This window comes from Vulpes vulpes, chromosome 5 (genome assembly GCF_048418805.1).
Source record: "Vulpes vulpes isolate BD-2025 chromosome 5, VulVul3, whole genome shotgun sequence".
Lineage (NCBI taxonomy): Eukaryota > Metazoa > Chordata > Mammalia > Carnivora > Canidae > Vulpes > Vulpes vulpes.
Window position 1 is genome coordinate 120015786 of NC_132784.1, and position 288358 is coordinate 120304143.

At 37.4% G+C, this 288358-nt stretch overlaps 1 protein-coding gene, 1 long non-coding RNA gene and 1 pseudogene across 4 annotated transcripts; 1 reads left to right on the forward strand and 2 right to left on the reverse strand.

Moving 5' to 3' along the window:
* Positions 1-25282: 25282 nt before the first annotated feature.
* On the forward strand, positions 25283-233990 carry SEMA3C (semaphorin 3C). Of its 3 annotated transcripts, none has more exons than XM_072759820.1 (18): positions 25283-25457; positions 56088-56229; positions 139934-140094; positions 141254-141316; positions 149954-150073; positions 156667-156757; positions 161082-161201; positions 162613-162755; positions 164439-164553; positions 166843-166912; positions 168725-168869; positions 178412-178634; positions 210254-210342; positions 214085-214126; positions 217322-217479; positions 225115-225182; positions 227386-227516; positions 231182-233990. In XM_072759820.1, the coding sequence occupies exons 2-18, from the start codon at positions 56127-56129 to the stop codon at positions 231590-231592; spliced, it is 2253 nt and encodes a 750-aa protein (XP_072615921.1). In that variant the 5' UTR covers positions 25283-25457; positions 56088-56126; the 3' UTR covers positions 231593-233990. The 3 variants fall into 3 exon arrangements, with proteins under 3 accessions (XP_072615921.1, XP_025861900.2, XP_072615920.1); XM_026006115.2 differs by lacking the exon at positions 25283-25457 and adding an exon at positions 52453-52750; XM_072759819.1 differs by lacking the exon at positions 25283-25457 and adding an exon at positions 53900-54049.
* LOC140599098 (uncharacterized) lies at positions 54882-72057 on the reverse strand. Its single transcript, XR_012001831.1, has 3 exons — positions 71929-72057; positions 57983-58072; positions 54882-55012 (listed from the first exon to the last, which is right to left on the reverse strand). It is a non-coding gene; the product is annotated as an uncharacterized lncRNA (long non-coding RNA).
* Positions 233991-250703: 16713 nt separating the features above from the next.
* LOC112925360 (thioredoxin-related transmembrane protein 1 pseudogene) lies at positions 250704-261891 on the reverse strand (annotated as a pseudogene).
* Between the last annotated feature and the right edge of the window lie 26467 nt (positions 261892-288358).

Genomic DNA, 288358 nt, shown 5'->3' on the forward strand with positions numbered 1-288358 from the left:
CTTCTTATTCCCTCTTTCGGGATGAATTCTTCCATCTTGGCGTTTTGTCTAGGTCTCTGTCTTTTGTGTATTAAGAAAGCCTGTGTCTGGTCCTATTTCCACTAGAGCCAAAGCTTTTCGACATCTATGATCAGTAGACCAGTACGTGTAGAGGGGTAGAGGGGTTGTGCTGGTCTAGGGAAGGGGCCTGCTGCTGTTCTGGCTCTCAATCACATCTTCAGAGATCAGTGGAGCAAGGCTTGGTGTAAGTGGCTCATACCTTCACTGTGTGCACTGTGCCACTACCTGAAATCCATCCATGCTGATGGGAAGGATAAAAAATAGCATCGACCCACTCTCTTCCCCAGAAAGAGGAGTTTATTCCTGCCACTGTTTGGCCTTCTGTGAAGGCCAAACAATATCCACTCTGGTGTTCTAGGCTTTCTTCAGATCCCTGCCTTCACCCTTCCTGTGTCCTTACCATTCATCTGGCCAGCAGTGGTGCAGGAGTTCTGTATTTTTTCTCATGTACACAGCGGGGTTTAAAACTCCAAATTTTAAGGACCTACAAGGCACAGACACAAGCTTATACTCTGAAGGAGTACGCACCCCACTGTTGCTGGTACTAGTTTGTCCCAGAAAAGCAGTTGCACAACAGCACAGGGGCTTGGAATTTATGGTAAAGCATAGCAAAAAGCTGGCATCTAGGTTAGCTGCCCTCAGCAAGCATTTCTGCTTGTATAATAATGAATGGGGCAGCTCAATGACACCGGCTGGCTCTTTTATCCCATAAGAGGCAATGTTGCCTCACCCAAATGCAGTCCAAGAAGGGAATCTGTCTCTCCCAGCATGACCCAGGGGATTCTCAGAACTCTCTCTGTTCCCAGGCCTCTGCCTTCCATCTCCACAGAAGCACCACTGTGCCCACCAGGATCAACCCTGGTGATAGTGTGGCCTTCTAAAACTCCAGACTTTTCAGACTTTCCATTCTGCCGCTTGTAAAACCTTGTGATAATCATCCCCCTTGTTTGCTCAGTCAGTGGTTTGGGGGAAGTGTTTTTCTTGTGCTATCCCCTATGTGCTACTTTCTCTCTCTCTCTCTCTCTCTCTCTCTCTCTCTTTCTTTCTCTCTCTCTCTCTCTCCATCCCTCCCTTTCTCCTTCCCTCCCTCCATCCCTCCTTCTCCTCTCTCTCCATCCTCTTTCTGTGATCAGGGCCCCCACCCTTCTCCCACACCTGCAATTCTTTTCTCCCCCCAATCACATCACATCACTTCCTACTTCCAACGAGTGGCCTTTTTTCTTCCTCTAGTTGTGCACTTTGTTCTCCCAGTCCTCAGATAAATTATTGGGTGCTCAGAATGATTTGAGAATTATCTAGTCGTGTTTGAGGGATGAGACAAGCATAAGCTACTCTTACTATTCTGCCATCTTAACTCCCCTATATTGTATTTACTGCTATCTTATGTAACTATGCTTAAACTGATAATATAATATTTATTGGACTTATTCCATACTTACTTTATTTTCTTTGTGCCTTTTGTTGTATTCTCAACCTCAGGAGATTCAAAATATTTCAGTTATCCCAGTCCCAGAAATCTAGAAGGAGAGGACTCTATTTAACAATTTCAGTCAAAAATTTTGATGGCCAAAACTTAAATATAAATCACACACCTTAGTAAAATGTCGAAATAAAAAGTTTTTTTTTTTTTTTCTGCCTGGGAGTACTACTCATTCTAGTATCACAGATGTATGAATAAAGAAGCCTGGAATGTAAAAAATGGAATAGATGAAGTTACTAAAAATTTTACCATAAACCTCATTAGTCATTGACTAAAGTTAACATTCAAAGTCTGGTGCAGCATGTCATTATATTACTCAAAATCTGTTGAATAAATGGTCTGCTTTAGTGATTTCCCAAATTAATTGTAACAGATTTTATTTTCTAAACAAACTCTTACAAGCTACAACAATGATGAATAAAATGAGACATAAAAAAAGAGATGGGCTTTCTGAAACAGCAGTAGGAAGATGAAACTCTATCAGCCTAACTTCTCTATCATTATTTGCAACTGTTTGTGAACCCTAGTAGGGATCCCCTGTGTCTCCAAGGAATACAGTTCCAAAACTCATCATTTCAGAAATATCTAATAGTTTATATGAAACTAACTCTCCTGCAAATAAAAATTAAATATGGACCAATTGTATTAAAAAAAAAAAAACTATTGAAAACACTGGAAACTGACACAACCAGGCAGAAACTTGAAGGAAGTTGACCCTTGAAAAACATAATTTCACTGAGTCCTATACTTATATGTTTCTGTTGTGGTGGTGGTGGTGCTGCTGCTGCTGTTTTTCTTGAGCTTTACACAATCCACAATATTCATGACAACTTTAGACATCAAACAGAAAGCTGTGGTGTTATTGTGTTGAAATCTAATGTCAGAAAGACAGACTTTGGGGTTACCAGATGGCTGAAAATTGAGGTTAATTCAGGAAAGTGGGAGCTACAAATATATAAATCTATAAATTTTTATATAACTTCCTCATATTCTTGCCTGAACTTTTAACTACATGAGCAATAAAGACTACAAGAAATCATGCAGAGAATAAAAGCTGTAAAGCAGAAAATATTGAGCGGGATTTCTAGTGCTGGTCACTATAGGGGAGTTAGAATTTGAAATTTGAAATGGACTATTTTAGACATGTTTCTGCTAACACCTAAGAGGGCCCATACCATCATATAATTCTACATCTTAGAACTAAGAATTTTCCTGAAAACTAAGAGAAAAACTTAAACCGAACCTTTCTAACAAAGTGTAAAACCAAAGCCTCAGTTAGCAATTTAATTCCATGCTCAAAGATTCATTACCAGTTTTCAGGGGAATATAACAGTATCCAATGTCTGCACAATGTGTCACCCACAGTGTTCAGTGTACAGTAAAAAAGATTATTAAATGTGCAAAGAAACAGAAAAACAAGTGATCCAAAATTAAAATAAAAGGTGATGAATAGATCCAGACCATGAGATCACCCAGATATTAGAATTAGCAGACTTGGATTTTAAAACAGCCAATAGATATGTTCAGTGACAAGCTTAAATTATATATATATATACCAGAGAAGAATCTCAGAGCATAAATTGGAACTGTTTTAAAAAGACTCAAGTTGGAAATTTTAGAACTAAAACTTACAGTATCTGAAATTTAAAAACCCATTGTATGGTCTTGGAGAGAACAGAAGGGGAGGGCAATAAACCTGAAGGAAAAATCAATAGCAACTCTCCAATATGAAGATGAGAGAGGGAAAAAAAGTGTGAAAATGAAATGAACAGAGGAACTGTGATCTGTGAGACAATATCATTTTTTTCAGATATTTTTCTTACCCATCTCTCTACACTCTCTTTTTTGATCTTCAAGTACAAGCACATTAGACATTTTGATATGTTTGTTAGACTGGATTAAAAAGTAAGACCTAATATTTAAACAAGAAACAGACAAATTAACAAAAAAACAAGACTCAAATACATTTTGTCTATAAAAGATGTACTTGAAATATAAAGAACAGGGAATATGTACAATAACAGAAAGATTCATTCTTTACAAAGATAAAGCACAATTAGACAGAGCTAAAGATAGAAATGGACAAATCCAAAATTGCATTTAGAGATTTTAGCATTAATCTCTAGGCAAATGATTCTTCAATAACCACCTAATTCAAGTATTTTAATAATACTATAAACCACTTTGACCATACCCCTATGTTGTAGTAAACATTCTTTTAACAGCACGTGAAATATTATCTAAAATAGGCAATACTTTCAGCCATAAAATGTTTCAATAAATTTGAAAAGATTTAAGCCTCATAAACTATTTTCCTCTCCCACAATAAAATTTAATCAGTCACAATAGGATAAATACAAAAATCACATAAGTGATTTTTAAAATAATAAATCTTTCAATACAAATATGAAAGACAAGTATTCAATTTATTTGAGGAATGGGACTAATGATTTTTTAAACTGGATAAATATTCAGAATTTATATTATATGAGGAAAATAAAATGTAGAATTTCCTTAAGTGATGCTTTCTCATTATATTTTTTAAATAATTTGAGTGAAATATTTTCTTTAAATAGAGTCATTGGTTATTTAAAAATTCAAAATACAATAAACAGTTTTGAATTCCCATTCAACCACCTGATTGCATGGATTGAGCTGCTGAACCAAGTTATACATTTAGTATACTTTTACTATTTTATATGGTAAGATTCTCAGGGTCAGAGACCATTCTCTTCTGATTCTTAGGAGTTATTTTTGTGGCTTAAAGGTGTTCAATAAATACCTGTTGAATAGATGCATATATTTTTGGTTCAGAAAATGATAAATATTTATCAAAAGAAAATGAAACAATAAACAGGAAGAAATTTAAAACTGACATAGTATAGGATGTAAAGTGTGAGAACTGAGAACTGCATTAGCTAGAATGGAGAAAGCTTTTGACATGTACCCTTATAATAAGTGAAATACTAGGCTTTGCTGAGACTCTTTATCCCATTTGTAGTCCCAGTCTGAGGGCACCTGTATGGCTCAGTTGGTTAAGCATCTGCCTTTGGCTCAGGTCATGATCTCAGGGTCCTGGGATTAAGCCCTATGTCAGGTTCCCTGGTTATTGGGGAGTCTGCTTCTCCGTTTTCCTCTGACCCTCATCCATGCTCATTCTCTCTTTCTCTCTCTCTCTCTCTCTCAAATAAATAAATAAATAAATAAATAAATAAATAAATAAATAAAATCTTTTTAAAAAATGAAGTCCCCGTCTGCAACATTTTGTATGGTATTAGAAAAAAGTTTATGATAAAAATGAGAATCTTTGGTTAATATCTTAGGATTCAAATTTATAATATGAAATCACTTTGGGACAGTATCTATGAAATTATACTTTTCAGCATTCACATCTTGTTTTTCTTTGTACAGTAAGACTAAGAGAATAATCCTTTGTCTTTCCTGAACTGGATGAGAATTGAAGACCTTAGGACAAATGGCTACACAAGAAAGCAATTCTCTTTACTTTAAAAATAGAAAAATGAAATTCTAACATAAGCCTTTCGGACTTAAAATTTTTCCAACACACTCTATTATTCTTTATTATTCCTTTACCTCATCTCCCCAAATATTTTTTGGCTTAAACATACTGAGTCATTATGAAGCCCAATGCTGTTACTTGTAAATTATACACCAGGAAAATTCTATTTAAAACTTTTATCTCTTACCACTTTGTCTTCACAACAACAATTCTTTTGTATTTTTATCCATCCGCATCCCACTGTGATGAGGTAGAGAACAAAGGCAGAGTTATTAGTATGAAAACAGAAGCAGAAAGAACCAAGCAATTTATCAAGACTATTTACATTATCAGTGATACTGGAAATAAAGCCTAGATATCAGTCCTTAGATTCTTGTGGTCTTCTGCTGAAATTTGAAAATTATATGTGAAACAAAAGAAGTCTTTTAGGGATGTCAAATAAATTAGTCTAATAAAGCATATGGTGTATATTTGATATGGATGGCTTAATTTTTTACTAGAAATATGTTTAGACCCAAATAAATAAAGTCCATTCAAAATAGAATTACATAGCATGATTTTTAATTAACTCAAGTTATTTTGACTATCCCTATTTCATGGAAATAGCATTAAATGGGAATACAGAAATCTAGGTTACAGCCAACTAAAACACTGTTTGACCTTGAGGAAGTAGTTTCAGTTTCCTGAGACTCAATTTCTTTTTATTTGTAAAATAAAACTTTAAACCACTTTCAGGTATAAAATTCTGAATCCTTAACTTGTTAAATAGAGCTAAGTGATTTGGATTGGGAATATAGACTTGTGTTTTCAGTCTATACCTAAGGAGATAAAGCAAAAAAATAATATGGGCTCTTTGGTATATAGATGGATAAGCAGAGCCCAAATTCATTTTGTTGTTGTCATTTCTGTTATTGTTTTTTAACGTAATTTTGACATGTTTGTACCTAAAACAAAACAAATTATTATTTTTCTGCATCCATCTCAATAAGAGACCCAAATCATTATGAACAACAACAAAAAAAGGTGAAGCTACATTATTCCCTATTAATTATCTAGATTTTACAAGACAGTCAGTGATTTGCAAAGGGAAATATATGGCTATGGAAATACAGAACAATGTTAACTCTTAACCCACAAACCGAAGACCCAATGTGGAGTTGTACCAACTACTCAATATTTCTAGCCTATTCGGATCATACATTCAGGTACTGAATCAGTGAGCCTAGTTCTGTAATGGCTTTTCTTTCTTGTGTTTGTTTTTTCTATTTTTTTAAAGATTTTATTTATTTATTCATGAGAGACAGAGAGAGAGAGAAGGAGACACACAGGCAAAGGGAGAAGAAGCCTCCTCTGAGGAGCTTGATGAGGGACTCGATCCCAGGACGCCAGGATCACAACCTGAGCCAAAGGCAGACGCTCAAACACTGAGCCACCCAGGTGCCTCAATGGCTTTTCTTACTGTTATCCCTGACCATCGATGAACCCATCTTCTGGTAAAGGTGCGCCATTTGTCCCTTTCACAGGGGATTTTCTCTACCATGACTATTTCTCTGAGTCTAGCAGGTTTCTCAACCTCAGTACTATTGACATTTTGGCCAGATAATTGTGTATGTTTGTGTAGAAGCTGCTGTGTGTGGATGTTTAACCTGACCTCTACCCAGTTGATACTACTAGTGCCTCTCTAGTTGTGACAACCAAAAAAGGTCTCTAGACATTGTCAATCCTAGGGAAGAAAGTAGTGGCAAAATTATCTTCAATTAAGAATTACTATGCTATGTCAATTCTGGAATTGCAAGCTGACATAGCATGAGCCATAACTTTATGCTTACTTCTACAAATATCCAGTCTCAAGTTTGCACTATATTAACAAATGCTGGGGAAATATGGGAGGAATATGATCCTGAGGGAGCTGGAATGAATACAGAAGAATCTGATTTTAAGTTGGGCTAACTTTATTGATATGGGTGTCCTTATAGGTTGTGATTCAGCAGACTAACATATAGAATTGGGACTGATTTAAATTGTTTCCCTATTTGGTTGACTGAAAGCAGAATCCAATGGGGGACATTCCAAATAAAGCTGAAATGCCAAACTCATGAGGCTCAGAGAAAGAGAAAGCTCTCCAAGGGATCCAGTCTGAAGTTTAAGTAGCTGTATTTCTGGGTGCTTATGAACTGGTATATTCAAGTGGATCTAAGCCATGTAAAGCATTTTGGGATCCTCCCAGTGTATAGACCTTTATGTAGTACACCTGGTCAATCGCTTTGTGTAAAAAATGAAGTGACTTTAGACTAGAATATACATTGGGATGCCTGGGTGGTTCAGAGATTAAGCCTGGGCCTTTGGCCCAGGGCATGACCCCGAGGTCCTGGGATCGAGTCCCATGTTGGGCTCCCTGCATGGAGCCTTCTTGTCCCTCTGCCTGTGTCTCTGCCTCTCTCTCTCTGTCTCTCAGGAATAAATAAATAAAATCTAAAAAAAAAAAAAAAGGATTAGAATATACATGAAATCATGAGCAGGGACAGTGGCTTGCCTGCCTGATCAGGAGCTGGGAAGGAGAAAGAACAGTGTCAGAAACAAGAAGTTCTGGAATAGAGAGGTGGGAATGTACATACAGAAGTGGGAAGGAGGTATGAAGATGTGTGTATCACACACTCATCCCCACCAGGGAGTATCTACCAAAGAAGAGCTACTAAACAAGTAAACAGACAAAATGGTTTGTCTTTTTTCTTTTTTTAAAGATTTTATTCATTTACTCATGAGACACACACACACACACACACACACACAGAGAGAGAGAGAGAGAGAGACAGACAGACAGACAGACAGACGGAGAAGCAGGCTCCGTGCAGGGAGCCCGACATGGGACTCGATCCCAGGTCCCCAGTATCAGGCTCTGGGCTGAAGGTGGCGTTAAACCACTGGGTCACCAGGGCTGCCCCTGATTTGTCCATTTGAAGCTAGTCAAGCCTTTCCATTGACCACTCTAGTGCTGGCATAATGCACACCTGAATGTAAAGTGGCCGTTGAGGTAGAGATGAAACTTAGGCATGGGCCCCAGAATACAGTCTTCCAGAAAGAGAGACTAATGCTGAGTTCCTTATTTAGTATAATGCCTTAAAGGTTGGATAACAGCACGGTGAGTGGCAAGTTGACCACATTGGACCTCTTCTACCCTGAAAGAGTCCACCAGAAATTCACTCTGGCAGGAAGAAACAGTCCTCTGGCATGTTTTTGTCTATTGTCTACAGGATTTACTTGCCTAAGGCCTCACATGACATCAGAGAAGGAAACACATTTTAGAGCAAAGAAGATTCCAGAGTGGGACCGTGAGCAAGGATTATTTCACATACCACACCCTCCAAAAGCTGCTGGCCTGAGAGAACAAAATAGCCTGTTAGAATCATAGCTAAAGTGGGAGTTTGAAGATGACACATTATGGAAATGGGGCACTGCAATGAAGGAGTATACACTGTAAAGACCTTCAGGTGCGACTCTACTGCCAATGGGAAAAATAGATGAAGCCAACAGCAGTGAAATACGGTAGCAGGAATAGCCCCACTCACCACTCCCCCGAGTGACTTGGGAATTTGCGCTAACTGTGCTTGCAGTTGCACCCACTGTAGACGTAGAAGTCCTGCTTCCCAAAGGGAGTGAGGGAAATTTTCACCTAAGGACACACCAACAATTCCATTGAATTATTTTTAAAAATGATAATATTAATAATTACAATGTACGTTCAAGACATTCTGGAAGTGTTTCCAAGCACTTATTATATGCCAGGCACTGCCTCGGTTTTGACACCACTTGGACAACTATATTCTGTGACAGATCAATGCAGGGGTGTAAAGGGCCAACCATCTCAGCCCAACTTGGGACAGATCCAAAGGAGCATTCAACTCCATTTTGATTCACTGATTGAGATTCCAAAATAATATGTTAAAATGACTTGAACAGAGACATTCAGATATCGGGATCAACAGTTGAACATAGACGTGTATTGACTTTTTGTTCCAAATCCACATTTCATTACCTATTCTGCAAAAATATAGTAGGTGAGCCCTTTGAAGATTTTATTTACCTGCTGGATTGATGTTAAGCTTTGTCAGTAAAAGAAGCTGGAAAGATATTGCAGGTGAGAGTTTTCCGCTTCTACAGGGCTCCAGCTTCTCTACTACTGGTTACTGCAGTGCGGCAGCTTCCCAAGAGCCCACCTTCTACGGTGGGGGTTGTTTAACCTGCCTTTTATTTTCTACACTTCGCTCTGACACACTGGGGCCTTGCTGACGCTGGAGAGATTGCCCCTCCCAGGGTCACCTAATTCCTATAGGAAGCAAACAATGTGTCTACAAAAGAGCCTCTTTCCTATGTGTAGTGACCGATTCAGATTTCCTACATCCCTAAATGATTTCCTCTGCCACTCTACCAGGCTCTCACACTCTTGAGCCACTATCCACCTGCCCTAATGATCCCTGGGCCAGGTACCAGACTACAAGGGACAGTCCCTATGTCCCAGAGGCTATTGAAACTATTCAAACTAGTCAATAATAAGCACACTTACCCCGCTTAGCCTTTTCCTTCCCAAGGAAACAACAATAAAGGTTCTTGCTGAATTTTCTTCTCACTCTCTTTGCCTCTTAACGGACACTGGTGCTTCAGACCATGGCATGTTTCCTTCTCTTGGAGGTGTGAGTATAACAAACCATATTTTCAATGGCAGTCATCTCCTGATCCACTGGCCTCGCCATACCTGAATAAGAAAACCTAACATTTTGAAATAGGTGGCTTCTCCAGCACTAGGCTTCTGCGGGGCAGTAATCAGTAGCACTCAGCGATCAGAAGGCTCCTTAGCACCCCGATGGGCAGTTTCCTAGTACAGTGCCTCTAGTGACACAATTCCCCAAGAATAGTTTTCACCAGATAATCACCAAAAGAGTGATTTCTGGCAAGTTCTGAAGGACAGATTTCCTGCAAGCTCCACCACAACAATTATCCTTTCAGTGAGCCAGAATTATTTTCTCTCCCACAATGTCTGGATCTCAGGCCTGGCGGAGGGGAGAATTTTTGTGGATACCTCTCTCAGCCCTCTCAGCCTGACTGTTGCCTCTATGTTCCATTTCCAAATTTGTTAGAGTTCCCTTTAATTCTTACTAGCCAACCCCTTATATCTCCAATTCCCTGTTTATCTTTCTGCTCAAATTGCTATGTGGTTTTATCTCCTAATTGGATTCAGATTTATACATTGTTAAAATATTACAATTATGAAGAGATAACTGAGTTTTCCCTGTTAGCACACTCAATAGGAATTATATATATATATAATATATATAAGGTAATTATATATATAATATAAGGTAAATATATATATATATATATATATTTAGCATTGGTATTGGTATTAAATGTTCAGCAAATGCTTAGAAAACAGTCTCTTTCCTAATACTTAGCGTATTGATTTGCCTTATCATAGTTATTTAACCAATTGTCACAAGAGTAATAATAATATTGTGTAAATAAAGAACCAAATTTTCATTTTTTACTTATATGTAACTATGGTACTTAAATTTATTAAAAATTATTCTGGACCAAGGAAAATTTCAAAGTCTATGTGTCCATATAGGATATTGGCCTTGGGAAAGAAACACCATGAAATCCTCATGAACTACATGAGGGTATGGGATTCCATTTGAATGAAAGTCATGGTGCTCCCAGTAATGCAAGACAAGCATTTACTAAAGAAGAATCTAATTACTCACATTATCTTTGATATACTTTCTAGTTACCCTTAGACTTAGATGATCTGCTGTTTCCATCTATTAATGAAGTTTGGCTTCCAAACAGTTCAGTCTACAAACAGATTAAGAGGTCATGCGATGTGCCAAGCACCCTGTGGAAGAAAAATTTTAATGGAGTCACACTGATAAAGCCTAAATCAAAAGACTAATAATGTGGATTTTCTATTTTATGACACGGTTATAAAGTTGTCTGACTTTTTCTATTAATGTTATTCCAACAAGTGAACAATGGGGAAGCCCCAAGGTCTGTGAGCAATTTCTGTAGAAAAACTATCAGTTTTTAAATTTTCCTCTCTTTCCTTTTTCTGGAAGATTCACTATTGTGAATCTGTTTAGAATTACTTTCAGAGTCTACAAAAAAGTTAGAAGACAAAGATCAGGGATCAAACTTCATGAGTTTTATTTATTTCCCACATTATTTCTGCTATTGACATTATGTTTCCCCATAGCTAATTAGCAGTAAAATCCTTCACACACACACACAAAAAAAGGAAAATAAAGGAATTTATGTAAGCCAGATATTTCAGAATCTGGAAAAATGGGTGTTGAATGACTTCAAGATTGTTTCTCCATGTGTGAAAAACCAACCTGTTAAATGCTTTGTTCAACACAAGGTTTTCCCCCTCCTTACCACTACCCCTATAACTACAAGATTTCTTTGTCATAACTCAGAAGCATTCCACTTGGCCTTCATATATGATTTTAAAAAGCTATAAAAGAAAAACCCAACAGATGGTAATGGGGAGTAAGTGGGCTTTGAAAAATAAAATCCCCCAAATTCTAATTCTAGATTTGCTTCTCATTTACTACACTACTAAATTTCAATTCCCTACATTGTGAAATAAGAAATACTATAAGATCATATTATAAGGACATGAAAAGAACACCTTTAAAAGATATTTTCTCATAATGTAAAAAGAACTTATGCTTACCAGTAGAAATGCCTTCCTGATAATTCCAAACACATGTTGTCTTAGGCTATTATGACAGAATGCCATAGACGGGAATGGCTTATAAGCAACAGATACTCATTTCTAACAGTTCTGGAGTCTGGAAAGTCCAACTCAAGGCACCAGCACATTTGGTGTCTAGTAAGAGCCTGGTTCACAGCAGCTGTCTCTTCTCTGTGTTCTCACATGATGAAATGGCAATGGGTGATGGGCACTGAGGGGGGCACTTGACAGGATGAGCACTGGGTGTTATTCTGTATGTTGGCAAATTGAACACCAATAAAAAATGAATTTCTTATTTAAAAAAAAATGACAGTGGGGAAGGAAGCTCTCTAGGGTCTCTTTTATAAGGGCCCTAATCCCATTCATGAGGGCTCTGATCTCATGACCTAATTACCACATAAAGGGCCGCCCTCCAAATACCATTACAATGGGAGTTAGAATTTAATATTATTAATTTGGGGAGATATAAACATTCAGTCCATAGCACATATGATAACTCCTTTCAACTACCTGCATTTTAAGGTGTGATTATTGAGTATTTTTTACAGTAATATACTACATTCATTCTACTCAGTCTTAAAAAATAAAACAAATAGAATATTTCAGATCATAGATTCCCATTTTCCTCTCCATCTTTTATTTCATTTGTTTTGAATTTATGGTAATTTTCAGTGTTCATCAATATTTGATAGTAATATCAAATGATCATTAGGACTATACTATGGTATTGTGGATAGCTCATGGTTACTAAAATCTCTCCCTTCTGATAAATTTTATTCCCATATACAAGGACCACCCACTGAGGTAATTAGGCAATTCTTTTCCAGCTCATTCCTTCTTCATGACTTAAGTGAACATCTCAGTTTACTGTCTGAATCCTGGGAATACAAAGAAAAGACAGGGATTCGTTGAGATGTTTACTAAGGAAACAAAGAAGAGAACAAGTGAGGGGGAAAAAAGCAAAGTGTTTAGAGGTTTTTTGGGGAAAGCAGAGAATTCACATCATTTGATCGCACTATGCAAAACACTTGAAATCAGACTGGGCAAAACACTTCAAGAAAAACGATAGGAAGCAAATTTGTTGTGGTCTCAAGGGAAGAGAAAAAGTGACCCAAGATGGTCTTTCCCATTTCTAACTGTTAAGATTAAACAACTTGATCTCTGGCCTTTTTACTGACTTCACTGAAGAAGAAACCAATTGGTGGCAATTAGAATGTTGGCTTTATCACGTAGACACCTGATCTAATAGCTAAGCTGAGAGTTGATGAATTTCAAATATGTCAGCAGCTGGCAGGTGGTAACAATTTCAAGTCATTTCTAATCTCAGCTGGGAGCCAACCAGGAGCATACGGGTAAAATTTAGCTTAAGAATCCATGGATACATCAAATTCCTATTACATAAACATTTTGGTCATTTCTTCAGTTCCATTGTTTTAATTTAAAAATATTGGGTCATGCCTAGACTTTAACTTATGGCTTATTTATAAAAGGACTCTGGGTTACCATTTTATCAGTCATATTATACAGTCTCCAAATGTCAGCAGAAAGAATATACTTTTTAAAATTTATTTATTCATGAGAGACACAGAGATAGGCTGAGACACAGGCAGAGGGAGAAGCAGGCTCCCTGCAGGAAGCCCGATGTGGGACTCGATCCCTGGACTCCAGGATCACACCCTGAGCCAAAGGCAGTTGCCCAACCACTGAGCCACCCAGCTGTCCCAAGAATATACTTTTGAATTATAACTTCAAGTGCTTTATAGCAACAAAATAGCATAGTATTTAAAGGGCCTTTAACAATATCTAAGTGTTTACTCTTACGGTGCATGCTTTAAATCTACAAATTTTATATTATTAATTGGCAATTAGTATTGAGTCCTGTTCTGCTCATATCACTCCCCCTGTTTAAACCCCTCATTGGCTTCCTTGTGCCCTTAAGGTGCTAAATCTCATTATAAGGGGTCAGCACAAGGCTGGCGATTGCCTCCATCCCTTTCTCCAACTTTATCTTCTATCTCATTTCTCTTTTTCTTTTCTCTTTTCCAATCACTCTGCTCTTCTTTCATGTTCTGACCCAGTTAATGTTCCCTTCTACCTCAAGATCTTTAACCACACTGTTCCCTCTGCTAGACCACCCCTCCCTCCCTTTTTTAACAAATTAATGTCTGTTCATGCTCAGAGTTGAGTGCAAGATCACTCCCTCAAGGAAGTTCCCTGAGGTTTCTCTCTAGGTTAATGCTCTATTGTAAGCTTCCACAGTGCCTCTTTATTCCTGTCATATTCACTTGGGCTATTGCAGACTAGTGCCTTTCTGCCCCCCTAGAAGCTACACTCTGGAAGGTTAGGAGACTGGCTCTCCTTTGTTTGCCACTATATCATTAGCAGCCAGAACAGTGCGCAACACATATTTGTTAAATGAATGAATTACGGGGAAGTATCTAATTGGACATTGTTACCGAAATCAAGTGAGTTTTAATCCCTATAGAAATTGGTCATGTCAATCCAGATTATTCCAGATTTTACTAGATGAACGCTAAACAATATAGCATGAAAATCTAAGCTAATATGGTCTTTTTATACATGTTCCCCATTCAGAGAAAAGTCTGACAGAAGATAAGCAAAGTATGTCTGTCAAAATAGCTTCCAAAAATAAATCAATCTAGCAACAAATTTAATATGCAAGAGTAATTTTAGTATTTGTAGGATCACATGTTGATTCATGTTTTAGGATCGAGGTTGATTTGAATGGTTTTCAAAATGTAAACTTAAGCCTTATGGTGATGTTTGAGAGGCTCTATGACCAATTGCTTAGAATTTAAAATTTTTAAAGTGTATTTTAACTCTTTAAAAGTGATAATGAGAGAAAACATCCATAGAAAATGTATTTTGTATTTAGTTGCAACCCCGTAGAATTACTAACACATCAATCTGTTCTTCAGGGTTCTTGCATCTTGTGCAAGCCTTAAAGCATCTCCAGCCACTTCTGCACATGAACTTGAATTTCTTGTAAATCTTCTCATTAAGAAAGCACTGTGTTTCTTAATGTTTTAAAAATTCAAGTCTCTGAGTATATTCATTATTGCAAATCAGTATAAGCAAGTATATTATTCAGCGAATATACCTGTGTCAAACTCCACTAGCAAGGTCCAGATGCATTTGTTCAGCGGTTGCACATGTCAGAATAAAAGTGCAAGTGGCTAAATTACAAGGGAACAACATTTTGTTATAGGATAGTACCACTAATCAATTTGGGGATTTCTTTTTTCTGATTTTATATTTATGATAAAGATACATTTATGATAATAGTGCTTCAACTTCAGCATTTCCTACCACCTATTCATCCACCAAATCTTAAAAGAAGATTATCCTGAAATTGCAAGGCAAAGTCTGGAAAAAAGTTATCTTTGCAGCTACTAATCTGTGTCAATCAAGACGATCCATATATGGTACCGTCAAACCAAAACAGGGCAATAACAGGTATTATCTACAACTGTGTTTTCAAGCCCTTGCTTTTGATTTTTAACATCTTTAAGACAACTAAATTGTTCTTATTGATATACATCAAATAAAGAAAAGCTTTACATATGAATTGAAGTTCATCTATTATTTATTTTTAGGATTTTATTTATTTACTTGACAGAGAGTGTGAGAGCACAGGCAGAGGGAGCAGCAGAGGGAGAGAGAGAAGCAGGCTCCCTGCCGAGCAGGAAGCCCAATGCAGGGCTCAATTCCAAGACCCCACTATCATGACCTGAGCCAAAGGGAGACGCTTAATGGATTGAGCCCCCCGGGCACCCTTATTATTTACTTTGAAAAGAGTTTTTGCTGAAAAATAAGGGGGGATAACCCAAACACTACTAAAATATATGCAAAGGTTTCAGTAATACACTTTTGCTTTTCAAGTTTTATATGAAAAGATGGATATACTCAAGACTAGATGTTTTGTAACAAAGGATATGGAATTCTAAATTTACAGAGAATTGAGAAAGATGCGTGGTGAAAGCAGAAGCTGTTAATCCATGGTCTACATAATGAGTTAACCAGCCCGACTAGCTTAATACCTTGATTGCTCCTAGTCCATATCAATTTACTTTTTAATTGACTAGAGTGTGAGAAGCATAGGTTATGGAGCTAAGCTGCCTGGGTTCACAGTTCCAGTTCCAGAACCTAATCCCTGCATGGTCACAGGCAAGCAAACTTACCTCTCAGTGCTTTGATGTCTTCATCTGTGATTCAAATTGAATGAGGTCAAAAGGAACCATGATCCATAGATTGCTTAGAAAAGCATTGGGCACTTAGTAATTGGTAAATAAAATCAGCATTTAACAGATTTCAAAAGGCGAAAACTATCTAATAAGAAATAAAATTCTAATCTTAGGTTTGTGAAACTACTAATATGCCTCATAAGATACAATGTTTTCTTTTTTGCAACCATTGATTGAACCCTACTTTTCTCAAAATGATTTTTTGGACTTCAGCGATAACATTATGATTCTCAAAGAGAATAACAAATATTGCCATTTACATGAGCTCCGGATTTCATTCTCTGACTGGTTTTTATGACAGATAAGTTTATGACTGACATATTCTAAAGTCTAATGTTCCACATCTGAGTTCATATGACACAAACCTTTTGCTGCATATAAACAACAACTCAAAATAGTGGAAGACCACTGAATCTAGTATAATTGTCTGTTTGCAGAGGAAGTAAAAAAGGTTTAGAAAAATGTAATGGCTTATCAGGTCACAAAGCTTGTGAGGGAAAAATATACACAAAAATCTCTTGATCTCCATCTCTGTTCATGGCAGTATATGATGTCATCTTTTAAAATGCTTGATTCATCCCTCTGCTTTTAGTTAATTAATAGATTTTTTATTGAAGTATGATTAACACACAGTGTTACACTGGTTTCAGGTGTACAATATAATGATTCAACAATTCTATACATTTCTCAGTGTTCATCATGATTAGTGTACTCTTAATCTCCTATATCTATTCCACTCTACCCTCCACCCACCTCCCCTCTGGCAACCACCAGTTTGTTTTTTGTATTTATGAGTCTGTTTTTTTTGTTTGCATTCTTTTTTTATTTGTTTTGTTTCTTAAATTTCACATATGAGTTAAATCACATGGTATTTGTCTTTCTCTGATTGACTTATTTTATTTAGCACTATATCCTCTAGTTTCATCCATCTTGTTACAAATGGCAAGACTTCACTCCTTTTTATGGCTAATATTCCATTTTATATATATAATGGAATATAATATATAATATTTATATAATTTATAAAATAACATGTAATATTTATATAAACAGATAAATGTATCTTTATAAATTATATATATGTATATATATGCATATATATAATGGAATATTACTTCTGCTTAGTCTATGAATGGAAACCTAAAATGCTTCCATATCTTGGCTTTTATAAATAATGCTGCAATAAATATAGGTTGCATATACCTTTTTAAATTAGTTTTTTTTTTGTTTTTTGTTTTTTTTACTGGGGTAAATTTTCATTCTTGGAATTACTGGATCATGTGGTATTTCTACTTTTAATTTTTAAAAATATTTTATTTATTTATTTGACACAGAGAGAGTGAGCATAGGCAGGGGAAACAGCAGGAATAGGAAGAGGGAGACACAGGCACCTTGCTGAGCAAGGAGCCCCATGCAGGGCTTGATCCCAAGACCCTGGGATCAGGATCTGAGCTGAAGGCAGATGCTTAACTGACAGAGCCACCCAGGTACCCTCTATTTTTATTTTATTTTTTTAAGGTTTAACCTTTTTTAAAAGATTTTATTTATTTATTCATAGACTATTTATTCATAAAATTCATAGATTTTATTTATTTATTCAGAGAGAAAGCCAGAGACACAGGCAGAGGGAGAAGCAGGCTCCTCGCAGGGAGCCCGATGTGGGACTTGATCCCGGGTCCCCAGGATCACACCCCAGGCTGCAGGCGGCGCCAAACCGCTGCGCCACCGGGGCTGCCCTATTTTTAATTTTTTGAGGAACCTCCATACTATTTTCCACAGTGGCTGCACCAATTTGCATTCTCACCAACATTGCATGAGACTTCCTTCTTCCTCCATATTCTTGCCAGCAGTTACAATTTTTTGGTATTTTTTATTTTAGCCATTCTGACTGATATAAAGTGATATCTTATTCTGGTTTTAATTTGCATTTTCCTGATGATTAGTGATGTTGAGCATCTTTTCATGTGTCTGTTGGCCATCTCTATGTCTTCTTTGGAGAAAGATCTGTTCATGTTTTCTGCCCTTTTTTAAGTTGGATTAGTTGTTTTCTGTGTGTTGAGTTGTATAACTTCTTCATATATTTTGGATATTAACTCCTCATCAGATATATAATAAATAAATAAACAAATGAAGGAAGAGAAATGACAATCACAGAAATACAAAGGATTATAAGAGAACATTATGGAAAATTATATGTGAACAAATTGGACAACCTAGAAGAAATGGATAAATTCCCGGAAACATATAACTTCCAAAACTGAATTAGGATAAAATAAAAAATTTGGACATATCAAATACTAGCAATGAAATTGAATCAGCAATTTAAAAATGCCCAATAAAAACCCAGTACTAGGTAACATCACAGGTGAATTCTACCAAACATTTGAAGAGGAGTTAATACCTATCATTCTCAAATTATTCTAAAAAATAGAAGAGGTAGTTAAAAAATAGAAGAGGAAGTAAATCTTCCTATTTTTATTCTATGAAGCCAGATTGCTGGTTTATACCAATACTAGATTTTTAAAAATACCACAAAGAAACAAACTATAGGCCAGTATTTCCGATGGACATAAATGCAAAAATCCTCAACCAAATATTAGCAAACCAAATCTGAAAACACCTTAAAAAATCACTGACCACAATCAAGTGGAATTTATTCTAGGGATGAAAGAGTGGCTCAAGAGAAAGGATAAGATGATATGATCATCTCAGTAAATGCAGAAGAAGCATTTGACAAAGTATAACATCTATTCATGACAAATCCTCTCAACAAAGCAGGTTTAGAGGGAATGTACCTCAAAATAATAAAGGCCATATATGAAAAACCCACAGCTAACATCATACTTAATGATGAAAAACAGAGCTTTTCCTATAAGATCAGGAACTATACAAAGATGTCCACTCTCATGACTTTTACTCAACATAGTACCGAAGTCCTAGCCACAGTAATCAGACAAGAAGAAGGAATAAAAGGTACCCAAATTGGTAAGAAAGAAGTAAAACTTTCATTATTTTCAGATGACACAACACTATGTAGAAAACCCTAGGGGCACCTGGATGCGTCAGTGTTTGAGCATTTGCCTTCGGTTCAGGTCATGATCTTGGGATCCTGGGATCCTGGGATCGAGTCCCATGTCGGGCTCCCAGAGGGAAGCCTGCTTCTCCCTCTGCCTATGTCTCTGCCTCTCTCTGTGTCTCTCATGGATAAATAAATAATCTTAAGAAAAGAAAAGAAAAGAAAAGAAAAGAAAAGAAAAGAAAAGAAAAGAAAAGAAAAGAAAAGAAAAGAAAGAAAAGAAAAGAAAAGAAAAGAAAACCCTAAAGATGTCTCTTAAAAAGCTAGTAGAACTGATAAATGAATTCAGTAAAGTCACAAAATACAAAATAACATACAGAAGTCTATTGCATTTCTATACAACAATAATGAAGTAAGAAAAAGAGAAATTAAGGAAGTAATCCCATTGACAATTGTACCACAAATGATAAAATGCCCGGGAATAAACCTATCCAAAGGGATGAAAGACCTGTACTTCAAAAACTGTAAAACACTGATGAAAGAAATTGAAGATGACACAAACATATGGACAGATATTCCATCCTCACAGACTGGAAGAAACAATATTATTAAAATGCCCATACCACTCAAAGCAAACTACAGATGTAATGCAATCCTTATCAAAACACCAACAGCATTTTTCACAGAACTAGAACAAATAATCCTAAAATTTGTATGGAGAAATAAAAGACTCTGAATAACCAAAGCAATCTTGAGAAAGAAGAACAAAACTGGAGATAACACAATCCTAGATTTCAAAGCTATATTAATCAGGACAGTATGGTACTGGCACAAAAACAGACACATAGATCCATGGAACAGAATAAAGAGTCTAGAAATAAACATACATTAATATGGTCAATTAATCTAAAGCAAAAGGAGCACGAATATGTAATGGGGAAAATCAAAATTGGTTAAGGACCAAAATGTGAAACCTGAAACCATAAAATTCTTAGAAGAAAATATAGGCAATAACTCCTTTTTAAAAAAAAAATACTATTTGGTTTTAGATTTATTTATTTATTTATTTATTTATTTATTTATTTATTTATTTATCTGCAAGAGAGGGTGAGTGGTGTGGTGGGGCAGAGGGAGAGTCTTAAGCAGACTTGCCACTGAGCACAAGGCTCCATTTCACAGCCCTGAGATCATGACCTGAGCCAAAACCAAGACTCTGATGCTTAATTTATTGCACCACCCAGGTGTCCCAGGCAATAATTCCTTTGACATCAGCTGTAAAAACATCTTCTAGATCTGTCTCAAGGAAGGGAAGGGAAGGAAAAGGGAAACAAAAGCAAAATCCCAAAATCAAACATTTGGGACTACACCAAATTAAAAAGCTTTTATACAGTGAAAGAAACAACAAAAACAAACAAACAGAAAACCCAAAAGGCAACCTACTAAATAGGAAAAGATATTTACAAATGATTTATCTGATAAGGAGTTAATATCAACATATCTCTTAATGTGACCATAAAGTATATTTCTAGAGGGCTATTTGTGAAAATTACATGATTTTGGAAGTCTTAGCAAAACACGTTTTCCACTGGTGATGTCTTTAAAAAAAAAAAGCTGTTTTTATCATATCTCAATTTTTTAGCTTTTGACCTATATCGGTAACCATATTGTGGGGATAAAAATACAATTGATTGTTTCTATTATATTTTCCTGTAGAACATGATATGTGGGTGACAGTGGATTTGGTAACTACTAGCCATGTCCCAGGGAATACTGTTTCTGAGCACTTACTTCACATAGTCTCCAATAGTTTAGTCCAGAGAGTGATTCCAGAGCTCCATGTGCATTCTCTAAAGGCCGATAAGATTTCTCCTGTTATTTGAAATGTCATGTCAATAGCCAATGCTTTTGAATGTGTAACACTGTCCGCCACATGATTATGAAGATAACAGTTCAAATTGGCCAATTAACTTTTTAATCTATCAATTCAACTTATGCACTATGTTTCTCTCACAGGGCAGTTACTACTCTAAGATTTCATTAAACAACTCAACACATGTTGGTTTATTGCATTTTAAATACAACGTGATATTTTTTGGTTTCCTATTGGAAACCACTGAATAGTTTCCCAAAACTGTCAGCAATGTGATTTCTAGCCATATGTTGCATTTTGCTACCAAGTTCCATTGAAAAGGAAATATCTTAATCCTTTTTATTTGTATTTTCTACTTTGGATTTATAGTAAACAATTCCTTTTTCCCCTGAGACTTACGCAGCATTTTAATTTGCTTTCATTATTGTCTTCTTTGGAATTTTATGATTCATACCACATTCAGGAAACAATTGTTTCTTGAAAGTTATTTATTTATAATAAAAAAAAAATTATTAGAGAGAGAGCACACACAAGCAGGGAGAGGGGCAAAGAAAGAGGGAGAAGCAGATTCCTCACTGAGCAGGGAATCCAACAGGGAGCTCGATCCCAGGACCCTGAGATCATGATCTGAGCCTAAGGCAGATGCTTAACCTACTGAGCCACCCACGCACCCCTGGAAGTCATTTTTACATGTTTTGAGGTGAAATAATAGGTTTTACAAAAATCTCTGTTATATCCAAATTGTTTTTCCATCTCTAGCCATTTTTTAAATCTCTAATTTTTTGTATTAATAAGGCAACTTGAGGTACATAGATAAATTATTTTAACAGAATGTGTTCTTATAATAGATTTAAATTTTAATGAATTTTTGAAATACTAGTCGTTTTTCAAGTTAGCACTTTACCTTATAGGCATTTTATGCATGTATTTACTCTCACACAAATAATTTTAGGCATTAATATTTCTTTTGTTCTTTAATAAAATGACATATATTAATACTTGTAGGAATATGAAATATAGATGATGGTAACTAAATTATTCAAAATTTTTTAAAAATCAGGTTATTTGCAACAAATTACACAACAAAAAAAAACCACTATTTTAAATAAGAATGATTTACTATGCACATAGTACATGTAGAATTAGGCATATTCCTGAGGAAAAAATGACCCTATACTTACAGTGTGCACACTCTAATACAAAAACATCTATTATCCAATATTTAATCCAAGAATTAAATATTATAATAAATATTTTAATTAAAATTGGTACAAATAAATAATAAGCATAATGTAGGAAAAGGATCAGAATAGTATTGGTTTGGATAGTCAAATATCCTATGGATGGTTTGTCAGAGAAGAGGTGAGAAGGAAGAAACAAAGAAAGCCGTGTTTTCAGAATAAAAGATGAAGATGACCTATGAAGAACTGCAAGGATAACTACACAGATAAGGTCATGGGATGGTGGAAGATGTCAAGGACTGGTGAATTCTTGCATTGCCCCAGTGTACCTTGCACTATTTCTCCTCTCTTGTGCATTTGCACATTTTGTTTATTAATATTTACATCCCTTCCCTGCTCATTCATTTCTCTATGATTTCTTGGAATACTTTACACCTTTAAATGTCAAGTCAATACTGACTTCTTCTTTGAAGGTTTTCCTGACTCATCTGGAAGACTTGGGAATTTATTTCTCCAAATTCTAGTTGGTTTCCATTAGAATCACTGTTCTGTTTAGAAAACCCACTGGTTCTCAATCTTGGCTACACGTTGAAATCATCAAGAAAAATTTAAATATATTGATGCTTCAACTTCACCCTCAGAAACTCATATTTAAGTGGTGTAGGAGTATGTAGGTCATTGCAACTTATTTTTTTTAATTTTTAAATTTTTATTTTTTGATTTAAATTCACTTTGCCAACATGCAGTATAATACCCAGTGCTCATCCCATCAAGTGCCCTCCTCAGTGCCTATCACCCAGCTACCCCATCCCCCCACCCATCTCCCTTTCCACAACACTTTGTTTCCCAGAGTTAGGAGTCTCTAATAGTTTGTCTCCCTCTCTAATTTTTCCCACTCAGTAATTAAATCTGCAGTCCCAGGTGATTCTAAAGTTCAGCAAAATTTGAATACCACTGTATGTGAGTTAGTAGTTATATTTGAGTCATCCACATAAAGCTTCCCCATACTCATGTGAATCTATGGATTTGTACAGAAGTGGCTTCTTTATTTTCAGTGTAGTGGTTGGAATCCTGAATTGTACGGTGCTAGGTTTTGGGTATCATAAAAGATCAGGTTATGATCATGAAGTTGTGTGGAGGAGTGGGGGTTAAAAATAGAACTACCCTATGATCCTTATTTGCATCACTAGGTATTTACTCAAAGGATATGAAAATACTAGTTCAAAGGGACACATGCACCCCTATTATGCCCAGATGCTTATTGCAGCATCATCAACAATATCCAAATCAAGAAAAGGACCCAAATGTCCATTGACTGATGAATGGATAAAGAAGATGTGTGTGTGTGTGTGTGTGTGTGTGTGTGTACAATGGAATATCACTTAGTCTTATAAAAGACTGAAATCTTGCCATTAGCAATGATGTGGATGGAGCTAGAGTGTATTATGCTAAGTGAAATAAGTCAGAGAAAGACAGAAACCATGGGATTTCACTCGTGGAATTTAAAAAATGAAACAGATGAACACTGGGGAATAAAAAGAGAGAAGCAAACCATAAAACAGACTCTTAACTACAGAGAACAAACTGAGGGTAGATGGAGGGGAGGTGGGCATGGGATGGGCTAAATCGGTGATGAGTATTAAGGAGAGCACTTGTGATAGGCACTACGTATTATATGTAAGTGATGAATCACTAAATGCTACTCTTGAAACTAATATTACACTATATATTAACTAACTGGAATTTGAATAAAAACTTGAAACTACAAAAAAGAAAGAAGAAGAGAAAAAATAAAGTAGTGCTACTGACTGCATGTTTGTGTTCTCCCAAAATTCACATAATGAAACCCTAAGCCACAGTGTGATGGAATTAGGAGGTTGGGCCTTTGGAAGGTAGCTCTATAATGAGGATGGAGTCTTCATAAATGGGATTAGTGTCTTGATAAAAGAAACCCTGGAGAGCTCCCTTCCCCCTTTTGCCATGGGGTGGACACAGCAAGCAAACCTGTGAACCAGGAAGCGGAGCCTCAGCAGACAGCAAATCTGCCCATGCCTTGATCTTGGACTGTGAAAATGTTTGTCGTTTATAAGCCATCTAGTCTATGGTATTTTGTTATAGCAGCTTAGACAGACCAAGACAGTGGTAAGAGGACAGCTGCACAGAACACAGGTGAAAAATAGAGATGCCTGTAGCCTAGCGGTACTGCCTCCCTTCTTTGGTTACATAAATCCTTTGATTCTCTCCATCTTGAGCAGAGACATCACTTCCCTTGGAAAGTGTCCCCTGACTTCCCCAAACTATGTTAAGTTCTTGATTCTCACTTAACCTTGTGCTTCTTATAACACTATAATGCACATACAACTATTCTCTATATCTGTCTTCGCCACCAACAACCCATAGTTCCCTGAGAACAAGAAATATGTTCCTTTTCTTTTATTTTTTTAAAGATTTTATTTATTTATTTTTCAGAGACATAGAGAGAGAGGCAGAGACACAGGCAGAGGGAGAAGCAGGCTCCACGCAGGGAACCCTATGTGGGACTTGATCCCAGGACCCCAAGATCAAGACCTGAGCTGAAGGCAGACGCTCAACTGCTGAGCCACCCAGGCATCCCGAAATATGTCTCTTTTAAAAAAAATCACTGATCCCTAGAGTCTATTCAATACCCAGCACATTCTAGGTACATGAACAGTAAATATTGAATAAATAAAGTAGCATAAATAATAAATCATCATTTTCATAATTTTGCATAGATTGGCTTCATCACTCAAAAGTAGCTCAGCTACTGCAGAAGGCACTGGCTCTTGGCCCCAAAAATAGAATTTAATTTCAAAAATTGAGAAAAGTTTGAGGTCCTATGAAACGTCAACAATAGAGAAATAACATCCATTTTGATCAAGTAAGTTCAGATTTTCATGGGTAATGTTATACAGCTTTGTTCTGGTTTTTCATTCTTTATGCCATATCATATGAACTGAGTGCCAAACTATGAGGCCCCCTTGTTCTATCCTGGGAACATCATCTGGGCAGGCATGGGATTAGTAGATCTACGAAATCAAAGAGGGTTCTGTGATGTGATAGGCCCTTTGGAATTTGAGGATCAGGTTTCAAAAGCGTCAGGCCTTGGCTGGCAATTCTTGGCAGTGATGCACCAGACTCAGAATAGGAAACACAGAACCACTTAGACTGGACTCGAGAAAATAACAGGACTAGAGTTCTGATGACCTGTGTTGTCAAACTCTCTCCTCTCTTATAGCTGTTCTAAGAGAGATTCTCCATAAGCTCTTCTAAAAATACCCCCGTAAAAATACCTTTTGGTAAGTGACATTTTTTATTAACTAGTTCATTATCAGTTTAAACTTTGGGACTTGACACTATTCCTTTGATAATTTATTTTAGAATTTTTAGTGGTATAAATGGAGTAGTAATTAAAGATAAATTAATTTGCACCTCTATACTAGCCGTGAGTGAATGTGTAGATCTCCAAAAATTAATAAATCATTAGTTAATTACCCAAGCCAAACACATAACCAGGCAAAAACTTCTGGAATTTTATGAGCATTTGCTTTCAGAATTATTTTCTAGAATTTGACCCTTGTTATATGTACTGGTTGTAAAGAGTTCTATTCCAGATTCCATAAAGTGTAGATTTAGTAGTGCTCTCTAGAAAATTGAGCCAAAAGTTTTTTACTATATCTTTTTCCTCCTAATAAAGAAAGTTACTTACTGACTAAAACCCTTATTAAGAAAGCAAAGGGGATTCCAGGGGACAGAAGTGAAATGCAATAAACGTTAGAGAAATTCAAAGAAATTTTTAAAACAGAAAAATATTTTTAAAAATGTACTGTATATTATACATGTATTATGGGAATACATGGTTTGCCTACTTTATTGGGTTTTTTTGTGGGTTCGAGTTTAATGTATTTTCTGAAGTTTTTCTAGAATTGATCCTTACAACATTCACAGACTGTAACTAAATATTGTGTGAGGACTGAGTAAGAATGACCCTAAAATGACAGCATGATAATAAACCAGGTAACATTTTGTTGGAGCTCTAGGCAAAAATAAGGATTTTAAGTATGAGATTGGTAAAGCTCTTTAAAACAACAAGGAACCATCCTTAGTTGAAGTGCAGGTGTTCTCCCATAATAGGCAATTTCAAACTTCCAACGGTTCACCTACTGGCTATCACAATTCCTGAATATTTAACAACCATATCTTCCTGGGCATAACATGCCTCCACCCTGAACTCACTAGTTTGTCTTTAAAAAAAAAGAAAAGAAAGAAAGAAAGAAAGAGAGAGAGAAAGAAAAGTAAAAGAAGCATGTACACATAAACAGAGACAGAAAAGATTATTTAAATTATCATTATTTTGACATCAAAAACATTCAGGGAAGTCTAATAAAAAGCCCTTGTGGTTCTCATGCGCTTGTCTCTATGCTAACTCAAGTGGTGTTCTGGGAAGTGTTTAAGAACCAGGTTGGTGAGAGGACACATTCTGTAGCATATACTCCCATTATGGCTGATTTAAAATTACCAACCTGATATTAATGAGTAGAATTGAAAAATGATGTTTAGTAATACACCATTAGATAGTATTTTTACCATAGAAAGACAATAGATTTAAAGAGCCCCAAAGCATAAATGATAGCAGTATGTAGTAAAATAACTAGGAAGTCATAAGTTCTAGATGGGCATTACTTTTGCTTTTAATATAATTGAATTATAAATGTATATAATTAAAATTTTAATAATGACTATGTGGATAATTATCTCCCAAAACTCCTGAAATTTAACCCTTTCTACAAGGCCAATACAAGCCTACTCAAAATTCTACTATCTTTTACCCCCCTACCTGCCTCCGTAACAATCATATAAAATAATGGAAAGACTTGGAACCTACACCAAACTGAGAGACTTCTACACAGAGAGAGGCCAAAGGGTCACTGGCATGAATCTGCCAGAACTTGTACCCAAGGCCACTACCAGGATATCCTATGAGAGTTTCCTATCCCTTTCTATAAACAACAACAGAGCGAGGCTTTGATCATCTGTCATCTTAGGCCCAAAGATGTCATCAAGTTTAAATCCAAAAATAATGATGCTGGATATAGGAATAGGAATGTAAGCCAAGACCAGTCACATCAGATACATTCTGCTCTCTCTTGTCTCTCCATTTCCTGAAAGCACCTGCTGACAAATGCTCGTCCTGCGAACAGAGCCCAAGATTCAGAATGCGAAATGCTCTAATGATTGGCCACAGCTCCCTGGGAGCAGACTGCTATCTTCTCAGCTAAGATTTTGCTCTGCTCCAGGCACTATGATACACTCATAAAACAGATGTTCTCATTTAATCTTGCTACTTTATAAAATATAAGTCTTAGATTTCCATTTTTAATAAGAAGAAACTAAAGCTGGGTGCCTGAGTGGCTCAGTTGGTCCAGTGATCACCTCTGGCTCAGATCATGATCTCAGGGTCCTGAGATCAAACCCCAAGTTAGGGTGCCTACTCAGACGGAAGTCTGCTTCTCCCTCTCCTTCTGCCCCCCATCTGTGCTCTCTCTCTCCCTTTCTCTCAAATAAATAAAAATAAAACTTTCAAAAAAAAAAAAAAAAAGAAAGAAACTAAAGCTTAGAGAAACTATATGACTTGTCAGGACCCACAGGTAATAAATGACAGAGTAAGGCTGTGAGGCTTCAGAAACCGTACTTCTCACGATTTTACTATCCTGTGTGAGAAAATCATGATGGTGTTTATGATAATAACGATTGAAATTTTTTGAGTGATATTTATATATTAAGTACTATTCCAAGCACTCTACTTGTACTTACTCATCTAATCCTCATGACAACTGGACATTAATTAGCACATTTCCTCAATTCTAAGATATTATTAACTGTAAACTCACCACCATTCAAAGAAAAATAGGAGCATGACACCTACTATGGTAAACGTCATATGGATTATACTATGCATCTTATTTTATTTAATATTTATTTATTTATTTTTAAAGAATGGGGAATGAGAGAGAGAGGAGGGGCAGTAGAGAATCTTAAGAAGGCTGTATGCCCAGCATGAGCCCAACTCGGAACTCGATCTCACAAACCTGAGATCATGACCTGAGCTGAAATCAAGATTCAGATGCTTAACCACCTGAGCCACCCAGGGACCCTATACTATGGATCTTAAATTATTAAATATTTTTAAACATAGAGCTTATGTCAGAGGACCAAAGAAATATGATACATTAGCCCCTGTATTAACAAGGGCACCAAAGGAAGGAAATCTGTATCAGGAAGCACAAGATGTGGGGGAAAATGGGATACAGAAGCTCTAAATTACTTGAAGACCATTCAGTTTCTCTAAGTTTCTGAATACACTGCTATTCACTACTCTGACATCCTCTTCTGCCCTCCTCTTCCGTATTTAAGGACCCTGTGATCATATTGAGCTCAACTGGATACTCAGGATGATCTTTCTATTTTAACATCAAAACACTAACAACCTTTACTCCATCTGCAACCTTAAATCCCCTTGGCCGTGTAACCTGACATATTCACAGGTTCCATGGATTAGGACATGGACATCTCTGGGGGGCTGTTATGCCACCTACCACAATGACCAAACTGCAGAAACACAAAGATGTAGCTGTCTTAATTTTAACTTAAAAGCAAATCTAGAGAAGAATTCCAGTCAGTCTTGCTAAGGCCACCTGCCCATTCTTGTGTCAAGGATGGGATTGAGAGCCAGACAGTATAATCGGCAACCCCAAAGACAGTCACGTACGTTTTGGTGAGATGAGCAGTTGAGAAGAGGGGATTGCTTTTCTCAGAAGGAAGGAAAGGTGCTAGGAAGAGCAAACAATGGCTGGCCAGTGTACTACCATTTTACCTTGATCTCTTGCTACTCGCTTTTGGGTATGAGATGCTCTAGACACACCACAATGCTAGCTGGTTCCTCCCCTTTAATTTTCATACAACCCTTCATATCTTCTCTCCACAGAACAGCCTTCCTGTCATTCTCTGCCTATAGAAATCTTCATTCTTCTGATTATATCTCAATGCTAGTTCTTTTAGAAGAGAAGTAGGTTTCTGGAACTGCTTAGTTCTCACATAGTCAAGCCATTTACCACTGTATGAAAGGTTTAACAATAACATTGCCATTATTTTGAGAGCAAATGTTGTCCTTTCTCATTGCTTGAATGTTTCAGAAACACTCTTTAACTCTTTGACTTGGAAAAATTCATTTGTATTTGTCTCCTCTGTCCTTGTATTGTCCTCTGCTTCAAGTATTATTGCAAATGCTTTCCAAAAGTCCAGGATATTTGATTTTGCTTTAGAGTGATTTATGAATGCCAAAGAGTCCAAATCTCTTTTCCTACAACGCTAATAGAAAATAGTGACAGTGCCACGCCTCCAAGCCATTTGACTTGTTTTTGCAAAGGGAAATTTAATCCTCAAAGGGTATGTTTTTTTTTTTATTAGAAATGAAGTCACTGAATCAAAATTAGATTTTAGTAGGAATTATTTTCTAAAACAAATGATTAAATTCTGACAAAAATCTTTAAAAATAGTATTTTGGCATAGGCTTCATCATGTGTTATTTTTGTATAAAATGAATTTTATCTTAAGCATATGAACATCAGTTCACTGATTCAACAGAGTTCTAAACCAACAGAATACTATGTTCTCAGAAAAAGGTGTCATCTTATTATAAGGAGGCAAATGCAAAAGCCAACTCTTATTTTTAGGCAAACGAGATGATGTATGAAGTCAATATTTGGCAAAACAAATCAATTAAATTCTCTGAAAGCAGTGAAGAATGTCAAAATGATGACAAATAGCATAGAGGTTTGTTTTTTTACGCCAGAGATTTTATCCATGGGATAGATCCAAGGCTAACTTTTTAAACTTTTTAACTCTTCTAATAATTGTGCGTACTTATGACTTATTGTCTTTCTAATAACATAATGTTAATATCCACATGAATAATTTACTAGGAAAATAGTTTTGCTTTTCAGAAAAAAAAAATCATAATAAACTGCCTCCCACCCCTGTTAGATTTTATACTATTTGGACCAGTATTTTTACAATAATTAGATATCTACTAACAATTTTCTTCTTAAATTACTTAATTTGAACTTAAATTACTTGAATGTAAAACAAAAATTTGGTGGATCTTGACAAAATTCACTTTCGTAAAATTCTTTGTAAAAGTAGTTCGTTCTTTTAAATCAGTGGCTTGCAAATAGCTGGGAAACTACTTCCTACATTCAGGCTGATTAACGGACACCTCCTTTATTTTACATTTAAAGGCTGAAACTCCTTAGGGCTGTCTCCCAAACCTTCTTCCTTTTCCAATCTGCATTTTACTTTATATCTTCATTCATTGCTTTATTATCTTCATTTATCCTCTGTATGCGGTAGATTCTAAAAAATAGAAATCTGAACCCTGTAACTGTCATCTGAGCTTCACACTAACGTCATTTGCCTACGACAGCTCCTCCCAGATGTACTATAGCTACCTCGCATTCAGGGGCTCACATTCAGTGAGCACGTGATTTTCCCATAGCCAGCAGGCCTGCTCCTGTGTCCCACTGTCAAAAAGAGACTTTGACATCCTCCTCGTTGCTTAAGCCAGAAAGCAGATAATCACTTTTGATACTTCCCTCTTCCTTAAGCTTCCTATCCAATATAGCATCAAGTCCTGTCAATTCTATATCAAATATATTTCAAATATTTTCAGTTTTCCTGTGCTAACTGGATTCCCACATCACATTATCCATCTCCAAGCTATAATTCCGTACCAAGAAAAATCTGATGAGATCAATGTTCTATTCAATTTTTTTCCTCTTGAAGGAAAGAGAAAATGCCTACCCATTGTTTTTATAATAAAATTCAAAATCCTGAATATGACCTACAAAGTCTGATTAGTCTTTATATAGCTATACTCAGCATAAGACATGTTCGCCCTAGGTTTCTACTTTCCAGCCATATCTGCCTTTTTCATATCCTTGAATGTGTTCTATGCCATGCAACCCTGGGGCATTTGTGTAGAAACCCCCCTAAGCCTGAAATGCTCTGTCATCCCCCTTCACCTAACTAATTCCTGCTAAATAACAGTTCCTCATAGAAAATTTACCTGGTTAGATTGTATTATTCTATTCTATGCTTTCTTACCCTCAAGCCTCAAAGTTATAGGGTCACCTGAGTGGCTCAGCGGTTAAGCATCTCTGCTTTTGGCCCAGGGCATGATCCTGGAGTCCCGGGATCAAGTCTTGCATCGTGTTCTTCATGGGGAGCCTGCTTCTCCCTCTGCCTGTGTCTCTGCCTCTCTCTCATGAATAAATATACAAAATCTTTTTTTTTTAATGTACATTTAAAAAAGTGTCAAAATTATAATGACATAATTATCTGATTATTTGTACCTTATGTTATGGCATGCTAGTTACTTTCTTTTCTTTGTCCTGGGAACATAATTATCTGATTATTTGTAATATATGTTATTGCACATTAGTTATTTTCTTTCTTTGCTCTGGGAATATAAACTCTATAAGAGATTATATCTGTCTTTTGTGTCAACTCTACTTCCACAATCTTTTACACAGAGATCATCAATAAATATTTGTTGAAGAGATAATAAATAAATGCATAATAGGATGCTGTTTAATGTGTTACCCTCTTCTAAAGCAGTTTACTTTTTTTTTCTTTTTTTTTTTTTTTAGCAGTTTACTTTTTTAAGGGAATAATTCTAATGGCATGGCTTTCTTCTAAATTTATATCCATAATTCACTTTTCTTAATCACCTGATATTTCTCAGTCCTATTCTAACTTTGTTCTAAAGATAATAGCCAGCTCATCCCCAGGCAGATCTACAGCCATCACTACATTTCAATAAATTTAAAAACTGGTATCTATTTGGAATGCTGTATAACAGAAAACTTTTATCTTTAATGCACTGAGCAATACTCAGCTAGCAATTAGAAGGTTCCATTAATGCTCTTTCTTACATGTACGTTCTGCTGTCCCCTCAACTTTGGTTTGCTTGTGGCTTCCAGTGACTTCTGGAACTTCCAAAATGATGTTGACAAAGAGTTCTTCAAAGAGCCAGAGTTCAGTGAGGACTAATTAAAGAAAAAAAAATTCGAAATTGAATTATCTTCATAGCCTCAACAAACCATAATCTTTCAAAGGATAGCAACCATATCTTTTCCTTAGTAGAGCAACCTAAAACAGTTTAGACATTCAGTGTTTTTGTTGGCTTCTGAAAAGCCAAATGAGTAAATAATTATCTCTGTCTGGGAAACACAGGGAAGACTTCTAGATGTGATAGCATTTAAACCAAATCCCAAAACTGAGAAGAAATGGTAATGAGAAAGAGAAAGCTATTCCAGCTAAGGGAAAAGCAAAGGCAAAGGCGTAGAGATGTGAAAGGGAATCATGTGCTGATACTGAGTTGATTTAGAGCACGCTGAGGTTGAGACCCATCAGGAGACAGGGGAAGAGGCTGTTGCAGTTATGTCGGAGAGCCCTCCTCCCTGAGAAAGAGTTTACCTCTTATCTAATACAAAATTGTGTGCCAAACAAGACATAAACAGGGAAGTGGAATATACAGATTTATTTTTTTAAAAAAAGAAACATTATTGGTATTTTGAAGAATGGACAAAAAGGATGAATGATGACCGTTACTGGAGCAAATAGATTTTCTCTTTTTTGCCCATTCCTGTAAATCACAGGCACTTGGATACATGACTCAAATAAAATTTCTGCAGAAAATGTCAATCCAACAACGATGTCTACCATATGTGGAAAGGGTGTGGTGCATGAGTTACAGGAACATCAACACATTTGGTAGAGGGTGAGGTTCCTGAGGCAGCAGTGCCAATAGCATGGGGATATTTGCAGTGGGAACCAAATGGGGTACTTGAACTGAAGAGATATTTTGGAAGCTAACAGCAGTATGGCATCTTGAAAAAGATAATTAAGAAATAGTAATAAGAAGCACCTTTCTTGAGTCTGAGAGAACATTTGCCCATTCCTATACTTTGGTTTTGGTACAGATGGGACTACTAATAAAATAGAGATGAAAGGAAGAGTTTCTTCTGCATTCTCTCTACATTTCAGCATCTCTAACATCTTTTTATTGTATTGTATAAAACTTTTCCCTTTTTGTTTTGTTTTTAGAGACCATCTTTCTAGATTAGCAGCAACAATTTGCTTTTGGAGGTTCTCTTGGGACAAAAATAGAATTTGGGTTAAAAGGAAAGAATATAGCATTTATAGAACCTAGCTAATATATTTCATATATGAATCACCATGTTATTTATTAAAGCAACAAACGTTTGTCCAGTAACTCTTTTGAATCATTTTGTTTACTAAAGTCAGTAAACATTTGTTCACTGATTCTTTATTACCTGAGTACATACTCAATAATCCAAGGGAGGAAAAAAGAAAAAGAAGTATCATAGTCCCTCCCCTGGAAAGGGGTGTTTTCCATATTCTCAGAGTAAAATTAACTACTTAGAAACTATCCCTCACCCATAGCCTTCAAAGCCAACGTATTAACCACTATTTGTTCATAGGAAGGAAGTGGTTCCATCTGGGGCTAACAGCCAAGAATCTTGCATTCCATTCCATTCATTGCTTCTGTTACAGATTTATTGAGCAATATTAAATAGAAACTCTGAAGATTTTCCCTTTGTCCTTCTGAGTGGGCAATGCACTGGAAATTCCACTAATGTGGGCATGGCTTGGGGCATGACAAATAAATAGGTGGAGACCAGAAATACATCTCTGGCACGTCTCAGGAATGTCCCTAGAGATGGTTCATTACTGAGTAGCTGAGCTGAGACATGACTCAGCCAGAGTTTCTGCAGTGGGCTGTCTGGGGCAGCTATGAAAGTGCTGGCAAGAGCCATGGATCAACCAGTGTTTCCTGGATATAGAAGAGAAAACTGAGCCTCCTATTTAGAATCAGGCCTCTTAAATTGCAATCTGATTATGACAAACTTTTTTGTCAACACTGCAATATTAAGAAGAGAAGAAGTCTTCTATCTCCTTAGAGTAACTTCTTCAAATATTATAAATGTGTTTGATGCACATTTAAAACAATTTTTATTTAATCTGCAGACATTAGAACTTTTCTTTGGAATGGATTTGTTGGAAATATACCTTGTTTTAACAGTTGAATAGTGAAGAAATCCTCTGTTGGCAAAGAGATAACTAAGGGATATGTAAACTTGTCTCTTTTTTAAAAAAAATTATTTCAGAGAGAGAGAGAGAGTGTACAAGCAGAGACAGCAGCAGTGGGAGAGGGAGAAGCAGGCTTCCTTGTTGAGCTGGGAGCCTGACATGGGGCTGAATCCCAAGGCCCCAGGATCATGACCTGAGCCAAAGGCACATGCTTAACTGACTGAGCCACCCAGGGCCCCTGTAAACTTGTTTCTTAGGAAATGAACACTATATTGGAAATGGAAGAAAGGTGAAAGGAGAAAAGAGAGAGAGATGGAAGGTGACCAAACAACAGAACAGAGAGGATAAAAGATTCTATTGAACAGGAGTGATTAAAAAATGGCGCTTATATAATTTTTTCCTTGGAAGTGATATGGTATTCACATAGAAATGCATTTTGCATTGGGCTTTTGATAGTTTGGTATTTGTTTGAGACTGTGGTCAGTCTCTGATGTGAAGAAATTTAAAAATTTCTCTCCATTATGCATCATTGTGCTTTTCAGTGCCTGATTTTTTATGACAGAAACTGGGCAATTAAGACCAAGTGCAATCATTCCATTTAAACTTATTGGGCAATAGTTGCATGATCTTCTGTTTATAGGAATTTGTGTGTCAAAGCTCATGTGACAATTTCTTTATGGCACTGAAGGAAGACTGTAGTTGTCTTTTTGCTGTGTCCCTCCTGTCAGTCCTCAGTATACTCCTTATAGTGATGGGTTTGTATTTATGAATCAGAAGATGACTAGTTTCTAAAGACAAAGTTAAATTTAACCCTCCGTGAAGGTACCAGCTGTCCCCCAAGTAAGATAATTGCCATTACCCTCAGACCAAAAATTCCAGCTCTACCTAAGACAGAGCCTTGAAATGGGAATCCCCCAAGGGCCCCTTTTGATCCAGTGATCTCTTATCAGAGTATCAGTGGATTTCCACACACAAGAGTAGACTAAATTTCTTTTTCTTTTGTGATAAAAACCAAAGATTCCCAGAGGAGGCTATCCCAGACTCATTGTTCAAATCTAGCTTACATGTTCCTGGTTTATTAGCCAGGACATAGGAGAATGGTCACAGAACAGAACACAGTGAACAGATGGTAAATTTTATGGTACAGTTGACTCAACATCTGAGAAATTACGTAGTGGACAGTGTAGGGGCTCTTCACAGATCCGTTTGGATCCTTTTTACCATTCCTGTGTGGGGGTAATAGGGTGTTAATGGTTTGATGTGTATTCAACAATCTGTCTCCTACCTCTCAACAATGGCAGAAGACTGTCATATGCTATGAAAAGCAACTCCCTTGCCTCCAGTTGGGACACCTCTAAGGCATAGTGTATCCTTCAGAGCTCCCTGCAGGCTGAAGACTTATGCTTGAGACTACATCTGCACTGTTGCTTGGCTTTCCTCCCTTCTCTCTCCTGCTTCCTTCAACTCCCTAACCGGTATCCCCTGGGGCCACTTCCTTAATAAATCACTTCTGTCCTTGGCTCAGGGTCTGCTTCTTTGGAACCTGACCAAGACAAAAGAGGTAAATAAAAAGAGAGAAACAATGAAAATAGGAATTTCCAAGTGCAAGGTAGGAAAATAGATTACCAGAAGCCAGGATGGAAGAGAACAAGATAATCTGGAAAAAAAGGAGTAGAAGTAAGGTGAAGGAGGGGACAAAAACAAAGTTACTATGGTCTGGTACTACGGTATGTGGGGCCTTCATTGAGGGGTCTTGAAACATGATTAAATATGAGCCCTGAACTCAATGATTGGGGATAAATTTCCAACTTTGCCACTTCATAACTGTGTAACCTTTGGCAAGGTGTTTTACTGTCTAAGCCTCTATTTTTCCATCTATAAAACAAATCTAAGATGTTAACCCTTAGAAGTACTTTTACATATGGAAAGAAGCTTTATACCTAAAGGTATTTATTTCAGCATAATTTAAAGATGTGGTTCCCTACTGGGGAGTGATTTAGTTCCCCAGGGCACATTTGGCCATATCTGGAGACATTTTTGTCTTCACAACTTTGAGATGGGGAAGTTACTGGTTACTAGTGGATTAAAGGCCAAGATGCTACTATACATCTTAAATGCAAGAGAAAGCATCCCACCTCCATCCTCCACAAAATGCCAATAGTGCCAAGATTGAGAAATTTTTATTTAGAGGAACAAAAAACTGAAAGCTAACTAAATGTTTAAAAAAATGAAAAATAGAGAATGATTATAGTGCATCTTCTAGATGATATGCCATAACTGAAAATACATTATTTGTTAAAGATATTCATTGACTCCTATGACGAGATCATAATATAAAAAGTGCTGAGAATCTATAAATCATGTAAGTTCATTCATTCATTCAAGTCATAATTTTTGAGAGCTACCTCATGCCAGACACTGTACTAGGAAAATGATAGTTGTGAAAGAGATAAATATATTGCTATCATGAATTTACATTCTAGTAGAAAGAATCACAGAAAATGATAGATAGATGATAGACAGATAATAGATGATAGGTAGATGATAGATGATAGATAAAAAGAAGTTAAGGAAAAGTTACTCTTTAAGAACAAGACTATAAAGTAACTATAAAGTAAATGTCTGAAGAATTAAAATAATGAATAACTAAAATATGGCAAATAAATATGGATAAATGAACAAGAAGCAATTCTCTGAAGAGCTGACATTTTAACTGAGATCTTAATGACTAGAAGCATGCAAGAATGAAAGGGAGAGCATTCCCAGGCAGAAGACCTCAAAGTGAGAACAAATTCATCAGTTTGAAGAAGATAAATATGAAGAGCCAAAGAAAAGTATAGGTTAACATTGTAGACTATGGAGAAAAATAGACTTGAATTGGAATTCCTGCTCTGTGAGATATGAAGTGAGATGTTCATGCTCTCAAAGACTGTTTTTTCAACATTGCCTCCTCATCTATAATTGGGGATAAGAAAATTTCTCAGGGTCATGGTGAAAATTAAATCAGACAATAAATGTAAAGTGCTGTGCCTTAGGCTCTAATGCATATTAGTTTTATTCTAACAATTCACCAACCAACTCAAGCCTCAATTTCTATAGGTATAAAGAATAAACTGGACAACACAATCTCAAAGATCTCTTCTAATTCTAGGATCTAAATATTACAGACAATTTAGTAACAAAAGGCAGTTTGACCAGATATTAATTTAATCAAATATAAAAGTACTCTTTAGATAATACTATTTTTCCCAAAAGAAAAGCTAAAAGAAATCTTCTAGATTAAAGAAAGTATCTATTAATAAGTTGTATATAGTTATATTAATTATCAGAACCAAAATAGAGTGATTATATATATATTTTTTACATTTTTAAAATTTGTATTCAATTTGCCAACATCTAGTATAACACCCAGTGCTCATCCCATCAAGTGCCCTCCTCAGTGCCCATCACCCAGTCACGCTAACCCCCCACCCACCTCCCTTTCCACAACCCTTTGTTTGCTTCCCAGACTTTGGAGTCTCTCATGGTTTGTCTCACTCTCTAATTTCCCCCCCTCAGTTCCCCTCCTTTCCCTTATAATCCCTTTCACTATTTCTTATATTTCACGTACAAGTGAAACCATATGATAATTGTCCTTCTCCCATTGACTTACTTCACTCAGCATAATACCCTCCAGTTCATCTACATTGAAGCAAATGGTGGGGATTCATCTATTCTGATGGCTGAGGAATATTCCCTTGTATAAATAGACCACATCTTCTTTATCCATTCGTCTGTCAGAGGACATCATGGCTCCTTCCACAGTTTGGCTATTGTGGACATTGCTGCTGTGAACATTGAGGGGCAGGTGTCCCAGGATTTCACTACATCAGTATCTGTGGGGTAAATACACCACAGTCGTGCAATTGCTGGGTCATGGGGTAGCTCATTTTTAACTTCTTGAGGAACCTCCACACCATTTTCCAGAGTGGCTTATAAGCTTTGCTTTAATACATTTGCTTTTAATTTAACTTTATCTTTTCAAACAGAAGTAAAGATGGCCAAGTTTTTACAATAAGTAGTTTAAAAAGACAAGGCAATCACATAAGGAAACTCTATAAATACCCACATTGGAGAAAGACAAATTGGCTTAGACATCATTGAAATAGCTGCACATTAGACAGAGGCCATTCCTAACATTAGAAATGGCATCATATGGAATATTTAGCTCAGATGCACAGAGCCAAAATTGGTGCAGCAATATTCTTTTTGTACCATAATTAAAAATTATTTTATCACTAATTCATAATATCAGCAAAAGTGATTCACATATACTATCTCATCACATTGCAAAAAGAAATTAATAGAAGTGAGGAAGGTACTGGCTTTGTTTGACACAACTTAACTGAATGAACACCACAGGTCTAATGGGATACAGAAAGTCACATATAAATAAGATAATGTCAGGGTCAGGATCCACTTAAAATCCATTAAAATGTCATGGAAGTCACTGTTCCACTACACATGAGAAGGTAATTGTGCTGTCTGGTGATGAAAAGAAATATCCTTACAAGGAAATGTAGAGGCTTGCATAGTCTCTAAGACTAGAGAACACATAAACAATTTTACCTGCATGTGTTTAGTACGTATGTTCTTATTTATTATTTATACATTAATTTATTAAATTAGAAGGCATAGTGTCTAATGAAACCCTATTTAGGTTATCCTATCATAGGTGAACTTAATTCACTTCAAGTGAATTAACGGGGTGGGAGGAGCTTTTTTCAAAATGGTGGATGGAACATTCATATTTATATCCTTTCCCAGTTAACTTTAAAGTGATATTGAAGGGATATGTAGCAACCCACTGAGCAGAATGGGGCTATTCATGAGATTTTGACACACATCTAGAAGACAGAAAGCATATGCTAAAGTGGCACTATTGCAAAAGGGTAAAAAAAACTGTGACCTAGAGAATACGGAGAGAAGGCAGCAGTTGGTGAAGAGAGAGTCAATATGTGCTGCAGGTTCAGAACTGGGGGTACAAGTAACTATAAAAAGTGGGAGATTAATTTAAAGTCAGTAGTTGGAATAATTGGCCCCCTCCATTTATCACAACAGAATATAGAAAACTTGGCAGGCAGCTTTTTAACTCTAAGATCAAAAATTAACCTTTAGGGTTATTGCATGTCTGGAAATAGTCATCATCATAAGACCAGCTATCATAAGGCCATCTATATTCTGATATTTAAGGATCTGAGTATGTAGCAATCCAATTTTCTGACCTTATTACAAGCAGTCTGGCAATCAACAAATACCTCACTCATCAGAGAAACTCATAGTCATGAGTCTACAAAAAATGGATAACCAAAGTTCACAGGAAAGTTTAGAAAAATATGAAATATGAAAAAGCCAAAGTGAACAAACAAACAACCCTAGGGAAACACATAATTCACAAAAGAGAGAAAATAATTCATGCAAAAAAATAATAGGGTCATCAGACTTTTGTAAAGAATACACTGTACCCATCATATCAGAATAGGATTCTATGACAAAAGAACAATCAGAGAACAAAAGCGATCTCCTAGCAATTAATAAGTTATTGTCTGCAAATTCACTGTGAAATTTAGAATACAATGTCAAATATATTTCTCAAGAAGTCAAAAAAGATAAACTAAATAGAAGATGAATCCTACAGACAGAATATCAAACTAATAAAAATTCCTAGGAAGCATGAGGAGAGAAAATACTGGGAAGAGAATTAAAAATAAATTACTGGACAATCACTTCTGAGAGATAAAGGCATAAGTTTATAGACTAAAAGGGCTAAGTACTTAGTGGATTATGTGAAAAATATATACATTAGGAATATATTGTAAAATTTCAGTATGGCAAGGAAAAACAGGAGTTTGTGAAAGGCCAAACTGGTTAACCACAAAAGAATAATAGTCAAATGGTATCAGACTTCTTAACAAAATTGGATCCTGGAAGAAAGTGGTGTAATGCCCCCAAAGTTGACCAGTTTTCCTGCTGGAACATATGGAGATATGGAGAGAATGGTGGACAGAAAATTCATCACCTCACAGTTAACGTGTGAGAATATTCCTTTCCACGTGATCTTTTTAAAGGAGCTTAAGTGTGAGTTGCAGAAAAATGAAAGTATAAAATGGACAAACTAACATAAAAAGAGGAAGATGGGCATATGGAATGTAGAAAAAAGAGAATTGAAACCTTGAGAGTCACAGATATATACCAGAATATTTTATGGAGTAATCAGCCCAGATTGCAGCAGGAGAAGAAAGGGTAGTGGTGGGAATTACTTCATGAGAAAGAAAAAGAATTTCATGGGTTTTTTATTTTGAGAATTTTGAAGAACATAAAATATGACAAATGCAACCAAAAAAAGAGTTACTTTGAACTCCAGGAAAGATATAAATAATGGGATGAATGAATGAATGAATAACACTAGATAGAAAAGAAAACGTTATCACAGCATAACATGGTTCCATGGTAAATGCTTTTGGGTGGACATGAATAAAAAACACCTCATATTGCCTTTAGATTTCAAAAAGTAAGCTATAGATAAAGACCGGAAGCATTAATTATTGTTGAAGAACTGAATAAAATTTTAACCAACCTTAACATGTAAGAAAATGTTCCCATGACTGAAGAGAGAAAGTTGGAGAAGAACTGAAGAAAAGGTTGTGGGTAGTAATAACATACAGACCTACAAACGAGAATTCGAAGGATGCTGGCTATTGGTGATGGAATAACGAATAAAAGTGTAAGAACATAATTTACAACAGAAACAAAACTAAGAGTAACAATAATCATAATCTCACTCATACAGAGATAGAAGATTGAGAATGTATTAAATATTGTATGAAATCTCTGCTTCCACTTATCATTCCGTGAACACAAAAGATCACCTCTGAAACTAAGTAAGAAATATTAACATACCTTTACACATATTTAAAAGTAGAGAGTGGGGGTGGAGGACCTGGGTGGCTCAATTGGTTGGGGACTGACCTCTTGATTTCAGCTCAGGTCATGATCAAAGGGTCATGGGATCAAGCCCTGCATTGGGCCCCATGTTAGGCATGGATGGAGCCTGCTTGAGATTCTCTCTCCCCTTCTCCCTCTACCCCTCCCCTGCTCTCTCTCTCTCTCTTTCTCTCTTAAAAAAAAAAAAAAAAGAGTTGAGAATGAGACTAGAGGAAAACAGGAATTAGTGAGAGAACTGTTATTTTTTATTATGAATCCATCTCTACTATCTGCCTTTAAAAATTGTTGCTAAAAATTTAAAAATAAAAAAATAAAAATAAAAAAATAAAAAAATAAAAATTGTTGCTATTTAAAAAAAAAGCTTTCTATTTTGTAATATTGTAGATTTACAGAAAAGTGACAAAGATATTATAGAGTTCTCATACACTTTCATTCTGTTCTTTCCGGTGCTAACCTTATATTACCATGGTGCATTTATCAGAACTAAGAAACTAATGTTGATACATTACCATTGACTGAACTCCAGAATTTATTTATTTATTTGGATTTCACCAAGTTTTTCATAATGCCCTCTCTATGTTCCAGATCTAGAATCCAGGGTCATACATTGCTTTTAGTTTTCAGGCCTCCCCAGTCTTCTTTGGTCTGTGGCACTCTCTGTCTTTCCCTGCTTTTCATGACCTTGGCAATACTGAGGAGTACTGAAAAGGTATTCCGTATAAAGCCTTCTAATTTTGTTTCATCTGTTGTTTTCTCAGTAGTTATGGGTTTTGGAAAAAAACACAAGCCGTGAAATGCCCTCCTCTCACGTTATCTCAGAAGTGCATGCTATCTAAATTAAATCACTTATGATGTTAATCTTAATTACTTGGCTAATGTAGTGTTTTCCATGGTTCTCCACTGTATAGTGATTATTTCCTCTTTTGTTGCTCTGCTCTTTGGAAGTGAGTTTTTAAGTCTAGGTCCCAAACATGTGTGAGGACAGAAATTAATCTTCACCTCCTGTAATCGGGAGAGGGGGTAGTGAGTACACATTTTATTTGGGATTCTTCTGGAAGAAAGATTTGTCTGTTGTCTTTCAGCTACTTATTCATTCAGTCATTTATCTCAGTATGGCTCATCTAAACTTATTTTATACTATAGAATGTTAGTTATTTTCCTGTCGAAATTGTTCCAGGTTTGGCTATTGGGAACTAAGCTGTGCTTCTTTGTTTTTCTATCATTTCATTTTTGAGCATTTCCTTACCTCTTGGAAATACAAGATGATCCAGGCTCTTTTGCTGAGCTATTTTGCTATTTCTCCTAAGTGCCTTGGTTCCTTTTTATTAGAGAATAGTGTTCAGAAACCAAGGTCTAGATATTGGATGTGCTTGTCACAGTGGCGTTATTGCTTCTGGGACTTCTCAATGTATATAGCTCCTATTGTATGTGTGTATACTAATCCATAAATACATACTGTATTAAGGTTCTCCAGAAAATTAGAACCAGTAGGATGTGTGTATTGTAGAAAGAGATTTAGTTTAAGGAATTGACTCATGTCATTATGCATGCTGGTAAGTACAAATCTTCAGGATGGGCCAGCGGGTAGGAGATCCAGCCTATGTTTGAGTTCGAGTTTGAAGGACATGTGCTACAGAATTCCTTTTTGTTGAGGAGAGGTCTTTTATTTCACATAGCATAATACCATATGGGTTCATCTATGTTATTGCAAATGGCAACATCTCATTCTTTTTATGGCTTAGTAATTTACATGTATTTATATTTATGTGTATTTATATATGTACCAAACCTTCTTTATCCATTCACCTCTTGATGGACACCTAAGTTGCTTCCATACCTTGGCTATTGTAAATAATGCTGCAATAAACAGAGATACATGTAAAAAAAAGAGAGAGAGAATCTTTTTGTTCTATTCAGGCTTTCAACTGATTGGTTGAGACCCACCCACATTACAGAAGACAATCTACTTTACTCAAAGACCACTAATTTAAATGCTAATTTTATCCAGAAACATTTTCACAGAAATATCCAGAAAAATATTTGAAATATCCAGAATAATATTTGACCAAATATCTGAGTACTGGGGCCCAGCCAAGTAGGCATAAAATTAATCATCATAATACATATCATAACTTTGCAATATAAATATGTTACTATATTAAGCTAAATATGAGTTGATACTTCTGTCTCTGACTCTAATCCGCTCTCAGTGTTATTTTTGTAAATACGTGTTTTTTTATTATATATTTTAAGACATGAAACATCTTGATTTTCATTAATAAATATGAAATGGATAATTTTAAATTATATAGTGAATTCGTGAAGCAGTGAAATAATCAACGACTCCTAACGCATTTCAGATATTTTATATTTTTTATTTGGTTTAAGCTACACAATTGTGCTTGAGAAACTGAATCATTGGACAAGTCAGGAATCTGAAGCTGAAAGAAAATAAAGAATTTGTCCAAGTTCTTGTAGAATGTTAATTTATAAGTAGTAGATCCAGAGGAAAGAAGATCACGTAGTGCAGGCATCAGGAGAAGAATATTAATTAACATTAACTAAATTTCTAGGGCTAGCGTAGATAGTGCCACAAACTGAGTGGCTTAAAACAACAGAAATGTATTCTTTCACAGTTCTGGGGTCGAAGTCCAAATTCAAGCTATCAGCAGTGCCATGCTCCCTTTGAGGCCTCCGTGAAGAAGTACTTCCTTGTTCCTTCGAGCTCTTGGTAGCCTTGTGTATTCCTTGGCTTTTGGGAGCTTAACGCCAATCTCTATCATCACATTCTCAAGGTCTTCTTCTTTTAAAGATACCAGTCATACTGGATCTAATGACCTCCTGATTTGGTTATCTGCAAGGAGTGTTCCCAAAAGGTCCCATTCACAGGTGTAGGGGATGAGGACTTCAACATATCTTTTTGAGGAACACAATTCAGCCCACGATTCCTCCTGAGTGATGCTGATATAATTCAGAAAGCCACTGAAACTGTAGTCAAGACAATGTAATCATGGTCTGCATTGAGAGAGGACATCCCAGAGGATGGAGCAGGACTAGATGGTGGTGACCTAAAAAGGGTAGGGAGGAATGGAGAGTCTGTCTCTCCTATATTTCATTCAGATTTATTTCCTTACCTAGCTTTCATTATTTTCAAATCTTGATTGAGGTATAGGAGGTAGGATATGCTAAAAATATAAGCTGTAAATGCTAAGAATTGTTCCTTGCAAAATTCTGCAGGACAATAGGATGCAAACTAAACTAATATAATATAGCTGTTAGAAAGTGTCTGAGACAGGGAATAAAGTATTTCCCTGAACCTCCAACCTCCTTTGGAATTGTATGAAACAAAACTTTGATTCCCTAAATGCTTCCAGTGTTTCAGCAGCAGGCATGGGAGTTCTTGACTCCGAGATGAGGGTGAGAAGTACACAGTAAAAGAGGAAAGAGATGAGTGATGCCAGGGTAGCTGAGTCTATTTATTTGTAACACCATGTAAGAAACATTTCAAGAAATGCTATTATACTGTACATTATTTGGGTTAAACTATCGTACAAATGGCAAGTTGATAAAATATAGATCATCAATATGATTTTATTAGTCACCAGGTTGTGATGCCCAAGGAAAGTAGATTTCCGTTTAAGTTTATGTCAATCTGTGATGTCTTTGCCTAAAAATGGTGAAACCAAGCAGTGAAGAGATTATTTCTTTCAAGTCTATATATGAGGAAAACATTAAACTTTAAAAGCAAAGGCCATTTGTTTGCCGTTCCAAATCTGAGAAGATTAAAACATGGCACATTCAAAGCTCCACTGAATGTTAACAGTGCATTGTTTAATGGCTCATTGTTTAAAGGTTACTTTCTCCATTAAAAGTCATTTCTTGTGTTTAATTTGTAAATACTCCCACCATATTTTGGTTTCATTCAAGTCATTATCATAAAAAAAATTTATAAAAGGCTGGTAAGAGAGGGATTGAAAAAAAAAGAATGAAAAACGACAGATGATTATGAGTTTAGAGAGCCTCAAGTGAAAATGGAAGCCAAAAAGAATCAAATCTGCATATTTTGTTATAAATATGTCACATATCCAAGTTGTACCCTAGGATATACATAAGGTAAGGCATATAAAGAACATAAATCCCATGGAGAAACAAAGGGCTTATACACACTCAAGAGATAAATGGAATTCAAATAATAAAATATTTCCTACTATAAAAGACTATTGAACTGTAGAAACATTTCCAATGGTCTCTCTATACAAACATAGGCAAATGACAACATTGACAAATGGATGCACAAGTCTAATTTGTACTGTCAAAATTGAGGTGATGTCTTTAGTGTACCTATGTTGTAATAGAATTACGGTATATTTTCATGTTTGTTCTTGAACACTGCAGACCCAGAGTCACAATATTCCTAAAAATGTTTAATAGGACACTTTTTCAACATATATGCATGTGTATTGGGGATTTAGGGGTGGGCTTCTTAAAGTCAGGAAGAAAAATAGTTCATATTGGAAAGAGAATTTCTTTAGATAAAATCTTACCCATGCAGTGAATTTTCTGAAGTTACAGGTGCACATACTCTGCCTTCTAAGGTATCAAGGAGAAAAAATATCCATTAATAACACTCGATTCTATGGTCACAGCTCAGTGCTTCTCAATAAGGTTTACTTTTATAAAATTTTCACATTTTCTATAATTGTGAAGTACAAATGGGCTTTTCCTAGTTAATATGGATTTGCTGTAGATGAATACAGAGCATACCATATATTCCTGAAGTAATATGCTGATAGTTATAAAAGTTTTGCATGAATTTCTTCCACTGCATTTAAAACTGAATATTTAGTATTATTGATGATATGTATTATAACTATTTATTTATTTATTTATTTATTTATTTAAGAGAGATCTCGTGTAAGCAGGGGTGGGGGTTGGTAGAAAGAGAGGGAGACCAAATCTTAACCAAACTCCATGAGCAGAACAGAGCCCAACACGGGGCTCAATCTCACAATGCTGAGGTCACGACCTGAGCCTAAATCAAGAACCAGACACCTACCCAACTGAGCCACCCAGAGGCCCCTGTAACTCTTTATTTTTAAATCATTGCTTTTATGAAAATCGATGTATTTTTTTAACTTGAATGTATTAAGGGAGCATGCTTATTAAAGGCACCTTTTGGATAAACTGAAGAATCCTTTGGTAAAGCAAGTTTTTAAAAAACCATGCTATTATTAATGCATTATTAACTCCAGATTTCTGATATATGATATAATTTCAAATGATATATACTTAGAAAGAAAGAAGAAAGAAAGAAAGAAAGAAAGAAAGAAAGAAAGAAAGAAAGAAAGAAAGAAAAAATGGAACTCTATAAATTGATAGGCCAAAATATGAAAATACAATTAGAAAACTGATTTCTTAAAAGATGCTATTCCTGTTGCTTCAGATGAAGAACTTGGTAGAAGAAAGCTGGAATGAAACAGATCTAGAATGAAACATGAGAAGAAACAAAATTATATCCAATTTCGGGAAACAGATATTTTTTCTCCTTCTATGCCAAGAATTGCTGCTAATAGTTTCTTTTTAATCTGCTTTATTTTTACGTTTAATGTGACAAGATTTTCAGAGAATCTTGTTCTAAATTTTAAATGGAGAACTCAAAATATATTTTCTGAATTTTAATTTTAAAACTTAAATGAAAAAAGAATTTAAGATTAATTCATACCACCTGTTCCTGTAGCAGTTGATTATCAAGAATCAGCCAGATCAAATGTTCCCACCGTTTTTACAAACTCAAATGAAAATTAAAATATGGCCTAAAGGGGAAAATACAACATAATTACCATCGAAAGTAAAGTTATGAGCTTTGGAAAATGGTTACTTAAGCCTATAAGAAATTGCATGTGTTTGAAGGCAACACCAACAGTGACAATAAAATAGCTTTTTAAGGTCCACAGAACATCACTGAAAGAAAAGTTTGGTTTAATTAATTGAGTGACCATTTGTCTAGCAGTCACTATGTGACAGGGTCTGGCTTTGCTGCTGGCTACAAAACATCTAAGATTCCCACATCCTCCTCTGTAGAGTTTGGGCATCAATGGACAAAAATGTCCACACAACTACAACTTTGGCGATTCAGCAGAGGGATAAACAAATTTTGGGGAATACAGTAACGAAGGAGTAGGTGTTAACACATATTACGGCATCTAATTAACCAAGCAACCCAACAGTAGTTGTTACAATTCTCACTTTGCAAATAACAAAACACTGGCAAGCAAGCAATGTTCAAAATGAGAAGAGTCAGCAAGTCAGGTATTATCAGAGATAGAAGTAAAAATGTATTTGACATCAAAACTGATAAGGTCACCAATCTATATGAAACATCCAGGGCTTAACTGCTTTTGCCTAGGATTATAGAAAAAGGAAAGTTCTACAGAAAGGACTTAGTTGAGGTGAGTTTCAGTGAATAAGAAAGAATTTGCCAGGTGGGTGAGATGGAGAAAAACAGGGAAAATAGCACACGCAAAACCAGAGAAGCGTGAGGAGGCAAGGTGTGATCAGAGGATGGTAAGGCAAGGCATTTGATACATGCGGAGTCTGAGATGCCAGAGCAAGGAATGGGTAAGAGAGAGTGAGGGATTAACACCAACAAAGCAGTGAGTGGGAATATAAGAGCCATGAAAATAAGCTGGAACTTTATCCTTCAGTAAATCAACAAAAGATTTTTCGATAGTCCTTGTGACAATCGCTGGAACGGGTAATCTCTGGCTTGTAATTTTAAAATCAGACTTGGCCTTCCCTGATATTGATGAATTTCATGTTACTTAGGCTTGAATCCAGTGTGCAAATTTGTTTCTGGGTTAGCATTTACTAAATTTATGTGAGTAACAAACTAAACATCTGAAAAGAATAAAACCAACTTATATAACTATACAAGTGCTCGGATGCATGATGAAAGACTTTGCACGAATTTTTGTTTTATAATTATGTGGCCTTTTGCCTAGCCAATTCATTATGGACTCCCTCTTCTGCCGCCTATAGTCCCTAAATCCTCTTGCATCTATGTGCCGATCTGTTCATTCATCATCAGAGTTGTAGCTATCCTAATAGATACCCAGGAGCATTCGGCAGTGGTTCTGCTCTCAAGCTGTCTAGAATTTCGTGATGGAGATGGGATTGTCTGCATTTATCATTCAGATCTCTGGGACGAAGTGTTCAGTATTCAACAGTAACAGAAAACATTCTTCGGGACCTGAATAGTTTAGAAGACGTGGGGGTCTCCACTCCCCTTTCCTATTTATTGGACTATATTTTGATGCAGCAAAGGCAGTGAAAAACAGGAAGTACATGGACTCTGGAACGGCCAGATCTGAGGTCATCACCTCGGGGTAGGCCCAGTAAGGGGAATGATGCCTCAAATGTCTGAACTGGCTTTCTTGTTCACACAATGGAAATCCTTACATCAACTTTCTAGACCATACGATGTACTTTCTATAAAATATTTATTAAATAATTATTCAATAATGCATGCTCTTTCAAGCATATCCCCACTGTAGTACACTTCTGCTCTGAAGTTCAGTGAACCCATTGCAATGGACGCAACCCATCAAGGAAAATTAGTTCATTGAAATGCACCCCGAGAGTTGCATATTTGAACATATGTTTGTTAAAAAATACAAATTATAGGGGCACCAGGGTGGCTCAGTTGGTTAAGCATCTGCCTCTGCTCAGGTCATGAGCTCCGGGTCCTAGGATCTGGCCCCACATAGGCGGGGTGGGGAGGGGGTGGTCCCTGCTCAGCGGGGAGTCTGCTTCTCCCTTTCCCTCAGCCACTCCCTCTACTTCTGCTCTCCGTCTCTCTCCAGTAAATAAATACAATCTAAAAATATAAAATAAAAATTACATATTCTTCTTTAAAGTTATTAAATGTCATCTGAAATTTCAGAGCATTAAGTATCATGACAAATAATAAGTAAGTAAAATAAGGAGTTGATGCTTTTCAAATTTACTATACAGCTCTCTCTTCTGGAAACCACTGGTAAGAGAAGACAACTGGGTTTACCATATGATTTCCATCATGAGAAAGCCTCTGCTAGGATGTGAAAGTTGCTGTTTACACAATTTAATTTCTCTACTTTCTAGTCAACCATTTAAAGTCCACAAAGCATAGAAAAATGGTAAAATCTGAAGATTACACGGAAAAGGCCTTTGACCATGCTGAAGGGCTGTAGATGGAAGTCAATTAGCCGGAACTAACAGTCCTGAATTCATTACTCCAGCTGGTTATTATTTTTGAGCCTCATTACACACATCTGACAATCAGAGGCACTTACACGTCCTGCTCCCGGCTCTCCTGTGAGAATAAATATGGAAAGGCTTTTATACTCCCAGGTGAAGAGAGAGCTTTAGATACAAGAGGTCCATAAAAACAGTTTGCCTTTCTTTAAAGAAATCTGACTGTGGATGCATGGACGTATATATTCAACTCATAAACACTATCTATTAAATAATGGTTACTTTGCAACTGTAGTTGTACAAGGTTCATCTTAAAGACATATATTCCCCTCATAGAGGTTTCACATGAAATATTACAATGAGGACAAAACAGAGTCTCCATCTAACCCCTGAGATGAAAGCGTGAAGTATCACAACACTCTTAGGACTTTGTCAGGTGCAAGTACTAAAACGGGAAAATCACTAACAGACTCTTCTACTGAAATTCCCTACTTTTACATTTGAAAAACTGTAATATACAAACGTTAGAGATGATGTGCTCTTCTTCTGGTTAAGTTGAAAAATACGGCACTTTGTTATGTTTGAGATGCTGAAAGGCATTAAAAAATGATGAAGAATTAAACTTTTAATTTTGTTAAGACCTTATCCACTCACCTAGTTTAAAATTACAAAGGTAAAAAGAGGCAAACAATGAAAATTCTCTCTCTGGCCAGTTTTCCTCTCCAGGGCAAACCACTCTGACTGTTTAGTTTGTTTGCTTAGTGCCAGTGACCCTGCAGGTGGAGAAGCCCAGTCTAGTACCTACCAACAGAGAAAGAGGTCAAGGGTCAGGATATAGATTAGCAATGTGTTAAGAATGAACGTAGAGATACACTCATCTTACTAAAAATTAAAGAATGATTTTAATGAAGGAAATACTGAAGCCCATCAACTGTGCAGAGAATAATTGCACACACGGATTTCTAGGCCAGACCTGTTTGACCGGCTTGGTCCCAGCGCAGCTAAGGTAACCCGAGGAGAAGAAGGGCTGATGCAAACAAGTAAGTAGCAGTTGAAGAAGAGGCTTTCAAAGATATAGTCCAGGAAATTTAAACGGTTATAGCATCTGGAAGTCGAGAAGAGGAGAAAGATCCAGAGGGGAAGAAGCTAGTGTAACACTTGCTCAGGTTCATATTCAAGGCCCTAAGGTGGCCAGTTAGTCACACTTGAGTTTCTCTTTCTATCGCAATATTTACCATCCACGTGTGACTTCAGTGTACATCAGTGTTCTCATTTGTGAGATGGTAACGTAATTAAAGAATGTTGTCCTAGAGTACACAAGGCGCTCGGAATATATATGGTCTGTCTTGAGACAAATATCAGTCCCGACAACAAGAAGACAACTGTCGCTCTCTGGAGGACAGAGATTCTCTTGTTAGATAAAGTTGATTCATATAGCTCATCTATATGATGGAGAAAGATCTGAGAACAGTCTATTTTCTTTAAATTTGAAATAAGAGAATTCATAGCTGCACAACTCATAAAGAAGACAAGGTTGGGCGGCCCCGGTGGCGCAGCGGCTTAGCGCTGCCTGCAGCCTGAGGTGTGATCCTGGAGACCCGGGATCAAGTCCCCTGTCCAGCTCCCCGCATGGAGCCTGCTTCTCCCTCTGCCTGTGGCTCTGCCTCTCTCTGTGTGTCTCGCATGAATAAATGAATAAAATCTTTAAAAAAAAAAAAAAAAGACAAGGTTATCTCCAGGAGCTTAAGGGAAATGGTTTTTTTGCAGGATCACCAAAAATATACAAAATAAAAAGTAAGGCCACGAAGCAGAGAAACCTCAGTGTAGAAACCTCAGTGTAGATGTCACACCATTTCTTTGACATTTTCGTGAAAGTGATTCAAAGTATTTTAACTTGGATGTTTTCCCCCAGACACCCTGATGAGGGCAAACTGTAATTAGTGGTCTCTACATTGAGTTCTATCATTACTTCTGTGGATTTTTTTTTTTTTTTTAAGATTTATTTATTTTATTCATGAGAGACACACACACAGAGAGGCAGAGACACAGGCAGAGGGAGAAGCAGGCTCCTCCCTGCGGGGAGCCCGAAGTGGGCCTCGCCCCGGAACCCCAGGATCCCGCTCAGCCGCCGAGCCCCCCGGGCGCCCCCCTTCTCTGGATCTAGCGGCCTTCCCCAGAGTAGCTTACTCAGCTCCAACATTGCCCACCTATCAGGAAGGAATCAAAGACTCATCCTAGACAAGTGTCTTGTAAAGGTGCCGTTTAGTTAGGGTTGTTTCAGGTTTCTGAGCGGTTTGGAGACATGGGGGCAGAGCTGAGTCTTCCTGGGTGGGGGCACCTATTGCCACCCCGAAAATGTCACTGTGCGGCCTAGGTTGCGGGCAAGCGCGAGCACTCGATGCATCCTGGTGCTTGAGTCTGCCGCGGTGACTGCCTGCCGGCAACCTAACAGCGTCTTTTGGGGTGAGGGCCACGGAGAATGTTCCAGGCCTAAGCAGACACCCCCTAATGCCTCGGTGTTGAACAGATAGCATTCGGTTAAATACAAGGACACGTTTATTTAGACAAGACAGAGGGGGTCACAGCACAGGGTGCACAGACTGCAGCTAAACCTAAGCTGTCACAGCTTCCAAAGGCGTGTGAATGTGTGTGAACCGGGGGGTCCATTCCTGGGGTTCCCGGGGGCCGGGACAGGTGGCGGCCCTCCCCGTGGACACGCCGTTGGGCTTGCATTTCACCTTGCATCGTTCCCTTGGTTCCCTGGAACTTAAAGGTAAAACGCATGGGTCTGTTCACCTGCCGAGGGTTGTAGGCCAGGCCCGGTGGCTGCAGGCCTCCAAGTGAAGGATTCTGTGGTTTGTGTGACTGATCCCAGCAACCTCAGTGACGCGTCCTCCGCCTCCCGGAGGGCGGGGGATGCGCTGACCCGGCCTGGGGCCTGGGTAGGGAGACTGCTGGGAAGGTGCTCAGTCCGCGGGTCCTGGGCGCTCCCAGAAGTAGTTCAGAGAAAGGTGTTGGTGCTTCTCCCCGTCTGCGGCCGCTCTGTAAAGCCGGCAGGTGTTTTGCGGTGCGATTCATTACTGCGAACTTGGGTCAGGAGCTGCTCACGTCTTCGCTGCCAGGCGTCCTGGAAGTAGTGCCGGGGACAAGCGGCTCGCGTCGCGCCCGGACGCCCCGAGCCCGGCCCCTGCGGGCGGTTCAGGTGCGGGCGGCGCGTCAGGTCCCGGACCAGGGCCCGCGAGGCGCCGGGGCGGGCGGGCGGGGCGGGCGCGGGCTGCAGGGGCTGCGCCGCGGGAGGAGGTAGGTCCCGCCCGACACCGCCGCGGCTCCCTCCCCCGCTGGGCGCCGGCGTCCTCCCCGGAGCGCGCGCCCCGCCCGGGCCACCAGCCGCGCCCCCCGCTCCCCGCCGCCCTCCCGCGCCGCGCGCTCCGGGTGGGGCCGGGCTGGGCGGGGGGGGGGTGTGCTGGGATGGGGTGCGGCGGGTGCTGGACGGGGGTGCTGGGGGTGCTGGACGGGGGTGCTGGACGGGGGTGCTGGGCGGGGGAGCAGCGGGTGCTGGACGGGGGTGCTGGACGGGGGTGCGGCGGGTGCTAGACGGGGTTGCCGGGTGGGGGTGCTGGGGGTGCTGGCCTGGGGCGCTGGACGGGAGTGGTGGGCGGGGGTGCTGGGGGTGCTGGGCGGGGGTGCTGGGGGTGCTGGACGGGGGTGCTGGACGGGGGTGCTGGGCGGGGGAGCAGCGGGTGCTGGACGGGGGTGCTGGACGGGGGTGCTGGACGGGGGTGCGGCGGGTGCTAGACGGGGTTGCCGGGTGGGGGTGCTGGGGGTGCTGGACGGGGGTGCTGGGCGGGAGTGGTGGGCGGGGGTGCTGGGGGTGCTGGACGGGGGTGCGGCGGGTGCTGGACGGGGGTGCTGGATGGGGATGCGGGGGGTGCTGGACGGGGGGGCTGGGCGGGGGTGCTGGACAGGGTGCTAGGGCTGCTGGACGGGGGGGCTGGGCGGGGGTGCTGGATGGGGATGCGGGGGGTGCTGGACGGGGGCGCTGGGCGGGGGTGCTGGACAGGGTGCTAGGGCTGCTGGACGGGGATGCCGGGCGGGTGCCGGGCGGGGGTGCGGCCGGGGGAGGCCGGGCCGGCGGGGCGGGGGCAGGCGGGGCTGGGGTGCGGCGGGTGCCGGGCGGGTGCCGGGCGGGGGTGCGGCCTGGGGGGGGCGGCGGGGCGGGTGCCGGGCGGGGGGCGGGGGGGCGGGGGTGCTGGGCGGTGCGCCGGGGCCGCGGGAGCCGCGCGCCGCGTCGCTGTAACCGGACACCCGCGCGCCCGCCGCGGTGCCGGCCACTTTCCATTCAGTGCGAGGGCTTGGCGGAGCGGCGCCGAGTCCGCGAGCGCCCTACAAAGAGTCGGAGCGCCGGGAGGAGGCGCCGCCGGGACGCCGCGGACGGCGGGCCCTCTGCGGGAAGGGCTGGGCGGCGGCGGCCCCGGCTGAGCCCGGCGACCCGGCCTTCTCGGTAAGCGGGCGCCGCGCCCGGGACAACGGCCCTGCGGACCTCGGGGCGCCCGCCGGCAGCTCGGCTCGGGGCGCCGCACCTGCGGGGCGCGGGCGGGGGCTGCCGGGGGCGCGGCACCTGCGGGGCGCGGGACCTCGGGGTCGGGCCCCCCGCGGAGACCGGGACCTCGGGGTCGGGGCGCCGCACCTGCGGGGCGCGGGCGGGGGCTGCTCGGGCGCGGCACCTGCGGGGCGGCGGGGCCTCGGGGTCGGGGCCCCGGCGGGAGCAGCGCGGTGCCCTGGGGCGGGGGTCGGCCCCGCCTTGCCCGCGGTCACTGGTGTGACCTGGAGGAGAGAACAAGCCGCGCGCCCGGGGGCCAGCTGCGGGGAAGCTGCGATGCTGCGGGCACGCGCCGGACCCCGTCGGGCCACCCCGCTCTGCGGACTCGGCTCCTGGACCTGTCAGTTCGCCTCCGCTGTTACTCTGCGGTTTTTAGCAAACGTTGCTTTGGGGGAGACCCGCCAGCTAGAACACTAGTAGTTGTAGCGCTGTGTCAAAACGTGTAGATACTGTCTGCCTGCTTAATTAATACGGGGACAAAGGTCAGGCATATTTAGTTTTTTTTTTTTTTTTTTTTTTTTTTTTTTACTGTAAAGTCAACAAAACCAGGGAGCAGATGACTAAGAGACAGTAACCCCATAAAATCAATTTTCTTCTAAGTTAATTTAGAGATGACAAGGTGAAGAGGTTGTGGAAGCAGGAAGAAACTGTTTCCTTTGAAAATTACCAACACAAACATCTCCGGGGTCTCCTCCGTCTGTGTTGGGAAAGGCAAACAGTTTTGTTTCTCTGTCTCATAACACGTGTACCACCCAGGAAGTCAACTGTTTAAAACGTGGAGATTGTTTAAAATGGCATGTTCGGCTTAATTGCGCCTCTTCTTCTGCATTCATGAAGCGGTCTTTTCCGTTCCTCATGGCATTCCTTTATTGAATAAAATGTTAAGACTTTAATATTAAAAGACACGTAACAGTGAAGATTAGCATCGCTGTAACCTGTAAAAACAGATTTCTAGCTTTAACTCTGTCATTTTATTGTACAATAACATCACACTCAAAATGATACGATTTCTTTCACGGTCCGGGTGGGTTTATTTTGCATATTGTGGCCCCTAGAGCCGCTGTAGATCCCCGGTTACCCCCCTTACCTGGTCCCGCTCGGTACTCACACATTAGTTAATAATAGTACGTATCAATTTTATGGCCACAGTTTCCAAAGGTAGTGCTTTTTCTCTCTGATTTATCTCTTGGAATTTTGACAGCCTGCTTTCTGCTTGATTTATCTTAAATATGCATTGCGGGGTACATGGTTCACTGGATTGCTCACCACTAAGTCATTGGTTTGAATTTGGCACCCGTCCATGGTTACCTCATCTGCATCACTTAACAGCTGCATGGTCTTCTGTGTAAATTGGCAGATAACTAATTTGAGTGATTTCAGTGGTCAAGGATTGAGCACACATATATTTATGTGCAGAAACACCATTTCAGACATGATTACCCCAAAAGAGCTAATGAGGATGGGAGTGAGTGGGTGTGCGTGAAAGTTCATATGGTGTTTTCCTGCTATTACTGTATTTATGGTAGAAAGAGAAGTTTTCAGCCACTCGTGCGGATTGGTACCATTCTCAGGTCTTTTCAATGCTATGTGATCATTGGAGGATCAAGTTTAAATATCGGGTTTTCCTTTAGGAACGCGTTTCCTGGCTGCTTCGTTCTGCTTTAATATTAGCATTATTTGCTGGAAGAGAAAGCAGTTTCTTTTTTTTTTTTTTGCAAAGACTTTCAGACACAAATGAATCAAATCCAAATTTTCACATCTAAGAAACAAAGTCAGAGCACCTCCTACTGTTTGCATGACTGTAAAAGTCTAGATATGTCTTTTGTGAATAGGTGCTCTGTCTAGATGGCTGGGTTTGTGTGTATCTGTGTGTATGTGAGGGGGTGTGCTCCTAAAATGTGAAATGATGTATCACAAACTTGTTACCTCTCTTTTAAAGGTATTCTCCCTTGGATATTAACTTGCAAATCTGGAGAAAATGGCCTTCCGGACAATTTTCGCGTTGGTTGGAGTATTTGTTTGTTCTATCTGTGTAAAAGGATCATCTCAGCCCCAAGCAAGAGTTTATTTAACATTTGATGGTAAGAAAAGTTGATAAATACACTCTGGGGGAAATGTCATTTGAAGTCTTTTTTAAAATTTCACATCCAGATCCAAACATTAATAACCGATTAAAGATAGTAAAATGTTATCAACTGTTGATTAATTTTAAAAATTTTACTGGACTGCTTTGGGATGACATGGCTATTTTAAATTATTGGTTTAGAGGCAAAAACCCTCTGTTGCATTTGCTTATGAAAATGCTTGAAGTATATCCTGTCCCTTTGCAATTCTCTTCTGACGAGTCACCTGGTGTTTGAGAAATACCCTCTATGTGCTACTCCTCATTAGCAGACACGTCTATGCAGGTTTAATTTACTTAAAATTTTTCTTAATAAATTTTAGCCTTATCCTACAGACTGATTTCTCCATATGTTGTTCTAATGGCCCTTCTCCCATGTCCAAAACGAGTTCCTGAGATTGGCAGAGTCTCCTACTTAATTGAAAAGGATCTAAAAGAATAGGTTGGGATTATGTTTTCGATTGCTGTTGTGTACAAATGTTATCTTCAGATGCTCAGGAAAATGGATGCGATTTCAAATTTGCACAGACATAAAAGGTGTAAGACGCTCTGAGGGACTGGTTTGCCAAATGTATGCATGAGCGTTAGTATAGGTAGTTCGGTCAGTCAAGTAACCCATGCTAACTGGACAGATAGAATAAGAAATGGATCAAGAAGGTCATCTTGCCAGTTGGGGTTACTATATTTTTATGACTTCTTTCAACTTACTTTCTGTATAAACCTTAGTGTCATTGAGCAGATTTTCATTTAACTTGAGAAACAGTACACTCTCAGACCTTTCTATAGCCAAGTGTCTTTGAAATCCTCTGTTGTCTTGAATTTCAAACAACAGTATGATGGACACTTATCAGTCAAATGGATATCTTTTCTTTTCTTTCCTTCTTAAGTCACCAAGGGATTTCCCCAAGGTTATCATAAGCACTGAAGGAACTTTATGTAGAACCTAGAGTGTGTGAGCTTCTAATTGCTTCCTTAGCTTCTAAGCCAGGCATTCTCCCTTAAGACCCATGGCTATTCAGTTAAGTAGTGGGAAAGGCCCCTGGAAGTGTCTTTTAAATACTGTGACATCTTGCAGTCTACTTATACCTCTTCTTCCAAGTTGAGAACTACGAAATATGTAATCAAATGAAAACTAAAGGCATTAGGTAGAAGTACAACTTGTCTCCTCTTTTCTGTATTTCTCTCAATATATAGGAAGATGGAGTGGTCTCACAGATGAGTTATCTAAACTTGTTCTCTCTATTATATCAAACTAACCAACCTTGTTTTTAATCCAAACTTAACCCAAAATGTGTAAATTTTAAAGACAAGTCTTTCACCAGAGATAATCAATCAGGTCCGTATTAGAAAAGACTTTTTTTTTTCCAAAGATTTTACTTATTTATTCATGAGAGACACACAGAGAGAGAAAGGCAGAGACATAGGCAGAGAGAGAAGCAGGCTCCATACAGGGAGCCTCATGTGGGACTCGATCCCAGGACTCCAGGATCACGCCCTGGGCCAAAGGCCGACACTCAACCGCTGAGCCACTCAGGGATCCCTAGAAAAGACTTTTATAGAGGAAATTAAGTAGTATAATTTTTAAAAACCAAACTTCAATACTAAGTAAGACAGTAACTGCTATGTATAGAGTGACTAGAAGTTATGATGGACTTTTTAAAATACTCTAATGCTTTCAAATTCAAAGCAGATTCTTGCAGAATAAGACTTACCTTAATTTATAACATGTGTAGAATACAGCAATGTAAGATAAACTATTGATCTGAGAGTTCTAAAATATTTTATTCTTCCTAAGAGTCTTGCTAGAAAATAATCAGAAAATATCACTTAAGTTGTTTTAAAGTGATATATCAACTGGGAGAACAAATAATTAAATTCCATAATTTCTAAATTAATACAAAAAATTTCTACAGGCAACTATATTTTAGACATAGTAGCATAGGAAAAATGCCTTGGACAAAACAATTGTTCAAATGTATAAATTTTAATCATTAATTCATAATCATTTTCATAAGAAATTTGTCAGTATAGTTGTTTCAGATGCCTTTTCTGAATTTCTTATTGTTTTAAGTTTCTCTTTGATTTTATGATGATTTTTCTATGTGTCACAATGAGTAAGTAGCTGCATTTCTTCCAAAATTATTTACTCTTGACATTACAATATAGAACTTTATACAAGGTTGACACATATATGAATATATATTAATTAAAATACATATTATATATACTAGCTTTCCTTTATTTCAAAATATCTATCACTATTTCTCAGCCAAAAATTGTGAGTTGGAAAATGATTCTGAGGAAATTCAAATAATATCAGGCTACATTACACAGAGGTCATTTGCATCTTTATATTCTTTCATAATGACATTGCCTCCTGGCTCTTCTGTCTTGAATTCTTTTCCTTCACTATTACTTGGTCTTCCGCCAGTCTCTTTCTGGATGGGACATTAGAAGAATCCTCTCAGTGTTGTCTTACAGTCCAATTGACAAAGTCAATTTAGAAATGTGTGAAACAAGAGATCTTTTCTCTCATCCAAGTTTTATCCCTTCTTCTTGTGGTAGAATGATGGAGTGATAACATTTGGGGAACAATGATTTACAGATTTGCCTTCCCTCTTGATCTAGTGCAAGGTCAACCAGATGGTCATCAGTCCTATAGGAGAATGCACTTCAGATGTTATTAATTAGTTACGTTTGTACAAGCTAAATCTTGCATGTTAAAAGAACTGTGATTCCTATTAGATGCTACATTTTGTAATTATTATCATTCTAATTTTAGGCCAAATAGCTTTTTAAATAAATATAAAGTCATGCAAACACTTTTTGATTAAGTCAAATTTTTATTGAAAAAAAAATCCAGTATTTTGACAGATCCACATTTCAAAGCATTATGGACGTTGTGTCATTTTTCTCAGAAAATCTTGTAATCTATAACAGTCATAAGGAAAATCAAGGCTACTTATGTACAATAGACAAATTGGTTTTCCTTGTTAATATAACAGGAAATGAAATGATTTTGCTCTTATCCAGTAGAGACTTTAGCATGTAGTATTTTTACGAAGCCAGGAATAAATACTGTACAATTTGATAAAAGGTATTGGTTGATGTCATTTTACAAAAAGTTTTTGAGCTTGAGCAAAATGGAAATACTGTTTATATTTTAAGATATAAAATGTGATTACTGAGTTAACTGTGTTAAGTATTGTTTCTATTTAAAAATGAGGTAGATTCTTACAATAAGATTACTTTTTCACTTGGTAATTTAGCTTGTGAATCAAAGATATTCAATTTTTTGGCATGAAGTTGTATAATATTTTCTCACTATCCTCACTATGTCTGTAGGATCTGTAGTAATGTTCTTTACTTCATTTATGATATTGATAATTTGTGTCTACTTCCTTTATGTTCTGACTGAACCATGTAGAGATCAGTATTTTCCTTTTTATTGATCTCTTTAATCAGCTTTTGGTTTTGTTGTTTTTTTTTATTATTATTATTCTGTTTAATATTTCTTTGGTTTATGCTCTAGAATGAAATTATCTTTTTCTTCTTGCTTTGGTTTAATTTGCTCTTTTATTTGAAAATTTTTAACATGGAACCTTAAGTCACTGATTTGAAAACTTTTTTTTCTTAATATAACCAGTGATGCTACAAATTTGCTTTGAAACACTGTGTAGCATTGCTTCACATATTTTAATAAAATGTATTCTGATTTTCAGTCAGTTCAAGGTGTCTTCTAATTGCTCCCCTTATTTTTTCTTTTAGTCCCAAGTTATTTAGAAATATGTTGTGTAATGTGAAGATATTTGTGTATTTTTTATATATTTTTGTTGTAGGTCTTTGATTCAGTCTCTTGTCAAAGAACATACATAATATGCTTCTGATTCTTTAAAAAAACTATTAAAACTCTGGCACTGAAAGTAGCCTACATAGAAAACAATGTATATTTTGCTTTTGTCACCTGGAATGTTTTATTAATGCCAATTAGATTCAGTAAGTCTGCTTTCTATATTCTTGCTGATTTTCTCTTTGTTTTTTTTCAATTACTGACAGAAGAAATTGAAGTCTCCAACTATAATTATGGATTTGCCTATTTCTCTTTTCAGGTCTATCAGTTTTTACTTCATGTTTTTGAATTTCTGGATAACTGACATATTTAGGAGTGTTATGTCTTCTAACGAACTGACCTCTTTTCCATTTTAAAATATCCCTGATTATTCTCAGTAATAATTATAGTTCTAAAATGTATTATTGTCTGAATATAACACTTTTATCTTTTTTGTATAATGAAAAATACCAGCAAAATTTTAGTTATAAATAAGTGGGAGAAAATGTCTTGATTTCCAGTGGTCTCTAGAAGGTTTTTATTAAAATATTAGGAAATATGTTTAAATACATATATTTTTGATATATGTGAAAGTATGAACATTTGATCGGCAGTGTAGTGTAATGAGAACAGCATTTATGTGAGCTATCAGGATTTTCAAACTTTCATTCCTTGCTAATTAACTCTGAAATTTTGTCAGACCTCAATTCTCCCAAACAGTTAAAAAATTGGGGGGCTAACTTAATTCTTAAGATCCCTTATTAACTAAATTTATATGTTGTTTTTTAATATCATATCCTTTGAGGAGGTGTTCTATAATTATTCCTTTCAGTGCTTTCAAAAACATTTTGTAGGAAGGGCCTGGGCAAGGGAAAGAACAAAACTAAGCAATTTTTTTTTTTTTAATTCATGGATTTTGAAGTCATACAGAGCTGCTTTTAAATCATAGTTGCCTGCTACATTCTGAGGATGCTACATTGGGTTATTACTTAATCCCTCCCAATCCAGAATTTTATCATCTGTAAAGTGAAAATAACACTTCATAGAATTGTTCTGAAAATGAAATGAATTAAGTTTGTAAAGTGTGTTATGAGGTATATAGTGTAACTCTTATTAAAATAGACGAAGGCTTGCATTAAAATTAATATTTATAAATTCCTTTAGGATAAAATTATGATCTTCTTTTGTACTATCATTACTTCCTCTCCACTTATGTAGAGACTGCCATTTGGTATTATTCAATAAATGTTGAATTAATATACATTTTGATGCTTCTTAACCACTCCACCTCCCCAACTAATACACTCTTAGTACCCTACAGTCACACTTCAGTGAACCTTGGTTTATTTAAAACAATGACAGTTACTAGCTAGAATGCAAAAAATTCTTCATTATAGCATTAAGACACAAATACTATGAGAGGAATTTTTGTTACTTTTTGCACAGATACCTTTAGACTCATATCCTGGTACATAGCTGATGGTCAAATATTTTCTATCTACTTTCAAACTTTTCCCACATTATACACTAAAGATTCAACATAGTCTGGGAATTCGACTTTTATATTTACTCTTTCTAGTTAATTCTCAAATCCCTTTATCTATTTTCTTCCCACATAGACATTTCATCTCTATAAATTTTAGATCTTTTCTTCCAGAGAGTTTTTTGTGTGTTTTGATTAGAAGCCCAATTTCCTATATTAAAGGGAAAAGACCTTATATATACACAGCTCTCACAGGGCCTTCAGTGCTGGCCTGGCAGGAATATTGCCTTATTAATCCTTGATATCAACAATATCTCATGTCTAGATATATCTAGACTTTTAAAGTAATTCACAAATGCATTATTTTTTAAGATTCTGGTTTTATTGTATTTTATTTTTTTAAAGTATACCACTTTTTTTAAAGATTTTATTTATTCATTCATGATAGACAGACAGAGACAGAGACACAGGCAGAGGGAGAAGCAGGCTCCATGCTGGGAGCCCAACACGGGACCCGATGATCCTGGGACTCCAGGATCGCGCCCCAGGCCAAAGGCAGGTGCCAAACCACTGAGCCACCCAGGGATCCCCAAGATTCTGTTTTTTTAAAGTGCAATTTTTCACGATAAGCTTGAACTTAATAGGAACCCTACCGACTGGGATACCTGAGTGGCTCAATAGTTGAGCATCTGCCTTTGGCTCAGGTCTTGATCCCAGGGTCCTGGGCTTGAGTCCCACATCAGGTCACCCATGGGGAGCCTGTTTCTCCCTCTGCCTGTGTCTCTGCCTCTCTCTGTGTCTCTCATGAATAAATAAACAACATCTTAAAAACAAAAAAGAACCCTATCTACTTAGTTTACTACTTATGATTATCATGGCATAGTGCATGGCTTGAAATTGTAGACAACTACTTGCCTCTCTTGGGACATTTAAGAATACCATAAAACCTCAGGAATGTGGGGGCATGTAGGATAATTTCTGATCTACTTCTGTACCATGATATGAAATATATCTATATAAATGTACCCATAAAATAAGACAAATATATATATATATCCATATAAATATCAAATATAGGTTATATATATACTCCTACAGTAATAACTGTTAAATAGTATATTAGATTTTTCCCCCTTTTCCTTTGGTGAGTAAACTGAAATTTATTCAGGAATATTTGGTCTTTGAATGCTTTTTCTGTGTGGAAATTATTAGATCCTAAAGTCAGTATTTTAATTGAGATTTATTTATTGAATTAGTTGATCTTTGAGCCTATGAGTATATATATTATTAGGTTACTTGAAATAGAAAAAATTCCTTATTTGTTTAAGATTGGATGTCAACTGTAATTCAGGAGGTAACCAAAATTATACAGTAGTACCACCTCTGTTACCATAAAGCCAATAATTCAGTCATGTGCATGTTTTATTTCTCCAGTACAAACCTCTAAGATATCAGACATTGTTTTTTTAAGTAATCCTGATAAACACTGGATTATCATTTATATTTACATGGTTTTTGATCTAGAAACATAATATCCTGAAATAAAGCAGTAGGATGTCCCCCCATCTCTCATCACTTTGCTCTTAAATAAAGAAACCTGGGACACACATCCATCCCGCCCCCTCACACACAACACAACACAACACAACACAAAATAAAATAAAATAAAATAAAATAAAATAAAATAAAATAAAATAAAATAAAATAAAAAAGAAGTAGGGTGCACTCAATATCCCATAGGTTTCAAAAGGCCTGAATATCATTATACTGAATAGGCAGCTGTCTGACTCTACTTCAAGTTTTCTTTTGCTTCAAAACTCATGAGTTATAAAGGTGTCTGTGTAAATATATAAAGCACTTATAAAGCTATGAATACTCAAAAATAATAGATGCATGCATGATAGATGCATGGCAAAAAAGTCAGTTATTTGTGTTGGCTATTAATTTTCTGCTTGTGTTCGCTAAAACAATAAATATTCCGTACTACTAAATGCCCCCCCCCCCGCCCCCGTCCATTGAAGCCTGGGAATAATTGCCTTAACCTCAAAAGGAAAATGACAATTAAAAGATTAAAACTATATAAAAATTTCTACTATTTGCATACATTTTTCCTTAGCTTGTATTTTCCAATTTTCCAGCCCAGGGTTGAATTTTACATTTACATGTGCATGACAGTGATTTAAAAACATAAACATGTCAGTTTGGGTTCTGTTGGGAAATAAGTATATTAAGTGTAGAGACTAAGCTTGCATAGGATTATCAGTTCTTTCAGTTATTTGTGATTCTTTTTTGCCTTCTTTCACTGCTGAATTTTCCATTAATAAAATTGTCAAAGTCTCCAGGGCATCAATAGTATATAAGTGAAAGATGATGGAATTTTACAAAACATCTTTTATCTTTTAATATCTGCCTCATTTGACAAGAAGCTTAATTAAACAACAAATAAAAGGACCCCTGTGAACTAGTGAGCTAAACCTGAAAGCTGATGAATTGTTGTTGGACAATAAACTCAAAATAATAAATTGTCTCTTTATGAACTCTGGTAGCATTAACATTACAAGGCACATTTGTTGAAAACAGTTTGTCTTATGGTTGCCCAAGAGATAAAAATAAAGCCAATTGTTCTTGATTTCTCCATTAATCTTGGAGAATGTTCATTCTGGTTGTATTGAATCTTCTGAAATATTTAGTTCTTGGGAAAACTTGTGTTAAAGCAGTTTGTTTTCAGTCTCCTTCTGGTAGTTTCAGTTAAATGCCAATTAAACATCTTTAATAACACCTTCATATTTTAACAAACCCAAACTCAAGGAGGAACACTGCATGAATAAGAAAGTCAGCATTCTTTCCCCTTTGAGAGTGTCTTTGAAATCAGGAAGGGATTGATGAATACAATTGTGAGTGGGACACTACCTAAATCATAAAGAGTTTTAAGTAGAGGAGCACTAAATTTGCGTTATAAAGAGCAAGTTAAAACTGTTTTAAATACAATGAGGACAGAAGATGAGAAGAAATCGCTATGAAATTTCACATCTATTTTTTCCTTAATATATGTATAAGATTCTAGTAGTTAAAATAAAATGAAATCTCTTTTACTGGTTTGAATTACAGACGTTTTAAGTAGTACAAAGAATGCCCCTTGAGAAGTATTAGGATACATAGGTTACAATGATGTGCTCTGTTAACGATTTTTGGGAAAAAAAAAGTTAGAAACTCTATTTTCTTGTCATAAAAAAGTAATTCCTATTCTCAGTGAGTTTTATCAGATTCTAAAAGGCTTAGTTCAGTTGCCAAATGATAATGCTGTGATGTTAAGCCATTTCTAAAGGTACACGTTTCCCGCAACTGCGAACGAAGATGGGATACTCCACTGATAAGAAATTAAAAGGGTGAACTTTTGCACTGTGTTTATTCAGTCATGTCACCAAAGCAATGAAAAAAAAGAAAAAAAAAAACTGTGTTCTAGTCCATGATTATTCATAGATATGTGTAAACAATTATGATTGGACTCTATGTTGAATGAAGATAGCTTGAGTGATGCTAGATGGCTTAACATATAATGTTATTGAAGTATATTTGATAAATTGATATACAATATTATATTAACTTCAGGTGTACAACGTAGTGATTCGATAATTCTAACCACTACTCATTGCTCACCATGATAAGTGTAGTCTCTACTTGTCACCACAAAACATTATTATTGTATTATTTATTATATTCCCTACACCATACTTTTCATCTCTGTAACTTATTTTGTAACTGGAAGTTTGAACCTCTTAATCTCCTTCACCTGTTTTGCCCAACCCTCCACCTTCCTCCTCTCTGACAACCACCAGTTCTCTGTATTTATGAGTCTGTCTCTGTTTTTTGTTTGTTCACTTGTTTTGTTTTATAGATTCTATATATAAGTGAAATAATATGGCTTTTGTCTTTTTCTGACTTATTTCACTTAACATCATACCCTGTGAGTCTATTCATATTGTTGTGAATAGTCATATGTCATTTCTTTTCATGGCTAAGTAACATTCCAGTGTGTGTGTGTGTGTGTGTGTGTGTGTGTGTGTATCTGTGTATACCACATCTTCTTTATCCATTCATTTATTGATGAACACGTAGGTTGCTTTCATAGTCTGGCTATTGCAAATATTGTTGCAATAAACATGGGGTGCATGTATCTTTTCGAATTAGTGTTTTTGTGTTCTTTGGGTAAATACCCAGAAGTAGAATTACTGGGTCATACGATATTTCTATTTTTATTTTTTAGTGGACCCTCCATGCTGTTTTCCCTAATGGCTGCACCAATTTATATTCCCACCAGCAGTGCGCGAGGATTCCCTTTTCTGCACATCCTTGCCAATACCTACCTGTTATTTCTTGTCTTTTTGATAGTAGCCATTCTGACTGGTATGAGGTAATATCTCATTGTGATTTTGGTTTGTATTTCCAAGATGATTAAGTAACGTTGAACATCATTTTGTATTGGCCATCTATCCATATGTGTTTGGAGAAATGTCTATCCAGGTCTTCTGCTCGTTTTTTATTGGATTTTATTTTTTTTGGTGTTGAGTTATATGAGTGCTTTATATATTTTGGATATTAAGCTCTCATTGGATATGTCATTTGCAAACATATTCTCCCATTTAGTAGATTGCCTTTTCATTTTGTTGATGGTGTCCTTCATTGTGCAAATTTTTTTGAGTTTGAGAGGGTCCTAATTTTTTTTTAATATATTTTTTTAATTTTTTATTTATTTATGATAGTCACAGAGAGAGAGAGAGAGAGAGAGAGGCAGAGACACAGGCAGAGGGAGAAGCAGGCTCCATGCACCGGGAGCCCGATGTGGGACTCGATCCCGGGTCTCCAGGATCGCGCCCTGGGCCAAAGGCAGGCGCTAAACCGCTGCGCCACCCAGGGATCCCGGGTCCTAATTTTTTATTTTCGTTTTTGCTTCCCCTGCCCCAGGAGAAAGGCCCAGAAAAACATTGCTAAGACTGATAATGTTCAAGAGATTACTGCCCATGTTTTCTTCTAGGAATTTTATGGTTTCAGGTCTCACATCTAGATCTTAATCCATTTTGAGTTTATTTTTGTGCATGGTGTCAGATAGTGGTTCAATGTTCATCTTTTGCATGTGGCTGTCTAGGTTCCTCAACACCATTTATTGAAGAGATTGTCTTTTTCTCACTGTGTATTCTTGCTTCCTTTGCACAGATTAATTGATCAATCTGGGTTTATTTCTGCATTCTCTATTCTGTTTCATTGATCTATGTGTCGTTTTGCATCAGTTCCATTCTGTTTTGAAATCTAGGGTTATGATTCTTCCAGTTTTTTTATTCTTTTTCAAGATTTCTCTGGTTATTCAGGGTCTTTTGTGGTTCCATACTAATTTTAGGATTATTTGTTTTAGTTCTATGAGAAATACTATTGGTATTTTGATTGGGAAAAATTATTATTGATATTTTGATAAGGGATTATGTTGAATCTGTAGATTGCTTTAGATAGCTTATTTTAAATTTATTCACATGTTGATCAAATATTTTGATATGTTATTCACATAGATTAAAAGTATATGTTACATACCTTTCATTGCAATTTTTATTTCGGAGAATAAACTTAGAACCAAAGATACATGTTTTTCCATTCTTCTATATTCATCTATATGTATGCTACTTTGTCTTCTGTGTTTCAAAAATACTTTGGTAATTTATTTGGTTTTATTATAATAATCACTAATGTTAATATTGCCTTTGTACCAGGCATTATTTTTAATTCTCTAAACAACACTGTGAATTGGGCGCTATTTTTATCCTCATAAAATGGAGATTCCAAGAAAGTAACTGCCTGAGGTCACAGGGATGGAAAAGGACATAATTAAAGCACAAGCAGTCAGACTCCAGAGCCAGAGCCATTTTGGTATATGCTGCTAGAATTAGTTTTAAGACTCACAAAATCACAATTAAAAGAAAATAACTTTTCTCTAAGAATGAAATGAAATAGAATTCATTCTTTATACCATCCCTAATTACCCTTTCAATTTTGGATTTATCAAGGTGAGGATGAGGTAATTACGCCTATGGAACTTGCTTATTCCATTGCGGTAGGTAAGATCTCCCTTTGTGGCTGTGGGAGTAAGTCTGAGCTCAGACAAAAGATAACTATAGAAAAATTTATTATTCATTCCCTTCAGCTCACTGTGCAGATATATCAGAGTAGTGTCTTCATAAGTTCAGTATATCTTACGTTTTCTTAAAGAAAAAAAATGACTCAAATGTTCTTTTTTATGAATACCATTGCAGCATCAACTAAATATAGCACTGATATGCTCAATTTTTCCATTTCCTAGGTATCTTTTATATGACAAGGTATAAAAAAAAACTATCATTTTGGTTTTAGTTCCATTACTGTCAAAAGTATGGAGAAAGAGAGCTGTGAGCTTTGGCAAATTCCAGCTTTCTTTTGCCTTCTGTGTTTTCATTTATATGTTCCTGAGGACCACTGTTGTTAATGAAAGCAAATTTAAAAGCAAGGAACAGAAAAGTTAGACATTTTCTAACACAGAGTATGAGTTGGCAAGAAGGGCACATAAAAAGCAGAGCTAAGTGCTGAGCCATGTGCTATTTTAGGGTAGCACTGGCCCTGAAACAATGTGCTGAGCTGTAAAAGATGGCAAGTCCATTCTACATTTCCAAGGTGCATGCTTCTCAAAAGCAATCTTTTCAACCTTCCCTCTTTATTCAGTGGGAATTAATGCCTTGGAGAACTCAGTAGTGAAATGTCACTGTTGCAGAGTACTTTTAACTTTTTTGGAGAATTTCCACCAGTTGTGTCATTTATTACAGAACACCTATGAAGTAGTTGGGCATGAAGGCCCGGAGAGGCTGTCGTGGCTGGGGACCTGTAGCTTGATGGTGCCAGAGACAAGACTAGAAGAGAGGATATGAGAAGAGAAACACTAATTATAGCAGTGCTTGTAGAGAATTCTACAAATGTGTATTATAAAATTTGCCGAAATACCAAGCCATTAATATGAATATTAACAAATTTTCCTCATTGTTATTCGCTTCCCAAAGTGTGTGCAACACTCTACCTTTAACACTCCCCAAATCTTCGATTAACTACTGTTTTTTTAGCAATAAATTACGGATTCTTATGTCAAACTTTCAATATATTTAACCCTATATTGGAAATGTTTCTGAATTCTCTTTGGAAAGATTGAGGTTGTACATAAGTATCAAAAATTCAAATTTTTATTTGTGTTTAAGTCATTTAAATTGATGAACATAGTTTGTCTTGCCTTTCCCAATTACAACTCCCATAGCCAAGAGTTTTGGTTGTTGCACCGTGTACATCAGGATACCATTTTCCTCTTTCATCAGACCCTGGAATAGAGAATTCTATTCTGCTCACTTACATGCTGCCTTAGAAGGAAAACAATCATTGATCTGATGTCCTAGTCTCAAGAGATGTCAGTGAAAATGCCTAATGTTTTTGCCTTTCTCGATTTTGACACTTGCTAGCATTTAAGATTCTTGATTAAAAAGTATGAAATATTTAACCTATATAATTCTTAAGTTACTAACTCACTGAAACTATTTTCTTATAAAAAAAATAAGCAGGTACCAGACTTTGAATATAAGATTGTTCATATTTAACCTTCTATATAATGTAAGGCTAATGTCCAGTCTCTAGTCTCCAAGGACTTGACAGACCAAAGGAGTAAAAGCAATATTATTTTGCAAAAGATAATTGTTATTCCTCTAAGAAATGGGTCAGACTGCTGATCTCAAAACAAAACAAAACAAAAAACACCTTGATTCTCTGCCGAAGTAAGAACACTAGCGAAGCAGTTGCTAAATTCTTTCATGAAATACATCTTATTTCCCTAGGATGGAGTTTCACTTTCTATTTTTTTTTCTTTTTTTATTGTGTTTCAGGACCGAGTAGGACCTTCCCAAGTGTACACTGTCTTGTAAATACACAAACAGAAATTGAGAAGTCAGGAAAAAAAGCTCTTGTATTCTTAGTGTCGTTTTTTAATGTATTATTTATGTTTTCTTATGTTAAAGTTTCAAATACCACAAATTTATATTTATATAATAATTAGGTAGTCAGGTTGGTAAACACTTCAGTACTTAACATGTGGCCGCAACACAGGTGTCCATACAGTAACAGCTCGGTGTGACCGAGCTGAGGAGCAGAGCAAGAAACTCTAGTGACTTCGGTCTCTGAGCCTGGCCTCCTTCCCATCACTGATGGTTAGTCATGGTGAGAACAAAAGGACTAGCTGAACCTACCAGAAGGAGGCAATCCATTTTTACTGCAGATAACAGAAACGGGAACCTCTAAAAGGAATGAATGGGGCAAATCATATGTAAAGACACCACAAATACCTAAATTTGTTCCCTACGCTTGCTGCTTTTCCAGCCAGTAAAGTCTTGCAAGCCATGTTGCTAGTGTTACTATAGTTAGTGTGAATTGCCAGGAGTTAGCAGATTTCCAATTATAGCATGTGAAACATAATCTTTCATTATGGGCTTTGTTTTCTAAAATCTTCGTTTCACAAAATTTAGATTAGAAAAGACCTCTTTTGGACATCATTTTGTCCAAACTGTGTGAAGTGCACCGAGCTGGTTCATTCATTGCTGAAATTTGATAGAGGACACAAGTCTGAAGGTTTTCAGACAGCACTAACAAAATTAGAAACCCAGAGTAAAGGGAGTCCAATACCCTCGTGTTCCTGACCTTCCTTATTTGGGTCAGGAAGGGGTGGTATGTGTTCTCTCAAGTGTTCGAGACCATTCCGTGTAAAACACGATTCCAACAGAACTGTAATTCTTAACACAAGGACGTTTTTTGTTTAATGAATAAATGAATAGCACCAAAGTGATTATAAAGGTGGCTTGTGTAAAATAAATAATATTTGTATTGAGTTTCATTATGAAATTAGAGTTCTGTCTCTAGGTATACAAACCACTCAATAGACTAGCTTGAAAAGCTTTCAGTAATGAAACTTAAGATGATGACTAGGCATGTAAAAGTTCTGATAATATGATGCAGTGAGTATTTTGGAGCTCTTTTTATAACTTTCCAACCTCTCAAATACACGCTAGTAATTGTAATTCAAGCAAAACCAAACCTCATGGCTTAAATTATCCCTTGATTTGAAAAGACTTCTTGGATAATTTATTTTGTGTCAGTTGCTAGTAAGAGCCTTAAACATTCTCTAAATATTATCAGCCTGGCTCTGTATTTACATACAACTGCTATTATGCAATAATGATGCAAACAGTGGGAAGCCATTGGAGTCTCATTGGTATTATATACAAATCTAGGTCTAAATAGAAACTCTCTTTCTGGCATCAAAAACTTCCAACTTTTGCTGGTCCATCCAGCTAGATTGTTGCTACATAAATTCAGACTCACGAGCCTCCCCCCCACCCCCCGAACAGTAATACAACATTCCAAAAGACCAGAACAGTAAGCTGGAATAAAACAATGGGTGTATTGTCATCACCAAAAGGAACATTTTGAATTTTATTAGAAGAAACCAATTAAGATGTTATTTTCAAGCACAGGGCTTGGCATGGCTTCAGAAAGTTACTTCCTGGAATCAGGCAGGGGTTTAGCTGGCACAGACAGAAGATCTTTAGCTTAACGTCTTGACAGGTTTAATGCACATGCAACTGCGATTTTTTTTTTCTTTAAGCTTATTCTCTTAAAAGCATGCTTCCTGCCACTGTTCAACGTAATTGCATCAATTCCATTTTCCATTAGGACTCAAAACCTGCTGATATGACTGGAGTTGTAAAACCTTTGTGTGAAAATCTAATTATGCCTCATCTGTTCTTCCAGAGGATCTTATAATGCATATGTTGTAGGCAGTTGTATGTTTTTTATTTTGATATCTAAAGTAGGATAAGCAAAGAGACCTTTATGCCAGCATTAAATACTTTCGTTACTTGTTTAACTGGATCAACAAGAGTGGTGTCAACAATTTTCTATTACAGGAGGAAAGGAACATTCAGTAGGCTAAATTTCGTGGAAGAAGAAAGAACACATTCTGATTTGTTACAGAATAATAAAATATGCTCATTTCAGGTGAAAGGAAATAAATGATAGCTTCTCTTCTCATTTATTCCTATCATAGCTATGTCTCTTTTACAATTTATTTCTTTTCAGCAGTTTGTCTTTAGAGAATCTTGTATGATCACCTGCATTCATTGATTTAGCTCATCTCATATCTGTCTACTTTCCTGATGTGTATCTGACCCTTTTCTATACGTATTCAGTTATGTGTAGACATTTCAGATATTACATTAGAAATTTAAAGGACAAAATATACTCACTCATCCAGCACTTTATCACCTGCTTTTGTTTTCCTCACGTCCCCTCTTTGGTTTTTCTTCTTCTTTAATTGAAGTAGAAGAAGATTACCAAGCTCAGCCTGAGATTACTCACAGAATGGTGAAAGCCTCAGAGCCCAGGCTGCTGATGGAATGTGTAGCAGGAATGGAGTTAAAGGTAGCCTAGAGTTAGGACATATCATTTACTCATGCTTTGGAAATGAAATCCAGTGTCCTAAACACTGAGGTGAAATTGTCTTTAAAACAAATAACCATCTTTGGCTTCCAACTTTTACAATAAATATTTGATACTAAAATTAAATGTTAAAACCTTTTCTAAAATTGCTTCTGGATTTAAAAAAAAATGGATTTTTTTTTATAACTAAAGCTAAACTTGATGAAGTCGGTTTTGAACTTAGATCTTTTCCAAGACATGCAGGTATCTGTATTAAGTGCCCTCAGTCTAATTACATTCACCTGAAAGTGGAACCTGGGAGATCAACTGATTGTTGGCAAATTATGGGTCAAGAGGAGAAAAAGCTTTTAGGCTTTTATAAACTCTGTTGTGTCCATCTGTTTCTTCTTCCTTTGTTTCCCATCCATCCTCCCTACTTTAGGTAGATTCCATTAATACATCATTTTAAATTAAAAAAAAAAAAAAGACTCAAAGAACTGCGCTGAATTCCAGGAATATTTTTGAGCACCCACCTGCGTGGTGCTGTGTGCTGTAACTTTCTGTACAAAAAAGAAGGATGGCATGAATCCTCTCTTCGGCAACCACCTGTTCTGGTCAGCAGGCTTAGCCAACGACACACACAACTCCTCTACCAGGTGCAGCAGGCCATAAAGGGGTACAAACGACTCATAGAAGAGTCCAGTTTTTTTTTAAAAAAAACATGATCTTAAATTGTTTTAGAATATTGGCTCTAACCGCACTGTGGATATTATTCATTCTGCTCACAGGGGTTATAGTTTCATGGTTATAAACTAGACTGAGAGGGGAGTTCAGAGGAACGCCACAGAAGAGGTATTTGCCTTTTGACTAAAGGTCTCCAAGCCTCTGAGGCAAAGCACTTTTGCTTGATTTTATTTTGTTTTATTTTATTTTGTTTACTTCCAAATTCCCAATGTAGCCTGTAACTCTGCAGAATCATCATCACTGCCTGACTGATCCATTGGCAAACAGCTTGACTCCAGGTTGCCAGACTGTCTTTAAGCACCGCGCATTGAAAATCTTCAACTGTCTGTGAAGGTGGTAGGGATGGAGGATTGATTTTATCCTCTCCATTTCTTGATTTCCAAATCTCTCCGTTGCTCACAGTCCAGCATATGTGGGCATGCTCTCTCGCCTCTCCCCTTCTCCCCCTCTCCTCCCCGACACCCATCTTGGTCATATTCCAGGGATGAAGGAGCCTCTCTTAAAGACCGGAGGTCCAAAATAAGTAGGTCTTCAGGAACATCTTCCATGCCCCAAAATGAATTCCATACCAGAGGTCATGCTTTCTCTGAGCTTTCATTCCCATCAGCAGTTTGCCGCTACATCATTAGGCTACAAGACAGAAGAAATTAAGCCAGGGGGGAAAACCAATAATTCTGTATTTGGAGAATGATGGCTTGTGTTAAACGTAAGGCCTCAGAATAATGATTCTCAACATTGGCTACACATCAGAGTCATCCGGTAGCTTTAAAATCCTGATGTCCAGACCACACCCCGATCAACTAAGTCAGTGTATTTGGGGATAAGGCATAGAAACTAGTGTTTTTAAACTACCCCAGGAGATTCCAGGCTATAGTCATGTTAGGAATCATTGTCTCCAAATCCTTATGGTTCACTTTCTGTGAGAGAACATGAACTCTCTGAGGAGTTTTTAACAATGAAAGAGAGCTGTATTCAACCTTTGTTCTAATGGCTTCCAGGATAATGCTAAACAATAACGTTCGGCCCCTTTACCCAACGAAGATTTTCAATGCCAGAGAAATCATCGTTAGTGTAGCCATGATGCAGCTTGAGTGTTGACAACCCATTAAGAGTGAACAGCTATCCTTCACGTACTTCTATGTGAAATGCAAAGATCCATTTCAAAGCCATGACCTGGAAAATTAGGCTCTATTTTTATTTCCTTTATATTTTGAAGCATGGTGACATCCCAGTGAGGTTCTCGACAATCTAAGCTAGGACTTGATTTACGTTACATCCCTGGTCATAGAGTCTGCTGCTAAGAAGGTTAAATCAAGGTCTGTGCAATGGATACTCCCTCCTGGACAGTTTCATTTGTATGTGCTTTGTGTCTAATTGCAGGATAACAGACCCTCTAGAAGGTGAAGAGCTTATAGTTGGTAATGATAGAGGTAGGGAGGGTGAGAGTGGGTGTAAGAGAGAAGTTACCCATAGCAATGGGAACAGGTTCTATTGTTTTTTTCCTATATCCTTCTTTTTCAGCCTCTTCAATGAGCATGATGCATAATAGACGCTTAATGAATACTTGAAAACCAAAAAGCAAATGAATTATATCTGCATTAGCAACGTAGAGTACTGGAGGGAAGCAGAAGCAGGTCAGAAAGTACAAAAACTGAATCAAATTCTGTCTGACTCTGAGTTGCAGGATCATAAAGGGCCAATAATTCAGAGAGACCTTTCTTAATACACTTTTAACCTTCTTAGAAAATTATCTTTATTTAGGTCTCTGGGCTTAGTAGTGTCATCCTACTATTGTTATGAAGGCAGGAAGGACGTGGCTTTTATTAGCTTAGGAAACATATCTACATACTTACAGATAAAAAGATTTCTGAAGCAAAATACCATGTATAAGAGTAATGAGAGAGAAATAAAACAGTGTTATGAGTGTGTCAATAAACAGAACACAAAACAAGTACTGGGGCCTTTGAAAAGTCTGTATTGACTATAAAGAATATGTAATATTTACTTGTTTGTATTAAAACAACATGAGTTAAAAACTTGGCCAATGTCAAGAGCTTTACGGTGTATGTTTCAATGTGCCAATATGATGTCTTTCATTAAAGGGAGAAAACTTTGTGCCTTTGTGGAAGAGAGAAGTTTAACACCTTGAAATGCACAATATACATAAAATGGACAAATTCCGGAAAGCACATTTTGCTCCTTGGATGTAGTTTAGGAAGAAAAAGAGAATTAGCTATTTATTAAATGAAAGAGCAGCAAATGATATTCTAGGACATTGTGTGTTTTGAGGATTGAGTCACGTCAAACTAAGATACCATTTTATTTTTCTAAGCTTCCACCTTAACTTTATTGACCTTTAATGGAAAGATACATATTTTGCCTTTAAAAGAAATGATTAGATTTGGTGTGCTCCTGTTATCTAGGACTTGGTAACAAGCCTTGCAAAGTATATAAACAAAGCAAAGTAAATGAAGACCTAACAAATAATAAATCCTTAAGATATTTCCAGGAATAAAATATCAATATCTGGCTTAGTAGACTTTAAGAATACAGCTTGAAAAAAAAAAAAAAAGAATACAACTTGATGTGTCAAAATAAAAATTTCACAAATGGAAACTACTTTCGTAAAATACTAAAATAGCCATATTGGTAAATTTTAGGGTTATGAATCAAAGGAGTATTTCCCCTATCGCTTATTTGTTTGAAAGTATCATTGATAAAAAAATCATAATTTAATTCTAAAATGACAAATGGAAAAATTGCTTGACTTTTTTTTTTAAATATTCAGGTTCCCTATTTATTTTTGGAGTTTATCCACCAAAATGAAGTACAGTAATTCCTTGCAGCACTCTCTTTAACAGGTAAAACCGTGACTCATTTCCCCATCCAATTACGCCAGGTTGTTTAGTGCAAAGTACAAAATGAGGTGTTATAGTGCAGTATTCTCCAATTTATTTTTAAGCCACTTAGGCAGTATATCCAACATCTTTTCTTACAGGGACCACATACTAAAATACAAATTGCACATTGTCCATATTTCATTCTTGTGTCTGTGTTATCTCAGTAGTAAAGAGGAAAAAGTGATGGAGAATTTATAGGGTAATGAATGCAATGAACTAGTCATGAAAGAACTATATTTTATACTTTCACTTGTTACATAGAAGGATTTTATTTACTTACATTTAATGGACAATTTACAGGATAGTAGTCAATAGGCCCTATTATCTTTGTTTGTTTAAACCAAAATGGGACAACTGTTTCTGTTTCGTACCAGCTCTAGAGCTAAGGCAATAGGTCAGGCTTAGGAGCAGAGCCTGGGCTTGAAATATTCCTTCTCCACTTAGGAGCCATGTAAGTCATGGCAATTCCCTCAACTTCCCTAGACCTTATTTACTAGGCTATAAAGTAATGATAAATTAGTTATTACCTAATACTTTCATTATGAATATTAAATGTGGTAATGTATGCAAAACACTTAGCAAGACATGACACACAGTAAAAATATACTAAGTGTTAGATGTTATTTTTATAATTTTGTATAAAGCTGAGGAAACTAGAAGATGACTAGCATATACTCCACACCCTTAAGAAATATGTTGCCTATTTATATTAAGAAACATTATTCTAGATGTGGAAAACTTGTGGGTCCCTGGCCTGAAAAAGAATGTTCTTGGCTCCATAATATTTAAAAAAGAATTAGCTGCTAACATTGACGAGTCAGATTTTAGCTGATGGTATGTATTTCTCACTGTTCTTGAAAAGTCAGAGGATCTAGCAAGGATAGATGGGTGCTGAGTAGGGCTGTCCCCTTCTAGCCTGGTTTCCTTTATTCATTTATGTTCACCTGTCTAAACTTTGCCAACATTAAATTTTCTACTCTTGGTCTAGAGTTGGGCACAGTGACAAATAAAAAAATCATTGCTAGGCAAAGCAAGAGGTCTTTATAAGAATGCCGTCTCCTTGGTGGCATTGGGCATAAAAGAGAAAAAATAGAACTCTTTCTTTCAAGAATATACAATTAGAATAAAAGGAAGTAAAAATAATAAAACAGAGTTTGTATCATATCTTCCTAAAAAATCTATACCATGTTCCTGATACTGAATATGAATGGATCCAAACTGAACAAAATAATGCATTTACTTTTGTCCTTATGAAAATATTAGTTATGAAAAAGAATGTTATGAAAGGGCACGTAAGAAAGTTTAGTGAAAGAAATCAAAAACAGTCCAACTTGTTTTTTTCATAAATATGTAGGTATATATGCATGTGTTGAAGTTTCCATGAAGGCACAAATTGTCTGTAAAATAACATAGGCTATGTGGGCAGACTCTGGGACAGAATTCATCAAGGCACTATGATCAGCAGAGGAAGTTAGGGGAGTTATAGGCAAGATGTGGTTAATGATGTGATCATATAGGCTATTATTTTGTATCTAAAAAAGTTCATTAAACTTTTTATTCAGCAATTTCATTGAAAATCTAGTGCCAGATATCCCAGCTTCATACATATTTATTTAGGGAGAGAGAGATCTGACACTCAACACAGTGTTATTAGGGAAGTATGACCCCAAGTACTATGAGCTGCAGGACTGATGTGATTTTGTTCTGCCCATATTTTGCTAAATATTGACAGAAAACATTACCTGGAGCATATATATACTAATAATAATTATTTTATTTTTATGATACATATCTCTTTGTTTCTATTATTCTTATACATGGAACTCAATGTTACTCATCTTTAATGGGAATTCTTTCATAGTGAGTCCCTGGGTTCATATATTTTTCATTTTTTAAATCTGGGAAATTATTTAGAAAAAATGAATCTTCTGGATATGGTCTACATAAACTATATCTAAATTCTCTGTTGTTATTCTTTGTGTCATTTTATTGACAATTATGTCAAGATATAAGCACAAAGAAAATAATATTTCCAAGTTCATAGTTTAGAAATTTGTATTATGTATTCATTTCAACATAGTTAATGATCCATTGTCCCGTGCTTTCTTACTGTACCATCAATTGATAAAGGTACTGCATGACAAACTAAAAAAAAAACCAAAAACCTTAATTTAAAAATTATAGTTAAGCCAAATAGCACAATAGCTTTAATTTTTGAACTGTCAATGCAACCTATTCTCAGTCTTCTTGGACTGAATTTCCATTCAATTCTTTGTTTTCCCCAGTATCAAATATTGCACTTAGTTCAACAGCTTCAGACTGTTGTCCAGCATTTTTCCTCAGCTGGTTACCTTTCTGCTCTTCAGGTTTTTGATTCTCCTTCTTTCCTCTTCTGCACCTCTGAGCACTCTTTTGTATCTGTGTGCCCTGCACGCACACCTCCTCTTGTTTTCATTTAACTTTCCCTTTGAACGGAGGCCAGAATTGACCTGGACAGGTCTGAAGATTGTGGTCTTCCCTAAGCACCCCTTTTACTGCTAACCATTTCCTACAGTCCCCAACCTTAAAAGAAGACACTTCTTCACTCTAGAGATCTGCTTATCCCATAAGGAACAAAAGAAAAGTGTATGGAGCTTTACTGGACTTTCTGTTGTTTTATGTTTCGTTGGAAATTCCCAAATTTATTATTTCTAGTCACTGCCCCACAGCCCAGAAGACAAGAAGGAATAGTTTTGTCTAGCTCTAGTTCATTTTAGATCCTTATTTTCCTAATAATTACCAAAAGGAAAATTGGAGAAGAAATGAACAGAATTACTGATTTCCAGAACATGTAGTGGATTAGGCAGGCCATGCACGCTGCTGGACAGTTCCACAGCCCCATGCTGTCCTAAGGGGTTGTGTGGTTCTCTCACTGCCCTCTCTTTCCCAGGGTGGTGCTGCATGAGCCCTACCACCCTGCCACACAGAGTCTCATCAGCTTTCCTTTATTGGGAGTTTGATTCAAGAAGCAGAATATTTAAAAAGTTGGCACAGAAGGAAGAGAAGCTAAGATGCAGGTTAGCTGAGTTGCGAGATGGCAGGACTAGAGTAGAGCTCAACAGACAACCATGTGACAGCCACTTGTGAAGGAACAACCCCTATGGTTAAAGGGGCATCATTTGAGATCCTATTTGACCATTGGAGGCACTGGTGTACACCAGCTGAGGTTCCAGTTCAGGAATTAGGCTGATCTAGGTGGCTGCTAAGATGGCTTTTTGTTTCCCTTTTTAACTTCTTTTTGTTGTTTATTTTTTTAAGTAAACCCTTTTATGAAGATATACCTGTTCTTGATAATACGCGTATGATTGAGGCTTAGTTAATTGATGGTTTTAGGAGACAGTAAACTGAGGAAGAACTCCCACAGTTGGTATGACCAAAGGTCAGATGACAAGAGTTTTTACTGTTACCTTGATTTGACACAAATGATGATACCAATGGGTACCTTGAGGGATCACTTTTAGATGCTGATTTTATTGTGGTTTGAAGCATTTTCAAGTTCTCCACAATTGCATTGTTACTATAGATTAATGAATGAATCTAATGTTTGTAGTTGTAGGAATATTTAAAATATGATTTAAAAATCATAATAATGTGAATTGTAATGTGATTATGCTAAAAATTGTGTGGAAAATAGTATGATCAATATAAAAAGCTAAACACAATTCTTATAATCACCTTACTGTAGTCTCTGTGTTTTTATTTCATAGTATTTTAGAAAATATTATGAAAAACATTAATTACAGAGTGCCTCCAAATTTATTCATATAGTAGTATCGTATGCCTAAAGATCAGTCAGTCAATGTTAAGTATGGATTGTAGGGGGAAAAAAAAAACTCTTAAAAATGAGAACAGTTGACATAACTAATTTATGTAGGATAAAGTTTGTTTTAGACAGACCTAAATTGAATCATCACCTTGATTTTTCCAGATCACAGAAATATTTTAGAAAATGAGGTAACTGTTTGGATGATTCCGAGGCAATTTTTGGAAGCCTTCTCCTCTGTGTGTTTTTAAAAGTAATCATTATTTCTACGTAGATGATTACTAGATTGCAAATATTACTGAGACCCTTTTATATTTAAACTTACAAATCTCTGTAGTATTCTAATCATGCTATGCTAATGTATAATTTGAGGTGAGTATTAGGAATTGAATTTGTTTTATTTATGAAGGTTTAGGGTTTCTGCAGATTTTCAGTCAACATTTTTATGAAATTTTGCCACTTTGTTAAGCATCGTCAAGAAATATATTTTAAAAATTAAAAGATTACTGTATCTCAACATTGGATTCAGGGAACACTGCCCTGCATTGTCAGTTTACATAGGGAAAACTAATGAGGCTATAAAGAAATACTATCTGTTTTATTAGAATTTCTTTTACCAGTGAAACAGCTGGAAAAACAGAGTTAGTCGGCTGGCTTCCATTTTCCATTGCTTTCTGCCCTTTAAATTCAGATTTCCTCTTGTTGGTGACCACATGCTCACCACACACAGACTCCTTGGTTTGTTACTTTAAGCCACATGGAGATTAAACACCATTAGTAAAGACTAGTTTAGGAAAAATTTTAACTAAAATAAATGGCACTTTCAGAGCATGGATTTATGGAGAGTATGTATGTGTGTGGGGGTGGGTAGATGGGGGAATAAATCAATTAGGAAGAAATCAGGTGGTTGGGTTGGGTGCCATACGCGATTGAGACATATTTTATGTTGCAGCCTCATTTCTAACAGTCTAATTGTAGTAAAATGCTAAGTGGCATTCTGGTAGCCAGAAAGAATATGCATCACTTTCCTATATTTAGAATCAGAATTCTGTTGCTGAAAGAAAAACTAGAGGTCATTTAATCTGGCCCTTTTCTATTACAGCTGAGGCCTAAGAGATTAAGTGTCATGGCCACTAGGCAAATATAGAACTTGGGTATATTTGTTGCTTATCCACAGCATTCCCACATCATCATCACTCTCTTCCCTGCCTATCCACGTGAGGGGTATCTGGAGAAATTAGAAATGCAGTGTGAAGGCGAAGGGGGAAAGAATGGATCTAGTCAGGCTTTAAAAAGACATAATTAATCATAAAAGATAAATTGAGTACTGTGAACTAGGAGAGTTTTTGGACCAAAAACATAAAAAATTTGTTGTTTTTGCACCTACAGTTTACAGTTGTCATCTAAAAAGAGAAAAAAAAGAAAGCACTTATAGTCATCTGCCTCAAAAACTCTTGAAGTGCTACTTAACTAATATTGGAGAGGATCTAAATCCTTCTGCTTTGGAAGTGTGTTCTTTAGGGAAATAGGTGAATTTTGTTTAATAAAAATCATTGGTAGAAACATACGTCAATAACCTCTATATTTCTACGGAGTGACCATAATCATTGTTGTGAGCAAATATTTAAAAAATACATCATGTAAGGATTAATTCCAATGAACATTCTACTAAGATGACAGTGAAATAATTGTGTAAGATATGAAGAAGGATTTATGTTCTACTTTATTAGGGAGGCAGAAAATGTTTAAATTGGACGTATGCAAATCTAATTCACTGGGTTTCTGGGTTTTTTTTATATTCTTTAGCAATAGATACCTCATATTTAAATAAGAAAAAAAGTAGTATATCCTAACACACTCTCTTATGCAGCTGCAACAGTTGAAGCTGTAATTCACTATATTCAGGAACTAGTTTGAAGTATTGTCTATCAAGGGAAGAATTATCTCATTGCACTATAAACTGGGTATTTATTTCAGGATAGTGACAGAAATAGTTTGGGCAGTGGTGTTAGTTTTGTCAGCATTCATGTGTGACAAAGTTTAAAACCGAAGCAAGTTATAGCAATATATTCAAAGAAGAGAATGTCTTCACTTACCCTTCAGTCATGACAGACACAGCATTAAAATACTTGTTACTTTTAAGGTTCGTTTGCATTTTTTAAATGCTTATCTGTTTCATAATGGCTGAAAGACAATTTCAGTTAATTTTTTGGATAAGGTCTGTTCTTTTTTGTTTTCAGGAATTATTTGATATACCTTGGAAATATCCTTAATGTAATTCCCTGCATTATTCATGTAATCTTGGAGCTAGAATCTACATGAACACAGGATGACAACTAATACAAAATACACAGTGCTACGTATCAGGGCAGTCCGGGTGGCTCAGTGGGTTAGCACCGCCTTCAGCCCAGGGCGTGATCCTAGAGACCCAGGATCCAGTTCCACGTCAGGCTCCCTGCATGGAGCCTGCTTCTCCCTCTGCCTGTGTCTCTGCCTCTCTGCCCCTCTCTCTCTCTCTCTGTCTCTCAGGAATAAATAAATAAAATCTTAAAAAAAAAAACACACAACGCTACATATCAATATGACACCATCATTAACCTTTCAAGATATTTCCTAATTAAAAAATTTCTGATATTTCTGACTGAGAACCTACCACATTTAAGGCATCCTCTCCTGTATTGAGCAGAACAGTAAATGATGGACTTCTTGCTTTCCAGGGATATGCAATCCCATCAAGGAGATGAAGAGAATAATAACCATACAGCAGATGACACTATCAGTGATTAGTATGGAATGGTAAAGAGATGAGGAAAAAAACCAAAGAGGTGGGGTGTAAAATCTGAGTTTTATCTGAAGAAAAAGTACAGTCTAAGAATATGCATCCAAGAAAGAAGGTAGAGTCTGTCTAATAGAGCAATGGCGTAGACATCAATTTTCCAACTCCATTTTGTTTGAGTTTAGACATTGTGTGATGGATTTGAACAATATTGATTATAGGGATTAGGATGAAATGAGTCTGGAGAAACTAATCTTGCTAATGTGTTTCCCAAATGTTGAGGCAAACTGATTGGCATGGCAAGGCAGTTGGTTGGAGAACAACATTAAGGAAAAGGGAGAGTCAGACAAGGAGACCAATGTAAATAAACTACCAAAAGGGGATGATTATGATTTCAAACTAAATAGAAACTCTATCACATTTTCTGCCTCTTTTTCATTAATCATCCTCTGATGAAAGAGTTCAAGTACAAGAGGTTGAAGTACAACTCTAATTATCTATCATTCCTGACTTCCATTCTTTTCTAAAAAATAGGGATATACTCTAAGAATAGTCAATGCCCTATATTCTTTTAGAATAAAATAACAAGAAACAAAATATTTTCACACTAGAGCAATGAAAAATGGAGAAAAAAAGATCATAATACAACCACACATCCCAAATTTTAACAGAGGAGTCAGTTATTCAGAGTGGAAGTTTATTTAGGAACTTGAGTAGATCTGGAGTAAAACACTTACTCCTGAATCTTTAGAAATGGCTTGTAAAAAATAAATAAATGTTAGAGAACATGTTTTTGAAGAATCTGTATTTGTGAAAAATGACCTGATGGCTTATATTCTTCAATTCAAAAAATATGAGAGTGTCTACAGGATCTGTTAGCCAAAGGATGCTCGGTCTCTTTTTCCCCTCTGGTTTCAAAGCTTTTTAGTGCATCATTTTCCTATAAATGCCTGGGACCTACCTCTGTCTCCTTTTTTTAGGCAATGTACACACTGAACTTAATCACAGGTCTATAATAATGAAGTAGAAAGTCCTTTGAAAAGAAGAGAATATCATGATTGTCTTTGAAGTATTGTACGTGTAAGAATCTCTATAACTCTACAAATATAGAGGACCTTGGTATTAGAATAATTAAAAAAAGACCCCCATTAACTGACGAAGTGGACAATGGTCTCTTTGTAAATATATTTCAGTAATCTATGCTAAATATCCCATTAAAACGTTGGTATGTATTCAACCTTTAACTGTGAAAGATTACAGAGAACTGCAAGATAAATCAAATGTCACAGTGACCTTAGTCGATTTGTAAAACAATAGTTTATTGTCTCCTGTAAAGAGACACTATACAAGCTCATGATTTTGTATGTGATCCTACGATTTTGACATTACGCAAAATTAACAAACTGTGTTTCTAAATGAAGCAGCCTATAACTAATAGATATATAAATGGTGGAATATATGTTTTTTTAAAAGACATTTACTATTTCAAACTTTTGCAGAGGTTATTATCCTAAGTATATCCTAAGCAGGTATGCTTAGAAGAATCAGAGGGAAAAATTAAATTTTCCTAGATCATCATTCTTGTTTGAATCCCACGATTTCAAATGCTTTTTACATTTAAGAGTAAATGTCATAGTAATACAATTTTTCTAGTTAGCATAGGAAAAAGAATCATGATTTAGGCAAAGTGTAATTGTTCCGTAGTTTGGAGAATGTATTTTAGTTAAGTGGGCAAAATTACTAGTCCTTGTAATTTTGTAGTTTCTAGTTTGATTTTGACTAAAAATATTTAGCAGAAAAGACTGAATATTTTTGCCCAGGACTCAAAATAATTTAAATTTTGTTCTTTAAAGAAATTTGTTATTTCCCTTTCAAAAATTTTTTAATTAATCAATCATTCTCATGTATTCCATCATTTAAAACAAGAAAAAAGGTATGAAAGGCAGCATAGTGTCTTCTTACTTTTCAGTTCTCTTTCCCTCATTCTCATTCCTCTCTATAGGCCCCGAATTATTTGAAAATTTTTGTGTGTATGTAATGTACTGGATAAAGTCCATTTATCAGAATTTAAGGGGACCTGAAGAAGATGAACTGGCTTTACAGGCTATTTCTAGTACAGAAACAATAGTGGTGTCTTGAGGAGGGGAGGACAGGGCTGGAGGGGTTGGACCCACTGCAACAGATTGGTGAGGAGATTGTGCACATGCCAGGAGTTTAGGCTCAAGAAGGGACGTAGAGGAAAGATGGCAAAAGTGCCTTAGTGACTGATGAGACACTCCTGTCTCACTCCTGGACCATCTTTAAATTAGTTGAGTGTCACCAAATGCTGAATGTGTGAAATTCCTGTGGAAATCAGCAGGAAGGTGGAACAGCCAAGCCCTATCTCACATGGGACAGTAGTATGTAGAACCAACAAGTGAAATAGGCTTTGAATTGCACCAGACCCAGAAGCGGGGTCTCAGGCAAGGTTCATTAAACCTTGTTAGTTTTGAGAGGCCTCACTCAACATACTGATTACACATACATGTGCTTTGTAAGGAAACACACTACAGTACTCCAAAGGTCATAAAATAGTAGCATTATACATGGATAATGCATTTATTTGATACAAAGGATATTTGTTATTTGGGTTTTGGAGAAAATGATAATACGCTAGTAATATATGGTCCAGGACAGTATTTAGAAGCAATACCAAAAACAACTCTGCTAGAATCTAAACTTTCTCTGTAGAGATATTACTAAGCTCTTGGTTCTCCTTTGGTGTTTTTGGGTTCCCATGAACTGGACAGTTGGTTCATTTTGTGCCAGGCTAGTTGGAGGAAAGTCCAGTCACCACTGAACGTGTGTGTTTCAGCCTTCAGATCAACAGATTTAAAAAGTAGAAAGTATATATATATATAATAAAATAACTCAGGCAAACCTCAAGTGAAAAGCAGCCTTGGTCATTTCTGAGCCTTTAGGTTTGGTTGTTTAGAAGTGGTTTCGGAAGTTTATTTTACCAGGTACCCTTTCTTTTTTTTTTTTAATAAATTAATTTTTATTGGTGTTCAATTTATCAACATACAGAATAACACCCAGTGCTCATCCCGTCAAGTGTCCCCCTCAGTGCCCGTCACCCATTCACCCCCACCCCCCGCCCTCCTCCCCTTCCACCACCCCTAGTTCATTTCCCAGAGTTAGGAGTCTTTATGTTCTGTCTCCCTTCCTGATATTTCCCACACATTTCTTCTCCCTTCCTTTATATTCCCTTTTACTATTATTTATATTCCCCAAATGAATGAGAACATACACTGTTTGTCCTTCTCCGATTGACTTACTTCACTCAGCATAATACCCTCCAGTTCCATCCACGTTGAAGCAAATGGTGGGTATTTGTCCATCGAAAGATGAATGGATAAAGAAGATGTGGTTTATGTATACAATGGAATATTACTCAGCCATTAGAAACGACAAATACCAGGTACCCTTTCAGATTTTAAGCTTTCCGATGCTTTCATGTTCCTTTATACACTCTTCACCTTGTCAGGAATCTTTGTATTGAGTTTTACAGTCCGTGTTGAAAGGGTGTGGCAGGTAGAGGGTACCTTTGGAACTTGGAAGACCCTCAGCTTTCTTCCAGAAAAGTTTGCCCATATCAGCTGCTGAGGACAGCAAAACTAAAAGTAAGCTTTCCTTTTTCTTGCCCTTGATTGAGCCATGGTAAAATTTTATCCAAAAGCGAGAGCAATAAATGTTAAAGATTTACATATTGAAAATGTGATAGATTAAATTGGACAAGTGCCCAGATTGTCAAAGACAACAGACTTCTTAGCCACAATGTCAATGCCTTCAATATGTTAGATTTCTGAAAACAAATGGTTTCTCTTAACACACATGTCATCTGATTCACTTCTGCACATTTTAATTAGTGTCTTCAACCATGAGAACAATAGACAGCATAGGAGAACATTGAATATCCTAAAAGCTGGATAATATGGTTGCTGATTTGCCATTTCCCAATTCCATGGTTGACTTGACTGAATTAGTTATTTGTGACTGTGTTATTAAAAATGATCATAGGGGGATCCCTGGGTGGCGCAGCGGTTTAGCACCTGCCTTTGGCCCAGGGCGCGATCCTGGAGACCCGGGATCGAATCCCATATCGGGCTCCCAGTGCATGGAGCCTGCTTCTCCCTCTGCCTATGTCTCTGCCTCTCTCTCTCTCTCTCTGTGACTATCATAAATAAATAAAAAGTTAACAAAAAAAAACAAAAACAAAACTTTGGGTTTAATAAAAAAATAAAATAAAAAAAAATAAAAATGATCATAGATGTAAAACTGTTTTTATCATTGGGTATTATTTAGGAGGATGCCAGACAAATGAGTCCTTTTTTTCTTTTTACAATGTATGATGTGTCATTATTTCTGTCATCACATTTATGCTTAAGATAACTACATCTCTACCTTTATAGCATACCTCTCTATTTGGAAATGTATACAATTACTTGATTTGTTCTATTTATCTAAAATAATACAAATTTTTACTAATAATGCTCAATTTGCTCAACCATACCTCTTTAATAAGAATATTATTTTATTTTATTTATTTTTAAGAGATTTATTGGGATCCCTGGGTGGCTCAGCAGTTTAGTGCCGCCTTCCACCCAGGGCATGATCCTGGAGACCAGGGATCAAGTCCCGCGTCAGGCTTCCGGCATGGAGCCTGCTTCTCCCTCTGCCCATGTCTCTGCCTCTCTCTCTGTTTCTTGAATGAATAAATTAAAAAAAAAAAAAAAACCTCTTTAAAAAAATCTTTTAAAAGAGATTTATTTATTTATTTATTTGTATTTATTTGAGAGAGAGAGAATAAAAGAAAGCATGAGAGCAGGGTGAGGGACAGAGGGAGAAGCAGACTTCCTGTTGACCAGGGAGCCTGATGTCAGGACTCTGGGAACACAACCTGAGCTGAAGGCAGATGCTTAACCAACTTAGCCACCTTGGTGCTCCTAGGCCTCAATATTCCTAATCTTGTATACTTCTTCTGTTCCTCAAACTAATATAGACTATTTACTACTTATGTAGACTATCTACTATTGTTAAACTAAAGTCAAAATTATACTCTTTGGGATGTCTAAGATAACATAAAAAGTCAATATTTATAAGGCCTCTATACTAGACTGTGTTAAATATTTCAGGATCACTTTAAAGAGATAAATATATTTGGAGTCTTCTAGGATTCTTTTCCATGATATGCAGGTTGATATCCAGTCCCAATTACTCTGTATACTAAGGATAGGAGGTGCTTTCAATTCATAGAGCAAATCTGTTATAATTAAGTCTAAGAACTATAAAACCTGGAACCAGCCTCTCAAAACTGGTTTGGCAAATTGAAGGTAATATTCTTTAACCTGTGCCTTGAGGCTACTATATTTTTTAATGCTGTAATTTGTTAGACATACTTCCAATGTTTTGATTCGAGAATTGATTCACCCATTTAATCTTGGTTTAGGGAGTTGAATCATCAATTTAATCTTTCTGCTTTATTTTAAATTCAATCTTTACCGAAAATATAAAAACCTCAGTGAGAGGCATTCAGTCAGTGGGGTCACTCTTCTCTACTTATTGACATTTGTTTTCTAAACCTATTTCTAGTATACCAAATTGAAATAATTGTTTTGGTTGCTATCTACAAATTGGTAAGCTCAATCTGTTTAAACATTTAATGACTCTTTTCATTTAAAACTTCATCAACATGGTAAATAAGGATTCCATGTGAGAATGCATAAAGCTTCCTTGATGAATTATGCCTTATTTTTGGATCTGCTCTATAAAACTACAGAGCTACATTAAAATAGAAGTCTTTTCATGGGATAATTTAGCTATCTAGTAACTGTATCTGTAAGCTAAGCACTAAGAAGCTGCAGAGATATGCCATAGTTTAATTAACATAACCTATTAGTGATTTTACACGTACATGGACACATTTAAGGATCTTGATGGAATGAGAGAAAAATTGACCAATATCTATTACCTAGAAATATCTTAATTCCTTTCCTATTGATCTTGTTATAAGTAAATACTGACCAGTGAGATTTTTAAATGTTAATGTAAATTCAACCGTATTATTCATCATTAAGGACTAAGACTAATCATTAAGCTGGTTACTTTTTAGCACAAAGCCGACTTAATCAATTTTAGGGTATTACATCGACTAACTCCTAGAATTCTGAATCCTTGCTCACCAAGCAACTTTTAATAGTCACTTGCCATGGGTGACCTTGTGAATACAAGTAATCTCTTAGGAGTTTAATTTCTGACTGTACATACATGCTCAGCTGAGCCTTTTTTTCAAAAATACATGGACATATGAATACATACTGCATATACAGTGTATGTTTATTGCACGGATGTCAACTGAGAAGTACTTTACCTGATGTTAGAAATAAAATAAACTCATGACAGTAAAAAGAAAAAGAGTGACTTGATATGTGCAAAGCTATAATGAATTAATTTGCTGATTAGTCTTTACTGTTAGCATCTTCAACAGGAGATGCATTCACCAGTGATTAACTATCCCTCTATTTGAATTACTTTGAATGGATAAAGTTGAGTATGCTTTGGGCTCAGTGGGATCTTACCAAAAACACAGCTGCTCTAAAGTCTCAAGGGAGACAACTGAAACTAAAAAATCAATATGTCACCAGCAGGGTTGTCGTAGATGCTTAGCACAGCAGGTTTATATAAACTAATGGCTCACTAGGCAGTGACAAGACAGTTAGATTAAAAGACTGCAAAGGCAAATCACGGGGGCAGAAAGCATGCAGATACATAAATGCGGTATTTTTGGTGGTGTTGCAGGGGCAGCGTGGCTAGACGTCGTAGGTGCCTCTGCTGGGATAGAGTACTGAAAACAGATTTTAAATTTAACAAATTTACGTCATCGTAACACTTTTAATTGACTCATGAATTTAAAACTCATTATCAAAGAGCTGTTACATCTTTTTTACTTTATTGGAATTTTATATGAATTCATCAATGTACAGGTTTTGGTTTTTTTTTGGAAAAAAAAAAGACAAAAATTATTCTTTACACAATTGACCTAAGCATTAAAGAAGGAAAAATGAGAAGAGTGATGTTCCCAATATCTGAAAACATAAAAAGAAACTATATTTAGATTTCAGACATCAGGTTATACTCTGCTTAAGAACTAAACTATAGGGGGAAATTCCCAAGTTGCAAAACATTCAACAAGTCAACAAATTTAAACATAACGAACATCTTCTTCTCTCATTCTAAAGAGAAATGTTGTCACAAAACTGTAATCTTACAAAATTTTGCAATGGAAATGACTTCATAAAATGAATGACTCCAACTCAACAGTAAAATATTTTACTTGTACCTGTGGGAACCAAAGATTTTCTTAGACTCTTTTTTTTTTAATTTTAAAGAACATCTAATTTTTTTTTTTAAAACTCATACAGCGGCCTTAATGTTTATTATTCTTTGGGTCTTTACACAGTTTTCCCCAACAGTCAACATATTATTACAACCTGGTTTGCGATGTGTCATCACAATCTTGTGACCTTTAGGCAGAAATTTATGATGTACATCAAAGCAGTAATAAACACATGAAGAAATTCTTCTACAAAGAAACAGTCACTTCAGTACTTCTGCTGAACATGTGGCGGCAGCTCCCATCTCAGTCGTCTTGTACCAGCTTCCATGAAAAACAACGCCACAGTTTGGATGAGAGTGGACGGCTTCTGTTCCTGCAGCCACTTTTCCTGTGAATCTGGAGTTTCTCTCTGCCTGGCCCTTCTGTTTACTCTGCTGGAAATTATTTGCTGCTCATCTTCACTGTGGCGTTGACCATACAATAATCTGGAAAACATGGGTTTCATTCATTTCTTTGCCATTTTGGCACATAATGGTATTATTAAGATCAGTATTTGGGATTCCCTGGTGGATCAGTGGTTGAGCACCTACCTCTGGCCCAGGGCATGATCCTGGAGTTGCAGGATCGAGTCCTGCATCGAGCTTCTCCCTCTGCCTGTCTCTCTCTCTGTGTGTCTCATGAATAAATAAATATAATCTTAAAAAAAAATAAGTTTAAAAAAAGATCAAGGGATCCCTGGGTGGCGCAGCGGTTTGGCGCCTGCCTTTGGCCCAGGGCGCGATCCTGGAGACCCGGGATCGAATCCCACATCGGGCTCCCGGTGCATGGAGCCTGCTTCTCCCTCTGCCTGTGTCTCTGCCTCTCTCTCTCTCTCTCTGTGACTATCATACATAAATAAATAAAAAAAAAATAAAAAAAAAATAAAAAAAGATCAAATATCCTTAGAGCCTCTCTCATATTTGAAAAGTTAGGTAAAGAGGCATTGAATTTTTGAAGCAATTAGATAGAGGCTAGTTATGTAGTTAAAAGTCTATGGTGGAGTCAAAAACCTTTACCTTGATTCTTTCTTTTAATAGCCTTTGATCTTGAGCCAGTCTCCACTTTTTACCTGTAAAATGTAGAAATTCAATTGCATCTTTCTATCTAAAATATTTTAATTTTTAAAAATTTATTTATTTATTTGAGAGAGAGAGAGAAAAAAAAAGCAATGAGAAGGGGAAGAGGGAAAGAAAAGGAGAAGCAGACTCCCTTAATAAGCAGGAAGCCTAATGCAGGGCTCCATCCCAGGACCCTGGTATCATGACCTGAGCCGAGGGCAGACGCTTAACTGACTGAGCCACCCAGGCACCCCAAAATATTTTCTTAATATTTTAGGGGAAATGGGCTTGTCATATATGAAATTTTACTGAGACATGTTCGTATATAAAATTAGAGATACATTTCTTTTGCTTAGAACTTTTTTATGTCTACTAATATATTAACTAAGCATTAAAATGCATTGAAGAAATGGGCAATTTAACATAGCAGATGTTTTTTATTGGAATGAAATTTCTGCTCACAAAGTGGCTGTGATACTAACTTTATCCCAGATGAGGTACAACCTCTTGCATTTACCCATGTGCCTCACACTTAGTGTGGACTCTGGAACATTTCTTGTAGGAAACCATGACTACTGAGTGAAAATGAAAGATGAGTGATGATTCTTGCAAACTATGGTTAATTGATGGTATGAATTCATTGTAATGACATCTTTGGTCTTTTCCTCATGATTTGAGTCTGTGCTTTGATACTCTGAACGGCCACAGAGCAGTGAATCACCGTAAAGCTGCTTCTGAAGCATGTTTTAGGGCGAATTGTGAGCCCTTATTTGTGTGCAGAGTGGGAGGAGCAGCAAGAACATGCATGCATGAGTCATAGGACAAAAAGACAAAAATGTCACTCCAAGGAGAGGATCAGAGACCATATGTCTGAGTGTGCAAAGACTACTGGCCAAGTGAGCAGCCTGTTCTCAAAAGTTCCTGTAATGAGAGTAAAACCCAATTTTTCTTTTAGAAGTTTATTCCATTGGGTCATACAATTACTTTTATTTGATTTTCCAAGTGAGTTGCCTCTGATTCAGTTTGAAACCCTCCCAGGTGAGGCAGAGTCCAGACATAGACCTGCCCGGGCCTAGTTCTGCTCTTCGTCATGATGTGGAACCAGGAGACTGACCGTAGGGCTGAGGTTTGGGCTCCTGCCCACTGAGATTTGGAACCGAATCTAAATTGCGCGGATGCTGTGATGTGATTGCGCAGAATCAACCTGTCTTTTAATTTTGGAAAGAGGTTGTTGATTAGACTTACCGTTTCTTAATTTACACGTCTTGTATTGATCACAAAATAGAAAAAGCGTTGCTTATAGAGTGGGTTGTGGCATATTAACCAACATTTGAGAGAACATATATTTTTCTCTCGAGAGTATCAGAGTACTAAAATGTGAAATAAGTCACTAAAGCTAACTTATACCTGATGGAAAAAGAACTTCTTATTTCCTCAGAGGATCTCATGTTATGGAATATCATGCCATGGAATCCTCTTTCTTTTCATCCATTCCTTCTGTTTTATATGTGGCTTTAAGTGAATGTCACTATCTCACAGGAGCCTCCGCTTCAGAACCTTCTCTTTTTTTAAAATTTTCATATGTGGGTATCCATTTTTTATGTAGAAACTGTCCAAATTAAACATTTGTTTCTAAAAATTTTCCAGATAACTCTGAGACTTCTATTGGATGTCCTTACTGTATTATAGGGCTTATACAAAAAAAAAAAAAAAAAAAGGAACAAAGAATATATCCAATTAAAACAAGGAAAGAACTCTTGAACTCAGCCATGCATACAAGAAAAATAAATTGTTTGAAGTGAGACATGAGGTAATCGTGGCTTCTCAAGGGGGAAGCCAATACTAATCTGGTTTCTAATGTGCCTGTTGGAGATGAAATGTTTCATTGACATTAGTGCTTAACAAGTCACCAAATGTTCAGTGAATGCCTACTATGAGTCAGGAGTTCTATTAAATGGCTTTTTTTAAAAAAAATATGATTGCGTTCTAGCAAATATGTAAATTATAGGAGGCCTAGTGGGCGTGTAAAATACCAGAAAAAATGCATTTTTTAAAAAAAATTCCAGAATCTATTTTGAGGTTTCACTTAATGCTCTACAGTGATTCAAAGTTCTTGCTACAGTCCAGCCTCTGAGAAAACTGCCAGAAAGTATATTGCATTTCAGGCCAATAGCATACCTCCCAGGAAATAAGGACTGTGTTCATAGACAGGATTAACACATCTCATTTTATAAATCATTATTATTTGAGTTTTGGAGGTCTAATCCATACAGTATGGAATCATAGCATTTGGGGAGCTAGCGGTAGTAATCTATACTATCAGTTATAATGACTAAAGTCCATGGTAACTGGAGTTGCTTTTCATAGGATCATGGTAAATTTTATACTGCATATATGACACTGAAAAAAGAACCCAGGCCTTTCCTGTGTGTCTAATCTATTTGCTACTCTTTTTCCTCTTACTGATATATTTATGTCTTATTGAAATAGAGGGCATTCTAAAATATTTATTATTAGGTTAAATCAATGGAATCCCATGAGTACTGTATTTCAGGATTTTTTTCCCTAATAAATGGCATTTGTATCCATATATGGATGAACTTCCTCAGCCATTTATGATTTTCAGCAAGCCTTCTTTGTCACTACAAACTCTATATGGCTTGACATTTTCCGCTCACACTGTCATCATGTTAATGCACTGACTGATTAGAGGATTTCAGCCCTAGTCATTGGTTATCTGCACAAGGAACAGTATGAATCTAATTCTCTAACCTTATTTCAACTCATTGCTGCTGCTGCTGCTGCTGCTGCTGCTGCTGCTGCTGTGAAGCCAATTGTAAATGCAGATAATAGTTTCCATGATTACTAAGATAAACACCATATGTAGGAGAGGTTTGATTTTTCCATATTACAAAAGATAAGCTCTGGGAAGAATGTAGCAATTGTAGCATTCAGTTTCCTAATCTATTACATATGCAAAACTCTTTCCGTGGTGCCAAAACTAGTCTATTATTTCTTATAAGCACTGGATAAAACTCAGGGCGTGCTTAGAGGAAATATCAACCTACTTTCTTGGAAGCCGGTGCTCTTACATTTGTGGTTAAAAAAAATATATATTACTTCATCATAAAGCACAGCATAAAGCATATCTTATAGGTTGCTTCTGAATATAAGAATGATACAAGATTAGCTAAGAAACTCTAGATAGAACAATATTTAAATTTCCTTCAGAGGAATAATCATGTCAGTCTTGTTGACTTCTTGTGTAAAATGATTGATACACTTGAGTATCAATCAAGTGTAGGATGTGTTTCTCCTTCCCCAGGAAACAAGAATAACAGGCATGAAATTTTTGGTGGAGGATCATTCTGTATCAGAAACACCATTGCACAACATCCTAGCAATCAAATTAACTTTACCTGTTTGTCATCAAAATTATAATTCCATAACAGTCATTATTATTGAGTATTTACAATGCAAGAAACTTCCCCAAAGGACATACTGATTTATTTCTCGTTGTAGTATGATCTACTTTTGGATAAGAGCATTGTTTATAAGTGCAGGTAAGATTGAACATTTCAACTGCATTTCTCCCCCCAATACACTAACAACACAGATCTTTGGGTAGGTTTCTGTCAATGATGTAGCATGAATTTTAGGATCAGAAACTATTATGATTTTTAAGCATAATAAATTGCAATGCCATTCAAATTTACTTATTCATGTAACAAATACTTATTGATGCTTATTATGTGGCAGATACTATGCTAAATGCTCAGAATATCATTGAAACGAACAAATGCCCCTACCATAGTGGAGCTTATATCCTTGTGGAAGAAGACATAAAAAACACTAAACATGACGAATAAATTATCAGTGTTTTGGACTGTGAGAAGTATTATGGAAAAGAAGACGTAGGGTAGGATAATGGTGTTCCACAGGGCTGAGGGCAGCGCAGGCTGCGTGCAGGATCACAGTGGCAACCAGTGTAGGCCTTCTTGAGACTGAGACTGAGCAGAGATTTGAGGGAGATGTGGGATAATCAAGGGGACATCTGGGGGAAGAGCATTCCAGATGGAGCAAAGAACCAAGGCAAAGGGCCAGAGGTATGAGGGAGCATTCCTGGCACATTCCAGAAAGGCCAGTGTGGCTGAAATAGAGCGAGTGAGAGAGTAGCAGGGGATAAAGTCAAAGGGTGTTGGCTTGAGGCAGGCGCGGGGTTGGTGCGGATGCCCGTAGTGCAGTACCCTGCTGAGCCGCCTACAAGGAGGACAATTGGATGTTTGTAAGTTGGATAGAGACGCCTCGGAGCCTTCTGGCTCAAGGTCATCCTGGATTAGGTTTGGCTACGTGTCCAAACTCATTTTATATACCAGTTAACCTCTCTGTGGTTTGTCTCTTTTATTCTTACCCCACATTTGTGTTTTATACTATGGATTTTGCTCAAAAAAAGGAAAAAGTAAAAGAAAACTATATATACAAAAAGAAGCCAAGGTAAGGAGTAGATAAAATCCCATGCATCACTTTATGCACGGCCTGAAAAGGGTTGTCCCCAAGCGTCACGCGTGTTTGGAATCCGTGCTCCTCGGCCTCCCCTGCCTGTGCAGCATCTCGAGAGCACACTCGGGTCCTTGCACTCTTGCCGCATCCATGTCTCTCTGCCTCTGGCCTCCTGACTGAAAAGAACCGAGTGGCCCCCCCTCAGTTGATTCCCTGTGCTCTGGATTCCACGTTCCTCGTCTCTGGAGGGACTGTAAGCGTTCCATCACTTACTGTCCCTGTCCTGTATCTCCAGCAAGTCCTGCTTAAATTACCATTTCCACGAATGCGTGCTCATCATTAAAAAAAAAAAAAAAATCCCTTTCTAGGTCCAGGCTTTTCAGCCCTGTCTGCTGCTGCTCTTGTTCAGTAGCAGGCTCTTTGGATGCATTTCTGTACTTGCTGTTCTCGCCCTGTCAGGCTTCAGATCTCTGCGGTTGGGACTCTTCTTCTTCCCCTAACCCAAGGGTCACTGGTCTCTTTCCTGCTACGTTAGGTGACTTTGCACTCATATCTGATTTGCTCTCTTTATAACATTTGATTCACACTTTGGGCTACTTTTCTCCTTAAATATTATTTATTGACTGTATTCTTTGATTTCCCACTTCTATGGTAATTTCTTTCTAATCACTTCAAATTCCTCCTTTCGTGCCTACTTTATAAACATCAGTGTCCCTAAGGTCACACTCCATACTCTCGGCATTCTCACTCCCTGGCAGTTCTTCCTGTTACCATCTTCATGCTACAGTCCTTTCCAGATAGATCTCCAGTTGAGGTCCCTTTGAACCAGACACCTGTAGGAACATCCACATCCTATAGGTGCCCTAGAATCAAGATGTTTAACTCCGAACAATGATTCTTTCCCCCAGATTCCTTTCTCTTTCTTCTGCACCTCCTAAATGACAACCTGTATATCCCAGGGTCCAAGCTAGAATCCGGAGTCCCATTATTGTTGTTGTTGTTGTTGTTGTTATTGTTATTCGTATCATCAGCATCATTCTTAGAACAGTTTTAGGTTCACAGCAAAATTGAGAGGAAGGCGCAGATTTCTCCATAAACCTTCTACCCAACACGCACAGCCCCCTCCATTATCAACATCCCCCACCAAGGTGGCACATTTGTACATTGACCACCCTACATTGCCACATCATAATCACCCAAAATCCATAGTTTATGTTAAGGTTCACTCTTGATATTGTACATTCTATGAGTTTGTACAAATATGTGATAACATGAATCCATTAACCATAGTATCATATGGAAAATTTGCCATGGTGGGCACCATTCTTAATTCCTTTTTCACTCTCTGCATTCATCTCATATAATCAGTTACCCTGTCCTCCCTAGCTTACAACATAAATCTTCTTAAATTACCCCAGTGTTTCAATGTTGATTTTCTTGAAATTATATTCATTTTTATCCTATAGAACTTGAAGGAAACATAATAAGTTCCATTGTGAAAATAAAATTCACAGTAATAGAAGAGGCTGTAATCACAAAAAGTTATTACATTTGAATGAAGATTATAAATTTTAAACTTGTCATTACAGAACTCTAACCAAAAGTTGATTTAGGTTGAAAGAAATAATTTCACCCTGAATGGGAATTCAATACATAGGATCTATTGAGAGGAACTTTGCCTTCTTTATACTTAGACTGCTTCCAACTCTACTACATCAAATCTCACACATCATAAATTATCTCTTACATTTCAAAGTTTGCAGAAAAGTGAATTTGGGAAAATTTTTAAAAATACAAAATACTCCACTACAATCAATTTTCTAATCAATATAGAACAAAAGACTAAGACTAGATAGGGAAATATATATATTTAAATTATATACATACCAAAACTGCTTAAAGATGGAATTTAATTTTAAAAAAAAGAGGAAAATGTCCGGTGAATACGATTTCTTTAGTTGCATCTGTCAACTAGTAAGTGTATTAAGGAGAAATGGAGTTAAAATACTTTTTTGAAATAGCAGTGGCTGTTATCACCAAATGGCAGGAAAACATCGACACAAGATTAGATGATGGAGCATAGGATAATTAAAATCACACTTCAGTTTAATATTTACAGGGATCCAGAAAATAACCCTTCAGTCTGGAAGAGAGCATTCTGTTGAAGTGAAAGGACTTCAACCTACAGAGAGTTTGGCAGTTGGAGGAGAATGAGGGAGACCATTCCAATTTTGAAGACTTTAGTAGGGTATGACTAGCAAATATCATATCTTGGAATACATAATAAATTAGGACACTGGTTTAAAATATATGGTAACCACCGTAAAGAAAGTGTGTAGTGTAATTAAGAGTGACCTATGCATGTTTCTTGCGACCCCGTGCTCTAAATTTTGTAACTGTGTTTTCAGTGCATACTCACAATCTTGCTATGATCTTTTCCCAAAATGACTTTTAATTGCTTCAGACTTTACAAGGTTGGCTCGGAGGCAAACTGTAGCATGTCAGAGAAGTAATCGTCATCACTTATAGCTAGCTAGTGACCATGGAACATGACAGATGGCGCCCTGCCCATCCTCCGCAGCTTGTGGGACAAAGCTGAATGTCAACACCACTGGGATGTAATTATTGCCATCTCTTGGGTCTAGTTTGGCGTGACCCTGAAAGCAATTCCCCTGGAACTGCTGGGAGCAACGCAATGATGGAAAGAGCAAAGAAATGAGAGCTTTTGGAGGCCAGCAGCATTTTCATTTTACTGACAAGTGTTTTCACGCTGCTTACGAATAAGTATTTTGCATGTGACAAATCACATTGACAAAGAGATCGAAAAAGTTGTGGGACTTTCAGTGTGGCCTGTTTTAAATATTATCAAATGGCTTTCGCTTATATTGCAGAAGGAGCTTTTTAAGGATCAAAATGATTTCACAAAGTATTTTTTAGCCATTAGCAGTATCATGTTTACTTAAATTGTTTACTAAATAATTTAATAATGCTCTCTTATATTTGGGGGCATAAATTATAAATTGCCACCCAAACTCATTTAATCTGAAACAGCCCTAAAGGTTAGATATTGTTATTAGCTCCACTTTATAGATGGGGTGAATGAGGCTCTAAGAGATGGAAAACAAGTGGACCCAAGCCAAGCCGTCAGGTTCCAGAGTCACTCTTCTTAATCATTTCACTTCCTCTGTGCTGCCTTATATATTTCTTTAAACACTCAACCCACTTGTGTAGGGCGGTAGCACCTATAAAGATTAAGGAGCTTGATGCTGGAAACAGATAATGTGAGAAAACCTGAAATTCCAAAGTCACTAAAAAATAATTAGAGAAATTATTAATATATAAATTGAGTAATCATAAATTTCTTCCCAGAAAGGTGTCTTTTAAGTAATGTATGTAATAGAAGTATACTAATGTATAGTGACATATATTAAACAATCAGATAATATATGTGATACACGATACATAAAGCGTATTATAGTAATGTACATATTTTGAGGGCGCTAAAATGTTTTTTAGTAATAAAGAAATTAGTATCATGAAAGAACGTATTCTTCTGTATGCCATTAAGTGGGGAGGACTTTGTAAAAATGTCAGATTTTTTTCTGACTTATGAATAGCACAGGCATTTCTCTTATGTCTAAGGACAAGCATCTGGAAGCGATGCTGCTATGATAGTTAATAAGAAATGAGCATGGGGTGTTATCCCATTTAATCTTCATAACAGCCCACGAAGGAGGTGCTATTTATTATTTCTCCAATTTATAGATGAGGAAACTAAAAGAGAAGTTAAAAAGCTTGCCCATGGTCTTTCAAACGATACACAGAACAAGGGAGTACCTGTGGTGTAAAAGCAGCTGCTCGTAATGTAGCTAGAATTCTGGTCCTTTCTCACAGGCCTGCCTATCCTGACCAGGAGATACTGAGAGTCTAGACATGAGGAAAGCACCTCCAGAATTGTAAATGCCGTAAACCCCACTGCTAGCTGTGAGTTCTCTTCTTGGGGTTGGTAGGAGCGGTCATTCTAGAGAGTTGGAGGAGTACAGACATAAGTTCAGGCCCTCAAGGAATTCACAGTCTCATTGATAAGAATGTTCTGATTGTGAGGAGGTCAAAAACCTCTTATTTATTATGGATTATAATATCTCAGGGTAAATAAGGGGTCAAGGGGTGCCATGAGAGCCTCATGGGGTGACTGTGGTCTGGGGAAACCTCCTACCCCCATCTCCACTCTGAGAAGGGGGCCCTGAGGTGGATCTTGGGGGAAGAAAAGGTGAGGTGAGGGGCGAGTGTGGGAAAGGACCTCCTTGTTGGGGAAGGCAAGAGGAAAGACAAAATTTGTGATGCACCTGAGGGCTGGAAGAGGAGCAAATGGTGAGCATTTCCACAGGAGCTTCTGTTCTTGCCCCCTGCAATCTGTTTTCCAGAGAACAGCTGGTTGTCTTTTATAAACATAAACGGGAGTATGTTCCACACCGTAAGTCTGGGATTCCCATCTCACTTGGAATTAAACACCAGTGCGGGGCGCCAGGGGGGCTCAGTGGTCAGGCTCAGGGCGTGATCCCGGGGTCCTGGGATCGAGTCCCGAATGGGGCTCCCTCTGCCTCTCTCTGTCTCTCTTAGGAATAAATAAATAAAAATCTTAAAAAAACAAAACAAAACAAAACAACCCACCAAATGCTACAAAGCCAATGCATCCTTCCTTAGAAGTCTCACATATGGGACATGTCCGAGGCACATGGGAGATGACGTTATTAAGTGAAACAGGCCCAGATGAGTGGATGCAGAGAGGACTTCACCTCTGAGGAAACAGGAGGGAGCAGTGGGGACTGCGACCTCTCGAGTGCAGTAGAGTGCTGCCCCCCACGGAAGTAGCCTTGCTATTGCCCGTCTGCTGGTCTATTTAAGAGAACCCAGAAATACAGTCTGTTATGTGCAATTCCCATTTAAAAATATTCGTCTCAATAAGAATAGGAAAAAAAAAAAAAAGCACTGCACAGACAAAATACATCTGTAAGACAGATGTCCCAACCAGAACTGCAGGCCACTCGACTGTGACCTCTGCCCTGTTCAGTCTGGCGGTGCTTTGCTCTGCAGCCACAGTCCACAGCACCCTCGCCCCACTCACCACATTCTCACCACAGTGACCTCCTTTCAGGTTCTCACATTTTTTTTTTAGCCCTTCCATACTCTGGGTCCTCTGTGTGTCTTGTTTTCTATCTCCTTTACTGTTGTTTCGGATCCTTCTCGTTCTTCAGACCTCAGCTCTGCTTTCACTTCCTTCAGAAAAGAAAGGGTGACCTGACCGCTCTCTAAAATTCCTACCCTACCGCTTGCCCTTTGTTTCCTGCCCTTATACCAATGGTTCTCAAAGTGTAGTCCGGGAACCCTCAAGGCCCCAAGATCCACCAGGGGATCCACAAGGTCACAATTAGTTTTGTTACAGAAAAGATACAGCTTTCTTTTTTTTTTTCACTTTCATTATTTCATGACTGTATAGTGAAGTTTTCTAGAAATGGCATGATACGTGGGTCTTGCAGACTGAATTCAGGAGATAGGAAAATTCCTATCTCTTCCATTAGGCCAGACACTAGAAAGATCTAAAAAAAGAATCTAAAATATTGCCATTCTTCTCTAAATTTTTGCTTTGAAAATACAAGTATTTTCATAAAATCACCTCATTTGTGTTTTATGGTTATTTTTAATATGTTAATGTATATTTAAACTTTTCCTCCATTTTAATTTCTATTATGGCAACTATCAATAAACATAAACCCAAAACGGGTTCTTTGAGACACATAATAATTTGTGTCTTAGGTGGTCTTAGGACCCTAAATTTTGAGAGTTGTTTTTCAGATATGCATGAAACACTAAATTACATCTCTTAGTTCCTTGTTTCTTTTACTAAAATATAAGCACCATGTGGGCAGGGACTTGCTACCTTAACCACAGGAACAGTACCTGAAGCATCAGAGACGGTCGACATGAGAACAAGTGAAAATGTGTGAACAAAGGAGGTTGAAGGGGAGCAACTTAGGATAGGTCTGAGCCAGCTCTGTTAGAAGCTTTGCGCACAAGGCAGCATCATAAAACTGATCATGAAGCTAACGCAGAAAAAAATTAAAGTTTCCAAATGGGAAAGTAATGGGATAAAAGCTGGGTACTAGAAAAATGATTCTATAGTGACAGGTAAATTTGTCTTCCTTTTCCCATACATCTTTACCAAACGCTTCACCTGACTCCCCCCTTGGCTTTGGGGCGGGGAGAAGTTTGTGAAACTGTCCTATGTTTCTTACAGCTATAAATACATTCGTGCTAATGAATGAGGTCACATCAATTTAAATGGAACACGGACAGAAAACACAATTTAGTTCCTTAGTAAGGCATGACAAATTTACAGCCAGAAACTCATGTTGACTTTTATAGAGCAACATAAATTAAAGGTGGCCAGTATTAAAATCTGAGCTCACTCAGGCAAAAACACACATATCCCTCCAAGGCAAGCCGTTAATATAAAGCAAGGCGGTGTGGTATCTGCGGTGTGATTTGAAGGGCTTTCGGGGAGGTCTTTTTCTCTCCCACCCAGGGGTGCGAGTGTCTAAACTCTACCACTGAAGAGACATTCTTTAAAGTGACTCTCTGCTGTGCTCTTTTAAAAGGCAAATCCCATCAAGAACATTAAGAATTAGGGCTCTGTTAACCAAACTCCTGTATTTAATTCTGGCTTCGTGCTATATTAGCTACATGATCTTGCACAATAAGTTGAACATCGCTTTGCTTCAGTTTATGTTCATAAAATAGAGATTTCTAGAGTGCTGTGAGAATTAAATAGCACATGTAAAAATAATTCAAACAGCCCCTGACCCATGGTGTGTCCTCTGGCAGCATTAGTGTTTATTGTTATGGCATAGTGGGTAGCGTAGCAAGCTGGGTGTCAAGGAAGACTAGCTTTACAGCTACATGGCCAAGAAACTCCGATTAAGTCACTTGGCATGTCCAAGCGTTGGATTCCCAATCTAAAAATAAGAAAAGTCTTGCTTTAGTTCAATTAAAAGGAAGAGAATCTATTTTACAGATGCATGTGCTGAGTGAAAGGAATAGATAATGACTTCTGAAAAATCAGTAAGATCCTTAGTCTCAGTCAGCTTCCAGTCTAATGGGAAAAGAAAATATACTATAAGCTCTGCAGACAGCTTTAACGGAGGCGTCTCCAAAGGTGCTATGGACTAACGCAAGAGGAAGATGACAATTCCGATTAGTGGCATCAAACAAGACATGGAGAGAAAGGAGCTTTTGGCTGGACTTTGGGCGCATCAGAACAGTGCTGTCATGCCACTCAGATGGAGCAAGGTAATTCCAAATAGGAAAAGAAGGCACTGATTGAGCCTGTTTCCATGATGAAGAGTGCACGGTGCTCAGTACCCGAGAAGAGGTGGCGTAGTAATGGCATAGTACGGGAGAAATAGTTCAGAAACAGCATGCAGAGCGCAGACCTCTACAAGGTAGAGGCTGGGCTTTGCCTCTGCAAGAAAGAGAGAGCAGGGACATTTTTGAGCATGGGAGTTTTGGATCATCTGTTATCTCTTCTATAAGAAAATCATCTTTGGTGATAAAGTAAAGGAAGAATTGGTGCAAAGACAGGGTCAAGTTTGAGAAAGCAGCGGGGAAGGGGAGGAACCAGATTGGGAGTTAAAGATGAGGAGCCCCCAGGATTGGATCCCAGAGGACACAGGTTCTTTCTGAGTTGAGGAATGAGGGAACCAAGGGGTCAAGGATGATACTGAGGGCTGCGTCCCAGAAACTAGGAAGAGGCTATTAAATGAATAGTGCTTTAAGGAAAAGGAGACACTGCTTTGGGGAGGAAAATAATACATCCTGCAATAAATTCTCTGATTTTTAAATACCAACAGGAGGAAAACATATTAATCAAAAACATATTTGAGGTGCTTGCAGCTCTTCTGATTCCCTTTCCTCCTGCCGCAGTGCCTGGCACAGAGAAGATCAATAAAAACAAATCCTGCCCTGCTGGATGGGCCCTGGTGTGGGGTCTGGAGAGGCGAAGAAGGAGAAGGTAGAAATGAGAATGAGAAATGGTTGTGTAGAAAAACATCACCTACTGCACATTTTTACTTCTGTGAGGCTTTTTATGTGGCTATAAATGTTAAAAGTCACACAAAAAATTTGTGCTTTTAACATTTAAGAACTGATCTCTGAACAAGTGGGTTAATACATCAAACGCTCTCTGCTGGTCTTGTAATGAGATGCTGATTTACTCTGCTGCTAAAATGCATACTTTCATTAGCATTTTGCTAGCTAATTACGGTTAATTATGAACATTAAACTCATATGTGATTACTGACAGCATCGCCAAATCTGTGTGTGAGAGGAGGAGGGCGGCATTCTAGTTCATTCATCTAAGTTCCTAAAAATTGCACTGAGTTGTAGTACCAGGATTTTATACGGCAGCACCCTTTTGACAAATCTCCACTCTCCTTGTTGTAGTTGCAATTGTGGTTGCTCATAATGTATTCCATTGAAATAAGGCAGGGCATTTTATGCTCTTAAAAATCCAGTTAGGTTTGGGGAAGATAAATAATCTTTCCTAATTATAAATGTGTATGTTAGTGTTATAATACAGCTTTTGCTTTGACAAGGCGAGCTCCTTATGCCTTGAATTGGGTAATTCCCAATTTACTGATAAACTGTCTTCCAAAATGTTGTTGATTGTTTGCTCCAGTTCCTTTCATGACACCTGGTATGGCCGCAATAGCAGGCTGTGGAATCACACAGACATCAGCTGGAAGTTTCTGCAATCTGCTTGCTATGTGTGGAATTTCTCTAGATATCCAGATTACAGTGACCTCGCCTCCCTCTAACCTAAGTAACAAATTTTGACATCATCCTATAAATTTCAGGAATAGTCTTTGCCTCCAGAGAAAGGGAAGTATATGGGCATCAGCTGGTTACAAATACGTGACGAATGAACACATATATTAATACTCAGCATCCCATTTTAAAATATAAGGGAGGGAGCTAGGAAGGGAAGGAGTATTTACTGCTTCAGGTGCTGCTTCAAGTCTGTCATTTGTTTTGCTTGTCTTCACTGGAAGAGAGGAGTGCAGCATTTTCTATTTCAGAAGTCACAAATTGCTGCCTACAGGCCAGATTGACCTATAGGCACGTATAGCTTGACCTACACACACAGTGTTACGAAAATAGAATAGTTGTCAATGTTTTTAAATTGCAAGATTTCATAATAAAAAAATGAAATTGTCTGTTTCTCTTGCAAAATTGGAAAATCTGGCTGTAGAGAGACCATCAGTAGCTGAGAAAGAGCAACCCCCTTCAGACAGGGCACGCGCTTCTCTATGCCTACTGCTCTTTTCATGGCTCACTGTTCTCCTAGCACTGAGATCAACAATTTAATATCTCCTGGCCTGCTTCAATCCTTTGCATTATATACTTAGTCTCTAAAGGTGTGAAGTGCTTCCCTTTCATGATGTCTTATACAGGGAGAAGGTTAACGTGTGTGTGTGTGTGTGTGTGTGTGTGTGTGTGTGTGTGTGTGATTATATATATGGATATACAGAGAAATGATAAATATGCTCCCAACATATTGCCTGTCTCCCTCATTTTCCTCCCTGGTTTCAGCATCACCATGTGACTCCTACCTGCACTTAGCAATTCATGAAATTTCACAAAGTACCTGCCATGAGACAGAGAAACATTAGGAAGTCGGTTGATTCAACACGTAGACCAAAGAGAGAACATGGATAACTTCACAAAATCATTTTTCTTACTGATTTTCATACTGTAATCTTTTGAAATATCACCACTTTTATTAGAAGGTGGGTCCCAACATTTAAAAATTACCTTGTGTATACACCAACATAAATGTATCTTCTCTTTGCTTGAAAAGATATATGTCATTTATTTCAAAATATTTTCCTACAACCACTAATCAGAAGGTATTATTATGGATTCCCATAATGGTAAATTGGTAATTGCTTGTTTATTTCAAGTATTAACAAGCAAATGCTTTCCAAATAGGCATTCCTCCAATAGGCATCCCAACAGGACTCCTTCCCTGGAATTCTCACTTTTTTCTGCTTATCTAATACTTGCTCATCTTTGTTGGTTTATGAGCTTCATTGTTTCCACAATTTCAGCTTCACAGTGCTCTCTGCATTCTCGCCAAGCCTAGATAGTTGGCAAATATGTCAGCTTTAAACTACATAAACATGAGAACTTACTTTTATGCAAAGTTTATATTCTTGTTTAATATTTCTACCATAGAAAAGTTATGTTAGAAACGTAGTGGCTACAAGTGCAAGTGAAGGTTCCATATATTTTAATGCTTCATATTTTGAGTATTTAAAACAAGTAAAATTACTACGAAGTCGTAAAAAGCTCTCAGAATGAGGTCCTTCAACACCAAGTTAATATTTGTTTCCTCAGAATGCACAGATAGTTTTCAGTAAAAACAAACACCTTCTCCAGCTTCCCTGGCACCTTGCAGGAGTGTTGATTATAATTATGCACAGACATCATCATGGAAGTCACTGATAAGCCAGGCTTTAACCAGGTGACATGACTCCTCCTTAAACAACTGCGAAAAATGAGAAGTAAAAATAATTGTGTTAGAAGATTTCATTCTGGATCTTTTCTTAAACCAAGAAACTTCTTAAAGTGTGCTTCTCATTGTCCAAATAAACTTTTTTTAATTTTAATTTTGACCATATTATTATAGACAAGACACTGATCTCCTCAGAAGACAGTGTTTCTTTTCATCTCGGGCCTGAGTATCCCCATCTAGTTATATAACCTTGACAAATTACTTAATTTGCCTGAGAATCAATTTCCTTATATGCAAATTAAATCTTTGATCTACATCATAGAGTCTTATGCAAATTATTGAGGAAATGTATCTGAAAACACTTTAGAATCTTTAGTCTGTTATAATACTGTAAATTAATGCATTCTAATTGTTAGGTAGATATTATTAAGAAGATATTCACTTAGTACTTACTATATGCAAAGTGCTAAATTAGGCAATATGGGAAATAGAACAAGCAGCAAAATATAGCACCTCCTCTTAATACATTTGTAGTTGGGAACTATAATGTGTGGAATTATCTCCTCACAGAGCAAGTGAAGCAATAGGAGTCTAAGTGGACATTGAAAAGAGAGAAATCAAAAAAATCTGGATGCTTGATATGAAAGAAGAACTTTGGAAAATATTCTAAATAACAAAGAGAACAAAGCCGAGACACAGAGATAGAATGATTGATTGGAGTATGTGTGTGGCATAAGAAGTAGACCAACAGGACAGAGTGGAAGATACGTTTAGAGGTGTCATGGGTGATAGGGGCAGAGAGATTAATTATTATAGGGTCTAAGTATATATTTAGAATAGGTGAAAATGAGGCCTTTTAAAAGATATATATTTGTGTGTTTCTGTCTCTTTTAGATATCATTTAATTTCACACATTAGTTTTCAGAGAGCTTATGTGACCTGTTTAGGATCACAAGGCTAATTAATAACAAATTTATAGAAATGTGATGTAAAGAAGATTCATATGATCTCAGAACATATGTAAATGCTACAAATGATTAAGATAGTAAGAAACATTTAAGGAATCACTTCAATATCCAGATGATGCGGGGTTGCCTGGGTGGCCCAGTGGTTGAGGGTCTGCCTTCAGCCCAGGGCGTGATCCTGGAATCCGGGATGGAGTCTCACATTGGGCTCCTTGCGTGGAGCCTGCTTCTCCCTCTGCCTGTGTCTCTGTCTCTCTTTCTCTCTGTGTGTGTCTCTCATGAATAAATAAATAAAATCTAAATCTAAATCTAAATATATATATTCTATATATCTCCAGATGATGAAAAGAAACATTCAATATGTGGTGTCGGATGGTATCAAATCCTACAGAAAGGACTCAGTGAGAGCTGGGGAAACATTAAGAGAAAATGAAAGATGCTGATGGAAAGTGTCCGGGACAATCACAGTACCTTTAACAGCAGACAGTAGACAAGGCAAAGGCTGGCTTGAAGGAAAGATAATGAGTTCTGATAAATATGTTGAGTTGGGGTTCTATTTATAAAAATCAGAAGGAGATGTTTAATAGACATTTAAGAAAGTGACATTTTTGTAGGTCAGGAAAGAAATAGAATCTAGAGTAAGAGTCTTAAGAACATTATGTGACTCTAAGAGAATAAAAACTATTTCATCTGATAATATTTTGGAGACTCTAATGTGTCTATGGGTTTTTTGGTGTGTCTTTCTTGACTATTATATTTATTAATCTCCTACATTATACCCAGTCTTTCTTGATATTTTTCTCTAATCACTGGATAATTAAAGATTATGTTAGTAACAACATAATGACCATGTAGTGTTAAGTTAAACATTAAATATAAACTCCAGGAGAAAAGAGACATGGTGTTTAATGCAATATTCTTAGAGCCTAATGATTGGCAGAAAACACACTCAAAGAACATTTTTGAAAGAATGAATGAAGCAATTTAATAATAGTTATATTTTTTCAACTTTGAAATCATTTTTAAAGGCTTTAACTACTTAAATTTGTAGCTACTTGATTTGTATGAACAGAGTAGCTTCTGGCTTGATATGTATTTGACTTGATAGATTGCCACAAATATTTCTTATAAAATGTGATGTAGCTGTAAAATGAAGTAACTTATAAAATTTGGGTATTTTATTGGATCATCAAAGCAGGCATGTAATATTGAAAACCAATGCAAGTAAATATGGGACATGCTATTTGGTGAAAGGTTAACTGCAAATTACATTTATTACATTATTACAAATGAAGACTGGATTATTTCTCATGTGTTTCTACTAAGTTTTCAGAACTAACTGATCTGGAAGCAATGCCTTTTAAAAACACTTTTTTCCCCTGTGGTTTTGGAATAACGGATGAATAGATTTAAAAATCAAAGTTTTGCAAATATAGGAGAAAAACAACTTCTCAATGCACCCTATATTCAAAATCTGTTGTAGTATTAACAGGGGGGGAAAAGACAAAGTAATGATCTTACTGGTATGTTCCCATTTTTTTTTTGTTTGGTCAACTGGATAAAGGTTTTTGTTAATTAAGTGAAAATCCATATTATTTCTTCTTGTCTTTGACTTAAAGTCACATATAAAGCTATGTCAATGTTACTGACACTAAATAAACTATAATTAAAGGAGAAATGCAAAAGTATGCTCCAAAGCTACCTATGGAAGAAAAAGCACTCACCGAGAATCAGGTTTCCCCAAATAGAACTTTCCAAGCCCCACAGCACCTGTCTTCATGGTATTTCTTGAAAAGAACCAAGCAAACAACAAAGCCTTGTGTGGGTGGCCTCCTACTCACTGTTCATCCCCTTTGATTGAATGCACTTGCTAGTTCTGTTTCTGCCACTGTTGGAAGAATAATGAGTTTGGGCCATTGACCCCTGCACTCTTGGATCTCAAACCTCCACTCTGGGTTTCTGCCAATTAAACTTAGATCAGGCTTTCCAATGGAGCTTATTTTCATAACTATCAAATGGAAACAGGAAGACGCCTCTGTTAACAACCAGGGTGTTGGACAGAGCTCAGGCTATATGTATAGGTTTTACCATCCCACGTCAGTTTTCTCTGTCATTTCGTAGCGGCATTTTAAGGGCCACAATTGGACCTATTGTAGGACCAGAGCCTCATGTTAGCAGAAATACAGTGGTACCCCATTCTGAAAAGTAGCTACAATCGTGGTGGTGAAGAATCCTGGGAAGAAATAGCACTGTTCATGTATTCCCAAAATATTAATGAGAAGTCAGAAAATAGTTGGCCAATGAGGAAGATTCATAATCTTTTAAAAAATTGATTTTTATGATTATAAGCTTAATGCTGCTGGGCCATAGTTATAGTTTCCTTTATTTGGTAAAAAACTGGACAATAGTTAATTTCCTTTAGGAAATAGTTTTATTGTTGAATGGTAAGTGGGATAAAAATACTGGCCTATATGCATTTGCTGGGCATATATTTAATCACAAGGATTATTACAGAAAAATTAAGACTTATTTGAAGAAAAGCTAAGTGGGTATTGTATAAATATCCTTTAATATTTTATCCCTCTTCATTAAAATATTGTTTCCCAAGATTATGTATGAATTTGTAGTCCAACAGATGAGACATTCCTGAGACCGATTATTAAAACATAAATTATGTTTGGCAGACTTAAAAAGGGACTCCTAAACCAAAGCATATGTGAAAGGTGTTGGAGATTTCTGAATTTCAGTTCAGCTCAGAAACATTTTCTGTGCCAGCCACTGAGCTGGGAGCTGAACTATCATCACCAAATAAGGCCGCGTGCCTTGTCTCAGAGAGGAGCTTACCATCCAGTGAACCCAAGAGACACCCAAACAGAGGCTGTCAACAGACAGTGGCAATGGTTTCGGTTTCAAAATTTGTGGCCCTGAACAATTGTTAACGTAGAAAACACACACTCCAAAAATCAAGTCAGCTGTATATTTGATTTAAGTCTCCCTTTTGGTTGTTTTCAACATATGGAATTCAGTTCATGCAGGTCCATAGCCATGATCGAGGGACTGGCTGCTACCTACCCTGCTACCACATAGAGTGGCTCTTTTGTCCATTTGTAAGCTTACTAGATCCACCTGAGGCTTTATGTAAATCTTTAGGATGAACTTGGAAATGATCGATCAGATGTCCCTTCTGCGGATGTGTTGAGTACTTTTCCAAAGCAACTAAGTAAAACTCTAATATAGGCATGCCAAAACTTAGCAATATACTTGCTATTAACAGCAATAAACGTGATTTCTAGACCGGCAAACATGAAAGGGAAAAAAATTATTGAAATATTTATGGCTGAGTGTGTAACTAGGATAAACCATTATAATGCCCCATTTATATATTTAAAATAAATACAATTTTCACATATAGAAAAAAATGAGGAATTATCTAGAGTTTTTACCACTCTTTAGTTCTCTTGGATATATGGTCTCAGAGCTTAAAGTATGATGAATGTCTCTTCTCGGAGGGAATTTCAAACAAAAGTTTCAGATGATGAGGATTTCAAACAATGAAAGGTAAAAGAAAGGGAGAAAAATAAGCCCCCAAACCCAAAGCTCTTATAAAGGCTGAGTGTTGAGACTTTATGGCCTGGGTGGCTCAGTGGTTGAGTGTCTGCCTTGGCTCAGGGGCAAGATCCCGGATTCCCGGGTTCGATTCCCACATCAGGCTCCCTGCATGGAGCCTGCTTCTCTCTCTGCCTGTGTCTCTGCCTCTCTCTCTCTCTCTCTCTCTCTCTCTCTCTCTCTCTGTGTGTGTGTGTGTCTCTCATGAATAAATAAATAAAAATATTTTTAAAAAATAAAGTCTGAGTGTTGCAGTGAAGGGAACAAATAATGTAACTCTAAGGAAGGAGTCCAAACTTCATCCTTTTTAGATACCACTCGGTTCTAACTTGTCTAGGATTCAGTTATATTCCAATTTAACTTGACGTGGAGAGATTTGTTTCCTCCCTAAACTAAGATTCTTAAAATAAATGGAAAAGGAGATTGTACAGTTACCTCTATTTCAAGGCTAGACCCTGTCGAGGCTAAAATGCATTTGATCTAATTAAATGTCCTCGGGCAGTGTGGGAGGTCATAAAAAGAAGGGTCTCTGATCTACAGCTAGCAGCTTCATGAATTGGATGGCTCAACCACATGCAACTTAATCTTCTTGTTTCTACTAATCTTACGCATTTAAAAAATTTCCTGTTCATTTTGTGCCCTCTTATTTGAGCATATGATATTTGTAAATGCTGTATTTGATGCCATCATCTACTTTATTCAGTGGTTTCCCCATCTATACAAATAGAGTCTGAAAATCCACCTTAAAAGTTCTGTGGTTTTATGGATTTACAACATAAAACTCATCTCAAACTATCTTAAGAACAGTACTCTAGTTTACTGTACATTATTCACAGAGGTTTTCTAGTTTGGAATATATCTGGACATCTACATAACTCAACATTTTCTTCTGGGGTCTAGTGTCGGCCATCAATTAAACAAGATGGAAGCCCTACAGGCAAACATCTTTGTTCTGTCTTGATGTAGATCAGTTGGTCTCAAACCTGCTTGAGATTCAGTATTGTCAGGAAGATTTATTTGCAGTATACATTATTGAGCCCCACCCAAAGGAATTGTGATCCAATGGTTTACAGTAGGGTTCGGGCTGCATATTCTTGTAAGACTCTCCTGAAAGCCTTCCTCATATACAGACAGAGTTAGTAGTCTACACCATCTAGGGCAGCAAATGTCTAATGGTATTTTTAAGATGTCAGTACTTTAAGTGTAGTCACGTCCTACAGACATATGAGAAATAAGGTGAAAGTAAAACAATATCTTAGGTAACCCAATATCCAAACACTATGGAAGTTTCAGGGGAGGAGATTCAGTTTTCTATTTTGTGAACATGGGATATCTTTGGTCATATTTAGAAACATCACATTTCATAAAGATAATAAACTTGTCTTGCAACTAAGACACTAGTAAATAAATGCTTAGCTGTTAAAAATGTTTGAGCTAGGGTAGGGGATTCCTGGGGGGTTCAGTTAGTTAAGCATTGGACTCTTGATTTCAGCTCAGGCTGTGATCTCAGGGTCATGAGAGGGAGCCAAATGTTTGAGCAGGTCAAAATTCTTAGTTTGCTTAATTAGCAAAGAGCTTTTAGTTTCTTTATGTAGTCTTCATGCTAACTGCAAGCTGTAACTGGTCTGATCAAAATATTGCTCTCGGGATGCCTGCGTGGCTCAGCAGTTAAGCACCTGCCTTCGGCCCAGGGTGTGATCCTAGAGTCCCGGGATCAAGTCCCACATCAGGCTCCCTGAGGGAGCCTGCTTCTCCTTCTGCCTGTGTCTCTGCCTCTCTCTCTCTCTCTCTCTGTCTCTCATGAATAAATAATAAATAAAATAAATAAATACATAATAAATACATAATAGATAAATCTTAAAAAGATATTGCTCTCAACATCACTGTCAAGTGGTCAGGGGTCTAGAGAAAGGGAAGAGCTGACCATAGTATCTAGAAAATTTTTGGTAACTTTAAATATTTATAATGATGTGATTTTAATTATTTAAATGTATTCTTGGAGAGAAGAATCTTCCTATCAGGTTATGGCTACTAATTAAAAAAAATACACCTTAAACCAAAAATTAATATACCTTAAGCAAATATTTTATCTAGTTAGTAATAAGCAATTCTGAGATGTCCATCTGGTTGGAAATAAAATATGTAAGCAATTTTTCCTTTTATTCTTTTGTTTTTACTAGCTTTTTCCTTTCCTCCTTTAACTGCTGAACATTTATGAAATTATTATTTTATTTTTTTTAATTTTTTTATTATTTATTTATGATAGTCATATATATAGAGAGAGGCAGAGACAAGGCAGAGATAAAGGCAGAGGGAGAAGCAGGCTCCATGCACCGGGAGCCCGACATGGGATTCGATCCCGGGTCTCCAGGATCGCGCCCTGGGCCAAAGGCAGGCGCCAAACCGCTGCGCCACCCAGGGATCCCTGAAATTATTATTTTATTGTGTAATTTGTTGTGTTGGAGAATATCAGGCATGTGAGTGTGTTCTGAAAGTTCACTAAAGGGCCCCCATGGCACTGCTACCAAAGCCGGTGTCATTTGAAGCATTGATATTCTCTTCTTGGAAGGCAGGAATTTGTCATTTAAAGAAAAGATGTACCAATATAAGAAGACAAAACGAAATGAAAATAGATTAACCTTAGGTATTAATTTAATGGAAGGCATAGATGGAGGTGAAGATAGGTGTTTTTCATTAACGCATATTGATGATGAAATCTGGAAGGTTAGGGCCTCAGTGATTGCTCCTCTGGAGCCCATTATCCAGTGGCATGTGGTTGTTAGAATGAAATAAGAGGGAGGAAGAGGGAGGAAAGGGAGGATGGGGGTACTGTTGACTTTTGCTTCAAACTCAATCCCAAGGACTGTAATTTTCATTCCACAGCACAGGGGAGGCAAATGGAGCGACCACTAAGGTTGATAACACGCTTGAATTTCTGCCGTACTTGGAGGGGGTGGGAGTTCCTCTTGGTTTGCACCAAGGGCCAAAGGCCCAGATAAAGGATCAGGTCCATTTTCTTTCCAGCAGTGGAGACATGTAAGTGAACGAGTTTTACCCAGTAACAGAAGTGTCAATAAGAGAGTAAGATAATGTATGTAACTTATTTTTCCAGAAAAGAATTCATGTGTACAATGCTTCTTTGTTTATTAATCCTTAAACTCTAAGCCTAAAGTACACAGTTTTATCGGCATAAATTCCACTTCTGACCTACTTTCCCAAACAGGATTATGTGCCCTTTGAAAGTCTCTGGTGGGGGTGTCACCATTGTTTTGAATGTTGTGCAGCATGGCAGTGCCAGCCTCTTCCTGCTGGTGCTAATCCTTGTTCCTTCCAGGTTAATCATATTGTTACTTCACCACGAATTCATGTTCCTGGGTATTTTTCGTGTTTGGGTGTGGATGTTCCACTGTGTATCACAAGCATATACACCTGACCCGCCCCACATCGGAGACCGCTGTCTTGATGTGCAGCCTCAAGGGGTCACTTACTAAATTCAGATTAGCTACCAAATCCACTGTCATCCTGACACCTTTATGAAATTGGAAGAACAGTGAATTTTTACCTGCGTATTCATGGGGAACCCTTCAAGGAATAGTAACAATTTAAAACTCTAAAAAAACTAGTAACCCTATTTAATTAAGAACTCTTTTACTAATTTATGAAGGACTATTAGAACCCATATTGCCTGAATATACTACATCCAAATATCTCCTCACATACAATCCCTTTTTTAGAAGCAAGCAATAAATTCATACATGCTTATCTTTTATATAAAATCCTCGATAATGAGATGGCTTAAATACAAGCCCAGTCTAGGTAAAACAACCTGAGTGATTGAGAAAAGTTTATTTTTTTGAAGAACTTCATGCTGAACTGAAATCTAAACACCAGCAAAATAAGTGATCTCCCCAGCTCACACTGGCGTTAACAACCAAATATCAATGAAGGTAAATTGTTAACATGATAATCTCCTTTTATTGCTCTCAGTTCCCTTGAGTTTACTTCTGTGGATTCGATGATAGGCGTCCAAGCTTGTGATTAAAGTCAAGGACTCTGGAATCAGACTGCTCTGGGGGGTCAGTCCTGATTCCGTCACTTCACAGATGTTGTGAGCGTGAGGACGTGCTTTTTATTGTTGTTTTGAGATTTTTTAAAACAAATTATTTATTTATTTGAGAGAGAGTGCAGCAGCAGGAGGGGCAGAGGGAGAGGGAGAGAGAATCCAAGCAGACCCTTCACTGAGCATGGAGCCCAACACCGGGCTCGATCTCCCCACCTCGAGATCATGACCTGAGCTCAGGTCACTTAACCCCCCAAGCCACCAGGCACACTGTGAGCATGTATTTGAAACATCTGTACCACAGATTCTTCACCTACATAAGGATAAAAATTGTTCTTAAAAGTACGGTAGCCGTCCCTCTTAGTTGGCCAAGGACAGCCCCCATTCAAACCAGTCATCCTAAAGTAATTATTACTAGTTCCCCCTTTTACATTCAGAAGTTTTCCATTTTAGGGGCACGTGGGCAGCTCAGTTAACCATCTGCCTTGGACTCTCAGGTCATGATCCCAGGGTCCTGGGATCGAGGCCCACGTCAGGCTCCCTGCTCAGCAAGGAGTCTGCTTCTTCCTCTGCCTCCGCCCCTCCTGTCCTGCTCCTGCTGGTGCTGTCTCTCTTCCTCTCTCTCTCTCTCTCTCTTTCAAATACATAAATAACATCTTTAAAGAAAGTTCCACTTTAAATGATAAATTATAATGTCCTCTCTTACAGAGCTACTGTGAAGATTAAATGAGCTGATCCAGAATTCTGTAAAGCACTTAGAGAAATGTTTCTTATTAATACAAGCTTATCATAGTTCTTATCGATTTTAATCCCAATATAAAGAAACAGAATTGACAACGGAAATCCGAAAGAGCTGCACATGCCCTTATATAGTAACATGAGGGAAAATGGGGGAGCACGGCACCCCGAACATCTGAAAATGTCTATTTTCAAAAGATCTGGCTGTGTCTTTTCTTACATCTAAATATCAAAACAATTTGTTCTATCAGAGGGTCTGCATTTCAATAATTTCAAATCATTAGAATAACAAAACACAAAAACTGGGAATAATGTTATTGGTAGGAAACAGATATGGAAGTTAGTTAGTCCTGGCCTTTCAGGCAGCTATTTATTATTTTAGGCAAATGATAGGTTATATATTAGCCATAAAGTAACGGGCTTTAATTGTTGGATAATATCTTCTCCACAAAGGAATAAAAGAGCACTGACGGCCACTCATTAACACAATGGATGCAGGCCTGAGGTTCAGCTGATAAGTATCAATATGCCTGTACTGTTATTAAAAATATCAAAAAACCCAGGTGACTTTTTTTCTACGTTGATCACCTCAGCCCTGCCCAAAATCCTTGGTCCCACCCAGGAGCCAACAACCAAGAGGGTCCTTTCTGGCCCAACAGTGGGTCCAGCTTTAGGCTGTGACCCTTCCAGTGGGACATCCCTGTGCTGTTGCTCTAATGATTCTCCAAGGTCCCTCTCTCCATGTAGGCTCATAAGCTGCCTTCTCAGGCAAATTCCTGTGGGTCTGCTCTAGAGTTAGCTTCAAACAAAGAAAAACAGATGGGAAGCCTTGGAGAGGCTTTCTGTCATCTTCTTTGATGACAGCATTTTTTGGTGGAGCAGATGATTTTCCAGAATTACAAGAATAACGTCAGCAACCTCTCTTAAAATACATGACATTTTCTGGATCGTCTGAATGTCTGATTTGTAATCACACTGTATTAGTTAGAGCAAAAGCATTTTCGAAGATGGCACGACCACCTGACTTTTCAGTGTGGAGAGTAAGACAGTGAAATTGTTTCATTTTCTTTGAAAGGATGTCAGGAAAGAATAGCCTTTTTCTTTGGAAGAGCTTTGCGAATAAGGAGTGACAGTAGCTACCGTTCGCGGGCACGCACATGCTTTACAAGCCAGTGACAGTGATAGGGTCAGTGATAAGGTCAGGGAGGAAGAGGCGCTCCTAACAGTAATGCAGCAATAGTGCGCGGTGGCCGAGGGTCTCTAAACTTTCTGCAAGATTGCTGCCACCCATCTGACCCGGAACGTGGTGAACCGGTTCTTCTGCTTCCAAGAACCTGTGCCTGCGTCCTGGTGTAGCGCCAGGAGGACATGCCAGGGGGAGGGGGACATGCCGGGGGGGACAGGGACATGCCAGGGGGAGGGGGACATGCCGGGGGACGGGGACATGCGAGGGGGAGGGGGGGGACATGCCAGGGGGAGGGGGACATGCCAGGGGGAGGGGGGACATGCCAGGGGGAGGGGGACATGCCAGGGGGACGGGCCCGTGCTTCCTCCCAGCATCGTGCCTGCCTCAGCATCCTGAGTAACCGCATCACACAGAGGTGACCGAGGGTCCCTAAGTGTGGGAAAAACCGCAAACCAACCAAAGTCGTCAATGGTTTTCACCTGCCAATCACGTTTTTATCAGGCTGAAATGAGTATTTTGACTGGTGTGATTTTTGAGGCCGAAGAACAGCTAAAATTAACGTTTTCTCTTTTCGTAAAAATACCCCATTTTAGGCACATTCTACTTTTTTTTTTCTTTAACTAGTAGCGGTTTCTAGTGCATTTTTCCCCTTCATTGCTTGGTGTCCCCTGCGGTCATTTTGGGCCCCGACTACGTCGAGTGTTACCGCCGCTGCCCTGGCGGTGGACGCGCTCCCCTCCTCGGCCGGCGCTCGGGCTCCGCGCGGGGAGTCGGGGCGCCTGGGGGTCCGGGCCAGTGCCTCTGCATTGGAGGCAAACTGGCGCTGTGCGGCCGCACCCCCGCGCCCCTGGAGCCCTGCGCCCCCGCAGCCCCGCACCCCCGGAGCCCTGCAGCCCCGCACCCCCGCACCCCTGGAGCCCTGCAGCCCCGCAGCCCCGCACCCCGGTGCCCCCGCACCCCCGCACCCCTGGAGCCCTGCGGCCCCGCAGCCCCGCACCCCCGCACCCCTGGAGCCCTGCGCCCCCGCAGCCCCGCACCCCCGCACCCCTGGAGCCCTGCGCCCCCGCAGCCCCGCACCCCCGCACCCCTGGAGCCCTGCAGCCCCGCACCCCCGCACCCCTGGAGCCCTGCAGCCCCGCACCCCGGTGCCCCCGCACCCCCGCACCCCTGGAGCCCTGCGGCCCCGCAGCCCCGCACCCCCGCACCCCTGGAGCCCTGCAGCCCCGCAGCCCCGCACCCCGGTGCCCCCGCACCCCCGCACCCCTGGAGCCCTGCGGCCCCGCAGCCCCGCACCCCCGCACCCCTGGAGCCCTGTGCCCCCGCAGTCCCACACCCCGGTGCCCCCGCAGCCCCGCAGCCCCGCACCCCCGCAGTCCCGCACCCCCCGCAGTCCCACACCCCGGTGCCCCCACAGCCCCGCAGCCCCGCACCCCCCGCACCCCGCAGTCCCGCAACCCGCACCCCCCCGCAGTCCCGCACCCCGGTGCCCCCACAGCCCCACACCCCGAAGCCCCGCACCCCGCACCCCCGGAGCCTGCGGATGCCGCCCAAGACGGCCAATCGCCTTCCCGGGCGTGGCCACAACGCAGACTCCCGGGATGTGGAGATGCCCCGACCGCCCAGGTGAGCCCTGGGTCCCCCCAGCCGCGACCCCGGCGGGGCACAGACCTTGAAACCCGCGGGGCGGGGGCGGCCGGGGCGGGCGGGGACTCCCGCGGGGCGGGGCGGGGCGGGGCGGGGCAGCGCCGGGCGGACCTCGCGCTCGGGCTCCCCAGGGCGGGACGCGCTTCCGCTGATTCGGACGAGGCTCGGCCACGTGCCGGCCTCGCAGGGACTAGCGCAGCCGCTTCAGGGGCTCCCACGCGCAGCCTCGGGCCCATCTCCTGCTTCTCCGCAGACCGAGCTCAGGTGCACGCAAGGGCGGAGCCCCCCCCATCGAGGCGGCTGTGGTGCGAGTCAGCGCAGAGCAACCGTAGCTTCACCCAGGCTGGAAAACGTGCTCTTTGGTCCCTCTCATTCCCTGCGAATGGGACCAGTGTCCTAACTTCTAACACCGCAGTTCCATTTTTGCCCGATTTTGAACTTTTTGTAGATGGAATTGCACGGTATATTTCATTTCGGTCTGACTTACTTTGCTTAATGTTTTGTTCGGGAGATTCACTGACATTCCTGTGAGTAGAAGCAGTTCAAGTTTTGGGCTGGTTTTGTTTTGTCTCGTTTTGTTTGATTGCTGAGTGCTCCCCCCTTGTAGGAAAATGTGTTTACCCATTTTCCTGTTCGTAGACATTTATGTCATTTCCAGGGTGGAGCTCTGATGCATAAAGCCGCGGCGAACATTCATATACGTGTGTCCTGGCACATACCTAAGACCTGAATCGCTGGATCCTATAGTAGCCATATGTTCAGATGGGGTAGACCAAGCCAACTTATTTTCCAAAGTGGTTATTACAAAGTTATATTCCTTCCAAATGGAAGCTCCATTTGTTGTAGATCCTTGGCAAATCTTGGAAATTACCGTCTTTAATTTTTTTTTTTTTATTAAAACAAAAGAGTTAGTTAATGGAATACTGGGGAATCTCATTGTAGTTTTGATTTCTATTCTCCACACACTTTTTTCAGATGCTTGTTATTTATTTGGATATATTCTAGGGCAATTATTTCAAGATACTGCACATTTTATTTTATTTATTTTTTTGGGGGGGGTGCACATTTTATTTTAGATTATGTTTTTTTTTTACTGATTTTTAGGGGTTCTTTGCATATTCCGGATATCAGCCCTATGTAGGTTATAGGAGTTTACAAATATTCTTACATCAGCAGACTTACTGTTGCATAAGTGGAGATTCCAAATTTTAACATATTCCAATTCATTATTCTTTTCTTTTGGTTTATACTTATTTGCCCTATATAAAAAATCTTTACCTATTCCAAGGCCATGACGATAGTGTCTCATATTATGCCCCACGGGGATTTTGTCTAACTTTTCAATCTATAATTGACCTGCCTTTCAGAAACAGTATACAAATTTATATTTGTACCAGTTGAAATTGAGAGTATCTGTTACTCTATACCCTCATCTATAGTATTTATTTTCTTTTCCTTTGCAAAACTATTATGGAAATCTACATTATTATCCACTATATTCAGCAGCATTCCCCTTTAAGAAAATGTATTTTTATGAATATATTTTTTTATTATATATGGAGTGGAGACCTTGATAAAAGTAACATATAGCCTATCAATTTAAAAATATAGATGTCAAGGCTTTAGAATTAGGAAAAAGTATTTTTTCAGCTACAGTAATTTTTCTTTTTATGTGTCTGTTTAATGAAAGCATCAAAAATTCTTTAACTGCAACCATCAGTAAAATTTAGTCTTGCTACTTCTCTGGTTTGAAATTTTAGGTGGAAAAGCTATTTATAAGTGATATAAAATGAAGGTTAGATAAATATCCTTATATTATTTTTTCATGGAGAATAGTAACTGTGGGAGATTAAGCAATTATCTGCCCAGAGTGGAATTAGATAGATATTCTTAAGGCTAAATTTGGAAACTTATTTGCAAAATGATGTTTTGTATGACATTCAAATGCTGGGTTAAAGAGGCAGTAAAACTCTTTAGATTAAGAAACATGTGTTGCTGTTGAACATGGTAAGGGAAGGGTCCTGAAGTGGGTTTATGAATGATCTTATCATTTCTTCTGCAAGAGACTGTGTTCAGTTTCAAGAGGGATTCCAGAGTCAGAAAAATAATTCCTTGTTCTAGATCCCACAGCAAAATCATTATAAATAGAAACATCATAAAGAATGATTTTACAGACTACGTAGGCTGCAGAAATGACATGTAAGGAAGAAATATTAAATTAAATTAAAATAAGATAAATGATGATAAGAAAAGATGCTTGGTTGGAAAAAGTTTTGGACTTGGAGTATTTTGCCTATTTTCTAAATATACTTACCAGAAGAATAGGGAGAGTAGAAAACCTCTGAGGAATAAAACATCAAAAACAGTAAAAAGGTTGGGACTAAGAAGTTGGTTTAGACTTTTCCAATGGAAGCTATCTTTTCTTTATTTTTTTCAAATGTATTAAGAGAAGAAACATTTGACAGTGACCCATGCCCTGACCTTGAACCCTAATCTGTGTCCAAGCTAATGGAGACATGAAGGCAGTAAAGTTATCATCTAATAAATAATAATTTTTCAATTTCTTGACTTTATGCATGTGGGTACTAGATAGGAAAAGGGTCTCTTCATAGATGGGGATTTTAATCAAGAGAATATATGACTTCCAAAAAAAAAAGAGAGAGAGAGACAGAGAGAGAGAATTTATGACTTCCTAAGGTCAAAAATTAGAGCTTTAAGTTAAATTATGAGGCTAAACAGGGGGCCTACTTCTAGTCAAAATCCAAAAAGGAAATATTACAGAATGTTTTTTTTTATGTTCCCGAACATTAGTTATGTTTTTATTCTCAGCATCAAATCAGAGGAAACTAGAAATATACAAATTGAAATTTATTTTAAGTGCACATCCTTGAGCATTGTTCAGAATTTTTGTACCTGCCTCTTAGACACGAGGATTAGTTGCATGTGTAGCAGTGGAAATAATATCAGTAAAGTAGAAAAAGCAAGTGATAGGTAAAATTGGAAAGAATTCAGTTTCTGCTTGAGGTAGGGCCTAGGGGTAGTTTCAGAAAGTCTTCGAATTGGAAAAGACCGATGCTAAAAAGGACTTGCTATTTGGGTCAACTCTTACAGTTGCAACGACTGAGGCTGCTTTAGATGATACGTGCAAGAGTCAAAAGCTGATTATAAGAACAAGATTGTTGTTTGCCTACTGCTGACTCTTTTTCCAGTAAATGCCTTCCACTGTGCCACCTGGCTGTTGGCAGCAACCGTGGCTCTCCTGCCTGCTGCCTGCTGCCTCGGTAAGCCCTGTGTAGATCGCTGAGTGTTTGGAGCTCTTGTTGACTAATTACATTGTTGACTCATTCATTGTTTGTCCTAATTGTTGCACAAGCAAAATGAGAATGTCAAGTGAATTTGCTCTTACTACTTTTAGAAAAGGAAAAAACAAAAACAAAACACCCAAACACACAAACATTTGTACCAGTGCTGTTCAAGCATGGTCCTCCCTAACTGGCAGAGAATGGGAACAGTTGTTCCCAGTCTACAACCGGGTAAATACAGAAAATCATAATATAGCCATTTAACAGAGCACTTTCTTTAATGGCTGTTGAATCTAATGTTAAGAAAACTAGGCTTAATTCTGTCTGGTTGAGTTGTTAATTTTCATTTGCCTAAAATTTACTTTTATTATATGTTAAAAAAAATTTTTTTAAAGAATCAAAAACACTTGTCCTTCACCACTGATTGTTTGAGGATTAGTCTATGGCAAATAGACTCGCTCAAATTCCCTCCCTGGTATATGACAAATACTTTAAGTCAGGCCACACCACCTAGTGAGACAATCCTCTCCTCTTCTCTTCTCTTCTCTTCTCTTCTCTTCTCTTCTCTTCTCTTCTCTTCTCTTCTCTTCTCTTCTCTTCTCTCTCTTCTCTTCTCTTCTCTTCTCTTCTCTTCTCTTCTCTTCTCTTCTTTTCTCCTTCCCCTCTCCCAAATTGGGTTGAAAAATAAAGGACTTTTACAGGTCAATTCAAATAATTTTCATTGAATAGGTACAGTTTACCAGTCTCTTAAAGGCATTCGGGAAGTTTCTAAAAGAAATAGTACAAATTTTAAGAAGTGCCTAGATTTGTGGAACAAGTGAGTCTGGGTAGGCCTAATATATGTAAGAATGGATAGTACTCAAAGCATTACAATGGAAAGAACTTTAGAGTCAAACTTTCCTGGATTCTGGATTCTAATCCTGACTCTCCTACTCTAGCTATAGTAGATCAGCACATACTTAACTGCTCTAAGAGTAGTTTCTTTATAAGACCTGGAGCATGATCTACAAATCTCATGGTGCAAGGCTTAAATATAGGTAATTAAAACACTTCTCAGTGCCAGTGAAATCATGTAATCAATAATGGTTAAGTCATTGAGACGCCTGTGTGGTTCAGTAGTTGAGTGTCTGCCTTTGGCTCAGGGCATGATTTCGGGTCCAGGGATCGAGTCCTGCATTGGGCTCTCTCCGAGGAATCTGCTTCTCCCTCTGCCTATGTCTCTGCCTCTCTCTCTCTCTCTCTCTGTGCCTCTCATGAATAAATAAATAAAACATTTAAAAATAAATAAGGGTAAGTCATTATTCTCATTTCTCAGAAGAGAAAGCAATAATTAGGAAAGACTATAGAAATTATATGACTAGTTAAGCCTTCAAAACATGGAAAAGTTAACCAGACAGATAAAGCAAAGAAGACTAATACAAACATAGCTGAGAAGCAGAAGGTAGTACGATGTTTTGTCTGACATTACAGGTAGCTCCACTGTAGGAACAAAAAGATCAAGGAGGAAATACGAAGTGTCGGGGCTGAGGAAGTAAGAACGGGTTAAGTCATGAAAAACCTTACCTAACAAACTTGTAGGCATGGGATTTTCCCTTTGGATGGGACATTTATAACGTCGGTGCATGGACTCTCCTCATTGAAAATGGAGGGATATTTAAATGAATTCCAAGGTGTCAGTGACATCCTGAAGTTGTGTGCAACATTTTATGACTATCATTGCATATGAAATTTTTGAGAAAAAGAAAGCCCCTAGGAATTCCTAGATTCTTAAAGTGCCCCACAGCTTCTAACAAGCTCAGAACAATTAAGTTAGGAAATCAGAGTCGCTGAATAGACTTAGACTTGAAGTGGGCCAGGAGTGCCGTGTGTGTAAAAGACGTGATCATGCTTAACTTTTGGATGGTAGTTGACTCTGGTAGAAACATGAAGTGAGAATTCCACTTGATTCGTAGGTTAGAGCCACACAGTCTTTGTATCCCTAACACAGAATGCCTCGTAGTGCCCATGTTTTCCCAATTTTCAGTAAATATTTGAACAAGAGATAAGACTAATGACAGGAAGAGAAATTAGCTATTTCGTGTAATTACCCAGTCAGAGACAACATGACAAGGCTGTAGAATTAAAGGGTGATAATTGGGATGGAGAAGAAAGGACAGATTTGAGAGACACTTTAGAGGTAAATCAGCAAACTTGGCAGCTGATTGATTGGCTGTGAGGGAGGAATTGAGAATGATATCCTGGTTTATAGGTTGGATGATGGATTCCTGTGTCATTCATTCTGTGCCAGTCTTTAAAGACAGTTATTTTCTACTGCTTTGTATTATATTACTATAAACATACGCTGTCTCCACTTGAAGACTATAGGTTACGAGGCGACATGATTTATTTTTTTTTAATTTTTATGGTATTTGCAATAGCAGTTGGTTTAGTGATGTCCAACTAAGACTCAGGAAGCACATGTTTTAAAAAAGTTAAAGGTGCCATAAAGGATGTTGTCCATTTTTCTGTGCCTACAGGGATGATTACTATGATTACTTTTTGTTTTCCATTTTCAAGCTTCCTGACAGTTTTTGCCTCACAATAGTTTTCAATTTATGTGAAGGAACAGTTGTGATGTGGAAATCTCTCATGGACGGGAAGTAAAGAGTAGAGTAGTACTTCTGTGCTTTGTGAACAGTGAAGTAGGAGAGGTTGGACAGGCAGGGTTCAGGAGCTGCTACTGGAGACTCAACAAGAACAATTTCTCACTGATCTGTTGTTGAGTTTCTGATTTCATTTGGTGAGCACTGCTCCTTAAGCAAGTAAGGAATTAAATTCTTTGACAAAAAGAAGGATGTTTATATAAAACAAGAGATTGAGAGTGATATTTTCATAATGGCTATATTGCATATATTATATATATTGACAATTATTACAGCGATGTGCTCAATTAGCATTCTGCATTCATTTCCTTAAAAAAACTTGGTCCGTTGACAGTCAGGTAGAGTTCACAGGGTGGTGCCCTGTTAATGTAGAAAGATGGTATGGTGAGTTGGAAAGGACAGGGGCTCTAGGGACAGAAAGACCTAGTTTTGGTTTTCTCACATTGGTCATTTTTCATATATCACTTGGAAAAAGAGGTCTGACTTTCCTGGAGGCTATTACTATTATTCCCCGAAAATGAGAAAATAATAGCAGCCACTATATGATGAGCAAAATAATGTGCCTGTAACTGTTCTAACTACTTTAATTTCTTAACTTATCCTAATAAATCCATTAGATATGATTTCATCACAGATTAATATACTTAGGCTCCAAAGAATTAAGTAATTTTGCTAGATGACACAAGATGTGGCAAGGAGGGTATATACCCTAATGCCCTGACCACACACCAAAAAAAATTGGGGAGAAAAATTGGGGAGAAAGCTTTTCTGCACAGATGTTGCAGCTGTTTCCACCTCATGCATTTTTTAAAAAAGATTTTACTTATTTGAGAGAGAGCTAGAGAGAGGAAGAGAGAGCACAAGTAGGGGGAGAGGAGAAGGAGAAGCAGGCTCCCCACTAAGCAGGGAGCCCAAAGTGGGACTCCATCCCAGGGCCCAAGGGATCATGACCTGAGCCCAAGGCGGATGCTTAACCCAGGTGCCCCTCATTTCATGCATTTTAAGACTCTCCTTAAATTCTTTGTGGAAAGAAGAGAATTGAGCCAAAGTACAAATTATTTCTAATCTTCATGCAAATCTTTGTGAAGAAAAACAGTTTCATTTTTTGGAAGATCTTGAGTTCTTTGTGAGATGATTTTTTAAAAAGTCATTGTCAAAAATTCACATATAAATGTGTAGACTCTAAACCATTCTACTAGTCACACGGTTATATTAATTCTATCCCAAACAGCATAATATTTAAAATAAATTTGAGACTTAAGGCCAGAAACAATTTTAAAAACTTGAAGATAATAGAATATGACTACAACATAGAGAATAACAGGAGTGGCCATTCTTTTGTTTTTAAGATCTGTATCTATCTATCTATCTATCTATCTATCTATCTATCTATCTATTTGAGAGAGACAGAACGAGAGCATGAATAGGAGGAAAGGCAGAGGGAGAGGGACAAGCAGACTCCTTACTGAATGGGGAGCCCAGTGTGGGGCTCAATCCCAGGATCTGAGACCATGACTCAAGCTGAAGGCAGACACTTAACCAATGAACCAGCCAGGTGCCCCTGGGAGGGCTTTCTTTAGGTAAAGTGAGGACAGATATCCCTTAGACTAGGTGCCAGTTAAGATCTGAATCATAAAAATGAGGCAACCATAGGAAGATCGTGGTCAATCTCTTTGGCAGTCACCCTGGTACTACAACAAGTTTGATGTGTTCAACAGAGAGATCTGAGAAGACTCTCTGAATAAGTATTTCTGGAAGGAACTATTTTTATTCCCATGGATTTTTATTTTTATTTTATTTTATTTTTTATTTTTTATTTTTTTTTTTGATTTTTATTTTTAATAAGCAATTTACATATTTCTCTTCCATATATTAAAACTTGAAAAACACTGCTATCCCCAGAGAAAAGTGAAGGAGACCCTGTCCTCCTTTGAGTGTGTTCTCATCCTCCAGGAAGGGCTAGGAATCATGGACTGTGAGTCATATAGACTTACATCCAAAACTAGGGAAGTTACCCAAGATTCATCCACAATTTTTTCATATATTAATGCAGAAAACAGTAGGACCTAGTTAGTAGGATGCTGTGAAGATTAAATAAGACAGTGCAAACTTTTTTTTAGTAAGTTGATAGGTCCTTCATGTCTTCCCAATATGTGGAAGGTAGCATGAGTGGTAATTCAAGAGAGACAGACTGGAAAAAGATGAAGAAAAGTTGTATTGTTAAAAAAAATCATTTGTTTTTGTGATGGAATTTGAGAATTATTTTTGCTAGAACTTGGAAACATCTTTTTTATTGGTACACAAATTATACTTCAGTATAAATTGGATATTAATTCACAGACTTTAGCCAAATTAGCTCAGAAGACAATTGCAGAGTAATGGCCTAAAGCTAAGACAGTGCCCAAATATCCTGTTTAAAAATTGAAACTTTCATCTTGGCACAGAGATCAACAATTAACAAGTGATAGCTACTGTGCTTGAGGTGTTTCACAAATTTTCTCTTTCTGTTATATTTGTCCCACTAGATAGGTATTACTTTCATCATTCAGGTGGGAGCACTTAGGCACCGATAATTTAAATAACTTGCCTAAAACCACATAGCTGGTCAGATGCAGTGCCAAGATTTGAGCATAGATATCTCTGCCTTCAAACATCAGACTTATTCCAGAAATGCATTAGATGAAACACACACACACGAACAAAACAAAAGAATTTCATTTCAGTTATCTCTAGGTGTTGGGCTAATATGATTTTTTGGAATTGAATTGTACTAACTCAAATTAATTTTCCACTTGGATGTTAAAAGACAATCTTGGTTATTCTTACATTACTTATTTATGAGTAATAAAATTTGCAAAGTTTTAAAATTATGGAGGCACAGCTTTGTGTGTCTCTTTGATGAAGAAGAAGCAAAGGCAAATGCCTAACTAGAAACCTGTTTATCTGCTCTTTCTGGTTTTAGGACATAAAGTGCCTTGTTTGACTTAATCTTGCTAAGTCACTCGAACTGTGTAATGTGAAATCCCTCAAATAGCACCATCCCAACTATCTACACCTGTCACTTTGCCTAGTAAAATATGTTTTGCTTTTTGAAATTCAGGAGAAAAACGGGCTATAAATCAGGGGAATGAAACTTCACTCCACGTTAAAAAGACAACCGTGAGCTGTTAATACTTGGGTCAAACTTTTGGTTTCCCATAGCTTGTCAGTTCCTCTTTTAAGTGTGCCTTATTTCCACAAAAAGATTGTACTTGTCCCCTGAAAATTAAAGAGACAGTCCTGGCTAATGCTTACCTCATGGAGGCAATAGCATTTTATAAAATAAATACACCCGGGGTCCATATTGTGCTATTCTCCTTGAAGTGCCTCCAGGAAGGATAAATATATTGTTTCCAGAGCAAAAGTGGAAAAGTGCAACGCTGATCTTCTCTTTTGAAAGACTGAATGATGCCTCACCCACCCCATCTCCAAATACCATCATGTGAAGTTTGGAATCAAATGGTTTCCCAATGGAGGATGAAGAAAAGAGAAATGTGCTGCGTATACATTGTATGTGCGAGCCACTGTACATATGATGAGTCTGAGGCTTTTCAAAGCTGCAGGAAACGTAGTCAGGTCCTTTGTGTTTCTCTTGAAAAGAATCAAAGGGGAGCTGTGTTGCTATGTAGGGGCACACGCCCAAGGACCCCTCCCAAGACTCTTCTCTAGCGGCCAAGCACTGAGAGTCACTGACCTTGTATTTTCCACAATGTCCAGAGAGAGAGAAGAAGAAAGGAGGAGAGGAGGCTTCTGCACTGACAGGAGACTGAGTTTCAAGTGAAATGAACGTGTCTCCACTGTCCTCCACATTTCTCCAACTTGTTTCTCTGTTTTGAAGCCAAGTGCGGTCACTTGGCTAAACAGTGAGTCACACTGAATCCAATAATGTTTAGTTAAAATAGCTGTCTCTTTAGGAAAACATCTCTGTATTTCTTTGTTCATGAAGCCCAGGTCTTTAGATTTGAGAGTTTATTGTATACAGTTTATGATACTTTTCTGTGTGTAAATGAAATGGGTTTAAGAATGCATCAAGTGAGAGCAGAGTTTAAGAATTTTGACTGGTGGGGGAGCTGGGTTATTAAAGTCCAAATAGTTTGTCTTTGTCTTACTAAAAGTTGTGGGTGGGTGGTCCATCCTGAAAGGATCTAGAGACCAAAAAATTTTGGCAATATATAGCAGTTTTCTGGTTAGTGATAACTGGTATTTCTTTCTTTGTGTGGTTCAGCATTTCGTTAGGTGCCCTGCAACCAGACTCCTGCATGAGAGGTTGTTTAAAACATAGAGGTCTGTAGACAAAGTCTGCGCTGCCTGACTTGATTAAAGAGTAATTATAATTCTTTAAACTGACAGAAGGTTAAATTGAGCCATCAGTACTATCAGACTCTTATTTTTAACTGAGCACATCATAAAGAAGAATGTTAACAAGTTGAAGATTTTCCAAGACGTTTGTCCATGCGTATTTATTTCTATGCAGACATCTTGTAGTTTAGTTACGCAAATATTTTTATCCTGCTTTACTCACTCAATATTGTATCATAAAATAATCTTGCTCTTATGAACTCTTTAGTAGCAGAATTTATCTTTTTAACATACTTTTTTTTTTTTTTTTTAATTTAACAAACGTGTAAGTGATCACGTCCTGCACTTTCTCAGAATTTTTTTCCGCTGGCACCTTCGGCAACTTTGGAAAACTCCAACCACTTTGGTTTGAGACACAAGGAGTTTGCACTGTTGCGTGTTGCTTGTGTGACATCCAAGAAGTTTGCGTTTTTGCATATTGGTTGACTCCTTACTTTTGCTTGACAAAGCCTACCCAAATCCTCCTCTTTATCAGTTCCAGAAACTTCTCATCATCCTTGAATCTCCCATCTCAGGCTTTCTAGTTAAGTTCTTTCCACTCCCTGGAAACTGTTTGTCAACTCATATTTATTCCTCAGGTCACACCTTATATGACACTTCCCCACAGAGGCTTTTTCTGACTCTTGATGTAAAGCAGCTGCTCTTGCCTTAAACACTTACCCTGTCTTTTACCATACTTTGTTGGTGTTTGGTAAATGTTGGCATTTACACTGTGATTATTGGTTTAATAGGTAAAGTGGCTCAACTAATACTTTTTAAAAGAAGAAATAAGGTCAAGCATTTCCTTCTGTTTAAGACTTTCTTATTTCCAGGAAGCCTTAACCTTCTGTCAGTTCTCTCTTATTTCCTGAGTTATCTTTTTTTTTCTTTCTAAAGATTTCTTTATTTATTTTAGAGAAAGAGCACAAGCAGAAGGGTCAGGGAGAGGAGAGAGAGAATCTCAAGCCGACTCTGTGCTGAGCCCACAGGTGGCTCCACCTCATGACCATGAGATCATAACGTGAGCCAAAACCAAGAGACCCATGCTTAACCAACTGAGTCACCCAGGTGCCCCGAGGCATCTTCTTGTACTATAGTTGCTTGTGTCCCCCTCCAGTCTTCACTATCCACTTTGAGGAGAGAGACCAAGAATGTTTATCTTTCCACCTAGCCCTGGCTTATATACTATCTATCGGGTGACTAAATAAATATATACCACAAAGAATAATTTAATTTTGTGTAGAATCTACTATATTATAAAAAGGTCAGCATTGTGTCATAGAGTGCTATGGCACGAAGGTCACAGAACCTTATAGGGGTGGAGATATGACAAGGGACCTCACCCAACACATGGAATCTCCTCCTACTCTTGATATAATCAAGGGTGTTGACTGGAAGTTTCCACTAGAAGGCTACAAGATAGCCAAAGGAAGTTTTGTTTCAAAGGGTGGAAAACCAATAAAACAGTTCAAATTCTGTGATAGGCAAGTGTAAATGCTACTGTAAGAATCGTTCCATATGATGGATCCAGTGTGGTCACTTTGGGGTCATCGTGGAGGAGTGGGGTCTGTTGTATTTATTCTGTGTGCTCTGGGGTTTTGCTGGTATAATATTCCATGTCAGCTCTTTCCCCCTGTCCATTGTACACGTGTTGGTTTGAGGTATTGTCATCTTGTCTTTACGTTTCTATGTCTGACCACCAAAAGACTTTTAGTGCTAATATTTTAAAATAGTTCCTCTTACTCTTATTTTCTGTGAATAATGTTACTCATTATTTTCATATTGAATATAGTCTTCTTTTAAAACTAAATAGCCTGAAAAATGTTTTCCATATCTTCAAATCTCTACATAAATAATTATAATGAAAGCATAATACTATATTTGGTAGAGATATATTAAAGTACATCATTCTCCAATTGTTATTACATTCTCCGTAGTTGTTTTTTGTTTTGTTTTGTTTTGTTTTTGGCTTTCTGTTGTTATGTTTCTGCTTTCATTTTGCTAACTACCTTGGATCTACCCAATGCTTGTTTTTTCCCCCAATGCTTTTTGAACACCTTGCTCCAAGGCAGCTTTTCCATAAATGTCCAGAGTTTTAGAATGAAGGTGTCAAATGAAGTGTTTCCTCCTCCACAAGTTTATCTCCTTTGTTTGTGTCTCAAGTGGACACTCCGAAACTGAGGCCTTCCTGACGATAGGAACACCAATGATAATGATGGCTCAGCTCATCCATGCAGTCCTCCACAGCTTAACAAGGGATTCAGATTAAGTTCTACTTTCTAGAAGTTACTTCCTTCCAGTTCAGAGACTCTCAAGACATCTTAGCTATTTCCCAATTGTATATTCTTAATACCCTGAGATATAATTTAACCACTTCCCATACAAGGAGCCAGAGATAGACACCTAACATTCTAGAAGTGTGCTTTCATGTCTCTCAAGTGAGGTTAGAGGAAGAGAAGTCAGAATTTGTAATTCTCCAATTGATTGAACTACACAACACAGATAGATTGTGCTTTAGGTAGGGAACAGAATGCCTTAGGTTTTGATTTAACTTCATTTTTCCAGAAAAGATACAGTTGTATTTCTTTGGTCATATTTCTAAGCCAGATTTTTAAACATAACCTTTCTTCCTGTCAGATTTATAGTAATGTGAAAGATTACATTAGTTTTACAGATATTCTACAACAGTAGATACTGCTTATAAACAGTGGAAAAGGGATTATTTTCACGGACCCTTTTCTTAAAAAAGATTTTATTTATTTATTTATTTGACAAAGAGAGAGCATAAGTAAGGGGAGGGAGGAACAGAGGGAGAGGGAGAAGTAGGCTCTCCAGTGAGCAGAAAGGCTGACCCTCAACCCTTGATTCTCCACTATCTCAGGCTCCATCCCAGGACACTGGGATCATGACCTGAGTCAAAGGCCATTTACACGGCTGAGCCACCTAGGCTCTCCCTGATGGACACTTTATTGCTGCAAGAGAACATCAGAGATCATTCTCGTTTATAAATAATCTCTCATTCTTCTTTGTCTTTAGTAAATATTAGGCCTAAGTTTGGGGAGGGTAGAAGGGAGTGATTGAGGGAAGGGGAAGCAAATCAAGCCCTGTGTCAACAAATGATGAACTTCAGTCTCAGTTGGCTAATTCCAAAATGACCCTCCTCTCTTCCCCCCATACACCTTACCTTTTAGTAGGAATAAATTATAATCATGTAAGCCTGAATTTTTGAAATTTAATAGCATTTTTTCTTATTTTATTGGCTCATGCTCATAGTTTGTTTTTGTTTTTAGAGAGAGGGCACAAGTTGGGGGAGAAGTAGAGAGAAAGGGAGAGAGAATTTTTTGTTTGTTTGTTTTTTTGAGAGAGACTGCATAAGCAGGGGAGGGGAGGGTGGAAGCACAGGGGGAAAGAAAGAGAGAGAATCTCAAGCAGGCTCCATGGAGCCTGATGCAGAGTTCAGTCTCGCGATCCTGAGATCATGACCTGAGGTGAGAAATCAAGAGTCAGGAACTTAACTGACTGAACCACCCAGGCACCCTTCATGCTCATAATTTTTAATTCACCAAGATTAAAAGATCCTAGGACTCAATATAGCAGAAAAAGTGTAGAATTGAATGGACAAAGAACTTTGTCTTGTATTCAGAGGCAGTTTCATCTGTAAAACTGTACAGGAGACAGAGAGGGTCTTAGCAAGTCATAGGGCTTAGTCCCTCACCCTCTACTCCGTGGTATTTTAGAACATTTCAAGTAATCTTCCAGGCAGGCTTTAAGAGAAAAACCACAAGGAGAAGTTGAGCAAATATCGACAGACCTGGGACCTGACCTCATCTAGAGGATCAAGGAAGCCTTTATGAGGCATCCAATTTAACTTCCATCGAAATTGCTACTTGAGTTATGAGTAGGGGTTAGAAAACAGCAAGAGGAATCTTGTCAGAAGGAGGAAGAGCACATGCAAAGGCCCTGAGGCAGAAAGGAGGAAGGCGTGTTTAAAAGTGTGAAAAGAAAAGAAAACCAGAAGGGTGATAACACAGAGAAAATAGGTAAGAAATGATGATGGAGATTTTTTAGTGAAGTAATCTCAAACCAGATCAAGTAAGGACATGAAGAATATTAGATGTTGTTCTAAAAGTAATGGAAAGCCATGCCAAACAAGAAAGGGGGCTTAAAAGTGAAGTGACCGTGTAATTTAACATCCAAACCTTGACTCCTTTCAGAGTGCGGAAGAGGCACTATTGATAATTTTGCTGGGAAAACAGCCACAAGCTGGACGATCTGGGGCAAACTAGAATGAGAGCCGTCCTTCTTCAAGGCTTCTGTGTATTGGCTAATTTTCCCTCTGACACAACTCCTGGGAGATATCCTGTATTCACTGTTGCCCTTCCCAGGCCAGGCTCACTGAAAAGAACTGTTTCCCTTAGTCCTTCTTTCATCCATTTGGCATTTTGCTTCCACTTAGCTGATCATACCCACCCACCAAAAGCCACAGAAAAGGAGAACTTTTTACCTTTATGTGAGGTTATGTTTGACTCTATCATCTCACTTTCACAGTAGACTTTCTCAGACTTGGCTATGATGGTTTAGTAAGAACAGCATCCCTGATAATTTTTTTTATTGTTCTCAAGTTGTTTGGAGCATAGACACCCCTCCCCCTGACCCCCTGCCACACTCCAAAACTAGCAAGGAAAATTGAAGAGCAGAGGCATTTCTTATATTACATTTGATAACTGCACAGACTCATGTGCAGGGCGAACATGGTAGAAGCCCAACATGTAGTGTTAAATAAAGTCTGATTTGAAAAACAAGAGGGTATTTAGTTAAATTCATGGGTTAAGGTACTCACCTTGCCTTGAGTCCTGGTTCTAGACTCTTCTACTCATTACTTTGTGACCTTGGTTAGATTGCTCAAATTTTCCAAAGTTTAGTTTCATTATGTGTGGAAAGGAAAAATATTAAGGCCTAACACAAAGGCTTTGAATGCCAATTAAATGAAATGAGTTTATAAAGCACCTCGAACCATTACTCCTACTGGTAAGCCCACAGGTGGTGGCTATTTGGAGCTATTATTTTTTAGCAAATGTGGTTTCAACAAGATGCCTTCTAGCCTCACTTCGCTGTAGGAATTAGGAGCCATCTGTTCATTCTGGTTTCACTGCTCTTGTCTTTAACTGCCTGTTTGTCTTAAAGGGACTGGTGAAGTTCAGTTTTTGTTTTTGTTTTTTTTTTTAAGATTTTATTTATTTATTCAAAAGAGACACACAGAAAGGCAGAGAGAGAAGCTGGCTTCCTGCAGGGAGCCCAATGTGGGACTTGATCCCAGGATCCCAACCTGAGCCAAAGGCCGACCCTCAACCACTGAGTCACCCAGGCGTTCAGTGTCTAACCCAGTTTCAAAATAGTGAGCCTCAGGGAGAGGATGGGTCATTTAAGCCCACTCTACTTAAAATTCTTCTGAGATAAGACATTCTGGAGAGGAAATTATCCTGTCAGTAGCAATGTCTCTGAAGTAAAAGATATCCTAAGGATTTACTTTGAAATCTGTAGATGTGCCTTTTGCCCCAGGGGAGAGCTAACATTTATGTTGAGAGGTCAGGGTGGGCGAGCCAAACAGAATAACACAACAGTAAGATAAGATTTGGAATTGTCGTAAGGGCATGAGATCTTCATATTTGTGTCCTCTTATTTGAGCAGTGCCTAGGCAGCTGCAATAGGGGCTCAATATGTATGTATAGAAAGCAGAACTGTTAACACATCATGAACTTTATTTTTTTAATAATAAATTTATTTTTTATTGGTGTTCAGTTTGCCAACATACAGAATAACACCCAGTGCTCATCCCGTCAAGTGCCCCCCTCAGCATGAACTTTAAATATAATTAATAAGTGACCATAGCTTAGGCTTCTAATAGAGAGACCCTGGGAATTGATTTTCAATCAAGTGATCTTCTACTTGGTAATTTATAAAGGGCCAAAGATAATGTAGTATTCTGGGTGAGTGAGTTCCCCTACTTAATAGCTTAACAGATATATATTGCTCATGAAAGGGAGACTCTCCACCCCCCTCCCCCGAGATCACATTTCTGAGCACATGAATGAATTTTTATTGATTTAGTCACCAGAGATATGTTGAGATCTCCGACTAGTTAAACAGAACAAAAGTTAGTTCTTATGTGGTTAAAGATAGTGTTATTTATAGATAGAATATATTACTGTACATTACATTATGTTGTAATTGTTGTAAACAGCAATATCTTGACTATAGCCAGGTGAACCCAGAAGTTTATAGTGCTAAGGTTTATATTTTAGGGGAATGTGTTGCTCTCCCAACCTTGGTTAAAATCTCAAGGCTCATAGTAGTTTCTATTACAAAGGAAAATCCGTGTCAATACATGAATTTCAGGTAAGCATCTTGTGCTGCAAATTTTCCCTCGGGGAGGATTGGCATGGAAGGCATTACAGTAATTTTCCATCATAGAACTCTACAATAATGCGGATTTCAGGGCAGAAGCATGCAGTACTCTTCTTTCTTTCTTTTTTTTCTTTTTTTCTTTTTTTAAATACTGTTTCCCAGGAGATTTTCCCAGGGACTTAGACCTGCACTGCCTTTTGTGGGGCACTGCATTTTTAACACTACATACTCTCAGCCAAAATTCCTTCTCAATCAGTTGAGCATGTTCTGAGAAACAACACAACTCGTTGTATGTCCAATCCTATAAAAATGATGACACATTGTTAAGATTTAAATAAATAAAGGGCAGTGCTACTCTTTGACTTGCTGAGATGAAAGACCAGTAACTGTGACTTCCTTCTCTCACTACGCAAGTCATTCAATCAGTCATTTTCTCTCCCTGTGACCAAATCATCGAATCATTCATTTGACTTAACATTGGCTCTACATTAAACCAAAATGTTGAATTGTTCAGTCAATCTTTTTATGGATAAAAATCCTCAATGCTTTTTATTCTAAATGCTCTAAATGCTCTTTCTTCCAAAAAAAAAAAAAAAGTTTATTTTTTATTTTTATTTTTTTTCCCAAGCTCCAGAGTTCAATTATCGCTCACTAACAGCAATTTAAATAGCATTTAAACAAAATAACCTTGGCTTCTAGGTTTCTAACAGGGCACTTCCTAAGTAAATCTTCCTTGGTTAACAGCTGTCAACTGTCAATGGGAGGCAGGTAATTAAATTTGAAGATAGCTTTATGGCTCAGAAAAATAGATAAAATCCTTGGACCAGAAAGGTCTCCAGTTAATGCAGTTATTGCCCCCTCTGGTATTTGAACTAATGCAAGAAATTGATTATTCTCTAATGAAACAGATAAAAACTGCCATTATTTGCTAATTGCGAGTAAAATTCAGTTGAAGCTGTTTTCCCAGCTGAGATCCCACTCTTGGTTTTATTTCAGTAGATATTTGGAAGAAAAGGGAAAAAGAAAAAAGGCTATCTGGAAAAATACTGGAATGAAACAAACCATGATAGGATGAGAAGGTGGCAGGTAGGGGCTGTGAATACTTAGATGTGGCAATTAGGAGGGGTTTCAACAGCAGGAAATGCAAAGATCAAGTATCTAAAAAAAAAAAGTGTGGATTTTTTTTTTTTTATCATATATAACAGTAATACAGTGATAGAGCAGTTCCAGCATTATTTCAGAGCTTATCATTTCTTTAGGCAGGTTTTTTTTTTTTTTCCTAGATTTTTGCTTGCCATTCTCAGCAATCTTCTTGGTAAGCTACAAGTGCTGCACATACCAATATCCAGAGGCAGAAAAAGAAATCACCCCCTTTTTTGTGGTAGTCTTTAAGATGGAAGAAACCTCTTCCAATATCCTTGCAAAGGCTTCCCTTTAGATCTCACTGACCAGAACTCATCACATGTCACATTTAAACCACTCACTAGCTAGGGGTGGGTGGGACAACTATGGTAGGTATGGACCAGTTCTGCCTACAGGGAACAAAAGGACAATTCTTTTATTAATTTAGATTTTTTTTAAAAAAAAATTTTGTTTACTTATTCATGAGAGACACACAGAGAGAGGCAGAGACACAGACACAGCAGGATCCCCGCAAGAAGCCTGATGCAGGACTCGATCCCAGGACCCCAGGATCACAACTTGAGCTGAAGGCAGCTGCTCAACCACTGAGCCACCCAGGTGCCCTGGAAAATTCTCTTTTAGATGGAAGGTCAACAGTGTCTCTTGCTGAAAGGAGCACACGCTGGTCCTCTACTGTGTGCTAGTGCAACATCCTTTGAGCTCTGTGTTGGCATCACCGATCTATACATGAGGAAATCAACCCTGGGCAAACTGTGGTAGCTTTCTTAAAATAATATATGTAGTAAGTGATGAAGCTGGAATTTCAATTCAGGACTGTCTGACTCCGACTCTATACTCCCACCACATCCCCCTGTTGCCTATACATCACGATTCACTTTCAGTCTCAATCACAGAGCTGCTCTTTTAGGATAAAACAATCAGTGCATCTCTGTGCTTGCTTTTCACTTTAGAATTACTCTCCTTAGGGCTTCCTCAGAGCTGTCGACTCTTAAAGACTAACATAACCCATGAGAGGAATTGGAAAAACTCGACCTGCAGACTTGATATTTTCAGTGGCAAATTCATATTCTAATTTTACATGTTTGGGGGACATATCTGCTTTGATTAGAATTTAATCTGTCAACACTCACATAATCTCTCTACCAAAGAAATTCCCCTTTCAAATCCCTCAAAACTAGTCAAGGCATGTTCTTTCTCTTGTTCTTAGTTTTCAGCTTCCTTTTACCCCAGCTCAACTTCATCTGAAATCAGTTCCAAATCCTTTATTTTAAGCATTCTGCAGATCAACTCTTCCTTTCCATTTTTTTAGCCTATCAGGTCTTTATCAGCATCACATCTGGAATATTCTCATCTCTTAGTTTTCCAGCCTCACATACTTTAAAATGATCTGCCACACAAATTATTTTCCTTAAAAAACTACTTATTTTATTATTTTACTGTCCTCTTCAAATAATTTGAGTTCATTCTACATGTGAAAAAATGAACTATTAAATATAGTAATAAATTAAAATCAGGGAATCTGATTTTTCCCTCTATGTGTAAGGAATTGTTCTTATCTTGATGGCTGAAGCTCGATGTCTTTTCCCAAGTCATAGCAATGTTACCCCTGTCACTACAGGATAGACACTCTTTTAAGCACTCGGTGTATATCAACAATTTAAACCTCACAACACCCCCTATGAGGTAGGCACTGTTATTCTTATTCTGACTTTACACATGAGGCCACTGGAGTGCAGAGGGATAAAGGCACCTGCCAAGAATACATAGAAATGAAATGGCAAAGCTCGAATTCATACCCCAGTGGTTGGGGCCCCGGAGGCCACAAACTCAGTCACATTTTACTTTTCTAGTGTATGTATTTCACTGGAGAGTTATTTATTGAAGAGGTATGTGTTGAACTTTTATTCTTCACCCCCAAGCTTTACCTTTCTCCTGATGTTTTTATAGAAAAACTATACAACCCTGAGTCTCCTCCATCTGATGAAAAGTAAGCTTTATATAACACCTTGAATTTTAGGCAAAATCAAAGCAGCCTTTGTCTTTGCAACCTTTGATTGGCATTTACCGGATTCTATATTCTTTCTCATGTTCTGAGCTCTTGGGTCTTTTTTTTTCCTCCCCTATTTCAGCAGTAACCTCTGAAGTCTGGCAGGGGCTCGCTTTTTTTCCTGAATGACATCCCTTTCCTCTGTCTTGCTCAGCCAGTGACACCACTGCTGCCAATGTCATCACCTGTCTGTGATGCCTACTGAGGCTCAGTAACCTCTAACTGGATTCACGTACCACGCAGCACTCTACATCCCAAGTCTCCGATTTCCAGATCTGTCATATATTCTCTTGTTTAAATCATCTTTCGATGTCTTTTGTTCCTGTCTTCTCTCATGACTTGCTTCTTGACTCTTCTGAAGTATTTTTATTACTTTTTAATGGTTTCTTCCACATAAAAAGAATCCTACACTTTACTGTCATGTTATGTCATAACATACTGTTATGTTTTATGATCATGCATTAGTAATTTTAGGAATCTAGTTCCTTAAATTAAAAGAAAAAGAAAATGTGTATCTAGTAATTCAAATTTGATAATACTATACTAACAGTAATAATTATTAAAATTTACTAAATGCTTTTTCTGTCTTCATTTCAAATATTCACATATATTAATTCAATTGATTTCCATGGAACTCTGAGTAGAGGTGATATCGTTGCTTTTATGCAAGTGAGAAAATCAAAGCCCAAGGAGGTTAAGTAACTTGTTCAATGTCACAGGAAGTTTGGTGCCACAGCCTGGCTTCATAATCACTTTGCTACTCCCATAACATTTTCAGTGTATTGACTAGATGTAGAACTGCTTACAGAATATAATGCCAAACATTCTGAACTGATATGCCTGGGAAATAGGTTAAATTTGTGACTTCTCTATGTTTCCACATGGCCCAAGAGCTCACAGAATGTAGTTCAAGGCTTTCTGTAAGAATTCTTATTATTTCAGATTTTGAGTTAAGTCATATCACAGCCTATGAGAATTTCTAGAAGTGCATTTGCGATTCAATGTCTAAAATTCAGAAATAATTCATCATTGAAACAGTAAACTGTGAAAGCAAACTCCTTTGTAAAGTTGTCACTCTTTTAAGATCATAATCCCAAGAATAAAGAATTAGTGAACCATTTGAATGGAAAGTTATAAATTGTATGAAAGAGCATTTTGACTAGAAAGAAAATTGAATCTGCTATACTGATTATTATCTTTTAATTGTCATGGAGCATTCATTGTCTTCAAAGTTTAGCTGTACAGGCACATATTTTACACACAATATAAGTCAAAAGACCATGATCATTGAGATATTGAAAATCTAAACATTCAGATCATCTGAATATTTGTGCTCTACTGTTAGATATATACATTGGTAGACTGTCATTTAAACAACATTGCCTTCTGCACGAGGTGTAACGGAGAGAGTAGATTTGTTTTCAAGTAATTTATAGAAAAAAAAGATCAAATTAGTTAGAATTATGTTAAGGAGGTAAAGTACATATTTAAAGTAGGAAAATACCAATCCTAAAATGATGAATGTATTAATTACAATCATAAAACATTGAGAGAAGCTAAGAAGACATCACATTGTCATTGCTTTTGGGTTTTTTTGTCCAGTCTGCTCACTTACTGTATTTTTTTGGTTGATCTAGTTTCATTTTGAGGGGATGATAGCCAGTGATAAAACTGAGTTGAGATTCGTACAAAATGTGAACAATTTTGCAATAAGATAGTATTACAAACTTCAACATTGGATTTATTGATTTATTTGTCTTTTATTTCAACATAGAGACAATAAATAAAAATAACTACTAACATAATTCTGTTTTAAAATTAATGTATTATTGTAGGAGGAAAATTATATCTTAACTTTTTGGGTAAATATTTCTATAAAATAATTTTCATTAAGATAATAGAATCGTGAAACCAAGATACTCTATTGCCATTGTGCTGTTCACTATTTCAGAGCTCCGAGAAACCAAGACCTCTGAATACTTCAGCCTGTCCCACCACCCTTTGGACTACAGGATATTATTGATGGATGAAGATCAGGACCGGATATATGTGGGCAGCAAAGATCATATTCTTTCCTTGAATATTAACAATATAAGTCAAGAACCTTTGAGTGTAAGTTTGTCATTTTCATGAGGGCCATGTTGACTTTGTTAGATGCCTTTCTCTTTAAAAATTTCAAATACGATTAAAAAATTATATATTCCTCTAGAACTATAGAAAATGCTGGCTGTGTGTCAATAAATAACTGGAAGTTCATACTTATTTCATGTACTGAAAATATAATCAGTTCAATTCTCACTGTCTAGCTTCATAGATTTGAACATTTTAAAACCTGAAACTACATGAGAAAATACTTCCTGTGTATGTGTTTGCATACAAGTATGTGTGTGTGTATGTACAGGGAGAGGGAGAGACAGACAGAAAGAACCATACAGTATAGCCTGAAAAAATGAGCAGACGAAAGGAAGATCTATCTTGTCATCTGCATGTAATCCAAGAAGGCTTTAAAAGCAACACAGTTATTAAATGCACTGGTTTGTGAACAAGTGTGACCTACATTTTTCATTCTATTTCACAAGAAGGAAATAAATTGATCTTCACTGTAGTAAAGAAATAAAAGTAAATTGATTATAAGTTCATTACAACAAGGAGACTTCTAAATTTATTATCTTAACAAGGGTCAGTGGGCTGACAATTAAAAAAAAAATAATCGTCACCATCAGACTTGACCTAAGGCTACAGCGACTTAGAACACTAGCTGAGTATTTCTGAGATGGGAATCTCTTGGATTCAATCCAAGTTATTTTAGTTGTTGAAGTACGTAGGGGTGTGTTTTAAGTAAATCTACCAGTCTGGCTATGTAGTTTACCAGAAACAATATTAAACCAAATAGCAATATAAATGTAAATTCATTGTGGTGTAAGCAGTTGAGAAAAGTATACTATTAAAGGAGGGAAATATACATTTTATTTTTTTTTGGAAATATACATTTTAAAGTATACATTAATGACTTCATTTTAATGTTATGTCATTGGGAAATAGGCACATATAATTGAAAGACTTCTATTAATGAAAAAATTGATGGGCGAAATAAAAACAATTACAATAAAGTAGTAAAATCTTTATGAATTTGAGTTCTTAACTAAAAATGTCTTAACATATAAATACAGAAATGCCTTAAAGAAATGCGTTAGCATCAAGTAAATGAAGAGGACTGAGCTGTCCTATGTATAAGTTGGATTATGCAACATTTATTTTCCTTTCTGAGCAGGTTTTCTGGCCAGCATCTACAATCAAAGTCGAAGAGTGCAAAATGGCTGGCAAAGATCCCACAGTGAGTGCCTAAGAAAACTCTAAAACTTAAATATTTGGTCTTTGAATCCATGTATCTTGAGTGCAGCCAAGAGTAAGACAAAGGGTGTTGGAATTTTTAATCCTCTGCTGGACACATGGTAAAAAATGTAAATGCAAAGAAATTGGAACTCTTAAACACTGTAACTTAGGAATTCCTGACTGGGTAAAAATTTCTTGCCTTGCTTTCATTATTGCATTCTGACATTTTTCATGATGGATTTCAGTAATAACCCCTGTTCTAGTGGATCCAACCTGCGGAATTCTCAGCAGGCCACTGAAATAATGATAATGCAAGTGTCTGGAGAAGCTCCCAGATACCATGTGGGGTTTTCCAAAGAAAGATCTCGGCAAAAGGGTACTGGTGAGCCAGCACATTCCAGAGGCATAAATCACCAATGATTACCGGTATCTTTGTTAGTTAAAAATAGCCACAGAAAGAAAAAACAAGGCAGATATGAATATCAATAAGTGTTCAGTGGGCAACATTTGTACAAATTGTATATACTTAGGTAAAATTCCATACAATGAATTAAGAAATAAATCTATATGGATTCCTGCAAACAGTTTGCTGAAACTTGAAATTATTCTCAAATATTATAAAACAAAGACATGGAGCAGATCTTTAATGTATACATTATTTAATTTTATAATGAAGCATTTATGTCATTTCAACTTCTTGTCTCAAATTGTGAAAAATGTCATAATGGGACCATATATCAGAGTTACCCATTCTTACACAAATAATTTGAGGAAGAAGTTTTATTATGCACTTATTCACTTTTTTAAAAAAAGACTTTATTTATTTTATTCATGAGAGCTAAAGAGAGAGAGGCAGAGACATAGGCAGAGGGAGAAGCAGGCTCCCCATGGGGAGCCTGATGTGGGACTTGATCCGGGGACTCTAGGATCACTCCTTGAGCCAGAGGCAGATGCTTAACCACTGAGCAACCCAGGTGTCCCCATTTATTCACTTGTTTAGTCATTCATTCAACCAGTATTGATTGAGGCCCTATTCTGTGTCTGGCGTAGTGTTTACTGCTACAGAGGTAATGTACACCAAAATAGACAGTTTGACTCTCCTCAACTTTATGACCCTGCTGGAAAATTCAACATTAATCAAATGAGCATGGAAATATGTGCTTATGCAGATAATGAAGTTGAAATATGGTGGTTGGGCAGAAAAACTAGCCTTTGTACACACACATACACACAACCATATCTGAGGTCATAAGAAATAACAGCTTTGACTTCACATAAAAAATGTTGACTAAACACTCATTGTAAGTGTAGAGGTAAGAAATGCTGATTTCAGGGTCCAAGGCTATGCACTGAGCTTTGATAGTGAGAGTTTCAGAAATTCATCACGGAGGTTCAAGGAAAAGACTAATCTTTGTGGAAAGAGGAACTGTGGAATTTAAACTTGTTTTCATTGACTCTTCACTGTCCAGGTATGAGGTTCAGAAAAGGTCTGATGCAACACAGGGCCCTGGAAGACTGGCGTGTACTATCTCTGGGTCCCCCAGAGGGTGTTGTTGAGAGTTCACCAGGAGTGACTCAGCTCTGGGTCTCATGTTTTCAGTCTTAAAATTCACCGTTTAAGAGAAATTTTAAAATTGGCAGAAGGAGCTTTCAGAGGCATATTTGCTCCCCACGTGATCTGCTGAGCCTTACAAAGTCTATAGGAAAAACATCCAGAAAACTGTGTAAGAAACACTCAAAAGAATGCAGTATGCTTGTCTTCTAAGGGACAAATAGTAGAAAGTATAATGTTGTAGGGAAGTCTTTTTTTTTTTTTTTTTTTGTCCCATGAAGCTATTATTTCAGTAAGTGTGCATGAATTTAAATGTTTTCTTTCATTCTCTAATGTAGAGATTTGTCCCACTGATGGATATCCTATTATAGTCTTGCCTTTTGCCACAAGAATATCCTGTGGCTATAATTACTGGATTTTGTTGTCCTCTTTGTTCAAAAAGATTTTCATTTCCCATTCATAGGAACTGTCACAGGTAGAATATGTAGGATTTAGATACCATCATACATTCTCTTTCCAAAGACTGGTGTTGATTTTCAGAAGAATCTTGGCCAAGTCATTTGATATCTTTCTCCCTTTGGCAAAAAACAACTGCACTCATTTGCTTTCTTATAATTAAGAGTCATTAGATGAAATCTTCAATACATGCTTACATTTTCCCATAGTTTTATCATGCTGTAATATCATCCATGGATACCTTTAAATTCTGCTATGCAGCCAATTAGTATACATAATAGAAGTAACTGCTGGAACATTCTGTTCTAGTACAACCAACAGTGTTGGATCCTGGGAAATAATCAAACTAACTCTTCCGAATACATGTTCTGTCTATACAGGAGAAGAGAATGTCTGACAAATACATTTGAAGAAGTACTTCCAATACTTCCAGAGAAGTGTCCCTTAATCAGGCTACAGGAAAAGACCAGCAGCAGAAAAAGGATCCAAAATAGACTTTAGAAACTCTACAGAACAGCATATTTTTATTACATTCCTTAATGAAACTAAACATTTAAGCATCTCTTAATTCTGTTAGAATAAATATCATCTAATACTTAATATTTTATTTAAAAACAGAGGAATTTTAATGTGTACAAATCAGTTAGCTATTGTGAAGGAACCAAAGATGAATAAGATGGAGTCTCTATCTTTAAGAGTTTTTGCAATATACTAGAAATGATGAGACATATATGCAATGACTATCAAATAATAATGGCGGACATTTAATGGAATGGGCCAGGCACTGTTCTAAGTCTTTCTTTTAATCCTCACAATAATCCAGTAAGATGGACATTATTGTCACCATTCACAGTTTTATGATAAAGAAACCAATCACTAAGAGAATGAGGAACTTACTAAAGCCACCTTGCTAGCAGAGGGGTGAGAGACCGCTGTCTGTCTTACATAAAACATGCCTTCTCACTGGGAAGAATTTGGTAAATTCTAAGGATATACACAAAAGACAAACAACAACAACAACAACAACAACAACAAAAAAAAAAAACACTGCAGCTGGGATATTTAGGAAAGGTTTGATAGATTTGTTGGCAACACTTTAGGTCTATGTTAATCTTTTTCTTTATTTCATTTCAGTGATACTGAAATTCAAGTAAATTATACTCTTCCTTTCTCAGCCTTTGACACAAAGTACACGTGATTCCCTTCTTATTCAATTATCTTCCCATCTTTTAAGCCTGGCAGTCATCTACTCATCCTCTCAAGTTACAGTGCAGATGTCACTTCTCTGGAAAGTCATGTCTGCCCACCCAGGACTGAGCTAGCTATCCCTCTGTGTACACCTGAAACACTCTGGCACAATGTTGCACTGTGTCACTGCAACTCTCACCTTACTATTTGGAAATACAGTGTAGTATCATTATTCTTTGTGCTCAGATCTGTATCTAGGCTCTTAATAAAGTTAAACAAGATCTGAAAAAATTCAAAGCAAGCATGGGAATCTGCTCCAAGTGATTGTCAGAAGTTGGGGGTAGGACACGGTGGATGGTGAGTTTATTAATGCCTTCAAGTTGATATTTGTAGTAAATTCATTATGCACATATTTTAGAAGTTCATTTTGGTTAAATTAAAATATTTTGATTTTATATTATATTAATCATCTACTTCAGAAAAACATAAACTAGTGACAATTAATGTCCATACTGCAGTAAGCAACTAAAAGAAAATATACAGCATGGACGCAAGCATCTCTTAGTCCTTTGGATTTTTAACATACCAAATTTTAATTAAGAAAGTTAGAAAAAAATAACACTTAAGTATTAGAAAATAATCAATGTAAGCTAAAATTTGATCCCAGTAATCATATGTCATAATATCATAATAAGCAAATGTTTATAAAGAAAATACATGATCATGGTGGGAATATAGCTAATTTTCTGCCTAAAGAGACTATAACCTGCCTCCCATTTCCCTCTCTACCCCTATGAATTCACATTACTACATGCTCAATTTATTTCTAAATGTTGATATTTTATTCATACTCTAAATAAATTGAGCTTAAACAGTAGCACATGCTGTCAAACATATCCAATGAGATAGGACATAATTAACGCACTAAGTAAATACTGTAAGAGATTGTTGGAAAATTAAGCAGGATTACATATATTTAGACATGTGCATTACATGAACACAATGTCAAACTTTATTTATTAATTGAGGAATATCAGTTTCCCTATTTATGTGACCAAAGGATCCCAAACTACTGGAAAATATATTTTCTTTAGAAATACATTTATCAAAATACCTTGATTTATTGCCCACACCGATAAAGTATAGGCCAAGAAGAAAAGAATAAGAGGGACTTTTTTCCCCATTGCTTAGTAGGGGCCATGAAAAGTCAATATTTTTATAGCCTTATGCATCTGTGCTCCAGGATATATTTTCAAAAACATTTATGTTAAAATTATATAACAAGTACATGTTCAGTACAGAAATCTTTGAAGACCTAGAAAAGCTTGTAAAAAGCAATAGAAAACCATCTCTTCTTAGCTCTTTGACCCTAGGGACTTACCTCTCTGTGCCTCAGTATTCTTGTCTACATGATGGGTATTCTCATAGTACCTACCATATTGGGTTGTTATGAGGATTCATGGATTAATATGGAAGAGAGCTTAGAAGAGTACATAGCATATAGTATATGGTATCGTACTATTAAGTCAATACAATAAATTCCACTACCTAAATATAATCACTTAAAAATTGTGCGTATATTTTTGCAGCACTGTATTTTTTGAGGGTTATAGGAATATAAATAAAATGGTATTATATTCTGCATAATATTAACAGCCTGATTTTTCATTTAGCTTTGTACCAGGAAGAAGTTTTGAAAAAGAAGTAAACAATAAAACAAAGTAAAAAAAAAAAAAAAAAAAAAAAAGCATTCACGGGATTGTACTTCATTGAAGGTTCATTCTCCAAGCCTGTCATAGATGTCTGACTCATAGCATTTATATGATTGCTATGGTCAGGACCTGAACTAAGCTCTGTTCAGGACACCAGGTTTTTTCTGATACTTAAAATAAAAACTACATATGGAAGCATCCAATATCTGACACTGTGGGTATTTATCGTGTGCAGACACTATTTCAAGTGCCTTATTAGTATATTGCCCACAACAAATGTTATCATCACCATTTTACAGATTAAAAGATTGAAGCACAGAGAGGCTAAGTAAATGTTCCAAGTTCAAACAGCTACTGAAAGGTAAAAATAGAGATTGAACCTAGGTCAGTTGGCTTTGAGATTTGTACACTTAAATCCACTGTCTACTGCCCATCTGAAGACTATGGCATGATGACAGACCAACTCTAATTGCCTCTCTGGTTTCATCACATAGGAATTCACTATCCCCTCTAGGCACCACTTCCCAAGTAAATCCTGCTCTGTCATGCCTCCATAATTTTGTTCATGCTTTTTTTTTTTTTTTTTTCTGTCAGAAAGCCCTGCTCTTTGCTTACTCTTTTGCTTGTCAAAGTATCTAGCTTATTCTTCAAGTTCCAGCTCAAATGACACCCCCTTTCAAGCCCTTACACCCAGGTCGTCGTTATTCATTCTCTCTTCTCTCCTCCTACAGCATATTTTTGAAAAATATAACTCTATTATAGCATCAAAAGAGCCTCATGTATTATGGCTTCCTTGCTTAAAAGGATAAATTGAACCTATTCATTTCAGTTTTGTTGGCACCAGATGCAGTGTTTACATAGAACGCGTTTAGTAAATATTTGCTGCATAGCATTTATATGATTGCTATGGTGAAAATCAGAAATAATGTGGATAAAAACTATAGAAATGGAAGAGACCTAGAAAATTATTTTCAGTAATTAACTGATTTGTTTATTCTTTGTATTTTTCTCTGTGAGGAAGGTTGGAGGGGCACACTGGGCATCATCAGATAGTCTGGTATCTGTCTCGTGGTTAATCCACCCCTTTCTTTAGAATACCTGGATGGTGGAGGTTAGTCATGGTTCAAGACCCAGCTCAGTAACTTATTAAAGCTAGAACACTTCATTTAACCTCTTTAGGGCTCAATTTCCTCATCACTAAAATGGAACTAATACTTTAATTGGACCATTCCTTTGAAGATTAAAAATAATTAATATCAAAGGATTAAGAGATATATAAACATTAATAAATTATAAAAACTCTCCTCCACCAACTATGGATTCCTCATTCATTGACAAATTATAAAGTGCTTAAAAGTACAAGATTCGATGTTAGAGACATTTGTGTTTGAAAGTTTCTTTTACTTTTTCTGTCTCAGTGATGTCAAGCAAATTAACTGAAAAAAAGCTCTAAGCTCTATTCTCTAAAAAGAGTTGAGTTAAAAAAAAAAAGAGTTGAGTTGTACAAAAATGAACAAATGTGAAGTGCCCACGTGGCATAAGGAAATTCAATAAGTGTGAGCTATCAGGGTGAAAGAAATCAAACCTCCTGGGAAGTTAAACTGGTTAAAGGTATAAAATGATCATTCCAAAGTCTAGCATATAATAAATTCTCAACAAATGTTGACCATAATAAGTAGATAGAAAATAGAAAGTAGAGAGAGACAGAAACATATACATGAAACAATTATAATCTGTATTTGAAATATAGAACACATTAGTGATGTCTTTCTTTTTATCAATACCATTCATGACAGTAAACTGTCTGCAAAACTCAAGACAACATATAATCTATTATTAATAGAATTGAAGTCTTGTCTTATACGAGGAAATAGTATATACAGGATCCCAGAGTGACTAAACTTGGATGTGAAAAAAATAAACCCAAGTCTCATTGCTCACAGATACCTTTAACATAGACGTATTACATAAACACCGTACTTCATCTATTCTTTTTCTACAGAGAAACACATTGTCATTTGCAGTTACATAGTCAGTTTCCAGGTACCTCTATAAACAGGTGTCAAGGTACAGCGACACTATATATTTAACAAAAATTCTTGATGTCTTGAAATAAAAATAAACTGTATAGTCTCGTCTGTAAGGATTAATTTCTTTGACAGCAGAGCTAATGATTGATTACTTCATAATAAAATCCATAATAGAAACATGTATAAAATTTCTACAGATAAAAATAAACATGTATTTGCTGGCAAGTAATAATATAAAAGGAGAAAATTATGAGAGAATATAAAATAATATTGATTATAAATTAAACTTGACTTCTACTAAAAAAAATTAACTTCCACTTTAACAGAATTGGCTATTGGTTTTACTTTCCTGATAACATAAATATTAAATGTGCTTATAAAAATTAGTAATATGGTACCTAAAAGAGAAAAAAAAGAAATATATGCTGTCTGACCACCCATGGGAAATCAGTTACCTTTTAATATATTTATTTATTTTAAAAATTGTCTTTAATTTATAACATTATTTTAATTTGTGGGTTTTTTTTAAGATTTTATTTATTTAAGAGAGAGAGAGCACAAGCAAGGGGAAGGGCAGAGGGAGAGGGACACACAGACTCCCTGCTGAGTAGGGAGTCCAATGCAGGGCTTGAGCCCAGGACCCTGGGACCATTACCTGAGCTGAAGTCAGACACATAACCCACTGAACCACCCAGGCAACTCTATGGCATCATTTTTAATGATGTTCTTTGGGGACAAAAATGGCCAAAGAAAAAAAACATACAATCTCAGGCTTGCTTAATTTGTAGTCAGCGAGGGATAGCAAACATGCAATGATTAATTCAGGTACAGAGATCTGCCTTTGATGCTGACTGTTTACATACTTCTGCAAGATCATAGTCAACTTATAATTACAGTGATTATTTTGCATTTCATTGAGTGAACAAATGACAACTTTTCCAACAGTGGGACTAGAAGCAGGTGAAAAAGAAAATTGGGGAAGAATGTATTTTTTGGAGATGAAGGTCAGAGAGGTCATGATTGTATCAAGTGCTGGGATTTGTTTAGTCTGTTTATTCACCAGCTGTAAAAGCCCATAGTGTTGGGGACACCTGGGTGGCTCAGTGGTTGAGCGTCTGCCTTCGGCTCAGGGCCTGATGCTAGGGTCTGGGTATCTAGTCCCCCATGTGGCTCCCTGAGAGGAGCCTGCTTCTCCCTCTGCCTGTGTCTCATGAATAAATAAATAAAATATTTTTAAAAAATAAATAAGATAAAAATAAAAGCCCATAATGTTTGCCATTGTGTACTAATGATGACATTGACGTTGTATAAGCACAGTTTCGTTCCAAATATGTTTCTATAACGTGTGTGTATGTGTGCATGTAACATTTTGAGGAAAATTTAAGGAGACAATTGGGTGTACTTTCCCATTTCTCAACTTTCTCAGATAAAGAGTAAGCTCATAAATATTCAGAGTGCAAAAACTTACACAGTGTAGAAAATATTGAATTCTGAGAAAGACATGCCACTTACTCATTTCTAAGCTACCTTCTTCATGAAGTAGACCAGCAGAACCAACCATGTTGTTCTCTTGTCCTCTCTTAACAACAAGAAAAAGGTGAGAGCAGAAAGGAAAATTTATAGCGGGGTATGACCATTCTACTTAGAAACAGCAATAAAAGTCATCATATTACTAACCACGTCTTCATCTGTCCCTTTAGCATGGCTGTGGGAACTTCGTCCGGGTCATTCAGGCTTTCAACCGAACTCACTTGTATGTCTGTGGGAGTGGTGCTTTCAGCCCCGTGTGTACTTATTTGAATAGAGGGAGGAGATCAGAGGTAAGTGTAACCATTTTTCATCGTTTGTTTTGGTGTTACTGTCAAAGATTTCTTAAAACTCTATTGGAGGCTAAAAAGTTGGAAACATCATCAATAGTCATGAAAAAGTTTCTAGTCCTTTGAACTTAAAATATATCACATTTGCTTACTGTCACCCAAGTTACTTAAAGTGTAACTTTTGCTTTCAACTAAATATATAGATATATGAATATAAATATGAATAAATATTCATATATACAAATATGAATAAACATATGAGTGAATATTCATATCTATGAATAAAATGGCTGCAAAAGATAAAGGAAAGAAAAATGTTGTAATTTTATGATTTTTTAGAAAAGAAGGTATTGATACTGTTTGCTTCACATTATGGAATATTGTAGTATAAACTCTTAAAGTTATTTTAAGTAATTTCTTATTTAACTTTCAAATTTGGTAAACTTTGATAAGATACATAAAAGGGATAGATAAAGCAGGATGCCAAGTGACTTTGCTGGAAAGAACTTTCTATAATTAATAGATCATACTTTCATTTTAAACCAACATTAGTCTACACTGGGCTTTTCTAGCTTTATTCTTACATTGGTTAAAATGATTTGGGGTTCTGTGAACAAAAAAAAAAATGCTACATACTAAGTATATACCTAATGCGAAGACAAATACAAAGTTGGTTGAACTTCACCTATGGTATATATAACCATGTTTATCTCAGTTTACAGTTATTTACTAGGGAAAATATGCAGTAGATCACAAGAGTTTTTCCTCCTTCCTTTAATTGAGCACGTTGAGCATGTTGTTTTACTAAATAGAAGCATTTTAAAAACCTTACTATTTCAAATTACCTTGCTTTGTTTTCCTTATGCAACTTAAATCTAGAATATCCAGTACATAAATAATATCTTAATTCAATTTTAGAGATTAGAACTCTTAAAAAGATTAAATATTGCTACTGATATACCTTATTAAGTTTATTTTCCTTTAACAAAGATTAATGTACTCTTAATACAAATATAATTAAACAATGATTCTCTTTATATTACTTTATTTTTTTTCAGACCTGTAATTTATACACACATATCTTTCGGTAATTAAAAAGTCACTTAAAAATAACTGAGTAATTATAAGTTGACCCCAAAATTAGGCAATTCCAAGTGGTTCAGGATGATATGAAATATTACAATTCTTAAAGAAAAGTAAAGCCATGCTTCTTGGAAGAGTACAGTTGGCTGCATTGAGCTTGTCATTAGAACCACATGCCTGTGATCAATTGATTAAATAAACTACTGCCCCAGACGTCTGCAATCTGTCAGACACTCCACTGAAGGCTGTGCAGTCACTGTACAGGCCAACAATAGCATAGCAGTTTTCAGAGCACAGATTTCAAATAAAATCATTTTCCCATGTACAAATTGCCCACTATGCACTTCAAGGCTTAATTGGAAAGTCAGTCTAAAAAATAATCTCCTTTGGAAAGCCAGCATGGAATAAAAATTTAATCACTTTACTATAAATGAACTGCTGTAGTCTCACTTCAAAAGGTATATTTCAAAGGGGAAGCATTTCCATTAATTAATCTCTTTAAATAATCTGTGAACATCTTAAGAGCCAATTTAAGTATGAAAAGGGTTATGAATTTAAACTTTGTATATAGTCAATTCAAGTCAAAGGGTTTCACCATAACATCATTTTTTATATTTCTGTTTATATAATAACATAAATATAGAGCATAATCTATGTATTTATTGTATAAATAAATACTGTATTTATTTTCTTTAGTTGAAGATACAAAATCGCCAAGCATAAAATGACCACATGATACAGAGAGTTGTATTTTGAGTTAATTTTCCTCATCCAAAATAACGTTGTTGTTTTGTAATGACCAGAGGTAGTACTTACTGGTAACACCATGTGCTTATACTAAGATAAGGCATTTTTCCTGTATTTCAAACCAGTTTTAGGGTGGCACAATCATTACTTACTTTTATTTCTGAGACACCATATACCACCTTCCATCTGCTTGTCAGAGCTTTTCCAGAGCATTTCAATGTTGCCCACCCAAAGAGCCTATGAATCCTTGCTGCATCAATTCCTAACCATGGTTCTTCTCTCACTATCTTTGTTCTCTGTCTTCTGTTCCTAGAAAAGGATAAAGCAACACAAGTAAATAATGACTTGAAATAATAAATAAAACATTAATTTAAAAACTATAATTGATCAATTTTGCTGCACATTCTTGTAATATTACTTCATTTAATTTCTGGTTGATTTTATCAGATGTCTCCATCTCTTGGTTCCAGCAGTTGAATATTTAAGTCCCTGACTCTGTTGATCATCAAGCAGATAACCTTACCTTTGAACGATCAAGAATATCACAGGCATTCAAATTATTTCCTGTGCCTTTTGAAGCAAATTAGTCACCATACTTTTCTGCGTATGCGTCTTTTCCTAGCTTTCCTCTTGTCAGAAGAAAAGTTGTGCATTTTCCTTATCAATAAAGTTTTTTGATCAATAACTTTCATTATTCTGTTTTATATCTTTGTTTTCTTTCTTCTGCATTTACTGTCTTTCCTGTTTTAAAATAAGAGGTTTCTTTTCCTTAAAATCATTATCTCAGATCTTTGACTTTTTCAACTCATTCTTTTTCTCTCTTACTTATCACAAAACTTCTCAAACTAGTAGACTATATTTTCAGCTCTTATATTCTCATTTTTCGTGTCATTATCAAACATTTCTGATATTACTTTCATTACCACCTGTGAACTAAAACTATTTCCTGGTGACCAAGATTCCTTAATGATCAAACTGACTCCCCTAATCAGTCCTTTCTCCTAGACCAATCTCTATAACATGTTGGTCATGCCCTCTTTTTTTCAATGCCTTCATTGACATCTACAGCCATGGGGCATTTTGCTGTGCTTTCTTTCCTAGTTTTTCACCACCTACTCTCTTTCTTTCCTACTTGTTTCTCCCATTGATCCAATCTACAAATGTGTATTTATTTAATGAGAATAATGGCAGAAACGAAATTATGTCAGAACTTGTAAGCTACCTTTAAGATGTTGGTCTTTATCTTATGGTCAAAGGAGAAGCAACTGTAATGATCTTAAGCAGAATATGGCATAGGAAGCATTGTGTTGTCACTTCGGTATTAGGTTACAAATGATTTAGGGTGGGAAGGGGACGAGATGGCTGTATGAGAACAGTTAGTGGATATAATAGACCAAGAAATAAACTATTTTAATAGGCCAAGAAAGAAAGAGAATGGCAATAAGACAGAAAAATAGCCATTAAGTATAGAATAGTATAATTAATACTGGTAGATTTAGCTGCAGAAAAGGAAATTTGCAATGATATAGATATTGGTATTTTTGCTGTTTTTTTTTTATTTTTGGCCTTTTCAGTTATATATTTGTCATGAACTGAGATGATAAACAACAAGGAGAATGAGGTGTGAGTTTAAGATTTTAAGCCTGGGCTTTGTTCTTTTGAGTTTGAGTTGCTGTTGAAAGATCCAATAGAAAGGTCAAGTAGGCCATTGAATATAAAATTCGCTATATAAATATTTGAGTCATTCTTTTATAAGAGTACTGAAATCCAGGCAATGCTTGGGTTTAATCATGCAGAAAGGGTATAGTATGAAAAGAGAGGTGTGACTGTGGTTGAGACTTAAGGGTCTTTTAATTTAATGACAAGATGGAAGAGAAGGGACCTTCAAACATGACTAAGAAGAAATAGCCAGGAAAGAAGAAACTCTCAAGCAGGGGGGAAGAAACCAAAATGTGTTCATTCTGGGAGTAAAAATAAGTCTTTAAAAAGATAGAAATGGTCAACAATCTCAAATATCATTGAGAATCTAAAACGAAGTCTAAAAAATTAACACTAAATTGTGTAGCGTGGTTGCCATTAGGATATGGCAAAGGGCTTCAATAGAACAATTGAAATTGAATGTCCAATTGAAATGGATTGAGAAAAAAGTGGAAAGTCAGGAAATGGTGATGAGTATAGGTAATTCTTGAAGAAAGAATTGTGATTCTCAAGGAGAGTAATGTGTAGGAGCTGAACGGGTTGTTTAAAGGATGATGTAAAAGTTCCAGTTAATAAGATGCAAGAGAGAGGATGACAAAAAGTATAAGTTGCCTAAGAAGACTGGATATGATGAGGCCCAAGACATTGGTGGAATGATTGGCCTCAAAGTAAAAGAAAGAGTTCCTCTCAGGTGCTAGTGGATATATCCGTTTATATTTATTTATGTGTTTGGTAGTGAGAAGTTGAAGATGTCTCATTTAAAGGCTTCACTTATTCTACAGTCATATGCTCAATCATTTGTTAATCATTTGAATTGAGAACAAGTTAGGTGATTTGACTATAGTGCATTGGTTTGAAATTATTAATGGAAGAACCAGTTGATAAGAGTGCCCATGAAAGTTTACTGAGCAGTACAGAGGATCCATTTTGTGTTGGTGATCACAGATCTATATTATGTTGAATCTACCTTGTTGGATGACCTTCTGCAAAATACTTAGATATTTGGACACAAGTATAGAGAATGTGTAGATAGACATGCCCTTCTGGGCTGTGGTTTCAATGAAAAAAATCACAGATTCAAGGAACTTAATATTTCTGCAAAAAATTTAATGAAATTAAATAGCACAGAATCTAAACAAAGTCAAGAAGAGAGAAGGCTGATGAGGTTGTTATGGTTCTTGGGAGATGAAATTGGAGAATTGTTGCTATGTGCTTGAATTAGTGATTATTCAGGTAGACCACACTCTTCCTGGGGACAAGATCTAGACTCTGTGTGAAAAAATATGCTGTAGGATGGAGGAATAGGTCAGTGGAGAGCAAGTGGTACCTAAGCAATTTCATCAATTCTTGCAATGCCAACTCACTTTTTAGTAAAATATATGTACATCACTGGCTAAATAATCACAACTAGCCTTACTAAACGTTATTATTTTTCCTCAATTATTTGTTTAGTTTAGTCATTGTATAAATACTGACTTTTTGGAAAACAGACATAATGAGTTAGGAGACTGAATTTTAGTTTTACTTTTGTCATTATTTAGCTACATGATCTTGGTGGGCAAGTTATATTTTCCTCATCTATAGAGTTAATTCATGGAAGAGGATCATTTTTGAAAGACCTTTCCAAGCTAAAGGACCGTGTTTCTTTTTAAGTAAACTCTTTGATTCCCTATCATCTCAAGGATGTCCTGCCAACACATCAAACTCAATATAACAAAAATGAACTAATTTTATTTTCCTTAAGGAGTCAAAACTTCAGAATCATCTTTGTTTTCTTCATCTTTCTTAAGTACATTCAATTTGTAATTGATTGCCAAGCTCTATTGATTTTTATTTGACAACCTCCCTTGCATTTTTACTGCTCTTACCATGATCAGTGAGATCCTGGCATGTCAAATTATTATTACCTAATTCCTGGACTATTGCAATTGAAAACAAATCTACTTCTTCAGTCCAGTGTCTGTTTTTAAAACTGCCATTCTCAATCTTCTTAAAACACCAAGGTAAGGCCCAATCTTCTTAAAGCAGTGTTTAGATCTTTTCATTTCCATACTCAAAAATATTGAGCCTGAATTTCTCTCAGGAAAATTTGCAGAAACCTTAGCTTGATGATTAAGATCCTCTGTCATCTAATGAAATCTACAAAAATGGAAACTTTTGTCTTTCAATTTTAGTAGTAGCTTTTACTAACTTTATTTAAGAAAAAAGGGTAAGTATACCAACAAAATATTCCCTTCCTGTTAGGCTACACTGACCATCATATTTCAAATTGGATAATTGCCTCCAATCTCTGGAGTTTCCAACTTCTGTTCTCTGCTTAATTTTTCTCCTAATGACTGAGCACCATCTAACATATTATATATTTTGTGCATTTATTATTTTTATACTTACATTCTCTATCTTTATATTAAAAATTACTTGAGGATAAAGATTTTTGTCTGTATTCCTAATGTTTTGTTGGTACCTGGCATATATAGTAAATGCTCAATAAATTTTTGTATAAATAAATAAATAAATAAATAAATAAATAGAATTTTATAATTTCAATTTCAGTCTAAATTATGAATTCAACTTCATTGAATTTAGCATAATGTTTATATAACAAAATTAAGTGATAATATAAATTTTATATTTTAGAAATATCTTGATTATTCTAGAAATATTATAATCCTTATATACATTATTCCTCTGTGCACAGTTTTCTTCTTTGGGCCAATTTTTTGACACATCTAGTTCAGGTTTACAATGACCCTTGATTCCCAGGTGGTTTGTGCTGATACTGAATTTTTTTTTTTTCTTTCTGATAATTGATTTGAGGAGAACTTGTTGGATCAGCTTTACTGGGATGGTAGTAGGATGAGAACTTCAACCTGCTGAAGTTTGCTTATAATCTACAGATGTTTTCTTCATACAGGCCAAAAAGTCTTAATAAAGTAAATCGAGAAGGCATAAGGAAACAAATAGGAAGCATGTTATTTAGATTATGCTTTGTTTTACTAAAGAACAAATTGGTTAGCTAAATATACAGTTATTTATTATTCTACATTTGTATCTTATCTATAATAAAGGACCAAGTGTTTGTGATTGACTCCAAGTGTGAATCCGGAAAAGGACGCTGCTCTTTCAACCCCAATGTGAACACAGTGTCTGTTATGATAAGTAAGTGGAAAATAAAAGAGGGGGGGGGGAATACAAAATAAAAAGGAAATTAAAGAAAATAAATTCCTGACACAATATATCCATCTGGATAGTAGCATGAATGGTAGTCTGAGTGAGGTAACAGAAAGAAAGTTGTGAGCCGACAAATTGTAGTTTTGCAGTTGCAAGAATTCATGATTACATGAGAAGCATGGATTATTTTTCATTCACTATGATGATGCTGTCATTTCTAGAGCAGGTTAACTATTTACAAACAAGTATGTATTCATATACATGTAATAATATATATTATAAAGTAATTTTTAATATTTTCTGTAGTTTTTCTAGTATTATGTGTGCCCATTTTCCCTCATATTTTAGTAATGTTTGACAAATATTTAAAGTGGTATTTCTTTGAAATGAAAGAATAACATAGTGCATGTACTAGCCAAGTACATTCTCTGGGACTTTCCAGAAGTTGCTATAATTAAAAGAGGTGGTGGTAAAATCATCCCTCCCCCCCCCCCGTCATTTTCTACAAAATATATCAGTTAAGAAGCAGGACCAATTGCTTGCTGCTACATCCATTAACAAATCATTGGATGCCTTTCTATAATGCAGTTAAAGACATTCTTTGCTGGTTAATTAAGACATTTCCAGTATATGTCTGACTTAACATGAGTTGATGGTGGGGACAAATCTTGGATTTCAGTGTGTTGCTTTTTCCCCTTTGCTTTCTCTATGTATATTGCCAGTGGAAACTTGTATTATTTGACAATAGAACAGGTGACAAGATAATTATTGTTTTGGGAGCACTTTGCTTTTATTCATTTAATGAAGCAACCCATCTCTCTTTATCATATTTGTTTTTTTCTTTCTTTCTCATATTTGGAAACTAAATTAAGACAGGTACATCCAGCACTGACTAAATTGTGAACTTGGAAGTTCTCCAGTGAGTTATTTCCATATGGTCATTTCAAATTAGACAGAGAGGAGGTGAAATTATACCATTGGGACCAAATTTAGAAAGCTCTGAAATTGCAAGACATTCAATTATGTCTGATGCAGGAACTTTTCAGATAAGCTTCTGAATATTATTTAATAAAAACAATATCTTGGAAAGTATTTCCATTAGGAAGAAAATTGTATTCACCTATCAAAATGGTATGATATATATAATACTAATGCTAGCTAAATATGTAGAGTTTTCACTTATTTCATGTTAAATGCTGTGAAAATAAGCTTCAAAGATCTGTGAACACTAATAGTCATCAAATATCATTTAGAACAAGAAAGGTTTAAAACAGGACTTTATAAATGTTCTGTTAAACTGTGATAAGCCCTTAGTTTTGTCCTTAGAGAATTGGATTTGTTTACAAAATTAAAGTTAGTTACTGACTTTTATTTTTCAAGGATTTGGGATTTCAGTTTCCATACTTACATTCTTTTTTTAAAGATATTTATTTATTTATTTATTTATTTATTTATTTATTTATTTATTTATTTATTTATTCAAGAGAGAAAGAGGGGAAGAGCTGAAGGAGAGGGACAAACAGATTCTGCACTGAACTTGGAGCTCCTTGCAGGGCTTGATTTCACGACCTTGAGATCATGACCTGAGCCGAAATCAAGAATCGGTCACTCAACTGTCTGAGCCACCCAGGAGCCCCCATCTTTTAATATTTTGATTAATATTAGGACTTAAACTATCAAAGAGTCATTATACTATTTGCTTACCTTAAAAACTGAAACTAAAAGGAGGAATAAGTTTAGTAACTTGTATCTGTCATTTTATTTGTTCTACTGATTATCCCTCTAAAATTATCTCCAACCTTATCTCCAATATTGCACAGTGAACTTGTGAGGTCATCTCACTTTGCCATGCAACTTTTTCATTTCTGTTCTGTTGCAGGGCACTAAATAACACAGATTGTTTTAAAGTATTTCTATATGTTAAAGTACCAAGAAACACAGAATTGAAGAATTCCAAATTTCATAATATACAGTGGCATCTAGGCCCATGTTCAAGTTTAGTGTTTTTTGCTATTTTTCATGTCATTGTTGTAGCACAGCAAGAAGTTGGATGATATTAAAGATACTATTAAGAGCTTCATGAAAAAAAACAAAAAAGCTTCATGAGATTCTTCTGGTCAGTGGAAGTAAAATTGGAAGGCAAAAGATTTTTGGATTAGAGTTAAAAGGCACAAGTTTATTTTTGCATAAGTCAACACATTCTGAAAAAACATCCTTACTCAAAATTCTGCTTAAAGTGATATTAATTATTATACAAAATAAAGCAAAAACTTCATTATTCCCAACTTGCTATTGAAATTAATAAGAGGAGTACCTGACTGTCTCTGTTGGTTAAGCATCTCCGGCTCAGCGGGAAGTCGTCCTCTCCCCACCCCTGCTCTTGTGCTCTCACTCTCTCTTCCTCTCAAATAATAAAATCTTTAGAAAAATTTTAAAAAATGAAATTAATGACAATTTAAGCCAGAATATGAAGCCAATTAGACAGGTCGGCTTTTATAGTGGTTAAGACATAATTAATGAGGTGGTGTGCAGTAGGATTGGAATCAGCCCTCTCGGGCATACCATGTCCTCTGAGTGTCCTTTTTCCTTCTCTTCCTGGAAACAGATCTGATAATGGAGAGCTATGCTAATCAATCTACTGAATAGCAAGAATTTATAACCCACCATTTTGGGGGTAATCTGGTATAATTAAATGTGAGACAATTAATTACAAAGTTATATTAATTTAATGACCACTGCCTTGGCAGATTGCTTGTGCAGATGCTTCACAGATGTTCACAGAATTTTAAAGAAGCTAAATTGCTCAAAATGTTTTCATGAACATTTATTATCTTCCTATAATCTGTTCCCATGGGCACCAGAGCCCTACTAGGAAGCAGAATTGGGCAACACAGTGCTTGCCATACCCACTTGCTGACTGGTAAGGGTCCAGCTCATCACCTTGTGAGCACATGTTAAGAACATTTCATTCTCCATTCTGTCCTGGGTTAACTGGTATTGCTTCTTACTAACCAGTGGATTTGGAATGCTTCAAAATATTCCAGTCCTGCCAAAATGACCATGATCTGAAGACAGCCAGGGGAGTCATTATAGAACATCAGTCAAAGGAAAAAGCAGCATAGTGGTTTAGTTGGTCAGACCTGATACATTTTATTCCTTTTTTAAATAGACATGTAACTACTTTATTTTTGTTCCTCGGGTCACACATACCAATTCAATGCTTACTGTCCTTACCAGGGTAGAAATTAATGTGGACCTTAAGAAATAAGTCCAATGTCTAATGTTATGCAAATACGGATTAAAATATCCTAGTTTGCCATTAATGATCATAATTATATTTAAAATATATTTTCTTTCTTACATCTACTTTCTCTTTTTTATGGCTTAATATGTTAAACTACATGTGGCTTATTCACGTAATATTTATTTTTAGCATAATGGTAATATATTGTGTGCTACAATTGAAAAAGTAGCAGTTTGTTTACCTTATAGAAAATTTCTAGTACTACAAATTAAATTTTACTTTTAATGATACAATAACTTTATCATAGGGATGGCTGGGTGGCTCAGCACTTGAACTCTGCCTTTGGGCCAGTGCATGATCCTGGGATCTGGGATCAAGTCCCGTGTCAGGTTCCCTGCGTGGAGCCTGCTTCTCCCTCTGCCTGTGTCTCTGCCTGTCTCTCTCACTGTGTCTCTCATGAATAAATAAATAAAAATCTTAAAAAAATAACTTTATCATTAATAATATTTTGACAATAAAAACTAGTATTTTCAATCTGTTTAGTGAAATCATGGAATTTTTTGTACGTGGCAAAAAATTTTGAGATCATAAAGATCATTCCCATGTTTTACAAATAAGAAGGTAGAGAGAGATTCAGAGTGCTAAACGACTTAGCCCTAATTTTCACTTACTTAATTCTTGTCAAAATTAGAAACTGAGCATTCTCTTACAGTATTTTTTATTTATTAAAAGAAAGTAATAATTAATGAAGCCATTTTGTTATCTTTTATGCACATATTATTTCTGCCATTCTTGATACACATTGTATCACCTTAGGTTTTTAGTATAATTAAGTATAGGCAGAGAAATTTTTATTTTTATGTAGAATAAAACTCTTGATAATCATATAGGCAAAAATGAGACTAGATTAAATTTTATCCAATTATTTTATTTAATGAACAATGGAAACCAACAATTATAAGCACTCCGTCATGTGGGTGATTACCTAATAAGCGAGTTCTCCTTGATTTTTAAAAGAACCTTAAAAAACATTTAAAATTGTGTTGACATTTTCTTACTTTATCATAGATGAGGAGCTATTCTCTGGAATGTATATAGATTTCATGGGCACAGATGCTGCTATTTTTCGAAGTTTAACCAAGAGGAATGCAGTCAGAACTGATCAACACAATTCCAAATGGCTAAGTGGTAAGAAACAGTTTATGCACCCTGAGAATCATGCTTTAAACTAATTTAATTCTATAATAAAGAAAGATTAAAAAATTAGCTGTGATGTAACAATTCTGTACTCTATGATTTTAAATATTTAGGATAAATAAATAATTGAAGTAGTCCATACTTCATATTCTAACTCTTTGTTAACCATCATGTAATTATCATAAGATATATTAAAAAATAAAAATGACAATGATGTTTATTATACAGGTTCATATGCAAGAATCTTCTCCAGTTGTTTAATTGTAGCATATCACAATTAAGTATGCTATTTATTTATTTAGTCTGTTTGAATTTGTCGATTTTAATTATGTCAACTCTTAAAATCTTCCTAAATTTATAACAGATATTATGACTAGGACTTTTTTAGGAACTCCTCACATTTGTTTTATACTTAGATTCTTAAATTATAAAACTGGTATATATGATTTTTAATAATTTTATTTAGTACCTAATAGAAATCATAGATATGATAACTATGATTAACACTATTCACTTGTTTCTAATTTTGGGTAGAATCACATGAAATTCACATCATGAAAGATGTTCATTTGCCTTTAATATACAGTTTCAATCAGTTCCTGCTATTTAGAAGAAGAAGAAACCACTAAGATCTTTGTCATTTCACCCTGGGGAAGATTTCTAGCTGACCCTGAATTTGGCAATTCACTTAACATTGCACAGTGAAGCATGAATCACCCAGTTTAGCGTCTTAGTTCACTGATAGACAAGCACAAGAAAGCATTGATTGTCCATTTACTTCTTCAATTTATGAGTCGAGTACATCTGGAAATGGAGTATTCTAAAACTTGTTTTGTTCTTGAAATAAGGAATCCCTCTATGTCTTCAAATGACTGCATTTTTTTTTTCCTTGAAAAATTTCCCCTTCATTTCATATGCTGTATTTTAAGGAAAACTGTTTTTCAGATCTTGGACTCCTGACTGCACATTCTGCTTCAATGAATTTGAGTTTTTATGCACTAAATTGAAAGCTATACTTTGAAAGACAACCTTTTTTTCTTTTTTTTTTTCCCCTATAAAGTGACCATTAGATTTCATGGGAAATAACTGGTAGAAACGCTTTCTAATTTTTAGAACTTCTCAGTGCATAAAGAATTTTGGCATTTACTGAGCTTTCAGAATGTATTGCAGACAGGGAAAGAAATAGTTTAAGCTGTTAAGTTAACGGATATATTTTGTGCCACTTGACACTGCAAACACAGTATGTTGTGTGAATACAATTCCCGCGGTTAGACTGTGCCTTTGAAAATGCAATTGTGCTTCTGTACTAAAATGGAGAAGACATATGCCTGTGGTCTACTTAGATGAACAGTAGGTGCATCTCCATCATGAGTATAAATATAGTCCTTGTATTTTTTTCCAGAACCTATGTTTGTGGATGCACATGTCATCCCAGATGGCACAGATCCAAATGATGCTAAGGTGTACTTCTTCTTCAAAGAGAAACTGACTGACAATAGCAGAAGCACAAAACAGATTAATTCCATGATTGCCAGGATATGTCCGGTAAGTATTAAACTTGTCCTAATTTTAAAAATTCAAAATTGAATTATATGGATATGGGTTTCTTTTTTTTTTTTTTTTTTTTTTTTGGCCAATAGTTTATTTTCCTACTTTTATCTATGGTTACAAATGAATGAAATATTGAGAGGAGACATTTTATTTTAATGTTTATTCACATCAATCATACAAGATAAGCTTAATTCAAAGAAATATAGTGGTCATGGTTTTGCACAAATAAATGGTTTTGTGTAATTTCTGTTTTTCCATTTAATGCATTTGCATTAAAAACAGCTAACGTAATTGTATGTTACAAAAGAAACAGAACAATTCTTGTGAATAAAATACAGCAAAACCTCAATAAAGACAATCATTGAGAAACTGCAACAGTGAAAAGTAGGAAATGCATTAGTAAAATACAGTCCTAATTAGAAACAGTAAACAAAATGTTCTTGTATGTAAACAGTAAGCATATGTAGCAACTCAAGAAAACTCATGGTGCCCTCTCCTAAAGGAGTTTTATAGGTTTGCCCTGACTTGTTTGTGGCTCGCATACTTTGTGCAAAAGTGCTTCTTAAAGTGTCCAGTGTTTAAAATAGTTTATTTTTAAATATTGCAATATTCCACTGATTGTGGAGCTCATCTGCTTCTCAGTCATTTGGAACAAGGCAGGAAAGTCTGCAGAAGGGTTCCTGAAAGACTTCTGGGTATACAGGGAAAAAAATCAGTAGAAACTATTTGTGAATGATCCAAATGCCTTTTTCCTGGCCCTGGCCAGAAAAAAATATATATGTAAGTATCTGATTGGAAATTCTGAGGATTAAATGAATAATAGCAGAGAAATGAAGGATAGAAAATAGAACTATTAAGATACCTAGGTGGCTCAGTGGTTGAGCGTCTGCCGTTGGCTCAGGTCATGACCCCAGAGTCCTGGGATCAAGTCCTGCATTCGCCCCCCCCTCCCCCCGCAGGGAGCCTGCTTCTCCCTCTGCCTGTGTCTCTGCCTCTCTCTGTGTCTCTCATGAATAAATAAATCTTAAAAATTAAAAAAAAAGAAGTATTGAAGACCATTTGGTATAGGCATAAACCCACTTTCCTGACCACAGTAGAATCTGCAAGCTTCACTGTATGTAGTAATTTATGTTCATATTGAAGACAATGAGTTATTAAGGCAAATTAAATTATGTGTTCTTCAGAACATTTTCCAGGTACTTTCATCACATACTGTTAAATTTAGAAAGCTTTAGGGCATATAAATTTCAAAACATTTTCTGTTATTATCCTACTGTAGAGAATTAATAGTATAGCTTAGCTGTTTTATAAAATGCTTTTGATCTTAAATATTCCTCCTTGTTGCTGTGCAGATATAGTTAACATTCCACCCTCCAGATTATAACAAATCCTCAAGTAATACACATATAAGCTGAGTTTTTTTTTAAGATTTTATTTATTTCAGAGAGAGAGAGAGAGATCACAAGCAGGGGGGCAGGCAGAGGGAGAAGCAGAGTCCCTACTGAGCAGGGAGCCTGATGCAGGTGCAGGTTGGATCCCAGGACCCCGGGATCATGACCTGAGCCAGAGACAGATGCTTAACCAACCAAGCCACCCAGTTGCCCCACTAAGCTGAATTTCTAATACACTTTAATATTTCTTTAAGCAATCTGAAGTATGTTTTCAAAATGGTTTCAGAATGACACTGGGGGACTGCGCAGCCTTGTCAACAAGTGGACAACCTTTTTGAAAGCGAGGCTGGTGTGCTCTGTGACTGACGAAGACGGGCCTGAAACACACTTTGATGAATTAGGTACATCGATGTGAGACTGCAAAATGTTTTTGGAAAAAGAGCTTGTAAAGTTTATTTTAATAACCTCTCAGAAGAGGGTGTTTTTTCCATGAATGTTTTCAGCATCAGTAATGTGCCAATGTGAAACGATCTGGATACTGTTCATAAATTCCCTTAAGTGTTTTTTAAATGTATTTTGCCCCTGAGTGCACTACGCAAACTTTTCATTCATTGAATTCACCATGATATATGAATGAGTGTATGTACGTCCGTGTGAGAGAGAGCTGCTTGCATAATTTACATGAGTAATGATACATTTGTGCTTATCTAAAAGAATGTGCATTGCATGTATATTTAAATTCTAATATTCTGACTTGAAATCAGTTTGTATGACAATACGGCTATATATTTTTACTATTAATAGTTCATGAGCATGGGACACCACTGGGGGTGGCTCACTGGGTTAAGCGTATGCCTCTGGCTTAGGTCATGATCTCGGGGTCCTGGGATTGAGTCAGGCTCCTTGCTCAGTGGAGAATCTGCTTCTCTCACTCCCTCTGCCCTCCTCCACATGCTCTTGCTCTCTCTCACTTTTGCTCTAAAATAAATAAATTAATTACTTAAAAAAAAAAAAAACGTTGTTAATGAACAGAATCGAGGTTAGATGGGAAAGCATCAGAGTAGAAATGAGGCTTGTGCTCCAGTCTCAGTCCTCCTTGGTGACCCTGGGATTAAGTATCTCGGCATGTGTGACATGAGGAGGGTTATATTTTCGAGGTCAAATAAGGGCTAACAATCTGATTTCTTTCCACCGTGGCATAGTTCTCTTTATCAGAATAACTTGATACAGATTAGAGTGTCATGTTTACTAAATGCCATTTAGAAATGACTTTTATTTTGCTTTAATCCAGTAAAATACAAACTGCTGGCTCTTCTCAGATTTTGAGGCAGGTGATGAGGTAAGCAATAAAAATGTATTACAATAAAGAAAAATCTACCGGTTCTAGCCATCATGGACACTGAAACGGTAGCTGATCTCTTCAAAAGCCAGCCTGTGTGCTCACATTAATATCAGCTTTTCTAGAAGAAAGTTCTAAGTGTGAGTTTTGTGTTATAAATTAGTTACACATTATTTCTCCCAAATTCTTTGCAAATATGTTTTTGTTTTAATGACTTAGGATATTTTAGTCTTTCTGATTTTTTTTAGGGAGAGCCAGACAGTTCAGCCTTTTGTTCACATATGGAAAGGCTACTCATTATTAATTTATTGCCTAAGAGGTCCTAAATTCATTGTGAATTTAAAATAAATACATCTTTCTTTGTATTTCCCAGCAAGAAACTTATTTGCAAAAATATCACTAAGTTCAGATTTTTCCTGTAACTGTAACAATCGATTATTAACCGGGCTTTCCTACCGGAGATCTACTTCCACATTCTGTTATGTATTAATGAGCCTTACTACCTATACCTTTGTCTTTGCCTTAATATACTTTTAAACTTTTTGTCATTGAGGGAATTATCAATTAAATAAAAACATCACTAGCAATTTTGACCATAAGCCAAAAAGTTTTATTTTATGTAAAGAAAAAAAGTCACCTTGAAAGAGTTTTCTTCCACATTCCAACTTCTAACCCCAGGTCAAAAAGAAATTGTGATTTGTAATACTTTTTGAATTTGAAAAAGTAATGCATTGTCATTAAAGTATATTTAGAAAATGCAGGAAAAAGGGGCTCCTGATGTCTCAGTCAGCTGTGTCCGACTTGTGATTTTGGCTCAGGTCGTGATCTCATAGGTCGTGAGATGGAGCCCCCATTGGGTTCCACGCTGAACAGGGAGTCTGCTTGATATTCTCTCTCTCCCCCTCCCTCTGTCCCCTCTCTCTCTCTCTCTCTCTCTCCCTAAAATAAATACACAAATCTTAGAAAAAAAAAAAGGGAAATGCAGAAAAAAGAAGACATCTTTCTAGAACTCTGCTAACCAGAGACACTCACTGGTAAGCTTATTGTATCCTGGCGTACAGTTTCACAGTTCACAGTTCAATCAATATATACCTTTGTGTGTTTTCCACTTAATAGTACTTCATTAGCATGAATTCCATAAGTTTGCAGTCTTTATAAATCCCTTTAGTGTTTGTATAATATTTTATTGCCTGTCACGGAGTTCATGGAGTTGTTTCCAGATTATAATGATGCTGTGACAATATCTTACTCAGTAATACTTTCCATAGTTGAATTTATTTTATTAGGATAAATTTTTAAGTATACAGCTAATATTTGGGAACTTTAAAAGAATGACATCTTCCTTTTTTAGAGGATGTGTTTCTTCTGGAAACTGATAACCCAAGGACAACACTAGTGTATGGCATTTTTACAACATCAAGGTAATTATTAAACAATTACAGCTTATGGGTTAAACAATAAACTTTATTGAGTAATAGTAATTATTATAAAACATTCTTTTGAACTTTTAATTTTACATAGCATTCAGAGTGTAACTGTCCTGTTTTATTACTTTTGCCTGATTACCAAAATATATTTAAGCTGAACTAACATTTTCAAAATAGTTTTTAACAGAGTGTTTGTAATGATTATATGCTATCTTTCTCAAAGAAAGGAAGATATCAATTAAAATGCAGGAATAAAGTATATAAGGTATTTTGTTTTAAGGAAGTAATATGAGGATTCATGTTTCACCTAAAACTTTTGATATTTCTGTTGAAATAAGTTTTACTTCTGGAGTGATCTAAAATGATGATCATTTAGAAACTAATAGAATATCGCACCAGTTTTCACATTCCATATGATAGTATTTCATTTATCTGAAAATAGGTTTAAGATTTTCTAACTTCTCTGGGATGTCCAATCTCAACTGTCATGTATTTCAAGAAAACTTGCCATATTCTCACCCTTTCCTCCCCATATTTCTCTTTACTCATGTTACACTGGGAATGTTACTCGGAATGCAACACAATACTCAAGCTGGGGCATGGCCAATGCAGAATGTAATGGGTCCCCTTTATTAGACAATCAATTATAAGGCCAAAACTTGGAGCTTTTAGCATTCTCTTCTAGTGGGGCAAGCACAGCATAATTGTAAACTGTAATGGGCCATTCACAGTAAAAGAAAATGGCAGGGATATTGATTATAAATCATATTTACACTTGCCCTATAAAATCTGTAAAAAGATGCCCTTCAGGATGAACAATTTAACTCCTGTTCTAATAGAGAAAGTAGTCCTGATTTAACTCTCAAAGAATTGAACAAACTGAAATGAACCAAATTCTTTAAAAAGTTGTTTCAAAAAACCATTTCTATAATGTTTTTTCCCCCAATAGCATTTTGAAAAATTCAGAATTGTCATTTTTGACCAGTGATGCTAATGATTAATTGATATATCTTGCTTTTTTCAATGGGCATCTAAGTTTTCCATTAGGCATCTAATTTAGGAGATACATATAAGTCAGAACTGTTTCTGTCAATCTGCCTTATTGACAATAGTCATAGTTTTTAATAAGGATCTAAACAAATTCTATGAGATTTTATTGACAATATAATGAATCTCTTTTGTACCTTATTCGGTTTTGGGGTTTTCTGTCATTAACAGGGAAAATACATAAAACTATGATAACAGATTTTTCTAGTTACTATTTAGGACACATGTAAGAACATTCTCACATTAAAATCATCTTAAGACAGAGATTCCATTTCTCTTAATGAGACTTATTTCTCTGAGTTAAATTATGATAGATTGTACTGACAGTGACTTAGAATTCAAATTCATATTTTTTAATAAATCATCAATTGATTTTTTGTTGTTAAGATAAACTAGTTAAAAACTTTTTTGACTTGTCCTATATTTTGGAAACAATAACTCTCTATTTTTTTTATTTTTATTTTTTAAATATTTTAAATTTTTATTTATTTTTTTATGATAACTCTTCTATAACTTATTACTATGTACTACCTCCATGGATGACTTAAATGTTTTAATGCCGTGTGTACCAATGGTTTATTTCAAAATAATAGAAGTTTTTTGGCTTTACAATGCGCACTGTAACATTCAAGTTTTCCATGATGACTTATATCAACTTTTTATCACTAACTTTACCATCTATTTTTTTAAAATTGTATTTAAAAGTAAAAAAAAAGAAAAAAGTATAATAATGGATCTCTTTCTGTTTTGTTTTTTTAGCTCAGTTTTTAAAGGCTCGGCAGTGTGTGTGTATCATTTATCTGATATACAGACTGTGTTTAATGGGCCATTTGCCCACAAAGAAGGGCCCAATCATCAGCTGATTTCCTATCAGGGTAGAATTCCATATCCTCGCCCTGGAACTGTAAGTATCTAGGAAAGTTTCTTTGTTATTTTGCTTTTTAAAAAATATATATATGTAATTTAACAAGAAATGAATGACATATTGATATTTATTAAATACAGCCATAGACCTACTGATATACTCATTTTAATTTTACGGGTCATGGTTTCTCACATTTGGGATTTTACAAATAGATCCTCTACAATTTTTTCTAAGTACTATTACTAATAAAATCTCCCAGATTTCAAGACAACTGTATATGTTAAACACAACAGAGATATTTACTAATTTTATTGGCATAAAAGCCATAGCTTAGACAGTGTTAACATTTTGGTCGCAGCCTAAAAGAATTTGAAAGCTAGTTGCTTTTTACAACCCTTCCTAATATTAATGAATCTCACCTGTTTTAATAAAGAAATAATCATACAAAAAATAATTTAGCAATAAAACATATATAGATCTTTCAATTTTAAGGTATATACTCAGGGATATATTAAAAATTATATACTGTATATTTCTCAAACAAAGTAGTATGTGTAGACAAACACAATGGGGATCCCTGGGTGACTCAGCAGTTTAGCACCGCCTTCAGCCCAGCGCGTGACCTTGGGGTCCCGGGATCAAGTCCCACGTCGGGCTCTCTGCATGGAGCCTGCTTCTCCCTCTGCCTGTGTCTTGGCCTCTCTCTCTCTCTCCCTCTCTCTCTCTCTCTCTCTCTCTCTGTGTCTCTTATGAATAGATAAATAAAATCTTTAAAAAAAATACAATGAAAGTGATGTTATAATTCAATAAAATATTTATGAACTATAAAGTTTTGAGGTATACAGGATACCCATGTTTCATAACATTAGCAGTATTAAGAAATACTTTGAAAACTAACTTTTCCAGCTAAAGTTGTAGGCAGTGCACTGACAGATTGGACTTGAAGTTTTTCTAGGACTACAATAATCATAGTCCTACTACATGTTTTTTTATTTGGCCCATTATGATGCTTTATTGAATTATAGAATATTGATTAGTTTTGATCTCTATAAAATGTCCTATGGTACGCTGAGAAGAGACAATCAAGAGGAATATAATTTTCTTATATTTTTGCATTTCATAGAATATGTTATGTTTATAAAATGGGGTGGCTGTGAATAAAAAGAATGGTATTATAATAAAAAATAATCAAAAGATAGTTAAAATATTGTTTTCTTGAAATGTCTCTTTTTCCTTTATCCTTAAATACGAAATTCCCTCTACCAATGTGCTTTCAGATATTGACCCTATGTAATTTTTATTGTTTATTCCTTTTATTTTTGTCTTATTATCAGAGTTTATTTGCAGTGTATTATTCAGTCCTTTATTTTCTCCTCATCTTAAATATACTGCTGTCAATTTTCTTTAAAAAATAGGAAAAATAGTTTGCTAAACCTCTAAACCTATTTATTCAAAATTGAAAGAGATCAAATTTGGTTCCCTGGCTAGGAAGCACAAAGATTAATCATTGATACATCTTTTATAGGAATAATTAAAATTTAATTAGCTGGAAAGATTATCATCATTGCTCTTTACCTATGAAACAATTAAATTTGAAAAAGCCACGCTTAATCATGGCTGGGGACAAAGTCCTATCATACAATTCACAGTCTCTTTTTACATGATCTCCCTTTGATACAGCTCAACAGAAAGTGGAAAAATACTTAATTATTTTGGGCAACACAAGCAAAATATCAACAGATATATTGACGCTAAGGCACCTCAACTTGGAGTGTGTTGGATAAGAAGCAGAGATTACATAAAAGAAGTGAAAGTGAAGAGGAACGTGAACAATTTTCAGATTCCATTATAACTCACAGCTCTCATTAATTCATCCAGTGTAGTTCATGCATTCCCAGATGACTCACTGATAACCTATTCAAGAATAAATCTTATTTTTGAGAATTACTTGCTACTTGAAGTTGACCAAGTCATTACATCATCTTAATACAGAAAATTTACAAGTGATTGTGACTGTGTATGCTTTCATTAATTATTCTTTTTAACAACATACATTTGGGATTAGTATAGGGATAGTTTGTTGGTAAACTCAACAAAATTCCATTTCCCAAGTATTACCTTAAGAGAAATTTCCCAAATTAAAAAACAAACCAACAAAAAAACGGATAAAAGAGAGCCACCCTAATAGAACCAGGTTTGAGGCCTTAGAGCCTCAACGAGTATGTGTGGAGCGAGTTTATACCCAGCTTATAAGAGTAGATTCTATGCACCTCATCTCAAGTAAGGATTCACAGTAGTGACTTGAGAGCACCATGGTGACAGTAGTTACAGTTTGAAGTTGACAAGTATTACAAATCATTGTAATAGGGCAGCCCGGGTGGCTCAGTGGTTTAGCGCCGCCTTCAGCCCAGGGTGCAATTCCTAAAGACCTGGGTTCGAGTCCCACATTGGGCTCCCTGCATGGAGCCTGCTTCTCCCTCTGCCTCTCTCTCTCACTGTGTGTGTCTCTCATGAGTAAATAAATAAAATCTTTAAAAAAACAAGCAAACCAAAAAACCAAATCATTGTAATAAATTAACAAAAAATTACATTTTTTTTTTTTTCCTGAAGAAAGCCACCCCTGTTCTCAATGCTAGTCAAACTCTTCACCCAAGTGACAGTTCAGAAAGACTCTCAGGAATCATATTGAGAAAACCACTCATGTCAAATAGCAATTATTCTACATAAAATGTGAGAATAGATAAACCCCTTTTAGTAAAACAAAATAAACCAATGTTAAATTAGAAAATTCTGCTAATAGTCCCACTTTTCACTATTTCCAAGTTCCTAAGAATAAGCATGTTTTTTTTCTGCTGTAAAGCAGTGTGGTATAAGCCAGGGCTTAGTAATACACATCTGGAGCTGACTCCATGAAATAAAGGGAGTAGTCAGTACTTGAGACATATTTCTATAATGTGGTTTCTTACATCTGGTGCTGAGACCAGAGCAGCTCCCTTCAATAAAAAAATTGTCAAATGAGTGATCCTTAGGGAGTGAAACAGGCAGGGTGGAGGAAGACCTCTGGAACTCCTTCTGGAAAGCATACCTCCCAGAAAATTTGGTCCCTCCACCCTTCGCTGAGCAACACACCATGAAGGCTCAGCTGTCTGACTCAGATGGCCAGGCTTCCAGGGTTTAATATCCCACCGATATAGCAGGAAGACTTACAGCCAAGTGACCCAAAGCATTCTCTTTTCTGGGTTAAAAATGTTGCTTCTGAAGTCTTCCTGTGAAGAATTAACTGTGACTGCTGTACTTTATTTCCCTACACAGTAGTCCAGTTGCCCGGTCAACCTCATAAATACATGACTGGATTCTTAAAAAAAAAAATGACAGGGCCAGAAATTGTATACCCTCACTCTAATGTTTCCTGTAGGTGATTCTTTTAAAGCAGAGTTGATAGCTTTGTTAGCAAACTGCCCCAACTAGCAAGCCCAAGTCAGTGGGAAGAAGTCTGCCAATTGTGTCATAATGTTTTTCCATAAGTAATTCAAGTTTGTGGAGGAAACAAGACACCTTTGGTATGTTGCAAAGGGCAGCCAAAGACTGCAGATTCTCTCTGTGGCTGAGCTAACATATTACATTATTCTGTTGCAATGTGTATAAAGCTTCTGTAGAAAGTTGTTTTGCTTATACTATCCTGCTTAAAGCAGAACCTCATTAAAGTGTTCTGTTTTAATATCTATTTATAAGTGGACCAGAACCATCTGCCTTAATCTTGCTTTGAACAGTTCTGATACCTCTTCACAGCAAATGAACACAGAAAATTCAAAACCCACATAGTTAGTGGTGGCATGAAAAAGAGAACTTTATTGCTGGCACTTCTGTTGATTCCACACATCTTTGGGTGGTTCTTACATTAGAAGTATTTCTTTTTTTTTAATTTTTTTTATTATTATTATTTATTTATGATAGTCACAGAGAGAGAGAGAGAGGCAGAGACATAGGCAGAGGGAGAAGCAGGCTCCATGCGCCGGGAGCCCGATGTGGGACTCGATCCCGGGTCTCCAGGATCGCGCCCTGGGCCAAAGGCAGGCGCCGAACCGCTGCGCCACCCAGGGATCCCCTAGAAGTATTTCTAGTCTTCATAGACGTTTAAAGCATTGTTAGGGAAGTTTACAATAAAATTAAGTAAGACATGTAGACATGAAAAGTTCATTACATGTTTCATATCATTATTCGAGACATGAATAAAATAGACAATAAATACTATCAAAGTCTAGATGAGACAGAGACTTTTGTAGGATAGCCTTGTCCTGAGAAGGCATATAAAAAATATGAGATTGAGTTGGCCCTGAAGACAGTCAGATTTGAATAATTTGGGTGGGGAAAGAATGCTCTTCTAGACAAAGGTTACAGCTTACATTATAAGGCAAAGATGGAAATTAACAAGGGAGTTCTAGAAGCTCCCCCTGAGCTAGTAGGACTGGAGCAGAGCACTCTTGTCAGCAGTGAGGGATAAATGAAAGTAAAATGTGGACCAAGTGGTGCATAAGTACACGTCCTCAGCTATATAACTCTTTGGGCTTTAAATAAAGGGCCTAGATTACTAAGGGTTTAAGCATGAGCTCAGTTTCTCTCAGAATACGAGTTTCAAAGACCAATGCCAGAAACTAACCCAGATTCTGGAATGCCATTTATTCATGTCCGTGTATTTATTCATACACCACTCATCTTTCAAGTGTTAGGTCAAGCTCCCCTTGACCATGTCAGTCACTCCTTCTCTGACTAGTTTTGCTTTGCTTTTCTGCAGTCTTTAACCTCAACTCCTACCTTTCTTTCACTTTGAGCATTATGACCCAGCAATGCCCCACATTATAGTTTCTTAAATATTCCAAATTTTTGTTCTATCTCTAAGCCTTTCCACCAACTCAGAAAGCCGTAAGTTCTCTGCTCTATTCTGAATTCATTTAAAAAATATTGGCTCTTAACCATATATGGCAATTGATCATGAATCAAGATTTGATATTTATTTTATATTTGTCTTAAATTATCATTATATGCCTTGTTATTTTGCTTTGAATATGCCCATCTTTCAAGAATCTTATGTCTACAAGATAATGGTGGCTTCTTATACTTGTGTCTTCTATTGGACACATCAAAATGCTTTTTGAATAAAAAAATTCACAAGGAGGGATGCCTGGGTGCTCAGCAGTTGGGTGTCTGCCTTTGGCTCAGGGTGTGGTCCCGGCATCTTGGGATCAAGTCCCACGTCGGGCTCCTTGTGTGGAGCCTGCTTCTCCCTCTGCCTGTATCTCTGCCTCTCTGTGTCTGTGTATCTTTCAGGGATAAATACATAAAATCTAAAAAAAAATAAGTGTCCAAGGTATAGCTACATGAATTAAGATATGAGTATATTAATACTGAAAACTAAGATCATGGATGTGAGATTTAGGAGCATCGGAGGATGGCAGGTGTCAAGAATAGCTAAAAATAGGAAAGAAATTAGGTTGAGGGCAACAATTGCTGATACTTCCTTAACATGGCATTGTTATTGTTCCTAGCATTTCACCCAACACTTTAGTAATCAAAACACTTAAAATGTCTTTACTCAAAAAAGGAGTGCTTATCACTGCTCGATAAACAGAAAGCTAGAACTAGAAAAAAAAAAAAAAAAAAAAACAGCTTAAAGGAGAAGTTTAACCCAAACTACTTAATGACTATTTGTAGAGTTCAGCCTTCTGAAGAATGAGACACCAGCCTCATTCAGGGACAGAGACTTTATTTTATGATAGTTTGTGGATGTTCTATTATCTTGAGATCTCAGTACACAAGTTTTCACATATCACAAGATGAGGGATAAGTTCATGCATTTTATTTATACTTGGTAATGTTACACTGAGCAAACTCACAAGTCCAGAGAGAGAATCTGCAAAGGGTAATCCATTTTTATTCTTGTCACCATCATTGTCATTCATCCTGTGTCTTATCTGCAAAGTTTATGCCATGAATCAATTGAGAAAATTAATTCTTGTCAAAAAGATTTATTTTGTGATTTTGAAAATACTCCTACCAGGAAACATTTGTTTCTAAGCAAGAAGTTCATAAAACTAAAGTCCCTAATGGGGGACATTTGAATGAACATAAAATAACTGATTTGAGTTGATCTGTTTGGGTTACCTCTTTAATAAGTATACTTTTGTGCACATGAGACATAATTTTTAACTGAATTTAAATTAAGTAAAGCCCAGAAACTAGACACTTATAATTTAATAACCTTATCACACCTGAAAGTAATTGCTAACTGGAAATTATATAAATTGCCTAGTAATATATGCTAACTTTGGATCTTTGGCACTTACAAATGAGAATGTTTGCAAATATTTAAGGAGACTTCTCAGCTTAGCAAACCATAATTAGTGGTGTTTTATGAGGAGCTGGGTTGCCTATGCATTTGTTCTTTCCATTTTTTCATTCAGTGAGCAATGTGTTTCCCTTTTTCCACTTTGTGTGAAGAATGAGGGTAGGGAACACCCATAATTCTACACTTTCCCGAAGTATGGAACACATCCATCATTTTAGAATACCATCAAATTAAATTCTTTTTCCCCATTTGGTCTTTTTTTGTGGGCAATTTATAAACATGTATATTTAAAGATAATGCTTTTTCCTAAAAGAAAAGCATATGAGCCCCAGATGAAAGTCGCTTGATGGGATAATGAATCAGAGGCTTACTTTTATTACTTGTCTCATTATCTCTCCTTAGTGAAGTCATTTAATTGCTCCCTGTGCCTTTCTATAAAAAGAGAACTATATTTACTGGTCCTGCAAAAAGTTCTAGTAATGTTAACTGGTCAAAGTGAGTCTAAAAATTGCCTCAGTACGATACAGTCTAAGTGAGTAAGGCAATATTAATAATTTGCTGAGAGTTATTTGCAAACGTGGGTCTGCCCAACGATACTGGTCCAGAGGCACTAACCTTGTGGGATAATTGTTGCAAGGATTTAACCTACAAGTCACCATGTCTTTGGGTCCCTAACGTTGCTTTTCTCTTTTTACATTGAGTTAACATTGTAATTTTGGCAGATTTCACATAAAATTCCACATTTCTACCTTCCGTTGAAATCTGGCCACACTAGACTTATATTCCTGCATAGGAGCAATAGCTAGAAATGAGTATTCATTGCCAGTTTGGAATAAGGCATAACTTTCCAGTTTATTACTGTCCCCATTACACCCTACATTTTGCTACAGATGTTGTATCCTTTGCTATTGATCAGAAAGTTTGCTTTGTTGCTTTCCTTTACCTTTTACCTCTCATAAGAGAATAAATGAAAACTAGAACAGAAGTGCTTTTCTTTCAAGAAAATATGGCATTGAATACCTGAGTATTTTTGCTTTTGAAAGTTGAAATATTGTCAGGTATTTAATAGGATTACACAAATAGTGTGTGTATATGTTAAAGATTATACCCAACAGTTTTGCTTGTATAACTTAACACAGATCCTATTAATGGATAAGTTTGCATTCCAAGCTCCAGCAGCTCCCAGCCTACCCCTGAGCTTGGCCTCAGATGCCCTATAAATGGAATCCTCTCCCCAGAAGCCCTTGTTATACCTTCTTTCCAGAACTACTGAAGCTGTCCAGCAGTCCTTTTTCAGATCTTGTTATTGCTTTCTAGTTGCCTCTTTGAACTTGAAGCTCTGAATCTTTCCTCTCCTGGCCAGAATCGAGGCTCCTGTTTCATACAACCCTGAACCAAAATTGAATGCCAGCTGTAATAGAGTAAATCACTTGTTAAATTATCCTTTGTTGAATATCTATTATTTGTCAGCTTTGTTATATACAGGCCCCAGAGTGAAACAATGAACAAAATATAACCAGTCAAGGTCAACATGTAGCTTACATTCTAGAGGGAGAAGCAGGCAGTAAACACACAAGCAACTAATATATAATATACAACTAGGTAAATAGAGCTGTGAAAAAAATAAGCAGGTTAAGGAGATAGTGGAGATAGAGATGGGGAACTATTTTTATGTGTGTCTCCACTTTTAAAGAAGTGACTTTTGAACTGAGAGCTGAATGAGGTAACAGGGAAAACCATGGAGTTATCTGGAGAAGCATATTTCAAATGGGGAATATAGCAAGTGCCAAGGTCCTGGAGGGGGAGCATGCTTGAGCCTCAAGAACAGTGAGAACTGGGGATCCCTAGGTGGCTCAGCAGATTAGCGCCTGCCTTTGGCCCAGGGTGTGCTCCTGGAGTCCCAGGATCAGGTCCCGCATGGGGCTCCCTGCATGGAGCCTGCTTCTCCCTCTGCCTGTGTCTCTGCCTCTCTCTCTCTTTCTCTCTGTCTCTCTCTCTCTCTGTGTGTGTGTCTCTGTGTGTGTGTGTCTCTCATGAATAAATAAATGAAATCTTAAAAAAAAAGAAAAGAAAAGAAAAACAGTGAGATCTACTAGGGCAATGGTAGATGCAGACCAGACATGCAGGGATCGGTAGGCCATGCTAAGCTGTTGTAATTTTATTCCAAAGATAATGAAAGTCACAGAAGTCTTGTCAAGAGGGGAATGGTCAGGTCTAATTTACCACACCGAAGCCAAGCTCCAACTCCAGAGATCCCTCTTGGGAGGAGGGAATCAGATGGAATAAAAACTCTTGCCCATTAGAGTTCTGATTGAATTTGATAACGATTAGCTATGTTAGCCAGTAACAGCATTAGATTTTATCCACAAGATTTTTTTTTTTTACCCTAACAACACTGTTTCTGGCACAAAATAAGAATAGAAAAGAGAGGGGTGGAAAGGTAAGAAGTTATAGACAGAATGGCATCAACTGCTCTCTGAAAACAACTGGAGCAGGACAAGTGGACTTAGCCTTGCTCAAATGGTCAAATTGGGTTTATTTTTAATTCGGTTTCTATAGATAGTTGTATGTACAGTCTTGCTGTTTTCTTCTCAATGGAGAGCAAGTAGAGATGGTCCCCACTTGGGATGGTTCATCTCATGGTTTTTTTTTTTTTTTTTTTGACTTTATGATGGCTGGTGCAAAAACAGTACACTTTAAGCAGAAACTGTACTTTGAGTACTTAATCTTGCTCTTTTCCCAGGCTAGTGATTTGTGACACGATCCCCTCTCATGATGCTGGGTTAGGCAGAGAACTGCAGCTCCTAGACAGCTATGTGATCACAAAGGTCAACAGCTCCTATTCTTAAATCATTCTGTTTTCCACTATTAATACAGTATTTTAAAAAATTGCATGAGCTATTCAACACTTTATAATAAAATAGCATTTGTGTTACATGATTTCTGTCTAACTGTAGGCTAATATAAGTGCTCTGAGTGTATTTAAGGTGGGCTCAGCTGAGCTATGATGTTAGGTAGGTTAAGGGTATCACATGCATTTTTAACTTACGGTATTTCCAATTTACAACAAATTTATCAGGATTTAAACCCATCATAAGTCAAGGAGGAGCTGCACTTAAAACAACTTAAGCTTCTAAGTATTTTGAAAAGTAGGACCTTTAGTGATAACCTTTGAAAAGTTATCACTAAAGTGAAGTAACTATTTACTAACTTGGTTCTTTTTAAAATGTTTTATTAGTGCCCAGGAGGAGCATTTACACCCAACATGCGGACTACTAAGGAGTTTCCAGATGATGTTGTCACTTTTATCCGAAACCATCCCCTCATGTACAATTCTGTATACCCAATCCACAGAAGGCCTTTGATTGTTCGCATAGGCACGGATTACAAGTACACAAAGATAGCTGTGGATCGAGTGAATGCTGCTGACGGTAGATACCATGTCTTGTTTCTTGGCACAGGTAAGCATTTGAGCTCAAACTATCCTGCAATGTGCAGTAAAGGAGTTTAATAAGTAAGACCCGTAATATTGGAACCAGAGAGACTCCAATGTTGATTTCTTCAAAACCCTTTCTTCGTAGGGTTATTGTGAGGAACAAATGGGTTCATATATGTAAAGCACCTAGAACAGTCGCTGGCACATATAATAGAGAAAGATAATAATTATGAGCTGAAAGAAAAGATGGGAAGAAATCTTAAGCATGTAAGTGTGTCTCTCAACTGAAGCAAATTCTGCAACTTCTTAACAAATACATGGAGCCATTCTCCAAGCGATCATGATAATGATAGATAGTTCTAGATGACACTTAAGGGTAAATTTAATAACAAATACAAATAACTTTTTTGAAAATATTAACGGTGGTATTTTAATATATTCACAACCATAGTTTGCCAATTTTAATAGACTGAGTGAAAAATACTCTTGTTTATAAATCTATATGAATGTGAAATGACTGGCTCTATAGCAGAGGTCCTCAAAATGTGTTCCCCAGACCAACAAAATCAGTTTTACCCAAGAACTTATTAGAAATGCAAAGTTTAGGTCCCCAGTCCAGAAACTCTAGGGATAAGACCCAGCCATCTGTGTTGTAGCAAGCCCGCCAAGTAACTCAATACACAGTAAAGTTTGAGAACCACTCCTCGAGAGGAAAAAGCTCTAGTTTGCCATTAGACAGTAATTAACATCTTTCAAACATTCCTGACTACGTTGCAGGAAGTGATGAAGTCTTTTTATTTATAATATCAAAACTACTTCATTAGATTAGGCAATTCCTCTACTAGCTTAAGAAAGAGATACGGAAAAAATAAATAATAAATAAATAAATAAATAATAAATAAATAAATAAGAAAGAGATACAAAACGTGTCTATAAATCTCATTATAAGCTATGCAGCGGTGCAACACGTATTCTGACCTAAGAAATGAATTGCACTCACACTTCACTCAATTTAAGATGTGGATATTTAACCAAGAAAAAATACCCACAAAGTGTGACTTTCCTATAAAATTCTTATTTTGTTCTTACACTGAAAAGCCCAGATCTGAATCTTTCACTCTCATATAATTTCAGCTTGTATTGGTCGGAGGTTGAGAACCTGCTGGCAGGCATATTTGGCATCATCTTTCACACTTAGACATACGGGTGTTTTCACTGGTCCTCTCTTTGTTTGCCCCATACCTGAGAAATAATTCCTCCTTCCTAGACTAACCATTCTCTAGTCTGTTCTCAATTTTATCCTTTCCTGCAATTTCCAGGAACTTTATCAGTTATCTTCTCATTCACTTTGTTCATTCATTCTCTACTGTATCCTTGGCTAGAAACCTTACACCAGGATACAAAACTAGACTACACCTTCACTCTTGGCCACTTCTGCTGTACTGCTGGTTTTGCCAAGGTCTTCAATGTCCTCATGATAAGAAAACCCAATGAATCACCGAGCACCTTTAATCACTGAGGTATTTCCATCTCCTCTTTGTACCATGGGGTATTGTAGAATCTCTCTTTACCTGTTGCTTCGGCCACAAGTAGTAGAAGTTCCTTCTCAGTTTCCTGCATAAGCCTAGCTTCTTCCTGCTTGTGAACGTAGGTATTCCCCAAGGTTCTGTCCACAGTCCTCTTCTTTTTACATATTCCTTGGCCATTTCATTTATTCATTTGGTTTTAATCTATTATGTGCAAACAAATCCTAAATCCCTCGTCATTGTCATATCCTGAGCTCAATATTTGCATTTACATCTTCCCTTTTTTGTATTTTATTTTATGATTTTATTTTTTTTAAGTTTTTATTTTATTTTATTTTTTTTAAGTTTTTATTTTAATTCCAGTTAGTTAACATACAGTGTTATATAATATAGGTGTACAATATGGTGATTCAACGCTTCCATGCATCCCTGGTGCTCATCACAATAAGTACGCTCCTTAATCCCCATGCCCCACCTACCTCTCCACTGGTAACCATCAGACTGTGCTCTGTAATTAAAAGTCTGCTTTTAGCTTTGACTCTCTCATTTGTTTCCTTTGCTTTTTTTCTTGTTTCTTAAATTCCACATATGAGTGAGATCCTATGTTTTTGTCTTTCTCTGATTTATTTCACTTAGCGTTATATTCCCTAGCTCCATCCACGTTGTTGCAAATGGCAAGATTGCATTCTCTTTTTTACAGCTGAGTGATATTCCATGTGTATATACCATCTCTTCTTCATCCATTCATTAGTCGAGGGACACTCAGACTGCTTCCATATCTTGGCTGTTGTAAATAACGCTGTTATAAACATAGGGGTGCATATAATTGGTGCTTTTGTATTCTTTTGGTAAATACCCTGTAGTGCAATTGCTGGATCATAGGGTGGTTCTATTTTTAGCTTTTGAGGAAACTCCACACTGTTTTCTACTGTGGCAGCATCAGTGTGCATTCTCACCCAAGAGCACACAGAGTGTTCCTTTCTCTCCACATCCCTGCCAACATCTGTGTTGTTGATTTGCATCTTACTTTTAGATCGCACACAATGTGTAACTCCTTAACATTTCAAACAGCATGCTTCAAACTTAATTTATCCACTCCTGAGACTCTGGAACCAATGCTTAATCCAGTCTCCCATATTGGTATTCTTACCACACCTTCCTTCCAATGTTCTATTTCTCCTTGATATGTAATTTCTCTGTAGGCATATCACTGTGCCTGGTAAACTTGACAAATGTCAAGATGATTTGAATATCATGACTATATCCATTGCTACTCATATAACAAAGTGAATTCATAACTATTTGCAAAAGCTCATCTTCATTTGCATACAAGCTCTGTTCTCCCAAGATGTAACCTCCATATGGATGACTTTGAAGAGTTGCGTTTAGCCTTGGCTTGGACCATCTGGCATGGAGTTTGCATTAAAAAAAAAATCCTTGAGGTGAAGTGATAATTTTAGAGTCATACATCTTCTCAATATCTCATACTACTCATAAAGAGTAACTGTTTTCTTTTCTTTTCTTTTTCTCTTTTGGAACTTGTGTTAAATGTGAACTCTGATGTCACAGGTTGTCTCAGGAAAGTTTGCATAAAATACGTAGATTTAATGGAGGAGGGATCCCTGGGTGGCGCAGCGGTTTGGCACCTGCCTTTGGCCCAGGGCGTGATCCTGGAGACCCGGGATCGAATCCCACGTCGGGCTCCCGGTGCATGGAGCCTGCTTCTCCCTCTTCCTGTGTCTCTGCCTCTCTCTCTCTCTCTCTCTGTGACTATCATAAATAAAAATTAAAAAAAAAAAAAGATTTAATGGAGGAAATTTTCAAGTCTTTATAAACTGTGTAGCAGTGTTTATTCAGATAGACGGCAGTAAGAAACATACTTTTGCACAAATTCTTTGGCTTTTCTTGCCACATAAGTATCTGGCACCTTTACATGGACTTTTTATGTTGGTATTTAAACATTTGTGTCATTTTGAAAAACAGTATTTAGGCATATGTTTTTAATTGTACTGGGAAGCTTCCCTAATGATTGCTTACAAAGCCACATGAGTCTCTGAAAGACTCTAATAGGAAAGCACATGCTATGACACTCCCTCTGCCAACAGCATCTTTCTGAAGAGATGATAGCTCACTGAACCGTTGGATCTTATCCTCATGGTTATATCAGACTGTACTAGAATTTAGAAATTGTGATTTCTGTTTGCCTGAAACTCTTAACAGCCAGTATATTTGTATAGGATGGTTGTTGCCCATGTAGTTCTTGGATTGTTGGTGAAATTTCTTCAAAAGGGAGAGTTCTCAGTGCTTGTTTGCTACTAAAAGTGAATAGAATAGCCTTTTCTGAAATGGAACTTGGGAGAATTACAGGTCACCGCTCCCAAGGATTTCTTAGCTTTGGGCATCTAAATGTCTTAGGAAGGGTATAATATGTCATGGTGTTGCCAAATTCCTCATTACCAGAGAGCTTTTCAGCTGTTTAAAGTAAATAATAATGTTCCAATTAATGCCATGAGTCAAGCTTCTCTCCAGGCTTTCCTTTCTCTCTACCATAATGGAAATTTTAGAGGAATTTAATGAAGACCTTAGTTGTCAAAGAAGGTATCATTTAAAAAAAACCCAAACAACTTACGTGACAGTTAAATGGAATGCAAATAGGATCTTATGTAACTATTCACTTTGAATATTATGAATGATTTGTAGCTCCCAGAATCTCTATGGTACTTAGGTGAGCTCAATGCTTAGTAACCCTTACAATTAGCCCCTTCCAGTGGACTACTACACCAGCTGAGTTTGAGAGACTGGTAATCTGACCCTCCACTCTCCTGGTACTACTTCATTATGCTTTGTGTACTGCAAGATGCAAAGACAGGCAGACAGATAGATAGACAATAAATAAGAAAAAAGAAGGGGAAGGAGAGAGGAAAGAAGGAAAGAAAGAAAGATAATAGAACTTTGTCTTCTCATCGTTTATTTCTTACAGCTTGCATTATCGATATCTAATCTAGGGTTCAGCAAACTACAACCTGAACCGAATCTAGCCCACGGCATGTACAGTACATAAGCTAGGAATGTTGTTTTTACATTTTTCAATGATTGAAATAAATTAACAAGGAGAATATCTCACGAGCACTGAAAACAACAAGATACGTAGATTGCCCTGTTCAAAACTAAAGTTTATTAGAATATGGCCACATTCATTCTCTTCCGTTTTGTCTGTGGCTGCTTTTGAGCTACAGTGCCAGGGTTGAGTATCCTCCACAGAGACTGCTTAGCTCACAGAGCCTAAAATATTTGTTATTTGGCCTTTTAGAGAAAAAAAGAGTTTTGTCTAGTAGTTGGATAATTTTAGAAAAATGAAGACTTCTTAAGAAGCTATTTTCTAATATGTAGATATAATACAGGAATTCATAATGTTGCCCAAAATAAATATTTCTTCTTTTATCTTGAGTAAAAAATATTCTGCTGTTCTATTAAAATTTAAACTAGAAACTAAGTTCACTAAATATGTTCCCATTCATTCCTGCTACCACCCCTCTAAAAATGATCTCATGTTGGAAAAAAAAAAAGTGTTTTCAGGTCAGTTCTTTTGTTTTATTCTGTAGCATTTGTTGATATTTGGTAGTATCTTTGTTTTGTTCTGGCGGTTTTTTGTGTGTGTCGTTTTGTTTTGTGTTTTAAATTCTTAGTTCTGTGGGTATTTGTGTGATCTTACTTCCCTGCCCCCCTTTTTTCTTAATCTTTAGGAAAGGCTGTAAAACAGCAGGCAAGAGCTCTCATAGGATTAACATTTCTATTTTACTTTGCCACCTACTGCTTACATCCAGGCCATTGGTTCAAAGCACTGTATTGCACCAGTGAAGACATTTTTGCCTGTTTTCCTTCTGCCTCTGGAGTTATGAAAATATTTAAGTGTCTGGGTCAGGTTTAGACACATTCTATCAAATTTATATTTTTAGCGCTATATATGAATCAGAATGACATGTGGTTTCTGATGAAAGAACGATAGTATTCTTGTGAATGGGTGTTAGCGGTTTAGGATGATTTAATGGCATTATGATTTTTTTATGTAGGGTCCATACATGTGGTGTTCTGCCAAAATTCTTATATAGTATGGACTGTTTCATGCTTCTTATTAGCTTCCGTTTCACTGGATGAGTACTAAGTTGGAATGTTGGCTCCAGGAAGTCCTTTGAAAGTGTGGAGTTTTGAAGTGTGTGCCACATATGTGACTAAAGCCTTAATATGTTTGCCTTGCAGCGTTACAGGATAACTACCTTCATAGTAACGAACCAGTTTTGGCAGTCGCATCTCTTGGAATGGCACACTTAATGAACCGCAGGGCCAGGCATTTTGATTTTTAAATAACTCCCTAAAATACCGCATTTAAATTTGATAGCTGGAGCAGTGCTTTTGAGCTCAGGAAAGACAACCATCAGTTGGAAGCTGTGCATGAATGTCACTCTAAGGATAATGCCTGGACTTCCCCTCTGCTTACGAGTAGGAACAAATCCCTTTATAAGTCACTGGTTTTTAATAACATTGTGGTTCACTGCTTTCCAAAGCAGAATCTGAAAACTTCTGAGAGTTTACCAAGGATTCTACTGGGATTTTCACAGCAGGAAAAACTAATAGAACAGAGTGGAATGATGGCTGAATTGACAGGAGAAGATGATAAATCGTGGTGTGATGACTGCTTGATCATGTAGAAGAGTAGCAGAAAGGGTGTCCGTGAACAGAGAGGGACAGAGAGAGAGAGAGAGAAGAGAAGGAAGGTAGCCAGCCCATGGAGTGATTGCTAATCCAGAGATGAATGTTCTCATTTACATTTTACCTCCAAAAGACAGTTTATTCAAAATAACATCCATGGCTAATTGCTGAAACGTTTTTATGCAAAAAGCAGTTTTTTTTCGTTTAAGCTACTTTTCAGAGATATATTCTTTTTTAAAGATTATACAATCTCATGTAGTGATCATGTAAATTTTAGTATTCTTAGTTTACCTGAACAACCCATTTGTTTATTTTGTATTCTACTTATTATGCAAGAAAGTATACTTTTTCAGGTTTCTGAAATATTTTCCTCCTGTTATAATGATGCTAATTAAATTTATAGTACTTACTTTTGCCAGGCATGTTACTGACTCTCATCTAACTCTTATCATTAGTCAGGAATTGTAAGAATGCAGTCTCCATGGGGGCAAGCGTACATGTCAGACTTCTTCATTGCTGTCTCTTCAGTACTTAACAATAGTGCGTCACTCCGAGTTGCCCCTCAATAGATATTTGAATCAAGGAATAAATGAGTTGCACTTATCCTCCATCCTGTCTGGACAGAAGCTCAGATGAGTTAAGATCACATAGATATTTGGTTTATGATACAAGTAGAATATAAACTCTTACTGTCTGATTTCACATCCTGAGCATTTATTCTCTTCACTTACTACTTCATTTACTATCACCACTATATATTATTTACCTCTTATGAAGTTAAGGTAATTTCGTTTATACTTTCTCATTTTATATATATATGTGTATATATATATATATAGTGAATTAAGTGTTTCATCCACATAAGTCAAGATGATGTTGCTGTGCTGACATTCAACATTAGCATCAGATTTGTTTGGTTTGAATGACATCACTCACTTTTGCCCATCCACATGTGTCACCAAGCCTTACATGTGACCAAGATACGTCTTACAAGGTGACAGAGAAGACATGCAACAGACTGTATTTGTGTGTAAATGAACTTAACTCTGCTAGAATTTAACCTGTGAATCTGATATCTTTCTGTGTCAGTTTCCATATATTCAAGAATGAAAAAGATTGTATTTTTCAGGGAGGGGAGGTTGCAGAAATGGAATGGGTCTTCTCCTTCATTTTTGATAGATCACTAAATCTTTGCACATCTCAAGTTTTTTTTTTTTTTTTTTAAGTGGGGCTTATATCTGTCTTCAGTATGCCTTACAAACTCACCAAGACACATGCAGATCTCTTTGGCATGCTTCTATTACTTAATTAAAATGGATCCTGCATATTCAATGGATATATTTGGAGGATTTCAGAATATCATGCTAGGAGAATGTGCCTCTCAACAGGAGAGATGGTGATTGCTCTGTGACACTGACTGACTCTTTACTATTTAATCACTGATATTTTCCTAGATGACTTGAAAACAACTACAGCCAAACCTTATCCCCACACATTGCCTTCATTTAACCCTTTACACTAAATGTACATTAGAAACGTTTCTACCACAAAGAGAATTTAAAATCTTTTGTCTCTGTGTTAAGAAAAAATAACCACACTATGTTTTTGTTCTTGATGTGCTGCCAAGTTTCTCCCAGGCAGACTTGGCAGCTTTTGTCCCGAGGAGAAGAATTCGCAGCCTTAGACTCAGTGAGGCCAAGCCTTCTCGATGTGATTACCCAAAGGAGGTCTGAGCTACCTCTCAGTTGTGGAGGTGGTTTCTGTGGTTTTCCAGCTTTACAAGTTTTTGTTGTTGTTTTTTATGGAACTGAAGAGAATTCAAATTTTGTAGAAAATGGAAAGAAACGTTTCATTTTAGAAGATGAAGCATAGTGTAAGTAGGAATAAAAAGATTTAAAATTGGATTTTCTGAGGCGAATCGGTGGTATTAGAGTCAGAAATGCTTACTTAGTTGTATGGCTATTTTCCTCTTCCACTAACGTGGTAGGTAGACTTGTAGCCCCCCAGCGGTTACAGCACAGTATCTGGAACCTGCGGATGTGTCACCTTACATGGCAGGCTGTGTTATAGACTTTGAGAGGAGGAGATTTTCCTGAATTGTGTGAGTATGCTCAATCGAATTACCTGACTGTGTGAGAGCAGACCTTTCCCGGCTGTCACCAGGGGGAAATGTGACAGTGGAAGAAGTGTCAGAGAGTTGTGATCCTGCTAGCCTTGAAGATGGAGGAAACAGAAGAGTGTGGCAAAGAATTTGGTTGCATTGGGATGCCTGGGTAGCTCAGAGGTTGAGCATCTGCCTTCAGCCCAGAGTGTGATCCTGGGGTCCTGGGATTGAGTCCCATGTCAGGCTCCTTGCATGGAGCCTGCTTCTCCCTCTGCCTGTGTCTCTGCCTCTCTCTCTCTCTGTGTCCCTCATGAATAAAAAAATAAAATCTTTTAGAAAAGAACCTGGTTGGGTTCTAGAAGCTGGAAAACTCAAGGAAGCAGTTGGTTCCTAGACTCTCTAGAAAGGAATACAATTCTCCTGACACCTTGATGTTAGCCTGGTGAGACCCATGTGAGACTTTGAGTCTACAGAACTATAAGGCAACAAATATGTTTTGTTTTAAGACACAAAATTGGTGTTAATTTGTTATAGCAGCAACAGGAAGCTATTGCAACTGGGTTTTGAACTCTAGCTTCATTGAAAGACTACAGTAAAACTATTTGATGTTTCTCTTCAGAATTTCTAAAATGAAAATAATCAATCTGATGTTTTAAAACTCTGGCAGAGCCTTTGCTAATTAATCCACAAAGAAATATGTTTTGTTCTATAGCTCCTTTTCAACTAGTACAGAATAACATAGTAATACATCAGAAAGATATTATTTATTCACTCATTAGAATTTAGTGATATTATTGCATGCCAGGGCTTATGATCTATAAAGAAAAATAGCAACAGCACTTACCTTTAAGGAGCTCATGGCCCAGTGGAGGAGACAATTCAATCTAATTCAGTTAATATTATTGAGCACCTGTTACCTGTTGTGTGGCAGGCACTTGCACAGGTCCTTGGAATACACCAGTGAACCAAAGAGACTAAGATCTCTGCCCTCGTGGACCTTACATTCTACTGGAAGAGAAAATGACCATAATACATGAACAAATTATATAACCTATTTGAAATGAAACACAGACACACCCTGGAGAGATTTGTGGTCAGGGTTTGCCTCATTGGGATGGTTAGAGTTTAGCAAAGACTTAAAAAAATAAAAGAATATTTAGGGAAAGAGCATTGTAAACTCTTCGTAGAGCCCAGTGTGTTAAGATCTATAATGTGAGGATCTGTAGAGTCCTGAAAGGAAGTGGCAGCCAATACACACTTGAGACAGTTTCCTATTGCTACTTATCAAATTACCAAAAGATTAGTGGCTTAAAACTATACACATTTGTTATTTCAGTCCGTAGATGAATGCTTGGCTGGACTCTCTGCTCAGGGTCTCACAAGTCTGCAAAGTGTAAGCCAGGCTGCATTACTTTCTGGAGTTCAGCGTCTCTTTCAAACTCACACGATTTCTGAAAAAAATGACATTCTTCGATTTTGATGCAGAATTGAGGCTACAGCAGCTCCCTGACACATAGATCTCCCTATTGGTCATTCAAATCATAGTTGTTTGCACCTTCAGAATTAGCAGTCTCTCCCTTCAATCTGCCAAAATGGGGTTTCATATAATGTGGCACAGTCATGAGATTGACATGCTGTCAGCTTAGCATTGTTCTGTTGGTTACAAGCAAGCCACACCTTCCACCTGCACTCCAGGGGAGAGGGTATACGGAGACATGACTCATTAGGGATCACCTAAGAGGGGGTCAGCCACTGCCTACATACGTCGTAGATAGATCACTTGGACAATGACGTGGCACATACAGTACAGACAGAAAAGAAAGCCAGTTGGCAGACTTTTTGTTTATCACCGGCAAGAAAGGATGAGAGCCTAAATTAAGACAGGTGTTAGAAGTTGGAGGTTGAGAGGGATTACCGGGTTCGAGAGATATTTTGGAGGCGATAAGGACTTTATGATAACAAATTGATTTGGGAAAGGTGGAAGGGTGAAAACAGTGTTTAGTGTTTTATAGATTTATGACTTGGCAAATAGTTGGGAAGAAGTACCGTTCACTGATCAAGGGAGTATAGAATCAGCAAGCAGATTTAGAGAGTAGTGAATTCCTTTTTCTATGGCACACCTACACTTGGCTATGACCTGTTGTGTATCAGAGACTGAGTTTTTCATCAAAAATACATTATCTTGTCAGAATCTCAGAGCCACCCTATGAGATAGTATCAGTAGCCTCATTTTACAGTTGTGTAAACTGAAGCTTTGAGAGGTTAAATGGCTTTCTTAGGGTTGAGATGACTGTGTGTAACCGTAATTAAATTCAAATCCAAGTCTGTCCCACACTGAGTTAACGATTTGGTGGACCATCAGGAGGAATAAGTCAGAGAGTGTTGTTGTAGATACACTTCAGCAGAGAGGGCTGTGCTGGAGATGAAGATACGGGAGTCACAGCGATGTAGGTGTTAGCTGAATCCGTGACAATCCTGGAGGCCCCACTAGGAGACTAATTCAGATAAGAATTTAACTCTGAGGAGCTCATCTAAGGTTAGGAAAATAAAGAGTATTTGCCAAGGAAATGGAGAAGGAGCGATCAGGAAAGTCAACCGAGGAAGAAGTACCATGTGGTCTAGAGCAAAAAGAGTAGCTGGCAGTAAGGAAGCAGTAGTGGACAGCCTGAGCCGTGGCACGGCTGTGAGGGGGTGACCTTGTCCTACATTCCTTTCCTCATTGCCCTATCTCCTTTCATACCAGCAAGATTTGAGAGGGAAATGGCCATTCTCGTTGAAAAAAAAGGAAATGTGAACAGGAGGAAGTAGGAAGAGGTCAACAGGGGCAAGGAAACGGTGGGTTGAGAGACAACAGAGCTGAATGAAAGGGGAAAGCTCCTCTGCAGCCCAGCATCCGGAAGGAAACCTAGGTTGAAAGTCCAGGCCATGGAGCATCTGCCTGCGGTTTAAACGCTGACAATGAGCACACAGCAGCCGATCTTACAGTGAAAACGGTGCAGGAAATAGGTTAATTAATGCCCATATAATTTATGAATCTCAGACGAGTAATTCTTTCCCTAGATGTTGAAAGACCAAATAGAAAGACTTAGCCCCAGTTTTGCATCTTTGGAAGTTTAGTTGTTGCACATTCTATGTAAGATTAGACCTACATGTTAGACCTTATATAGAATGTACACCTGCATTATTCAAAGTAAGTCTGTTTGCTTTAAGTTCGATATAAATATCATTCAAGATATAATGCGATAGGGATATTAAAATGTGATATGTATGTTTTAGTGGTTTACAACATCCTCAAATGTTAATTTTAGTGATTTCTGAGACCCTTTTTGAGAATTCCTTAGTTGTATCACTGGGAAACGATAATAATGCACATATTGATGGATTATCACATGGACTAATACTACATTAAAATTTTTTTTCTAACCCTCACAGAGAAAATTAGCTTCTAGGATCAGAGGAAACATATTGTATTGTGAACGTATTAAACATTTTCATACATGGGATATAGCAGATGTTTTTCATGAGAACACACACCTTAGTTGAATAAGTTAAATTTTTCAAATGGCGCATTTTTCTGTTTTCTTATTTTTTGGTGAGCCTTAACCAGATCAAAACTGATAATTCAGTCACTTTTTATAGAATTGCTAATTTAATAAAATTACTGACATTAAGATTTGTCTTTCAGCTTTGCCCCAGAAGAGTACTTTTCAATCAAGTTATCCAAATGTACGTAACCCTGAACCATTACACAGCAGTAATGGATACAAGCATGTGTGTGCTTACCTGTGATAGCGTAGATTACATATGGCAGCATGATACGATGAATAAAAATCTCCAGAGATTTTTCTTATAATGACCAAATCTAATTTTTTTTTCTTTTCCAAATCTAATTTTGGTTGGGATTTTTCCAAAATCTTGTTAAATACAGAACATGTTAGAATAAGTATAATCAGTTATCCTTGTGATGTAGTTGTTTTTTTTTTAATGTAGTTTTTTTTTTTTTTTTTTTTTTTTTTTGAGTAATGTTGGGGTCCAGAGCCAACAGCCAAGAAGGAATTCTTGAGATGTCTTTGGTGCAAAAGGTGGTTTTACTAAAGCCTGAGGACAGGACCTGTGGGCAGAAAGAGCGGCTAGTACTGCCCACTGCCCCGAGATTGTGGGGAGCAAGTGACCCTATACCTTGCAATGAGGAGAAGTAAAGATAAGGAAAGTTGCAAAAGGACTTTCATATGCTAAAGAGGACTCACGGGATCCTGAAGGCCTTGCTATTGTCAAGCTAAGGTTGTTTTCCCTTTAGCAAAGTGTTGATGTTAAGATAGCTGGGGGTTTCCTGGAGGAATGATACAATCTGCCTATCTCAAGTATTTGTCAATGGGCTGTCAGGTGACTGAATTTCTCATTTAATTTTATCTGTATTTCCTTCTGCCTTTGTTTCTCATGTCACTTGGATGATTCTAGACTAAGAATTAGGGAACAGGCTTTGACTTCAAAGGATCTAGTTTTAAATCCTGCCTTCTTTCACTTGTTGGTATTCTGACCTCAAGCAAATTCTATAACATCTCTAAACCTTAGTTTCTTAATCGTTCCTACTTTATGAACATATATCAAAGATTGAGATGATATATGTAAAACCCTGAATGTACCGCCTAGCAGTTAGTAAATATTCAGCAGGTACTTGAATACTTGTATCTACATAGTAGATATATATTTATTGAAATCAATCATATATGGCTATGAATATAAATGTATACAAGTATATATGTCTACACATAAATATTCTTGAATTCCTATTATGAATCCTGATACTCTCCTATTCACTAGACATAAGCAGTGAACAAACCACAAGAAGGCCTCTCTTTTCATAGACTTACTACCTTTGTGGGAGGAAACAGTCAAGGGAATAATATGTGTATAATTGTTTCCAGTATTTCTTAAATTTGAGTACACTGCATTAGAAAAAGAAGAGAGAGGAAAAAAATCTAACTAAGGTAATAGGTGAAGCTGCTCATGTAGATGGCATTTCTTTTGTATGGAAATTATGGATAAAAGTAAAACACTGGCATATAAGAATAGTAAATAATATATGTCACGAAGAGTGGGAATAACGAAAGATAATTTCAGAGCATGGAGAGTAAAATTAGTTATATTCTCTGTAGAGTTTACAAGGAAGGTTCACAGAGGCTCTCTCCTTTGATCTTGAACAGCCTTGTCAGGTATATAAGGTATGACCACATTTTATAGAGAAATAAAGAGGATTACACGAAGCAGATTTGCTCGTTTATCCCAATGGCAAGTGTAAAACCAGAATGGATACAATGGAAGCAGAGGATGCTTCTGCAGGTTGGTGGAAGCGGGTATATTTTCTTTCTCAATAGTGATGTGGGAACCGCCATTAACTGGGCTGTTAAGAGCAACACTCATGAGAGCTCAGTGCAGAAAGAGAACCATCAGATGGCACAGTTACATACAGCGTTGGGGGAACAGCACAGACTGGGTGTACCCCTTCTAATGTAACTGCTATTAGGTGATCTCAAAAGCAGCATCCTGAATTAGTAGAGTAGCTCTACTAGGTCTGCCTTGGAATATTTATGTTCCACTTTACCATGTTAGGAATAACAGGTACATCATTTCAATCCACAGCTTTGCTTCATGATACCTCTTAAATTATTCTTCCATAGCTCAACTTACATATGCTTATTTTTAATCAAGAAACCAATGAACAGAAAAAGAAAAAAGAAAAACCATCCTAATTTATATTCTCTACTTGAAACCAACTGTATTTCAGCCTTCAGAAGTACTTGAATAGAAAAAGGTAATTTTTGCCTATATATTAGGCAAAATGGCTTGCAGAACCTTGGACCACACCCCGTGAAACACATAGTACTGTCTCTGCAGTGAGACAGGAATCTTCAAACAAAGTGTAATAAATAAAAAAAAAACCATAAATAGCCTGAAGTAAGTGCAGGTCAGGATTTGTGACCAAATTAGTTCAAGTCAGGACAGATTTTACCACTAAAGGAATTTAAAGAAAAAAAGAAATTGAAAATTAGAGTTGCAGAAAAAAGAGAATGGGCCTGCATTAAAAATAGAGTGTATTCTCCGGCTGATATAAAGGGCTCATACCATAGACACATACTATGTTTTCACTCAGTAAGATATCACCAATGGCTCTGTCTGGCTTATTGGGGGGAGGGGAGCATTTTATTTTACTGGCACTTAAGATTCTAAGAAATATCGTTTGCTTTCGAGTAAAGATTTATTGGTTCACAAAACTGAAAAACAATGGTAGGGTGGCTTTAGATGTGGTTTCACTTGGGCTCTAGCTTCTTTCTTTGGAGTGTTGGGCTCTGTTCTCCTGAGCAGGGAGCAGGAATCCTTTTTGTCCTTCTGTCAACTATTGTCCAATTCACAAATGGCAACTGAAGTTCAAAAAGTTATTTGCACCTCAATCAGCTCTGCTAGATTGAGGGTCATATCTGGTTGTCTTTGTTCTTCCTATAAACCTGAGTTTCCATTTTGTATTATTTCCCTTTAGACTAAAATACATTCTTTAATAATTCTTCAAATACAGGAGGTCTGCAGGCAACAACTTCTCACAGATTTTATTTATCTAAAGAATGGCTGATTTTGTCTTCATTTTTAAAGAATATTTTCACTGGATGTAGAATGCTGGGTTAACTCCTTTTTATTTTATTTTATTTTTTCCTTTTGGCATTTAAAAAAGTCATCCCATTTATCTTCTGGCCTCCATGATTCCTAATAAAATATCGTCAATATTGATGCTCCTTGTTCTTGTGACATAAACATCTTTTTTCTCTGTTGTTTTTTTTTCCCCCTAAGTTTTTTTCTAGATCTTTTCTTGTCAAGTTTAAATATAATGAGCCTGGGGTGGATCTTTTTATCTCTTTTTATCCTGGATCTCACTGCATTCCTAGATGTGCAACATAATGTTTTTCATCAAACTTGGGAAATGTTCAGGCATTATTTCTTCATATATGTGTTCTTCCCCAATCCCTCCCTGCTCTCCTTTCAGAGCTCTACTTGGCACATATATTAGACTGACTGATAATGCCATACATGCCCAAAAGAATTTGTTCACTTTCTTCAATTATTTTTTCTTTTTTCTGTGTTCTTGCAAGTGGATAATGTCTATTGCTTTGGCTTCAAGTCGTGGCCTCTCTTTCAATTCCAAAGACCAAGTCTATTTGATTTTAGTTGTCAACTATCCATTTATATCATTTTTATTTCTTTGCTGAGTTTTTCAATTAATTCATTAAGACCCTATCTTCCTTTCATTTCTGAATTTCTTTTCAATATTTTCAACATATTTCTGTAGCTATAATAGCTACTTTCAAGTTGTCATTTGCAAGGTTTAAAACATCTGAATAAGTTTTTCTTTTTCTTGTTGACTATTAACCACACATTTTCTCACCATCTCTCTCTCTCTCTCTCTCTCTCTCTCTCTCTCTCCATGTATGACAATTTTGTTGTTGTTGAATACTGGACCATATACAGATAATACCTTGGCTTTACTTTAGGTTCTGTTATCTTCCCCTGAAGGGTGTTCATTTTTGTTATAGCAGACAGTTATGAGCTGTTCATGTAGAACGTGTTTAGACTTGTTTTACTCTTTGTTAAAAGTCTTGTAGTCAAGGTAAGTCACCCTAATTTAGCAGGACTCAAACTCTAAACCCTCTCCCTTTTATGTCTTATCAGGTCTTGGCTACAAGTTTCCTTAGGACAGCCCTAAAGTTAAATCTTATTCTAAAACATGGCACTTAATCTTATAGGCTCAGGCTTTTCATGTCAGCGGGATGCCAGGAGTTTTAACAAGGTGTTAATGAGATGTGTGTGCTCTGTTGTGCCAGAACTCCCACTTCACCTAGAATTGCTCTTCCCCACAACTGTTGAAACTATAATTTATCTGTCCTATTCTCCCTGTAGCAGCTGCATCTGTTAGGCCTTGGGTGGTCTTATCCTGCAAATATGTATCCCAGGAATCAGCAACAGATTCACAGGGGATTTCCACATGGACTTCCTTTTCTGGAAGAGACATCTTTGTCTCTCTGATACCATATGACACTCAATTAATTTGTTTCTGTTGCCCCCAATTCTCACATCTGTCTTCTCATCTCAGTGGGACCACCATGTGCTACTTGGACAGCAGCTCTTTGCACCTCTGTTAGGAAATTGTGCCAGAAAAAAAAAAAAAAAAGGAAATTGTGCCAGGCAGAAAGTGGGGCAATCATGGAGCTTACCTTGTGAGTTTTTCTTCTTTTAGTCATGTGCTATTATCCATTATCTAGAAAGAATTACTTCACGTAGTTTGTCAGTTTTAGAGTTGTTTACTGCAGGAAGGCTGTTCCGGTATTAGCTACTTCATCATGGCCAACTGCCATATTGCCCTCCGGAAAGATTTTTGGAATGAATTTTCCACCAAGTGTTTGAAAACCACTATATCTATATATCCATGCCACCTAGGTTTTATCATTATTTTAAGATTTGCAGAGTAAGTGGGTATTTTTTGTAATTTCATATATATATATATATACACACACATATATATACTTTAAAATATATATGTAGTTTTCATATAAACACAAATCATGTCTCTCTCTCTCTCTCTCTCTCTCTCTATATATATATATATATATATATATATAATATAATTCTTAAAATGTCTGAAATTTTTTACTATACATTTGCTTGGAGACTCTCCCAAAGTATTTTAGTACATTCCAAATAAGTCATTGGTTTTATATATTAGTAGAAAACATTATTTTAGCTAACTTAAGCAGAAAGAAAATTTAAAATTAACAGATGTATAAAAACCTGATTTTGTAGTCTCTTCTTTGACAAATATAAATAACTACTGGGAAACAAAATAGTTTACAAAGAATCATTATAATTCATCTTCTGTGATATTAAAATATGTGAGCAGAATTATATTTCTTCTGTAAAGTTTATTTAAAAATAACCCTTTAAAAATTTTAAGTCTGTGGTCTGACATGGAACCCCAATACCTAAATTTTAACTCCCTAGGTGATATTGAGTGACATAGTTTGAACACCTCATTTTGAGAAATGTTCAATAGAACATGATCTCTAAATAAAGATGGATGTTATTAGGCTCTTCAGAGTGATATGAAATGAATGGTATCAGCAAATAAACTTGAAAGTCCCTGAATTCTATATTTTCTTCACAATACAGAAAAGTATTTTAACAACTCCGACAGGTTCTTCAGCAAACAGCACAGAAACCTCTTTAACTTAGATTAACCTAGTACTATTCAAATTTACTTGACCCTACAAACTTTTTAACACTATCACACTTCAGGAGATGCTGAATAGATAGCATTTGTTGATACTGCCCTTCCAAGGGCCTCCCCTCAAATAGAGACACTGAGATGCCTTTGATGGCCAAGTGGGGCTCTAACTACCCTGAAGGGTGAAGCTGAGGGTTGTCAACATCACAGCCCTTAAATTACTTACTGAGTGTGAAAAGCTCTGCTAAGTGTGAGAAATTGTGCTAACTGACCTCTTTTAGAAATATTTCTTTTGTTGTTGTTAAAAGGCAACATTCATGAATAGAATTACCACCTTTTAAAAGTATATTTGGTAAACCATTAATGAACATTATAAATTTATTATTAAGTTTTATTCTCAGACTAAAAAAAATACTTTTAAAATAATGTAGCAGCAGTTTGATAAACAGGAAAAATGTTTTGAATACATATTTTAACTAACATGAAACGAGGCAGCCAACTGGAAAGATCTAATTTTAGAAACTTATCATGTAGGATGTCCATTCTTCCCTCATTTATCTATAAAGCCTTCATGCATTCATTTGTCACGCAGAGTTATTGCAGGGGTTTGGTGGTTTGTTTGCTTGTTTTGGCTTTAATTATATTGCTCTATTTTAATAAATTGGTTCAGAAAATTACAATGAAGAAAAAATGGTCACTTAACAAATATACTGATTTTATCTTTTTTAATACTAATTTTATTAATAAATACCTCAACTGATTTTCCCACAATAATTTGCCTCTGAAATCCTAGTTAGTGCTGCTTAGGTGACATCTAGGGGCACCATGGTTGAAGACAGAGGGAAAAAGAAGAATGTGTTGAGTACATGACTTTGAAGTTTATGTTTTTGTTTTTACTAAGTTGAATAAGGCCACTTGTTAGCTGGTAAAATTTCCTATTAATTACCAAAGCCTAGGATCAGATTGACTACATAATTTGCAGAGCCTGGTGCAAGCTGAAAATTCAGAGTCACTTGTTTAAAGTTATTAAGAATTTCCAAGAGGTAACAATAGAGAAGGAAACTGAGCACGGGTCTCTTACTGCAGGAACTTGTGTGATTGCACAGGTCTTAGGCCTACGAAGCCAGCCCTGACTACAATGTTTTTACAGATTAGCAACTGGAGGAAGGGCTCTGACTAGATCTAATTAAGAAGGCAGTGTTCCCCTACGTCCCCAGGTGACCAGTGGCAAGCAGACAGTTTGGCACAGCAATGTCCAGTGAAACCCCCTAACGATTATAGTTTAAATGAGACTCAGCTGACAGATATACCGATGACTATTCTAATGAACTGGGGGTGATGAGCTCCATTTGATCACCTGCTTGAGGCAGCCAACATTTACTGTGCTATAAACGCAAGCTGTTTTGTCTGGAGACCGTGGTAAGGGTTAAGGATAATATTGCTATGATTCCTTGTATTAGAAAAAAAAAAAATCCTGGGTGGTATAAAATGTATAAGGCAGGAAAGAAAGCTTGTCTGGGGATTTTAAGATTCAATGAAACAAACAAAACTGAAATTACTAATGTGGGTTAGGGAGTCTACTGTGCCATCTTTGTATATAGGTTTATAGCATGCAAGCACTTATAAAACTCACCCTTCTCCATTCATGTCTTAGTGCTACAATATACTCAAGATATAACTCTTTTTTATATCTCACAGATGAGAAAATTGGGGTCCAGAAAAAAATGATGATTCCAATAATGTCAAAATTTTAGTAGGGCAGCCTGGGGGGCTCAGCGGTTTAGCGCTGCCTTCAGCCCAGGGCCTGATCCTGGAGACCTGGGATTGAGTCCCATGTCGGGCTCCCTGCATGGAGCCTGCTTCTCCCTCTTCCTGTGTCTCTGCCTCTCTCTCTGTGTGTCTCTCATGAATAAATAAATGAAATCTTTTTAAAAAATTTAGTAGATGGTCGAGCTATAAATAAAAAAAGACAACTTGAGGGTGTACTATGTATCAGACATCATGCTAAGCAATTTCCATGTATTACTCATTTAGTTTTTATTAGTCAGAACTCTTTTACCTGAAAGTGAACATACAGCTTTCTTAATCTAGCTTTAAGAAAATAATATTTAGTGTGTGCGTTCAACTGGGAAATGCAGGAGGCAGCCTCAGGCATAGCTGAATTTGTGCTAAAATGATGTCAGAAATTTATCTTACTATCTTTCAGTTCAGTTTTCCTCTGTATTATTGATTCTCAAAGAAAGTGTCTGCATGTGGTGGGAGGGATGGTCCTGCTCATTGAGATTTACAAGTCTTTCATAGCCCAGATCTCAGAAAGAAGGAGGCTCCCAAATATCTAATTCCCGGGGAAGGCTGGGCCCTGATTTGTTTTTGTGCCCATGCAGGCATCAATCACCAGGGCAAAGGGATGCTCTTATTGCACAGGCCTAAGTCATGGTATCTCCCTGGAGCTAGAAGAGAGATACACATGGTTTCTTAACCATATAGAGTGAGAATGAGAGACATGTTTCCAAAAGACGTCCTCAGGGTGTTATTACCAAAAGAATGGGACATGATTCGGGTAGGCCTTGGAAAATGATATCCATTACAAAAGATACAATTATTATTTTTATTTACATGTAAGCAAACTGAGGCTTAAGGAAAGAGAAGGATACTTGGCTTCACTGTGAATATGTTGTGGGTGTGGGGCTTATCCCAAGGAAATAAAAGCAATACCCCAATTTCTACAAAACAATAAAAAGAGGGGGGTGCGTGGGTCGCTCAGTGATTGAACATCTGGCTCCAGCTCAGGTCATGATCCCAGGGCCCTGGGATCGAGTCCTGCATCGGGCTGCCTGCAGGGAGGCTGCTTCTCTCTCTGCCTGTGTGTGTGTGTGTGTGTGTGTGTGTGTGTGTGTGTGTGTGTGTTTGTCTCATGAATAAATAAATAAAATCTTAAAAAAAAGAAAGGATTTATATATTGAGTACATTTAAGGAATGCCAGTCTCGCTACCCTCAGAAGGAAGACATTTGGTAACTGTATTATCATCTTTAAACTAAAAGGTACAGAGATTGCTTTATGTGGACATAACTACTCAGGAGTTTTATGGACATTCTGGAATGTATATCTTTCAATGACTAACATTTTAATGGGAACACACTACTCGAAAAGCCATAAATTCTAGACTGTAAACTCTTGAGTGCTGTGCCTATTTATTTTTGCATCCGTACTGGATATAGTGCCTGACACACTGCAGGCATTCAGTGACTTCTAGTTGAATCAGGGAGTGAAAATGTGTGGGAAACAACCTGAGTCGACTCAGTCACTTAGCAGTGAATGATACAGCCCAGGGATACCTCAGGAATATTTTCAATATGAGAAAGCAAAGGATTCGTATGTCTTGAAAAAAAAAAAAAAGCTACAGGTGTCTACCATGACAGCATTTTGAGAGTGACTATCCCATTAACATGGGCCACTTAGGGAGCAGCAGCAACCTATATATTGGCTCTTTCCTGGTGCCATAACTGATGGAAATGATACTTATGCGTTGACAATTGATCGATCTTAAAGTACTAGTATATGCCGTGCCATAGTCGTGATTAAATTGGATCAGATTTAACCTCTGTCTTCAAAATCTGGACTGGAGTATGTGAGAATCAGCAGTTTATAACAAAAGCAGAAATATAGAGACATCCAGAGTACAGCCTTGTAAATGAGTGGTGTACACTAGTGTGATATTGGTTTCTGAGCCCCCAAGTACTACAGATCCTGAACAATCACCTAAATTGTTGATCAAATACTAGAATTATCCTTTTTACTGTTTAACTCCAGTCTAGTTAACATGCAGGGTTATATTAAAGTGTACAATAGTCTATAGTAATCAGTCATTCTCTGCATTACTCGATGCTTATCGTGATGTGTGTACTCTTTATTCCGCATCCCCTATTTCAACCCATCCCCCCCCCCACCAACCTCCCCTCTAGTAACCAAGAGTTTATTTTCTGTAGTTAAGAGTCTGTTTCTTGGTTTGCTTCCCTCTTTTTATCCCCCCCAGTGCTCGTTTGTTTTGTTTCTTAAATTCCACATATGAGTGAAATCATATGGTGTTTGTCTTTCTCTGACTGGCTTATTTCACTTAGCACAATACTTTCTAGCTCCATCTATGTCGTGGCAAATGGCAAGATTTCATTCCCTTTTATGGCTGAGTAATATTCCATTGTATATATACACCACCTCATCTTTACCCATTTATTACTTGATGGACCCTTGGCTCCTTCCATATCTTGGCTATTGTAAATAATGCTGCAATAAACATAGGGGTGAATGTATCTCTTTGAATTAGTGTTTTTGTATTTTTTGGGTAAATGCCCAGTAGTGCGATTGCTGGATCATAGGGTAGTTTTATTTTTAACTTTTCGGGAACCTCCATACTATTTTCCACAGTGGCTGCACCAGTTGCATTCCTGCCAACTACATGAGGTTTTGTTTTTTTTCCATGTGCTTGCCAACACTTTTTTCTTGTGTTTTTGATTTTAGCCGTTCTGACATGTGTGAGGTCAATTGCTAGAACTATTGCCCTGTCTTTTAAATAGTCCAGTTTCAGTGAGGCCTGGCATTTGGTAAAATAAGAGCATAATCATCTACAATTCTGTCCACATTTTAAATAGGATAATGCCAAATTGCACACTTTCCAGAGAATGGCAGGCAAAATGTTTGGTTTTGAATTTTTATAAATATACTTGAAGAGAATGCTGATGCTTAGACCACAGGAAGAGATTATAAAGGTAAACATGAAGGAATGTAAAAAAGAGACTCAATATATTTTTGGTAGCTATAGAAGAAAGGCCAATCAATAAAAGAGAGGTAGATTTAACTGAAAAAGAAAGTTTTCAACCTTTTGCTGATTTGTGAATGATCTCAGATAATAAAATTGTAGTGATATTATAGATGAGATTATGTTAGATCGAGATTCTTCTTCAATGTAAGGAGTGTGTTGTCCATTTTTTAGACAATTATCTTTTTTTTTTCAGAAAACTAGGTTAATTATTAGAGGCGGTCTTAGCACAAAATTGAGAATTCCTCATTTGTAATCATTTGAGGAAGACACAAGCAACTCTGTTTTTTGTATTTACAAATTATTTGAACAAAAAAAAGCTTCCAAAATTCATAAATTCAAGGTCTTATAAAACCTAAATTAACCATGGTTAAAAGTGATGATTGACAATGCCACAGAGATTTAAGGCTATTGTATTCATATTTAAATCCACATATTTGAATGACTATTCTAATCATGCACATAAAAACTTCAGTACAAAAAAAAAAAAAAAAACTTCAGTACATGGAATTCTAATAAGAACATATAGGGAATCCCTGGGTGGCTCAGCAGTTTGGCACCTGCCTTTGGCCCAGGGCACGATCCTGGAGTCCCGGGATCAAATCCCACATTGGGCTCCCCTGTGTGGGGCCTGCTTCTCCCTCCTCCTGTGTCTCTGCCTCTTTCTCTCTCTCTCTCTCTCTCTCTCTATCATGAATAAATAAATAAATCTTTAAACAGAAAGAACATATATATTAGTGATGCACTGATGAAAATTAAACCAATGTAATGAAGAGCTCTGCAGAAATACTAGCTCATAAAGTACTAGTACATGCCTAAATGTGGAAGAGTAAAGGATTAAAGTGGATATTTATTTTCTTGAAAGTCAGAATTTTTTTGTATATTTTTTTATGAAGTTCGATTTGCCAACATATAACACCCAGTGCTCATCCTGTCAAGTGCCCCCCTCAGTGCCCATCACCCCGTCACCCCAACCCCTTGCCCACCTCCCTTCCACTACCCCTTGTTCGTTTCCCAGAGTTAGGAGTCTCTCATGTTCTGTCTCCCTTTCTGATATTTCCCACACATTTCTTCTCCCTTCCCTTATATTCCCTTTCACTATTATTTATATTCCCCAAATGAATGAGAACATATAATGTTTGTCCTTCTCCGATTGACTTATTTCACTCAGCATAATACCCTCCAGGTCCATCCACGTCGAAGCAGATGGTGGGGATCTGTCGTTTCTAATGGCTGAGGAATATCCCACTATATGCGTAGACCACAGCTTCTCTCTCCATTCATCTGTCGCTGGACACCAAGGCTCCTCCCACAGTTTGGCTATTGTGAACATAGCTGCTATAAACATTGGGGTGCAGGTGTCCCGGTATTTCACTGCATCTCTCTTTTTGGGGTAAATCCCCAGCAGTACAATTGCTGGGTCATAGGGTAGCTTTATTTTTTAACTCTTTGAGGAACCTCCACACAGTTTTCCGGAGTGGCTGCACCAGTGCACATTCCCACCAACAGTGCAGAGGGTTCCCCTTTCTCCGCATCCTCTCCAACATTTGTTGTTTCCTGTCTTGTTAATTTTCCCCATTCTCACTGGTGTGAGGTGGGATCTCCCTGTGGTTTTGATTTGTATTTCCCTGATGGCCAGTGATGCGGAGCATTTCCTCATGTGCTTATTGGCCACGTGTAGGTCTACTTTGGTGAAATGTCTGTTCATGTCTTCTGCCCATTTCATGACTGGATTGTTTGTTTCTTTGGTTGAGTTTAATAAGTTCTTTATAGATCTTGGATCCTAGCCCTTTATCTGATATGTCATTACAAATATCTTCTCCCATTCTGTCTTTTAGTTTTGTTGACTGTTTCTTTGCTGTGCAGAAGCTTTTTATCCTGATTAAGTCCCAATAATTCATTTTTGCTTTTGTTTCCCTTTGCCTTCATGGATGTATCTTGCAAGAAGTTACTGTGGCCAAGCTCAGAAAGAGTGTTGCCTGTGTTCTCCTCTAGGATTTTGATGGAATCTTGTCTCACATTTAGATCTTTCATCCATTTTGAGTTTATCTTTGTGTCTGGTGTAGGCAAAATGGTCTAATTTCATTCTTCTGCACATGGCTGTGGAATTTTCCCAGCACCATTTATTGAAGAGACTGTCCTTTTTCCAGTGGATGGTCTTTCCTGCTCTGTCGAATATTAGTTGACCATAGAGTTGAGGTCCCATTTCTGGGTTCTCTGTTCTGTTCCATTGATCTATGTGTCTGTTTTTGTGCCAGTACCACACTGTCTTGATGACCACAGCTTTGTAGTACAACCTGAAATCTGGCATTGTGGTGTCCCCGGCCCTGGTTTTCTTTTTCAATATTCCCCTGGCTATTCAGGGTCTTTTCTGGTTCCACACAAATCTTAAGATGATTTGCTCCAACTCTATGAAGAAACTCCATGGTATTTTGATAGGGATTGCATTGAATGTGTACATTGCCCTGGGTAGCATTGACATTTTCACAATAGTAATTCTTCCATCCATGAGCATGGAATATTTTTCCATCTCTTTGTGTCTTCCTCAATTTCTTTTAGAAGCTTTCTGTAGTTTTTAGGGTATAGATCCTTTACCTCTTTGGTTAGGTTTATTCCTAGGTATCTTATGCTTTTGGGTGCAATTGTAAATGGGATTGATTTCTTAATTTCTCTTTCTTCAGTCTCATTGTTAGTGTTTAGAAATGCCACTGACTTCTGGGCATTGATTTTGTATCCTGCCACACTTCTGAATTGCTGTATGAGTTCTAGCAATCTTGGGGTGGGTGGAATCTTTTGGGTTTTCTATGTATAGTATCATGTCATCTATGAAGAGGGAGAGTTTGACTTCTTCTTTGCCAATATGAATGCTTTTTATTTTTTTGTTGTCTGACTGCTGAGGCTAGGACTTCTAGTACTATGTTGAACAGCAGTGGTGAGAGTGGACATCCCTGTCGTGTTCCTGATCTTAGGGGAAAGGCTCCCAGTGTTACCCCATTGAGAATGATATTTGCTGTGGGCTTTTCATAGATGGTTTTGAGGTGCTGAGGAATGTTCCCTCTATCCCTATGCTCTGATGAGTTTTGATCAGGAATGGATGCTGTATTTTGTCAAATGCTTTCTCTGCATCTATTGAGAGGATCCTATGGTTCTTGTTTTTTCTCTTATTGATATGATCTATCACATTGATTGCTTTACGAGTGTTGAACCAACCTTGCATCCCGGGGATAAATCCCACTTGGTCATGGTGGATAATCTTCTTAATCTACTGTTGGATCCTACTGGCTAGTATCTTGGTGAGAATTTTTGCATCTGTTTTCATCAGGGATATTGGTCTATAATTCTCCTTTTTGGTGGGGTCTTGTCGGGTTTTGGAATTAAGGTGATGATGGCTTCATAGAACGAGTTTGGAAATATTCCATCCCTTTCTATATTTTGGAACAGCTTTAGTAGAATAGATGTTGTTTCTTCTCTAAATGTTGATAGAATTCCCCTGGGAAGCCATCTGACCCTGGACTTTTGTGTCTGGGAGGTTTTTGATGACTGCTTCAATTTCCTCCCTGGTTATTGGCCTGTTCAGGCTTTCTATGTCTTCCTGTTCCAATTGCGGTAGTTTGTGGTTTTCCAGAAATGCATCCATTTCTTTTAGATTGTCTAATTTATTCTCATATAGCTGCTCATAATACGTTTTTTTAAAATCGTTTGTATTTCCTTAGTATTGGTTGTGATCTATCCTTTTTTTATTCATGATTTTATTCATTTGAGTCTTTTTTTTTTCTTTTTAATAAGGCTGGTTAATGATTTGTCTATCTTATTCATCCTTTCAAAGAACCAACTTCTGGTTTTATTGATCTGTTCCACAGTTCTTCTGGTCTCTATTTCATTGAGTCCTGCTTGAATCTTTATTAACTCTCTTGTTCTGCTTAGTGTAGGTTTTTTTTTAAAGATTTTATTTATTTATTCATGAGAGAGAGAGAGAGAGGCACAGACACAGGCAGAGGGAGAAGCAGGCTCCATGCAGGGAGCCCGAAGTGGGACTCGATTCCAGACTCTGGGATCACGCCCTGGGCTGAAGGCAGTGCTAAACCACTGAGCCACCCGGGCTGCCCATTGGTATAGGTTTTACTTGCTGTTCTTTGTCCAATTCCTTTAGGTGGGAGGTTAGCTTGTGTATTTGAAGTTTTTCCAATTTTATGAGGGAGGCTTGTATTTTGATGTATTTCCCTCTTAGGACTGCTTTTGCTGTATCCCAAAGATTTCAAATGGTTGTATCTTCATTCTCATTAGTTTCCATGAATCTTTTTAATTCTTCTCTAATTTGCTGGTTGACCCATTCATTTTTTTATCAGGATGCTCTTTAACCCCCACATGTTTGAGTTTCTTCCAAATGTCTTCTTGTGACTGAGTTCTAGTTTCAAAGCATTGTGGTCTCAAAATATACAGGGAACAATCCCAATCTTTTGGTATCGGTTGAGACCTAATTTGTGACCCAGTATGTGGTCTATTCTGGAGAAAGTTCCATGTGCACTTGAGAAGAATGTGTATTCAATTGTGTTTGGATGCAAAGTTCTGTAAATACCCGTGAAATCCATCTAGTCCAGTGTACCATTTAAAGCTCTTGTTTCTTTGGTGATATTGTGCTTAGAATATCTGTCATTTGCAGAAAGTGCCATGTTGAAGTCTCCCAGTATTAGTGTATTATTATCCAAGTATGTCTTTACTTTGGTTATTAATTGATTGATATACCTGGCAGCTCCCACATTAGGGGCATAAATATTCTTGATTGTTAGGTCCTTTTGTTGGACAGATCCTTTAAGTATGATATAGTATCCCTCTTCATCTCTTACTACAGTCTTTGGGATAAACTTTAATTTACCTGATATGAGGATTGCTACCCCAGCTTTCTTTTGAGGACCATTTGAATGGTAAATGGTTCTCCAGCCTTTCATTTTCAGGCTGGTGGTGTCCTTAGGTCTAAAATGAGTCTCTTTTAGACAGCATATAGATGGGTCTTGCTGTTTATCCAGTCTGAAACCCTGAGCCTTTTTTTTTCTCCTTTTTTTTCTTTTTTTCTTTTTTCTCTTCTTCTTTGGGATTCTTGGCCTTTTAGAATGGGAAGGGAGAGACAATATAATCTCTCATAGTGACCCAGAACAGTGTTCCCCTGGGTTCCAGGTGTGTGCTGGTTGTGTTTTAGAAGGTACTAACTTCGTCACTGAAGAACAAACGAGACAGAGAAAACAGAAAACACAAAACAACAACAACAAAAAAAACATATCTCGTATATCTCCCAAAATTGAGTATGTTGAAGGGAATCCAGATGTGGAAAATATATCTAAGACCTGTAGTTGTAGAAATATGAAAGTCAAAAAGGAAGAATATTAAAAATGAAGAGCTGGTAAAATATTCTAGTTAAGGTGGGAAAAGAGAAAAAAAAATTGGAAATTTACAGTCTGATAGAAAAGTGAGTTGTACTGAAAAAAGGAAAAAAAAAAGAGGGGGGGCCCTCTGGTTCTATAAACTGTAAATCCCTCGCCTTCCCCTGGAGCTTTCCAGCACTTCTGGGTCCACATCTGGCTCTTCCCCTGTCTTTCTAGGGGGTCTTGGTGGGGGGGAAGGGGGGCTGTACTGACTCTCAGGTGTGTGCACCTGGGGAGATGCTCTGCCTCCCACCCAGCCTGGTGTGCCAGGCTCAGGGGGAGCTGTGGACCCATGAGGCCCCTGTCCCCCTTGGTGACCCCAGGACCTGGGGCGCCGCCCCCCTCTGCATCCTGCCGGGCTCCCAGCTGAGCGCGGCCCCGGCTGTCTGGGCCTCGGGCTGGGGCTCTCCCGTCCCCCGGCTCCGCCCCCATAGCCCTGCTCCTCCCGGGACACCCCTTCCCTATTTTTTTTTTTTATTTTCCCCGCCTCCGAGCTGGTTGGGCCGCAGCAGGTGCATGTGGCCAGGCCCTTGTCCCCCTGCCCCCCCACCTGCTTGCCCCGCCCCCCGAAAGTCAGAATTCAATGACACATTTTTATCGTAGAACCAGGCACATGCTAGGCATTCAACAGTTACGTGCTCCAATTTGGGGATTTTGCATGTCTATGGTTTTATTTAAACTTGATTTTCAAGTAGAAGTGTCACCAATACTGAAAGTAACATATTTTTGCAAGAGTTTCAGATAAGTTGACATCCAGTTTTACTAGGTAGAAAAATATATTTTTATCCTTGATGGTCTTAAAAGAAAGGGGAATCCATTCATCATTACCAGCAAAACAAAACAAAACAAAACAAAACAAAACAAAACAAAATAACTGAATAGAAAGACAAGCAATAAATAAAAGGAGTGTTCTTGCTTTTTCTGCAATGAGTCAAAATCTAGTAATGCATTATCTTTTTATTAGTCCATTTTTATAGCTGCTTTTGGGGGTAATATTTCATAAATGGCATGAATAAAGTATGTTTGTTGTTGCTTCTTTTAAAAGAAATGATGATTTGTGTGAAATACTGCTCCCATAGTTAAGTTAAAACATTAGGTTAAAAACAGAAGCCTGTTGTCTAATTTGAGAATACTTTTTTTTTTTTTCCAGAGCTGATAGCTTTATCTTTGGGAATCCCTGTAGTCAAGATTTCCTTTCTTGCAGTTTTATTTGAACTGATCATACACAGTTTCTGCTCATTCTCTGCTCAAGACACAGGTCACGGCTGTCACAGAGAGTGCCAGTGATCCTTACAAACTGCAGCAGGGAACCATAAAACTCTGTTGTGACCTCTTAAAAGAAATGAAAAGAATATAATGTTTATGATAACATGACCTAAGACAAAGATGGTTTTATGCCCTCGTTCTTCACACACACATGCACACGGGCATGCACACACACAGCGCACACACAATAAGACACACATCTTGCCCTAGCTGTCATAATTTCAAAGCTTTCAGTGTAAGGCTTTTCATGTATTTTATTTCCTTAGACGTTTCCAAGGTTCTTGGTGATGAATTGCTAATAGAAATTAGGGAACACCTGCAACCACATTCATCCATTTTAATTGTGACGTGTCTTGCACAACATCCCCAAATGCTTTTTTTCTTTCAAATTTATACATGCGTTACTTATCTTACAAGAAAAATAGTACAAATTGTTACCTGGGCTGATCCTAAGGAAGCTGATCAGTAAAAAAGAGACATTTCAAAGTGTTTTAATTATACCTAGTGCTTTCAATGCTTTGAGATTGTTATTTACTTTTGAATATGGGATAAGAAATGCATTTTAAGTTACAGAGCATAGTTTGAAACTTCTAGTATCAGATACGCACACTTTTTATCCTCATAGGGTTTAGGAATTGTTCTGGCAAAAAATCTAAGTCTTGTTCTTCTGTTTATTATTATTTAGTAGGTTTTAAATTTTTAGTTGGTGACATTTTAAAGTAGAGTTTATTTTTTATTAGGAATTATTTTGAGGGACACCTGGCTGGCTTAGTAACACATCTGACTCTTAATCTCGAGGTTGTAAGTTCAAGCCCCATGTTAGATGTAGAGGTTACTTTGAAAATAAGAATTATTTTGAATGTTTCAGTTAGGCTCATACATTTACAAAATGTAAATGTGAAATAGGCTTTCTTTCTTTCTTTCTTCTTTCTTTCTTTCTTTCTTCTTTCTTTCTTTCTTTCTTTCTTTCTTTCTTTCTTTCTTTCTTCCTTTTTTTCATTTTAGAGAGGAATTAAGAAGGGGGGCGGGTAGGGGCAGAGAGAAATCAGAGAATCCCAAGCCGAATCCATGCTCAGCATAGAGCCCAACATGGGTCTCATTCTCACAACCCTGAGATCAAGACCCAAGCGGAAATCAAGAGGCTGTTGCTTAATCCACTAAGCCACCCAGGCATCTCTCAAATGAACTCTTATTGACATTTCTTAATGGAATTTAACCATGGTCCAGTATCTGTTGATGATAATGCATCTTTCCAAATTATATACTCATAGTTACATGCTCATACTTAAAAGTAATGACTTGATATTTATGATAGAGCTTGTTAATTATTATGATAGAAACATATTTTGGTGAGGAAATATATTTTTACTTTATCAAATAATTTACACATTTACTTTAACCCCACATCATCAATTCTCAACTAGTTTCCTTTAAGCCTAAAATGTAGGTGGTTGGTAGAGTGGCAAAATTACATGCCTAGAAGATAGATGTTCATGTGACATGTAAAACTATCTTAATTAAAAATACTGGCATAAATTATATTTTCTGCTTGTATTTCATTTATTGGGCATCTCTGTTGTTGGTAATCTAATTGGAACTATAAGTAAATTTTTGTGTTTGCTTGTTTATTTGGACCATCTAATTTCATATTTTTCCCTGAATTTTAAGAATATCCAAAAAAATTTCCCAAGTGAGTGTGTATAGATGTAAAAACAGTGGAATTATTCTGTGAATAGGTGTCCACAATTGATCTGAGACCACAGTTATATTTCTACTTTGAAAATTATTTCAAATTGTGGGTAAAACATTTTACTTTGAAATCTCTCACAGCTACAGATCGAATCTAAGTTTCTAATTCTAGTGTTTGTAATACAATTACCATAAAAATTCATTTGTAATAATATTTTTTTCTCAGATAATCAAATCATCATGTGCCAAGGTTAACCAAAACATGAGACTGTCACTTTATAATGTTGGTTTGGAGATTTAAGTAATATTCTTAAGGGCCAAACTTAAAATTATGTATTTATATTTGAAGGATACACACATAGTTCAGAAACAGAACTTATGACTTTATAAGGCAATTGGACAAGGGCACCCGGTTGGCTCAGTAGCTGAGCATCTGCCTTTGGCCCAGGGCATGACCCTAGAGTCCTGAGATTGAGTCCCACATCAGGCTCACTGCGTGGAGCCTGCTTCTCCCTCTGCCTGTGTCTCTGCCTCTCTGTGTGTCTCTTATGAATAAATAAATAAAATCTTTTAAAAAAGACACTTGGACATACTCTTCTTCTCCTTCTTCTCTCATAGTTATTACTGTACCAAATAATTACAAAATATAAGATGTTCCTGCTAGTTCATTTTGAATTATATATAATCTCAATTTAAACATATGAGATTTGGAATATAGCTAAATTTAGTCTCTTTTTAATGACTAAATAGTACATAAGTAGTATTCTAAATGCTAAGTCAGTGGTCATATGTTTAAATGTCTTTCTTTCCTGCATCTTATTGTTTTTTGTTTTTTGTTTTTTTTCTTTTGGTTTAGATCGAGGCACTGTGCAAAAGGTGGTTGTCCTTCCTGCTAACAGCTCTGCCAGGGGTGAGCTCATTCTGGAGGAGTTAGAAGTCTTTAAGGTTTGAACATCTCTTCTGTTAATCTTAGAATGTGCATGATGGATGGAAATCTTTAATCTTAGGGCCACTTGGGAGGAAAAACATATTTGATAAAAGATCAAATAAATATCCTAAGTTTTTAAGGGTAGGAAACACTAGAAAAAATGAGAAATACAGAACAAATAATTTCTGAAGTTTTCCTTTTTTAACATTTCAAATTATCTTAACATTAAAAGATTCGTTTTTTTCAGCTATTATCACAACTAGAAGAATTTTGGTCATCATTATTTTTATAAATGAGTTCTTATGGTCAAGGTCTAAAAGATTTGCCGGCGAAGGGCTTTTATCATTTGCTTCACAAGCCACTGAAGCCCAAATGCTTTACATTATTGATTGTTAGATAAACTTTCTCATATTTTTTTTTGTGCAAGAATTTTAAGAAAAACTGCTTTGTTTTTTCTTGTTTTATTGCTTTCAACTCAAATGTCACTCAAGTTACATAAAACAAATGTTGTTTTTACCACTCAAAATTTCATGTTCTGCTGAGCTTCAGATTTCCTTGTTCTTCCCTTTGTTCTTAAATTTGGGTTTAACAAAAAGAAGAAGAAAGCAAAACAATGCACAACACCAACAAAAAGGCACACAGGGCAGTTCAGTCCTGTAAGGCATCACCTGCTCAGTGCTGAGTGCCTATTCCTCATGTGTCTGTAACCCGGGGGGAAGGGGGGAAGCAGATCTGTGGTGTCATGCACACCCTTCTCTCCTTAAGATGTAAGCCATTGTAGTTCAAGTGATTTCTCTGATAAACATTTGGAAAGATGGATAAAACACAGCCAGAGGAGCCACTAGGGTTGCAAACATACTTTGGCATGGAATCAATCCTATTGCAGACTATTTCCAACTAAATCAATTAAGAAGAAATGGCCCAAGGGCAGACGCGGCGGCCCTTGGTCAAAAGCACTGGATTCTTTGACGTCACCATGAACCCTGAGCCCTTGGGCTGCATCTTCTTCAAGCTGTTTGCAAAGTTCCAAAAGCAGCAGAGAACTTGAGTGCTCTGAGCACTGGGGAGAAAGGATTTGGTTATAAAGATGGCTGCTTTTTCAGGATTATTCCAGGATTTATGTGCCAGCGTGGGTGGCTTCACACACCATGATGGCACTGGCAGCAAGTCCATCTATGGGGAAAAGTTTGATGATGAGAATTTCATCTGAAGCACATGGGTCCTGGCACCTTGTCTGTGGCAAATACTAGGCCCAACACAAACGGTTTCCAGTTTTTCATCTGCACAGACAAGACTCAGCGGTTGCATGACAGGCCTGTGGTCTTTGGCAAGGTGAGAGAGGGCAGGAATATGAGGGAAGCCATGGACCACTTTGGGTCCAAGAACGGCAAGACCAACAAGAAGATCACCATTGCTGACTGTGGGCAAATCTACTAAATTTGACTCCTGTTTTTTCTTAACTACTAGGCTCTTCCTTCTGTAGCTCAGGGGACCACCCCTTTACCCCAGTCTGCTCGAAAGATCCTGTAGTCTTGGTGCTTTGGCTGCAGTTCTGTGGGTTCTGTATTTTCCTTATTCCTTTCCAAGTCTAGCTAGATTGCAGAGTTAAGTTTCTGATTATGAAATAAAAACTAAAAACAACAACAAAACAAAACAAACAAACAAAATGACCCAGGGACATCAAAAGACCAGAGTCAGCCTTTATCTGAGTAAAATTAGCACTTGAGGACTCCCAGGAGCAGACTATTGCTTGTTCAGTAAGTTGCTTTGCTTAGGTCCCACATGTTCCCACAGTCACCAAAATTATTGAATTTATAAGCATATAAGTGATCAAGATGCATTTTTTTCAGATTATGCGAATACATTTTAAATGTAAAGAAATATTTTTTAAATGTAACCAAATGAAATCTGAGGGACTCTGGAAAATTTTTCCAGTATGTTATTACATTTGCAATTTTTAATGCTAGACTCACTTTGGCATAAGGTCCTTTGTGATTAGTGTGTTAATATTGTGCTCATAAGATGTTAATTATGTACATTCAAATGCTTTTTCTATGCCTTCCTTTATCAAGGAATTGATGGTTTCACTAGATTAACTGAAGTTGCATTATATACAAAATAGTTTTTCCTCATTCAATTCAATACAGACAACTTGGCTGGCCAAAATAACATAAAGTACCTTATTCTGGAGTTTGCTTGAAGAGAGCAAAAATGCCATATTGCACAACTTCATTTTTAAAGCTGAAATGTCATTTTTTGATAATCAGAAAACATTAAGTGAGTTTGACACAAACCCAAACATGTAAGTTATGGAAAGCTCTTAAAGAAATGTGAGTCACTCTGATCATGTGCTAACTACTTATGGTCTGTTACGTGAGTTATGCTAGTGTTATCATCAAGAAGAATAAACTCTCTGTGGAAAAACAGTCAGTCCAAATGCTCGTAAGGGACATCAGCCCAAGAGAGAGGCTAAAAAAGTTGAGGCTTTCTTGAGGACACGTGTGCCAGTGATTGATACGGCTGAACTGAGAGACACAGTTGCCAAATAATCACTTACTGTCTTCAACATGGTGTTTATGTCATATTTTCTGAAGTGAGATAAAAATAACTGGGTGTGTATGATACACTGTGATTAGCACCTGAGGAAATAATGCATTTGAATGGAAACAGATTCCTTAGGGAAGTGTCACACTGATATATTGCGGAAATCACAAGGTCACTTTTCAAAACCAGACACTTTGTTTTTATAGAGTGCAGAGCCATAATCTCTTCTTTTAATCCTCTGGATTAAAAGAAATTCAGAATATTTCCTGAAAAGACTTCCAGCTTCCTCCACCTTTACTTGAATTGGAGGTACAGCTATCAGTAATAGCCCAGGTGGATATAAATTGCAATACTTTTTATTTTTTTGTATGTGTGTGTGTGTGTATTTCTAAGCAGTGATCAAAACCTGTTGCAAGTGAGTGTTTAGATAATATCAGTATTTTCTCTTTTAAATGTGTGTCAGAACACACACTTGCAGAACATGAAATGATTGTAGGTAGAGTTAATTTTGAGAGCTTGCTCTCACTTGAGTTATTCAAATAAAACTTCCCAGGTTTTGATCAGGTTATCACAAGTCTGATTTTTAAAAGGAACTAATAATATTTAAGAAGTAAAGTTTATGAATAGAGTGACTTTCAAAAACGATCACTATTTCAGAAAATTCATAGATGCTTTCACTAATTCACATTTATCAAAGAGGACATTTTCTAACAGTATTTCTTTGTTTGCAGCAGGAGAATTAATAAGTGTGATTCAGGCTAATACATCTTTCCAAAGCAACATTTGGCAGGTGCACGGTAGCATCTTATGCATAGTGCTTGTGTTGTGGAGGCATAACCTGGGGTACGTTCCATAGCATCTTACCCCCAGCCAAGCCTAAGTTTTATTCATTGGATTCCATATACTGAGATACAATTTTTTCAGTTCTTCCAAATTTCTCAGGTTTTCATTTTTTCCCTAACGACTGTATTGATAATGTGTTATAATTACTACTTTAAAAAACAAATGGGCATATATTTGTATGACAAGCCATCCTTACTCCCAACAGAGGAAATGTACTTTAGGGACAAGTATTGCTAAACCTTGAAAGTAAATGTGCATATAGAGAGAGATGACGATTTCCAGAATTTTAACAGAAAAGAGAACATTTTTAATGCAAATATTTTTAAAGGATTATTTGAACAGCTAACAATGTTTTTTTTTTAAATTTTTCAGAATCATGCTCCTATAACAACAATGAAAATTTCATCCAAAAAGGTAAGACAACCACATTTTTGTTTCCTTTACCTATTAAAATTTTTGCTATTATGAAAAATGTATTTTGTAATTTTAGAAAAATTGATTTTTGTATTAGAAAAATAATTAATATGACTTACCATATACCACAAAATCACCTTTAATTTTGATGCATAATTTACAAGCTATTAATCGAAGACAAAATAGGTCTATTTTGTAAAAAAAAAAAAAAAAAAAACAGAAGAGCCGAATATTTAAATATATACAGCAAGATCTTCCAACATTTTGTACATCATATATTCTCAAATATTACAGTGTGTGAAGCCAACCAAAATAAAAATGATCTTTTTAAATGAAAAATTTGGTGTAATGTTCGGCCTACTGCTGTAGCATCACCAACATTCTCAGGGGCTTGGGATGACTAATCAGTCTTCTTCTGAGTTCCTGTTGCTCTCACATGTTTGAAATGTGCAATGCATTCTTTTATGCTTATTTCTAAGGAAGTACTATTTCTTAGAGTTTATACATGTCATTAAAAAAATCTGAATGTCTCAAATCTAAGCCTTATAAGGATTCGGGTTTGAGGGAAGAAATGTTTGGCCGTGATTATCAGAAATGTTTCATCTTCTAATTCGTGCCTGCACGTGCAAATACACAGGGATCACAAAAAGGAAAAGCCCAAACCCAATCTCTACCTGTGCAGCACATATGCCTCTCCAGCCCCCACGGTCTTCTCTCTGGAGGAAAGTCCTAAGGGGTGGAGCCGTAGGCTTCAGAGCAGGAGGGACATCCATTTGAATCCTGACTTGTCCATAAATTATGGATAAATCCTTAAATTTCCCTGACCTAAGATTCTGCTTCTACAAGGTAATGCTTTTCTCACAAACGAGTTAATTTATATAAATTGCCTAGGATAAAGCACGTCCTTGGTAACTGCTGTGTAAAGAGCCCAAGACTTATTTTTCTTGGAATATGGAATAAAGGTTTTAAGTGTTAGCACAACTGATGACATAACGTTAGTGTTCCTTACCTTATTTGGTCTGTTACAGATGAAGAAGTATTCCACAGTCAGTCTGGTACTCTTTTCACTTGACTCAATTTTATGAAGAAAAATAAATAGGGTACAATGGAGCTAACGATCTCATCTGTAAAAATGTTTGTATGGTGCATAACAAACATTTTCCCAAGTAACAAGAAGCCATTCGTCATTTCCCCCAATGTCCTAGGGAGCTGATCCCAAGTCAGAATAGTCTTTGAAGTCAGCAGGGAAGCTCCTTGTTTACAGTAGTTTAATGAAAAGAGAAAGTATCGGAGCAAAATTAAAAATGGACACAGAGCCATTTGTGTGGCCGAGTAGTCCAGTATATGATTACAGGGATACATGTCACAATTCAAGTTGTAATCCAGCTGGTATGCTCAGAGCTCATAATCCATTCCATTAAATTGCAGTATGCAACACACATATACACACAGGAGAACCTGAATATTAAATCTGTCTTCAACAACTTATATTGTAATTAAATATGTTACTTTCAATCATTAGATTCAAGGTAGGCAATTATTTGAGTTTTGGGGAACTCATTTGCACAACTGCATGCTACATTATTCCTGCAGTGAGAAAGAAGTACAAATTGCCAGTGGCATTCTAAGTATATTTAAATGCCATGAATTTAGTATCTTCCCTAGTGTTCAAATTATTTTATTTTCTATTTTATGCTTTTTTATTCCCTAATTTAGTCTTGCATTCCATACAGCAGAAAATAGTTAGATTAATAAAAGGTAATTTCTAGAGTGAAATTACCTGTTTTCTTCCCTTAAATAACAGATTCCTTATTTAATGTAGCTGATGCATTCATTATATTATTTATGTACTCAATAAACACTTATTAGAAATGTTCCTAAAGAAATGATTATTGTCAAAATGTGCAGGGTTTTTTTTTAATATAGTTTGAATGCCTCAACTGGGGATCAATCATTTTCAGCCCAATTTCTGAAAAATTAATTGATCGGATTAAAATATTTTTTGTTAAACAGTAGGCTGAGATGTGATTCAAATGATTAATTAGAATTGGCAATGCATAGGCTGATAGTTTGTTAATTGGTAATTTATTCTACTGTATTATTTAACATTCATTGAGTGTTTAGGAGTCAGAATCTATTCTAAGCACTTAATGTGGAGTTAGCCCTTACATTTAGTTCTTAAAACAACTCAGTGGGGTAGGTACTACATTATCCCAGTTTCACCAAAGAGGAAGCTGAGATTCAGAAAAGTTACACAGCATATTGAGCTGGGAATGCCAGAAGTCTGCCTCCAGAACCCGGTGGACCAATGGTGCTCCTATTCATTTGAATTTTAAGTTGTATATAGGTGCGTGAACATGTATAGATGTCTCTGTGTATGTGTGTGCACATGTGAATATATTCAAGTTCCAGCTAAGAGATTCTCCACTAACCTGAATTATACAGTATCACTTCTTTCTAAAATAAGCATCAGTTAGAAACTTACCCTTTCAACTCCTGAGAACCAATCTAAGTATGGATAAGAGAATTGGAGCAGTATCATAAGAAGTTCTTGATACTCTACAAATGAAAGAGAGTGAAATCTTTATTATGACTCAGGACGCTGAAGACCACTTGATCATGCAGAAAGTTTAAGACATGCCTAAATATAAATACAGATATTCTTCTAAGTAATTTAAAAATTAGTCTAATGAGTAATATGTCACTTTCAAAGGCATGTGAAAAAATTTTTTTTTAATTTTATCTAATACTAACAGTGTGCCTTTTTTTCTAAACTTAAAAATGCCCTTTATTTAAGACTTGACTTTTTCAAATTTACAAGGTGGTGGGTTGCCAAATTTGAGAAAAAGAAAGCTGCCTTGTGCATTCAGAAAATAAAGCAAACATCATAATTTAAATCTGTAATATATTAGCTCAAATCTGAGAGAACAATAAATCCCACTGTCTCAAATGTATTGCCATTCTACATAGGGCTCCAATATTTTTTTTTAACAGGAAGGTGGTAATATTATAGGCATATTAACATTAGGAAATTCTATTTATTTTGGCTTTCATACCCTCTGTACTTTGCTTCTTGTTTTTAGTCCATTTTAAAATGAATCTAAGAGTGTGTAGACATATATTACAATGTGTTCCTGCTGAAAGTCCTCTTTTAATGTCCACATCTGAAATAAATCATAATCATTCCTCCAACAGCAACAGTTGTATGTGAGCTCCAATGAAGGGGTTTCCCAAGTGTCTCTGCACCGATGCCACATCTACGGTACAGCCTGTGCTGACTGCTGCCTGGCAAGGGACCCTTACTGTGCCTGGGATGGCCATTCTTGCTCTAGGTTCTACCCAACTGGAAAGCGGTGAGTACCAAACATTCAGCTGAAAATCAAAATTGATGTCACCAGACAATCGAGCAGGGCTCCACAATATTAGAAAAAAAAAATTCTATTGCAGTACTCTTTAAAAATGGTGCTAGAAGTAGTAGATTTATTTAGCATCATGTGTAGTCATTGAATGAAGTAAATGGCTGTGCTTTATAACTTGAGATTCTCACAGATATGTGGGAATACTGTACTTTCAAAAAATTTGTTTCTCCTTTTAAAGCTTCTTTAGCAACACAACTCCCCCCTGTGACCCATCAAATATTTCAAGCAGCATTTAACATTCTTCCCATTGCCTGATTTTTTTTAAATGCTTCTATATCTCGTTAAATCCTGCCTTCCTAGGGTTTCCCTGTGCCGTTTAATTCTCCTATATTCAGGTGTTTGTCTAGTTCAGGCAACTGGAACATTGCTCCAAAATAGGTAGGCTGAATTGCTTTCAGAACCTCGATGACATGCTCTTGCTTGTTAAAATGGTGAGGGCATATTTGCTGGTCAGATTGAGAGAGTAAGGCAGCCTGAGGCTGAGTGCCCTTTATTCAAGCAAAGATTAGATGAGAAACTCTGAACCAACTTCCACCAATTGGAAGGGACCACCAGTAGTGACACAGATTATAGAACAAAGGAAATGCAGACTTTAGGGGCAGCCAGGATCACAGCCAGACTCAGCCATCTACAGTCATGACGGCTGGCAGGGCCGAAACCTAACAAAATTAGAATCCACAGGAGAAGGCAAATAGGACCAGCCAGAAGCACTACTGATTTTCAAATAAAATCATGAGGGTGATGGTGTTTATAGCTTCTTTATGCTCTGTTAGAGAAATTGGCCTTTAAGGACCTTGACAGATTAAAGCAACCGTAGCACTTTTGCATGTCAAGACTGTTCTGGTACTTTTATCTATAAGTTCAACAGTTTTTTATCATGGGACAATTATTTGCCAGGCAATGTTCTAGATAGAGCTAGGCATATAACATGAAAAATATCCACAAAAAAGACAAAAATTCCTACCCCGAGGGATAATAAATTCTAGAGAGGAAAGACAGAAAATAAATAAGGAAACCTAGTATATGAAATAATGATAAAATCTATGAATTTTAAAAAGGGTAAAGAAAGGGAGATAGGGGATGCTGGCAAGCAGGGAATGGCAATGGTAAATGGGTTGGCCAGGGAAGGTCCTTCTGAGGGTGTGATATTTGAACAAGGACTTGAGCGTGATGAGGAATGGCACCAAGGCATTATCTGGAGAACATCCCAGAGAAAAGAACCAGCAGTCCTTAAGGCCGGAGTGTGGAGTGTGTCAAGATTGTTCAAGAAACATCACCAAGACTATTGGAGCTGTCATGGAATGAGAAAAAAGAAGGGGAGGAAGAAATGAGGTCAGAATGACAGTTGATTTAGGACTTAGTAAGTCATTGAAGACTTTTTTTTTTTAAGATTTTATTTACTTATTCATGAGAGACAGAGGGAGAGATAGAGACAGAGACAGAGAGAGAAGCAGGCTCTTCACAGGGAGCCTGATGCGGGACTCGATCCCAGAAACCCGGGATCACACCCTGGGCCAAAGACCGACGCTCAACCGCTGAGCCACCCAGGCGTCCCTGAAGGCTTTTATTTAGAGTGAAATGGAAAACTACTGAGGGCCTTTGAGCACATGAGTGATATTATTTGACTTTGGTTTTGAGAAGCCCATCTGGTTTGGTTTGGCCTAGATGGCAGCCCTGGGGTAGGAAGTGGCTGAGGAGAGAGGGGAGAGGAGTCGCAAGGCAGTGAGGGCACTGCACGTTCCAGGTGAGATAGGGCGGCTCGCACAGGAAGGCAGAGGGGGAGGTGGCAACGTGAGTGGTCTGATTCCGGACTAGAATGTGCTGGTGAATTACGTGTAGGATGTTAGAGAAATAGCGGACTCAGGCATGAGCCAAGTTCTCAGAACCGAGCACATGCAGATGTGACTTCCTGAGAAAGGTAAGACTGTGCGAGGAGCAGGTACGTGGAGGGACAGATGATGCCAACAGTGCCCGTAAGGTAGACATTCAAGTGGGGAGGTTGAGTAAACAGAAATGTGAATTTGGGGCACACAGGTGTGGCCTGGGCTGGATAATTTGAAAGTCTTTTTGTTTTTAAAGACATGAAATGTGAAGAGAACTCACATTCTTTAAAACAGTATTTTTTAGTATCTGTGTTCAAAGATTCATGACCTTCTTTGTCATTTTAAGATCTAGGCAGGAAGTCTAGAGGCTCTTTTGATTTTCACATAAAATTTATGGACCTCGTTACCCTGAGGTCTTTTGCTTGCACTGGAGATCTGAACCTGGACGCAAAGGATGAGGAAAGCAAATTCCAAGTGTAATCTCAACTAAATGATTTTTGTAGCCATTGCTGGCAACTTTTAACCATACTTGTGTTATGCTCCTAATGACAACAGCAGTGATATTTACAAATTATTACCATAACTGCTCGTAAGGCAACACATTTTTCTTGGGAAAGAGTTCTAAAAGTTGGCATATCTAACACCCAGAATGCAATATTCTATCTGTTAAACAGATTTAATGCTAAATGCAGCCAAAGCACCACACTTTCTAAGAAAGAAAGTGATATGAACATCACAGAGTGAACACTACCACGGTCCTTTAGGCTTACCAGCCTCTTCTATAACGTGGAGGAATTGGAGATTAGTACTCCTTCCCTGCAGAACTCCCAGACCTTGGCTTTGGTGAACAAGCATTTTGTTCAACAAACAAAGAATATTTCTCAAGTAAAATTCCCCACTATATATAGACTATCATTGCATATTTGAGATTTTTTTTACGTTTTAGACATTTCTGCTAAAATATGAGTTGACTCATTTGTCCTCATAGTCTCCCTCTAACTACAAGCCCAGTTATCCTTTCTAATATGCATATTTAAAGGTAGATTCCAGGGGATCCCTGGTTGGTTTAGCGCCTACCTTCATTCCAGGATGTGATCCTGGAGTCCCAAGATCGAGTCCCACATTGGGCTCCCTGCGTAGAGCCTGCTTCTCCCTCTGCCTGTGTCTCTGCCTCTCTCTCTGTGTCTCTCATGAATAAATAAATAAAATCTTAAAAAACAATAAAGGTAGATTTCACATTGTCATCCTAATGCCACAAATCATGATTTTTTTTTTTACAAATCATGATTTTTTTTTAAAGATTTTATTTATTTATTCATGAGAGACACAGAGTGAGAGAGAGAGCAAAGAGAAAATACAAGTCATAAATTTTGGAGAGGATGTGGAAAAAGTTTTGTTGAGAATACTTGGTGCAGCCACTATGAAAATCAGTATGGAGGTTCCTCAAAGTTAAATATAAGGGATCCTTGGGTGGCTCAGCAGTTTAGCGCCGCCTTCAGGCCAGGATGTGATCCTGGAGACCCGGGATCGAGTCCCACGTCGGGCTCCCTGCATGGAGCCTGCTTCTCCCTCTGCCTGTGTCTCTGCCTCTCTCTCTCTCTCTCTCTGTGTCTTTCATGAATAAATAAATAAAATCTTAAAAAAAAAAGTTAAATATAGAACTTCCGTATGATCCAGCAATTCCACTTCTGGGTATTTATCTGAAGAAAACAAAAACACTAATTTGAAAAGATATCTGCACCTCCATGTTCATTGCAGCATTATTTTCAATAGCCAAGACATGGAAACAACTGTGTCCTTTAACAGATGACTGAGTAAGGGTACACACACAAACACACACCGGAATACTATTCAACCATAAAATGGAATAAATCATGCCATCTGTAAAACGGATGGACCTTGAGGGCGTATGCTGAGTGTAATAACTCAGAGAAAGACATATTCTGTATAATCTCACTTATATGTGGAATTTTAAAGGTAACAACAAACCAAGCTCATGGAGATTGTGGTGGCCAAAGGCATGGTAGGGGGTGGGAGAAATGAACAAAAGGTATCAAAAGGCACAAGCTTCCAGTTATAGAATAATTAAGTCATGAGTATGCAATGTACAGCATAAAGACTGTATTACATATTTGAAAGTTGATAATACAGTAGATCTTAAAAGTACTCCTCACAAGAAAAAAAGATTGTGACTATGTACTATGTATGGGGACAGATGTTATCTAGACTTACTGTGGTCATTTCACTGATAAATATATTTTTTTAATTGAGAAATAATTCACATTTATGATATTATGTTAGTTTCAGGTGGTGTATCCTGTCATTATGTTGTACACCTGAAATTTTAAAAAAGCATAAGCAGGGAAAAAATAACATGGGTTGAAAGAGGAGGCAGTTATCATTTAAAGTGCAATCTGAATCTCTAGCAGTATCTTAATTCTATCATAAAAAGCTGAAAAATCTCTATTCTATCTATCTACTTATCATCTATCTTCTATCTATCATCTATCATCTATCTATCTATCCATCTATCTATCTGTCATCTATCTTATTTGTGGCCTATTCACACCCATCTTTGGCCATCACATTGAAAGTTTCATTACAAATATTTATACTATTTAATGTCTACAAAATATTTTAAAACTTAAACATATAGTGAATGTAAAACATGTTTGCTGAATTATTTCCTAAATTCTCATATATAATATTTTTAATGATTAAACAATAATAATAAAAAATTGCTTGTATTTTCCACACTGATTTTCTTTAATAGTGTTAACTTACCTAGTTTTATGTTGATAGCACTGTCTATCTATCTGGAACACCAAGAGTACCTGGAGGAATTCACTGGAATGAAAACCAAAAACAGGGCAGCCCTGGTGGCGCAGCAGTTTAGCGCTGCCTGCAGCCTGGGGTATGATCCTGGGGACCCTGGATCGAGTCCCATGTCAGGCTCCCTGCATGGAGCCTGCTTCTCCCTCTGCCTGTGCCTCTGCCTCTCTCTCTCTCTCTCTCTCTCTCTCTGTTTCTATGAATAAATAATAAAATCTTAAAAAAAAGAAAAAAAAGAAAACCAAAAACATGTCTTTGTATGGTAACAAATCAATGAGTTTATGCTTTGATATAATAAAGTTGTTAAATATGATTGAATCAGTGGTTTCCCTTTTTCTAAATTTTGTTTATAGCAAATAATGCAAGCAATTTTCCTTTTCATTCTCAAGTATCTTAAATATTTGTGCATTTGTACCAAATATTGCAGTTTAATCTCAAATGGTATTTTTCCTGGATTCAGATGCACAGTTTTAAATTTTATTCTAAGACAAGATAATCAGTTCAATTTTCAAGTAAATATCTGTTTTATATACAAGAACAAAATGACTTCATTGTTTACCCAAAAGATTGTATACCATAAGGAAGAAAATGTTGGTAACGAGCTCAAATCGCAAATTCTACATGCAATATAATATTACTGTGCATACCAGCTTTCACAGTGGTAGATGAATATCCTAAAAGGAATCAACAAATACAAAAAATCTCAGATAGCTGTCTTGCTGCTCTCATCATTTAGGCCAAGCCATAATGTTTTTCTGTATTGGAAGGTCTGGAAGCTGTGTGATACTGTAAATTCAGGTTGCCCAGCTATGTAAACCATAACATAGTGCTGGTCACAGGACAATCAATTTAGCCATTGGGAATGATAGTGCTTCTCTGGATGGCTGATAAGTGACTGCTTCAGCCACAAGAACTCACATGGTGTTCAAAGATATAGTGCACTCACAAGTTGATGGTAGTAAATAACGCTGTGGCTTGGAAATATAGCAAATGCAATGCAGTAAAACCTGATTGATATAGGAGCTGTTCTAGAGTACAGCATTAATTGTATTTCCTGAGACAGGAGTAACTTCCACTAGTTTGTGTGTGTGTTGTATTAGAAATATAAGATTGAATAAGGATTATGTGACTTTTTTGGGAAAATAATACATAAATGACACAAAATTTTATACTGCTATTTCCATAAATAGATGTATATAAGCCATTGAATACACACAATACTATTTGCTATCACCTTAAAATGATTTTTTTTTCGCTATTGATGACTTTAAGATTAGTTTCCCTTTGTAAATTAGATAATTCCTGTGTGGTTTTAATATTTCTGCTTTTCTTACTGAATATTTTAATTTATCTGTAAGGGTAAAAATGTTGAGACTTAACAGCTAGCCCAATTAAGTAATATACTTATTTATATATACTTCTCAGCCTTGATAGTAAACAATTTATCCCTATATTCTCAATATTTAAGGAGAGGGTCTTTTCCTTCTCTCTCTTTTTTAAAGACTATTTATTTATTTATTTATTTACTTACTTATTTATTTATTTAGATAGTGAGTGTGTGCATGACTTGGGGAGGGGCAGAGGGGGAGGGTATCCGAAGCAGACTCCAAACTGTGCCACAGGGATTGATATTACCACGGGGAGACCATGACCTGAGCCAAAACCAAAAGTTAGAAGGTCAACTGACTGAGCCACCCAAGCACCTCACTTTTCCTCCTCTCTTCTAGCAATCTTCATATCTATGATTTATTGCTAAGAGAATTTCAGTTGCTCTGTTTTGATTTGTTTCACTGTGTCATACAAGAGTAACATATATATATATTTTTTTAATTTAAGACTCAGAAATTAATTAGTATTCAAATAATTTAAAAGTTTGATTTAAATAATGACCAACTTACAAAGACTGTAACTAAATTTTGAAATGCTTAACTTGGTGATACATACCAACTAAAATGCAATGAGTGACTTTCAATCCCGAATAAACTTTTAAAAATCCATGAGGGATATTTCAGAGGTAATTAAGGGAATTTTAATATAAAATATGTATTGTGTGATATTACCGAATAGTCATATTTAGTAAGAGAGTGATACTGTATTTATGTAGAGAAATTAGAAGGTTCATGCTGAAGTATTTAAGAATGAAGCATTATCATGTCTGCAACTTATCTTCTAAAGATTTTCATACATGTGAATAAGGAGTATAAATATTGTATATATATATACTCAACATAATACTTGCATGTGAGAGAAAAAATAAACGTGGCAAACTTTAACACTTTATGAATCTCAGTATACCAGTAGTTATTATACTCATGTTTCCACTCCTTCTGTAGGCTTGGTATTTTTCATAGTAAAAAATTGAAGGAAAATTCTTATTCTAGTAAATGAACAATTTTGCTTAACTTTATATTAAATGTCCATATTCTATCACTTATTTCAGAAAAGTTTTAATATATTAGGAAAATGTTAGGAAATGTTGACTTTTGTAAGAAAGCTATGTTTGTTTAAGAAAAAAATTATAAGAAAGAAGATGGTAGTGAGTTTATGCTCTAGATGTTTCCATCTTAGAAAGTTTTTGCTGAATATCTCTGAACTAAAATTTACACTGTTAATTTGGAATCTAGCATTTACCCCAGAAATGCACATAATAGGAATTTCATAGCCATTCTATCTCCAGTAGTAGAGATAGGGAGGGACAGAATTAATTCAGAATGAAAACAAGGTGAAATACTCATCCTATCATGGAAGTCTTGAACAAGAAAAGCCAGATAGTTGTGTTATATATCAGACCTCTTTTCCTTCTGAAACCTTAAGCAATTAAAAAACTGTAAAATTAAAAATACAATCTTTTAACTGTGGTGTAATCGGCGATGTTAATTCTGAGCCAGTTTTATATATGTCTCTGTACCTATAGGAGGAGCCGAAGACAAGACGTGAGACATGGAAATCCATTGACTCAATGCAGAGGATTTAATCTAAAAGGTATTAAGACTGAGCAAGGCTCAGACTTGGTAAAGAGTAGTCATGCTCCACATCACATTTAAGGGAGGGAAACCTCATGATAAATTCACATCTTATGTTTTAAAGAAAGATTCACTGTGAAGATTCTTGGTGTTCATATGGAAATTAAAAATTAAATGTTATTTGTATATATAGTAGGAAAAACAAATGTCTATGAATACAGGTACCTTGGATATGTTAGTTGCCTCGGTCTTTCACGTAGATGTCAGTTATAGATTTTCCTAACTATTATTTTCTTTTTGAAGAAATAAAGCTATTATCTTCTTTCTTAAGAAAAAAAATGTGCTTTTTCAAAAATTTACTACTGAAGAACAAATAGAAGTGTGCCTTGTTTGTTTTTTGTTATTGTGGTAAATATAAACAACACAAAGTTTACCATTTTAACAATTTTAAAATGTCCAGTTCTGTGGCATTAAGTACATCCACGTTGTTGTGCAATCAGTACAACCATTCATCTCTAGAACCTCTTCATGTTTCCCAAGTGAAACTATACCCATTAAATACTAACTCAGTCTTCCCCAGCCTCTGGACACCACCTTTCTACTTTCTGTCTCTATGAATTGGACTACTAAATACCTCTCTCTTATCAATGGAATCACACAATATTTATCCTTTTGTAACGGGCTTATTTCAGAGCTTCTTTGGGGTTCATTCCTGTTGTAACATGTGTCGGGATTTCTTTTCTGTTGAAAATGGGAAAACATTCTATTGTATGTATATATCACACTTTGTTTATTCATTCATCTACCGCTAGACACTTGGATTGCTTCTACTTTGGGATTGCTTCTACTAGACACATGGATTGCTTCTACTTTGGGCTACAGTCAATAATCCTGCTCTGAACATGGGTGTATTACAGTGCCCGGGTTTTATAATTTATAACCATTACAGTACTTTTGACAATCTTGCCTTGTGTCTTACAGTCAATCTAACCCATTTCTTCCCATCCTGACATGAAGATCCCACATTATTATACTTTCTCCACTAATACTCTCCCCTCCACCTCAACCCCACCAACAAAATATCTTTGGGCAGAGCTCTCTGGGTTCATGAAGGAGCTACAAATGCACTGATGCTAATAATTAACACCAAGACTGCTATTGCTAATATGTTTGAGTCTGGGTCTTTCTCTAATAAAGACTGACAATCATTACCAACTACACTAACTATAAGGAGAAAATATTAACATCTTGCTTAGTTCCATGCATCTAATTAAGAGAATAATCCAGATTACCATTTCTATGTTTACTGAATATTTTATAAATATGTGTGCAAGTTCTACTAACACTAGTAGCTATAGTAGTAGAGCTGTCAGTGGGGGTGATGATGAACAAACATGGATGTTGACTTTGTGTCAGAACCTGAGTTGAAAAAAAAAAAGAACCCGAGTTAAGTGCTTTTTTTTAATGGATTATCTTATTTAAATGCTTAAGACATTGTACTAAAGTCAGGTCTATTATCTATCCCCATTTTATGAATGAAGATTCTGTTCATGTCTAAGCAACCACATGATTATACTAAATGATCTTCCTGAATTAAGAATTTCAGTAAAGAACCCGGATGAAGACATAATCCATGTTTTAGAGCCAAGTAAAGCTGAGACACAGAAAGCTCAAGTAAATGATTTAAGGTTACACAGAAGTCAGAATTTTGCCTCCAATACCTCTGATTCCAAAGACTGTTCTCAACCACTACTTCCTGCTACAGCCACACTTTGCTTTCTGACTTTTCCTGATGCTTCTGAATTCCATCTATACTACATTGAGTATGGATGAACCTGGTTTTATAATGCCTGGCACTTACTAACTCCAAGTAGGGTATATTTCCTAATAGTTCACAGCCTCAGTTTGTTCAGCTCTGAAAAGCAGAGAAAAACTAATTTGTAAGGATATTGTAATAATTAAATGTTCAATGTGATGTTAAGGACAGTCTTTGGTATAGAGTACTTCTCGAATAAACATCAATTCCCTATGTCTTTCTCTCCTTTCCCTTTAGGTTAAACACAACCAGTAGACAATGAGTAATCGTCTGCTGTTAAATGAGCAAAGATTGCCTTTGGGGGGGGACTTCTGTAGGTGATGATAATTTTATAGAGAAATAAGCATTTATATAAGACAATATATTCTAAATTCTCCTCTTTTTCTTTCTACTTTTTGCTTTCCAGCATATAGAAATGCAGCTGAAATTGTTCAGTATGGAGTAAAAAACAACACCACTTTCCTCGAATGTGCTCCTAAGTCTCCACAGGCATCTATCAAGTGGCTGTTACAGAAAGACAAAGATAGGAGGAAAGAGGTGAGTAACACACATAAGCAGCAATCAATCAGGGCTTTGGAAAGACATTGAATCACCATCCCTCGGTGAGGTTCAGATCAAACATAAAAAAAAAAAAAAAGCATATGAACATCTTTTTATGTCTTTGGGATGACGAGTGCCACTTTCTTTAAAATCCTTTGTCTGTAAAGCTGATGAATTAATTCAAAATCCTTGCTGCCTCTTCACCTCTGTAACACGGTGATTGAAACAAGAGTTTGGACACTCCAGACGGGACTATTGATAGGAGGAAGCATTTGTAAAAGAAACAAGATGTGTGCAAAACCAGAAGCCAAGTTCTTGCACAGCAGCACCTTTGTGTGATTCACAAGATAAAAGGGGGCTTTAAAAAAAGTACAATTTTCCTCAGCAAGAAATTACACTAAACCATAACTTTTATGGTTAAAGAGCATATTTCTGCTATGTGGTAATCTGTTTCCTCTGCTTTATTATCCATTACTCTAGGGTTTTGGTTAGGTAATATATGGAATCATTGTTTATGGGACCATTGACTTCATTCAGTGATATGGAAAAACAGTTTTTCAAATAAAAGGAGACTGACATTAACCTTTCCACTGATCAGAAAGGGCTGTTTTAAAGGGGAAGCATTGTAAAATGGCATTGGGTGAAATATTATAAATAATGAACTACATAATGTTGATGTCAGGTTGTACTGACAACCTGAGAAAGAAGAAGGAAAATCTATATGTATATGTAAAGCCTTAGGGTAGTCTGAGATGTGATGCTATTAGGAGTGGCATAAAGTTTGATGGAGCAAAGCAGCCTTCTGCATTAGGGTATATTCTTCAGTTGTGGGCATTTTGGGGACTACATATTAAATTATATTTTGGGGATATTTACAATGGATACAATCCCAAGCTATAGAACACAGACACTGCATCAAAGTTGCTGAAATGCATGTTGGCTCCATATGAGAAAATACTTTACAATTTAGACCTGTCTGTTTGAAGACAGTATGAGCTGTTTAGGAAATTGTGTGTCCCCCATCACTAGAATATAAAACCATAGGCTGATGACCCCTTCAATAAGAGATGGAACTATTGGGAGGAAAGAGGAGCTAGCTGAACCTCAGGGCCCCTTCTTGGCCCAGAATTCTATGATACTAAAAACATCTTTTAAAACATTTTTATTAAGAACAAATTATTGTTTATTTGAGATCTGTTTTCTTTGCCACAAGAATCTGTCATCAAAGAGGTCTTGAAATTTCTACAGTCCAATTAATTTTCAGCTCTTTGGCATGGATGTAAATGGTAATCATAGTTGCCTTACAAAGTAACCTAGGGTAGAAGTCATAATGTGTGATGATGATTATCATACAGATATGATAGGCCATATGCCAGAGCTCCTTCCAGAACTCCTTCCTGAGGAGTTCTGTGTGTTCATATGTGAGTTGGAAATCTAAAACTCAAACAGGGATTACGTAACATGAAGAAAATTTTTTTTATTTAATTCACTAAAAAGTTAAATAGAATAACATGCAATAAGTGAATGTATTCTCTATTATTTGAATTACAGACAATGAGGACACACAAGCTTGAATACATGCCACAGAAGTTAATGAACACAGTTAAAAATGGAATGAGTAATAGATTTAATGATTGAATCTCCTTTGCAATATTTCTAGTGTTTTATTTCAGAATGCTCAAGAAGGTAGAGACTCAGTTATTACTGTCTTGCTTTTTCTCCCAATTTTGAACATATAATAATGCTATAAGACTATGGAGAAATTAACTGTAATACAACTCTGTGAATCTACTTATCCAGAATTTAGAGAACACAATTCCACTCATTCTAAATTTAGTTGAACAAATTATTACCATCTTATTAAATTTATCCTAATTTGTCCTTAGTAGTTTAGGCAAACACATGCTCATTTCTCATGTTAATGATATGCAAATATTGAACTTTAAAAAAACTGTAAGACAGATGGTAAAACCTCACACACAAAAATGTAAATACTTCATACTGATTTACATAAAATGAAAACTAAAAGCTCTCACCTCCACTTCAATATTTACTCATACTTCCTAGAGTATAGAGCTACTAAGAATTATATATTCGATCATAATGTATTCCTCCAAATAGTCTCTATAATTTTCCTATTTTTGTCTTTGTTTCTCTCTCTGATGTACGCACATACACTGTAATATCAGTATATATATCAGTATATATAGAGCTAACATTTTTCTTGGCTACATAGTGTTCCACTCTATAAATATATCCTGTTTTTTTAAGCTATCTACTGCTTAAGGTTGTTGTTTTTCTTCTTATCAAAAATGAACATTTTCGTGTAAATGAACATTTGCACACTTCTGAGTATAGCTTCTGTACAAATTCCTAGAAATGAAATTTTGTGTCAAGTACTATATATGTGTTAGATGGATTTGTAAACCTGGTCTCCAAAATCTTTCCTAATCTTGCACAAATAGAAAAGCTTTCCTTCCTTTTGTTTCTGAATGCATTGCTACATGATTGAAACTATTGTTGAGACACACTTAAACTTTAAAAGTCAAATTAACACCAAAACTCTGCCTCATATATTTGAGTCCCTCTTTTCTAGATCTGTTCTATTATCTGTATCTCAATACTGTACTTTGCCTTTTTGTGCTTTTGCGGAGGGGTTACTTTTCATTTAAAACAATCTATCTTTGATTTTATTTCATTAATAATTAGATTCATATTTACACAGAAATTTACCATTTATAAAAACATCTTCCATACCTTATTTTGATTCGGGTCTTTTTTCCCCCTCAGTGAAAGAGCATTCCAGAGTACCCACCCTTGGCAAGGAACTTCTCACCACTTAGGTTTTTAGTCTGTTTGTGGATAGTACTATAGCTGGAACTTTAAGAAAGATGGATTTCATGCATGTAACTAATATCCAACATATGATAGTTTTTCCAGGATAAGGCTGTAAAATAATTCAATATTAAGCTCATAGCTTTTTATTACCTTTCCTTGGAAAGTAAAACCACTCAGAACATTTGGAAGATGATGGCGTGTCAGCTTATTTTTAGTTATTCTTTAGTTTGGGATAATAGGAAAAACCTTTGATAGTGTACAGAACTCTGCCTCTGTTTGTTTATATGATTTTTTTCGAGTTGTCTTACTTCTTTAATAAAGTAATGAATTATTTCAATTTTTATTTAGGAGAATATCCATTCATCATTGAAAAATGGTAAAATTCAACCATTTAACTGTAGCTTCATGATTTTACTAGTAAAAGAGTTTTTTTGTTGCAATTAAAGGCAAGAGCTCTAGGACAAAATAGATATTTTAAATTATCCATGAATTCTGTTTATATATGTTGACTGTGATTCACATTCTGAATGCAACCAAAACTCTATGTTTATATGTGCAGAAGCCATGTCCAAAGGGAATGGTATATTTGACAGCATGGGTGATAACTTCACCCTCTCTGTAATAGATTCAGTGCTCTTAAAACGAGATCTCCTCTGCAAACCAGTCAATGGAACGGGCCAAAAATTTGTGTTCACTAAGAGGGAAACTAAAAACTCAATGTTTTTGCCAAATTTGAAAGTTCAGAGATACTCTGTATATGTTGCTCATATCTTTTTAGAAGACATAGAGTCAGATTTTGGGTCTTTGACAAGTCTCTCTTTTAGGTCAAGTTGAATGAACGAATCATAGCCACTTCACAAGGACTTCTAATCCGCTCCGTTCAAGATTCTGACCAAGGACTGTATCACTGCATTGCAACAGAAAACAGCTTCAAGCAGACCATAGCCAAGATCAACTTTAAAGTTTTAGATTCTGAAATGGTGGCTGTTGTGACAGACAAATGGTCCCCATGGACCTGGGCCAGCTCTGTGAGGGCTTTACCTTTCCACACAAAGGACATCATGGGGGCATTTAGCCACTCAGAAATGCAGATGATTAATCAGTACTGTAAAGACACTCGGCAGCATCATCAACACGAAGAGTCACAGAAGATAAGAGGGGACTATGGCAAGTTAAAAGCGCTCATCAATAGCCGGAAAAGCAGAAACAGGAGGAATCAGTTGCCAGAGTCATAATGTTCTCTTCCTTGGGGCTTAGGCTTCCAGGAAAGAATGGTCTGTCTTCAGTGATCAAATTTTGAGCAAAGAACCTGTGCTTTACCCATGGAAATTCTCGAGGAAGGTGTTACTCACTCCTAAAGTGAATATTACGTGAACTGAAATGAGCATGCATTTTCTTGTATGATATTGACTAGCACTAGACATGTCATGGTCCTCATGGTGCATATAAATATTTAACTTAACCCAGATTTTATTTATGTATTTACTTTTTCTTCAAAATCAATATGGCGGCTATACAACTAAAATTCCTATATCCCTTAATTGAATGAGGGCCATAACCCTATGAGCTTCCTTCTTTGCTTTAGGGGCTTAGATTTGGAATTGTCAGTGATTTTATATATGAAAACAAATGCCAAGTTCACAACTTTTATGTTGTAAAAGTTGTGTAAGTACATGTGATAGAGTAGCTGTGAAAAGAAATGTAGAATAGATACAAGTCAAGAAAGAGGGCATCTAAAAGTTGTATAAAACATGAGTGATTCATCCAGAAAAGTGAACAGTTTATATGCTTCCAGTGAAATATATTAATGTTTTTTATAGAAAATGGTCAATTGCTGATATTTGTTATTGATCTTTGTTTCCTTGTTTTAGGAAGATAAAGTGAATGACCCTCACCATAAAAATCTTTGATTAGAGTTATGTCAGCAAAACATTTAAGTTTATATTCTTATGCTATCATCTTCCAAACAAAAGCACTTTTTTTGGAAGTTATTTAAGTTATTATAGACTCAGAGAATATAATCTTACACTGTTTAATTACTGTATTTGTTCTAATTTTCTAGTCTGTGTGTCAAAGTAAACAATATGAGAAGAAAAAAAATGAAATATCGAACTTGTATATGAGAGGTGAAACTATCAAAATGGGGAAAAATAAAGAAATGCATTTTTATTGAAAGCTGTTTATTAAAAATATGACTAGTTTTTAACATCAGTAATTAATTTCAATAATTAACTCTCACATTTTTTTGGTTTATCAACCTCAGATATCATAAGATTTTTAAGACACCAGTTCATTTTTTTAGATGATTTTTAGTGTGTGCTGGAGAGGTGCGCCTTTTGTGGAGAAATGAAAAAAATTCGAATATGAACAAAATTAGACATACTTTTTTTAAAAAGAATGCTGGTGTATTATGTTCACTAGCATATAAATACAAATGTAGTAAATTTTTTAATGAATAAATAATTTTCTTCTAATTGTATGTTTGGGTCATTTTATTAGAAAAAATTTATTATAGAACCTTTTATTCCAAAGAGCAATTAGATGGAAGGAATAGGAAAAATTTCTTGGTATTGTTATAGTTCCTTCAAAAACACAATTTTTGCTTTTTCACTTTATTTACTTTTTAAAAAATTTTCATGCTTCCAGGTGCAAACAGAAATTGCATCATGTACTTACTCAAAATCCAGCATAAAATTTTATTTGTAGTTAACAGTCCACAAAGAAGGCAAGGCAGACTTAATTACCTTTTTATGCACCACAGCATTTAAGCTTCAAGAACTAAAATCACTGTCAAAATGAATGTAATCATTGCTCAGAATCTAAGAATATGATTTATTATTTAAGTGGTGGTAAGTTATGGTATTATAAGAGGAGGCCTCAGTGCAGGGCAAACATAGCAGTTAAAATAGACAATATAAATAATGTTCATGCAAAAATAAGCTAATGAATAAAAGCTATTGTTCCAAATGTGCACGATTCCAAAGTATTCTCAAAAGCAGTTTATTATACAAATATTTTGCCTGCTATGTGCACAAATAAAAATGTGTATCGATGGAAGGCCAAAACCATGTTCAGGGTTTATGGCGAATCTATTCTATGTACAGAGTTTAAAGTACAATTGTTTTAGAGTCAGAGAATAGCATAAACTACACAGGTCCCCTTGCTTCGTGTACACACACACTGATAGACAATAAGGGTGTTTAGTTTTGTAATATTATTTGTGCTATTTAATAACTTCTTTAAATATTATTCAATTGTATATACTTTTATTACTTTTCTTTTAAAATTATAGAAATTCTTCTTCAACATGACTGCCAAATGTAAAGAAAATTTTCTTTCTCCAAAATAATGTCAACGTATACTGAATATTGGTGGTTAATTAGTTTTGTTTTGTGTAGTTTGACATTTTGATGATTTACTATGTTTTCCATTTGTATTGTACATAAAATTTCCTAGGAATGCACTTTTTTTCAAAGTGTAGGTTTGTGGATAGATTTTAGCATGATGAAACTGTCATTACGGTGAATGTTTGCTCCATGAGAAAATAAACTAAATGTAGTTAGTGTATTAATATTTAATTGGATATTGAGGAAATCATTTGCCTGGCAAAATAAAACATGTTGAATTCCCCAAGAATGTCTTCAACTTTTCTTTTTAATGTTGTATATAGAATTGCTTGTTGACATGATAAAACCTTTAAAAATTCTATTTATTCATTTATCTATTCATTTTTGTGAAAATAATGTGTCTGAGTATTTCAAAATTCAAAACTTCCAGAAGAGGATCCATGGAAAACTCTCCTTGTACCGTTATCCCTCATTCATTCAAGTCCCAACCCCAGAAGCATCCAGGATTGTCAATTTCTACATGTGTTTCTGTGATATTTTACATACATGTGAGCAAATTCATATTTGTTCTCTAAGGGACCTTGTACATTCAGTTGTCCAGACTGTGTTGTGTCTGACAGTGGGGTGGGGCGGGGAGACATGGGTATAGTGTAGGAACACTTGGGCTTTGGAGCCTAACTATCTGGATTTGAATCCAAGTGTAATGTCTCGGAAAAGTTACTGAATTTCTCTTTGCCTTAGTTGTCTGCCCAAGTTCATACCAGTGGAATATTAGAATAGAACATATGACATGATAACTATTCAATAAATGTCATAATATTTTCCTTATTTAGAAAGTGTTGTCTTGCGAGAACAGGAAGAAATCTTTCCGTTGTGTTCCTTGCCCAGTTAAATGTCAGTGACCCAGGTTGGGGCACCTGCAGCCAGTGGATCACTTGATCCTCGCCAGGTAGTATCAGCTTTTATAAAATTTAGGAGAAGGAAGCCACAAGTTAACTCATAATTCTCCTACTGCATTTGAAAGAACTATAGACATTTCTCCTATTTCTGGGCTTTAACTCTGTAATAAATGTGAGTGCAGAAAAAGTGAACAAAAAATATTAAAAGTTATTATCTCAAGGAATCTTCCACCTTAATGATTCGGCACTACTCCCTAATTATTTTTCAGTATTTCCCTTGTCTACATTTCATCTTAACTTAGTTTAAATAATTTTAGTATATTTCTTATCATTTTAATGTGTTTTTAAGGCTTTATGCCTCCTGCCTAAGGGGAAAATATTTAAGAAAAAGATAATGGTTTCCTACGTCTATCTATTCTTATAGCTAAAATCATGAGAGACATTGCAGCTTTGTTTTAGAGCAGAGCTAAGCCTGTTAGAAACAAGTCTAGACAAGGAAATAGACTAAGTAAAAATGTTTACTTACCCAGAAGCATTGAGAATTCCATTGAACTTTATGCATGATGACAAACCTATGGGAGGCTGAATTTTTATTTCATCCCTTAAGACTTTATTCCACATCATCTTACCCAGTAATCTTTTGCACAAGAATACCAGTGTTTCTGCAAAATCAAAATCAACTGCTATAAATTCTATGTGCCATTCAGTGAACTTCATTGTCAATAAATTGTTTTTCCTAAGGGGCTTCTGATATATATCTCAATTTTTATAGTTTCATAAGAATATGACTTTCATAGTGCTTAACCATTGAGAATTGGAAGAACTAGCTTCAAGACAAGAAAATGTCATCCTCACTGTAGAGACTAATGTATTTGTCTCTTCACCTCATAAAATAATACTTCCCCCACAGTTTGAATTGTGTATTTCTCAGGGCTATAACGTTGCCATGCCTGAGTGCTACTAACATAAAGTGCTATTAAAGAATGGAATTATAACAAACACATTAAAACTGTTTATTCTATATAAGGTTACCTTTGTGTTCCCCCAAGAACAAAAGCAGGACAAAGTCTGTTCCCTAAGAGTTTCTCTGACTTAACGTATATAAAAATGTCATTCAAACATTTTATGTGACCAAACACCATAATGACTTCTGCATGGCGGAATGGATATATGATAAAATTATTAGGAAGGGACGCCTGGGTGGCTCAGGGGTTGAGCGTCTGCCTTCGGCTCAGGTCGTAATCCCCGAGTCCTGGGATCGAGGCCCATGTCGGGCTCTTCGCAGGGAGCCTGTCTCTCCCTCTGCCTGTGTCTCTGCCTCTCTCTCTGTGTCTGTCATGAATAAATAAATAAAACCTTTTAAAAAATCTTTTTTAAAAAAGTCATTCCCGTTGTTTCTTGGGGGTATTTTTCAATATACATGTGTGATCCATGGCTCATGAGGGGGTACAATGACATGAAAAGAATTTCCAATTTTCTTAGTCTTTTCGGAATATTATTTCTACAATTCTATATAGGAAAAAGGAGTTGACACTTCCCATTTTATTTTATTTTTTTTCTGTTACCGATTTGTGCTGGTGTCTTGGATGCGGGAGGTTACAATCACCTTCCTTCTTCTGCAACATCATGGGTTGTCAGAGAAACTGGAACTTCAGGGTATCTTCTTTTGAGTTGATATGATTTGGCAGTTTATTTTTTATTTTTTTTTAATTTTTATTTATTTATGATAGTCACACACAGAGAGAGAGAGGCAGAGACACAGGCAGAGGGAGAAGCAGGCTCCATGCACCGGGAGCCCGACGTGGGATTCGATCCCGGGTCTCCAGGATCGCGCCCTGGGCCAAAGGCAGGCGCCAAACCGCTGCGCCACCCAGGGATCCCTATTTGGCAGTTTAAATTGTGGTTTGATATTGAGAGTCAGCTTGACTCATGAATGGGAAAAGCATCTATGATGCTTCCCACTATAGCTGGACACTCTTGGGAGAGGAATATTTCTGCTATTCCTGCATCATTCTGGGAGACACGCACCTCCCCCTGAGAGCTCCTCCCACCAAAAATTACTGGGGTGTATGTGCGTGTGTGTGTTCTTGGCCCCTCCAAGATCCTGTACCTTCTCAAGACACAAACTTGGAAGTGAGGTGGAAATACAGGACCCATAGCCCCTATTCTCATCACGCTTCTCCCCTCAGTCCACCCTCCACTGTTATGATCTCAGACGGTGAGAATCATTCATTAAGCATCCCCATGAGCCTCAGCAGTGGATTCCACACCTCGGCCCTCAAGTACCTTCTAAGAAGTTGTTGAAAAGATGTGTAGCCCCTATTGCATTTCTAAGTTAACATCTAAATTTTTTATTCTAAGTGTAGGTACTTGCAAAGTACTTCTGGTATGATATAAATTGACATTTTAAAACTTACACAATTTTTTTTTTGTTCCATGGTTTATCTAAAGTACATTGATAAATTTCCAAATTCTTAGGGATTTTTTTCGGATACCTTATTATCAGGTATCTATTAATTTCTAAGTAAATATTGCTGTGGTCAGATGATATAAACTGAATGACTTCAAGCTTTCAATATTGATTAAGATATGTTTTGGTAACCAATCTGTAGTCCAGACTAATAAACATCCCATGTATATTTGTTAGCTGTGGTATTTAGTGTCAACTAGATCATATTGGTCAATAATGGTTTTCAAATCATTTATATTTTATTTTTCACTTTTTGGGGGTCTGTTTTGTCAAATCATGAGAGAATCTTGCTAAATTCCAAACTATAGGGATCCCTGGGTGGCTCAGCGGCTGAGCGCCTGCCTTTGGCCCAGGGCATGATCCTGGAGACCTAGGATCAAGTCCCACATTAGGCTCCCTGCATGGAGCGTGCTTCTCTTTCTGCCTGTGTCTCTGCCTCTCTCTGTGTGTCTCTCATGAATAAGTAAAATCTTAAAAAAAAATATCCAAACTATAATGTGTATTTGTTTATTTCCCCTTTATTGCTTCTAGTTTCCTTTACGTATATGGCAGCTTTCAAGTGCATACACATTTAATGCTGTTATTGCTCTTGATGAACTTGATCCTTTCAACATTATGAAAGGTTTTTTTGGTACTAGTTTCTCAAAGCTTACTTAGTGTAATATTAGATAGGCACACCATGGTACAGATCTTTCTCAAGAGAGTATTCAACTACGTACCACTAGCTCGGGGAAAGATCAAAAATCAACGTGTGGTTTCTACTGAATGAATTTTGCTTCTTCACCATCCTTGAAAGACTGTCGAGTTGAAAAACCATAAGTTAAACCATCATAAATCATTTAGCTATATTCTTTTGCTTTTTAAATGATCATTCTAGGATTACATTATTTATCTTTAAATATGCATGACCTATTTTCAAATAATAATATAGTATTTCAAAAGCAATGTAAGAGCCATACAACTACATAATTCAACTTACCTTTGTCTCACTTTTAATTCTCCTGTTTTCCTATATTTTATTGTTGTATATGTTATAGTTCCTACCATATATTATTATTATTACTGCTTTCTAAAATGACAACAATGGAATTAAAATATAGAAATTTGGCACCCACTGTCGTATTTTAAGTAATAAAGAACAATCTCTTTTTTAACATAAAATATTTTTCTAACAGAAAAATATATATACATATATTATATAATATATAATTCCTGTTTCTCCTTATCCATATACCTCTTCTTGCTCTACAAAATTTTATCCTATTATTTTAAAGACATTGGCTACTCTCAAACAATCTTGCAAAAAAAGATGTATATGAAGCCTGAGCAAATTGTACTCACATAATTTGATGGAGATAGAAATTTCATTATAGTGCTGCTATTCAAATATTTAGATATGTTTTAAAGGATGTCTCACATCATTATTGTCAGAATTTATTTATTTGCTTGTTTATTTTATTTTATTTTTCCCAAATCAAGAGCAGGCTCTTGACTCACTGCATCCTCAGGCTGAATTCCTTCACTGTTCACCTGGTAACCTTGGAATTACTGTGAGAAGCTGGCTTTCCTGGACCTTAAACATATTCCTCCTGGAAGTTAGCTGTCAACTACAGTGTTACAAACTTGACCTTTTCCCCAAGGCTCCTTGCTATCCCCTTTCTACTGCCTCCTGTCATTCCTGCCCTGGCACCCCTCCAGGTGTAGTAAATCTCATCTGAATTCATACTGGGGAAGAAACGAAACTATGTTCCGGGCAACTCACAGCATCAACAGTTACAGCACCATCAGAATTCCATTATTGTCTTCATAAACATAATCATTTATTGGGCATTTTCTGTGAACTTTCCTATATAAAGGTATGCACGATACATCGTTATCTGCTTCCTTTTCAGGAATCTGTTTTGTAAATGGCAAAACTGAGAGTCTTTTACATTTAGAGACTTGTTCTGAATTAAATAACTTGCTAAAGCCCCCAAAAGTACGAAATACAAAATCTAGCTCTAAGTTTTAAGCATCTTCCATATTTCATCTCACCAAAGAACATCCACTACAAAAATATTAGTATACGGCAGCCTTTGTATTATGATTTCTAAGGCTCTAGGTAACCTGTAGCTTGGGCCATGGAGTCAGAATGCCTAGATTTGACATTCTATCTTACTAGTGCCGAATTTTCCAAGTCTGGCATTACCATGATAACGTCAATCTTATGGGACTGTCAAGGTTGAGATAATTCATGTAAAAGCACTTAGAACTTACATAATGTAAAATGGATATCAAATAAATATTGGTGATTTTATTACTATGCCTCTGATGCTGGAAATGCTATTTATTAATTCTTTCAACAATTATTTATTGAGCACTTAACTATATGTCCCAGACAGTATTTTAGACATTGAGTTTATGGCAAGGAATATATCAGCATCTGTTGTGAAACTTACTTTCTACAGGGAATGGAAAGAAATAAGCAAATAATTATGTGTTAGCTTGGGTTGAGATAAGTGCTGCGAAGAAAGCTAGAGAAAGAGAAAGAAGTCATGCAAAGATGAGGGAAAAAGAGCATTCCAGGCAGAGAGACAAGCCAGGAAAGGGTTCTAAGTTGAACACAAGTTTGGTGGATAGGAGGAAGAGGAGAGAAAAACCTTGTGGCTGGATCTAATTAAAAGAGGAAAATCCAGGGGCCCTGGGTGGCCCAGTCGGCTAAGAGGCTGCCTTTGGCTCATGTCATGATCTCCCGGTCCTGGAATGGAGCCCTGCATCGGATTTCCTGCTCAGCAGGGAGTTTGCTTCTCTCTCCCTCTCCCTCTGCCCCTCCCACTGCTCCTTTTCTCTCTCTCTCTTTCTCTCTCTTTCTCTCAAATAAATAAATAAAAATCTTTAAAAAAAAAAAGAGGAAAATCTAAGTCGAAGATGATATCCAAAAGGTAGAGAGACCAAGTCACTTGTGTCCTGATGAGAAATTTAGGTTTGATTCTAAGGTTTACAAAAGCTACCAAAGACCGATGATGTCACATGAGTGATTTGCCTTCAATCAGAGATATTCCTGATTATTTTTCAGAGGACTTTGAGAGCCACAACACAAAGAAAACAAAAGACCAACTAGGAGTCCAGGCTATTTCTTTAAAGCACATAACTCTGGTAGATTTAAGTATTGACTTGTATTCACATGGCGATGTAAACAACCAAAAGTAGACCCATCCTCCAGTTTACTTTTGAAATAGGGGGAAGGGTTCATATGAGACAGTACTTACTCTGTGATCGAGGAAGAATTGTTGATATGGTTGGTGTGCCCCAGAAGGATGAAAGGGACACCAAAAGATGTTAAAAAGTAGTTTCATAAAAGCCCTAGAGGTGATCCTGAAACTAGAATATGCAGAAACTGCCAGAACGAGGGATTTATCACCTAGTAACTTCCAGAGGAGAAAATGGCTTAGGTTTCAAAATATGGAACCAAAATAATCATGGATAAAAATCTAAGGGTCATCAAAGACAATGTTGGGTGGATGTTTTAAGACAGGCTGGAGTCACATGGACAGTGGCCGTAAACAACAGGATGCAAACGGCCACTATGATGAGAGTCCATAATAAATAACCTTACTGAAGACACAATGCAACATGATTGATGGAGCAACTATTTGCCAAGGCCAGCTGCGTTAATGGCCCCTTAGTTAATCCTGAATTTATTTACCGGGAGTGACGTACTTTTATCTTATATTTAGAAACAAGCTGTCTAAGTGAATGGGGACAGCTTGGAGAATGGAGCATGTGGTGAAATAGCATATTTCAGAAGGGTGAAATTATCGTGCAGCTTATATAAGAACTTGTATCTTTAATTAGGGCACCAGGGTCAGCATTGAAACAGTGATTCCGTGACTGTCACTACCCCTCACAGGAGACTCTCCTACCCCAGATTACTGCTTTCCTCTGCCCTGTAGAAAAGAGAAACAAAGCCTTTCTAGAAAGATGGTCTCCAACCAACCGCCTTGAGATAATTTCATCAGAGGCTGGTATTGAGGTTTAGAAGATGGAGTTAAGTCCAGGTTTCTTCTTGGCAACAGAATAATTATGGACATTCCTGGATAAAAATATTCATGGGAGATGAATTTGAGGAAAGGAAGAGGAATAAAAGACTGATTCATTTCTTTACTTCTCTGTAAAGAGCATTACCCTGCACCACCCCTGCCACTACCAAAACCCTTAGCTTAGGTCAAGAAATAACTATTTATAGACAGAGAATAGCAAGGGAAGTGCTTAACGTGTTCTGAGATTATTAGCATTTCTCTTTAATTCATCAGGAGAAATCATAAAAAAAAAATTTCAGACTTCCTTGAAATACTGTCATTTAGAAAAAAAGCACAGCTTTGTGAAGCCTTTTCCTGCTTCCTCAGGTTAGGAACTGCTCATATTATATTCTAATATTCACCCTGTTTATTACATTTAACCTCTTATTTTCATCTCTTCCCAGATACTTTCTTCCTAGTGTCTAGGGTGTTGTTGACCATATACTAGGTGCTTAGAAAAACATACAGGGGTCTTCCCTGTTTAATAATATATAGTAAATCCTTTTAAACTCTTCTCTCTAACAAATAGGGGATCAGTAATACTATATAATGTAATACAGATTTCAGAACAGGAACAGCTGTTGGTTTGAAAGTGCATAGGTTTTTCTTTATGGTAATTAGAGCACTCACTACTAAAGCTTACCATCAACAAACAATTAAAAATCTACCATAGAGAAAATGAATAAGACCATCGCAATTCTCCAAAAGAAGGCAAAGACAAATATAAAGTGTTCATTGATAAGAGAGAATGCTTAAACCACTGTCAAATTATTTATATTACCAGAGCAACAAGAGAACATGATTTAAATACGTGGCTTTGCTCTATCAGTGTCCTATGCCCTATATGAATCCTATTGATTCAGGGGCTTATCTAATTCCCACAACAGTACTTATTTGGTAGGCATTATTATATGAATTTTATAGGTGGAAAAACGAGCTCTGAGGATCCACAGCTCACAAATTGGTGGACTAGGATTGGAAACTACTCCTTCTTTTTGTTCCCTACCTCCCAGGGAGTAAGAGTTGAGAAAACAGAGACCTCACTGTCGTAATCAGAGATCGTTTTACACTGCAGAGGGTCTTGGGATGGACTGTGCAATACTGAATTCATATAGATGAATGAGGAGGAAGGACATTGCTGTAGGTTTGCAAGTGAGAAATATAATACACAAAAGAGAATCTGCTGGTTGATTCTGAGAGTTGAATTTTATGAAGAACAAAGATGAAGTTAGATGTATGTGCAAGTGAATGGAGTAAATAATAAAATATGTGATCTGCTCTTTGTGTTTGTTTTTAAAAATTTCATTTATTTATTTGAGAAAGAGTGAGTGAGAGGGAGCAGGAATGGCGGGAGGGGCAAAGGGAGAAGCAGACTCCCCAGTGAGCAGGAAGCCCAACGCAGGATTCCACCCCAGGACTCTGAGGCAAAGGCAGATGCTTAACTGACAGAGCCACCCAGGTGCTCTGCTCTTTGTTTTGAGAAGGATATATTTTTGAGAAGGGAGAAATGAGAGGCAGACATTTACTCTCATTGATGGCTGAATGCCCCAGCTGCTTCTCTAAGGAAATCCAAGTGAGAAGATACCATTAGAAGTCAATAAGGTTAAAGTGATGGAAGGATAAGGAGCACTTATGTGTTCTCAGTAACTCAGTGGGCATGCTGAGAACTCAGTTTTCCTTACACGTATGTGTCAAAACATAGAAGGCCCTTGATATTTACATTTGGGTTAGTTGAATAATTATTGAATAGACTGGGATATTGCCAACTTTGTGCTTTCAGTTTCGGTAAAAGAAGTACTACTATTACTAATGACAATATAGCTAATATTAATAGGATTTTTCTAATTGCCAGGCATTTAGATATGCACATTATCTTGTTTGATTCTCATTTTCAAACCTGGCAACTACATACTATTATGATTTACCTTTTCACAGAAGATGACACCGAGGAGAATAATATTAAGAAATTTAACATTAATTAGAGAATTAATAAGTAGAATATTCTAAACTATAATGTCCTATAATGTCATAATTAGTTTTCCACAGGTGTCCTATGAGAAAAAAGTGATTTTTAATGTTGGTGATAAGTTTTGGTAGGAAATATTAGAGTAATTCCTATGAATGGGAACTTCTAGATTTATCTTCCTTTTATTAGACATTTGTCTCTGCAGATACTATGATTTCATCACATCAGAATTTCTAATAACTTCCAATTGTGCCAACAACAATTGTAATGTGTCAGAACATCAACAACAATTGTAATGTGTCAGAACATCAACAACAATTGTAATGTCTCAGAACATCACACTTATCAAAAGAAAAATCAATGACTAAAATGAGGTTAAAATACCCCCCATCTATAGAATTATTCACAGTATGCACAAATTAGTTGGGAAAATCTTTCAGACAAATTTAGCAAATGGAGAGCTTAAGAATTCAAAAAATCCAGGACAAAGGGCACACATTGTCAGGACACACTGAAACAGCTAGAGCTGAAGAACAAAGTGTTTTGGTTAAAAGGCTCTTACAGATCAGAATATTTAGGGTGAAAAGTGTGAGGACAGGTAAGAAAACCAGGGTAGTCCCAAGAATTGTCCCGTACAACCATTATACGGTTCATAAAACTGAAAACCATAAAGAAGGCAACAACATATTTTGTGATTAAGCCAGTTGTATTTCTCAATGCAGTGCTTTTCCTATTCATATATAAGTGAACTGGAGATATGGTTATATAATGCAGAAAAGTGAACACAAAACCAAAAAATCATTCTTTTTGTCTATCAGTAAAAAATAAGTAAGAGCTTGAGTTCCTGGGATTCCAGTTTATTGCCTGGCTGCTGTTAAATTATACTAACTAGACCAGATTTTTTTGGTCAGTCTCATTTGGCTTTGCTCAGCTTACACATGGCGTTGGTGTAAAACAGGGCCAAAATGAAACAAGAATATGCGTTTCCTTAATCCACATTTTCTGCCTGGTGCAAACATGAGGAGCATTACCCTCGGGGTCACAAGGACAACTTTCTCCAATTTTCTCAGCAGTAGTTGAGAATTATCTTGTCAGCGTCACTGCTTTTGTTTTTTAAACAGGTGCTGAGAATGAGACAAACAACCACAGGTACAGGGGATTAAAAAAAAAAAAAGATCCCAAAAAAGTCATTAAAAAGCCCAAGTTATCCTCTGCTTTGCCTCTCTTTTGTAGAGAAGCCAGTCTACTATGGCCTGACAACTGTTGGTTGTACTTCTGACCTAACCCAACATCATCTGCTCCCAAGTGACCTTCCTTTCCCTATTTCCCCCATCACTCTATCTCCTCCATTCCAGTGCTTCTTAAAATTTAATGTGTATATAAATCACCTCAAAAACCTGTTAAAACATAGATTTTCATTCAGTAGGTGTAAGATGATCTGGAGATTGTGTATTTCTAACAATCTTCTAGAAAATGCCATGCTGCTGGTCTTTCGAGTGGTAAGGCTCCATTTTACTTTTATAATTGATGGTTGGAAGGATGAAGGTAGATTTTGGAGGGAGAAAATAATTTATTTCTCATTTTTTTCCCATTCTTCATAGAGAAATGAGTATTCCTTTTATTTGCACAATTAGAAGCAATTTTGCTCACCTGTGATTTTTAAGAAACACAGTATTTCTTAAAATATGGTTATTCTAAGGAAATTTCTAAGACTGAAGTAATTCCATCTAACATTGTGAAGCAGATCTCCAGATTTCAGTTGGAAGAAAGGTGAGCAGCAGAGTCCTGAGGGAGGCAACAGGTAGTGAGGATGTGTTTATTAACAGAGTTTAATCTAGTTGAGGAAGCAGAAAACAGACAGGTCATGGAACTTGCTTTAGGAGTTAAGGAAATAGAGTTATATAAGGATTTGGGATTTTGCTTCTGGTAATTTAAGTTTATAGACAACTAAAAGAATCAGCGACTGTGAAGAAGAAATATTGAGAAAAAAGTGGTATTTATAAGTCAGAGTAACCAAATGTGTGGAATATACATAGGAGGCTGCTGGGTAAAATAATTTTAAAATTAAAGAACAAAATTACATATTAATCTTTTCTAAGCTGGATGTTTTTTGAACTGTAGAGTGTCAATGGTCTACCTACACGTAGGTGCACACACATGTGTGCAAAACGCTCTCTAATACCTCATCATTTTAAATGATTTCTTGAGTGTTGTGATGTGACTGATTTATCACACAGGATTGCTAGAAATGTTATGAAATGTTCTGTGCTGTTAAGGCCAAGGCTATGTTCTGAAGAGTCTATCCGATAATTTTGTTACACCAGGATATGCAGATATCATTATTTTAGAATGATAAAGTATAGCTTTAAATGATCTATTCTCTTCCATATTTTGCACCTCATTCGCCATCACAGGACACAAGTGGAAAAGTACATTCATGATATTGTGTAGAAGTAGGATTATTTGCTTTGCCATTAGAGCCACAATTGAGCTACGCTTACAAATATACAGATTTGCGTATTTAACATCTGCTTCTCCAATAACAGTTACGCAGAGGTGTAGCCTTAGATCTTTCTTGAGATAAGCAACTAAAATATTTTCTTAACTAATGGTTGGATAATGATGCTATCAATTTTGTCACTTCGGCAATTTCATCTTTGGACACCGTATTCAGATTACCTTCAACTGTGCATTTAAGTATCAGATACCACCTAAATGTCAGAGGGGGAAAAACTAGACTAATCTTGACAGTCTGGAAGAGCAATGTTGCCAAAGGTCATCAACAAGTCTGACAAAACAGTCCTCATTAACCGTGTCTGTCAGCACCTCCATTTGGAAGTAATTTGGATATTTGCAGTGACCCCATCAGTTCTGATTGGCTGGGCAGTGACCTTGACCAGGGTGAAACCTGTTCAGTGTAAGCTCATACAATGCACTGTAGGTGGAATCCAGGATGACAGATGGCAGTGGGGTCAGTGAAGAGGAACTTGTCCATCACTGCTATTGAAGACAAAGCCACTCAACAGCGTAGTTCAACAGGCACAGGAGCTGTGGTTTGCAAATGCCACAAGAGAATTGTCAAGTTCCTTTATTTTTAAAGAAATGCTATAGTCTCATAATCTCAGAGTTCATGAGACTGATGAATAAGTGGGGGAAGAAAGGTTAGCTGTTGGAGTTTAGCAATACACTAGACATTTCAAAACTTGTCTTTGACTCTAACAAAGATCTGAAAATTCATGCTAGCTGTATCTTCCTTGTGGGTAAATTCCTGATCAAAAACTCGTTCCTGTAATATTTTTCTTCATTCTACTAAGAAACTGGATTAGTAAGAGTCATTACGTTGCTCTTCTGCTAGACACATCTCTTCTTTTTACCTCCCTCACATATCACAGAATCAATATGAAATAAACTATGATAATAGAATATATTATACTTTCTAAGTACTATACTATAAAAGCAATTATAACATATTCTTGAAGTAATTAACTTTTGATAGAACAATCTGGATCTGGTTTTTTTTTTTGTAGTTACAGTAGCACTTCTTTTTAATATAAAAATTAGGGATGGGTCAGATATTGAATGCCGTACTACACAGCATTTTGATTCTGTGCTCTGAGTCTGTCACTCAAAAAACACAAGGCACGCTAAAAGGCTAAGGACCTAATGGAAACACACATGATGCCAAATAGCATAAAATCATTAAGAAAATACACATAACTTTCATTGACTCATGGAATTTTTAACAATCTAGAAAACCTTTTAGAACTTAAGATCTTTCTTCCCCATTGGCTGCTCAGGAATTTCTTCCAAATCTTCATTGTTGACTTCTTCCTTGTAATGTTTTTGGAACAAGAAGCCAATCAGTCCCAAACAAAAATGGACAAAAAAATGACAAATTAATTTATTTCATAGAAAATTATTGGGGATCCCTGGGTGGTGCAGCGGTTTAGCGCCTGTCTTTGGCCCAGGGCCCGGGATCGAATCCCACATCGGGCTCCCGGTGCATGGAGCCTGCTTCTCCCTCTGCCTGTGTCTCTGCCTCTCTCTCTCTCTCTGTGTGACTATCATAAATAAATAAAATTTAAAAAAATTTATAAAAAAATTTAAAAAAGAAAAGTAAATTATTAAAACCAGGAGGAAATAGATGATGTAATTGATTTCCTGCCTTGTGGATTATTCAGTGCCCACATCTTGCATTTATTTGTTTATTTGAGGTATAATAGACATACAACATTATATTAGGGCCAAGTGTCCAATACAATGAGTTGATATCTGTGTATGGTGCAGTGTTGTGCATGAACACTGCAATAAGTTCAGTATTCCCCTGTTGCCATATAAAGTTATATATTATGCCATATAATATTATTGACTATAGTCACCATATTGTACGTTATCTCTTCATGATTATTTATTTCACGGCTGGAAGTTTGTACCTCTTGACTATTTTCTCCAATTTCATCTCTCCCCCCTTCCCTCTGGCAACCATCAATTTGTTCCCTCCATTTCTGTTTTGTTTTGTTTTGTTTGTTTCATTTGTTTCATTTTTTTAGATTCCGCACATGAGTGAAATCATACAGTACTTGTCTTTCTCTGTCTGGCTTATTTCATGGTCCATCTGTGTGTCACACCTGGCAAGATTTCATTCTTTTTTATAGCCGAGTAGTATTCCATTGTATAGATAGCACATGTTCTTTATCCATTCATCTATTGATGGACACTTGGGTTGTTTGCATATCTTTGCTATTATGAATAGTGCTACATTGAACATAAATATTTTCCAAATTGGTATTTTCACCTTCTTGGGATAAATACCCAGAAATAAAACTGCTGGACCAAATGAAAGTTCTATTTCTAGTTTTTAAAGGAGGCTTCATACTCTTTTCCACAGTGGTTTGACATTCCCAAATTTACATCCCTAAAAACAGTGCACAAGTGTTCCCTCTTCTCCACATTCTATCCCACACTTGCTATTTTCGGGCTTTTTCATGATAGTCAATTTTTGTTATTCAGCTCTATGAGTTTTCACTTATCTTGGCTACTAATTCCTTATTGGACATACAATTTGATATATTCTGCCATTCAGTAGGTCTTCTCTATTTTGTTGATTTTTTTTCACTGTGCAGAAGCATTTTATTTTGATGTAATCTCATTTGTTTACTTCTACTTTTATGTCCACTATGTTTAGAGGCAGATCCAAAACCATACCTCCAAGAGCAATGTCAAGGAGCTTACCACCTATATTTTCTTCTAGGAATTTTATGGTTTTAGGTATTACGTTCATGTTTTCAACCATTTTGAGTTAATTTTTGTGTATGGTATTAACTACTGGTCCAGTTTCATTCTTTTGTATGTAGCTGTGCAGTTTTTCCAGCACAGTTTATTGAAGAGACTATACTTTCCCTGTTGTATATTCTTGCCTCTTTTGTCATAAACTAATTGACCATACACATGTGGGTCTATTTCTGGGCTATTCTGTTACATTGATATATGTATGTTTTTATGTCCATATAATACTGTTTTGATTACTATAGCTTTAAAAAGATGTTTTAAAAGATTGTATTTATTTATTCATGAGAGACACAGAAAGAGGTAGAGACATAAGCGGAGGGCGAAGCAGGCTCCATGCAGAGCCTGATGCAGGACTCGATCCCAGGTCCCCAGGATCACATCCTGAGTTGAAGGTAGACGCTCAATCACTGAGCCACCCAGGTGTCCCTGATTACTGTAGCTTTTAATATAGTTTTAAATTAGGCATGATGCCTCCAGCTTTGTGCTTGTATATCAAGATTGCTTTGGCTCTTTGAAGTTTTTTGCAGTTCCACACAAATTTTAGGGCTGTTTTGCTCTATTTCTATGAAAAATGCCATTGGAATTTTGACAAGGATTGCAGCCATCTGTAGATTGCTTTGGGTAGTATGGACATTTAAAAATATTAATTCTTCTAATCCATGACCATGGAATATCTTTCCATTCATTTCAGTCTCCTTTATTTTCTTTCACTTCATTGGTTATTCCTTTAATGCAATTGTAAATGGGATTATTAATTTCTCTTTCTGCTAATTTGTTATAGTGTATAGAAACACCACAGATTTCTGTATATTAATTTTGTATCCTGTAACTTTACTGAATTTATTTATTAGTTTTAATAGTTTCTTGGTGGAGTCTTTAGGATTTGCTGTATATGATATAATGTCATCTGTCAATAGTGACAGTTTTACTACTTTCCAATTTGGATGTCTTTTCTTTCTTTTGCCTAATTGATCTGTCTAGAACTTCCAATAGTATGTTGAGTAAAAATGGCAAGAGTAGGTAGGCTTTCTTGTCTTATTCCTGATCTTAGAGAAAACACTTTTAGTTTTTCACTGTTAAGTATGATTTTAGATGTGGGCTTTTCATAAATGGCCTTTCTTATGTTGAGGTACATTTCTTCTATGCCGATTTTGTTGAAAGTTCTGATCATAAATGGATGTTGATTTTGTCATATGCTTTTTATGCATCCATTGAGATGATCATATGATTTTTATCCTTTGTTTTATTGATTTAGTGTTTCACACTAATTGGTTTGTGGATATTTAACCACTTTTGTATCCCTGACCTTTGCTATTCCTTCCTTCTACTAAATTTGGGCTTTCTTTTTCTTTTTCTAGTTCCTTGATATGTTAGGTTGTTTATTTGAGATGTTTTTGTTTCTTGAAGTAGGCATTTATTGCTATGAGCCACCCTCTTAAAATTTCTTTTGCTGCACACCATAAATTTAGGTATGTTTTTTTTTTTCATTTTCATTTGTCTCTTGGTATTTTCTTTATTTCTCTTTGATTTCTTCTTTGACCCATTGGCTTTCAGTAGCATTTTTTTAATCTCCACACATATGTGAATTTTCCAGTTTTTACTTTTTTTTTTCTTTTTCTTAAGGAGAATGCTAACTTTATTTTAATCAGATTAAGCTTCTATGAATTTTCAAAATGTAAAATATCAAGACTTTTACATATCAAATAAAAATCAGGAATGTTCACCTTCATATACAAAAAAAAAGTTCAAATAGAAGTTCAGCAAGAATGTTATAAAATCTGAAATGAATGGCCAAAATTTTAAATTATCAGTAAACAGTTCTTCTTTTTTTTATATAAAATCTTTTTTTTTTTTTTTTTAGATTTTATTTATTTATTCATGAGAGCCACAGAGAGAGAAAGAGAGGCAGAGACACAGGCAGAGGGAAAAGCAGATTCCATGCAGGGAGCCCGATGTGGGACTCGATCCTGAGACTCCAGGTTCACGCCTTGAGCCGAAGGCAGACACTCAACCACTGAGCCACCCAGGCGTCCCAATAAACAGCTCTTCAATGTTAAGGATTCCTCTGTATACTTTGGTTTGAAACAACAAAAAAGGGCTATTTCTTAAAGCCTGAATAATACTTCCAGAAAATTATCCAATTTGGAAAATGAAAAATGTAACCGATGATAAGTAAGAAAAATACAAATCAAATCATACACTGAACAGAGGGGAACAAAAAAGGTAACCAACCTTTATAGGAATCAAGACATCACCACGGCCTTATATAAAAGCTTTCTAAATTAGTAGCATATCCTGTATCACCATAATATTACTATTAATATTCATCCACTTTTTTCAAAGGTTGAGAAGGTACTGGTAATATTTTTTTTTTTGAATGGTATGGCCTGGTCCTCAACTTTTTGAAGGAAAAAGGCAATCTGCCACAAATATCATACAGAGTCCCAATAATAGTTCTGAAAACAGTGCTGCTAAATAAAACTGTATATTACCCCCAAACTGGTAATCCAGGTTCTTCAATAGAATAGTTATGGCAAGTCCTGACTCACATAGATAGCTGCAAGAATGCTGACATAGTACTCATCAGAACAGAACTTGGACCAAACCACGATGAATTGGGTTCAATACTCTCCTACTCTTGCTCACTTATAAAGTTCATGAAGTCCTTCTTGGTCCTTGAGCCCTGATAGCACCTAAATTCACCATTTTTACATGATAAATAGTAGGAAGAGCAGTTATGGTAAATCATCCACTTAGTCCTGGCTGCTGTGTGACATCATTCCCCTCAAGATCTTCTCCCCATTCAGTAAAACTTTCCCATTCTGGTTGAAGATTCTGATAAATAGGACACCACGGAGCGTAAAATTCTATCATCCTCTCTCATTCCAGCAACTCTTTTGAGTTATTGCCATGATGAAGGGCATGTCACTCCACTGTTCATGGGTCCAGAGAGCCCTGCAAAACAACAGCAGCAGCACTGCCACAGGAATCACGAGACTCCTGAGGGCATCGTGTCTGGTGCTTGCCCACCCCACAGCCCAGTTTTTACTTGTAGTTGACTTCTAGTTTTATACCATTGTGGTCAGAAAAGATACTTGATATAATTCCAATCTTTTTAAGTTTATGAAGACTTGTCTTGTGGCCTAACATATGATCTATCCTGAAGAATGTTCTGTGTGCACCAGAGAAGTATGTGCATTAGGTTACTTTTGGATGAAACGTTCTATATATCTGTTGTCTATCTGGTCTAACATGTAGTTTAAGGTCAATGTTTCCTTATTTATTTTCTATCTGGATGATCTATCTATTAATGCAAGAGGGGTATTAAAGTCCCCTACTATTATTGTATTGCTGTCTTTTTCTTCATTTAGGTCTGTTAAAATACTGGCTTTATATTTTTAGGTGTTCCTATATTTGGATGCATAAATATTTACAAATGTTATATCCACTTGTTGGATTGACCTCTTTATCATGATATAATTCCCAGTTTTCAGTTTTCCTACTTTATTTATTTATTTATTTATTTATTTATTTATTTATTTATTTTTGTATATTTTTTTTATTGGAGTTCGATTTGCCAACATACAGTGTAACACCCAGGGCTTATCCCGTCAAGTGCCCCCCTCACTGCCCGTCTGAAAATAAAGCTTAAAATTTGAAAAAAGAAAAAAGATATAATTCCCTTCTTTGTCTCTTATTATGGTCTTTGTCTTAAAATCCGTTTTGTCTGATTAAGTATGGGCATCCCAACTTCCTTTTGGTTTTAATTTGTGTGAAATATCTTTTCCATATCTCCATGTATCTTTACGTCTGAGGTGAGTCTCTTATAGGCAGCTTATAGATGGTATTTTTTTAATCCATGAGAAACTCTGTTTTGATTGAAGAAATACTCCATTGATGTTTAAAATAATTATTGTTATGTATTTATCGCCATTTTGTTCATTGTCTGATGGTTGTCTTGTAGTTTCTCCCTATTCCTTTCTATTCCTCTTGCTCTTCTTCCCATGTGGTTGATGAATTTCTTTAGTGCTATGTCTATGTCTAGATTCCGTTCTCATTATCTCTTGTGTACTTTAAGTTTTTGGTTTGTGGTTATAATGTGGTTCACATGTATCAGCCCATATGTATAACAGTCTATCTTAAGTTGATAGAAGTTAAGTTTGAACACCCTCTACTACTTTACATTTTTACTGCCTCTTTCTCACGTTTCATGTTTTTGATGCCACATTTTGCATACTTTTATTTGTAATACCTTAACTAATTGTTGTAATTCTTCTTTTAAGATTTTATTTATTTATTTATGATAGACCCAGAGAGAGAGGCAGAGACATAGGCAGAGGGAGAAGCAGGCTCCTTGCAGGGAGCCCAATGCAGAACTTGATCCCAAGACCCCGGAATCAGACCCTGAGCTGAAGGCAGACACTCAACCACTGAGCCACCCAGGTGCCCCCTAATTGTTGTAATTATACTTATCTTTACTACTTTTGTCTCTTAACCTTCATGCTAGCTTTGTAAGTGATGAGTTTACCACCTTTACTATATATTTACCTTTACCAGTGAGATTTTAGTTCCATGTGCTTTCTTGTTAGTAATTAGTGACCCTTCTTTTTAGCTTAAAAAGTCATTTCTTTTAAAAGTCAACATTTATCTTAAGGATAGTCTACTGGTGGTGAATGACTTTAGCTTCTGCTTATCTGGAACACTCTATTTATCCTTCAATCCTGAATGATAATCTTGCCAGAAAGGGTATTCTTGGTTGGAAGCTTTTTGCTTTCAACATTCTGTATATATCTAATGCCACTCCCTTCTGGCCAGTAAATTCTCTTGAAAAAAATCTGTTGATTGTCTTATTGGGGTTGTTGGTTTGTAACAAGTTATTTTCTCTTGCTAGCCGGAAGATTCTCTCTTCAATTTTGACATTTTAAGTATAGTGTGCTTGGTGAGTGTTTCTTTGGGTTCATCTTAGTAAGAACTCTCTGGATTTCCTGAATCTAGATATCTGTTTCCTTCTCCAAGTTGGCAGAGTTTTCAGCCCTTATTTCTTCAAATAGAAGAATTCTCTCTCTTTCCTCCTGAGACCCCTACAATGTGAATATCTCCACTTGATGTTGTCCCATAAGTCCCTTAAGCTATCTCCACTTTTTTCAATCTTTTTCCTTTTTTGGTTCTGATTGGTAAGTTCCATTCTCTTGGAGGTCACTTTCTTGTGCTTTATCCAGTCTGCCGTTGAGCCCCTCCAATGTATTTTTCAGTTCAGTTAGTATATGGCAAGGCCACAGGGTCGTGCTAGGCTGTGGTATGGCCACCTAACAGTTTAGTGGGTCGTTGAGTCAAGGGGAAACATGGCCAGGGTAAGCCTGCCTGGCATGCTTAGCAGGGCTGCACCACAGGTGGGGCTTGAGCCAGCACAAGCCTCCCTCACCAAGTTTAGTGCAGTGGGGCCATGGGGGAATGTAGGATGTGGCAAGTGCTGCTGTTAACATAGGGGGATAGTGCAAAAATGGCACCTACCAGCAGGACCATCTCCCAAGAAAATTCCAACAAACCTGTTCCTCTGGCAGACACTTTATGAATAAATCCCCTTCACACAGGGTCTAAGCACTTTCAACCTGCTGCTTTTGCACTGAGTCCTGGGCACAATGGGTCCGTGCATGATTCTTTAAGAGCACAGTCTTAATTTTCTATGTTCCTTTGTGTCTCCAGGACATAAGCTCTGTTGATTTTCAAAGTCAGATATTTTGGGGGATTGTCTCTGGACAGGTCCCAAAGGTTGGCATGCCTGATGTGGGGTTCAAACCCCTTACTTCTCAGGATGTTCTGATTTGTGAAATTCCTTCTGCTTGTGGGTTACCTGCCAGGGGAAAGGTTTTGGTCAAGACCATATATCTGCCTCTCCCACCCCATCTCAACGTGGCCTTTTAATCCTTTGTTATGGAGGATTTGTTGAGCTAGTTTTCAGTTTGTTCCAGAGAGAAGTGTTTTATACATAACTGTAGATTCAGTATGTCTATGGGAATTGAGTTCAGGGTCTTCCTATGCTGTCATCTTGAACTACCTTGCCCATATCTGGCATTTAGAATGCCTCACACATAGTTAGAACAAAGTGAGGGTCCTTAAACTGAACTCTGCTCAGTAATCACACATCCACATTCTTCCCTATTCTGTTTGAAAAGGAGCTTACTCAAGGCAAAATATCACCCGGACCAACCAGATCACAGTTTACAGACATTTATGGTTCAGTTATCAATTTAATTTTTTCATTTGGTCATTTTATACATAACAGGTGACATCATCCAAATGGCTTTTAGGATAATGCTTCATTTTCACTGAAACACTTTGCCTAACTGAATTTGAGATACTTCCTATTTGGGTACAGCAGCTTTTATAAAAATTGCCTCCACCAGGCTCATTACAGCTAAATTCACACCACCTGTTTTAATGTGCACATTGTCATGACCCGCAGAAACTGCATTAAGTAATTAAGAGATAGACCACATAGTGTCATTTGCTGTAACTGAATCTGTGGATTCAATCAATAGCCACCTGAAAGTGCCTGGGGCTACAGAATTAGGGCACAACCTGCTGAGTCAAGCCCTGGGGGGCCCAAATGGGAGTGCATTAATCTCTGACACCATCCTGCTGTTTTCAGCCCCGTTTTAATTAGTCATAAAATATAGCATGAGCCAAGTTGTCAACAAAACCATCCAAGACAGATTCTTCCTTTCCTTAGAAGAGATTTGAAATAGAGCTAAAGATAAAAGAAGACTGCCAATTGAGGAGACATCAATCTTATCTGCAGTTTACTCCCAAAGAAGAGCTGAACCCTGTGACTTGCTGCAGGTTTTCTCCTTCTCTAAAGACTGACGGAGACAGCCATTTTGAAGTGCTAATGCAACTGTAAACACAATTCATTTTATTTGAGTTTTTATAGTTCCACTGGTGAAAGGGCCGCACAGCTGTTGTTTGCTAAATTGTCATTTGTTGGGTTAAAAGTTCGTCACACTCATCCAAAGTATGGTCACTGCTCAGGAATCAGATGACCACACCAGAGCTACATACTATATGGATCATATAATTTCTTTTGGATCAGCTTCTTTCCAGATGCTAAAATCTGGTGTGTTTATTAAGAATTGGCTTCAGCCCTGATTCACTCTGGGATTCAACTGACAGACTAATTGAATGGGACTCATCCCAACACGTATCTCCTCCAAGCCGAAAGTGATTTAGGGTTTTGATGGCACTTAGTGACCATTGAGTAGATTTGTGCTCATTCTAAGCAGATCACATGCCACAGTGTTTCCACCCTACAAGGTATCTTGAGGTGAATATTTCCCAGATGGCTTTTTCAGACAAAGGTCTCTTACAAAAGAAGAAAAGAACACTTTTGCAAGGTCCAAAGAACAGTTCATTTTTAAGAATTTTTGATGGACAAATTCAGGAGCTTTTTCAAACTCCACAGGGTGCTTTTGGAATATGTTTGGAAAATAAACATATCCTTGCACATTGCCCAGCTGCCACCTGGCCTAGAGTATGACCTTTCATAGAATTTTGGTATTTTGAAGCAAAAAGGAATCTTGGTGGTCATCGGGGTCAGACTGTCCCTTTACAGAAAAGAAAAATGTGACCAACATAAGTTAGTAATACACTTACATGAACTCAATCTCCGTCCAAGGCTCCACATTCTCTCCCACTCCAGGGAGCATCCAGTGCTCTGTGGAATGGACGCAAATCAGCAGCATGGCACTTACTGGTGCCATTCTCTCTCTCCTGCTTTTAGATTCACTTTTCTCCCTTTTGCTTCTGTTTTCTTTTCTTTTTAATTTTCTTTTTCTTTCTTTTTTTTTTTTTGCTTTCCCCCTCCTTGTACTCTTGCTCTCCCACTCCTTTTTTTGCTCTTTTTTTAAAAAATTAATTATTTATTTATTTTTGCTATCTCTCTAAGAACATCTTCCAATTCTATCTCTCAGTTTTATTTATCATACCAATAAGAATAGTCAATGAAGACAAAACAAATTTTAAAAATCCTGATCAATAATTGCTCATATAATTTCTGACTCAAGTTTCAAATGAGAGTGTTCATTGTCTATAGCATTTGTCTGAAAACTAATACCTTAGGACATCTGAAGTTTTATTGTAATATATTTTTACTTTTCATGTGTATATGTAGACACAGAGACTTCAGATTACTCTGAATCCCCCAGAGTACTTCGTACAGTGTTAGACTATCTGATCATTTAAAGAGATTGCTTTTCTATTGGGATCTTTTAGATCAGTGGCTTTGATTTTAGAAAATGTATCCAGTAGATCAAATGGTTGCTTACAGCCAGTTTAGGGGGAGAGAACACTTCCAAAATGCAGATTTACCTATGCACCTGGAATGGAACCGGTATTTCAATGCTCCATTTCAGAGTAAGGCGAGCCAATCCTGGTATTTAACTTAGGCATTTAAAAATTTTAGGAACTTAGCTTCCCTATTCAGTTGAGAAACTATCTCAACTCTTTCATTAAATCTTTGCTTACACCACACATACAGAGGCAAACCTCATTATACCTGGAGTGAAAATGGACAAAAGAAATAAGTTCATTTTAACCATAAAAGTTCATTAACTTCATCTTCAGGCTCCAATGTTCAGAATTTGTGTGATCGCTACAGCCGAACGAATGTTAGAAATGGCAGAATCATAGTGATGTGGGACAGCTTGGTCTCTGGTGTCACTGAATCAAGAATGAACCTCGGGGACAACAGAGAGTTAGCAAAGTGACAGAAGTTTATTAAGCAGAGATGCAGAGGAATCTCTCAGGAGTGAGAGGGGTCCCCACAGGGTTGCCCCTGAGGGCTTGTAGGGTCTGTCTTTTACAGGAAACTGACCAGGGAACTTGGTCAATTTCTTATCAATATCAGGGTGGATATTTAGAACAAACATGGTGATGTGTAACTATCAAAATAACAAAGTGGTGTTTTTGTAAATATCATGAGCCCCAAAAAAGGTGTGCCCTTCTCTCTGGTTAATAACTCCTCCATATTTCCTACATCTGGGGTTTCTGTGATCACTTAGTAGCCATTAAAGGGTGATACTCCCTAACATTGTGGAACTGGGGAGCCAGGTTTTTTTTTTTTCTTTCTGTTCTTAACTGTCTTCGTCTTGTTTTCTTGGGATGGGTAGGAGGCTGACTCTGGGGCCTTTCTGCATCTTGGGGTTTATGGGAGCCCAGCTTCCTGGGAGCCTTTCCCTTATCCTTCTTTGCCTCGCCCCTTCTGCCCCTAACTTGTTCCTCCATCAATAGAAATGTGTTGCAATCCTGATCGTTAATCATAATGAAAGTGTAGCATGAAGGAAGTGAGAATAACGGAGGACAACAAAAAGAGCTTATGGGAGAGCAACAGAAAACGTTGATAATGAGGCACAGACGGGAAGTGGGTCACGGGGACTGCCAGCATGACTAACAGAAGGCCTGGTGGCCCAGGAGGGCCTGGGGAGGCCAGGAAGGCAGAGGCCAGGGCGCAGGAAGCCAGGCGCACGCAGGCCTACTGTGCGATGGCTCGGCCCATGGCAAATCATCATCGCTGCTCACCAACCTGGGTCACGGGAATATGAAAGGTCTAGGAGCAGCAGATTGGATGGCAAAGCTTGTCCCATAGGATTGCTGAGAGCTAAAGTGTGTGTGTGTGTGTGTGTGCGCGCGCGCGCACACACACGTTTATGTGACAGAGAGAGAGACATGGACAGGATAGATTATTAAGATAATTTGTTTTGCTCTCATGGTGTTTGTTCTCTTCCTCCTCAGCACTCTTACTTCAAAGCAGGTCACCAGGCCTTGGTGTTCTCTTGCCCCTGAGGAGGTTTGTGGGGCTTGAAATTTGAAAATCAAAATTGCCTTGGAAATAATTGGCTCTTTAAGATACTTTACGTATTCTTCATATTATGTTAATTCACTCTATATAAATTTTGTTTCCTAAATCATTGCATGTTTTAATAAATGATTTTATTTATTTATTCATGAGAGACACACAGAGAGAGGCAGAGACACAGGCAGAGGGAGAAGCAGGCCCCTCGCAGGGAGCCTGAGGTGGGATTCGGTCCTGGCACTCCGGGATCACGCCCTGAACAGAAGGTAGATGCTCAACCACTGAGCCACCCAGGTGTCTCTCAATCACTGCATTTAAAAGTATGCTTAAAAAAATAAATAAAAGTATGCTTAAAGTTTATATTTCTATTAATTTCCCAGTTTTATTGAGATATAATTGACACATAGCCCCATGCAAATTTCAGGTTATAGCATAATTATTTAGCTTACATATATCATGAAATGATTACTACAATATGTTTGGTTAATATCCATCATCTTATATAGATGTTAAAAAAAGAAAGAAATTGGTTTTTTGCTTTGTGATGAGAACTTTTGGGATTTACTCTCTTAACTTTCAGATATCCCATACTCATACAACTTTCAGTAGTGTTAATTATAATCATTATGTTGTACATTTTATCTATTATTTATTTTATAACTGGAAGTTTGCACTTTTGACCACTTTTATCCAATTCTCCTTCTCCCATATTTTGACTCTAGTGGACACATGTTTGATCTCCTTTTTTGGGAGTTCCTTCCTTCCTCCCTCCCTCCTCTCTCTCTCTCTTTTTCCTTTTTTTTTTTTTTTTTAATAGAGCACAGGCCCAGAAATGAGTTACTGTATTGGTGGCATGATCCTGAATGCCATGAAGAAGGTTATGGTAGCACAGTGTGGAAGAACAGGAGTCTGTCTAGAACCTAGGGCTCTCCTGGAGCATCTCTTGGTGTTTTCATGCCTACTGATGAGTCTAATGGGCAATTGCAATAAACCCAAAATTGGCAACCATAAAGCAGGGAGCTCCAAACTCTCATGAAGCAAGCCCTGTAGACTGAAGTTCTAGCCAATGGTGAGAAAAGCATAAAAAGGATGATAGAGGGAGGAGCAAATAAATATCACTTGTACCTTCTGGACTCATCACAGCAGTGAAGACTGCACGCTATTAACTTTTGCATATTAAATAGTGTTGTGTATCCCAGAAAAATTTTGAAAAATAAACATATTATGTTTTTATTTTCTAATTGTTGCTACTGTAAATTTCACGTGCTTGTATATATTTGTTCTTCCGTATGCATGCCCTAGGCAAGCTGGTCTACTCACTGATATGCCCTGTGTATTCCTTTCTCTAATCTTTTCCATCCATAGACCCACATGCCTTCCACAGCCTCTACTCAATGGCATCACTTATAGCCTATTTTCCTTTCCAGCCCTTGCCCTAAATTTTTTTCTTTCATTAATTTTCTATATATTTATTCCTTCTCTGTGCCTATTTTGCTCTTTTGATAAGATAGGAATATTAATATCAAACTCAGTATTTGTGTACATTAAGTGAGGTCAATGTAGGGAAATAGAGAATAAGTGATAAAGCACTACAAAATATAAATATCATTCATATTTTCTTATATTTTTCAACATCTTGTTATACTTATTATCATTATTTCCTGTGCTATTATTTATTGTGTCACTGTTACATTAGTCATCACGTTTTTGTGCCTCCTGTCTGTGTACATATTGCCTTTTTACTACATTTTTAGGGCTTTTAAGAAGCAGTCACTATTTATTTACGGATCTTCCACCAGCACAAAGCTGGCACCTTGTACATGAGAGATCCTCAGTGATGTCGATGGGATAAATAAACACTATTACATAACTGATCCTAATATTTGGATATTGGGTTATAAACTATTCCACAGAGAATTTTAAAATTAAAACAGCAGAGTATAAATGATGGTCCAGACCATGTATATGCTTTATTAAGAAAAATGCTCAACCAAAGGGCACATCCCTCTTGCACCGATATGCTCCAGTCCCCCAGCAACTCATATAAATACACATCTTGAAGGAGTCTGTTGAATCTGCTACATATAAAATGCAGTTCAAATCCAAACTGCTCTGAGACCTCTAGACCCCTCAGACACAGTTCATCACACTTTCTGACTTTCTGTGTCATCTATTTCAGCTATAGACTCTGCTTCACCTGTTGTCCTGCATGCAATTTTATTTACATGGCTTTTCTTCTGGCATATGATGACCCGTGAGAACAGTGATCATGACTTTTCACGATTTTTCACGATGCCTGCTGCCTGGCACATGCTTTGTCTACAATGGTCAATACATTGGAATGAATTAAAATTAATTAGAGGAAATTAATCATTTATATTGCTTTATAATTGCAAAAAATGAAAAGTCTTTTTTTGTAAAAATGAAAAGTCTTGAGATGAAAATTTGATCTGGGAAAAAATTATATATATATATATATATATATATGTCATTATGTAAGTTTAATCATAATAATTTTGGTAATCTTAAGGAGAACAAGAATACCCAAACATGATATGTTACTGTCAAGCATAGAGTTGAAAAGAAAAAAAATTGTAAGGTGTCTACTAAATATAGTTCAGTCAATATCTGTTTGTGATGCCATTAGTTACTACCTACTGGCTGGTGTTCAACCATAATCAGCAAATTAATACATTGTATTCCTGATGATACTTCTATTTTGTGCCTAATGGCGGATTAAATTAGCTCACATTGGGTGTCCTGATTAGAATCAATTGGCACATTAGGACATTGTTTATTGAGCATGGCAAATATTTACCTAAATTCTTTTGCTTTCTCATGTTTAAAAATAATATAAAGTATGCTAAGGAGGCCTACCAGGTAGAGAAAGCTGAAGTGTTCTGTTGAGAATAGGAGCATCCCAGCCCCACAAGTCTTGATTTTCAAATCACTAGGGTCACACCAACTGAGGATGATAAGGGTCTTGGACAGACCTCTGAGTAAAACTAAGTTCTAAGGGGTAGGCAGAGAAAGAGAACCTGCAATAGATGCTGAGCTGTGGCCAAATAAGGAAACACGCAGATTCTAGTGCTCAAGTTCATCTCAGGGAAGCCAGATAAAGAGGGTTTTAACCACAGAATCTGATGCTGGGATAAAATCAAGTTAATTTAAAATCTAAAAAGCGTTCATTAGTTTGGACAGCAAGGCAGGCAGTTTCAGTGCAGCAGTGGGGAGGAATAAAGGGTTCCACCCAGATCCCTCCTCCAGGGCGTAAACATCTATCCCCTCCATGCTCCAAATATCTGTGGTTATTAGCTCTCAGTTGTGGTCCTCAGTGGGATTTGCAGCAGCCACTGGGAACTGCCTCACTCAGAATCACATCTTCCCCATGGGTGGATCATGACCAAGCACTTCCTGATACAAGAAAACAAAGACCTCCTGTTTTAATTTAGGATAATTCTAAAGGGCCAAGTCAATTCCACAGCTCTTACGGTTTGGGCTGAGGTCAACAAATTTTCTGCTCATGATTCTTCATTTCAGAGTCCATTTGAGGAAATCCAATCGAAGACAGCTAGTACCAGAATGATCCTACCAAGTGGACTTTAAATTGAATTTTGAAGATGGCTCTCTCAGCGGCCGGCTGGCGATGGGACCCCATCATTGGCAGTGGTTGGAGCATGAACAGCCCCTGGCATGCTGGGACAGCACACTTGCTGAAAATTCAATTGATGGTGAACTGGGATGGAATATCAGTAGATAAGCACGTGCCGACTGCGGAATGTCTCTGGCATTTTTGAGGAGTGAGTGAAAACACATTCTTAGATTGAGTGGCTATTGCCAATCAATATCGAAGAGAGACCAAGATGGTCTCAAGGTCATAAATAATTAAACAGAGCCAAAATGGGGGAGTCAGAGAGCATCCCTGGCATGCTTCTAAGTCCCAATCTCCTGCAGCTGGAGGGCAGAAAGAGGAGGGGACTAGGTTCACAATTTATTTAGAAGAATAGAGGAACTTCACAGAGGCGGACTCCTCAGCTGGGGAAGTTCTTCTATACCATGGTGGGACCCTAACAGGGGAAGAGTAGGTGCTGCTGAGAGCCTTGAACTCCCACAGTCCCCTGAACCACCGAGCCTGAAGACGTGGCCCGTTCCCTGTTACTAGTGGCTGCCCCTTTGCTTGAAGGTCACACTGAGGACGCAAAGGAGGCAAGTGCCTCCCAATATAGCGGGTCCCCTCCTCAGGATCTCCTCTGCCCCCCCCCCCCCCCCCCCCGTGCGACAGACGTGGCCTGAGTTAAGATGCTCCTGAGATCCAGCAGTTCCTTCCCTCCCTTTCTCCCCTTCCCCTTCTCCTTCCCTTTCCTTCGTGGAGGGAGAGGGAGCCTCACGCAGCCTTGCACCCAGCCCCGCCCCCCCCCCCCCCCCCCGAGGTCGCGACCCGAGCCGGGCTGGGGTAGGACGCCCGCCGCGCCGGCCACGCAGGCCCCTCCGGTGAGCCGCTCCCTTCGGCGCCGGACCCCGTGGCCGTCGCCCCCTCGAGGTCGAGGCCTTCGCCGCTCCTATCCCCACGCAGCCCGAGCGGAGCTGCCCGCAAGGGAGCCGGGAGGGGCCGCCCGGGAGCCCCGCGCACGCGCAGTGAGCGGCTCTGCACCCCCCCCCCCCCCCCGGCCCCCGTGCTTCTGGCCCTGCGGTGTTCGAGCCCCGCCTAGAGCTTCGGGTCCCGGGCCACCTGCTGCGCCCCCCTTCCAGGGCCCCGGGGGAGCACGGGCCGCGGTCCCGGGGGGGGGGGCGGGGGCGGGGCATCTTCGGCAAGGGCGGCCCGGAGCTGCCCCAGATGCGCGCCGCAGGCCCCTGGGGGTCGGCGGGACGCGGGGGGCTGCAGCCTGGGGACGGCCCCGTGACCGCGGCTCCCCCAGGGACGGCGCCCCCACGGGTGCACAGGCCGGCTGCTGGGTGGGGCTCCGGGAGGTCGGCGGGGGGCCTTTGGGAGGTGGGGGGAGTGGGGCACTGGGGGGGCACCGGGAGGCCGGGGGGCAGTGGGGGGGCTCCGGGAGAGGGAAGGCGGTGGGGGGGCTCGGTGCGCCCGGGGGTCCGCCCAGGTGCACGGCAGCGCCTGGGGACGGCCCACCATCGCGCCCCCCGTAAGCTCCCCGGGGAAGCGGGCCGCGGGGACCCTGGTAGAGCGCTTCCCGCGGGGGCGAGCCCCGAAGCAGCACGTGGACGTGCGCCCCGCGAGGGCACAGGCAGGGGGTTCCCCTGGAAGCCGCACTCTCAGTCCGGGGCCGGGGTCCCACCACCTGCCCCCGGCACCTGCCCCAGGCTGCAGGGCACCGTTGCACGAGGCAGCGAGGCCGGGCCGCCCGTGGGGCTTCTAGAGAGGCCCCGCCACGGCCCGAGGACTCCGGGGCTCCCCCGCGCGGGCCTGGGCCGGGGGCGGGAAGCGCAGCGGAGCGCAGGGTGCACCTGCCGGGGGCGGGGCCTGGGTGAGAAGGAGGCGGTGAGGCCAAGGCACGCCCCGCAGAGAACCTTCGAGAAGGGCGGGGCGGGCTGGGTCCTCCTCCCCCTCCTCTTCCCCCTCCCCCTCCTCCTCCTCCTCCTCCCCCCCCCCCCCCCTCCAGGCTGAGCAGGACTCCCGGTCCTCAGCTGTGGGTGGAAGAGCCCCACCCGGGGAGGGCAGGGTGCGGAGGAAGAGGGGGCTCGCCCCGGGGCGCGGGGGCGTCCAGAGCTGGCCCCGCGCCCCGTAAACGGGCGGTGCGCATTCCCACGCCATTCACAACTAGCTCAGTTTTTCACAAAAATGTGCCACCACTTTTTATCACAAACTAAATCCTCATATATTCATCAGCCTGATTTTAGACTCACCATTGCACAACCTCTTTATTTCTCATCCAATATTAAAATAAAATTACTCTACTTTTTATGTTACATTTTGAGAATTGATAGGATAAAACATTTCCTTCTCATTCCTCTTTTCATTTTTAATTTCAAAATTTGTTTCTTATATATGATGTGCTTTACTTCTTGGGTTTATCTTTAGGACTTTTTCATTGCAAATCAATCTTTACATTTTTCAAATGTTTGTCAAGACAGAGAGACCTGTGTATTTTATTGTCTCGATCACTTAATGATCCCCGTATGGAATTTTTATAGGCATTTTCCATTTATTCATTTTCCTTGGTGTTTTTTAGATAGCAAGTTTTCTGTTTTCAATAATTTATATCTACTTTACTTCTTGTTAACCTTATTAGCTAGACCCCACTGTACTGTCCTCCAAGGTACAGATTGGAGTGTGGGAAGATTCCGGGGGCGTGCTCATGGATGGACACCTGTGGGAGGGGGGACAAGAAAGCATGTTTGGGCACATCCAGAGGGTGGGTTGTTATACGAAGCTCAGCCCACCTTTCAGAGTTGTGGCAGGGGACCCCAGGGGCTCATTCACTGGAGCTGGCTCTCCCTGAAGGGGGAGGGCATGACTTTAAACCAGGTGACTCACATCAAATGGTTCAATTCCTGAAGACAGCTGAGCACTAATTGCTGTGTTGGTTTGTGGGCTCCTGGGGAGCTTCCCAGGTGTGATGTGAAACTGGCTCCTGTGCTCAGAGGGCAGGGAGAGGGTGGAGAAAGAGGCAGGCCATCCAGGTTGGTAGGTGACAGTTTTAATAAGCAAAGGGGACTTACATAGGAGGCTTGTCCTGGGAGGCATCAAGAGGAATGGATCACCACATCTGCCCACCGTGTCTTAAAAGTGTATGTAGAGGCCTTTCGTGGGATCGACCACAGGTTCCGCATAGGTGATCCCAACAGCCCATCCCTGCCTCAAGGCTTTGTCCTTGGAGAAGCCTCTAGAAGCAGGAAAGGCAAGCAGAACCTATGGCCCAGGGACAGGAGGGGGGGTCCAGGGTCTCTGATCACCCCGTCCAGCTCACAAGTCAGCAGGTGGTCATGACTTCCGAATGACCTTCTCCCAGCAGGCTGTTGACCAGGCCGCACTCCTGGCAGCCTGCAAGGCCCGGGAAGTGTGTGCCAGGCCTGGAGGGGCCCTGGGTAGCCCATCAGAGCATCCCCTACACTCCTTGAGAGTGTAGGGAGAGCCTTGAGAGCCTCCTTGAGAGCGTCCGTGAGAGACGTTTTGTGTTATGTTTTGAATAGGGTCAGGGATTAACTGATGCCCGTAGTTGGGACAAACTGCTAAAATTTGCCTGTGCGTTTGTGATACCCTCTGTGTCGGCGATGTAACTCGGTTTCCCCCTTCTAGCTTCCCCTTCCCCGTCGTGGCCCCCCTCCCCGCCTGCACCCTCGTGGTGCAACAGCCAGAAGCCTGGGAACTGCATTTTTTGGAGTCTTTAGCAGGAGGGTCCATGGATCAGAAACACCTATTTGAGGTTTGGAGCCAAGAAAAGCAGCAGAGGCCGAGTTACTGCCCTTCAGGCCACAAGGGGCAGAGGCCTGGGCTTGGGCAGAAATGCGGGGCGGCCTTGGGGGGTTTCTAAAAGGTGTCTGCCGCAGGTTGCACGCCCAAAATTACTGACTTTCCAAACCACATCAGTGTCATCTGGGAACTTCCAACAATGCGAATTCTTGGGCCTGCCCCGAACCTACACATTCAGAAACCCTGGAGGTAAGCGTTGTGCTGAGCTCCCCGGTTCATTCCATACACTGAAGCCCAGAACTGCCCAAGTCTGTTTTCATACAACGGATCACGGCTGGGTTGGTTATCAGGGTTACCTCGGTTTGTTATCAGGGTTACCAGGAGTGGTTCTAAAATCTGCAGATTCCTGGGTACCACGAGATACCTCCCCCCAAATAAGACTCTTCAGAAAAAGGGCCTATGACTCCATATGCTCACAGGGAGCCCCAGGAGATTCTGATCGTTGATGGAGTGAGAAGTTGATGGAGTACAGCTCTGTGGTCCCCCCAGTACCTTGTTCCAATCGTATTCCCTTTTTCCTTTTAATTACCAAAGGAGGAAAAAGCATTTATATGAAAAAGCTGTGACGTGTTTGGAACAGTGTGCTCAATTAGCAAAAAAACAAAAACAAAAACAAAAAACTTTTGAAATTTCCATTCTACAGTGATGCATTGCTCGCATCCAAGACTGACTCGCATCAGCACAATGATGATCTCACCATCCCTGGTGAAACTGCAGCCACCTGGGCTCCAGTCCATAGTGAACTGCATCCCTGGGCCTGGGGCATGTTTAACAACAAACACAGCAGCCACCAAAAACTTGAGAGCCACCGGGCAGTTTTCCATGGTTTATATATTCTCTATGACAGAATGTACCACCAGAGGTGCCGTCTGTGCTACAAGGGCAAAGGTGACAGAGGGACAGCTACAGAGAGACCTAGTAGTGGCTCTGGGCTTCGGTTTCTTCATGGGTCGGTGAGGGTGTGGAAACAGACCACCTCGAATTTCTCATAAAGTGATAGGACCAGACTGCGTATTCTCAACCTATACACACAACCACTTCAAAGAACCAAAATAACGTGATATGGTTTTCCATGGGCATCCTGCTTGACCACGTCATTTATTGCATTAGCTAGAGAAAAATATTTTACTTTTATTGCCCTGTTAGTTCAAAATGAAAAGAGAGAGGTGTCTCTAAGTATTTTGTTCATATTTTGATCGATTTCTTATAAATTTGTTCTTTTTTACTCGAAATATCTAAAATGCTGATAATCTTGGACAATCTTAAGGGGACTGAATTAGATCTTACTACTAAATGAAAATATTAAATACTTAAGTAGCACAAAGTCAGTAATATCCAAAAGTATCACATTTTGTCTCCGTGCTTAATTTTAGGCATAGCTGTTCTGTATTAGAAAAATATAATCCACACATATTTGCTAGCTAGCAGCTAACAGTGACTACATGTTTAACTAGTCAGGCTTTTTATGATTGTTTTTAGTTAAAAATGAGTCTTAGCCTGTAAATTAGGTAATGATAATCCATATGCTCATAGTGAAACTAAACCCACGTTGAGAAGCATCCAGCACATGTCTTGAATTGGTATTTAGTAAATGTGTTTTGAATGGTGTGTACTCCCCAGAATATTTTTGACACAAACAATGATTCTTAAAAACACCTTCTGCATAATTTGAATAATGAATAGTAAGTCTTTCTTTGGGCTTACAGAGGCTTTGATTTTCTTTGTCTCCGATTTTAGTGTATCTTAAGATAATTTCCTATTGCCCTGAAATTACTCTGAATAAATTAAAAGTGCTAAAGGGCATGGCAACTGCAGACACCACAGCATTTCTTCTGTAATGGAATTTTGGTGTGTTCAGGGACCATCTTATTGAAGAAAGATGAATCAGGAACAATTTGTGTGAAGGTAAAATTGAGCAACCCTCCCAAAATTGATTTAAAGTTCTCAAGTTGTTTGGTGATTTAATCTCAAATTAAATAAAGAGCGTTGGTGTGCTGGCTTTTACTTACTAAGATGCTCCCCAAAACTAATTTAATAGTCATCTTATTTCTGGAATATTCCAGTCTGGTAAAGTGCTATGAGTTAATGACAAGGAAAGGGCTCAGCCATGGCTAATCGTCATGGTCCAATAAAGCCGAGACTGTTTACCTTCAGGGCTCAGTTCAGGATCTGTTTAGCCAGATTTTTCCTAATTGAGGAGAAACCAGCCAGATCCTTAGTTTCAAAATTGCATCATTTCCCCTTTTTTTTCTTGATGGCTTGGCTTTTATATTCATGGTTCTTATGATGTTTATTATTGGTACATTTTTAGAAATAAAAGTGTTGAGTGATTATTATGTTTTTGGCCTGAGCGTAGATTGCATTTTATAAAACTGGTAAAAAAATAATACTGGTGCAATAAAATGTATAGTTTGTATAAAACATACCAAAATTATTTTAAAGCATTAAATTATTGAATATGAAAATTTCTTACTATTCATCATTTGGCATGAGAAATGTTATTATGCTGAGCATAAGGCCAATGTTAATATCTTTGATATTGAGGGACTCCATCTTTGAAAGAATGAAGTTTATTTTATATTTTAAAAAACCATCAAATTCCTGACCTAAGTTATATTTGATCTGATTAAACTACGCGCAGTTAAAGAAAAAGTCAATTTACTTTTAATAAGAATAAGAATTTTGAAATGATTTGTGTGTATTTGAGAAACATCAGACTTGGCAAAATTGAATTTTCCTTAGTAATATTTTGCTGTAAGAAAAAGAGCCTTCTGTGAACTAACCAAAGTTCCTAGAGAATTAAAAGAACAATAATGCCGCATAAAGAATAATGAATTAGCATAATCAGAGTAAGATGTACTTGATACTTGATTCTGAGTTCTAAGATAGCCAGCCAGCCCCAGATACTAGACTTTGTCAAAACTTCTAGTAACTCACTTTAGACAGAAACATAGGCCAGAAATACCAGTCATGATAATACTGGACAAGCTTCTTCTAAACTGTGAACAGTAGACTGTCAGAGTATTATACATTCTATTATGTATGACATAGTCTAAAAACATGGCTTTCCCTCCCTTGTTAGAATAAAATTCTAAAGAGCAGAAGAATCTGCATAGTAAGTATTTTGAGATTTTTCAAGCTCTGTATTTACTTCTCATGTCAGTAATAAAATAAAAGCATACCATGGTTTTCTAATCTTTGATCCTGTAATACGCAAGGTGTAAAACTAAAAGGATCGCTTATACATAAATAAAAGAATAAAGAGGCACCTGGGTGGCTCAGTTGGTTAAGAGGTTGACTTCTGTCTGGTCATGATCTCTGGGATCCAGCTCCCTGTTCAGCAGCAAGTCTGCTTACCCCTCTCCCTCCCTCTCTGCCCCTCCCCTAGCTCCTGTGCATGCCTGTGCACACCTCTCTCTCAAATAAATGGATAAAATATTTAATAAATAAAGAGAATAAAGAAAAATTGGTTCCTCTAGCAAAAAAGGTAAATTCTTTTTAAAAGTTTCATTTCCAAAATGATTACCCAAGACTAGCGGTTCTCAAAGTGTGGTGTCTGGACCTGCAGCAGCATGACCTTCGTGCTCTATAAATGCAGATTCTCAGGGGCCACCCACAGCTACTGAATCAGAAACTTTGAAAGTAGATCCCATCTGTCTGAGTTTTGACAAGCTCTCCATGCAATTCTATGTCCACTGCAGTTTGAGAACACTTACCTTAGACCAAAGAACCTAAGTTGACAAAACTAAAATAGTTAGATCTGCATTGCTGGGTTGACTCTTTGGTTCTCACTGAATCTCAGTCTTGCCCACCGATCCCGCTTGGAAATGTTTTCAAGACCCCAACCCACATCCAACGAATCAGAATCTCTGCCTTAGCATCAGCATTTAAAAACGTCTCTGGTGGTTCTGTTGAGCAGCAGGATGGAGCGACACGATTATTAGCTCCGGGTGCCTGCTGTCTGGCCCAACCACTGGCTGCATGTTCAGCATAGACTACCGTGCGGCGATTCTTGTTGCCCCTTTCCGTCGATCCTGAATCCCTGTTTTCCCTTGCAACCCCATTAGCTGAAGCTACGGAGAGCCAAAGAGAGCATGGCTCAGCTACCAACATAGCTTATATGGGAGTTGTTCCCATTTGAGGAACTTTTATGTTCAGTTTAAAAATCAGCCCACTATCTCTCGGATTACGGAATAGGCTTCACTACTGTTATTCCTGCTCTGTGTTATCTTTTCAATCTCTTCTCCACATAATGCTGTAGCCAGCATTTTCTTTCTAAAATATAAATCTGATCATATCCAGTTGTCAAAAAAATGGCTTTCAGGGCCGCCCATAGAGGGGGTCCCGGCTTCCTCCACCACCGTTTCCCTCCCCGAATTCCTTCCATGCTGCAGTCATACAAGATGTGTATTTTAGTTTGTTAGTTTGAACGCAGCCCATTTTCTCTCAACAGGAGACCTGTTCCTCTCCCTGCTTGGAACACTGCTCTCTGACAGACAGGTGGTCACCTCACCATCACTCATTCATCCAAGACTTCGATATGATTTCTTTCAACTTAAAGGATCTCAAAGCTTGAGGTAACACTCTGAGGGTCCTTAGAATCTCCCTTATGACTTTTTGTGATAGAACTTGCTTACTTACCTGGAATTCCCCGTGGACTTAAAAAATTAAAGAAGGGATTGTTCACGTATTTCTTGTTAATTTTTCATCTCCTACAGCTCCTCATCTAACACAGAGCTAATACATAACCGTTTTCAATAAACTTTTATTGAGTAAACGAAAAGATAAATTTGAAACCACCAAAAGACAGGTAATACAAACAAATAGCAAGTTAGAAGTAACCAAGAAATGCACCAAAGGAAAAACTAAAAGACAATATAGAGTCAGGAGTGAAAGCTGTGCATAAATTGTGTGGCGATAGACATAGGCCCAGATGGCTGAGCTCCAAGGCAAATGACCTTTCGCCTACACCAGCCTGACACTTTAGTCCTTTCCTTTCCATCTTGCATGAAGTAACTGTCTTCTGGCAAAACATTTCAGACATGCCACTGTTTTATTATAGAGAAATGCATTTCTTTTAACCGATCAGCATTTCCCATTCTGTGTTCCTCAAGCACTAGATATACAAGATTTTCATAGATATTCCATATAAAAATGTTCTCTGGCCAAATAGTTTTGGGAGGTATTAGATTAAATTAAACAGCTTTCTTTAGTAGAGATGTATTCAGAATCTTTATTGTGCTAACCTATTTTGTTAATCTCCAAAAGAAAAATAGTAAGCATTTGTTTGGATTTTTTTTTCCGAGATACTTCTTGCAGAAGTAATTGTCACTTAATTGAAATAGTTTGAGAAACGGTAGTTGAAAGGTATCAGGAAATTTTCTACCCTAAGAAAGTTGAGGGGGAAAAGGAGGACAGCGTTATGGACAGGTTCCTCCGTCCTTCAGGAAATTAATCGATCAGAATTATTTTCTGAAACATGGGAACTTTGTGAGCTTACAAAAATAAAATCTATGTGTAGAAAGGGTGATTGATTTCTATATTTTCAATGCTATTTAAAAGTATGCAGTAAATATATAAATATACTGCATACAGTATATGATAAGTGCAAAATATTCATCTTTCTATAACTACACATTCATGTTGAACATAAATTCACTGTGGTGCATAGATTTTTCTGAAATGTAAAAAGTATAATTGCGTAACAGTTCAGAGAAAAAGAATAGTAATTATGCCAGTTGCAATAGACAGAAAAATATTCAGGCCCCTAAAGGGGCCCTGAGGGAAATAATATGGGACCTTTTTGGAGTCTTGGAACTTGGGTTTCAGATTATATTGAACAGTGGAGTGAGGCACCATTCAATTCCCAAGTCAGGCTTTGGGTGTCTGTGGGTAGTGTTAGTGGGCACCTCTACTCTGTGTATGCATTTATACTTAGGAGGCTCCCAGGAGGAGAGGCACACCTTGATTGCTGAGATTTAAAGGCATAAAAGCCTAACTGACTAGAGTGGGGCCAACTGAGTGAATCTTGCCCTTCTCAAACTCCCTTCAGTAAGGGAAGCTGGACTAGTGAAGAACACTTAGTACCAAGGTCTAAGTTATCTGAGGAGGGTGACTTTTCAGGCACATTGTGCACTTAATTCCAGAACTTCTCTAAATGGCCATTGTGGCACTGAGGGGAAACTTAGAGATGGATAGTTTGACAGGTTCATGTCCTAAGAGCCATTGCAAGTCTCTCTTCTACATTGAGACATGGAAGTCGTTACTGTAGTAATGACTACAATTAGTCGATCCCTAATTGGGATTATTTTACAGGGGCGTAGTGGCCAGCGTGTGTGTGTGTGTGTGTGTGTGTGTGTAGGTGTTTACATGCACACATGAGTTCTATTTCCCCCGAGGAAATGTTCCTCTTCCTTTTATAGCGGTTCTGAGGGGGCCTGTCACATACTCCCAGCCTCTCCTAGCCATAGGACTGGGCCCCAGTTTGGCCTCTCTCATCAGGATAAGTTATATCCCCAATCAATGAGTGTGGTATTCCAGCAGGTGGACATGGAACCCCAGCAGGACTTGAGTCCTTCCTGAGATTAGATAAACCCTGGGAAAGAGAGAGGCTTGCTTTCTTTTTATTCATAAACATGGGCATAATGAGTTGAGACTGACAGAGGTTCTCTTTCCTGCCATATGGAAAAGCTTGTATTGACAATGAAGTTGTCCCAAAGAGGGAAGCAGAGTCCAGAGACAGAGAAACTGAGACAGCTTTGTTAGAGACCTGGATCGAAATGTGCTCCAAGTCTACCCCACGCTTTGACTACCTATGTGTATAAATCAATACTTAATTTACTTACTTATTCAATACTTAAGCTAGCTTGAATTTGCTTTGGTCTCTTCTAAAGAGAGGCTTTTACTAATGGCGAGACCTTTTCAGAAGGAGGAGGCAGGAAATGGATGAGGCCACTGGCAGCAGTTTTCATCAGGAGCATGGCATGGACTCAGGAAGAGGGGTTTGGTGCTCAGGTGAGCCACAGACTTGGAGAAGTGCTCGGGCTTCCAGCAAAGCTAGCAGTGCTGTTCTATGTCCAGTTGCACCACCAGAAAGAACAGCCATCGGTCATGTCAGTGTCACAGGGCCATGCTCAGCTAATGGTGGGAAGGGGTTTGGAAATGGAGTTTGACCTCTGGGAGCCTTACTTGAGGTTTTGCTCCCTTGGAGTCTGAAGGGTAAGTCCAATGACACATATTTCATAATCCAGCACAAGCATGTGTTTGAAATTTCTAGAAAAACAGAAGTCCCTACAAATACTGTAATTTCTGTAAGCAAGATTGGTGGAGGTTCGTAGGATGGTGGCTTAAGGTACACTTTTAAGTGAACCTCAGACTTCTTACATGGGAAAGAAATGAGAAGCAGTCATTCCACAGAAAGGGAAATCTTGACAATGAAACCTTGGCAGATTTATAAGGCTTGTAAAGAACATCAGACTGATGAGACAAAGTGAAATTTTGGAGGGGGGTGTGAGAAATAAGACTGGCTAGTAGAAGGCTGGGTTCCAGTGCAGCTTGTCAGGGAAGTTTAAATTGAGTTTAATAGGAAATAGTGGGTACAAAGCGGGTCTTCTATCTCCAAATAATACAAATTTAGCATCATTTATTTAACTTGGTTTCTTTTTTTCATTTAACTTGGTTTCAATGTAAATACAATTACACTTATTTCTAGTTAGTTGTTTGAATTTTTAGTTTTCCTTCTATAGCAAAGATCCCCTCCAAGATGTCCTACTGTATTCTAACTCCAACGCCACACTAAATTGTCCAAGAACCAAGGAGCTTACTCTTAAAGGAGATTAGTTGTGCTTCCAAACACTGGATAGGAAGAGGAGACTATAAAAATCCCATTAGCCCGTTACCAGCATTGGTTTGGTCATGAGCGTCTCCTACAATTAGATGATGTTTCTCTCCTTCAGGCATGCACCTGCCCAGGAGGGAGTGGTGACCGTCTTTCGGCTTCAAGGATACAGACCTTAACTAAACATTTATCTCTAGAGGCTGTTTCCAAAAACAGGATACAGTACCACAGCGGCCGGGTCCGCACTCCTGCTGCCTCACAGGGAAGCCAGAGCGCAGGGATGTTCTTAGAGCATAAACTCTAAATTCCACAAGCTCTGCCTCCCAGCGGCTGATCCTGGAGTACATTTTGCTGTCCTGCTGCAAACTGGCTGCGAGTTGAACAATGCCAAGTGTTCTTAAGAATGTGGATAAACTGCAAGTCTTAGAAAATGCTGCTGGGAGGACAAATTGCTACACCCACCTTGAAACATAATTCCACATTTAGCAGCATTCAAGTTATGAATATGCTTATACACAGTAATTTTCCCTAAATGTAAGCTCAGGATGAGCATGTTCATGGCTGTATTGACAAAAGAAGGGGAATTGATTGAAATGTTTGGCAATGGGGAACGACTGCATAAACTAGGATATGGTCATTTGATTGATTAAAATTGATTGATTGATTAAAATTCAGCAGTGAAAATAACATAAACAAGAGCTATACACATCAACGTGGATAAGCCTCACAGTGTTGTGCAACAGTAGCAAAAGCAAGTTGTAGAAGAACACGTGTAGTTTGAGGCCGTATATCATTTCAAAAATATGAAAAACTAACCATATATAGTTAAGGACCATGTACCTGTGTGGTCAATTGATAAAGAAACACAGGAGAATGATAAACACAAACTTCAGGACCCAGGTTAGCTCTGGGGGGGATGGTGAGAGCTGTGGTCAGTTAGCTGTGTAGGGGCCCCAAAGATACTATACCTAATACAGAAAACACTAGTTTTATTCTCTCAACCATATACACACACTGTGTGTGTTGTGCACACCACCCATCTACATACAAACGTAGATATAATTTCATAATTAAAAATTTTTAAAAGGTCATTTTAGTGGGCTCTGTAGTTATATAAGTGCAAATCCAGTCAAAAAATCTTGGTCTCTGGCTCCACAAAGCTCTAGGGAGCTGAGGCACCATTTGCATAAAAGTCTCCCGGGCTTTCTGAGAGAGGAAAGACCAAACTACCGACCCCGCCTGAGCTGTTTTCTGCAAACAACCAGATACTCGTGACCAGACCATGAAACACCGGGAGAGTTTAATTACACAAAAGGCTTCCTGTGGACAGTGACCCCTCACAGCTTCCAGCAGTTTTACCTGCAGGTCTCCCCCATCCAGGCACCTGTGCCTGCAGGTGAGCCTCCTGTGTACCCGTCTACGTGTGTTCAACATTTCTACTCTTGCGATGCCTTCTCTCTCTTCCTTTCTTACCTACTTTCCTGGGTATTGTTTGTTTGTTTTACCTTCATTATCTACTTTCCAAATTCTTAAAGTTCAAAATAATAGGGAGAGATGGGGTGGAAGAGAGAAAAATAGGAGATACTTCTAAAAAAATGTTCCAAGGGCATCTGGGGGGCTCAGTGGATGAGCGTCTGCTTTCAGCCCAGGGCATGATCCTGGAGACCCGGGATTGAGTCCCACATCGGGCTCCCTGCATGGAGCCTGCTTCTCCCTCTGCCTGTGTCTCTGCCTCTCATGAATAAATAAATAAAATATTTTTTAAAAAGTATATGTTCTAAATCTATTCCTTGTGTCCTTGTAGGCATTCGAGGGAGTCAGTTCCTCCCTTATTCAGTAAGTATAACAAGTGTTGTAAAAATGTTTTGTTCTGTATTAGGACTTATCAGAGGCTTTAAAAGTCTAGAAAGAGGAACTAGGTATGCTGTTAATTTCCAAATTTGTTTAACAAACTATTTCCCTCTTTTTCGAATGCCTATCCTGAATAATACTGTGTTCAGTGAAATAATGATGGGAAATACTGAGTTTGAATTAGCGACCATGAATGTTTCATAGTAAAAGACAAAGAAGTTAAATGTTACACTTTCCTACAGTAAATGTTGGTAATAAAATATTTTACTGAATTCTCCTTTTTTTTAAAGATTTTTATTTTAACTCCAATTAGTTAACGTACAGCGTTATATTGGTTTCAGGTGTACAGTATAGAGATTCAACAATTTGCCACATCACCCAATGTTCATCACAAGTGCCCTTCTTAAAAAAAAATGCCCTCCTTAATTTCCATCACTTATTTCACCCATCCCCTCACCCACCTTCCCTCTGATAAACCATCAGTTGAGAGTCTGTTCCTTGGTTTTTCTTTCTTTGTCATTTTTTCCCCTTTGCTCATTTGTTTTGCTTCTTAAATTCCACATATGAGTGAAATCATATGGTATTTGTCTTTCTTTGACTTACTTCACTTAGCATTATACTCTCTAGCTCCACCTGTGTCATAGCAAATGGCAAGATTTCCTTTTTTTTAGCTTAATAATATTCCAGTAAATATCCAATAGTGCTATTCTTGAAACAGAGAGTAGCTCTATTTTTAACTTTTTGAGGGACCTCTAGACTGTCTTCCACAGTGGCTGCCGCAGTTTACATTCCCATGAAAAGTGTAAGAGGGTTCCCCTTTCGCCTTGCCAGCACCTGTTGTTTCTTGTGCTGTTGATTTTAGCCACTCCGACAGGTGTGAGGTAATAGCTCCTTGTAGTACTTTTGTTTTTCCATAGTGATGAGTGATGATGAGCATCTTTTAATGTGTCTCTTGGCCATCTATCTGTGTGTCTTCTTTGGAGAAATATCTGTTCATGTCTTCTAATTTTTAAGTGGATTATTTGGTGTTCAGTGGTGTAAGTTTTTTTTTTTTTAATTTTTGTTTGGAAACTAACCCTTTATTTGATGTTATTTGTGAAAATCTTCCCCATTCAGTCAGGTTGTCGTTCAGTTTTGCTGATTGCTTTCTTTGCTGTACAGAAGGTTTTTGTTTTGATGTATTCTCAATGGTTTATTTTTTCTTTTGTTTTCCTTGCCTCAGGGAAGCTATCTAGAAACAAGTTGCTATGGCCCACGCCAAAGAAGTCACTGCCTATGCTCTCTTCTAAGATTTTTATGGTTTCAGTTCTCACGTTTAGGTCTTTCATCCATGTGGGATTTGTTTTTGTGTATGGTGGAAGAAAGCGGTCAGATTTCAATCTTTTGTAGTTAGCTGTCCAGTTTTCCAAAACCATTTTGTAAAGCAACTGTCTTTAACCCATTGCATATTGTTTTTTGCTTTGGTAAAGTTAAATTGACCATGTAATTGTGGGTTTTGGGTTTTCTATTCATTCTATAGATCTATATGTCTACTTTTGTGTCAGAACCATACTTTTTTGATTACTACAGCCATGTAATATAACCTGAAGTTATAATCTGAACTGTTGCTATTCAGATTCTTTTGTGGTTCCATAAACTTTAGGATTGTTTGTTCTAGTTTTTTGAAAAATACTGTTAGTATTTTGATACAGATTGCACTAAATCTGTAGATTGCTTTGGATAGTATAGACATTTTTAAAAATATTTTATTTATTTATTCATGAGAGACCAGAGAGAGAGAAAGAGGCAGAGACACAGGCAGAGGGAGAAGCAGGCTCCACAGAGGGAGCCTGACATGGGACTCAATCCCAGGTCCCTGAGGCCACACCCTGGACCAAAGGTGGTGCTAAACCACTGAGCCCCCCAGGCTGCCCTGGATAGTATAGACATTTTAACAGTATTTGTTCTTCCTATCCATGAGCATGGAATACCTTTCCATTTCTTTGTGTCCTCTTCAATTTCTTTCATCAGTGTTTTATAGCTTTCAGAATACAGGTCTTTCACCTCTTTGGTTAGGTTTGTTCCTTGGTATCTTATTGTTTTTAGTGCAATTGTAAATGAGGCTGATTCCTTAATTTCTCTTTCTGCTGCTTCATTATTGGTGTTTAGAAATGCAACAGATTTCTGCATATTAATTTTGTATCCTGTAACTTTACTGAATTCATTGATCAGTTTTAGCAGATTTTTGGAGGAGTCTTTCAGGTTTTCTATATGTAATATCTATCATGTCATCTGCAAATAGTGAAAGTTTTACTTCTTCCTTACTGATTGAGATGCCTTTATTTCTTTTCATCCTCTAACTGCCTTGGCTAGCATTTCTAGTACTATGTTGACTAAAAGTGATGAGAGTAGACATCCTTGTCTTATTGCTGACCTTAGTGGAAAATCTCTCAGTTTTTTTTTCCAATTAAGGACAATGTTAGCTGTGGGTTTTTCATTTTTGCCCTTAATTATGTTGAGGTGTATTCCCTCTAAACCTACTTTGTTGGGATTTTTTTTTACCATGAATGGATATTGTACTTTGTCAAATGCTTTTTCTGCATCTATTGAAATGATCATAAGGTTCTTACCTTTTGCCTTGTTGATGTAATGCATCATGTTGATTGATTTGCAAGTATTAAACCACCCTTGCAACCCAGAAAAAAATCCCACTTGATCGTGGTGGTGATTTTTTTTTTTAAATATATTGTTGGATTTGGTTTACTATTTTGTTAAGGATTTTTGCATCTGTGTTGATCAGAGGAATTGGCCTGTATTTCTCTTTTTTGTGTGTAGTGTCTTTATCAGAATAATGTTGGCCTCAGAGAATGAATTTGGAAACCTTCCTTCTTGTTCTATTTATTGGCATAGTTTGAGAAGAATAGGTATTAGCTCCTCTTTAAGTGTTTGGTAGAAATCACCTGTGGGGCCCTCTAGTCTTAGACTTTTATTTATTGGGAGATTTTGATTACTGGGTCAATATTTTTTTAATATGTTTGTTCAAATTTTCTTTCTTGGGACACCTGGGTGGCTCAGCAGTTAGTGTCTACCTTCAGCCCAGGGTGTGATCCTGGAGACCCGGGAATGAGTCCCACGTCGGGCTCCCTGCATTGAACCTGCTTCTCCCTCTGCTGTGTCTCTCATGAATAAATAAATAAAATGTTAAAAAAAATTTTTTTTCTTTCTTTCTGACTCAGTTTTTGGAGGTTATGTGTTTCTAGGAATTTATCCATTTCTTCTAGGTTGTTCAGTTTGTTCTACATAGGTTTTCATAATATTCTCTTACCATTCTATATGTTTCTATAGTGTCAATTGTTATTTCTCCTTTCTCATTTGTAATTTTGAGTCCTTTCTCTTTTCTTGATATGTCTGACTAGAGGTTTATCAATTTTATTTTATTATTTTCTTTTTTCAAAGAAACAGCTCCTAAGTTCATTAATCTGTTTTACTGTCATTTTGTTTTGTTTTAGTTTCTTTATCATTTACTTCTGCTCTGATCTTTACTATTTCTCTCTTTTCCTCTGGTTTTAGGTTTTATTGTTTTTGTTTTTTTTTTTTTCTGTCTCCTTTAGGTACAAAATTAGGTTGTTTATTTGAAATTTCTCTTGCCTCTTGAGGTAGGCCTGTATTGCTATAAACTTCCCTCTTAGAACTGCTTTTGCTGCATTCCAAAGCTTTTGAACCATTGTGTTTTCATTTTCCTATATCTCTATGTATTTTTTATTTCCTCTTTGATTTCTTGGTTGACTCATTCATTGTTTATTAGCATATTTTTTAACCTCCATGTATTTGTGCTTTTTCCAAATTTTTTCTGTGGTTGATTTCCAGTTTCATAGTGTTGTGGTCAAAAAAGATGCATGGTATGACTCCAGTCTCTTTTAATTTCTTGATACTTATTTTATGGCCTAATATGTCAGCTGTTCTGGAGAGTGTTCCATGGGCACTTGAAAAGAACATCCATTCTGCTGTTTTAGGATGGAATATTCTGGATAATATATGAAGTCCATCTGGTCCAGTGTGTCGTTCAAAGCTATTGTTTCCATGTTGATTTTCTGTTTGGATGATTTGTCCATTGATGTAATGTTAAAGTCTCATATTATTATTGTATTACTGTTGATTAGTTACTTTATGTTTGTTATTAACTCTTTATCACTCCTTTTATTTTTGAATGATACTCTTGTGGGATAGACCTCCAGATTTTAGGAGAATATATTTGTATTAGTTTGAACCACTAATTTGGTGGTAATTTGATGCAAGAGAAAACCAATACAGTTTTGTTTCAAAATTTTCTGCATTTTGCTTTATGAAAACAGAAGGAAAACTTAATTTTTCCTTACTCAGTTTCCTTTTAGGAGGAGGTGGGCAAGGAATAAGAGAAATGGCTTTCTTTTTCTAACTGTTCCAGTTATGGGTCAGTTCAAATGTCTTTCCTTCACGAGGCCTTAAGTCCATCCCCTGGCCTCTCATACCAGGAGGCTTTTATTTACAGTGACCAAAAGTCAGTTTTAAAGGTGTAGTGGGTGAAATTAATAACTATCCTGGGAAAATAGAGATAAACTGGAATGGTCCTGGGACAGGTGGTCATCTTCCTTATATTTTCACTGCAGTGCTCATTGTAGTTTGCTTTGAAGTACAATTAAACACTCATTTGTCTGTCCTCTCTACCTTCTTTTTCCTTCTGCCAGAAAGAAGGAAAATTTTCCTTTTTATTGTTCATATATATTCATTATCATCATCATTACCATCATCATTACCATCAGTATCATGATCATTATAATGCTAATAAAGCTAAAACCATCCTCATACTTACTTGTGCTGGGTACATTGTGCATATCATGTATAATAATAACTCAATATTTGCAATAATTATGGAGAACAACACTATTGTTATCCTTGGTGTATAGAGATTTTATTGAGGCATGGGAGAGGCTAAGTGATATGCTCAAGATCACACAATGAAAGGGGGTAAGACCAGGATTCAGGTATAGACAGTTTGGCTTCTTTATCATTATCATGTCCCCCAGTGGGATTTTTCTCTGACAAAGCATATGTAGTCATTTGAAAACTGAAAGACGCCCAGGTTTACACACTTCTACCCCTAATTTTAAATATTAATGGAAAAGGGGGCTTAAGAAATAAACAATACTTTTAACATAGTAATTTATGTTCTATCTAATCCTTTATGGCAATTTTTTTAAAGAAGCTATTCAAGCAAAATGTTGTCCTTGGCCTACTGAGACCTAAATTAAAATTATTAGAATTGATTTGGGGAAATAAGGGTTATTGGAAAACATGCGTTAATTTTTCCAGTTTTATTGAGATGCATATGATGAAGTTTTGGAATACAGGTGAGGTCCGGAGCTGACTACCAAGAAAGAATTCTTGAGGCGTCTCTGGTGCAAAATGGTCATTTAATTAAAGCACAGGCAAAAGGGCAGCCCGGGTGGCTCAGCGGTTTAGTGCCCACCTTCAGCCCAGGGCGTGATCCTGGAGACCCAGGATTGGGTCCCACACCGGGCTCCCTGCATAGAACCTGCTTCTCCCTCTGGCTGTGTCTTTGTCTCTCTCTCTTTCTCTCTCTCTGTTGCTCATGGATAAATAAAATGTTTTTTTTTTTTTAAATATAAACAAATAAAGCACGGCAGGGTGAGAGGACAGGACAAGTGGGCAGGAAGGTGGCTGCCCAGGGCCTGGGAGGGGCGGCTGATTATATACCTGCAGAGTTGGGGGAGGTAAGCAAAAAGGGAGATTTCAAAAGGATTTTCATATTCTAAGGAGGACCTACAGGTTACTAAAGGCCTTGCCGGTGGTCAAGTTGAACATTGTTTTTCCCTCTAGCAAGGCATTAACATTAACACAATTGGAAACTTCCTGAAGAATGTCACACATATCCTACCCTGGGTGGGGGTCCTTTGTGGAATATCAGCTCTGCTTTGTGCAGCTAGCCCTGTTCCCTCACCGTATATAATTAACTAGAGCATTGCACAAGTTTAATGTGTACAACATAATCATTTACTTCATATGTTGTGTAGTGGTTACCGCGATAAGTTTAGGTAACACCTGTCATCTCATAGTGATGCAAACAAGATCAAAAGACTGAAAAGTTTTTTCCTTGTGATTAGAAGTCTTAGGAAAACTCAAATATACCCTATTTTCATAGTATTTTTAACTATCAAAAATACCCAGCAGTATTAACTATAGTATCGCATTATATACCTAGTAATTATTTTCTAACTGGAAATTTATACCTTTAGACTGTCTAATTTCTACTCCTCCTACCCCCATCTCTGGTAACTACAAAACTCATCTCTTTTTCTATGATTGTTTTTTTCCTTTGAATCCCATATGTAAATAAGATCATAGTTTATTTGTATTTCCCAGTCCGACCTGTTTCACTTAGCTATAATGCCTTTAAGATCCATCTATGTTGTCACAAAGACAAGATCGTATTTTTTTTTAATGAATAACATTCGTTTGTGTGTGTGTGTGTGTGTGTGTGTAGATTCCATAGCTTGGCTATTATAAAGAAACATGTAGGTGCAAATATCTTTTCAAGAGAATACTTTGTTTCCTCAGTGAAATATCCAGAAGTGTGATTGCGGGGTCATTTGTACCTCTATTTTTACGTTTTTGAGAACCCTCCCTGCTGGTTTCCATGGAGGCTGCACTGATTTACAGTCCCACCGACTGTGTGTGAGGGTTGTCTTTTCTCCACACCCTCACCAGCATTTGTTATCTTTTGTCTTTTTGATAATAGCCATCTGACATGTGTGAAGTGATAGCTGACTGTGACTTTGCTTTGCATTTTCTTTTGATTAGTGGTATTGAGTGCCTTTTTATTTATCTCTTGACCATTAATTTATCTTCTTTGGAAAAATGACTATTCAGGGCCTTTGCTTATTTTTTAGTTAGATTCTTTGTTTTTTCCTTGTGATTGTTTTTACTGTTGTGTTGTATAAGTTCTTTATGTATTTTGGATATTGATTGCTTATAAGATACATGATTTGCAAACACTTTTTCTCATTCTGTAGATTGACTTTTTATTTCGTTGATTTTTTTTTTTTTTTTTTTTTTTTTTTTTTTGCTGTGTGGAAGTTCTTTTGTTTGATGTAGTCCTACTTGTTTATTTTTATTATTTTTTTTATTTTGTTGCTTGTGCTTTAGCTGTTGTATCTTAAAAAATAATTTCCAAGACCCATGTCAAGGAATTTTTTCCCTTTGTTTTCCTGTAGGAGTGTTATTGTTTCTAATCTTATTCTTAAGTCATTGATCCATTTGGAATTAATTTTTCTGTATGATGTAAGATAGTGATCCAGTTTCAATCTTTTGCATGTGGTTTTCCAGTTTTACTAACAGTATTTATTGAAGAGATTGTCTCTCCCCATTTTTATTCTTGGTTCCTTTGTTGTTAATTAATTGACCATATATGTGTGTGGTTATTTTTGGGCTCTTTATTCTGTTCTATTGATATATGTGTCTATTCTTCTGCCAATATGATACTCTTTGATTGATTTAGATTTATAATGTAGTTTGAAATCAGGGAGTGTGATGCTTCCAGCTTTGTTCTTGTCAAGATTGCTTTGGCCATTCAAAGTCTTTTGAAGTTCAATACAAATTATAGGATTTTTTTTTCTTTTTCTCTGAAAAATAGCATTGGAATTTTGATAGGGATTGCATTGAATCTGGAGATTGTTTTGGGTAGTATGACCATTTTAACAATACTAACTCTTCAATACAAAAGCATGGAATACCTTGCAACTTCTTTGTGTCCCCCTCATTTTCCCTCATTAATGTTCTATAGCTTCTGGTGTACTGTTCTTTCATCCCCTTGGTTAAAATTATTCCTTGGTATTTTGTTCTTTTTTTATGCAATTATAAATTGGATTATTTTCTTAATTTTTCTGTTAGTTTATTATTAGTGTATAGAAATGTGACATATTTTAATTTTTGAAAAGCTTTTACTTTGAAATAATGATGTGACATATTTTTATATATTGATTATGCATTCTGCAAGATTACTGAATTTGTTGATAAGTTCTAACATTTTTTTAGTGGAGCCTTTAGGATTTTCTATATATAACATCATGTCATCTGCAAATAGTGACAATTTTACTTCTTTCTTTCTACTTTTGATATCTTTTATGTCTTTCTCTTGCTTAATTGCCCTGTCTAGAACTTCCAACACCATTTTGAATAAAAGTGTAATAGTGAGCACCCTTGTCTTGTTCCTGATCTTAAAGGAAAAGCTTTCAGCTTTTCACAGTTGAATATGATTATTAGCTGTGGACTTGTCATATCTGGCATTTATTGCATTGAGATACATTCCTTCTGTATGCAGTTTGTTAAGACTGAACAGAGGTTGAATTTTGTCCATTGTTTTTTCTGCAACTATTGAGGCGATCGTACTCTTTTTTTTCATTCTATTTATGTGATGTGTCACGTTGTATGGAAATCATGCTTCCATCCCAGGTATAAATGCTGCTTGATCTAAAGGTAAATGACCTTTTCGATGAGCTGCTGAATTCATTTTAGTATTTTATTGAGTTGTTTTGCATCTGTATATACCAGAAATACTGACTTGTAATTTTCTTTTCCTTGCAGTGTTCTTTTCTGACTTTGGTGTCAGGGTAATGCTGGCATCATTAAATGAATTTGGTAGTGTTCCCTCTCTTTAGTTTTTTGGAAGAGTCTTAGAAAAATTGGCATTAATTCTTTTTAAAAATGATTGGTTAAAGTAAAGCTGTCTGGTCCTGGGCTTTTCTTCATTGGGAGACTTTTGATTCCTGATTTAATCTCCTTAATAGTAATTAATCTATTCAGGACTTCTGGGGAAGTTGGTGGACTAGGAGGAAACTAAGCTTATTACCCTTTCCCAGAGATGCAACTAGATAACACCCATATCAGTATAAATAATTCAGAAAATGACCCAAAGACTGGCAAAAATGACTCTCCACAGTTAAATGTAAAGAAGAGGCCCCATTAAATAGAGTAGGAAAGGTGGAGACATGATCCTATGGGACTGTCTGGAAAGAGGGATAGGACAAGCATGGAGAGGAAACAGACCCTTATACCTGGCACCCCAGGTGCAGGGACCCTGTACAGGGAAGATGAAGCCCCATAACATTTAGTTTTGAAACCTAGAAGGGCATAATTTCATGAGTTCTTATAATCAGTGGGACTTAACACCAAGAACTTGAAAAATCAGCAGTCTAGGCTCTGGAAAATCTAGGAGGGTGATGGGAAGCTGAGTCCCAGCCCTTAAAGGGAAATACAATGACTAGCACTACTGAGATACAGCATAGAAGCAGCAGTTTGAAAAATGCTTCGGGGTATATGGGGTATATGGGATGGAGACTTGTTTACTAATCTCAGAGCCTGTCTTGGAGGGGCAGGGATCATTGGGAGACTTCTCTAAGAACAAAAGAGCTTGCTGACACCATTTTCTTCTCCTGCCCTTCAGTATAGACACATAGACACTTGCAGGTACCAGTTTAATGTCAACACTCTCCACCTGGCTTGCTGAGAGTACCCTCATCTCCGTGTTTCTGCAGACCCTCGCCTTCCAGCCCTGCAGCAGGAATTTATTTATTTATTTATTTATTTATGATAGTCACAGAGAGAGAGAGAGGCAGAGACACAGGCAGAAGGAGAAGCAGGCTCCATGCACTGGGAGCCCGACGTGGGATTCGATCCCGGGTCTCCAGGATCGCGCCCGGGGCCAAAGGCAGGCGCCGAGCCGCTGCGCCACCCAGGGATCCCTGCAGCAGGAATTTTTTAAAGCAGCTCTGGGTGCCACCCCATTGGAGGGTCCCTGCTCCTGTTCTCCTGCAGGCCTGCCTATTCCAATACACCCTTGGCTAGAGCCTATCAAAAGCAATGCCACAGGCCTGGCAGTGTACAAGCAGCCCCAACGAGGGGCCAATATGACACCAAAGTGACTCCTGCACCAGGGTGAGGGGAAAACTACCACACATATTAGTCTGACTGCAGCCCCAGTAGTGGGCTGGGGACAGGCATCTGGTCTGACTGCAGGCCCTGCCCACCAATGACTCTCCACCGAGCAGGGAGCCCAATGTGGGGCTTGATCCCAGGACCTGGAGATTATGACCTGAGCCAAGGGAAGATGCTTAACCGACTGAGCCACACATGCACTCTGGAAGGCCACTGCTTTTACGAGCAGGAGATGCAGCTGACTCTCCTAACACATGGAAACAGAAATAAAATAGGGAGACAGAGGAATATATCCTAAATAAAAGAATAGGACAAAATCATAACGAGATCTAAATGAAATGGAGATAAGTAATATAAGAAAGAATGTAATGATCATAAATATATTCACTGAACCTCAGAGAAGAGTGGAAGATTTCAGCAACACCCTTAATAAAGAGAGAATATAAAACAATCTGAGATGAAGAACTTAGTAACTGAAATTAAAAATACACTGGTTGGAATATATGAACTAGAGGAAGCAGAACAAATCAGCGACCTGGAGAACAGAGTAATGGAAGGCAATTAAACTGAACAGGAGAGAGACAAAATCATAAAAAATGTAAATAAGCTTAGGGAACTCAGCCACACCATCAAGCATAATAACATTTGCCTTAGAGGGATCTCAGAGGCAGAAGAAAAATGGGGGCAGAAAGTTTATTTGAAGAAATAATAGATGAAATCTTCCTGAATCTGGGGAAAGAAACAGAAATCCAGATGTAGGAGGCACAGAGAGTCCCTGAGAAAATCATCACAAGGAGGTCCTCACCAAGCACCTAGTAATTAAATTAAAACGAGGTTTCCTGGCTGGGCAGGGCGGAGGAGCATGCTTCAAGCTTACCCAGACCCTCCGTGCTCTTGACTTAAATCAACCCACTCCCTGTGTTCCCTGGCTGAACTGTGCACTGGCTGGCTTTGCAATTAGTTCTACCTGCCAGACTCTTTTCTCAAGTGTTGCTGCGCATCAATCATGTTCCCAGTCAGGCTTTCTTGTCAGGGTATACTGGGAGGTAAGCTCAGCAGCAATTTGGGCTACAACTCAGCTCCCCAAAGCCCAGGCAAAGGCAGGTTAGGCTCTGGGATTGGGAAAGCTTAATTAGGCAGACTTGCATCCTGCTCTGTTCCCTGGTCTGGTCAATGGCACCAGCATCTTGGCTCTTCAAGTAAGCAAAACTGCTTGTTGGGACTATGAGTTGGCTACAGTGAGAACTTGGTCTGCCATCATCTGAGTGCTGATTGTTGCAAGCCCTTTTCTGCTTCTCCATTACAATTCCTAGCGGTCAAGTCCCATAGATTCCCATGTAGTCTCCAATGGGGCAAGACTAGTTGGGGCTCCCGAGAGGCAAACCATAACACTGAAGGAGCTGAATGTCCATCCTAGGCTGTTCCTCTCCCCTCCTCTTCCTTCCTCTTCCTTCCTCTCCCCCCCCCCCCGCCTCCCCTCTCCTCCTCTCCTCTTTCTACTGGAGGAGCCATGGACTCACAGGAAGTTTCTAAGCATGGTGCTGCACACCGGTCGGGGAGGGGCAATGTCGTCAGTGTAGAGCCACTCTTCCCTTCTGATGTGGTCTGTGTTGGTCTCTATCATTCAGGAGGATGCTTCAGCTTCAGCCCAGTGCTCTATTGTTTTCTTGGTGGTGTCTTGTACATGAATAATTGTTACTTATTTTTCTTGTGAGGGGGAGCAAAGCCAGGAACAACCTATGTCACGTCCTGGTGACAACATTCCTAATTTACATTTTTATTTAATGTTTTAGTTTGTAAAATATTTAATAAATATATAAAAATGTGTATAATACATTCTATAATGTATAATATAGATGTTAATTTATATTATGTGCATTATATTTTAAACATCTGTCAAATAGATTAATATTTAGTGTATTACTATAGCCAGTAGTCCAGTTCATCCATCCATAAATTATCCAGACAAGGAAGCCACTCTTTGTGATTGTTGAGTCTGAGAGCTTTCAGTTTCTATCTCTTTGATATTTTGCCCTCTAAATTTGGAAGGAGAAAATTAGACCCCTTGTCGCTGGGCTTTAAGGAACTGTGGATACCCTGGTCTATTTGTAGCAGTAGATCCTGTTTTGAGGCACATCGTTAAATAACACCAGTGCTTAGAGTGTGGCAATTCCTTAGGACCAGCACACCAGAGTTTGAAATGGTGGTATCCATGGGGCCCAAGATAACACGATTGCTCGAGCATATGAAAGGAACAGAATCCTCTCGAAACCATCTTTTAAAACCTTAGGTTAATGTGATGCCCTTCTTTCTAAGAATTTTTTTTAATAATAAATTTATTTTTTATTGGCGTTCAACTTGCCAACATACAGAGTAACACCCAGTGCCCATCCTGCCAAGTGCCCCCCCCAGTGCCCGCCACCCATTCACCCCCACCCTGCCCTCCTCCCCTTCCACCACCCCTAGTTCGTTTCCCCGAGTTAGGAGTCTTTATGTTCTGTCTCCCTTCCTGATATTTCCCACACATTTCTTCTCCCTTCCCTTATATTCTCTTTCACTATTATTTATATTCCCCAAATGAATGAGAACATACACTGTTTGTCCTTCTCCGATTGACTTATTTCACTCAACACAATACCCTCCAGTTCCATCCACGTTGAGGCAAATGGTGGGTATTTGTCATTTCTAATGGCTGAGTAATATTCCATTGTATACATAAACCTTTTCACCTATAGATAAGAGAATCGGATATTCCGCTTCAGGACATAGTACAGCACTGGGAGCCAGAAAAGACAGATGCTTGCCTCAGTTTCTCTCCCCCACCTCAAGAATGGCAGTGGAATCTTTTTACCTCTTGTGGCTCCATCAGATGACTTATTCTCAGCTGTGTTACTGAAAGGCCATAGTTTATGATCTAATTTTGTGCTTTCAACATTCTTTGTCATACTATTAGATTCAGGAAATACATACAGAAAATGGGGTCACTAGGTGAGAAATCAGCTTTTTATTTTTATTTGTTTATTTAAAAGATTTTATTTA

What these genes read in the sequence shown, in the direction of transcription:
- SEMA3C (XM_072759820.1), top strand. Translation starts at nt 56,127, where the DNA reads ATGGCCTTCCGGACAATTTTCGCGTTGGTTGGAGTATTTGTTTGTTCT. An exon ending in AACACACTTTGATGAATTAG is followed by an intron (nt 164,554 to 166,842) that starts GTACATCGATGT and finishes TTCCTTTTTTAG; the next exon opens with AGGATGTGTTTCTTCTGGAA. An exon ending in CATATCCTCGCCCTGGAACT is followed by an intron (nt 168,870 to 178,411) that starts GTAAGTATCTAG and finishes ATGTTTTATTAG; the next exon opens with TGCCCAGGAGGAGCATTTAC.